At 40.6% G+C, this 288,358-nt stretch overlaps 5 protein-coding genes, 1 non-coding gene and 2 pseudogenes across 13 annotated transcripts; 3 read left to right on the top strand and 5 right to left on the bottom strand.

Annotated features, from left to right (window-relative positions):
* Positions 1-29,644: 29,644 nt before the first annotated feature.
* Positions 29,645-31,356, bottom strand: LOC139186971 (heterogeneous nuclear ribonucleoprotein A1-like). The gene has a single exon (XM_070802912.1). The coding sequence runs from the start codon at positions 31,338-31,340 to the stop codon at positions 30,441-30,443; it is 900 nt and encodes a 299-aa protein (XP_070659013.1). The 5' UTR covers positions 31,341-31,356; the 3' UTR covers positions 29,645-30,440.
* A 62,640-nt stretch (positions 31,357-93,996) lies between these two features.
* On the bottom strand, positions 93,997-167,753 carry LOC139186970 (bcl-2-like protein 1; annotated as a pseudogene).
* On the top strand, positions 133,677-159,517 carry CIBAR1 (CBY1 interacting BAR domain containing 1). The gene is made up of 9 exons (XM_019973784.2): positions 133,677-133,853; positions 134,381-134,615; positions 137,161-137,229; positions 140,374-140,475; positions 142,583-142,588; positions 144,453-144,557; positions 153,434-153,547; positions 157,216-157,335; positions 159,004-159,517. The coding sequence occupies exons 1-9, from the start codon at positions 133,828-133,830 to the stop codon at positions 159,091-159,093; spliced, it is 867 nt and encodes a 288-aa protein (XP_019829343.1). The 5' UTR covers positions 133,677-133,827; the 3' UTR covers positions 159,094-159,517.
* RBM12B (RNA binding motif protein 12B) lies at positions 157,913-171,087 on the bottom strand. 2 transcript variants are annotated; one of them, XM_019973781.2, is made up of 3 exons: positions 170,949-171,087; positions 167,707-167,751; positions 157,913-167,136 (listed from the first exon to the last, which is right to left on the bottom strand). In XM_019973781.2, exon 3 carries the CDS (start codon positions 167,106-167,108, stop codon positions 164,154-164,156), a length of 2,955 nt encoding a protein of 984 aa, XP_019829340.2. In that variant the 5' UTR covers positions 167,109-167,136; positions 167,707-167,751; positions 170,949-171,087; the 3' UTR covers positions 157,913-164,153. The 2 variants fall into 2 exon arrangements, with proteins under 2 accessions (XP_019829340.2, XP_019829342.2); XM_019973783.2 differs by having other exon boundaries at positions 157,913-167,751.
* LOC139186829 (uncharacterized) lies at positions 167,111-208,604 on the bottom strand. Its single transcript, XM_070802174.1, has 3 exons — positions 208,485-208,604; positions 171,196-171,661; positions 167,111-171,018 (listed from the first exon to the last, which is right to left on the bottom strand). Exons 1-3 carry the CDS (start codon positions 208,602-208,604, stop codon positions 170,978-170,980), a joined length of 627 nt encoding a protein of 208 aa, XP_070658275.1. The 3' UTR covers positions 167,111-170,977.
* TMEM67 (transmembrane protein 67) lies at positions 208,557-254,622 on the top strand. Of its 7 annotated transcripts, none has more exons than XM_070802906.1 (28): positions 208,558-208,828; positions 210,453-210,541; positions 212,710-212,803; positions 213,513-213,612; positions 214,550-214,619; positions 214,715-214,789; positions 219,314-219,376; positions 220,903-221,057; positions 221,172-221,280; positions 222,402-222,488; positions 223,235-223,300; positions 225,110-225,266; positions 226,219-226,342; positions 228,061-228,166; positions 230,884-230,940; positions 232,499-232,597; positions 234,504-234,602; positions 234,835-234,921; positions 236,133-236,232; positions 236,326-236,465; positions 238,038-238,178; positions 243,346-243,426; positions 243,914-244,030; positions 248,433-248,549; positions 248,655-248,759; positions 249,340-249,442; positions 252,363-252,505; positions 253,443-254,622. In XM_070802906.1, exons 1-28 carry the CDS (start codon positions 208,603-208,605, stop codon positions 253,521-253,523), a joined length of 2,991 nt encoding a protein of 996 aa, XP_070659007.1. In that variant the 5' UTR covers positions 208,558-208,602; the 3' UTR covers positions 253,524-254,622. The 7 variants fall into 7 exon arrangements, with proteins under 7 accessions (XP_070659008.1, XP_070659009.1, XP_070659010.1 ...); XM_070802905.1 differs by having other exon boundaries at positions 222,399-222,488; XM_070802907.1 differs by lacking the exon at positions 234,835-234,921 and having other exon boundaries at positions 208,557-208,828; positions 222,399-222,488.
* LOC139186969 (signal peptidase complex subunit 1-like) lies at positions 241,473-242,032 on the bottom strand (annotated as a pseudogene).
* A 25,159-nt stretch (positions 254,623-279,781) lies between the features above and the next one.
* On the top strand, positions 279,782-279,853 carry TRNAY-GUA (transfer RNA tyrosine (anticodon GUA)). Its single transcript has one exon. It is a non-coding gene; the product is annotated as a tRNA-Tyr (tRNA).
* Positions 279,854-288,358: the final 8,505 nt, after the last annotated feature.

Below are 288,358 nucleotides of genomic sequence, written 5' to 3'. Positions count from 1 at the left end.
GCTGCAAGCCCTGCCCACTTCCCCCCTCGTGAGAAAACCAAAGACCAAAGACCCTTTGGCAAAAACCTGTAAAAGCGAGGCTTTGGTTAGTCGTTTCTCGTGCCAAAAAGCAAATAAGTGTCCCCTCCCACCTCTTTGCCTCCTCCTGTTCTGGCTTCTCTCCCCTGGCAATCACCCAGGATTCACACTTGGGCACCAACAGGGTGGCGAGAGGAGGGTTTTGCGGTGCGGAGGGAAGAGAGGAAGAAGGCTGCCTGGCCGGGGTCAGAACCGGAACATCCATAAAGGTGAGCATCCTCTGCCAGCTCAAGCGCGACTGCTCGGCAACGGCTCCCAAGAACAGAGCAGAAAGAGGAAGGACAAAGCAGCAGAGAGACGCAACGGCTCCCAAGAACAGAGCAGAAAGAGGAAGGACAAAGCAGCAGAGAGACGGGCACCTCCAACATCAAGGTGAGATCAGTCACTCGGATATTCCTTAAAGAAAGCTAACGGGGGCGGGCATGCAGCTCTCAAGGTAAGAAATAGTCCTGGATTGTTGTTATTTATCTGGGACCCCAGGTGTACACTGTAACAGGTAGCGTGTGCCAAAGCAGAGAGCAGAGCCCTTGCCCCCAAGAGTTTGCCATCTAAAGGCACACTTGGGCCCAGTTATTCTCCAAGAATCAGCAAAGTGAAAAATAAACACAGCACACAGAGACACCAAGGAACAGATCTTTGCTGAATGTGTCAAAGCTTTTAAAAACAGGAGGGATTTTCAGAGAGTTGTGGCTTTTGTTTCACGTTGCACTGGATTGGAAAAGAGAGAAAAGAGAAGAATCTGCTATTATCAGAAGGATTTAAAGCGGTCTGGACAGGCTACAGCCATGGGCTAACTACAAAGAGACGGCTTTGAATAAGATCTGCAAGATAATGATCTCATTTGGGTTCAAAATAAAAGGAAGTTTAGGAGCTGATTACACGTTAACACCATCAACGCAGCCTTGAGGTTGAACTCCCCAAACAGAAGCCGATCTAGAGGAAGCAGTAAAGGACCGTCTAGGATGAGCAAAGTGATGATTTGACCTCTGAGCAGGGCTGACCCTGACATGACGCCCAGATGAGGTCACTGGGACGTCATGTGGCACAGTGGTCAAGATATCAGGCTCTGGACAAAAAGCAGCAGATCATAGGTCAGTTCTCTGCCCGCCACTGGCTTGAGATGTTAGTTTATTTCTCTGCTACAGTTCCCTCATTTGTCAAAAAAAAAAAAAAAAAAAGAAGGGAGAGAGGGAGAGAGGAAAGGAAGGTGGAAGGGAGGGAAGAAAGAAAAAGAACAGGAAAGAAGCTGCTAATAACACCTACGTTTACGGGAAACTGTAGACTTAGCACAACCATAGAGTGATCTGTTATTACAAGGGAACCTCAACACCCTCCCAGCCTCTCCGTCCCCCATCATTGGAAGTCTGCTTCTGTACCTGGGTCTCCCCCAGCCCTGCTCCGGAGGCCCGGGTCTGGGAGCCTGCCTCGGTGGTCTTCAGAGTGGGAAGCAAGCCTGATTAGCAGAGCCGTGCACTCCATGAAAGAACCCTCACCGAATCTGCTTTGGTCTTCATTTTCCTGTTAGTGGAAACGCTCCCATATTTACATTTCTGCAGGAAAAAAACAGGACCAGGATTCACAGTTCCCAATTTGCGATACTGATTCCGTGTGCTAGGATGGTTCATGATTAGCTTCCAACAGTTTTAAAAAGGCTTCCTTCTCTATGACTTTGAGACAGTGGGAGTGGGCACACAGCCATGTGGTGGGAACATTCTCACGTGGGAAGCCTTGAATCCACCCCCTTGACCCTTCCTCCAAGGGTATCCTGCCTGGTCCTGGCCATTCTACCCTCCAAGGCCTGAGCCTTGGCCCTCTGTTGGCAGGACCCCCAGGATTCGGCCCAGCCCCGGGCCTCATACACCTGTCCGGACACTCTGCATTTCTTGGGATCCCATTTGAGGGGCACCTGCAATCTCTGCTGTCCCTTAGGCAGGGGCCTTCTCTGTGAGCTGAGCCTGCAGGGGGACCCGGTCTGCCAGGATTTCATGCCAACCCAGACCTGCTACTGGTCACCTGCTCCACCAGTCCCCCAGGCACCCGTCCTCAGCTCATCCACGCCCCACCGCCCCTGCCTGCCTCAGCAGACACATGTCTGATTGAAGCAGGGAACATGCCCCAGCAAGACATCTTATTTACCAAACCCTGGATCACATATTACCTCCCATTTCCTTCTCCTGACGACTCACTACCACAAGAGGAATGCTGTATCAACAGAAGATGAGCTCCAGCTCTGTTTTCTCAGGTAACACCACCCATGGCTCCAGTGTTATTAAAGTCACTGGTGTTGACTGGGGAGCCCTGCGATGGTAGTCTCTGATGCTGCTTGCTATTTCTCCCCATGATTGCGCCCTTCCAGCCCGCCTAGAGTCCCAGAAACACACCCTCCTCATTCATGCTACATGCTGTCTTCTTCCTTCCTTATTATTGGATGACTTTTCATTTGGCCTTTTCTGCAGATCAGCCCCTCAGAATGCCATCTGGAAGAATGGAGAGTGGAAACACACTGCTTTAAATTAAAAAGCAAAAAAAGAAAAAAAATGTAAAGAGAGAGAAAGAGATTTTTCATCACCCTGAATTAGACCCAATTTCCCATTCTGTCACCACTCTCCCAGGGGCTGGCACCTTCTTGAGAAGCTGTCCCTATTTCTTCTGACTGTGACAGAGGGGGGCAGGGAGAGAGAGAGGGGGGAAGTCATCCAATGCCTTGGATAGATTTGGCTGGATTGATGTCATTGCTCATTAAGGAAACAGGCAATCTGCTTCTCATTCTCATTGGAGAAAATAAATCTGCACAGAACCCAGCCAAATAATGTGTAGCAAATGATCAATGTTATCTGAGGGAGAAGATGATTGATCCTTTATTTCTTACACCGTCTCATGCATAATGCATCAGCTCCACGATGTCCTCAGCTTGCCTCAGGACCTAGTTGTGATGTACCGTATTACCATGCACGACACTTACTCTGAATTTCTACTGACAATCTCCATATCCCTGAGCTAGTGGCAGCCAGGAAGGCTTCAGAATTCAAGAGTCCCTGATAGTGGCATGTTGGATTTTTTCACATCCCTTCCAGGCCTTTTTACAAACACATGCATGACTCATGGAAAGTCACGGGGACTTCATGTCTCCACAGCCTCTAATACAAAACAGAATTGGAAACGTTAGCTTCTTTCAGAATATCAGATAAAAGATGAGAAAAGTACGAATCTTTTGAGGAGTCAAAAATGAAAGAGATGGCTAACAAGCAAACTGAATCATGTTTACTTTGCACAGTGATGATTACGTTTCAGAGGATCAAGGTATTTGTGATTTTGGTGAAAGTTGGTGCCTTACATGTTGCGTTTTAGGTTGATATTGTTTTGCAACCATTGCTCCTCACTCATTAAAATAATGATAGTGACAATGATGATAACAATGGGACTAGTATGTAGACATGTATTTGACAGGCTTCGAGTCCAGCACTAAACACGTGTTATCTCATGTAATGAAAATTGAGGCTCAGAGAATGTAATTAACATGCCCACAGTTCACAGCTAAAAACCAAGAGATTGCAGAGGCAACACTACTAATCTGTACATGTGAATGCTACCAGAGTGGGACTGGGGCCAAAATGGAAAAATCAAAATGGATTATCCAAGTGTAATTGTCATCTTCAATAACTAAGCTGGCAGAAGGCTTGGTGTATCTAGCAAAATGCAGAGAGCTGCTGAGCTCTTACTATGAGCCAGTCATCATACTAGATTCTTTACATAAATTTCAATAGTAATAATAATGTTAAAATAAATAAGCAGTCAGTGGAGTATAATGTCATCCTTCTACTGGTTATTAAGTAATTGCTTCTCAGTTTCAAATCACCCATCTCTGTTCCACTCTCCATGCTGGGGCTGAGACTCATTTCCGCGGACCTCTTTTCTGCTTTGCCAGCTGCTGCCTGTTAGGCTCTGCCCATATAGGGCACCAGAGAGCGACTTGCAAGGCTGCAGGAGGAAGGGGAGATGTGAAGCTTCTGTTTTCTTTCCTGTGCTTGTCAGCATCAGTTCAGCAACACTTCCTAGCGCTGGTGGCGGCAGCTCATTCCAGCTTGCGGTGGAAGTCTCCATCCCAGTAGCAACAGTGAGTCAACCACGTAGTTTTTCTAACACCTACAGAACCAGACGCATGATGCTGCCCTCCTTCAGCGACCCCCCCCAGCCACCGGGCACAGCCTCCCGGGAGGCCCACACCCAAGCTCCGCAGGGCCCCTCCTCCAGTCTTCTGAGTTTTAAGAAGTCCAGCTTGTTCCTTTGGTTTCCCCAGCCCAGGAGTGGTAGCTGCTTCCTGCATCATCACCTCCGTGATTTCTAGATATTCATTTTTAACTTGGTCATTTGTCCAGTACCAGATTACCAACTCTTATATTAAACTCTTTCTGTTTATACAACTGATACAGCTGCCACCTCCTGACTGGAACCCGAGTGGTACAACTCTCAGTTCAGAGAAGAAAGTAAGTTGCTCACATTCAGTGCTGAGTTGATTTAGAGGAGTTGAGGTGAAATCAAACTCTTGGGCTGTCTGGTTCTCCAATTCCCCAAAATGCTTCCCCAAACAAGGCAATGGTATTTATTTTTAGCCTAATAAACATCTGGAATCTGTGTAAAATGATGGCGTTGCATGCATTTCAGTTTCTTATCAATATTGTATTGATAAAAATAATGACTATCGTGTCTATAAAGTGGATTCCACCACACTGAAATGCCTTGTGCAGTGAGTTAGTCTGCTTCTGTGTTTAATACAACTCCCTCTCAAGGTCAAGAAAATGCCGTGCAACCCTCTATCTCTGTGCCCAGTGATCACAACACCTGCACAGTTCTAGCTCTGAAATGAAAATTTGGGCAGAGAACAAGAAATGAGCTGTAACCCAAGCCATCTTAAATCTCAAAGTAAAAAAGACATCCAAAAGCTCAAAAAGATCTTGGTAGATTTGTCACTTCTATCTAGCAGGACTCCATGATGTAATGTCAGATACCCCAGAGACCAAGACAGTGTAGGGTTCAAGGGCCTACCACATGCACTGAAATGGAAAGTGACCTCAGAACCACCAGGGCAGCAGGGTGACTGTTACAGCTACATCTGCTCTCTGAGACCTACTATGGTTGACGGATGCAAAGCCTAAGAATATTGGGAGTTCAAAATCTACACGATCAGAAGCCAAGGATCAGAAATGGTTCCCAGAAGAGAGCACTCAGGCCTCTCCAGGACATGATATGTACTAAGGTGAGCTCTGTTTATTTAGGCAAATAGGCCTAGAAATATTTACAAGTCTCATGTTAACCCAGGTCCACAGCATGCATATTAAAATGAAAGCAGAAGTTTTTATGCCACTTGAGATTGAGATCTACACTCACAGACATACACACACACACACAATTTCTCCTCAGAAAATTTTGCTGTTTTCCAAGTCAGGTGCATAATATTAGTTGTTTTTTTTTGTTTGTTTGTTTTGTTTTTTTTGCTTACTGTGTGTTAAAGTGTAAATATAATGGGAAAGACTATCTTTTCTCTATATATTTACAAATTCACCCAAAGGTCATATTGCAGTGAGCCCATTTGAAATATATGACCAACACATTTCTAGGAAATCCTGACAGAGCCCATGGGATATAATGAGTAATTTGACCAACCTGGTGGCCTAAACCACAGTGAAAGGTAGAGTGGTGGCCTATAGAGAAAAATTGTCACCCTCCTCCGATGTAATGCTTCATTGTAAATAAGTGCCCTTGGCAGCAACTACCACAGCATCACACATCCAGCGGATACCTAATAAATACTGGTTGCCTCTGATAACGCTGACAGACCACAAAGGCATTATAATGAATAGTGGGTGGTAAAAATATATATAGGTAATGGTTTCGTAGTGGTTGTCTCTTTCAACAGCAGTTTAGAACAATCCCGCTATTATGGTATAGAGAGATAACACGAGGCGTGAAAACTGAAACTCCCTCATCTTGTGTCACCTAAGGAAAAAAGAACAAAGATGAGGCCACAAGTTTCCATTTAGTAACGTCAAAGAAACGTCAAAGAATTCACTGCTCATCTGGAGGCTGTTCTCAAGAATCTACACCCTTTAAATTCAGAGGCAATTGGGAAATAACCACCCATTGTAACCGAGAATGGTAAAAGTCAATATATAAGAAATACTTAATGGTCAACATAATTAGTGGTCCTAAGAGTCCATGTTGTAAATGTGCTGCTGCATGGACTTGGGAATTCACCAAGCCCAACAGCTAAGGGATAGAACGTAGGGAACTGAAGTCAGAATGTAAACCAACCTTATTTATCTCATCTGTAAAGAAGAGGAGCATCAACAGAAGATGATGTGTAGTCAAGGAAAAGGAAGGCCAGAAATAAACATGATTTGGAAAGATATATGCACCCCAATGCATATTTCAGCAGTATTTATTTATAACAGCAGGACATGGAAGCCACCTAAATGTCCATCAGTGGAGGAGTGGATAAAGAAGATGTGGTACAGATATACAACAGAATATTACTCAGCCACAAAAAAGAATGAAATAATGCCATTTGCAGTGACATGGACGGACCTAGGGATTGTCATACTGAGGGAAGTAAGTTGAACAGAGAAAGGAAAATATCATGCAATATAGCTTAAGTGTAGAATCTAAAAAATATAGTGCAAATGAACTTATTTACAAAACAGAAATACAGTCACAGAAAGCAAACTTACAGTTATTATGGGGATAAGTAGGGAGGAGGGATAAATTGGGAGACTGGGATTGATATATATACACTATTATACATAAAATAGATAACTATTAGATAACTAATAAGAAGCTACCACATAGCACAAGGCACTCTACTCAATACTCTGTGATGACCTATATGAAAAGAACCTAAAAAGAGTGGAGATATAGATGTATATAGGCTTCCCAGCTGGCACTAGGGGTGAAGAACCTGCCTGCCAGTGCAGGCGATGTAAGAGATGCCAGTTCAATCCCTGGATCAGGAAGATCCCCTAAAGGAGGAAACAGCAACCCACTCCAGTATTCCTTCCTAGAGAGTCCCGTGGACAGAGGAGCCTGGTGGACTGCGGTCCATAGATCGCAAAGAGTCGGACATGACTGAAGCGACTTAGCATGAACACACACACATATGTATATACCTGATTTAGTTTGCTGTACAGAAGAAACTAACACAACATTGTAAATCAGCTATATTCCAATAAAATTAACTTTAAAAAAGGAAAAGGAAAGCCAAAGAATATGAATTCATAGTGTTTATCCAATAGTGAAGTGAAGTGAAGTGAAGTGGCTCAGTTGTGTCCGACTCTTTGCGACCCCATGGACTGTAGCCTACCAGTCTCCTCAGTCCATGGAATTTTCCAGGCAAGAGTACTGGAGTGGGTTGCCATTTCCGTCTCCAGGGGATTTTCCCAACCCAGGAATCGAACCCGGGTCTCCCGCATTGCAGGCAGACGCTTTACCATCTGAGCTACCAGGGAAGACCTCTTTAGTGCCAGCTGGGAAGCCTATATACATCTTTATCTCCACTCTTTTTAGGTTCTTTTCATATAGGTCATTACAGAGTATTGAGTAGAGTGCCCAGTGCTATATTAGTTATCTAAGAATTATCTATTTATGTATAGTAGTATATATATATCAATCCCAATCTCCCAATTTATCCAATAGTGAACAAGAGATAAACATTGTATTCAGTTCAGTTCAGTCGCTCAGTCGTGTCCGACTTGTTGCGACCCCATGAATCGCAACACGCCAGGCCTCCCTGTCCATCACCAACTCCCGGATAGTATATCATATTATAGTTTCAAAATTGCTCTGATATTCTATGCTGCATTTGATCTTAACAGTGCCATGTTTAAGCTGATAGAACTGACATCTGTAGATGAAGTATTAAGAGATTTGGAGAGTTCAATGACTTCCAAAGAGATAGAGATAACTGAAAAAAGCCTATCTCCAAATTAAGGACTGTCCCTCTGTCCCTGAGCCCAGAAGGCCTTGTTTAATGCTTGCATAATACTTTTCTCATGATAATTTTAATAGTCTTACATGCAGTGACATTTTCAGAGTAGCTATTCTCAGAACAACTTTCTTTCATATGTGCATGGACTTATGTGTTTCTCACACACCAGGGTGATTGCACTAATATTAACGTACCTTTACAGCCTGGGCTTTGAACTGTTTATTTAATTTAGTTACAATTTTTTGGTATTGACCATCTGGTGACGTCCACGTGTAGTCTTCTCTTGTGTTGTTGGAAGAGGGAGTTTGCTATGACCAGTGCGTTCTCTTGACAAAACTGTGTTAGCCTTTGCCCTGCATTGTTTTGTACTCCAAGGCCAAATTTGCCTGTTACTCCAGATATCGCTTGATTTCCTACTTTTGCATTCCAGTCCCCTATAATGAAAAGGACATCTTTTTGGGGTATTAGTTCTAGAAGGTCTTGTAGGTCTTCATAGAACCATTCAACTTCAGTTTCTTCAGCATTACTGATTGGGGCATAGACCTGGATTATTGTGATATTGAATGGTTTGCCTTGGAAATGAACAGAGATCATTCTGTCATTTTTGAGATTGCATTCAAGTACTGCATTTCGGTCTCTTTTGCTAACTATGAGGGCTATGCCATTTCTTTTAAGCAATTCTTGCCCACAGTAGTAGATACAATGATCATCTGAGTTAAATTCACCCATTCCAGTCCATTTTAGTTCGCTGATTCCTAAAATGTCGACGTTCACTCTTGCCATCTCCTGTTTGACCACTTCCAATTTGCCTTGATTCATGGACCTAACATTCCAGGTTCCTATGCAATATTGCTCTTTACAGCATCGGACTTTACTTCCATCACCAGTCATAGACACAACTGGATGTTGTTTTTTGTGTTGGCTCCATCTCTTCATTCTTTCTGGAGTTATTTCTCCACTGATCTCCAGTAGCATATTAGGCACCTACCGACCTGGGGAGTTCCTCTTTCAGTATCCTATCTTTTTGCCTTTTCATACTGTTCATGCGGTTCTCAAGGCAAGAATACTGAGGTGATTTTCCATTCCCTTTGCCAGTGGACCACATTTGGTCAGAATACCAGACACCTGACCTGCCTCCTGAGAAATCTGTATACAGATCAAGAAGCAAAAGTTAGAACTGAACATGAAACAACAGACTGGTTCCAAATAGGGAAAGGAGTACGTCAAGGCTGTATATTGTCACCCTGTTTATTTAACTTGTATGCAGAGTACATCATGAGAAATGCTGGGCTGGATGAAGCACAAGCTGGAATCAAGATTGAAGAGAGAAACATCAATAACGTCAGATACACAGATGACACCACCCTTATGGCAGAAAGCGAAGAACTAAAGAGCCTCTTGATGAAAGTGAAAGAGGTGAGAGAAAACGTTGGCTTAAAGCTCAACATTCAGGTAACTAAGATCATGGCATTCAGTCTCATCATTTCATGGCAAATAGATGAGGAAACAATGGAAGCAGCGACAGACTTTATTTTCTTGTGCTCCAAAATCACTGCAAATGGTGATGGCAGCCATGAAATTAAAAGATGCTTACTCCCTTGAAGAAAAGCTATGACAAACCTAGACAGCATATTAAAAAACAGAAGCATTACTTCGCCAACAAAAGTCCATCTAGTCAAAACTATGATTTTTCCAGTAGCCATGTATGGATTTGAGAGTTGGACTATAAAGAAAGCTGAGCTCTGAAGAACTGATGCTTTTGAACTGTGGTGTTGGAGAAGATTCTTGAGAGTCCCTTGGACTGCAAGGAGATCCAACCAGTCCATCCTAAAGAAAATCAGTCCTGAATATTCATTGGAAGGACTGATGCTGAAGCTGAAACTCCAATATTTTGGCCACCTGATGCAAAGAACTGACTCATTGGAGAAGACCCTGATGCTGGGAAAGATTGAAGGCGAGAGGAGAAGGGGACGACAGAGGATGAGATGGTTAGATGGCAACACCAACTCGATGGACATGAGTTTGAGCAAGCTCTGGGAGTTGGTGATGGACAGGGAAGCCTGGCGTGCTGCAGTCCATGGGGTCACAAAGAGTTGGACATGACTGAGAGACTGAACTGAATTGAACTGGTCATTTCTGACTGCCTGTTGTGTGTACCAGAAGTGGACTAGATGCTGCATATAAAAGAGGTGAATAAGCTGTGTGCTTTGATTTTAAAAAATGACATTTCTTGTATTTTTCCTACTTTTAAAAGCAACTTAGGTGTTTTTTATAATTTTTGAAACACATAAAATATATGAAGAAGGAAAAGATTGCCTATAAACAACCGCCAAATGTTAACTATTAATACCATTAACATTTTGGAGTATTTCCTTCTCAGTTCAGTTGAGTTCAATTCAGTCGCTCAGTCATCTCTGACTCTTTCTGACCCCATGAATCGCAGCACGCCAGGCCTCCCTGTCCATCATCAACTCCTGGAATTCACACAAACTCACGTCCATCGAGTCGATGACGCCATCCAGCCATCTCATCCTCCGTCATTCCCTTCTCCTCCTGCCCCCAATCCCTCCCAGCATCAGAGCCTTTTCCAATGAGTCAACTCTTGGCATGAGGTGGCCAGAGTATTGGAGTTTCAGCTTTAGCATCAGTCCTTCCAATGAACACCCAGGACTGATCTCCTTTGGAATGGACTGGTTGGATCTCCTTGCAGTCCAAGGGACTCTCAAGAGTCTTCTCCAACATCACAGCTCAAAAGCATCAATTCTTCGGTGCTCAGCTTTCTTCACAGTCCAACTCTCACATCCATACATGACCACTGGAAAAACCATAGCCTTGACTAGACGGGCCTTTGTTGGCAAAGTAATGTCTCTGCTTTTCAATATGCTGTCTAGGTTGGTCATAACCCTCCTTCCAAGGAGTAAGTGTCTTTTAATTTCATGGCTGCAATCACCATCTGCAGGGATTTTGGAGCCCGCCAAAAAAATTAAGTCTGACACTGTTTCCACTGTTTCCCCATCTATTTCCTATGCAGTGATGGGACCAGATGCCATGATCTTCATTTTCTGAATGTTGAGCTTTAAGCCAACTTTTTCACTCTCCTCTTTCACTTTCATCAAGAGGCTTTTTAGTTCCTCTTCACTTTCTGTCATAAGGGTGGTGTCATCTGCATATCTGAGGTTATTGATATTTCTCCCAGCAATCTTGATTCCAGCTTGTGTTTCTTCCAGCCCAGCATTTCTCATGATGTACTTTGCATATAAGTTAAATAAGCAGGGTGACAGTATACAGCATCTTCCTATTTGGAACCAGTCTGTTGTTCCATGTCCAGTTCTAACTGGTGCTTCCTGACCTGCATACCGATTTCTCAAGAGGCAGGTCAGGTGGTCTGGTATTCCCATCTCTTGAAGAATTTTCCACAGTTTATTGTGATCCACACAGTCAAAGGCTTTGGCATCGTCAATAAAGCAGAAATAGATGTTTTCCTGGAACTCTCTTCCTTCTTCCATCATCCAGCAGATGTTGGCAATTTGATCTCTGGTTCCTCTGCCTTTTCTAAAACCAGCTTGAACATCAGGAAGTTCATGGTTCACATATTGCTGAAGCCTGGCTTGGAGAATTTTGAGCATTACTTTAGTAGCATGTGAGATGAGTGCAATTGTGCGGTAGTTTGAGCATTCTTTGGCATTGCCTTTCTTTGGGATTGGAATGAAACTGACCTTTTCCAGTCCTGTGGCCACTGCTGAGTTTTCCAAATTTGCTGGCATATTGAGTGCAGCACTTTCACAGCATCATCTTTCAGGATTTGAAGTAACTCAACTGGCAATGGCACCCCACTCCAGTACTCTTGCCTGGAAAATCCCATGGATGGAGGAGCCTGGTAGGCTCCAGTCCATGGGGCCACTAAGAGTCGGGCACGACTGAGTGACTTCACTTTCACTTTTCACTTTCATGCATTGGAGAAGGAAATGGCAACCCACTCCAGTGTTCTTGCCTGGAGAATCCCAGGGGCGGGGGAGCCTGGTGGGTTGCCATCTATAGGGTCGCACAGCGTCGGACACGACTGAGGAGACTTAGCAGCAGCAGCAGCAGCAACTGGAATTCCATCACCTCCACTAGCTTTGTTCATAGTGATGCTTTCTAAGGCCCACTTGACTTCACATTCCAGGATGTCTGGCTCCATGTGAGTGATCACACCATTGTGATTATCTTGGTCGTGAAGATCTTTTTGTACAGTTCTTCTGTGTATTCTTGCCATCTCTTCTTAATATCTTCTTCTTCTGATACCATTTCTGTCCTTTATGGAGCCCATCTTTGCATGAAATGTTACCTTGGTATCTCTAATTTTCTTGAAGAGATCTCTAGTCTTTCCCATTCTGTTGTTTTCCTCTATTTCCTTCTAGTGTTTCATGAATAAGTGTATCTGCCTATCTATCTAAATGTGTATGTTCTTCTCTATAATATTTTAATGCAAGAAAGGAAATTTTTTTTCTTTCCTTTCTTTAACGTGAATTTTAATTCACATTAAAATTTGTTTCTTCCACATTCCATTAAATATGACTTAGCCCTTAACCTACCTGAATTGGGGGCTGGCCAATGACTCCTTTGCGACTATTGAAGACCTCAAAGGCTTTTGCAACCTAGGAAGGCTGGGAAAGCTTCTGACCTGAAGCTGTGGTCCCAGCCCTCACAGATCATTCAGTGGTGGAGCTCCCTGGGGTCAGGACACACAGGGGCCTAATGTTCAGGCTTAGATCTTCAAGGTCCCTGCACACCTGTGGGGCTCTTAGAACAGAACCTGGGAACAGAAACCCATCACTTGATTCTTCCATCTCTTAGTCTTAAGAAATCCAACTCTCTCCCTGGGTCTCTGTCACCCTTGAATCCTCTCTTCACTCCAATCAAGCAAAAGGCTCAGTTTGCTCACTCTTGCTATGACTGAAATACCAAAGACATCAATCCATTTTGGAACAGGGGTCTCCAATCTCACAAGCCTGGCTGTTCAGCAGTGAGAGGGTAGGGGAAAATTACATTTCCATCCCCTTGGTAATGATTATTCAGTAGGAAAAAGACAAGGTGCTATTTAACTTATTAATTACATATGCTATCAATATTGCTCTCTACCTGTATTTAAATTTAAACGATACATAAGCACACAGTTTTGTTTCTTGCTTTTTAACTTGATGCCATATCATGAACATAAAACCCACACTTTAAAATACTTTAAAAGAATCAGAGTTTTCCTACTTTTTGATGTTACAAAGTGTTCTGAAATCAACATTTTTGAGCATAAATCTGTTCAAATCTATGATCAATTTTTAGAATAAATGATGGGTTTCTGCACTCAAGGAGTTCACTCTGGCGTGGTAGGACAGGAAGACAATGAGAAAGAGTTTGCATGTGGGTGGTGGATTGGACAATGGAAACAGAATACGGGGCATGAGGTGACAAAAATGAGAAAGGCATTGGCAGTGGTGATGGGTTTGACAGGTTGTGTTTAGACCTTCTTCCTTAAGTCCTCTGACAGTCAGTGTGAACCTGAATGAGTGGTATGGTCTAAGCCCTTACTCCCTAAGAGTGGCGTTAGACCAGCAGCATCAGCTACCTGGGAACAGCTGTAAATGCAGAATCTCAGACCCCACTCTAGACCCTGATAAACTGTTGATGGCATCATTGTTATCCTAGGTCTTTGTGTTCTAGCCAGCTGATAAGCCTGCATACTTTTCTTACAGCCCAATTTCCTTTTCCAACAAACAAGAGCCTGGGTTTGAAAATGCATGAGCAGTCATTGCTATGATGATGATGACTGTTATTACTATTACCTTGATTTTATAGTGTGTATTTTCTTTTAAGAGCTGAAAAGGCTTAAGAAATATTATATCACTAATCCTTACAGTATCATTGTGAAATAGGTAGGTGGTAAATATAAACAAGTGTCAATATTACGCTAAATCATACTTAAGTATATGGTGTGAAATCCTAAGTGATCCAATGAAAGGGAATATCCTTTTGCTGCAGCTGAAGTATTTTATGTTTATATCTCTTATGTTAAATCTCCAAGTGATTGAGCTTGGTGACCCATTCTGTTTTTTCGCCACCTCTCCTTAAATAACATTCCTTTTGCATTTATGTGAAAAGAAATGAGATATTTTGAAAAAATTCTAGGTCTTAAGGAAATTTTACAAACATGACTTTAGCAATGCCCATATGTAAGGGAAACAGAGACACTTAGAATTACAAATACAACTGAAATCAAAGGCTGTAATTTAATCCAGCCAGCTTCTATATTGACGCGTTACTGAACTGAGTCTGACCCTTCTTATCTTCTTGTCAATCACTATGCCAGATTAATTCCAAACTTTGGTCATTTTTTTCCCATCACATTCATTAATTTATTATTTATCTTTAAAAATAATTAATTAAAAACCCTAAATACATTTTCTTTAAAAATAAATGTTATCTTAGTACCACAAATAGAAGACCAATAAGTTCTACTTGGTATAAGATAAAGTATTACAAAAAATGAACACCATAAAACCAAACTAACTTATTAAATTCTAGTCTTTATCCTTGGAGCCTGAGGCTTGCTCTCTCTTTGTTAAAAAGAGAGATTTAGCAAGTACTGGAGTGGTGTGAAAGATAGATTGGCACCAAACCGAGACTCTTTTCCTGAGGTAGTTAGGAGAATTAACAGAGTTACTAAGGGATTATTTTTCTGACTTTGTAATTTAATGTTATTTAATGCCTAGACATGTACTACTTTAAATAATTTCCCTAAACGCCCCTAATTTTGAACATTAACTCTCAGAAGTAATGAGAGTGCCCTACCCACAATTTCCCCCATTACTTGTAAATCCTCCAGCTAAATACTTCCTGCTCTGAGACAGGGTAAAGCTTCTTTCATCTGATATGACTTCTCTGACCATCTGAATCTTTTCAGCCTTTAAGACTGACTCTAAATACCTCTGGGTGAGGCTCCTTGATTTGCTAGGTTTATGGAAACCTCAGCCTCTTTTAAGTTCCTTTTACAGCATTCACTTCGTATGTATCATACACCAACTTAATGGGTGATTGAGGATCTTCTTGTAGGGGAATGTGTTTTCATTACCAGCAGGTGGGTAAGCTTTCTGAGGGCAGCAGAATACCAGAAGCTCCCTCTTGGTTTGGTGCCCTTGCAAGGAACAGGTGTTCAGTCAGTAACTGTTGCTTTGAGATGAAATTTCTCTGACTCTGCTCTATTTGTGGTTTGAAAATTCATGTGCTAACAGCGACTGTATCTACAGGAGATTGATAGCTCCCAGGGTTCCTGATTTACTTTGCCACTGTCTTCAGGGCCGTTGCAGCAGAAGTAGAAAGTTTCAGCAGCCTAATTTGTGCTTTGACCTGAAAGTCATAGTTTGTGCTATTTGTGACATTCTTAGGGACCTTAGAGAAGCCGTTAACTCAGATAAGGTAAACTCAACCAGATGGAAACCTTGGATTTGGATTCAACCTACTAGCCCAGCCATTAGAATTCATAGAAAGCATCCCTTAAGAAGAGGCAAAGGAAGCATCTTAGACCACCTGACACGGTTTTCGTTATTCAGATCATCACATTATAACTTCTTCCTTCAGTGCGCAATACTTTTCATATCCTCCCTACCATGATATGATTTTCAGTTTCATCCTTCCTTTTGGGTTCTATTTACCTGGTTGATTAACTGTATATGTCTCATATCCTTAAAGGCAATTGTTTCTAACATGTGGATGCAATATTCCCTGTAACATCCCCAAATTTACAAACACACTGAAATCTTGATATTTCACTTGGGTAAAACTGAAAGTATGGAGATCATTATCTAAATATCGATAACTTTCCCTGTTTGAAATCTTTCCATTGTGTAAGGTTATACTTAATACAACTTTTAAGATATTTGATGGCTGTAAGGACTTTCTTTGGGAATATACACTTATTCTGGAGGCCTTATTTCTGACTAGAAGCTTTTCAAAATTTTTTTTCAGAAACAGCTACAGTACATTTTAAACAACACAGAAAATTACTATAAAATACTGGAACACACATAGGAACAGAGATGTCAGATTCAACCGAGCAAATCCATCGTTCCTTCTTATTTTTGGTTAGAGGTGTTGAAATTGCATAAAATTGCCTTGATTTGTAGGAATATTAAAGGGTTAATCTGTTTCGTTTACTTAAATATTCCAAACCACGATGAAAACATTTTTGCACCTAAGAGGAAAGATTGTGGGTGAAAAACTGAAGATACATGATTTATCACTCCCCTCACAAATAAAATTTATTCATTGCATCCACCAGCCATCACACAGATGGTCAGAAAATTGGCTTTGTGTAGGGATGTGGATTCAGGCATGAATATTAATATGAGACAGATGTAAACGCATATTAATATGCATTTGCTTTGCATGGACTGACATTACAATATTTTCATTAAAGAAACTGCATTTGAAAAGAAAGTATAGGTCACCTTTTACAAAGCATAAAATTGTATGGTAGAATATATTTGTGGGCTCTGAAAAACTACTGTTGATAAGAAAGGAAGAATGAATACTGAATCTGTAGTTGGATGTTTACAACATAGCCACAGAGGCATCAGAAAGATTTTGCTCCTCTTATTACAATTAAACTGTATTTTCGAACTTCAGCCATATAAGGTGCAAGCTGCCACTTGAGCAATCTAGGGAAGCAAAGCCCTGTTTGGATATGATACAGGGACTAGTATAAATTATGAGGAGTCTGAGATAAGCTAAACTATCTAGAAAGATCCATTCACATCCTAAGACACAAATTTTCAGTGTGTGGTTGCCGTAATGGCAGTGATTCATAAAAATATAAGATTTATGCAGGCATGGTACTTTGGGAATGTTTTTTCGGTGCAGGACAGCATTTATGCTCACATCAGCGCCAGCATCTGTGCTGTTAGTATCTGCTTATGGTAGCATTGTGCTTCCTTTCCAAGTGGAAGGAGAGAACGTGACATTGTAAAAAGCTATTCACAGGCTTGCTGCTTTGTACTCACAAACCATTCACAGGGTGGTTTGCCACTAAAATATTGCTTACTGGAGAGAACAGCAGCTTTCTTCTGTTTGCGAATCCCTTTAAACTGCTGTGTTGGCTCTTCAGACAAACATGATTACATCCCAGCACATGAATGTGCAAGTTAATAATTATAAATGATCTGTTATTGATTATTCACTTCAGTGACTTCACTAATCCTTCCAAAACCTCCATGAAGCTTCTGAATTCCATTCTCCAGCTCTGATTTCCTCCTGACTTTGTCATGCCTTTCTAACTGCCCATTCAAAAAATTCATCTGGAGGTCCAGCCATATGTCCACAAATGGAGCTGACATCTTCCCCTACAATACACGGAGTAGTGGAGGGAGCATAGAGCCTTACCTAGGGTCAAGAAGCTTTGGGTTCAAATCCTGATTCTGCCTCTCACTGGCCACGTGACCCAGACAAATAATGGAACTTCTCTGAACCTCAGTTTCTCACGCGTAAATTAGGGGATAGTTTTGCCAATTTCTGCAGCTATTTTCATATAATTGCTTGGTTTGTTACATGTGAGAATTTGTGGGAAATTGCACTGCATGCCTGCTGCTGCTGCTCTGTGCGACCCAATGGACGGCAGCCCACCAGGCTCCCCCGTCCCTGGGATTCTCCAGGCAAGAACACTGGAGTGGGTTGCCATTTCCTTCTCCAATGCATGAAAGTGAAAAGTGAAAGTGAAGTCGCTCAGTCGCGTCCGACCCTCCGTGACCCCATGGACTGCAGCCTTCCAGGTTCCTCCGTCCACAGGATTCTCCAGGCCAGAGGACTGGAGTGGGTGCCATCGCACATAGTAATTTCTCAGGTCTATTTTTACGGTTCTCTGTTTCTTTTCCTGGCCCAGGTATTTTCTCAATCTCTCTGTCTTTTTACTCATTTATTGTTCATTCTGTCCCTTATTTGTCTTCACTGTCATCTTTTTGCTTTGGCCTCGATTACACTTCTCCTGGTGTATAACCACTTATTATACAATGATTTCCTAACTGGATTCCTTCTCTCCTCATCCGAACCATGGGACAAGTTGATTTTCCTAAAGCACAGCACCGGCCAGATTTATCCTTTGTTCAAGGTCCTTAAAGGGCTAGCATTACATATCAAGTAAAACCCAAGACATTTGTTGGCAAGCAGGCCCTTTTTTTTTCTTTTTTTGCTGAACCTTTAATCAGCCATCCAGGCCAGTCTCTGTCTTTTGGTGGCCCATCTCCAGGACTGCTTTTCCCCAAAACTTGCTCTCCCTGCCCTGCCTTGGCTTGGCCTGGATTCCTACGGGAAGTGGGCCTCCCCACATTATCTCCTGGTGGATTCCTACCCATCAGATAAGTCCTTGCACAGGAATCTTTTCCTCTGATCAGCCATAGCAGTTGGTTCCATGTTGCTGAAAAGTTTATTTGACTAACACATTTATGGAGCTCTTATTTATTTAACCTTCCTTATGGCTTGTAGCAGGTGTCCATCCTTAAGATGAAGAAACTGAGGTGTGGAGAGTTAGGTAATTCCCTTGATCACAGAGCTGTTAAGTAGAAGATTTGGGAATGCAATTCAGGTGGTCTGGCAGGATGTGTGTTGTTGACCACATGTGTTCTATGCCATGCTGCTTTTCAATTTCAAAATTTTAAATATGTCATGAGTTTTTTTTAACAGTCTTATTCCTATTAATGTACTATTGTAGTTCTCTACCAAGTCTTCCATCAAAAAAATCAGAGACCATTTTTCTGGATTATTGAATCTTTTAACCTTTACTTCCAAGTTTGAAATCTTTCAAATATTGAAACCAGTGGTTGTCTGACAAGATTCTAGATGAGGTTAGCTATGTGATAGTGGATACGCTCTCTCTGTCTTTGTATGTACATATTAGATATTCATCACATATTTACCCATTTCATTTAGGGACTGATATAAAGTATTTCACCCTGCTCTAAGTTGAGTTCAGTCGCTCAGTCATGTCCAACTCTTTGCGACCCCATGGACTGCAGCAACACAGGCCTCCCTGTCCATCATCAACTCCCAGAGTTTACTCAAACTCATGTCCATTGAGTCAGTGACATCATCCAACCATCTCATCCTCTGTCGCCCCCTTCTCCTCCTGCCTTTAATCTTTCCCCAGCATCAGGGTCTTTTCAAATGAGTCAGTTCTTCATATCAGGTGGCCAAAGTATTGGAATTTCAGCTTCAGCATCAGTCCTTCCAATGAAAATTCAGGACTGTTTTCCTTTAGGATGGACTGGTTGGATCTCCTTGAAGTCCAGGAACTCTCAACAGTCTTCTCCAACACCATAGTTCAAAAGCATTAATACTTCAGCGCTCAGCATTCTTTATAGTCCAACTCTCACATCCATGCACGACTACTGGAAAAACCATAGCTTTGACTAGATAGACCTTTGCTGGCGAAGTAATGTCTCTGCTTTTTAATATGCTATCTAGGTTGGTCATAACTTTTCTTCCAAGGAGCAAGCATCTTTTAATTTCATGGCTGCAGTCACCATCTGCAGTGATTTTGGAGCCCCAAAAAATAAAGTCTCTCACTGTTTCCATTGTTTCCCCATCTATTTGCCATGAAGTGATGGGACTGGATGCCTTGATCCTAGTTTTCTGAATGTTGAGCTTTAAGCCAACTTTTTCACTCTCCTCTTTCACTTGCATCAAAAGGCTCTTTAGTTCTTCACTTTCTGCCATAAGTTCTTCTTCACTTTCTGCTAGGTGTCATCTGCATATCTGAGGTTATTGATATTTCTCCCAGCAATCTTGATTCCAGCTTGTGCTTCATCCAGCCCAGCATTTCTCATGATGTACTCTGCATATAAGTTAAACAAGCAGGGTGACAATATACAGCCTTGATGTACTCTTTTCCCTATTTGGAGCCAAGCTGCTGTTCCATGTCCATTTCTAACTGTTGCTTCCTGACCTGCATAGATTTCTCAGGAGGCAGGTCAGGTGGTCAGGTATTCCCATCTCTTTCAGAATTTTCCACAGTTTATTGTGACCCACACAGTCAAAGGCTTTGTCATAGTCATTAAAACAGAAATAGATATTTTTCTGGAACTATTTTGCTTTTTCGATGATCCAACAAATGTTGGCAATTTGTTCTCTGGTTCCTCTGCCTTTTCTAAATCCAGTTGAACATCTGGAAATTCACAGTTCACATACTGTTGAAGCCTGGTTTGGAGAATTTTGAGCATTACTTTACTAGCGTGTGAGATGAGGGCAATTGTGCAATAGTTTGAGCATTCTTTGGCATTGCCTTTCTTTGGGATTGGAATGAAAGCTGACCCTTTCCATTACTCTGGCCACTGCTGAGTTTTCCAAATTTGCTGGCATATTGAGTGCAGCACTTTCACAGCATCATCTTTTAAGATTTGAAATAGCTCAACTGGAATTCCATCCCCTCCACTAGCTTTGTTCGTAGTGATGCTTCCTAAGGCCAACTTGACTTCACATTCCAGGAGGTCACCCTGCTCTGTCTTCCTTTATATCATTTATACATGTTCATATACTGAAGATTCTCAACAAGATGGAATGTCTTGCACTAAGCAGACCAAGAACAGTCCTCTGCCTCTATGCATTCAGTAGTCTGTAGGTGGAACACAAGCCTGTTTTACTCCCTGCTTTATTTCCAGTGCCTAGCATATCATCTGGAATATGGCTAGGAAACAAATGCTCAAAGAACCATTCTGTTTTCTCATGTCAGTTTAAGTACTCTTAGTAATAAGTTATTTATATGTTAATTTATTCCTTCACATTTGTTATGATCACCCTGGCTGTGGTTTTTAAAGTCGTGATTCAGAGTTTCACATCTAGTCACTTTCAAAGAAAAAAAAATTAATCTTTATGTCCTACTTGAGGGTGGTTGGGTGTCATAGCAGACAGAACCCAGGGTGACTACAGAATGCCTTTAATACTTCCTCTGACCCTACTTCTTTACATTCATTCAGGCCTTCATTTTTCGAAGCAGGGGTACCTAGTCCAGGGGATATATCTTTCTTTAGGAAATCCACAGATAGATTTTGGGGTCCCCATGAGATTGCTAAAATTGCATACATAATTGCATAAATTGTTTCAGGCAGACGATCTATAGATTCTTTAAAAATAGTTTACCTTATTATATTATTCTTATTTGCCTTTTAAATGATAAGAGTAATATGTTTACCCTGTAAAACATTCAAACAGTACAGAGGAATATCAAGTAAAGAAGTCAACCAGCACAGAAGCATATCAGGTAAAAAGTTAGAATTCATTTTTCTCCACTTTTCACTCTTTACACTCTCAGTCTCATAAGTGGATCATATCATCATTCTATTTGATACCTGACTTTAATAACATAAAGTCATATTACCTTATCAGTATATAAAGACCTACCTTTCAAGAATATTTATTTTGAAATAATTATAGATTCATAGCAAGTTAAAAAATATATTAGAATAGTCCTGTGTTTAAGGACCAGTGGCATCATATTTCATAATTGCAGTCAAGCCTCTTGATGAAGGTGAAAGAAGAGAGTGAAAAAGTTGGCTCAAAACTCAACATTTGAAAAACAAAGATCTTGGCATCCGGTCCCGTCATTTCATGGCAAATAGGTGGGGAAAAAATGGAAACAGTGGCAGATTTTATTTTATTGGGCTTGAAAATCACTGCAGACGGTGACTGCAGCCATGAAATTAAAAGACACTTGCTCCTTGGAAGAAAAGTTATGACAAACGTAGAAAGCGTATTAAAAAGCAGAGACAGCACTTTGCTGACAAAGGTCTGCATAGTCAAAGCTATGGTTTTTCCAGTGGTCATGTATGGATGTGAGAGTTGGACCATAAAAGGAGGCTGAGTGCTGAAGAATTGATGCTCTTGAGCTGTGCTGTTGGAGAAGACTCCTGAGAGTCCCTTGGACAACAAGGGGATCCAACCAGTCCATCCTAAAGGAAATCAGTCCTGAATATTCTTTGGAAGGACTGATGCTGAAGCTTCAATATTTTAGCCACTTGATGCAAAGGGCCACCTCATTGGAAAAGACCTTGATGCTGGGAGAGATTGAGGGCAAGAGGAGAAGGGGGCAACAGAGGGTGAGGTAGCTGGACGGCATTACCTACTCAATGGACATGAGTTTATGCAAACTCCAGGAGATCGTGAAGGACAGGGAAGCCTGGTGCTGCAGTCCATGGGGCTGCAAAGAGTCAGAGATGACAATATCACACCCAGCAAGCTGGTGCTGATAACTGACCGGAGAGCTTAGTGCCATCTCATGAGTTTTACATGTACCTGTGTGTTGTGTGTGTGGTGTGTGTGTATAGTTCTGTGCAGTTGTAACATGCGCAGGTTCACCTGACTACTACCACAATCAAAGTGCAGAACTGTCCTTAATCACAAGGACCCCTCCTCTCACCCTTTTGAAGCCGCGTCCACCTCTCTCCCTATTATTTCCAGTCCCTGGCCACCACTACCCTGTTTTTCAGCTTTGTAATGTTGTCATTTCAAGAATGGTGTACAAATGGAATTAGACTACCTGTGGTCTTTGGGGGTTCTCTCTTTTTTCCCCCCACTCAGCATAAAACCCTGGAGATCCATCCATGATTTTGAATGTATCAATAGTTCACTCCTTTTTATTGCTAAGCAGTATGTGGAAATGTATCACAATTTTTTTAAGCCATTTGCCTATTGAAAAACATCTAAAATGTTTTCATTTTTTGGCTATTATGGATACAGCTGCTATGAACACTGCTATACAGATTTTAGCATGGGCAAAGGTTTTCATTTCTTTGGGATAAGTGTCCATCAGTACAATTGTTGGCTCATGTGTCAAGTGTATGTAGTTTTATAAGACACTGGGAAACTCTTTTGAGGTCCACAGCTTTCCTACAGAGTATCAAAGAGAGCTATGACTCTAAGAAGATTGAACCAAATTGACATGACCCAGGTTTGGCCTGTGACCCAGTTACAAATTGCTCCAAATTGTCAAGTAGGGAAACTTCTCTTTTCTCATTCTTTCTTCTACTACTAATGGGCATTTCACACTAAAACTTCAGTAATGGTTCTTTGATGACATTTCCTCATCATTCACAGTCCTGATCCTAGGACTCGCCTAACTCCTATTCATCTACAGTCTTTCAAACATTTGTAAGAGAAATCAGCAATAACTCTTGCTCTCAAGGATTTTGCGTTCCTCACACCATCCTTATTTATTTACATTGTTGACTTTCCATCTACTGATTGCTAGTGTCTGCTCTGTTAATCCTATGCTTTATACAAAGTTAAGGTCTTCCTACTTGCTCTTGCTCTATAGTCCCCATGTTTTCAAAGGATAGCTAGCCATCATCCTTTTTGCTCCAGGGAAAACTTGAAAGAAAACAGTTCTGCTTAGGCTGGTGATGAGAGATGAATTTTCTGGGACAGAGAGGATGATGACACATCCACACAGAGCTAGTTTGATGCAGGTTTATAATTTCTTTTAAGCTAAATCTTCACTGGCACTTCCTTTACAGGCACTTGGCTTGAAGTAAGAAATAAGCACACTAAACAGTCATTTATAAACAAAAAAATTCCAGAGATAATGAAGCAGATACTTTGGGTCTAAGAGGGCAGCCGATATTTAATGTTCCCAGTTACTTTCTTTTTTCCTGATTATTAGCCTCTTCGATCCAACATTTTCTGAGCTTCTATGTCTATACTGTTTCATCTGACTCCAGGATCCAAGGATTCAATGATAACTTGTCATCAGAGCCAGAAAACTTGCATTCTAGAAAGTACTTTCAGTTTGGTGCATCTGATTATTACCAGATCCTTTAAGATCTGATGACATGACATCAGATTCTCAATATTTAGGCTCTCTTTGCTGGCTTTTGGTTGAAACTCGACTACATTCCAGTGGTTGTGAACAAACAGTAGAAAGGGTTTTGCTAATTTTAACAATTCTCTCTCTGTCTTTTGGAGCTAAGGGCTAATTAAGTGCCAAGCATTGTGCTAAGTGCTTTGCATGCATTGCCTCATTTAATATTTACAGTAACCTTGGGCACTTAGCCCATGATTATTGTATCTGAAATTTGCCTTCCTTCTAACTCATGTTGAACGGTTTTATAGCACTTGGAGTGCTCAAGGCCACTGCATTATTCTCTGGAGGGCTGAGTCCTTCAGCTGCCCTCAGTGAAGGGGTGGGCTCCAGTGGGTAGGTTGAATTTGTTCTCAGACCTGTTTTTCCGGTGTTTGTCTTATTGGAGTTATAATCATTGGTTAAATATTATATAAAATGATATATAGACGGGAAAGACTTTTTAAAATGAAGATGAAGTTGAATGTGTACAAAGTCTTAATAAGTCACTATGAAATCGCTGTTGATGAGATGAGTTGATGCTGATGGGATGGTTGGATGGCATCACTGACTCAATGGACATGAGTTTGAGCAAACTCTGGGAGATGGTGATGGACAGAGAAGCCTGGCATGCTACAGTCCATGGGTTTTAAAGAGTCAAACACGATTTAGTGACTAAATAAGTCGCTGTTAAATTCAATGTGAGGAGAAAATCTAGAAGGGTTTTGCATTTAGATTGTTTTACAAATATCTGTTTTGTTTCTCTATAAAGAAAGTAAAACTGGAAATTATGGAAACATTGTCTGTATGATTTACACAAGGAGGAAAATAAAGGCCTTGGCACTATTTCGTAAGTTTGGTGAATGTTTCTTTGTGTGTTTTAAGTTACTGTAAAATAATTAAGGTTTATTTGTATCATTGTAGCACTCCCCTTTTAACTGACATTTTGCTTGTGTAACTAATTCCAGGCATAAATGATGCAGAATAAGGAGCCCGCAACAATTGTGGCATTTTATGGGTGTGGAAACTGAAGCTTAGATAAGTTATTTAACTTGTCTTCTTTTCCCAGACAATTCATGATATCCCATCAGTTCAGTCTCTCAGTCGTGTCCGACTCTTTGTGATCCCATGGACTGCAGCACGCCAGGCTTCCCTGTCCATCACCAACTCCCAGAGCCTACTCAAACTCATGTCCATTGAGTCGGTGATGCCATCAACCATCTCATCCTCTTTTGTCCCCTTCTCCTCCTGCCTTCGATCTTTCCCAGCAACAAGGTCTTTTCCAATGAGACAGTTCTTTGCATCAGGTGGCCAAAGTATTGGAGTTTCAGCTTCAGTATCAGTCCTTCCAATGAATATTCCGGACTGATATCCCATGGGATAGTGCAAAACTAGGGTATACATGTGTTATATGTCAGGGAACTGCTTGATCCTGTGTCGAGATTGTTTTAAACTTTATATTGGTGCCAAAAATCATTTTCAAATTTTATTTTATTTTTGGAATTGAATTGTTTGGGTATATTCCCATTGAATTTTTATTTTATTTATTTATTTTGGGCTGTGCCACATGGCATGCAAGATCTTAGTTCCCCAACCAAGGATCAAACGTGTGCCAAAAACCATTTTTGATGGTGACTGTAACTAAATCTAAAACACTGTAACATTATAATTAAAATGCTCAAGGATGTTCAGTGAAAAAAAGCAGGTTATAAATGCTTCATGTAATAAAAATGCAATTCGAGAGAGAATTATATATGTATATGGGTGTATATATATGTGTGTGTATATATACATACATATATATATATATATATATGGAGAAGGGATATATATATATATCTGGAGAAGGGAATGGCAACCCACTCCAGGATTCTTGCCTTTAGAATTCCAAGGACAGACCATGGGATTGCAAAGTGTCAGACACAACTGAGTGACTAACACACACACACACACACACACACACACACACAGTTTGTATGTTTTAGATGATCATCACTATCAAATACATATATCTCCACATAAAACAGACCAAAATAATTTATACCAAGTGTTAGTGATTGCTTTTATTTCTGTGCGGTAAGAGGAGAGATCTTCATTTTGCTTTTCTATATTTTTCAAAATTGACCCTACACACATATAAAATTTTTGTAGTCATTTAAAATGTTCTAAAAAAAATAAAAGTAAAAATAAAATGTTCTGAAAAACCAATCATGGGCTTGATTTTTTCCTTTCCCTTCTACCCTAAAAATATACTATTTGGCCCATATTTCAGTCATCTTAGTAATGGAGGCATGGAATCATGAATCTCCTACAGTATTTTCCCTTTGTCTGGCCTTCTGGACAATTGCTTTAAAGGACAGGCTTCCGTTCTGACCTGCTTTTCTCTGATACCTGACAATTCGTCTCAGACGTGTCTCTCCTGGGTCTGCCGATGCCTTCTCGGTGCGGCATTCTGAAGAACCGAATGCAGCACGGGTGGATTTAACAGGGCTTCTGTCATCCTGGATCTCTATTATGCGAAAGATGATAAGAAGTCTCCTGTCTGCTGACCTGGAATGGCCCAGCTAGAATGAATAATTCACCATAGCGTCTTCTCCACTCAGCGATTTATGCTTTACCTTTTTTTTTTAATGAAAGTTTTCTAACAGGAAAAAAATGGGTAAACAAGTTTTTATACTTTGTGTCTTATCCCCCTTTAGTAGATTCTTGAGCTATAGAAATGTGCAAATGAAAGCAGTCTCTTCGTACCCACGAGGCTTTCTCTGTGCGGTTCATTTAGTTATGTCTCTGTCTTTCTGTTTGATGCAACAGTAGCTGATAGGAGGGTGAAATGTAACGTTCCTTGTCTGGAATCTGAGTGAAGTAATGCCTGAAGAATGTAGTGATCAGGGTGAGGGGACGTTTTTATATGAAAAACGTGTTCTTTTTTAAAATCGGTATTGATAGAAAAATTGTCAACTAGTACACAGAGCTTGTAGTAAAAAAAAAAACACCAGAAAAGTCTGAAGTTATTGTGTTCCACAGGAACACAGTAATACTTCATTAAACTCTAACAATTTAATCCAGGGGTCAGTGATGGTGGGGGGCCTCAGTGTGAAGCATAGAAAAAAATCTCTCTGAGGTTTGGTGCAATTTTCTTCTTTTTCATCCAGCACTCAGGGTGTTTCCAATCATCCGGGTTTCACAGTCGGTAGTTTTTCCTCAGTGTTCTCAGAGATTGTAGAAGGAAGGATGAAACAGCTGTTGTCAGGCTGCGTGAGGATATACATGGGGTATCCTCGAAGATACACAACAGGAGAGTGAGGAAAACTTAAGGGACAAGGTCAGCCTGTCCAGGCTAGATTTACCCAAGGCTGGAGTTGCTTAAACACACGTGTTGTTCCCAGAGATGATTTGCTCTGACTTCTTTGGCTTTTTCTGCCTGAGCCTTTCAAAAAGTGGATGTAATGATGTTTGTGGGTATTGCTGATGGGTGTGTGGGGAAACGTAATGATGTTCGTGGATATATACTGATGGGTGTATGGATAACAGGGATGGCGGCAGGTGGCAGATTTGAGAGTCACAAAATGTTTCATGAACGTTTCCTTTGTTTTCTAAATGTGAGACACTTATGGAATAAGAATAACCCTGAGAGTTCTGTCTTTTACTCTTCTTGAACAATTCAAAGCTCATTGCTAATCCACCCACCAGTTAACAACTTGGGGGCAAACAGAAAATACATGAGGATGAAGCAAATGCCTTATTCCTTACGGAGCTTTCGTGAGCAAAGGACCAGGGAGGGTTCACTCAAATGACCTATCAGCATAGTGTCCAAAACTGCTGCTAACAATGAATGCACCCTCAGGAGCCTGCTCCCACTTTTGGTTCCTGGACACGAAAGTGCCAGGCTTGATCCTTTCCAGTGACAGGCACGCACTTGTTCACTTTGGTAAGCAAGCAAATCACAAACGAGTGTCATAAAAGCTCTCAAGGAGAAAAATCTCAGAAAATGACAAAGCTTCACTTTTGTAAAGTACCATCACTTTTGTCTTTTAATTGCAAAAGTAAAATACGCTCATTAAAAAAAGAAAAAGTTGAAAAAATATACGAGAAATGAAGTATCTTTGAATTATAATATCATCATCCAGGGGTAATTATCGTCAGCATTTTGATGTGCATTTTTCATACTGTTTCTTATGCATGTATAGCCCCATCACACTTACAGTTGAGCTTTTTACATAATAGTGGGACCATCACACACATCATTTCATAATCTACTACTTTCACTTGATACTACCATGGTCATTATTTTGTGTCTATACAATAAGCCTATGTCACAATTTTAAATAACCACATTGTAATCAATTGTATGGGTTTATCATTAGTATTAAGCTGATTCCTTACAGATAGACATTTAGCTTGTTTCCTCTATTCTGCTACACACTCTATGCTGAATATCCTTGCAATCCTTTTTTCCCCCACATTTGACAAATTACATTAGGAAATAGAATTTCTGGGAAAAGATGCTGATAGCTATAGGGCTCCCCAAGCAGTGCTAGTGGTAAAGAATCCACTTACCAATGCAGGATACATAAGAGACCCAGGTTTGATACTTGGGTGGGGAATATCCCCTGGAGGAGGAAATGGCAACCCACTTCAGTATTCTTGCCTGGAGAGTTCCAAGAGAGGAGCCTGGTGGGTTACAGTCCATGGAGTAACAAAGAGCTGGACATGACTGAGCATCTGAGCACACAGCCAAATTGTCACCTAAGGATGTTAAATCAACTTATGTTCCTGCTAATAGTGTATGATAATGCCTATGTTCTCTCAAACTCTTGCCAACATTACATTTTGTATTTTTAAAAATATATATGTCATTCTGTTAAATTAAATATATTATCAGTTCATTGTCCTGCTTTACATTTATTTTATTACTAATAAGATAGTTATGTTTTATGCACATGAATGTCATTTGTATTCCTTTTTTATAATCTTCCTCTTCATAAATTTTGCTCATTTTTTCCTATTGAGTTGTTTATATTTTCCTTATTGATTTTTAAAATCCCTTATAAGCATATTAATTATTTCATCATAAATTTCTCCCCTAACCTTGAATTTGTCAACTGAATTTTTAAGAACTTTGTTTGTTATGGTTCTTTGTGTCAAACGTAAACTTACAAAATGATTATTATCAAATCTATCCGTTCCTTTCCTTCATGATTTCTATCTTTGGTGTAATTACTAGCCCAAGAATTTATTAATCTCATTTATGTTTTTTTCTAGTGCTTGTACTGGACTTCCCTGGTGGCTCAGTTGGTAAAGAATCTGCCTGTAATGCAGGAGACCTGGGTTTGATCCCTGGATCAGGAAGATTCCCTGGAGAAGGAAATGGCAACCCAGTCCAGTATTCTTGCCTGGAGAATCTTATGTACAGAGGAGACTGATGGGCCACAGCCATGGAGTTGCAAAGAGCTGGACATGACTTAGTGACTAAACCGCGGTCACTGCTTTTATTACTTAACTGTTCCTATTTTAATCTTTAATAAAACTGGAATGTTTTTATACATTCCAGTATACAGTATGGGTTAGACACTTAACTTTTTTCCCTAAATGGTTAGCCAGAGTCTCCATCATTACTAAATATTCTGTTATTTATTATTGTTTTGAGGTGCTTTATCAGATTATAAATTCTGATACATGCTGGGTCTATTTCTGAATTTACTCGTCTGTTAATCCATCTATTCTTTTTTTTTTTTCCATTCAAGAGGGTATTAAATCTTTTATTGATTACACATGATAATGGATGATACACAAGCTTCATTCCCATCTATAACTTTATCTGGTACCATAATTCAATTTAGATATATTGCATAGGATGTGCCAACAATCATTAATAACCAAAAAAAATAAAAAAAACTCCATGACTTTGCATGGGTGACCCTTTTAATGGTGAACTCCAGGTCACAACACAGTAACTGTCAGTTCAACTACACCAAGGTTCTGAAGACAACAGCTTCTCCACCAAGCAGGTTGTAAATAAATTTCAAATGGAACCTGGCATCACCCTGAAGGAATTCTAACTTCACACTGTTGGGGTAGTTTACCAAAATGGCTTCAGAGTAGACTAACTTTACACAGCACATTAAAAAAAAAAAAAAAAAAGACATTTATTCAGCATCATGATCAGACTATTACATTTAGCAATCAACAGCATGGGGGCAAAAAAAAAATCTACATTAAAACCCTTTGTTGGAATGCTTTACACTTTCCACAGAACAGAAACTAAAATAACCTGTTATACAATTAGTCACAAGTACAGTCCTCGAGTTTTTTGCCCATACACATAAGTATTGTCTAAAACATGTCTTCTTTGTAGCAGCTAGGCCCTGCCACCACTGCGCTTGGCTGAGTTCACAAATCGGTGGTAACCTGTAGCTTCCCTGTCACTTCTCTGGCTCTCCTCTCCTGCTAAGCTTCATTTCCTGGCAGTAATTAAAACCTTCTGCCACTGCCATAGCTACTGCTGCTGCTGGAGCCACCATAGCCTCCTTGGTTTCATGGTTTGGCAAAGTATTGGCCTCCACCACCACAGGGGCCAGAACTTCTGCCTCCAAAGTTTCCTCCTTTCATGGGTCCAAAATTTGAAGATTGATTGTTGTAATTGCCAAAATCATTGTAGCTTCCGCCACCTCCAAAATTGCTTCCGTCATTACCAAATCCGTTATATCCATCCCCTCTGCCACCATATTCGCCACCACCACGGCTGCCACCAAAGCCACCTCGACCACTGAAGTTTCCTCCACGACCAAAGTCGTCATTCCCACCAAAACCACCTCCACGACCGCCACCAAAGTTTCCAGAACCACTTCGACCTCTCTGGCTGGATGAAGCACTAGCCATCTCTTGCTTAGACAGGGCTTTTCTCACTTCACAGTTGTGGCCATTCACAGTGTGGTATTTCTGAATGACAATCTTGTCTACGGAGTCATGGTCATCAAAGGTTACAAAAGCAAAGCCTCTCTTTTTGCCACTGCCTCGGTCAGTCATGATTTCAATTACTTCAATTTTCCCGTACTGTTCAAAATAATCTCTCAGGTGATGTTCTTCAGTGTCTTCTTTAATGCCACCAACAAAAATCTTTTTCACAGTTAAGTGGGCACCAGGTCTTTGAGAATCGTCTCTTGAGACGGCCCTCTTTGGTTCCACAACTCTTCCGTCCACCTTGTGTGGCCTTGCATTCATGGCCGCATCCACCTCCTCCACCGTGGCGTATGTGACAAACCCGAAGCCTCTGGAGCACTTGGTGTTTGGATCCCTCATTACCACACAGTCTGTGAGCGTTCCCCATTGCTCAAAATGGCTCCTCAGACTCTCATCGGTTGTTTCAAAGCTCAATCCTCCGATGAAGAGCTTCCGCAGCTGTTCGGGCTCTTTGGGAGATTCTGATTTAGACATGATGGCAGTGGAGGCGGGGAAGACTTCAGCGATGCTTTCTCGGCGGCGTCCACGGGCCAATCCATCCATTCTTATAGCTGCATTCAGTTCAGTTCAGTTGCTCAGTTGTGTCCGACTCTTTGAGACTCCCATGGACTGCAGCATTCCAGGCTTCCCTGTCCATCACCAACTCCCAGAGCTTACTCAAACTCATGTCCATGGAGTTGGTGATGCCATCCAATTATCTCATCCTCTGTTCCCCGCTTCTGCTCCTGCCTTCAATCATTTCCAGCATCAGGGTCTTTTCAAATGAGTCAGTTCTTCACATCAGGTGGCCAAAGTATTGGAGTTTCAGCTTCACCATCAGCCCTTCCAATGAATATTCAGGACTGATCTCCTTTAGGATGGACTCCGCAGTCCAAGGGACTCTCAAGAGTCTTCTCCAACACCACAGTTCAAAAGCATCAATTCTTCGGCGCTCAGCTTTCTTCACAGTCCAACTCTCACATCCATACATGACCACTGGAAAAACCATAGCCTTGACTAGACAGACCTTTGTTGGCAAAGTAATGTCTCTGCTTTTGAATACCGCTGTTTAGGTTGTTTATAGCTTTTCTTCCAAGCAGCAAGAGTCTTTTAATCTCATGGCTACAGTCACAATCTGCAGTGATTTTGGAGCCCCCAAAAATAAAGCCTCTCACTGTTTCCACTGTTTCCCCACCTATTTGCCATGAAGTGATGGGACCAGATACCATGATCTTAGTTTTCTGAATGTGGAGTTTTAAGCCCACTTTTAAACTCTCCTCTTTCACTTTCAATAAGAGGCTCTTTAGTTCTTCTTCACTTTCTGCCATAAGGGTGATGTCATCTGCCCAGGTTTCCCAAATCAGATGGGCGGTGTGCACTGCAAGTACCCAGATGCCCTCTCCTTCATGGAGTCTGAGTCCCCTAAATTGTTTATGAATACAGATTTCCTGACTGTGAGGCTTGTCTTTAATACCTTATGCTGTGTGCTTAGTCATTGTGCATGCATGCCAAGTCGCTTTAGTCATGTCTGACTCTTTGAGACTCCATTGACCCATGAGGTTCCTCTGTCCATGGAATTGTCTAGGCAAGAATACAGGAGTGGGTTGCCACGCCCTTCTCTAAGGGATCTTTCTGACCCAGGGATTAACCCATGTCTCTTGTAGCTCCTGCATTGCAGGAGGATTCTTTACTGCTGAGCCACCAGAGGAAGTCCTGTGCTCACTCAATCTTGTCTGACTCTTTGCTCTCCTATGGGCTGTAACCCATGGGATTTTTCAGGCAAGAATACTGGAGTGGATTGCCATTTTCTCCTCCAGGGGATCTTCCCCACCCCCCAAGGGACTGAACCTGTGTCTCCTGCATAGGCAGACAGATTCTTTACCACTGAGTCGCCTGAAAAGCCTTATGTGACAATAAAACAACTTGATGTGACTTATGTTAATTTCTCAGACTCCTTTTCTATCCCTTAACCACCTATTTCCTACACCAGCCTCTTATAACTAGACTAATTAATCTGCACCCTAAAACAGAGCTCTTTCAGTAAGAATAGGTTTTCTTAATATGATAATAATAATAATATGTTAATATTAGTGCAATCACCCTGGTGTGTGAGAAACACATAAGTCCATGCACATATGAAAGAAAGTTGTTCTGAGAATAGCTACTCTGAAAATATCACTGCATATAAGACTATTAAAATTATCATGAGAAAAGTATTATGCAAGCATTAAACAAGGCCTTCTGGGCTCAGGGACAGAGGGACAGTCCTTAATTTGGAGATAGGCTTTTTTCAGTTATCACTATCTCTTTGGAAGTCATTGAACTCTCCAAATCTCTTAAGATCTCATCTACAGATGTCAGTTCTATCAGCTTAAACATGGCACTGTTAAGATCAAATGGAGCATAGAATATCAAAGCAATTTTGAAACTATAAAATGATATACTATACCAGACTATTTTGATTATTAGAGCATGTATTTGGTAGAATGCAAAAGAAAGTCTAGGAACAGTCATTTATAAATGACTCATCAAGTGAAAAAAAGTCAAACTAGACAGACATATCATGCCCCTGCCTCTTTGTCCAGTCAGTGATCTTATAAGCCAAACTTTATCATAATGACAAAGTAATGTGATAAGAAATAAAGTTAGAAGAAATGGAGGCAGGTTAGTGACTTCCTGTCCTTTGCCATGTGGTTCGGTGACATCTTCATTCATTCAACAATACTGATTTTGTTAGCCACTCTTCCAGAGGCTGGAGATTCAGCAGTGGGCCAGATAAGTGTCTCTGCTCTAGCATAGATTTCATTTTAGTGGGAAAGAGACCAACTATCAACAAGTAAACAAATAAGAGAATCTAAGATTGAAATAAATGCTATGAAGAAAATAAGCAAGACTGTGGTCACTGCCTCCAAAATGGTCCACAGTGGCCCCTCCTCCTGATATTCACACCGTTGTGTAGTTCCCTTTCCCTTGTATAAAGCTAGTCCGACTGACCGGTACAATGTGGAAGAAGTGATGGTTTGTCACTTGCAAGTTTAAATGAGAGGAGACACTATAGCTTCTGTTCTGGTCAGCCTCTCATGCTCTGGCTCACTCTGGGAGAGAAGCCAATGGCCATGTACCAAAGACACTAGACAACCTATGGGGAGCCCCACGTGACAACTGACTGTCCTCAATAGCACACTGAGACCCATTGGCAAGGGGTGAACAGTCTTAGAAGCAGATCCTCCAGCCCTTCAGGGAACTGTACCTAACTGACAGCTTGACTGCAACCTCAAGAGTGCCCCTGAGCCAGACCACTAGCTCCCAGATTCCTGACACACAGAAAATATGAGATGGACACGAAGTCTTGGTTTAAGCTGCTGATTTGGGGGCAGTTTGTTAGATTACAGGGATGATGAACTCAACCGGGTCATGGCTTTAGAAGAACTACTTGAGGAGATCATGTTTGCTCCAAGACCTGAAGAACAAGAATGACTATGCAAAGGAAAATTAGGTTAAGGGGACCACTGGAAGAAGTGGGAAGTACTTGGAATGTTTGAGAAGCAATCTCATCTCGCCAGTCTGAGCCCACGCACTGACTGGACCAATCTCCATCCCACTCCTCCCAGGACTGCTGGCAATCCCCCTTCCCACGCCTCGTCTCCCACAGTTCTTCTCTTCCCTTCAGCATTTCTCAAGAGAGAAACTGTGCTCTGTGTGCTGTGTTGAGTTGCTCAGTCATGTCTGACTCTTCGCAACACCATGGACTTCAGCCCACCAGGCTCCTCTGTCCGTGGAATTCTCCAGGCAAGAATACTGGAGTGGGTTGCCGTGCCATCTTCCAGGGGGAATCTTCCCAATCCAGAGATCGAACTCAGGCCTCCTGCACTGCAGGAGGATTTCTTACCATCTGAGCTACCAGGGAAGCCTGGTAAAGAGAGGAACTAATGGGTTTTAAACCCCACAGTCTGGCCTAATGAGATCCTAAAGTAGTGTGGCCAAAAACAGTAGCACCAGAGAGCCTCAGATGCAAAACCCAGCTCCACCAACTGACCAGAAAATGGGCTTCATCTCTCTGAACCTCACTTTTCTCGCTTACTTCCAAAGATTAAATGAAATAACATATGCAAAATAGCTCAGGCCTGGCATATGGGAAATATGCAAAATAGCTCAGGCCCGGCATATGGGAAATACATAGAGATGGGAGCTATCATTCAATTCTTTTCTTCCTTGTCTAGCCAAATCCCTCTCATTCTTCATAATCAAACCAAAGACAGAGCTCACCAAGAAGTTTCTGCCACTCTGCTTACCTGCTTTTTTGAACTTATAATGCATGCCTTGCCAGGTGGCACCTTCTCTGGGGGTCGATAGCACATGAGGACTATTGCTGTCTTTGGAAACTACAAGGGTATCCAGGATAATACCCAAGTTTCCAACTATTGTCTCTGGGCCTACCTTCTTCCAATGTGTGATCAACATTTCCAAGCTCCTCCACAAATGGAGGGTTCCCCATCCAGGAGTTCCCAAGTTCTCACCCACCCTGATTAACTTCCACATCTTAGCCTGTCTTTTCCTGCTCAATTAGAATCCTTCGGGGCACATGCCTACAGTCTTTACTTTTGTGACCCTGTGCCCCCATTACCCACTCCAAGTCTTAGAAGGCCTTAGTGTCCTTATTGATTGATTGATTCTCAAACCCACACTCACTGATCAATCAGTTTTTGTTTTCTTTATAACTGACCTCATCCACATTTACCCATGGCAAAGGCACCATATGTCAGTTCTTATGTTGGACTAAATAAAGAGAAGAAATTTAGAAAGAGCTTCGCACATCATCTGGGTAATTATCTCGTATTTATAATGGAGCAGATTAATGTCCCTGCATTAATAAATGACTCCAAATGCTGCTGCAAGGGCTGAGCATGATTGTCTGAGTTTATTACTTAACCCACTCAGTTAAAAAAAGTCTGCGATCTGATGTGGCATAACAGAACCAAAATGTTCTTTAACTTCAGCAAGGAACAAAGCTATTCTCTGATAACGGGAGTGGGGTGGTCAGCTGGTTGATTCCAGACTTGACAGCACAGCCACCACAAGAGCCCAAAGAGAGGGTGATTTTGTGGTCTGCTCGGCTCCTTGCCTGGCTTCCTTCCTAACATTCAAATCTAAACCCACTTAAGCCTTTACTTTAATATCTGGCCCTGCTCCACACTAGGGCAATAAGCTTGCCCACTTGCCCTAAGCTAACAAAGTACGTGGAGCCTTAAGCCGATAGCCTAGATGGTTGGTAGGACTTCCTTCTGATCTGGGCTCATTTTGGCACCGGCACCCTAGCTCCCAGATAGTTTTCTGTTTTGTAACCAAGTGGCAGTATCTTGCCCTACAGATAAGCCCCAGAACCCAATCCCATGTGACTGACTCCCAACCCCATGGTAAAAACATTGCCATCCTGGAATCCTGGGATTCACCTATCCTGTTCTTGCTTGGGTTTAACAAATCTTGAGTTCCTTTTAAATAATGATCCTTTACCCCATCTCTTCCGACCTCCACTGACAATCCTCCCCATTGTGGATCAAAAGTGTTCAGTCCTTAAATCAGTGTTTCCCAAATTTTATATGTCATGGAACACATAGAAAACAAGATTCATTCTTTTTTGAAATATAATTGATATTGCTGTTGTTCAATTGCAAAGTCATGTCCAACTCTTTATTACCTCATGAACCTCAGCACACCAAGCCTCCCCTGTCCTTCACTACTTTCCAGAGTTTGCCCAAACTCATGTCCATTGAGTCAGTGATGCTATCCAACCATCTCATCCTCTGTTGTCCTTGTCTCCTCCTGCCTTCAATCTTTCCCAGCATCAGGGTCTTTTCCAATGAGTCAGTTCTTCACATCAGGTGGCCAAAGTATTGGAGCTTCAGCTTTAGCATCAGTCCTTCCAAGGAATAGTGAGGACTGATTTCCTTTAGGATGGACTGGTTGGATCTCCTTGCTGCTCAGTGGACTCTCAAAGAATCTTCTCCAGCACAATTTGAAGGCATCAATTCTTCAGCACTCGGCCCCATTTATTGTCCAACTCTCACATCCATACATGACTACTGGAAAAACCATAGCTTTGACTATACAGATCTTTGTTGGCAAAGTGATGTCTCTGCTTTTTAATATGCTGTCTAGGTTTGCCATAGCTTTTCCTCCAAGGAGCAAGTACCTTTTGGTTTCATGGCTGCAGTCACTGTCGACAGTGACTTTGGAGCCCAGGAAGACAAAACTTGCCACTGCTTCCACTTTTCCCCATCTATTAGCCATGAAGTGATGGGACCAGATGCCATGATCTTAGTTTACTGAATGCTGAGTTTTAAGCCAGCTCTTTCACTTTCCTCTTTCATCCTTATCAAGAGGCTCTTTAGTTCCTCTTCACTTTCTGCCATTAGAGTGGTATCATCTGAATATCTGAGGTTATTGATATTTCTCCAGCAGTCTTGAACCCAGCTTGTGATTCATCCAGCCTGGCATTTTACATAATGTAGTCTGCATATAAGTTAAGTAAGCAAAGTGACAATATACAGCCTTGATGTAATCCTTTCCCAATTTTGAACCAGTCCATTTCTCCACACTCAGTTCTAACTGTTCCTTCTTAACCTGCATATAGATTTCTCAGGAAGCAGGTAAGGTGGTCTGGTATTCCCATATCTTTAAGAGTTTTCCACAATTTGTTGTGATCCACACAGTCAAAGGCTTTGCATAGTCAGTGAAGCAAAAGTAGATGTTTTTCTGGAATTCTTTTGCTTTTTCTATCATCCAGTTGATGCTGGCAATTTGATCTCTGGTTCCTCTATCTGTTCTAAATCCAGCTTGTACATCTGAAGTCCTCAGTTCACATACTGTTGAAGCCTAGCTTAAAGGATTTTGAGCATAACCTTGCTGGCATGTGAGAGGAGTGCCATTATACAGTAGTTTGAACATTCTTTGGCATTGCCTTTCTTTAGGGTTTGAATGAAAACTGACCTTTTCCAGTCCTGTTGCCACGGCTGAGTTTTCCAAATTTGCTGGCATATTGACTGTAGCATTTTAACAGCATTATCTTTTAGGATTTGAAATAGATCAGCTGGAATTCCATAACCTCCCCTAGCTTTGTTTACAGTGGTGCTTCCTAAGGCCCACTTGACTTCACACCATCATGATTATCCGGGTCATTAAAGACCCTTTTTGTACAGTTCTTCTTCTGTGTATGCTTGCCACCTCTTCTTAATCTCTTCTGTTTCTGTTAGGTCTCTACCATTTCTGTCCTTTATTGAGCACATCTTTGTAAGAAATGTTCTCTCGGTATCTCCAATTTTCTTTGAGAGATCTCTAGTCTTTCCCATTCTATTGTTTTCCTCTATTTCTTTGCATTGTTCACTTAAGAAGGCTTTCTTATCCCTCCTTTCTGTTTTTTGGAACTCTGCATTGAGATGGGTATATCTTTCCCTTTCTCCTTTGCCTTTCACTTCTCTTCTTCTCTCAGTTATTTGTAAGGCCTTGTCAGACAACCATTTTGCCTTCTTGCCTTTCTTTTTCTTTGCTATGTTTTTGTGGGTTTTTTTTTTTTTTTGTAAATAGAAATTTAATCAGAGAGAGGTTATTTACCTACAGTAAAGCAATAACAGGTAATATTGGTCACATATTCAAAGTTTTTCACCCAAAATTGCGGAGGAGAGAAGAAATGTTTATTATTTCACTATAATTCAATATTATATTTGGCATCCTGGCCACACAGTAAAGTGAAAAATAAAAATAATAGATTGAACATAGAAAAAAGGACAGGGGAGGGCAGAAAGTTGGGACTTGGACCTGAAGATTTCAAAGCAAGCCACACAACAGTTTAGAAATTTCTATTTGCACAACAGAAGGTGGAACCTGAAACTAAATCTAGAAAAAAAATCAGTGATTTATAAAAGAAACTGACAAACTACAAAGATGGTTTCTATCTTACTAGACTGTAAGTATCTTATTTGGCTATTAATTCAAAACACTTAATAAAGTGACCACATCCCAGGTAATTTTAATGTTTAAATAATTTACATTTTAAATATTGATTTCTCTATAAAAGACATCCAGAACCCCAGTCCTGGTTGGTGGCTTGTTACATACAGGACTACAAAGTGGAGAGGTGGGTTTTGATCACCGCCTCCTGTACAATGTTACAAACCTCTGCCCATAGTTCTTCAGGTGTTCTGTCTACATATCCAATCCCTTGAATCTATTCATCACCTCCACTTTTTAATCATAAGGGATTTGATTTATCTTATACCTGAATGGCCTAGTGGTTTTCCCTAATGTCTTCAATTTAAGCCTGAATTTTGCAATAAGGAGCTCATGATCTGAGCCACAGTCAGTTCCAGGTCTTATTTTTGCTGACTATATAGAGCTTCTCCATCTTTGGCTGCAAAGAATATAATCAATCTGATTTTGGTATTGATCATCTTTGATTCTACACATGGTGAATAGATTCTACATCTATGGTGATGTCCACGTGTAGAATTATCTTTTGTGTTGTTGAAGAAAAGGGTGTTTGCTATGACCAGTGTGTTCTCTTGGCAAAACTCTATTAGCCTTTGCCCTGCCTCATTTTGTACTCAAAGGCCATGCTTGCTTCTTATTCCAAGTATCTTTTGACTTCCCACTTTTGTGTTCCAATCCCCTATGAAGAAAAGGACTTTTTGGGGGGTTAGTTCTAGAAGGTCTTGTAGGTCTTCATAGAACTGGTCAACTTCACCTTCTTCAGCATCAGTGTTTGGGGCATACACTTGGATAACTGTGAGGTTACACAGTTTACCTTGGAAATGACCAAGATCATTCTGTGTTTTTGAGATTGCGCCCAAGTACTGCATTTTGGACATTTTTGTTGACTGTGAGGGCTACTTCTTTTCTTCTAAGGGATTCTTGTCCACAGTAGTAGATATAATGGTCATCTGAATTAAGTTCACCTATTCCTGTCCTTTTTAGTTCACTGATTCCTAAAATGTCAGTGCTCACTCTTGCCATCTCCTGCTTGACCACTTCCAATTTACCTTGACTCATGGACCTAACATTCCAGGTTCCTATGCAATATTGTTCTTCACAGCATAAGAATTTACTTTCACCACCAGACACATCCACAACTGAGCATCATTTCTGCTTTGGACCAGCCTTGTCATCCTTTCTGGAGCTATTTCTCTGCTCTTCCCTAGTAACATACTGAACACCTACTGACCTGGGGGGCTCATCTTCCAGTGTCACATCCTTTAGCCCTTTCATACTGTTCATGGAGTTCTCAAGGCAGGAATGCTGAAGGGGTTTGCCATTCCCTTCTCCAGTGGGCCACGTTTTGGCAGAACTCTCCACTGTGACCTGTCTTGGGTGGCCCTGCATGGGAAGGGTCATAACTTCATTGAGTTACAAAAGGCTGTGATTCATGTGGTCATTTTTGTTACCTTTCTGTGATCGTGGTTTTCATTCTGGAGGATGTGGGATTGTGGTCCTTGCTTCTTCTGTCTGTCCTGGAGGCTCTATGGTAGGGCTAGTTGAAATATTACATTATATTAGTTTCAGATGGTCAACATAATGAGTCAATATTATATATATTTTGACTTGATCCTCCTAGTGAGTTTAGCTAACATCTATCACCTCAAAGAGTTACAACAATTTCTTTTGTGTGATGAAGCTTATAAAATCTCTTCCTCAGTGGCTTTCAAAAATGCAATATGGTATTATTAACTATAGTCACCAAGCTTATTCTCAGTCAGAGGTGACTGGTCCAGGAACCAACCTCTAGTCGCCCCAGATGCTTCCCCAGCCACACTCTTGCTTAGGGAACCACTATTTGGGTGCACTGGTAATGCCTTCAGGATTTGCATCCATGCCTGTTCTTTGGACAGCCTGTCCATAAGGGGCTAGCTGGCTTCTGGGTCCATCAGTCTAATGGCTGGTGTTTGGGCTGACTTAGAGTCAGACATGACTGAGTGACTTCACTTTCACTTTTCACTTTCATGCATTGGAGAAGGAAATGGCAACCCACTCCAGTGTTCTTGCCTGGAGAATCCCAGGGACAGCGGAGCCTGGTGGGCTGCCGTTCATGGGGTCGCACAGAGTTGGACACCACTGAAGCAACTTAGCAGCAGTAGCAGCAGACTTCCAGGCCTTCCTATTCTTTAGCCCTGGTTTTCTCTGTAAAGTAGTAATGCTTCTATATTGTACATCAACTCAAAGAAAGATGTAAGGGATGTAGGTAAAATGTGGAAAAGTTGAATTTTCTTAAAATCTAAGTTGTCCGTTCAAAAAGCCTTCCAATTCAAAAGAATGAGAACCTCAGAGATAAGGTAGAAGACTTGAAAAACAAGGCTTCTCTCTTCCTACCTTCCATTATTTGTTTCCCACATATATTTATTGTTATTAAATTGTGTAACTTTAAATAATATTTGTTGTTGTTGTTCAGTTGCTCAGTCATGTCTGACTCTTTGCAACTCCATGGACTGCAGCACACAGGCTTCCCTGTCCTTCACCATCTCTCAAAGCTTGCTCAAACTCATGTCCACTGAGTTGGTGATGCCATCCAACCATCTCATCCTCTGTCGTCCCCTTCTCCTCCTGCCTTCAATCTTTCCCAACATCAGGGTCTTTTCAAATGAGACAGTTCTTCGCATCAAGTGACCAAAGTATTGGAACTTCAGCTTCAGCATCAGTCCTTCCAATGAATATTCAGGATTGATTTCCTTTAGGATGGACTGGTTGGATCTCCTTGCAGTCCAAGGGACTCTCAAGAGCCTTCTCCAACACCACAGTTCAAAAGCATCAATGCTTCAGCGTTCAACCTTTTTTATGGTCCAACTCTCACATCCATAAATGACTACTGGAAAAACCTTAACTTTGACTATACGGATCTGCTCATTAGCTCCCAAACTTTTGGTGCCTACCCTCTGCCACAGAATAGGCTAAACTCTTCCCAGGCATCATCCTGTTATTTCCTCACATCTCTGAGGCAGAAATCATCCCCATTTCACAGGTGAGCAAACTGAGGCTGAGGGTTAAACAATTTTCTCAGGAAGTGATTAACAGAATTTGAATTCAGATCCATCTGATTCCAAAATCCTTGCTCTTCCATGAGATCAATCACATAAAGCATTAGCATTGTGCCTGGCATATTGTGTTTAGCATATTAGACATAATACTTATTGCAAAGACTCTTTTTAAGCAGTGTCATATTTCTTTCTTCACCTCAACGAGTTGCAGATTCAACCAAAGACAGGACGAGAAGTCCCCTTCTGGGCCAAGTTTCCTCAGAGGTAAGTGAACCCAATTAAGTGGCCACCTTCTCTCTAGTGCAGGAAAGGCACAACGCAGCTCGTGTCTCAGTGAAGGATTCTGCCATAACGGTCACCATGTAGGGCGGTTCATTGCGATTCTGTTTACTTTTTCTACCAGTGACTTCTCTTTACCCTCCCCCTTTTTTTGTATCTTTGGCTTTAATTGTACATAGGAATGCTTCGTTTGTTCTCTCCCTCAGTTACATCAAGCCAATGGGAAGGAAACAATCTGAGCTTTCTTTCTTGGAGTCCATCAAATTAAGAACATTATCTGAAGTACCACCACAAAAAAATAAAACAAAATAATGATGATGATGACGACAGTTAACACTGTCTTTGTAACCTACATATATTTCTTCTTCTTGCTTGGACAGCCTCAACAAAGAAGTCTGGAGAAATGAGCCAACAGAAAGTGAAATTAAGTCTGCTTTAAAAGGATTCTTGTCAATCTTCAGGTTTTGCCTTATTTGCAACCAATTAAGCCAATGTTGATATCCTTTCACCACTGAATTTACTGAAATATTTACAGCAGTTAACATAAGTGCACTGGCAAGATTTCCTACAAGTACCAACTCTTCTATTTGCCCAATTTTAAATAAATCTTCAATTCTCTTATTCCCTGAGCAGCCCTGGATATGTGTTAGCAGTTGGTTTTAATGACACAGTTTCCATCTACCTCTCTTGCAAGGCATGGACAGTGCATACACCCTTGGGGTTACAAGCTTGTCTAGTTATGAAGAAATGTGGCCCTAGTTATATTTTCAGAGATCCCACATAAATAACTTTTGGCTGCAAAAGAAGCAATTGAGTCATCTCTCTCAAGCTTTATCTCCGTTGGAATTTGGGGGATTGCAAACTCCTTCTTGCATGAGGACAGCATCATCTTCACACTGGATTACCTAAGCCTAGAACAGTTCTTTGCCTGTAAAAAGTATTCAATAAATATTTGTTGATTAAATGAATGGCCACGTGGATAAAGGAATAGACTTTAAGCGCTAAATACTTTGGGTTGCCCTGGTGGCTCAGACAGTAAAGAATTTGCCTGCAATGCAGAAGATCCAGGTTCAATCCCTGGGTTGAGAAGATCCCCAGGAGAAGGAAATTGGCTACCCACTCCAGTATTCTTGCCTGGAAAATTCCATGGACAGAGAAGCCTGGCAGGCCATACAGTCCATGGGTTCGCAAAGAGTCAAACATGACTGAGTGACTAATAGTTTCACTTAAGAGCTAAAGGACTAAAATACCATTGGATGCAGATCCAAAAGTGAAAATACTGCTGTGTGGGGTTTTTATGGAACCCACCCATAAATAAATTGTTCCCTGCATGTTTGGTATTTCAAGAGGGTCCTCTCCTTATCAACAAGAAGTTAATCACCACCTGAACCCTGTAAATATCAGGGTGCTTTCCTTCCAGTTTGTGTTAGTGTTACCATGCACTATTCCTCAATAGAGCACCAAACTGTTGGTTGGGGATGGTTCTCAGCCCTGTGGGACACATAAAATTCCTGTCCCCACTCAATGCAAAGGTACCGTCCAGCGCGACCTCCCAAGACATCCTCACTTATTACTCCCCGTCAGAACTGATTCTAAATTCTTACCAAGTCAGTATCTAGGACTCCCACATTTCAGTTCAAACCTAATCAAATCCGATCAAGTCCTTCATGACTTACCTTGTAGCCTTTGGCAGTTTTATTTACTGCTGAATGCTCAAACTACTGCACAATTGCACTCATCTCACACGCTAGTAAAGTAATGCTCAAAATTCTCCAAGCCAGGCTTCAGCAATATGTGAACCGTGAACTTCCTGATGTGCAAGCTGGTTTTAGAAAAGGCAGAGGAACCAGAGATCAAATTGCCAACATCTGCTGGATCTTTGAAAAAGCAAGAGAGTTCCAGAAAACATCTATTTCTGCTTTATTGACTATGCCAAAGCCTTTGACTGTGTGGATCACAGTAAACTGTGGAAAATTCTGAAAGATATGGGAATACCAGACCACCTGACATGCCTCTTGAGAAACCGGTATGCAGGTCAGGAAGCAACAGTTAGAACTGGACATGGAACAACAGACTGGTTCCAAATAGGAAAAGGAGTACCTCAAGGCTGTATATTGTCACCCTGTTTATTTAACTTATATGCAGAGTACATCATGAGAAACGCTGGACTGGAAGAAACACAAGCTGGAATCAAGAATCGCGGGAGAAATATCAATAACCTCAGATATGCAGATGACACCACCCTTATGGCAGAAAGTGAAGAGGAACTCAAAAGCCTCTTGATGAAAGTGAAAGTGGAGAGTGAAAAAGTTGGCTTAAAGCTCAACATTCAGAAAACAAAGATCATGGCATCTGGTCCCATCACTCCATGGGAAATAGATGGGGAAACAGTGGAAACAGTGTCAGACTTTATTTTTCTGGGCTCCAAAATCACTGCAGATGGTGATTGCAGCCATGAAATTAGAAGACGCTTACTCCTTGGAAGGAAAGTTATGACCAACCTAGATAGCATATTCAAAAGCAGAGACATTACTTTGCCCACAAAGTTTCGTCTAGTCAAAGCTATGGTTTTTCCTGTGGTCATGTATGGATGTGAGAGTTGGACTGTGAAGAAGGCTGAGCGCTGAAGAATTGATGCTTTTGAACTGTGGTGTTGGAGAAGACTCTTGAGAGTCCCTTGGACTGCAAGGAGATCCAACCAGTCCATGCTGAAGGAGATCAGCCCTGGGATTTCTTTGGAAGGTATGATGCAAAAGCTGAAACTCCAGTACTTTGGCCACCTCATTCGAAGAGTTGACTCATTGGAAAAGACTCTGATGCTGGGAGGGACTGGGGGCAAGAGGAGAAGGGGATGACAGAGGATGAGATGGCTGGATGGCATCACCGACTCAATGGACATGAGTCTCAGTGAACTCCGGGAGTTGGTGATGGACAAGGAGGCCTGGCGTGCTGTGATTCATGGGGTAGCAAAGAGTCGGACACAACTGAGCGACTGATCTGATCTGTGGCCCCACATACCTTTGTCTCCAGCATCGCCAAGCTCCTTGTCATCGTTACAAAGATGCCTTATTCTTCCCTGTCCCTAGACCTTCACTCATAACTGCTCCCTCTGCCTAGATGTCCTTCCAGTCCCTGCATCCCACATCTACCCAACTAACTGGGACCCACCCTGCAAGGACAGCTCAAGGATCTCCTTGTTCTGGCTGCATGTCCTGACAGTGTGTCCAGCTCAGCCGCCACTCAGAGACTTTACTCCTGTGTGTTTCATGATCAGTCTCCCCCCACTCTCCATTAACCACTGGGATCTCTGGAAATAGTTTGGCTTCCCTGTTTCTGATTTCTCAGTACTTAACACTGTGCACTGGAGCATACAACATACTCCACTAGGGCGTCCCATGCATAAAGGATGTCAAGAGCAATGCCCAGGGATCCTGCCACGTGCTAGGCTCTGGGAAGAAGACCCACATGGGCCCTTCCCTTGTGTCCAGAGGGAAAAACAGACATTTAACCAGTCCTTTCTACTGTGGTGTGAATAACAGGAGGTGCAGAGGGAGGGCTCTGGACAAGTAGAGCTCGGGGCTCTGTCACAGCTGGGCCCATAAGGGCAGGATGAGCAGGGTCAGCTGGGCAAGGAAGGCAAGAAGGGTGCCCCAAGCAGAGGCAGGGTGTGGAGGCTCAAGAGTGACCTACTCTGTCCACTCTCTTTTACAGCTTTATTAAGGCAGTCAGAGGCAGGCTCTCACGTCCAGTTACCTAGTTACGCAGTTACGCAGGCTTAGACACCATGCCTGCTCCGTGCAACCCTGGGCAAGTCACAAATCAGCCGAGGTTCTCACTTCCATCAAGTGGGCATCATGATCCTACTCTGTGACAGACTTCCTACTGACAGGAGCATTTGTTTAAACTGCCCAGCACAATCTGGGCTTCCCTGGTGGCTCAGACGGTAAAGAATCCCCCACAGTGCAGAAGACCTTCCATCCCTGAGTTTGGGAGATCCCCTGGAGGAGGGCATGGCAACCCACTCTAGTGTTCTTGCCTGGAGAGTCCCAGTGAACAGAGGAGCCTGGCGGGCTACAGCAATGGGGTCGCAAAGAGTTGGACACAACTGGGCGACTAAGCGCAGGCAGCACATAGTCTGGCACGTGGTAAGAACCCTGTAAAGATTACTTCTTATCATTTATCATTTTATTATTATTCAGCAAACATGCATGGGCTTGCCCACCCTGCACTAGGTACATACTAAACACAGGATTTAAAAAAAAGAAAAAGAGGAGTAGTATGTAATGCCGACATGGGAAAGGCAGGAGACAGATGTGAGTGAAGGCAGGCAATGCACACAAAGGAGACAATAAATGATGGTTTGGGTGATTGCTGCTGTTGTTAGAAATAATAATGGCAATAAGTACAGTGGAGTGCCCATGGGGCGACCATGGAATCTGGGAGCTCGTTCACGTCCCGCCTTCCGGCCTGCTTCCGTACCCTGCCTGTGATACGCATATCTCCCCCAAGCCGGCCCCAGCACTGTCAGCATTAAAGGCCTAATACTGGTCGTACCTCCTCTGTAAAACTCCTTCCCATCCAAACCTCATCCGGCCCCTCACTGCTCCAGTTTAGTGCTGAATGAAAGAAAGCATCTTGTCTTGTTCGCTGCTTTTTCACAAGTGGGCTTTGAACAACAGATCGGCCTGTAAGCGGTGTGTTCTACAACCTTAAAACAAGGAAGAGAATGGACCCAGGAGCTATTCCAAGTAAACAAAGGAATACATTTGTTATGGAAATGTCATGTGTCAAAAGTGGCCAACAAATTATGCGGCATCTTGGAGTCACTTTATTACAGATAACTTTCCTCATTGTCTGTTAAAAAATAGTTTCTCCATCCCTGGTCAGACCTAGTAAGTCAGAATACCCATGGGTGAAATGTGGGACTCTTGTTTTTGACATACTGCCCAAGTGATAATTATCCAAAAAAACAAACTTGGGAAATATTAGTTTGTTCCAGTTACTGCTGCTGAGAACCAAATACCCAAGACTAAGGGGTATAAAGTAACAACTTTATTATCCTCACAGATTCTGGGAACCAGAAATTTCGAGAAGGGGAAGGAGCACGCCTTGCCTCTGCTCCCCAGGGCCTGCAGAGCCGGGAGGTGCCGCCAGCAGAAATTCCTTCACAAAGTGGCCGGTTTCTCCCTGAGCGAGCATCTGAAAAGAACCAGGTGACTCTCTATAGGCCCCTCTGATTGAGCCTCGGAATTGCATGGCATCACTTCCACCACATCCTGTGCGTTGAAGCAGCCACAGATCCACCTGGATTCAAAGGGAAGGGACATGGCCCCACCTCTCAACAGGAAGAATATGAAAGAATTAGGGGCTGTGTTTCTAAACCACCGTGTCTTGTTTTAGTCCTTAATGTACACCGCAAAAAACTGTCCTTTTCTTTAGACGTTCTTCACACGTGTAACATTTTAACAAATACCAGAGCAAGGCTAGGCCTTACTGGCTCCTTGGAACCCAGCAGTAGTCCCAGATGATGCCTGAATCTGATTATGAGAATATTCTGCTTTGCAAACTTGCTTCCTAATGCCTTCAATTCAGAAGCAGCTCCTGTTAAACCTGTCTTTTAAGCTAGTGCCATTAATCCATCTTCTCTTTGGGCCTCTTCAGAGAAGTTCTGAAACACTAACAATGCTTTACTCACCTTTTTGGTTCACATAAAACTAAAAATTAAAATCCTTGTAGTACACAGGTTATAAATGATGACTTTTTTCCCAGATGTTTCCTATAAAGTACTCAGTCTTGTATAAAATATTGTGATCCAAAGTCTAGAAGAGATTAAAGGGTGAATTTTCATCCTAATTAATCATGCATGTATACAGTTCTTTTCGCTAGTGACTGCCTTGTTCATGCACTTGAAAATGTTTCATTCATGTTCCTGTATAAAATTGTCCACGCGTATGTCACACAACCATTCAAATGCCTAAATATTATAAATAAATATATAATTTTATACTACTTGGGATTACATAGAAATTAGATGTGTCAAGTTTTTGTATGTTTTGATAATATGACACTAAAATAGTTGAGTCCATAAGTTCAAATTCCGAAGCATATTAATCACTTTGTTACAGTAAAATGCACAGATGCGATAGAATAATAGCAGTCTGTGTAATTGCTCTAGCAAGTTTTATTAGAAATGTGTATGTTTTTCCCCCAAAGCCATCTTCATTTTTTTCCTTCCATGTAAAATTGGTTCTGGAAAAGGAAAAAAGATTCAAAGCCACATTGTCATTTTCAGGGAATCACACTACCTAATGTGAGATATTTTCATCACATTGGTAATCATATTCAGACAAAGTTTTTGAGACATGTGAAATTTTCAATTCAGCTCAGTGGCTGCAGAAGTAAATCAGTGCTCTGTCACAAATGTAACCACACAGGACTGATCACACAATTACAACCCTTCCATACAGCTCCTCTAATTTGATATTGCTGCCTGTTCTAAAGACCATGGAGTTTTAAAGAATACAGTGCATTTGTTTTTGAATACACAGTGTATTTTCTTCTAATTACATTCCGATCACATTTCACAGAGGAAAATACATCTGGCCTATCAATGGCATAAAATGGGTATTTCCTCAGGGGTGTGTAAAGGGTATATAAATCTCAGCTCCTGCCTGAGATTTGCAGAGATGCTAATACACAGGTCACTTGCATGCTGATTTTTCTTTGTGATTGGGAGCAATGCTTGTAAGCTTTCTGCAGTGTAATGAGATGGTGGGCAGTCTGGCTTACATGGATAAAAATTTAGCTCTTTTGCAAGCAGTCCCTCTGCCCCTGTACATTAGGTTCCTTTATCACCTTAACGTACCAGCCTCCCATTTCCATTTATTTGGGAAAAAAATAAAAACAGTATTTCCTTTAATTTACTCAGACTCCTATGTATGCATACAGTTGTGAGCTACATAGATGATATTAAATAAATACATTAGAGTGGCTTTCATTTTTAATGGCTTGATTTTTTTTCCTTGGATTGCTTTCACCAATAAAAGGGTAGTCTGTAGAAAAGCACCCTTCCGGATAATCCATTGTCTCATTTTAACTCATTTTTATCAAGAAATTCCCCCTGCAGCAATCACCACTGCCAGCCATTAGCCGTGCACATCTGCCCGCAGTAATGACCACTCCTGTGTACATACCTGCCTGCCATCTAATTTAGACCTCACCCACAGGACGCACATGCCACGCCTCCAGGGCCAGCTAAATTCCAGACTGGTGGCGCCTCACGGTTATCACTTCATCTGGTCCTTGGAAGTGAATTAAGAGCCCCTGAGGTTGAAACTAGGTCAAATGCTTATGTGGGGGCCCCTCATCTTACCCACGTGCAGGCTCAGGCATGTTCTGACAGAGTCTGCATCAACATCACAGCCCTCAGAGCTGCAGTTGGGGTCAAAATAGGAGATCTTTCAACCCAGTCCCTTCCTCTGTACAAGTGTGGGTATGGCAGTGTGATCACAAAGAAACATATTTTGCATCAATAATAGGCCATTTATTAAAATTTGTGCTCTCTGACTTTTATTTCTCTTTGATCTGTTTCGATCTGTTTTCTTACTTCTATGAACATGTCCCAATTTAAAGGAATTATTTAACTAAAGCAACAGAAATTAAAGGAATAATTTCAAAATTCTCATAAAATGTATCCATATCCCTGGGTTCAGACTCTGAACCTTTCATCTTTTCTAACTAAACTGTAAAGGACCAGAAGGCAGGGGCCCTAGAGGGACACTGTGTTCTCTACTAAGGTGGGTGGACTGTCAGAAGATGTGAGCAAGGACAGTCCTACAATGCCTCTTGAAGGAGTCGCTGAACAAGGGCATTACTGGAGATGAGAATGGTCAAGAGACGGCCACAGGGATCCGGACAAGAAAGTATGATGCTTTGACTAATGCTGGGGATGTTTCAAGAGATATTTTGGAAAAAGAAGTAATAGGACTTCGATATGGACACTAAGGTTCTGGGAACGAGGCAGACTTCAACCTTCGCCCTGACGTATAAAAATCTCGGAAGTCATCACTCTCATCCTGAACAAACTGACAGTCCATTTTCTTGGATTTTTCATAGAAGAGAGGTAATGCGTGTGTGCTAAGTCACTTCAGTCGTGTCTGACTCTTTGTGATCCTATGGACTGTAGCCCCGCCAGGCTCCTCTGTCCATGGGATTCTCCAAGCAAGAATACAGGAGTGGTTTGCCAAGGGATCTTCCGGGGGTCAAACCCACGTCTCCTGCCTCTCCCGCATTGGCAGGTGGTTCTTTACCACTAGCACCTCCTGGGAAGCCATAGAACTGAGGTAGTAGGGTAAACCAATTCCCTTCCATCTAGAGAGATAGGCACATCCCGGGGAAGTAAAATGATCAAAATCAGTTTCCCTGGAGCAGAAGCCACAGGAACCATGAACTTGTGCAACACTTCACAGGTAATGTTGACAAATTGCTGGAGGCTCAGTGCAGACGAGTGTGAGAGTGAGAGCCTCCTGGGGGAGAGAACTTTCCTGAGCTTCCCCTCCAGGAACCCCACCAGGTTCTCACACTGAGGATCTGAGAAAGACCTCTTCCCTCTCTGAGCCCTGGCACGGTCAGGGAAAGAGTAACTGCTGTGCAACCTACCCGGAGCCATCTCCACAACAAAATCCACATCTCCAGAGGAAAGGGCTTCATCTGAAAACAATTTTGAAACCTTACCTCACCTGGGGAAAGGAATTCCTTCCCATCCAGACTCCTCAAGTCTTCCTGTCACACTTAAGGTTAAGGCGGACCAGGGCAGAAATCCCATATTCACAAAGAATCAAGTTTCAAGAAAATAGATTGGAAAAGCCGCAGCCCAGGAATGGAGTAGGGGGCAAGGAGGGAAAATACCTACCACTGGGGAAAGGACAGGAACCTTTGTGAAGGCCACGACCTCGAGACATAGGTTCCCTATGAGCCTCTGACTGAGACTTGAACTGAATACCACAGAGCACCTCCCTCCCTCCCCCTCCCCCTACCACTGCACCAGTAGGATCCAGTATAATACTAGTGGATTACAGCTAAAGAGCCAGAGATCAAATTGCCAGCATCCGTTGGATCATCAAAAAAGCAAGAGAGCTCCAGAAAAACATCTGCTTCTGCTTTATTGACTATGCCAAAGCCTTTGTGTGGATCACAATAAACTGTGGAAAATTCTTAAAAAAGACATGGGAATACCAGACCATCTGACCTGCCTCCTGGGAAATTTGTATACAGGTCAGGAAGCAACAGTTAGAACTGGACACGGAACAACACACTGGTTCCAAATCGGGAAAGGAGTACCTTAAGGCTGTATATTGTCACCCTGCTTATTTAACTTATATGCAGAGTACATCATGAGAAACGCTGGGCTGGAAGAAGCATAAGCTGGAATCAAGATTGGCGGGAGAAATATCAATAACCTCAGATATGCAGATGACACCACCCTGATAGCAGAAAGCGAAGAAGAACTAAAGAGCCTCTTGATGAAAGTGAAAGAGGTGAGTGAAAATGTTGGCTAAAACTCAACATTCAGAAAACTAAGATCATGGCATCTGGTCCCATTACTTCATGGCAAATAGATACGAAAACAATGGAAACAGTGACAGACTTTATTTTGGGGGGCTCCAAAATCACTATAGATGGTGACTGCAGCCATGAAATTAAAAGATGCTTGCTCCTTGGAAGAAAAGCTATGACCAACCTAGACAGCATATTAAAAAACAGAGACATTACTTTGCCAACAAACATCCGTCTAGTCAAGGCTATGGTTTTTCCAGTGGTCATGTATGGATGTGAGCGTTGGACTATAAAGAAAGCTGAGTGCTGAAGAATTGATGCTTTTGAACTGCGGTGTTGGAGAAGGCTCTTGAGAGTCCGTTGGACTGCAAGGAGATCCAACCAGTCCATTCTAAAGGAAATCAGTCTTGAATATTCATTGGAAGAACTGATGTTGAACCTGAAACTCCAATACTTTGGCCACCTATGGCGAAGAGCTGACTCATCTGAAAAGACCCTGTTCCTGGGAAAGATTGAAGGCAGGAGGAGAAGGGGACGACAGAGGATGAGATGGTTGGATGGCATCACCGACTCAATGGACATGAGTTTGAGTAAACTCCGGGGGTTGGTAATAGACAGGGAAGCCTGGTGTGCTGCAGTCCATGGGGTCACAAAGAGTCAGACACGACTGAGCAACTGAACTGAACTGATACCTAAAGAGGTGAGAGATGAAAACTCCCTCCAAGGAGCAGAACATAGGGAAGCCTCAAAGCCAAAGGAGAACAAAAATAAGAACTAAGGAAACTGAAGCCTCTGGCACATATAGCTGAAATAAAGGTTAAACACAGCCCAACTCCTACCCAGATTAACATAAATCCTCCCCCTAAAAACCTATTTCTCTCAATTCATAGTTCCCAAAACAACATGCCTGTCTTTCAACAAAATTGCTAGGTGTGACAAAAGACCAGAAAAAAACAGTCTGTACAGGAAAAAAAATCATCAGAACCATACTCAAATTCCAACTCATATTTGAGTTGGAAGGCTACCCACACAGTATTCTTGAGCTTCCCTAGAGGCTCAGACGATAAAGAATCTGCGTGCAAAGCAGGAGACCTGGATTCAATCCCTGGGTTGGGAAGATCCCCTGGAGGAGGGCATGGCAACCCACTCCAGTATTCCTGCCTGGAGAGTCCCATGGACAGAGGAGCCTGGCGGGCTGCAGTCCATGGGGTCGCAAAGAGTCGGACACGACTGAACAACTGAGTACATAACATGTAAAGGGCACTAACGAAAAAAGTTGGTGAGCTGCCCTGGTGGCTCAGCTGGTAAAGCATCCGCCTGCAATGTGGGAGACCTGGGTTCAATCCCTGAGTTGGGAAGATCCCCTGGAGAAAGGAAAGGCAACCCACTCCAGTATTCTGGCCTGGAGAATTCCATGGACTGTATAGTCTGTGGGGTTGCAAAGAGTCAGACACGACTGAACAACTTTCACTTCACTTCACATCATACAAGAAAAGATGGGAAATGTAAGCAAGGAGATGGAAATTCAAAGAAAAAGAAACAGAAAGAAATGATAGAAATCATAATACAAGAATAGAAATAAAGAATGTCTTTTCATCAGTAGAGAGAGTGGAAGCTCAGCCTCAGGTGACAGAGCAGATGGTGTTGGCATTCAGGAAGAAAGGGAGATACAGACAGAGGAACCAGGTTAGGCCAAAGATGATGTTTCTCATTTTTGACCTGAAAGAGATGGTTTCCCAGGTAGCTGGTCATGAGGGTTAACAAGTAGAGATAAACTGAAAGAAAACATTCAAAAAGAAGGAATGGTTAAGATGTCAAAAGAAAAGTGGTTTAAAAAAACTGTAAAAGTGCACGCTGGGTTTGGCATTAGGTGGTTAGAGTCAGAGCATAAAAGCCAAGGCATCTTCCCTGGGATGCTGGGGCAGGATCCAGATTTCAGGAGTGGTAGGCTGCAGTCCATGGGGTCGCTAAGAGTCAGACATGACTGAGCGACTTTACTTTCACTTTTCACTTTCATGCATTGGAGAAGGAAATGGCAACCCACTCCAGTGTTCTTGCCTGGAGAATCCCAGGGATGGGGTAGCCTGGTGGGCTGCCGTCTATGGGGTCACACAGAGTCGGACACGACTGAAGTGACTTAGCAGCAGCAGCAGCAGCAGCAGGGGGAAGTCAAGGAAGAGCGAGAGTGCATGCAGGGAGCCTGGGCTCCTCTTGAAAACTCCTGACAGGAATAGGGTGTGGCAGGGCAGAAGGACAGTAGATTCAGGATGAAGACCTGGAGAAGGTTTCTAAAAATGCAAGAGTTGTGGGACTATTCATAAGTTTAGCACAAAAGATTAAATGTGTCAGTACAAAGAGAATAGATTTATGGAGGAAGTATTCAATATTGACTGGTAGGACTGGGAACCTAAATGCAGGAGAAAGAATCACCTTCAGAAAGAAGGCCATCCCTTCCACTGAAAGATCTCTCAATAGCAGGAGTGAAGGTGGAAATGAGGCTGTGGATACAGATAAGTGTGCAGAGGCAAGAAACCGGAAGAATCCATGCTGACTGCTTGAGAGAGCCAGATTATTCTGTAGACTGGTCATTTTCAAACACTTTTCATTTTGTACTTGATTTGAGCACCCCATCAAAATACATATATCTATTTATATGTCACACTAATGCCTCTGTCAATATTTATTTAACTAAAGCTTAATTTCTTTCTGGATCTAGATTAAAAGGCATTGTATACTGCATACACTACATGCCCTAGGGTCACTGTGCTCCCTCCCTAGAGCAAGCATGTGGAAGGTACCAGTCTGTAGCAGTTAATTTTTGTTAATATAAATTGATTTATTTTGCTATTGCTAAGTCAATTCAGTCGTGTCTGACTCTGTGCGACCCCATAGACGGCAGCCCACCAGGCTTCCTCGTCCCTGGGATTCTCCAGGCAAGAACACTGGAGTGGGTTGCCATTTCCTTCTCCTATGCATGAAAGTGAAAAGTGATAGTGAAGTCTCTCAGTCGTGTCCGACCCTCAGCGACGCCATGGACTGCAGCCTTCCAGGCTCCTCCATCCGTGGGATTTTCCAGGCAAGATTTATTTTAATTGGAGGCTAATTACTTTATGTGAGAGGAACTCAGCCACCACAAGCCTAACTCTTCAACTTAGCTTCTGAATCAGCCTGACCACCCACATGGACCTCAATGCACCTCTCCTCAACACTCATGCCCACATACCTTGGAGACCAACCCTTGGTCCTCCAGCATCTATCTTGAGCCAAGCAACATTTGCCCAGTTTCCTATCCCAGCTTCCTTCCCAGGTAGAGCTCTCTGACTTGGCAAATTGATGAACATTTAGAGATTCACGTCCTCCTGGAGTTATTCCCTCCGATGTCCCCTTCCTGCATGTGGTGCCTAAAGGCAATCCCCACACAGTCTTTCCTGGACTTGCAGACACAAGTCAACAGTTCTGAACTAGTCCGCAGCAGTCCTGCACTGCTAGCTGAGTTTTGCTGTCCCCTCCCTTGCTGTCAGCTGTCATCTCCCTCTTCCATGAGTATGATTGTGACTTGTAACTTCCCTGCCCTCTCCCAATCTGCTCTTAGCTGCTCTGGGCTGGGGACAAAAGACACCTGCAAATGTTGAGGCTAGAATACTAAGTGGGAACTGAGAATAAGGAATGAAGGGCCCCTGATTTCATGCACAAACATGACTCTCCTGACTCATATCTTTAAGGCCTTTTCCACTTACCTTTTTAGACCAAAGCTGCGTTCCACACTGGCCTCTACATAAATGACATATCACCATATGTATCTTGAGTTTTCTTACAGCAAAATAAATACCAACCTTCTTTATGATGCCAGCATCATGATCAAGCTGCAACAAAATAAACAATTTATTGCCTCCTAAGAACTCGATAGAGGGAAGTTTTTCCATCGTAATGTATTCTTCACCAGTTTTAGCAAAGTACATTCATAAAATTAGTACAAATGGTCACCACTCATATACTTATGTTCTCCTTTCAGCTTTTATGTTAGGAGCAGCCCTAACTCTTTCATCATATTTCTCTCTGTACAATATGAACCAGTCGACAAAATTGAGAACCATCTTCCGGGCGACCTTGACTTGGAGAAACCCAGAGAAGAGTTAAGGAAGCAAACACCCATGCAGCTGATTCCCCAGGAGTGCCCCAGCTACAGAAAAGAGATGCGTCTAGTAACTGCTCCATCTGTACCCACTCGCCTCATTTTTATTATAAGCTGCAAATGGCAAAATCAATGGGGAGAGATGAAACTGGAATATAAAGAGGCCTGAAATGGCTGCAAATCACTGTTCTTCCCTGGGAGGCCTGAGCAGAAACTCCTTGGAGGGTTTTGCTGAGAGGCTCTGCTATTCAGCCAAACTACTGTGTTTATCTCTCCCAGGACCTTACTCCCAAGTGGACAAACAGGCTCTGCACTGCTCCCTGACCATCCGGGGGGACAAACGTCCCAGGCCCCGAGCTTCTGTAAGCCCGTGCCCGGCGGCGAGACCCACACACCAAGGAAGGGAGAAAAGCACAGCTGCTCTGCTTGGTGACGGCAAAGCAGCAGTCGTCCCTGAGCCTCTAGCCAGCAGGATGGGGGACCCAGTGGGCCAGCAACGGGGGTATAAAACAGAGATCGGTGGGGAGGGCTCACCCAACCAGGCTGTGTTCCTTGAAGGTTGCATTCCCTCTTGCTACGAAGGGAAGGGAATTACCGCATGGCGGAATGCGTTCTCGCTCCCTGCTGCTCTTGGCAGAAATCTTCCTGGAAATATCCAACTCCCTCTTCCCCCATATTCATTTTTAATTCTACAGTAATTCATTCACCCACTGTTCCAAATATTTAGCAAACGTTTACTATGTATCAGGTATTTTTCCAGGTGCTGAATCCCTGTACATCCTAGATAGAGAACAAAAAGGCAAATAAATACATAGTTTAAAAAAAAGGGAAATAAGTCAGATGCCATGAAGGAAAATCAACAGGGTTATGAAAGAGAGAGCATTGGGGACAGAAAGGCCTCTCTAAGGAGATAAAGTCTGAGCAGGACCATGAAGAGTAAGAAGGAGCAGCCACAGCAGATCTGGGAAGAACGCTTCAGAGGGATTAGCAAGTGAACACAAAGCGTCCAAGCGGAAGCCCACAAGAGGTGCTAATGGCTGGGATTAACCTGGCAGTGGTTAGGATAAGAGACATGGTTAGATTCAGGACAGGTTATGAAGCTGGAACAGACAGGATGGGATGTGGAGTAAAGGAGAAAGAGAAGAGTCAAGGAAAGCTCCAAAGGACTAAGCCTCAACATATGATATATGGTGGTCCTCCCAGCAGTGATGGGAAGAGAAAACAAGGATGAGCAGTGGTCCTCCATACCCGGATGGGGAGCCGGAACACAGGGTGAGCAGTGGTCCTAGAGACAGTGAAAAGAGACCGGACAGGTGAACAGCAATCCTCCCAACACAAAGCAGGAAAAAGAACATAAGGGAGAATGGGGGTCTGCCAACAGAGACAGGGAAGACTGAAGGAAGCACAGATGTGACGGAGTAAGCGAAAACCACATTAGACCCTTTGATTAAGATTTATTATTCTGCCTGTCCAGGGAATTGCAGCTGTTAGAATTCTGCCCTTTCCAAGTATGTTCATAATATAATATTTCCACTTCTGGGAACTAACTAATGGAAAGTGGGAAAGAATATATTCCAGGCCCATCATTTGTTGTTCAGTCACTCACTAGTGTCTGACTCTTCGTGACCCCATGGACTGCAGAAGGCTGGTCTTCCCTGTCCTTCACAATCTCCTGGAGTTTGCTCAAACTCATGTCCATTGAATCAGTGATGCCATCCAACCATCTCATCCTCTGTCATCCCCTTCTCCTCCTGCCTTCAATCTTTCCCAGCATCTGGGTCTTTTCAAATGAATCGGCTCTTCACATCAGATGGCCAAAGTATTGGAGCTTCAGCTTCAGCATCAGTCCTTCCAATGAACATTCAGGGTTGATTTCCTTTAGGATGGACTGGTTGCATCTCCTTGCAGTCCAAGGGACTCTCAAGAGCCTTCTCCAACACCACAGTTCAAAAGCATCAATTCTTCAGTGATCAGCCTTCTTTATGGTCCAACTCTCACATCCATACATGAACTGGAAAAACCATAGCTTTGACTATATGGACCTTTGTCAGCAAAGTGATGTCTCTGCTTTCTAATATGCTGTCTAGGTTTGTCACAGCTTTTAATTTCATCTTTTAATTTCATGGTTGCAGTCACCATCTGCAGTAATTTTAGAGCCCAAGAAAATAAAATCTGTCACTGCTTCCATTTTTTTCCCCATCTATTTGCCATGAAGTGAGGGGATCAGATTCCATGATCTTAGTTTTTTGAATGTTGAATTTTAAACCAGTTTTTTTCACTCTCCTCTTTCACCTTCATCAAGAAGCTCTTAGCTCCTTTTCGTTTTCTGCCTTTAGGGTAGTATCATTTGCATATCTGAGGTGTTATTGATATTTCTCCCAGCAATCTTGATTCCAGCTTGTGATTCATCCAGGCTGGCATTTTGCATGATGTACTCTGCATACAAGTTAAATAAGCAGGATGACAATATACAGCCTTGATGTAATCCTTTCCCAATTTGGAACCAATCTGTTGGTCCATGTCTGCTTCTAACTGTTGCTTCTTGACCTGCATACAGGTTTATCAGGAGGCAGGTAAGGTGGACTGGTATTCCCATCTCTTTAAGAATTTCCCACAGTTTGTTTTGATCCCACAGTCAAAGACTTTATAGCATAGTCAATGAAGCAGAAGTAGAGGTTTTTCTGAAATTCCCTTACTTTTTCCAATGGATGTTGGCAATTTAATCTCTGGTTCCTCTGCCTTTTCTAAATCTACCTGTACATCAGGAAGTTCTTAGTTCACATACTGTTGAAGCCTAGTTTGAAGGATTTTGAGCGTTACCTTGCCAGCATGTGAAATGAGTGCAATTGTGTGGTAGTTTGAACATTCTTTGGCATTGCCCTTCTTTGGGATTGGAATGAAAACACATTTTCCAGTCCTGTGGCCACTGCTGAGTTTTCCAAGTTTGCTGGCATATTGAGTGCAGGACTTTAACAGCATCATCTTTTAGGATTATGTGTGCACAAAATATATAGATGACCAGAAAGAAAGAGTGGGAGGGAGCAATGAGATGGGGTCTGTGGGCCAGGCAGGAGCCAAATCATGAAGTCTTACCAGTTGTGTTACAGCTGATGGCGACTTACCCCTCCTGGGCTTTAGTTTCTGCATCTGCAAAATCAGGATGATGATAACAGTACATATCTGGGACTATTCATGAACTATGATTTGTAAAGTTCTTAGAATAATGACTAACATGCAGTTAGTATTATAGAAAAGATTTTAATTTAACAAATAAGTAAACTTTTGATCTCTTGCTAAGCGACAGGAAGAAATTAGCAGGGAATGATATGATTAGATTCTACTAATAAAAAGAAAATGAACATTTAAATGTATTTTTTAGTTGTAAACAAAGTCATGATGAAGATTATGGTATCTATATTTGAGAAGTCACCAAGATATTTACTAATACATTCCTTTTAAATACATTAAATTATAGCCTAGTGACCAAAAGGATCTCAGGCCTACAAACTGTGTATGGAGAAGCAAAGCTTATATAGTGAGTATTTCTCAGATTCTGAACATGGAGACTGTCTTCAGAGCCCTTTCCAGGGTTCAGCAAATTCTCAAAAGCTTGTTTTTGTTCTTCTTATGTACACTTTGGTGGGAGAGTTGGTGACGACAAAGTGTTTAAAAGGTGGAAAGTCAAAAGGAAGGAGAAATCTATGGCCCTGGTGAAGATTGCCGCTAGTCACCTTCTATGTTTGACCACTTATTCTAAGCAACCCACGTTGGCAGCCCCCTTACCCAGTTGCTGAAGCACCCTATCCAGCGGCCACATCACACTCATTTATCTGGAGATAATAAGGCACTTTTGCCAAGCGCACATCTTGTTCCTGGACAGGATGTGACCATGAAAGGCTCCAGATTACATACAGCCTCACTGAGAGCAGTACAAAGAGAAAATGAGGTTTTCAAGGGGAAGCAACATGTTGGCTTGTGTTTTGGACAGATAACCAGCAGGAATACAGAGGACGTGGAGTTGGGGAGACAGGTTAAGAGACTGTGCCTGTAATCTAAGCCTAGTGATGAGACCCTGAGCTAAATCTTTGCTGCTGCTGCTGCTAAATCACTTCAGTCGTGTCCAACTCTGTACAACCCCATAGACGGCAGCCCACAAGGCTCCTCTGCCCCTGGGACTCTCCAGGCAAGAATACTGGACTGGGTTGCCATTTCCCTCTCCAATGCATGCATGCATGCTAAGTCACTTCAGTTGTGTCCGACTCTGTGCGACCCCATGGACAGAAGCCCACCAGGCTCCTCTGTCCATGGGACTTTCCAGGCAAGAATACTGGAGTGGGTTGCCATTTCCTTCTCCATAGCTAAATCTTTAACCATGAAGAAGCAAAGAGGAAGCTGAGTCCTGCTGACTGTAAAGAGGCAGACTGGAAACATCTCAGCAGTTCTTTGGAGGCAGGTGAGGTTTCCAGCCTAGGACACTGGGGGATTGTGAAATCCTGGAAAGAGGTCAGAACACAGGAAGACAGAAGGTCAGGAGGGAGGAAGCTCATGGGAGAGGCTTCGGCCATGGTACACTCAAGCTCCGTGTAGCCGAAGTTGCCCCACGGTCAGTAGGACGTACCCTCTTTCCTGTATATTAACACCTTTTGGGCTCAAGAGCCATTCAGACAGGGGTGCAGTATAGTTCAACAGTCTCATTAAGCACCTGCTGTGTTCCATGCCTGAAGCAATGCTAAACATTCATTATTTCACTTCATCCTCTACAGCCTCATCCTGTAGGCTTGTCAGCTCCATGTCGACATATGAGGAAACTGTGGCTTAGAAAGCTTAACTAATTTTCCCAAGGCCAGAGAGTTCTTTGTGCCATGCCCTCCTCACTACTTATCTCTATAGCAACCCTAGACACCCCACTCTGGGTTCTCCCACTGTAGTCTCATGCTCTGAGCCCTTGGGGAAGAAAGGTCCTCAATTTTTCCTGATTAGAAGTTTAAGAAATACTTGTGCTCACAGAACTCAGGAGAAGAGTCCTCCTGAGCCTACCTCATAACCTCCTGCCATGGAGAAGCAACAGCACATAGTGGTGATGGGCACAGACCCTGAAGTCAGCCTCCCGCATTTCCATCCCTGCCCTCCCAACTAGTTGTGTGACCTGTGGTAGGTTCTTTAACCTCTCTGTCCTTTGCTTTACCCCCTTGTAATAAAGGAGTAATAGTGCACTAAAGCAATATTGTTATCGTGAACACTGAGTTAATATAGAAAAAGAAAGTACTTGGAGTAACATCTGGCACATGATATATACTATATACATGGAGCCATATTATGAAACTGACAGTCCTGTTAGAATATGCCTAGAGAGATCAATTTTACTGCCAATCTCCTTGAGATTCTGGGGTCTAACGGAAGCCAGCAGGCCATCATTATTACTGGGCCCTGGTAATAAGTAAAGATACATCACTAAAATTACATTATCAATGCTTCTTGTTAAATTTTTTTTCTACCTAATTAAGTCCATCCATTGATTCTGCAAAATCTTATTAATCTGGTGTTAAGTATCAGATTAGAAGTCGGTAAACGTAGGAAGTGAATCAGAAAAATACTACCAGAAGTAGCTTACTGTATTAAGTAAACTCAGTCAAACACAGTGATCAGTTTGTTCGAACAATCAGCCAACTCAGTAAAACCTGTTTTTTGGTCTGTGTTTCTTTTTTCCTCAATCAGAACAAATACATGTTTTGAGAATTGTAGTTACTAATTTGGACATCAACATGGCATCACTATACTCTCAAGGAAGTTCAAGAAATCTCCCTCAGGTTCCATGGGGAAGTGTGAGCCACAGATGTGAAGTGGCTGAGCCAAAGCCACCAGGCTGATCCCATCATAGGTGGAAAAGAAATCCATCTCTCTAACTCCAAACACAGGGAGCTTTCCACTAAAACATTCTGACTTGACATTCCACTTGCTTCTCTCCCAGGTCACCGTTCAACATCCTTCTTTGATCATGTTACCCTATCAATAAAAAACAATTGAGCAGACAACACATATATGCATTATAAATATTCTACTACACCAATACATTAATTACACTATAAAAATGACACAAAACTATAAATGTAAGAGTTGAGCTTTCTTTGTGACCCAAGTGGATTATCTTGAGCACACCCAGGGCAGATAATATTCTCACTTTCAGAGACCACAGTGCTGTGTGCTCTCCAGGAAGCCCATGGAAGCAATAAGTTCAGTTCAGTTCAGTTCAGTCACTCAGTTGTGTCTGACTCTTTGCGACCCCATGAACTGCAGCATGCCAGGCTTCCCTGTCCAGCACCAACTCCCAGAGTTTACTCAAACTCATGTCCATTGAGTCAGTGATGCCATCCAACCATCTCATCCTCTGTCGTCCCCTTCTCCTCTTACCTTCAATCTTTCCCAGGATCAGGGTCTTTTCCAGTGAGTCCATTCTTCTTATCAGGTGGCCAAAGCACTGGAGTTTCAGTTTCAGCATCAGTCCTTCCAATGAACATTCAGGACTGATTTCCTTTAGGAAGGACTGGTTGGATCTCCTTGCAGTCCAAGGGACTCTCAAGAGTCTTCTCCAACGCCACAGTTCAAAAGGATCAATTCTTCGGTGCTCAGCTTTCTTTATAGTCCAACTCTCACATCCATACATGACCATGGGAAAAACCATAGCCTTGACTAGATGGACCTTTGTTGGCAAACAATATGGGACTGTATTTGTATTCTATCATCATTATAACTGATCATCACAAATTTAGCAGCTTAAAACTGCATATTTATTTTCCAATGAGCTCCATGAGTCAGGAGTCCAGACACAGCAAAGCTCAGTTGGTTCTCTCTAGGTGTCTCACAAGGCTGAGCTCAATGTACTGCTTTTCTCTCTGGAAGAGCTAGGGGTGAAGTCAGGTCCCTGAGGTTGTGGGACTAAGATCCCCATTTCCTTGCCAACTCTTTACCAGGGATTGATCTCAGCTTCTAGAGGCTGCTCATCTTCCCAGGCTTGGGGCCATTCACCTTCAAAGCCAGAGATGGTAGGCTGAATCTTTCCCAGACTTCAAATCTCTCTGATTTCCCTTCTGCCTCATCCCTCTGACAAGTCATCTCTCTGACAAGTCAGATCAGTCACTGAGACTCAATTTTTTCAACAGAAAAATAAGGAAAATAGCATCTACCTCAGATGACTGATTTGAGGATTAAATGCAATAATAGATATTAAATTATTTTGAATACTGTGAAGCAATAGATGTGAGGAGAGGTGGGACTTGGGGAGAATTAAAAGGAAAAAGAAGGACAAGGAAGCTTTTCTCTGCACTTAAGATGATCAGTATGACTCTGATTATAGAAGAGTAAGTGTCCAAAGAACACTAAAAGTAAGGGAGATATTATGTTTAAAATATTTTGTAAGTGCTATAGTGATACATAAAAGTTGGAAGTTTTTATAAAATATCATATGCCAAATTAAACACAAATTAACTTTTTACACAAAGTAAACTTTAGGGTTTACTAAGATTTACTCTGTATCCCCAAAGGATCAGAATTTAAAATATAAATGAGGGAAAACCTGAATATGAGCCTGCATGAGACCAGAGAGCCTGTAGATATGCAAATACCATTTGGTGAGAACAAGTGTGTCTTGGGCTCCACAGATAGTGTCACAGGGTCTTAACTTCATGCTTCAAATGTAAAATGGGAATAATAATAATACTAATAGCACCTATCTTAGGGTTGTGAGAATTAAACACACATGTAGGACACTCAGCATGGTACCAGTCAATAAATATTATCTGTTATTTTATCATTGGACTCGAAAGAATGAGACTACGATCAGTGAGTCATAAAGCCCAAAGTATGGCAACCAATAATCTATTGCTGCCTCACAGCCCTTTTAAGGCAATAAAAAGACTCACACATCCTTCAAAAAATAAAAATATGCAATAAGAATAAAATTCTTTGAAGTTACTGCAGATAATGGGTGTTTTACCCACTGTGTACTCTACCCTGCTGCTGCTGCTGCTAAGTCACTTCAGTCGTGTCCGACTCTGTGCGACCCCATAGACGGCAGCCCACCAGGCTCCCCCGTCCCTGGGATTCTCCAGGCAAGAACACTGGAGTGGGTTGCCATGTCCTTCTCCGTACTCTACCCTGATGCTGTCTTTTTGTAGTTTGCAGGATTTGGAGCAATAATTCAGCTAAAAGCAAAGGGTTGTTTGAATTTGCAGTTCTGGAAGATGCTTCCAGCAGGTGCATCTTCATCCTGAGAAGATTTAGTCAGGGCTCGGTTGCCTAGATGGTTAACACCTGGTGGTTTTTATAGCACGTGCTCAACTAAGAGTAATGGCAAAGGAGAGGGCCGGGTGCAGACAGATGTATTACACTCTGGGCGTGAGTAAGCGCTGCGTTTTCCAGCTGCACTTCACACATGCATGGATTACACACACTGCAGCAACCGTGCCCCAGTCCTGGCAGAATTTCAAGACGCTCTGAGCTTGAATGCCCCCCGAGAGACCTGTTGAGGAACCAAAAGAAAGTAAAAAGAGAGATTTAAAATATCAAATGCCTTACTGCCTGATGTGTTACTGTTTAACGGATGTAATTTAAAATGAAAATCAAAGGACTTTTCCTTTCAATGTGACAGGCCCAGGGGAAACTCTTAAAGTGGAAAATATGAAGCAAATCCAAGTAAAGATTCCATGAGAAATGAAAGAAAGACAACACTGAAGGGAAAGTCAGTGAAAAAACTATAAAAGGATAACTTATAAAGGAGACTTTAGAATGGCCAGATATTTGGAGACTATCTGAAAAAATTTACTTCTTCATTGTTGTTGTTAGGTCGCTAAGTCGTGTCTGACTCTGCGACCCCATGGACTGCAGCATGCCAGGCTTCCCTGTCCTTCCCTATCTCCCGGCATTTGCCCAAACTCATATCCACACAACAGGCATTAACTAGCCACCTACAGTGTATCAAGCACTATGGTAGGAGCCTCAGAGAGCTAACCTACACGGGCAGTCCTTAAACAGAGATGGACACTTCGTGGCTGCTGCTGCTGCTAAGTCGCTTCAGTCGTGTCCGACTCTGTGCGACCCCATAGATGGCAGCCTACCAGGCTTCCTCGTCCCTGGGATTCTCCAGGCAAGAACACTGGAGTGGGTTGCCATTTCCTTCTCCAATGCGTGAAAGTGAAGTCACTCAGTCGTGTCCAACCCTCAGCGACCCCATGGACTGCAGCCTTCCAGGCTTCCCAGTCCATGGGATTTTCCAGGCAAGAGTACTGGAGTGGGGTGCCATTGCTTTTGTGGCAGAAGGAAGTAAAAACAGAATGACCGTGAAAGGACAGAGAAGGGGCACCTAGCTCTGCAGCATCAGGGAAGCAGGAAGAAGACAAGCACACGGAGGCGATGGGGAACAGAAGAGGGAGGTAGAGTTGCCCCGACCAGAGGGACGACTCTCTGGACCTCAGTTGTCCCAGGCTTCAGAGAAGTGTCTTGGGTTGTGTAATTAGCTCAGGAATCCTGGGAATCCTGTAAGCAGAGGGGCGTCTTTAACTCCTCTCATTCTTCACACTCCACCTTCAAAATGCTGGAATGCCTATCATTCAAAATAGACATCCAGACTCTGACCTCCTCTCGCTCTCCCCACCCACAGCTATCCCTGGGGCTGAGCCAACGTCCCCTCTTGTCTGCCTTGATGCTACAGCCTCCTCACCAGGCTGCTTCTTACACTGCAGCCTCAAGAGAAACAGGAGTGAGTCCATGATCCGGGAGCATGGCCGTCCTCTGTCCAGAATGCTGTGGTGCCTCCCCACTGCCCTCGGGCTCACAGACGCCACACGGCCTCTGCCCCACGTCGCCTCCACTACCCTTATGCCTCCTCACATGCTCCTCTCCAGCACTTCTGGCCTATCTGCCATTCTTCCAACTCTCTTGCCTGGATACCCTCTCTCTTCTCCAGCAGTTCCCTCTGCCAGAAAGGCCCTTGCCCTGGTTTCATTCTGGTGATATTCTTGACTCCCTCAAGGTTTTTCTCAAATTTTGTCACTGAGCAGGAACTTACAGGGCCTTCCTGGGACAGACCCCTCCTCCATATCCTCTGCTTTAGCTCCTCTCTGAAGGACCTAGACAATAGCATCTGATGCATGTTTTCTGAGTTGATTCAAAAACTTTCACCAAATGGAAAATGTTAACCACTTGATGACCATGAGCACATAGCCCCCAGGCTTTGTGGAGCCTCAGTTCAGTTCAGTTGAGTTGCTCAGTGGTGTCCAACTCTTTGGGACCCCATGAACTGCAGTACACCAGGCCTCCCTGCCCATCACCAACTTCCAGAGTTTGCTCAAACTCAGGTCCATTGAGTAGGTGGTGCCATCCAACCATCTCATCCTCTGTCATCCCCTTCTCCTCCGGCCTTCAGTCTTTCCCAGCATCAGGGTGTTTTCAAATGAGTCAGCTCTTCGCAGCAGGTGGCCATACTATTGGAGTTTCAGCTTCAACATCAGTCCCTCCAGTGAATATTCAGGACTTATTTCTTTTAGGATGGACTGGTTGGACCTCCTTGCTGGAAATCCTGGAGCCTGAGGACTGATAATGTCACTTCCGTTGTTACTTCACCTTCAACCAACTGGAGAACCGTGCATGAGCTGGTTGGGATGCCCCTCCCCATCCTGCCTTTAAAAATTCACTACTGAAACCCAGCAAGGAGTTTAGGTGTTTGGGGCACCAGCTGCCTGGGCTCCTTGCAGGTCCTTGCCTTGGACCTGCAATAAACGCTGCAGTTTCCTCCACCACAATGTAGTGTCCGTAAATTGGCTTTACTGTGTGCAGGGGAGAAGATCCAAGTTTGATTTGGTAAGAATTTCACCTTCTCTGTAAGGTCTACTCTAACCAACCAGGAAGCCCTACAGTCTACCCCTACATTCCCGATCCTCATCACCTAATTACTTATCTGTGGTGTGTATTGTTTACTGTCTCCCTAGAATGGAAGCTCTAAGAGGGCAGGGATCTTTTTTTTTTTTTCAATTTGAGGAAAACTGCTTTACAATGCTGTGTTAGTTTCTGCCATACAACTGCATGAATCAGCCATCCAACATACATTCCCTCCCTCATGAGCCTCCCTCCCAAACCCCCATCCTTCCCCTCTAGATCATTGCAGAACACCAAGCTAAGCTCCCTGTGTTATACAGCAGCTTTGCTCTAGGGATCAATTTCACACATGGTTTGTGGTGGTTTAGTTGTTAAGTCGTGTCTGACTCTTGCGACCCCATGGACAGTAGCCTACCAGGCTCCTCTGTCCGTGGGATTCTCCAGGCAAGAATACTGGACTGGGTTGCCATTTCCTTCTCCAATTTTACACACGGTAGTGTTTATATATCAATGCCACTCTCTCAGTTCAACCCACCTTCCCCTTCCCTCGCTGTGTCCACAAGTCTGCTCTCTATGTCTGTGTCTCTATTTGAGGGCAGGGATCTTTGCCTGCTTTGCTAACTACTTATCTAGGACAGAATAAACACTTGATAAATTATTTGTTGAGTGAGCGAATACACCAATCTGAAAACAGATACAAAAGCTAGTAAATCATAGGATCTGCTGGTAAGGCTCCTGGTTATCTTCTTCATCCAGCTCTCTGTGCTTAATAGAAGATAGGAGGGAAGAAGACAGGGCCCTTACAGAGCCAGTGCACCAGAGAGCATGGCAGAGTGGAAGAGTACAGCTTTGCTTCATTCAGTCGCTCAGTTGCCTCCAACTCTGCGACCCTATGGACTGCAGCATGCCAGGCCTCCCTGTCCATCACCAACTCCTGGAGCTTACTCAAACTCACATTCATTTAGTTGGTGATGCCACCCAACCATCTCATCCTCTATCATCCCCTTCTCCTCCCATCTTCAATCTTTCCCAGCATCAGGGTCTTTTCCAATGAGTCAGTTCTTCGCATCAGGTGGCCAAAGTATTGGAGTTTCAGCTTCAGCATCAGTCCTTCCAATGAACATTCAGGACTGATTTCCTTTAGGATGGACTGGTTGGATCTCCTTGCAGTCCAAGGGACTCTCGAGAGTCTTCTCCAACACCACAGTTCAAAAGGATCAATTCTTTGGTGCTCAGCTTTCTTTATAGTCCAACTCTCACATCCATACATGACTACTGGAAAAACCATAGCCTTGACTAGATGGACCTTTGTTGGCAAAGTAATGTCTCAGCTTTGTTGGCAAAGTAATGTCTCAGAGTACAGTTTAGGTTGTCTGAAACAGGATTCTAGTTTTGATTTGGCCACTTCTGTGTGACCTGGGCTTCGATTTTCTTGTTTATAAAAGGAGAGGTTAGATTAGACCAGGAAGAGGCAAATCTCTGCCCTGAGGCCAGATCCAGCCCACTTCCTGTTCTTAGCGTATTGTCTAGGGCTGCTTAGTGTTGCAACTGCAGAGCTGAGCCGTAATGGAGACAGTACAGTCTTCAGAGCCTAAAACGTTTACATTCCCAACCCTTTTCAGAAAAAATCTGCCAACCCCTGGGCTAGATCACCTGAGTATAAGAGCCAGTAAAGCAGACTTTGCTTAGTTCACCACTCTCCCTCCAGTACTTAGACCTGGCCACAAGGCAGGTGTCCAATTTGAAGAACTCAAAGTTTTCAGGCTGTTTCACCAAGGCTTGAGCAGTTTACATAACAATAACAGTAGCTGATAGTATTAATACCACTTGTAAGACATGGCCTGGGGTCTTCTCTCATAGCTCAGTTGGTAAAGAATCCGCCTGCAATGCTGGAGATCCCAGTTCGATTCTTGGGTGGGGAAGATCCACTGGAGAAAAGATAGGCTACCCACTCCAGTATTCTTGGGTTTCCCTGGTGGCTCAGCTGGTAAAGAATCTGCCTGCAATGAGGAAGACCTGGGTTCAATCCCTGAGTTGGAAAGATCCCTTGGAAAAGGCTACCCACTCCAGTATTCTGGCCTGGAGAATTCCATGGACTGTATAGTCCATGGGGTCGCAAAGAGTCAGACACGACTGAGTGACTTTCATTTTCAAGGCATGGCCTAAAAATGTAACTTATATCAACAATCCCATAAGAGAAGTTTTATTCTTATCTTCCCCATTTTATAGATGGAGAAATTGAGACACAAGAAGATTAAATAACTTGTCCTTCTAAGTAAGTATGACGAGCCAGGACCTGAACTCAAGTCGTCCAATGCCACAGTTCATACTTGAACCGCTGTACACACTGCCTGTCACCTGGCCAAAGGGACAAAGGCAGTTGCTCATTTATCTGTTTTATCTTTTCGTATCTACACCTGCTTTTCTTTAAAGAGGGGGTCTCTAAGTTTTTTAAAGTTTGAAAATCATGGAACTAGATCTAATTAAGTCACTTCAACAGTCTAAAATATAGCTTTAGCAGAGCTACTCTAAAGGAGAAAGTAAAATTGCATCCCTCATCTTCCCTCTTCTCTTTACACATGGAGCCCTAAAGACATCTCTGCAAATTCCACAGCAGGACACCATCCGTCCAACTGCAGAGAATGAAGAAGACTCTCTGCTTCTCAAAGAAAGAATAACTAAGAAAGCAATGGCAACTTTTATGCCCATTGCACTCTCCAAAATATATAGGAAAGAACAGACTCAAAGGGACTTAGAACCTAATTCAAATTTCAATTGATTCACTTGTTGTAGAAGCTTAGAGGATGAGCTTGAAAGGTGCACAACCTATGAAGAATTCCAAATACTGAATCTGCAGCTGGGATAAGCATAGAGTGGCGTGAAATTTCACTCCAAATGTCAAGGCTACTGCTCGTGGCCCTGAGCTGCTCTTATTTTTCAGCATGTGAGCACATGTTTTCCAACACAGAGACATCAATAAGTCAAGCCAAGGATAATCTCTAGGTCATTAATTAAAGCCTGTGTACAGGCATGCACACGATATCATCATACATAGCATACGGAGCCATAAACACTACATGGAACCAGCAGCTATAAATTATGAGCATATAATTCCCTTGAGCTTCATAAACCATAAAAATGAAGCTCAAGTGGTTTGTGTAGTCATTTGAATCCCAGAAGGAAATACAGCACCGTGATTCAAAAGTTGCTTATTGTTTATTTTTATATAATGGATGGATCCTACTTGTCAATTCACGCGTGCCCTCCTCCCACTGGGGCCGTCCATCCTCACACTGACTCTCTGTCAGCCATCCCCTCCCAGCCTGGCTTCCCCCAAGGTCTCCCCTCTTCATAGAAAAGGCCCCCCTCCATGGCAGAAGCAGAAGCAGCAGCCTGGTGGGAGTTTGGGGCTTCTCATCCCACTAGCAGACATTAATAATTCACGAGAGCAGTGTAACTCTGTGAATCATCAATGACTTTTTTTCATGGGATGCAGCATTTGAAACACTGCATTCCATGTATTATGACTTACTTTCAGATTTGGAAAAACAACAGCTATTGAGCACTAACGTCTTCATGAAAGTATTGTTTTAAATGATGTCTTCCCAATCCCCTGTCCTCAAATGCCTCGTCTCCATTCAAAAATGTGATGTCTGTGGGAGAGGGAGAGGGTGGGGAGATTTGGGAGAATGGCATTGAGACATGTGTAGTATCGTGTGTGGGGCGAGTCGCTGGTCCAGGTTCGATGGATGCTTGGGGCTGGTGCACTGGGACGACCCAGAGGGAGGGTGGGGGCGGGGGCGGGGAGGGAGGAAGGTTCAGGATGGGGAACTCGAGTGTACCTGTGGCGGATTCGTTTCGATGTTTGGCGAGACTGATGCAATGTTGTGGAGTTTAAAAATAAAATAAAATTAAAAAAAGAAAAGAAAAAAAAATTAAATTAAAAAAAAAAAAATGTGATGTCCTTTCCTTAAATCCCGTGCATTCATCCACTCATTAACCTAACAATGAGAAATCAAATATTTAGTGATCACTGATTATATACTTGGAAATGTGTCATACTTAGGATGTTTTCCTCTCTCGAGAATGTGCAATCTGGTTTTAAAGTAAAATAAAAATACACTGCAGAGCATGAGAATTGGAGTCAGGTAAAAGAAAGTGAAAGTGAAAGTCGCTCAGTCGTGTCCGACTCTTTGCAACCCCATGGACCATACAGTCCCTGGAATTCTCTAGGCCAAAATACTGGAATGGGTAGCCTTTCCCTTCTTCAGGAGATCTTCCCAACCCAGGGAACCCAGGAGTCAAGTAAACCAGGGTTATGTTTGAACTCTGCTGCTTCTTAACTGTGTGGTATTAGGTATGACACTTAATTTCTCAGAACAATCATCTTCTCATCTGAATAAGTGAAGATGATAATATGTGCCTTTCTGAGTAGCTGAGAGTTAGTAACATATACCTCTTACTTGCTATATGCCCTTGGGTAAATTACGTAACCACTCAGTGTCTCCATTTCCTCAGTCTGCAAAATGGGGATTGTAAGTGTTCTTCTCATGTTATTCTGAAGATTAAATGTGTTATTAGGTGTAAAACATACAGAAGAGTGCTTGATACACCATAAGAGCTCAACTGATGTTAGTGGCTCAGGTTGTTTCTCTACATAAAGTGCCTATATCATACCATTTAGTAGATATTCAAAGTAGTATAAAATAATATCAGTAATAAATAAGAAACTATTTCATATCAAATTATGTTACATAGTCTAAAATAATTTTTTTAAAGAAACACTCCCAAAGGACGGAACACAGGGACTCAAAGCTGTACATCTATGTTAATAGCAGCATTATTCACAATAGTCAAAAGATAGAAGGAACCCAGGTGTCCATCTACAGGTGCATAGATAAACAAAGGTGGTACATACATATAATGGAGTATTACTCAGCCTGAAAAAGAAAGGAAATTCTGACACATGGCACAACATGGATGAAAGCTGAAGACTTTATGCTATGTGAAAGAAGCCATTTACAGAGGGGCAAAATATTGTATATACCTCACTTACATGAGGTATCGAGAGAAGTAATATTTACAGAAACAGAAAGTAATTAAGTGGCTTCCAGAAGCTGAAGGGATGCGGTATAGAGTCTCTGGGGAAGGTGAAAAAGTTCTGGAGATGGATGGTGGTGATAGACACAACGCAAATGTACTTAATGTCACACTGTACATTGAAAAGTAGTTAAAATGGTAAATTTCATAGCCTGTAATTTTACCACACAAAAAAGTTTAGAAACAGACGGCATGTAAAGAGGGTTAAAGAAGTCTATGATGTCTCCTTAGAACAGGTGGCACAATAATTGCATCTTAGAAGACAGGAAGATCTGGGGAAATGGCATGTTCCGAGTGAGGGGAGCACCCGAGTGAGGGCCTGGGTGGGGGGCCTGGGTGGGGAAAGGACCAAAGGGCATGAGACGGCCCATTCAGAGTCCAGGCTGTCTGCTGGGGAGAGCAGGACCACCGCGATGAGGCCTGGCTGCAGCCCCTGTCTCCGCCCTACCCCTCCAGGCTCACCACCCTCAGGCCGTCCAGAGCTAACTTCAGAATTCATGCCACCTCGCAAATTGGTGCCCTTTCATCTCTCTTCGCAGTTCCTCTTCCTTGGAAATCCCTTTTGTGTGATGAATTCCATTCCCTCAAGACCAGGTTCCAAGATCACCTCCTTGGCAAAGCCTTCCCTGACTCCGGAACTTCCCCCACACTTTCTCTCCTTGACGAGAACCACTGTTCCTCAACAGTAAGGCTTTTATCTTTTCCTTATGCCCAGGTCCTAGCACTTGCCTAGTGCATTGTTGGTGTTCAATAAATGCATGTGGAGCAGGTGAATCCTGGAGAAATTCAGGCAGTAGAGCTGAGACTGGATGCACTGAGTGGAGGTGATGGTCTGAGTGGGGGTAAAGGAAAGATAAGTCCTCAAACAGGCACAGAGAACAGACTGGAAGGGCTAAGAGACAGAGTCCAAGGAAGCAGAGAGGAGGACCATGTCAAAGTCCAGGCGGGAACGTGGGAGCCCTGGATTAAGTAATTACGATGAGGAGGGAGAGAACTATTTAGGGAAAAAATTACCCTCCCCCTAGCAACTGATTGAATATGAAAAGTCAAGAGCATTGATAAAGTTTTTTAATGGGCTAAAATTTTTACTGCGGATGGCTGCAGTTAAATGGTTTCATTGATTGAGACCTAGAGAATGGCGGAATGAAGACTCTTCATGGGCAGAGTTCGGTTTCCACAAGACGTCCCGCCAAGATGAGAGTCATTCACACATGACTATCCAGGCCACCACCTCTTCACCCTATCCCAGGCCCCTTTCTTTGCTATACCATCTAGAGGGCTGTGTCTTCACAAAACAGAAAGGCTCATCTTCAAAGCTACTTCATTACCAGAACTTAAAAAATAAAAAAGCTGTTACATACAACATTCAGTAGGGGACGAGTAGACCAGGTTCCTCTTTTCCGAACCTGTTCTAAACACCAGAGGAATTTCTTTGAAGGCCCCTGAGTGACTCTAAACAAGGGAGACACATCCTCTACTTACTCTTTCCGACTTTAGTGGCTTCTGGGCCAATGCTGCTTTGGTCTCCTGCCTGACAAGAGGACCGATCAGAAAGCTGCCAAAGCTTAGAGGTCTTACATGCTCTAATAGAAATACTCCAAAGTGCTTTCCATTAACAGTGTCTTCTTAAGGGACACTGATTATTTGCCAGTATATATACTGCAGCTTCACATCGAGGAATTTGGGCTATAGGTAGTGGGAAGCTCCTAGTCTAAAGACACATGGATGTCGAGGGCAGTTACATCAGGAAATCACGACAGGTCGATGGATGGATGCTGTTATCTCTGCCTCCAGGAGATGACAGTCTCACTATTACCATCCCCCAACACAGAGGGGGAAACCGGCTCCTCTGAAAACAGGTTTTCCTATCAAGTGTAGACTGATGGATGCAGACAGCACCATTGCAGTGCTAGGAGCACCCTCAGAACACCAAAAAGCTACACATGACCAAAAGGCTATGGAAAGATAAGCAGAATTGTGTAATAATTATGACTGTTTGCCGGTGCTGGACTTTCTTGGGGGAAAATTATTTCTCAGACAATCAACAAATAATTTTAGATGGGTGGACTACCCGCTGACTGATAATGGAGATTTTCACAAAACTCAAGTCATAAAACTCCAGGAAATGAAATAAAAAAGCAAGGTAAATCACCATCAGTTTATTTATGTTATTCGTACCATGCTAATTGTAAAACTCGATCTTAAAGATGATCATCCCAGCAGGGTTTCCAAGGTTCCGTCTCAGTGCTCCCCACTGTTTCCAAATGCACGCACACTCCTACAAGCCCTCCCCACACACACAGCAGCTCACTAGTCCCCTAAGAAGATGACAAAGAGTTGGTCTTCCCTCCAAGCCCTGCATCACGAGCACCACTAAACAGAGGCTCTGGGGACTCTCTAGGAGAGCACTCATTTATTAGCTCTCTTCCAGAAAAAAGAAAAAAAAAAGAATCATAGAATGAATTCTGGAAAGACTGATTTCTAAATGCCATTCCTAGGACCTGTGACCCTTTCTTACCAGTCCAATGAAAAATGAGGAAAATAGGGCCCATAGGATAAGTTTTCCAAAAGACAAATTTGTTAAAGAAAAGGGTTTTTTCTCATATGCTTCCTGTATTTTACAGATATGAACGTCATTTTATTTATAAAATGAAGGTAACACATCATATTAGATTTTTTAACATCCTTACAAAATATAATGGTCAATCTCCAAACATTTTCTTTGAAATATTCCTGGCTGATGAGATTAAATAGATTGGGAACTGCCCTCTGATCCAGCTTCCTTTCTTTGCTTTAATCTTTCGGGCCATGGGTGACCCCTCAGCCCATGGAGTACTGGCATCATCAATCCACACGAGGAGCCTCTCCTCATCCCTGTTTATATTCCTCCTCCACTCCTCCAGCTAAGCCCACTTCATAATAGTTAGCAAAAAAGATAAGCAACAGTCAATGTGCATTAAGAGTATTTACACGCAAGCATTATCATGTATTTTATACGTATCTATACACTTCCAAGAACCTACAGCAGTTCTCTCATCTTATGAATGAAGTCATTGAGGACCAAAAAAGCATAGTTACTTCCCCACGGTCACAAGAATGTATAAACCATCTTGTACTCTCTATTTTTCAATAAGGTTTTTGGCCATTTCCCTAATATAAAATACTCATGTGCACACTTTTAAAACCTGGCTCATTAAATATCAAAATCAAAATCAAAATCAAAACTCCCCATGAATCTAGCTATTTCTCTAAGGTTATGTTGATCACTTGAAAGATCATGTGGACTTGATTCACCTAGGATATCACAAATTGAAGAACAACTTAATAGGCAAATTTTTAATGTGATGTACATTACATTTAGGGATCCCCTTAGGGGTCCTCAGAGGAGTTTTTGTTAAAAATAATAATAATCCACAGAACATTTTAAGCAAACAATGTTGAAAATTATCCAGGATGCCTCTTAGCTCACACCATTTTTCCAAGGCTTGGTTTCTATCTTCTCTGGCATTTCCTTCCCAGATCCCAAGAGAAAGTATTTTTCTCAAGTCCCACCACCACTTGCATTTTGCTTTCTGTTCTCAAGGTTGGCTTTAGAAAATGTCTCCTTTAGATACCTCAGTGACACTGACGGTGTCTGTCAGTTTCCCCCATTGGATTTGTCCACAGCTGAAGCCACAGGTTAGAGCACAACTCTTTGTTCACACTCTGATTCGTGAAGTAACCAATTCCAGTATATGCACCCAAAATATTTATAATTTGTTACTTCCAAATACAAGTCATAGGATAATTTCACCTGTTTAAAAATATTGTAGAGTAGTGTCCTAGAGTTACCTGTCCTTAATCCACAAGAAACAAAGCCTTCACTGACTTCACCCTGTCCCATATGTCCTGTGACATGGCTTAATTGAAGACTTATTTTATAATGACTAGCAGGAAAAGCATCCCACTCTTGACTTGGAGATTTCAAACTTAAACTGAAATCCCTCTGAAAGCCGGTAACCAATTCTATGACCTAACAGAGCTCAGCTATATATCACTGCGAGTCTGTAAAGCCAAGGGCAACCTTGAACATCTGCACTATCTCAAAAGCTTTAGTACTCCTTGGTTGAGAAGTGTCACAAGAATTAGGTTCTCCAATCACCAGCCTGAGACTGACACTGTGCAGTTTATTTCAGCAGAAGGGAAGCTATTTCACAGCAAGAATGGCTTTCACTGCTGTATGAAGGCAGACTTCCTTGTTTAACCATTTGCATCCAGCACTAATTATAGTCATCTGATTTCTTTCTACAAACCACTCTCTGTTCCCAGCAGGACTATCCATCTATTAAAATGCTTGTTGGTTAGATTCCTTCTTCTTTGACTTTTCTTAGACCTCACTCTGAAGGAGGGAGGCTTGAATTTCTTACACATATTGCTTCCACTGTGTTTGTACACAATAAATGTTCAGATGCAGTACTTGATGTTTTAAAAGACAAAACAGTGTCAAAATGAACAGATTTCTCATGGAATTTGATCCATTGACAATAGCCACATAATCACTAATCTGATCTTTACACCAATTATAAAAGAATGTCTTTGTTTGTGTCCATCTGCTTTGATTATTTGTTCTATTTGAAAGGAAGGAAGGCCTGGTGCTCACCTGGCCTTGATGGCAGGATGTGTATCCCCTACCTGTGTACCTTGGCTTACATCCCCTCTGGGTAGGAGTCCCAAGTCATGCACACACATGGATCATCTTTTTTCCAGTCCAATTTCCCACCATTCTGAACAACCTTAAACTAGGGTACTCACTGGACAACAAACAGGGGTACCTGGCAATCCAGCGTTATGGCTCCTGACCTGACCTCTGCGTCCACAGCTTTTCTCACATTTACTGACCACATGCGTCAAAACCTACCTTACCAACCACAGACAAAGCTGCAGCGTGAGCAGGAGCTGCCTCTGTCTTCCAGGCTGCTGCCAGGTTCAAGAAGGTGTGAGTAGAAGGATGGAACGGAATCGAATCAAATCGAATCGCTCTTCATCCTTCCAGGGGATATAAGCCTCTTTGATTAAGTAGAAACAAAATGTATGAAAACAGGACCTCACATAATCTTATCTCATTGTTGTTGTTGTTTTTTTTTTTCCCCTTGTCATTCATGTCATAAGCAGCATGGCTACCTAAAATGACATGTGACTTGAGAGTAGGTAAAATGGCACACAATTCTCCCCAAGAAAAGATAAACGATGGTGAAAAAAGACAGGCGTGGATACAGAGGAACGTAATTTTCATCCTTTAAAAAGAAAGAAGGAGAGCGAGTGAGAAACAAAGAAACGTTGCCAGCGTCCTCGGTGACCCGCACAGATCAAATTATACAGGATGGGGTAATATGATTGCCCGTTCTCAAATCAGCCCGCAGATGCGCCGCTGCTACTGCGTGAGCTGCGAGTGACGGCACAGCCCTGCTGGAAGTCCTACTAAAAGGGAATTACAATAATCAAGCCAGAGCTCCGTCAGGGCGTGTGTTACTGCAGCAAAATTAAGTACAGAAGCACAACCTGCCTGAGGCCTCAAAATCACAAAACCATTGTCTTAACCTTCCAAACACTGTTCATTGAAAGAAGGGGTATCATTAAAAAAAAAAAATTAAGATTGAGCACAGCAGTCTTAGGTTGATTTTTTTTTTTTTTTGTATGCATTTAAATCATTGAGTCCATTCATCTTTGCTGTTTCTTCCTCCTGATGGCCTCATCCCTTGTTTATGCTACCCACTCAATCTTGACTTTCAATCATGAGATTCCAATCATAAGATTGAAAGTCAAGGGTTTAGAAATTATTTCCTCCACAGAACATTTTAAATAAAACATGTGTGGTAAACAGTTTTTATACACCTCAATAAATACACTTCCATCATCAAAAGCCATCTTGGAGCTTTTGAATAAAATGAACTAGAATCTTAGCTTTAGAAGAACTAAAGCTTCAACCACTAGGGAATCTGGTCAGTTCAGTCAAATCATTTTTATGTTCATGAAAACGTCAGTCAAATTCATCTTCACACTGTACGGATTAGTGATTTTCAAGCTGTGTTCTCAGAGCCGCAGAACTCCAGAGGACAAGCAGAGATCTCTCACCCTCAGCCCGGTCCACTCTACCTACCCATCTTCCCCATCCCATCCATCACCTCTGTAACCACGGGTACAGCACTGTCCTTTCACCCAGACCAGTGCACAAGCCCCTTACAGATGCCCTTGCTTCTTCCCCTGCCCACTTCCATCTGTTTTTCACATGGAAGCCCCAGAATTCCTTTTAAAACATAGACTAGCTCATATTTCTTCCCTGTCTAAGCCCTTTCAAGGACTTCACATTTTATTTCAAAGAAAAATGAAGCTCCTTGCCTTCAAAAACTCTGCCAAACCCATTCTCCTGTTTGTGCCCCTCTCTCTGACTCACAAAAGCTGCAGCTGAGAAAGAAAATACCTGCCCTTCTGTGCCTTGAAAACACCAGCTCCTTCTTACCACAAGGAGTGCAAACCTCAGGGCCTTTGCACATGCAACTCACTGACTTTGCAGAGCTGGCCCTTCATCATATTAAATTTGAGCCTCCATGCCCTCTCCTCAAAAACCTGTCCCTGACCACCCTACCAAGTAGTTTTTCCCCCCAGCATTGTTCGCTGTCACTGTATCCTGTTCATCTCTTTCACAGCAGCCATCACAAAGTGGTTTATTCCACTTACTGATTTTACTGACTGTACCCCAACTAGACTGAGCTCCATGAGCAGTGATGCTAATGCCTGTTCACAGGTTCCTTGTGGACCATGAACCTGCCTTATTTCACCATTAGGTTTTGGCAAAATGATAACACAATTAATGGTTGTAGCTAAATGATGGAAGGAAGAACTCTATGGCTGATTCATACTGATATTTGGTAGAAACAAACACAATACTATAAGGCAATTACCCCTCAATTTAAAAAAAGATAAGCAAATGAAGAAAGGAAGAAATGAGAGATTAAATAAGTTCATCAGTCCATTTGTAACAAGGCATAAAAGGAGAACATGTACAATAGGTAGGCTTCACCACTGCACTCAGGACATTACAGCCTGAAATTTAAATTGAAGGGAATTCTGCATAATCTGAAGTTTCTTTACATGCCCTTTCCTCCTACATTTTAGGGGAAGAGGACAATGAAAGGGATTAGAACCAAGTCTTGGATCTGGTTCTCCCCACCCCAGCCAGCCTTGCTTCCTGTTTGATGGGGACAAAACAAGGCAAGCACCTGATTAAGCCCTTCCCCCACCAGCTTTTGGGGTCCTGGTTTGGGCAGCAGCCTTTCCTTACTGGCCCATGGTCCTCCTTGCATGTCGCTCAGGCAGCAAGGTCCATGCTTCCTAGCCAATTCTGTGAGGTCTCTTGGCGCACATACAACATCTGGCAGAACCCTGAAATCACAGGTCTGGATACTGCAAAGTTATCTCCATATATTACCCTCCCACTCTGCAGGGAAAAAAGTTATTTTTGATTGAAATCACTTTTTCAGTTATGCCAGGTCAGAGGAAGTTCATCATCCCTGTTGTTCAATTTTCCTCTGAGTCAATTTTTTTTTTATTTTGTCTCATTGTAAAATTAAATATTTTTAAATGTACTATTTTACATAGATATATAGCTAAAAACAAAGCCATGTGATTGAGTCTAATTTACAAGAATGACTATGTATACATGCATATATATATATATGAATAAATTAAGTCATTTTAAATTCTGATCCACCATACAATGTCAGTGGTTTCTACACAACCATTTATCACACAGTTTATCAATACAGCTTACCATTTTTTTCCATTTCAAAGGGACTGTTAATTCAAATCTGTCTTCATACTGGGAAGAAGATCAGCTACTAGAAAGTTTTAACTCAATACCACAAAGAGAGAAGAAACCGATTTATTGTCATAATTTTAAAAGAAAGTGACATAATAACATTCACAAATGACATTCGTTTTATTTTGATGTTCATTTTAAAATGGAATGTCCACACTCAGATTTTGCAGACAAAATTGCTGAGCATTCTGTCACCTCTACATGCTAACAAAGTTATAAAGCAATGTTCACACTATTTGGAAGAAATCCATGTTTTTCCATTTCTGTTTCAATAATTTGGTCAAATGTTGAGAAAATGGGACCTCAAAAGAATCATAAACTGTGAAAAAAGAATGATGATTGCAGGTCTTTTAAATACTGAAGTTAAAAATCAAGCCAAATGGATTTTCTTGAAAAATAATTTGTGGCAGATATAATTTAAGTTCCCAAAAGAAAGAAATAATTTATCTGAGGATAATGATGTTTACATAGAAAACTATCTGATGACCAACCCCAGTGCTGACATATTTTATTTCTTAACCCTTTCTCTTTATTTCTTTACCACTTAATAAATAGTTTTCTCTTTTTCCTTTAATTTCTTTCTCCCCTTTTCATTGTTTTGTGAAAAATAAGGAGGAAGAAGGGAACAAGAAGAAAAGGAAAGAAAGACTTAGGAGTGAGGGAAGGATTCCTCCATCCATAGCTTTTCCTGGGTCATGTGATGAGGCGTAAGCACCAAAACATTTCCTGTCGAGAACAGTCACTTGAAAAATGGGGACCTGGGCACACTGTGTCTTTGGCAGACCTCCCCACCTTTCCACATCCTCCTTCCGGATGTCAGAGGCTTGCCTTCTCCCCGTAGAGACACCCACTCTCCCATTCTAACTTTGCTTTGACTATTATTACAGTGCTTACCCTCTCAAAGCAGTGTCTGACGGTTGCCTCCTCGCTACCGCCTTGTTTTCATAATTTACTGACCTTGTGTCTCATTCTTCCAGAAATTGCCTTTCCGGAAGGCACTGCAACTCAGTAGAAAAGTAGACTCTGGAGTTAATACCTCTGTGTTTGAATCCTAGCTGTGCAACTTATAGCTGTGTGACTTTGGGCAACTTACTTACCCTCTTTGAGACCCAGTTTCCCTGGATGTAAAAGTGGGGATAATAATTTCTTATGCATCTGTTGTTAGGATGCTTTAGTATAATAAACTTACTGTGAAGGGATATTTTATAGAGGCTGGCATTCAGTAAGTGAGTGAATTGAAGTCGCTCAGTTGTGTCTGACTCTTTGTGACCCCATGGACTGTAGCCTACCAGGCTCCTCCATCCATGGGATGTTTCAGGCAAGAATACTGGAGTGGGTTGCCATTTCCTTCTCCAGGAGATCTTCCCAACCCACGGATTGAGCCCAGGTCTCCCACACTGTAGGCAGACACTTTACCATCTGAGCCACCAGAGAAGTCCCCTGCATACAGTAAGCACTTGATAAATAAAGGTGGTAGCTATAATAATACTTAGCATTTTTAATCTAACTTCCACTTTAGAAAATTATCAACAAATAAATGTAAACATATGAAGAGTTAATACAGAATAATGTTTTAGAACCTTTACTTTGCATTTTTCATCCTAAGGTCAGACTTGAGTCATTCACAAAAACACTATGGAAAAAAAATGTTTATACTCATAAAGTTCTAGAAAAACTTGGTTGTAAATCAGAGCAACAATATTGAGATGAACAAGTGTCTAGAAAAAGGCACAAAAAAAGAGCAGAAGTGTTCCAATATCCAAGAAATGTAGCCATGTATTCAGCAAAATTCACTTCAGGTCAGCCAACTTTCATAAAGAATCTGCCAAACACCGGGAATAGAGAGAGAATTAAAACACACTCTCTGCCCTCGAGGAATCTGCACACCAGTGAGGGACACATACCTAACTGCTTCAGAAAATGACAGAATGAGCGACATGCTTCAGGGAGCAAAGGGGAGGGACCCTTCCCCTAATCTGTGGTCAAGGAAAGGCTTTCCAGAAAAGTCGACACCTGAACTGTCTTTAAAAATGAATCGAAGTGACTTGTGTGAAAAAGGATAGAAGGGCAACCACTGCAGGCAGAGCAAACTGCTGAAGGGAGGCAGGAAGCGTTAGAGCACGTGTGGAGAAGCATCCAGCAAGATGTGGGAACATCCGAGGGGTGGGAGACAGTGAGGAAGCAGGGCCTGCGGAGCAGTCCGCCCTTGGCCCTCCCTGGGACAGAGGCACGTCGCAGGGGCCCGCCCGACTGGGTTTGGTCTTGAGGGATCATGCTGGCTTCGGGGTGAAGACACAGGCTTGAGGATGGGGTGACAGGGGAAAGAGCCCGCAAGGGGAGCAGAAATACAAGCCGGGTATGGACAGCGAAATTCCAAGACTGAGTCCCAGTTCTTCACCTGAGAGATGTTACAAGTGGGTTCCCGGAATATTTAGAAAGCAAAACCGACAAGGTACACGTAAAACCTTGAAGAAATAATAAAGGTAAAAGCAAATATCAAAATGTCAGACTGTGTGTGTGTGTGTGGGTGCATGCTGAGTCGCTTCTGTCGTGTCTGACTCTTTGTGACCCTATGCACTATAGACAGCGAGGCTCCTCTGTCCATGGTGATTCTCCAGGCAAGAGTACTGCAGTGGGTTGCCATGCCCTCCTCCAGGGGATCTTTCCGACCCAGGGATTGGACCCATGCCTCTTGTGTCTCCTGTACTGGCGAGTGGGTTCTTTACCACTAGCACCACCTGGGAACACTCAGACTTTGACTACCGTTTTCTAAATACTGGAAATGGCCACAAGGACACAAGGTACCCATAGTAACTGTAGCTCCTGATATGTGATCTACAAATCAATGCAGTTATTACTCTCTACACCAGGAACATCTGTTTAATAAAATATTTTAAATTCCTATTGTCAAGTTTTAACAAGCACATGGGGCTTTGGAACTAGACACATAGCTAGATTCCAAAGTGGTGCTCCATTGAGATTCTTTTTGCATTAGGTCTTATTCCTTTCCCACCCATTTTTAGATTAATTAATGTAAATATAAGACTATCCACACACTCAAATTATTTGACAAACTTGAATAAAATAACAAATGTTCTTGATCAAATAATCGCTTTCAACAGTGTTGGAAAAACTAAATTGACTCATCAATTCAATCAAGATGAATGAATTAGTTGTTCCGTTGACACAGTTTCTTTCAAAATAAAAAATGATCTGCCATTGCACAAAAGCCAAATGTTCTTTTGCATTGGAGTTCGATGCACCAAAAAACAAACAAAAATTTCAAATGAGTGCCTAATCAAGGATCTTTAATCATAAGTGAGTGCCAGGAAAATGTATTTTTTTAATCCATTAAAAATCAGTTGATAACTTTTCCTCAATAATAACCACACTGTTGAATAGAGATGTCCTAATGCATTCAGTATTTTAAAACACTGGTGGGTTAAATGCCAAGCAATAGTGGAGTGGCTGAAAATGGTACAGCGTTTCTTTTGGAGGTGATGAAAATATTCTAAAGTTAGATGGTGGTGGAAGTTACATAACTCTGTAGGTATACTAAAATTTATGGATTTGTACCGAAGAATTGATGCTTTTGAACTGTGGTGTTGGAGAAGACTCTTGAGAGTCCCTTGGACTGCAAGGAGATCCAACCAGTCCATTCTGAAGGAGATCAGCCCTGGGATTTCTTTGGAAGGAATGATGCTAAAGCTGAAACTCCAGTACTTTGGCCACCTCATGCGAAGAGTTGACTCATTGGAAAAGACTCTGATGCTGGGAGGGATTGGGGGCAGGAGGAGAAGGGGACGACAGAGGATGAGATGGCTGGATGGCACCACTGACTCGATGGACGTGAGTCTGAGTGAACTCCGGGAGTTGGTGATGGACAGGGAGGCCTGGCGTGCTGCGATTCATGGGGTCGAAAAGAGTCAGACACGACTGAGTGACTGATCTGATCTGATCTGATCTGATACTTAAAACAGGTGCACTTTATAGTATGCAAATTATATATAAATAAAACTGTTTTATTTTAAAGCCAAAAGAGGAAGCAGCATTTGAAATTACACACCAGTCCTCTCTGAAGAAATGAGAGATTGCCAAATGAATAACAACCGTAGTTTCAGGGGCAAAGATCACTTGGAGGAGCAGTCATCAGAATCCTGAGGGAGAGAACAAATGCAATTGTCAACAACAACAACAAAGAACATATGGTGGATAATTTGACAAAAATTATAATATTCTCAGCCTCAGGAATCTGAAATATTCTTGGGACATTGCAGTGGTCACATGAGGCCGTAGTAAGAACACAAGGAAAGTCATGGGCTATCCATTAGAAATGCCAGCAAAAAAAACTTGCAGGAGGGAGGGGGCCACAGGGGTGCTCTTTGGGGTAGCAGTGCAGCTTTCCTAGGATTTGTTCCACACTTTGAATGAATAATATGCTGAATTTGAGTAGCAAAACAAAGCTGGATCAAAGAAGGCACGAAGAAGAGCAAGAGGCGAAATGATGAAGGAAAGGATTGCAGAGGCAGCAACAAGTGCTGCCATTGTGGGGCTGGTAACAAGGATCACGCCAGTAAGGCGGCATCTGTTATAATCTACCAGCAAAGCCTGTCTTTGCTCTCACCAGCATGCGTGTGCATGCTATGTTGCTTCAGTCGTGTCTGACTCTTTGTGAACCTATGGACTGTAACCCGCCAGGCTCCTCTGTCCATGGGATTCTCCAGGCAAGAATACTGGAGTGGGTTGCCATGCCCTCCTCCAGGGGATCTTCCAGTCCCAAGGATCAAACCCACATCCCACATGGCTCCTGCATTGGCAGGTGGGTTCCTTACCACTAGCACCCCCTGGGAAGCAGAGTCTAAACTCTTAAGTTCTGGAGAAGATGAGAGAGAAATGTAAAAATCAATGTTGCAAATAGGCTAATTTGAATTTTGACCCATCAAATCCAGATGTGATGAGGAGAGAATGAAAATATTTCAATAATTGAGAAGAGGAAATGTTTCAGAGAAAGAACCCAGCGACCACAAGAATTTAGAAGAGAAACAAGAAAGAGGGAGAAGATTTCAATGGCCCGTGGTTTCTGACCCTGAAGAAAGAGACAAAAACAAGGGGGTTAAAAATACTACCGTTTGGAAGAGAGAAAGGTTGGTTGGAATATTGAACTTGAGCACAGACCACATGAGTGAAGTTATTTTATCAAATCAGGACAGGTTAGGAGACATGAGGAGAGGAAGGAGCAAGAAGCAGTGGGCCCTGCCTTTACCGTTCATTTTTTCATTCGTACCTTTAAAAAGACTAGGATTGGGTCCCAGAAAACTGTCTGAGTCCTCAAAACTTCAGCTTTTAAAGATATCCGGCTTTCTCAAGTATGTGTAGTTATGAAACAAAGTATGAATTAACAAGAATTCCAATGTCTTGAACATATAATTCAACAGCAATATATTATTGCTAGTTAAAGCAGTTTTCAAGGCATGAACCATATTAGTTCTACAAGAACATTTGCTTCGTGTGTTTTTCTTCTAGAAAATTAATAATTTTGGCAACGTGTTTTGTGATGTCCTTTCTAACATGTGTTGTAGAAGGATATTGTTGCAACTGCTGCTTCGTGTATTCTGGCTCGCAAAGATGATTTCACACTTACTAAGTTTGAAATTTAAATTGTGGGTTTGGCCGTGGCTATTGCCAGACAGCAGTATCACAGAGTTACAATAAAGTTAAGAAATTTTTGTTGTCATTTTAGATTTTTAACTTTATTCGGAAAAAAAAATAAACTACATAATTTCAGAATTACAGACGTGAGGTATCGACTAATATTTTGCTTTAGGCAAACTGTTTTTGCTGGTTCAGAGAGATCTACAGGGCATGTGCTGTTGAAACAGCTTTCCCAAACTAAGCAATAAATCTAGAATTGACAGCTACACAAAGCCACCATCAAGTCGGGAAGGACTGCGTCCACAGTGTAGGCATTCAGGTAATGGGATAGTTAAGAGGGGAACTGTGAAATGACAGAACTCCACTGTTGCAAAAGATATCAGAGATCATTTTTAAATTATAATCTGCTAAAAAATCCTATTTGAGAATACATAAAAGATCTTTAATTATTTTTAATGCTAATCGGGGGGCTCATCAAAAATGTAATTCAACTCCTAAAATATTTAGGTTGTGTGTGCATGTATGCTCAGCTATGTTCAATTCATTGCAACTCCATAGACTGTAGCTCACCAGGCTCCTCTGTCCATGGAATTTTCTAGGCAAGAATACTGCAGAGGGTTGCCATTTCCTACTCCAGGGGATCTTCCCACCCCAGGGATTGAACCCAAGTCTCTTGTGTCTCCTGCATTGGCAGGTGGATTCTTTAACACTGGCACCACTTGGAAGCCCTAAAAATATTTAGGTTACCTTCTTAAACAACAGCACCAAGAACTGATTAATTTTTTAATTAAAAAGACATTTTGAAAAAAATCTATATGAATCAAGATTTTGCAGAAAAACTGAGTTTTAGAGACCTTTTCGTTGGAAATTAAAATTATTTTATTTTATACATTTACAGTTTTGGTCTTATGTGGCATCTGGTCAAATACCAAGAAGAAAAGAAAGAAAGAATTTAAATTTTTAAATATCCATTCAATGAAATAAATAGAATTGTATGCTGGTAACATTAATCACCAGAGTTACAAAAATTATAAAGTTATTAATTAATAGATAAATTTTATTCAGATTCTCCATAACTTTGTTTTCCATGGAAATTCTTAAGACATCTCTCATGAAGTCATTTTTGCAATTTTTCCAAATGATAGGCATATCCTCCTGAAGACCGTAAGTATATTTTAGATGTCTGTCATGATGATGTGTGTATCCGCTCTATACTGTTCCCTTTAGCTTATTGGCACAGCATTGAGAGAAAAATGACAATCTGTCTCCAGAAAACTGATTCTGAACTGCATCTTTTAAGACTAAATGTCTTTGGCTTAAAGAAAAAGAAATATACAAAAGGCATAAAAATCAAATGGGTGATACAATTTGAAAAGTTTTTTGTTTTTTTTTTTTTCATTAGAAATAGAACTTCAAACATTTAGCTGGAAGATATTGTCAACTACACAAGACTTTTTTTTATGTTTTTTCCAAAAGGCAACATCTCAACACCTCATGGAAGATGGCATGCTTTCATGAGATCTCTAAGATACGAAGCTGGTTTTCCCCATCCTCCAGCATCACAATGAGAAAATAACTCTTCTATAGAAATATCCAAAATGAGGAAGCACTGTTTGCGAATTTTACATAAATGTATAAAATTACTGCCTAGAAGATATGATTACAAACAAGTGAAAATAAAATATTTCTTACTCTAAGGTAGTTAAACACATAACTTGATATAGAAGACCTGGGAACACCGATGACAAGGGGCTGAGACCTCCACAGTGGTAAACCAGTGCCATCTAGTGCCTGAAAATGGAAATAGCAACAGAAGCTATTTTATACGCGATTTGCAGAAGGCTGCGGGAAAAAGTGATGAGGCTGTCACAGGTGCAGCTGATTCTGGAAACCAGGATGTGAGGGTGAGTATTCTGCAGAGACTGAGGAGGGAGAAGAAAAACAAAGAGGGGGGTTGTTTTGGCATAGGTGGTGACCCTGTAAAAATTCATGGCCAGGATGAGGTGAGGAAAAATGCAAGATCCTGGGTGTTACCAGCAAACAGAACTTTTACCCTGAGCACTCAGCCCTTTTCAGGGAAGCTCTCTCTCCTGTGCCTTTTACTGTATATATCTTCCTTTCTTCTTTCTTACCCTTTTCCCTAATCGCACCTTCTACAAATCTTTTCAGTCAGTTCAGTTGAGTCGCTCAGTCGTGTCCGACTCTTTGCGATCCCATGGACAAATCTTTTAGGACTGGAAATCTGTTGATGATACAAGATTTTTTAAATTGCCTCATAAATTAAGGAATTTCTGGCTTTAAGACAATACAACAAACTTTTAAAACTACGCTTATCCTTTATGGACCATCTAGTCTGTATTTAAGGAATGCAAGAAATTGAGGCTAGGAAAATTTAGGTGTCCTTGGAGTCACCCAGGTGGTGAGTGACAGAACTCAGACTGAATACAAGCTTTCCTCATAGACCGGGCCCAATGGGAAGGAATTTTCCTGCCAGGTGGGCACACCTACAAAATGTTCCTCAAAAGTTTTCCCACTTCTAGCCTATTTTTATTTGTTTTGCATATGTTTGGAATTTCAGAGGCTTAATAAAATTATATATTTTCCGCATTTTCTTTGAGATACCTTGAAGAAAATCAGAATTTAATATAAATGCATAGCTACAAGAAAAAATAAAATGGGCAGTTATCTCTAAGTTCATGTATCCAATCTGTTTCAGTAAAGAATGAACTGATTTAAATATAAATTCTGTGTTTCTATGGTCTTTTTTAACATGGTACAACAAATGAAACACAACTTTTTTTTATCTTTAATTCCTTCTATTTGTATGCAACTTTTTGCCATAATGTCATCCACTGTAGAATGAAACTTCCTAGAGGGTCAGGAAGTAGTCTTTAAATTTTTGTAAAGGAAATAGCTTAGGGTGACCTAGATGTTTACCTTTATGGTAAAGGTTTTAAATATTAAGTTTGATTAATCAATATTTTAAAGATTTATATCTCCTACAATTCTCATTTTCAACAGTTAAATATGCAATGCCTCTGTAAGTCAGCTGTCATATAAACCAGGAAATCACATCCTTTAATACATATTACTATATCTGCAAGTAAAAAGCTTCAAAAGTAAAAAGCTTTTTCTTTTTTAACAAGATATTTTACGTATTCACATCCCACCCCCAAGAACATCTTGGGGAGGGACTCTCAAATGTTAAAATTAGTAACCATCAGTTACTTCTCACCAACGAAAAATTCATTGTAATCTTTTTATAAAGAAAATAAAGCCATAATATTGTCCAAAATCATTGAAGGAAAGAAGCCGATGATGTTGAATTTGAACTGAGCCCTGTGCTCCTGGCAAACAGAGAAGGTTACAGGAGTTCTCCCATTCTTTGTGTTCTGGAAAACAGCTTCCTGTGAAGAACCAGCCTTCCCAAATGACTCAACATAGATGAGACTCGTAGATGCTCTTGTGTTTACCTATGGCAAGGTCAGCCTTGGCTTCATAAATGATCAGCCCAATCCCCTGTCCCCACTGACCAAGCAGAACAAAATGTCTGGTAACTGAACATTAGTTAAACCCCTCTCCTTTTCTCAGGTCCCTGGCCTTGTGCCTTCTCTCAGCCTGAGACAGCGTACAGCCTCTATTTGTGGGTCCTTCCTGGATGGTGTCAAGACAAACCATTCTCTCATCTGCTGTCCTATATGCCATCCTTTCAATCCACTTCCCCCCAGCAGGCTCTTTCTAGCTTTGACTACATCTCTCATAAAAGCCCTTTTGCCTAATTCTTAAGACACTGCAGATGGTTGGACGGCATCGCTGGCTCAATGGATATGCATTTGAACAAGCTCAGGGAGACAGGGAAGGACAGGGAAGCCTGGTGTGCTGCAGTTCATGCGGTCACCAAGAGTCGTACACAACTTAGCGACTGAACAATGACTCCTCTTATAAGAGCCCTTTTGCCTAACTCAAAGACACTTCAAGTCCCATGGTCACTATTCTCTCTACAGCAATAGCCCCCTTACAACACTGTAACAGCCCCTTCCCCCTTTTGCAATTAAAGTCTCTCCTTATTAAGTCCATTTTTTGTTTGATAAAATCAAGAATTCTAATTAAAGCTGAGGGACATTGACTACTAAATAAAGCAAACCAGGATGATAAAGTCTTCCGGCTCTAGAAGCAAAATCATACAATGTTCATGAGGGTAAACATATTTCTCATATTTTTTTCTTTGCTCAGATAAAGTTTCACAACTTTTCAAGGGCAGTGCTTTCTGGAAAATATCTGCATTCACAAGAATAGTGAAATCTTTTCACAAATTATACTAAAAGTCCCAATATTTTCCAAGTTCATTCTGGAATATCAAGGTGTCCCAATTTGCCCAGATCCAAGCTTACATTTAATAAGTGAAAAAAAAATTACTTATTCAGTATTAGCTCACTAAATCTTGCAATTCAGTATTGTACAGTGGGATGAAAAATCTAAATAGCTTTATTCAAAATTCCTGTCAAATTGCTCAGTACTCATTTTGTTTACCAGAGTAAAAATCTAATTTTTCAATGACAAAACCATACACTGTGAGGCCCAGTGCCACCGCAAATCTTCAGGACATTTCTATGGTCAGAACTGACCAATACCATATGCCATATTATGTAAACAAACATGTACCCATAGGCTCAATTGTACAAACCACAGGAGGAAACAAAAATGATGAGGTGAACAGATGTCTTAGAAGCATAATGACGTCTCTGACAATCCAGAGACAAAGATCTATGTTTCCCTTTGGTCTGTAAAAATCAGTTGGAAATCTTTATAGATTCCCACTCTTTATTTTTTAATTTCATGTATATACACACACATATATGAAACAGTGAAATGACTAGTTGGCATTTCACAAACTTAGCAGATCCAGGTAACTGAATTAATTTAGCTAGTGCCCTTCTACACATGTTGGGGGAAAAAATCATTCATTTCCCTTGACATCAGTTCTAGGCTCAGATCCAACGCCTGAGTACTCTGATTCATTTCTACTGCATTTATTTAATGCTGCTATTTATTCATTCCTTTATGAGTTACTACTAATTAAACACCTACTGTGTGCTAGCACTGAGGATACAATTCTGAACAAAATAGACCAAAGTCTCTGTCCTCCTGGAACATGTAATTTAGACAGAAAACAAACCACATTAATGAGTAAAATATAATCTCTAGAAGACTAGGTGTATTTTGTACTCAGTAGAAAAACAAAGCAGGAAAGGGAGCTACAAAATGCCATGGGGCAGGGAGGAGGATTTCAGGCACTGACCGGTATATTTAAGTTGAGTCTCAAGGAAGTGAAAGTGAAAGTGAAGTCGCTAAGTCATGTCCGACTCTTTGTGACCCCATGGACTGTAGCCTACCAGACTCCTCTGTCCATGGGATTTTCCAGGCAATAGTACTGGAGTGGATTGCCATTTCCTTCTCCAGGGGATCTCCCCAACCCAGGGATCGAACCTGGGTCTCCCACATTGTAGAGTCAAGTGACTATCTGGGGACGAATGCTCCTTGCAAAGGGGTGGCAAGTGCAAAGGCCTGAAAGCAGGAACACTGACACATGTACTGCAGTGCTGAGCACTACAGACCTTGTGAAGATGCGGAAATCATGTAAGGAAGCAGGTGATACAGATGTACTAAAGCTAATAGCAAATCAACTGTTTAAAAACTGGAAAGTGAAAAGTGAAAGTGAAAGGTGCTCAGTCGTGTCCGGCTCTTTGCAACCCCATGGTCTATACAGTCCACGGAATTCTCCAGGCCAGAATACCAGACTGGGCAGCCATTCCATTCTCCAGGGCATCTTCCCAACCCAGGAATCAAACCCAGGTCTCCCACTTTGCAGGCGGATTCTTTACCAGCTGAGCCACCAGAGAAGAGCTGGAAGAGAGATGCAAACATGATCCACAGCAGTTTAGATTCCATAAAAACAATATAGTCGGGAAGAAAGCTCAGCAGGCAGGGGGAGGAGGGGCTGGAGTTGGTGGACAAGGTGTCCCTAAATGAGCTCAAATCTGAGAGGAGTTCTGTTCAAAAAATGTGGGCCAGTGACGCAGCATGCATGGTGCCAACTAGAGTTAGGACCATAGCAAGGGGAAATATTATGTAGATATGTAAGTATATGAATATGATATAAATTTATAAAAGTTACACAATGTTTATATTATATGCAAACTACGTTTGGACACAACACTAAAAACATAATGTTTCCCTGTGCATAGAACTTCCCGCGATTCCTCAGATGTATATATCAAAAGGGCCTCTTCTTATGTTTGTTGTTTGAGACAAAGAAGTAGAAAATTCTTTGTCAAATGCAAAGCCTTATTAATGGAGGTGGGATACAGCATTAATTTAGAACCCAGAGGAGTTCAGATGATTATTTTCTCTCACCTCTGCAAAGGACAACCATTCAGCAGTGCTATCATGAAATGTACACATTTCCTCGCCCTGCCTCCAGCTGCAGGCCTCAGCCACGCCCTCCTCCTTCCGGGGGTCTAAGCCCTGCCTGCTGGCCACAGGCCCTCTCTGGGAACATCTTCCTCCGGACATGCCCACGCCCATTCCCCTCTCTTCTAGGCTCAGTCTATGCCAGGGTCAGAAGGAGTCAAGCAAGAGCAAGACGTGTCCCTGTACACACTGCTGCATTTAAAATGGATAAGCCACAAGGTCCTACCAAGGAGCACAGGGAACTCTGCTCGATGCTACGTGGTAGCCTGACTGGGAGGGGAGTTTAGGGAACATGTACATGGATACATGTATATGTATAGGATACATGTACATGTGTGGCTGAGTTGCTCTGCTGTGAAATCATCACAACGTTGTCAATCAGTTATACGCCAGTGTACAATACAAAGTTTAAAAAAAATCTTTAAAAAGGCAAGTCGCTGGCTTCCATGTGGGGAGATTAGAGCAGGCACCAGGAGGAAGGGTTTACAAAACAAGACCAGGAGGCTGAGCCCTGGGGGAAAGGCTGAATCCTGCTCCCTATCCTAAAGGAAACTAGCCAAGGAAATCAGTCATCCAAAAGCACTAGTAATGTCTGGTAGTATAATGTGTTTTCCCTCAAGCACACCTACTATTTTTAAGAGGCTGCTTTGAATAAAAGGAACGGACCTCGAGTGATGGCTTGCTGAGCAGAGGCTCTTGGAGAGAGGTCTTTGGAGCCCTTCCCAGCAGTAAGCCTGGGGGGTTAGGCCTCAGGCAGGCAAGCCAGTCCAAGGAGGAGCTGAAGCAAGACCCAGCAGTCTAGGGAGCAAAATTCACCTGAGTCCTGCCCCGACCCCTGCTGGGCACGGGCCACCTGCCTCTGCCGTCTCTTCTCACCCCACAGTCATTCCAAAGGGAACACTTGCATTCCTCATTTTGGATTGGTATCTGCCTGATGGTAAATAAATTAAATATGAATTCCCCTCAGTTTTAGAACTCATGTCCATCAGAATGTTAAGAATCCTGCGTCCCAATTCCAGTTCCTTCTATGGATTTGGAGAAACAACATTTAAGTATCAGTTTTCCCATTAGATTATCAAAGATTATTGAGTTGTTATTTATTAGTAAATGTCCCATTCTGCTATTCTCTGTATTATCCCTTTAAAAAGATCTAAAAGCACCCTCAAATCTTCATTTACAGCATCTAACAATTGTACCTTTTTACAACACGGAAAACCTAAGTTAATATTTCAGTTGATGCTCATGTTTCCCTATCACTTTCCTCCTTCTTGAATCTTTAAAAAATATCTTGTATACATAAATTGAAATTCCATTTCTAATTTTATTTCACTCTCTTATGAAAATAGCAATTACAATATTTGTAATGAATAGACATATTCTGGCATTTAAAATATAAAATCAAAGTGGAAAAATATTAGAGATACTGATATTTAGATCAAGATTCAGATCAAGATGATGATAGTCTTTGTATAAATTTATGACCTCAAAGTAATATTTTTAAATATTCCTTTAACATGAAAGTAACTTTTTCTAAAAGCATAAAGAAAAGCCCAGGCAAGACTTTCATTTTCTTATTTTGGGGCTTATTAACTACAGTTAAGCAGTTTAAAAATCTATCTGCATTTTTTCACTTGCCCTACACATGGTTCAAAAGCAATCATTTGCTGCCCCCTGGCTGTAAAGAGATTCCTTATCTTTGAATAAAATTATTTTCTTTAAAAGAAAAAATTATTGTATGTTGAAAAGGAGAGGATATATAAAATCTGGAATGTCTCTGGAAGTCCAGGAGTTAAGACCCCACTCTTCCAATGCACAGGGTGTGGGTTCAATCTCTGGTTGGAGAAATAAGATCCCATACATGACTGAAGTGACTTAGCAGCAGCAGCAGCATACTGCACAGCACAGCCAAAAGATTTAAAAAAGAAATAAAATTTATGACCTCCCAAATATATCAAGGTACTAATTAATACTGATAAAGAACCTACATTTTTAGATCAGACTGCCTACCATGTACTAGCTGTGTGATCTTAGTCAAACCTCTCTCTGAACTGTCCTAATCCATGTTAAAGAAGCTAATGAGAATAACAATGCCTACCTCATACGACTGCTAACTGCAATTAGAGATATCCTGGCATGCACACAACGAAGACCCAGAGCAGCCAAAAATAAAAGCAAATAATTTATTTAAAAACAATAAATAAATAAATTGACATTGCCAAATTGCCCTCCAATCTTGCACTCCACCAACAGCATCAGCCAAAACATCTGACTGACATAGAGGCAAAGTTGGGACCCGGCTTTGTTATTTTACAGTTCTACAGATGTGTGCTCAGTTATCTCAAGATCGTGTATGAAGTCCATTTAGCTTTACCCACTAATTTGAAATATTATCTTCTACAAAGGTTTCTGTCTCTAATAATAGCAAAGAAAAATGTTCACTATCAACATATAAAATAAAGAATTTAAAATCTGAGTGTCAAATTTTCATCAAAGCTACCTTGTTTTCCTCCCCTCACATCTAGGAGTAAGCAGTTTTATCTTGATGCTGTGATGTATCAATCTATAAAAGGAACATGGAGAACAATTTAGATAAACACATTATCCGTGGTCTAATTCTGAGAGCATCACAACTAGCTCCTGCTCCCATAAGCACGAGAAACAAACGGTCCTGTGAGTATTTTTATCCAAGTCCTGCCATACTGCGTTGTCCCTTCCTAAAATTCTGCAGTTCTGTGAAAGAACTATATAAAGATCTGTACTCACAATCCTGAGAGTATGTCACAGTCAGGTCTAGTGGGAGAAGAAACCCTTAACTGGGACATTTGTCCTTTGGCATCTGTCATTAAGCAATGCGAAGCACAAAGTGGATTACCAAAGGTCATGTTCTAGATCTGCATTGTCCAACACGCACTCCATACCGTTGGTATTGGACTGTACAGAAATCACTAGCCACACGTGGCTCTCAGGCACCTGAAATGTAGACAGTCCAAAACAAGATTGGGGTGGAAAATATACACTGCTTTTCTAAGAAACTATAAAGAAAGAATGTAAGATATCTCAGTAATTTTTATATTATTTACACATCAAAATGTTAAACTTTGTGTATATTCATTAAATAAAATATATTGTGAAAATTTACTTTATTCTCTCTTTTACTTCTTTAATGTGGCTACTGCAAGACTCATAATTACAAACATGTCTCATTTGGTATTGCTATTAGACCATCGTATCAGTTCACAGCAATAGAACTTGTAACTTTAGGACATGACCTGAAGGATTAGCTGTGACTCTTGGAGACCACACATAAAAGCTGCAATCATAGGGATTCATAAAAGTTCAGTATGAACAGTAGATTACGCAATACACTGGGAAGAAAGAATTATTCATTCTGCAAATATGGATTAAGCACCAATTATTGCCAGGAACATGCCTGGCATTAGATCTGGACTATACAGAGCCTTGATAACTGTACAACTTTAACCTTGTCAAAGCATTAAATTTCTCTGAGCACCATGGCTTCATGTGTATAATTGACCTTGCCTCAAGAGAAGAGATCGGAATGAATGCACTCTTGAAATTCTTTTCTGCATCAAGATCTGTGATTCTGTACATATTTCAAGTTTGTAATCAAAGTCTCTAACTGGCTATAAAACTATATTAGAAAAACTTATATCGTAAATTTATAAACCACATTTTTTACACATTATTCACTATGAACATTTTCTCTCAGCATGTAAATAAATTTATTCAGTGTGTAAAACATTCAATTCTATAATGGATAGTGAACTACAAAGAGAAATAAAATCATATTTTGCACCATATTCTGACAGTTTTATTTTGAGGTACATAGATTTTTTCCATTAACTTATTCAACATTTATATAATGAGTTTAAGGAAAGGTGCTATCGAGGAAACAAACATTCATTGGGATAGTTCCTGTTCTTAAGTAACTCATCTCTGTGAAGCTTCCCTGGCCAGAGTTATTCCTAAAGGTAGATTTAATTACTCCATTGTTCATGTCTCTATTACATTCAACACATTTTTTCTGTTTATATTTCTGCTTCCTGCCTAGACTGTAATCTCCTTGGCAAAGGGATTATCTTATTCATCTTTGAATCCAGTACTTAACAAACAAGGGATGCATGTTGAACACTTGACATGTGGCTATTATCATAACCAATAAGGAAGAGATGGACAAGCCATGCCCTAGACGTGATACCCTGAGAAGAGCACAGCATCAGCTATGCAGTATTTTTGCCAAGAATGCATAACCTCAGTCTGTTATTAGGAAACATCTGACAAGCACAAAGTGGTGAACATTCTACTAAGAAAGTGGGGCACAGGGGCTTACATTGTTACAAAATATTAATGTCATGAAAGACAAAGAAAGGTTGTGGAAATGTTCTATATCAAAGAAAGCTAAAGAAACATGACAATTAAATGCCATACCTTATCCTGGACTGGATCTTTTACTGAAGTGGAAAGACTCCTATCAGGGATATTAATAGGTCAATGGACAAAACTGGAATATGAATGATAGATTAAGGTATTGTATTAATGCTAATTTATGAATTTGATAACTTCATTATAGTTATGTAAAAAAGTATTCCTATTTTTAGGATATACATGGAGATACCTTAAAGTATTATAATATATGTAACATTCAAATAGGTCGGCAAAAAAATTATGTCCACACACATACATGAACATACATGCACCACACATGTAAATACCCATGTAAACATACATGGAGAGAGCAAATAATAAAGCAAAATGAACCTGGTAAAGAGTGTGTGCATACATTCCTTGTACTGTTTTTGTGTTTGCAGTTTTGAAATTACTTCCAAATGAAATGTTTTTAAAAGTACAAATGTATATATATATGATGCTCAGCTTCACTGCTGTTCACAGAAATGCAAATTAAACCAATGAGAAAACACTATTCACTATTAGCAAAAATTTAAAGGATGGATAGTATTCAGTAAAGGCAAAGGTGTAGAGAAAGTAATATTGTTTTCACATAATGTTCAAAGGAACAAAAATTGACAAATCCTTTTAGAGGATAATTTAGCACTTTAATCTATTAACCCTTTAACCTTTTAAACCCAGAAGTTCACTTCTAGGAATTTTCCTTTAAAATTACATACAGTATGCATATTGACAAGGAAATATAAGGTGGTCACTTCAGTATTGTTTGTGATAGCAAAAAATGGTAGATAACCTAAATAAGAAGAAGTGGCAAGAATACACAGATAGTGAAAGTGAAAGTGAAGTCAGTCAGTCGTGTCAGACTCTTTGTGACCCCGTGGCCTGTAGCCTACCAGGCTCCTCTGTCCATGGGATTTACCAGGCAATAGTACTGGGATGGATTGCCATTTCCTTTTCCAGGGAAGAATACACAGAAGAACTGTACAAAAAAGATCTTCATGACCCAGATAATCACAATGGTGTGATCACTCACCTAGAGCCAGAAATCCTGGAATGTGAAGTCAAGTGAGCCTTAGGAAGCATCATTACAAACAAAGCTAGTGGAGGTGATGGAATTCCAGTTGAGCTATTTCAAATCCTAAAAGATGATGCTGTGAAAACGTTGCACTCAATATGCCAGTAAATGTGGAAAACTCAGCAGTGGCCACAGGACTGGAAAAGGTCAGTGTTCATTCCAGTCCCAAAGAAATGCCCAAAGCAATGCCAAAGAATGCTCAAACTACCACACAATTGCACTCATATCACAGGCTAGTAAAGTAATGCTCAAAATTCTCCAAGCCAGGCTTTAATAATACATGAACCTTGAACTATCAGATATTCAAGCTGGTTTTAGAAAAGGCAGAGGAACCAGAGATCAAATTGCCAACACCCGCTGGACCATCAAAAAAGCAAGAGAGTTCCAGAAAAACATCTACTTCTGCTTTATTGACTATGCCAAAGCCTTTGACTGTGTGGATCACAATAAACTGTGGAAAATGCTGAAAGAGATGAGAATACCAGACCATCTGACCTGCCTCTTGAGAAATCCGTATGCAGGTCAAGAAGTAACAGTTAGAACCGGACATGGAACAACAGACTGGTTCCATATAGGGAAAGGAGTATGTCAAGGCTGTATATTGTCACCCTGCCTATTTAACTGATATGCAGAATACATCATGAGAAATGCTGGGCTGGATAAGCACAAGCTGGAATCAAGATTGCCAGAAGTATCAATAACCTCAGATATGCAGATGACACCACCCTTATGGCAGAAAGTGAAGAACTAAAGAGCCTCTTGATGTAAGTGAAAGAGGAGACTGAAAAAGTTGGCTTAAAGCTCAACATTCAGAAAACTAAGATCAAGGCCTCTGGTCCCATCACTTTATGGAAAACAGATGGGGAAACAGTGGAAACAGTGGCAGACTTTATTTTTGGGGGCTCCAAAATCACTGCAGATGGTGACTGCAGCCATGAAATTAAAAGACCCTTACTCCTTGGAAGAAAAGTTATGACCAACCTCGACAGCATATTAAAAAGCAGAAGCATTACTTTGCCAACAAAAGTCTGTCTAGTCAAGGCTATGGTTTTTCCAGTGGTCATTTTCCAGGCAAGAGTACTGGAGTGGGGTGCCATCGCCTTCTCCAATGGATGTGACAGTTGAACTACAAAAAAGCTGAGCACCGAAGAATTGATGCTTTTGAACTATGGTGTTAGAGAAGATTCTTGAGAGTCCCTTGGACTGCAAGGAGATCCTACCAGTCCATCCTAAAGGAAATAAGTCCTGAATATTCACTGGAAGGACTGATGTTGAAGCTGGAACTCCAATACTTTGGCCACTGTTATGGTATTCTTGACAGACCGGGACCTGGGGACAGGAGTCAATGAAAAGAAAGCAAAGAAAAGAAGTATGCGGGGGACCCAAGTCTCTAGTGGAACAAGGGTACTTTATTCATGGCAGTGTGTGCTTATATATTGTTATACAAGGAAGCTTTAGGCAGAAAAATCAAGTTGAGTAAAAAACACTGAAACCAGATGCATAACAACAGTAACTAGGGGAATAACAATAGTCACAGGGACAGAAGACAATCCATGTAGTGCGAATAGGAACAGGACTAAGTAGTTTTATAGAAAAGTAAAATGTTACTAAAAGGAATCTATGTATGCATTCTGCCTCATGACCTCAGTCCTGAGAACTGCGGGCAGCTCTGCTTGTTCCAGTTTTCCAGGAACTGATAAGGAACAGAGGGCCCTTAAGAAACAGAAAACAACATATAGGATTCCTTAAAATTAAACGTTCCCTGAAAATCCCCCGTTTTTTATTATTTTTGTCAAAAAGGCCCTGACCAATTGAGTTTGTTTAGTTTGAACAATTTTTGTTGAAAGGCATCGGTATACAACAAATATAATTACCAGGACAATTACCAATGTTACAGCACCAGACCCAATACTATGAGTAATACTTTGGAACCATCCTCGAGGGTCTAGCCCAGATAATTAATTGATCAGCTAGCTGTTCAGCTAAAGTTTCCAAATTATTCGAAGAGGGCAGACTTTTAGAGAAGGTTTCAAAGATTTCTATCGTGTGTGTCTTGCAAATGAAATTTGATTTGTTCCCAGTTGTAGGCACTATAGTTGAATTGAACAGGGGTAATACAAAATTGAGCAGAATTCCAATCACATTTTAGTATTATTTGCTTCTGGAAATCTATTAATCGATCTCCGACCCCTTTGATGGCTGTTTTTAGTTTCTATATTTCATCTTCAACTTCCTCATCTAGCTGAGCCTGAGTGGCCCACATAGTATGAGCATCTTTGGTCTAATTTTGAATAAAATTATGTGTTTGAACTGAGGTTTGTAAAGCAATGTCTGCGATAGCAGCAGTGGTGCAAATGGCTATTAATCCCAAAATGCCAAGAATTAACCATCCAATGAATCGTTTAGATCGCTGGAGTCATTTAGTGAGTAGCCAGGAGGCAAGTCCTGCCATGGGACCCTCTTTCCAGGGATTCATTTTTTAAAGAAACAGAGGAATTAAGACAAGTATATAATTTGTAATCTATACAAGTCACAAAACGTAGAGTCTTATTAAATTGTAAGTTCTCTATAGCTATAACAAAAGGAAGAGGAACGTAAGCTTGTATAAACTATGAATGACTAATGAAAGGAATAGTTACTATGAGTTGAAGATCAAGCCCAGCAGAACCATACCAGCCACAGTCATCCCCGTCAGGGACCAGCGGTTGAAGCACTCTTGGCCCTTGCGGCTCTGGGTTGCTGTATTGTTTCCATAGAGTTCCACAAAAGTGTCCCAGCTGCCGTTATCCTGGATCCAAGGCTCTAGGTGGTCATTAGGTAAGTGGCCATCCAAGTTGTGATCTGACTCACCAATACCTGCATCTCCTTGTCTATGCTTTCCATGCATAGTGTCGCACCGAAGGGAAAAAAAGGCCACAATGCCACCCCAGTTCACCCCATCCCAGAAGAGCTCATACACTACCTGTTCAAAGCTCTGATATGCTGTCCCTGGGGTGATATGGAGCTAGGACATCAGGTCGCTGAATGTCTGGTGGTACCTCAGTTCAAACTCATTGCCTGCCTCCCTCAGGGCTTGCTTTACTGTTGCCATGGGGATCACTTCCCAGCGTCCAAGCTTCTGCTGTGGCCAGGAGCTCCATTCACCGCAGGGCTATCCTCCAGGTGCCAGGATGGGTTGCCATTGATGGCATTGCTGTATCCTTTCTGGAAAAGCTTGTAAGAGAGAAAGTCAACCACTAGTTCGCAGTTGCTCTGAGACATTTTTATAATAAGGATGGGTTCCACCAGTCTGTTGTCTAAAATACCTGTAGTGAAAAAGGGGGTTAGGTATATAGGTCCAATAAGTATGATTAATTAATTCAGCTTGAGTGGGGAAAGCAGAAGCAAGCAAAGCAAGCATAGCAACAAAAATATTTTCCAGATTCAGAGGCATTCTCTGTTGAGAAACCAGATTTTTAGCTTGATTAGTAAGGGTTTTTGTTTGTCCCTAGGTAGGAGAAGGCAATGGCAACCCACTCCAGTACTCTTGCCTGGAAAATCCCATGGGCAGAAGAGCCTGGTAGGCTGCAGTCCATGGGGTCACTAAGAGTCGAACACGACTGAGAGACTTCACTTTCACTTTTCACTTTCATGCATTGGAGAAGGAAATGGCAACCCACTCCAGTGTCCTTGCCTGGAGAATCCCAGGGACGGGGGAGCCTGGTGGGCTTCGGGCTATGGGGTCGCACAGAGTCGGACACGACTGAAGCAACTTAGCAGCAGCAGCAGCAGCAGCAGCAAGGAGATCATAAGGTCGATGACATTAAGGGCGTTGTTTCTTGGAGATTTTTAGAGTCACCATGGCTTGTGTTGGAATTTTTTCTTCCCAGGAATTTTGTCATTTCTTTTTTATTTTGAATGCCGGAGGATCTTCTGAGGCGGATCTTCCAGAGAGGGAGCCAACTGATTTTCATTGGATCTATCTGGATAAATATAAGCATATCCTTTTCCCTGTAAGATTAATTTCCCAGATTTCCATTGTTTAGTTAGCCCATCTTGATATCAAATGAGCAGAGGAAGAGAAGTATCTTTCAATTCCTAGAAATGTTTCTGTGCTTATGTCAAGATAACTCCTTGTGGTAAGTTTAAAAATTTTAAAACAAATAAAGCTGTATTAACAATAGTTACAGGATTAAAGAATATCTTACGCTGGAATCTAGTAAAGTCTGCTCTGGATAGGGAAGATAGAATTGTTCTTGTGTATTCCTCCTTTTTTAATTTTTTTATTTGTAGTTTCAGTGTGTGAAATGGGGGAAGTGTGGTCCCTAATAATATACTGTAATTCAAGAAAAAGTTGTTGAATAATAGACTGATAAGACTTTATGGTAGAAGTTTCTATATTTTTTAGTACAAAAACTGAATATGAGTAGTCAGAAATTATATTAATAGGGTAAGGATGTAGGTGAATAACCTGAATAAGAGCATATAATTCATTTTGTTGAGCAGAATGAAATTTAGTATAAAAGACTTTATATTCTTTGAGAGACCAAAATGAGGCTTTAGCATTTTTATCCCATCTATATAGAAAACATCAGCTTGAGGTATAGGTTGTGATATAACAATGCAAGAGATAATAAATTTAGTATTTTTGAAGAAATTTCAAAGTTTATTAGAAGGATAATGAAATGAAATCTCTCCAAAATAGTCTAAGAAGGCTTTTTGAAAATCGGTAGAAGTTTCTAATGCATTTTCAAATTGAGCTTTATTAATAGGTAATATAATTTCATGAGGATCAGAGCCAATTAATGTCTTAGTTCTATTTCTGATAAGAGAGCTGTGATACATATACACAATGGAGTATTACTCAGCCATTAAAAAGAATACATTTGAATCAGTTCTAATGAGGTGGATGAAACTGGATTATAGAGAGTGAAGTAAGCCAGAAAGAAAAACACCAATACAGTATACTGACACATATATATGGAATTTAGAAAGATGGTAACAATAACCCTGTATGCAAGACAGCAAAAGAGACACAGATGTATAAAACAGTCTTTTGGACTCTGTGGAAGAGGGAGAAGGTGGGATGATTTGGGAGAATGGCACTGAACATGTATAATATCATATATGAAATGAATCACCAGTCCAGGTTCGATGCAGGATACAGGATGCTTGGGGCTGGTGCACTGGGATGACCCAGAGGGATAGTATGTGGAGGGAGGTAGGAGCAGGATTCAGGATGGGGAATACGTGTACACCCATGGTGGATTCATGTTGATGTATGGCAAAACCAACACAATATTCTAAAGTAATTAGTCTCCAATTAAAATAAATAAATTTATATTTTAAAAAAATAAAGTCTTAGTTCTATTTCTCCCATTGATAGTTATTAGAGCAATCAAATCAAGATGGGGTATAAGTGACTTTGTCTCTCTAAAATGGGTATAGATCCATTCTATTGGGTGTTCTTGTTGGGCAAGAAGTCCTGTGGGGGAATGGAGACAAGGAAGTACAAACAACTCTAGAGGTAATTCAAGTCTAATACAAGTAAAAACTGTTTTTGTAGTTTATTTTGTACTAAACAGAGTTCCTCCTGTGCCTATTGTGAAAGTGAACAAGGGCTATTTAAATCAGGATCTCCTTTCAAAGTATTAGTCAGTTGATAATTTGTAATGCCTAAAGAGGGTCTAATCCAGTTTACAACACCTAAAAGTTTTTGAAAATCATTCAAGGTTGATAATTTATCAACACGAATTTGTGTGTGTTAGGGAGTAATATGCTGTCTATTAACAATAGATCCTAAGTAATGGTAAGGTAATGGCACCCCACTCCAGTACTCTTGCCTGGAAAGTCCATGGACAAAGGAGCCTGGTGGGCTGCAGTCCATGGGGTCGCTAAGAGTTGAACACGACTGAGCGACTTCACTTTCACTTTTCTCTTTCATGCATTGGAGAAGGAAATGGCAGCCCACTCCAGTATTCTTGCCTGGAGAATCCCAGGGACAGCGGAGCCTGGTGGGCTGTCGTCTATGGGGTCGCACAGAGTCGGACACAACTGAAGCAACTTAGCATTAGCATTAGCATTAGCAATGGTAAGGTGTAGAGGTTTGAATTTTTTCAGGGGCAATAATTAATCCAGAGTCTTTTAAACATCGTTGAGCTATGTCAAACATATGTTGAGTTTCTAAAACAGATGGAGCTGAAAACAATATATCATCCATATAATGAATAACAAGAAAGTCAGGAAATTGTTTTCTCACAGGTTCAAGGGCTTTGGCTACATAATATTGACACATGGTGGGAGAATTCATCATTCCTTGAGGTAATACAGTCCATTGATATCGTTTATCAGGCCCAATATGATTAGGAAAAGGAAAAGAAAAGGAAAATCTTTTTCAGTCTAGAGGGTGTAAAGGTATAGTAAAAAAGCAATCCTGTAAATCTATAATAATATGCCAGTTTTGAGGGATAGTGGTAGGAACTGGAATTCCTGGTTACAATGTACACATAGGTTTCATAGATGCATTAACTTTTTGAAGGTCTGTTCAGTTCACTGCAGTTCAGTTCAGTTGCTCAGTCGTGTCCGACTCTTTTCGACCCCATGAATCGCAGCATGCCAGGCCTCCCTGTCCATCACCATCTCCCAGAGTTCACTCAAACTCATGTCCATCGAGTCGGTGATGCCATCCAGCCATCTCATCCTCTGTCATCCCCTTTTCCTCCTGTCCCCAATCCCTCCCAGCATGAGAGTCTTTTCCAATGAGTCAACTCTTCGAATGAGGTGGCCAAAGTACTGGAGTTTCAGCTTTAGCATCATTCCTTCCAAAGAACACCCAGGGCTGATCTCCTTTAGAATGGACTGGTTCGATCTCCTTGCAGTCCAAGGGACTCTCAAGAGTCTTCTCCAACACCACAGTTCAAAAGCATCAATTCTTCGGAGGTCTATTAAGAGATACCATTTGTCAGATTTTTTTTATTACAAAAATGGGAGAATTCCAAGGGGAATAAGATTCCTCAATATGTTTTCATTTCAATTGTGTATCGACAAGTTCCTTAGTAGCCTCTAGTTTGTCTTTTGTAAGGGGCCATTTCTCTGTCCAAATAGGCTCGTCACTTTTCCAAATTATTTTAATAATTGCACCATTTGTTAAGTGAGCAGTGGCCCCTAGGAAAAATGTGGAATACATATTTGGGCTTGCCATTGCATAAGTAAATCTCTTCCTATTAAACTAAGGGGTGCATCTGTCACATAAGATCATAATGTTGCACGCTGGCCTTCTGGTCCCTCACATGGATATATTTGGACACTTTGATAAACCTCTTGTACTTTGGTTTGAGAAACTCCTGCAATTTGGCAAGAAATTCTCTGTATAGGCCAAGATTCGGGCCATAAATGTTTGTGGATAATAGTAATGTCGGATCCAGTATAAAGAAGACCAGAAAATTTTTTACCATTGGTTTTGACATTTCTATTTGGTCGTGCATATTCAGATACTATTGATGTCCATAAGGATTGTTTTTTATCTGTATTGTCAAATCCACCTGTCTGTATGTTATCAGAGGAGTTAATAGAAATGTAAGGTAAAAGAAGTAATTGAGCAATTTTGTTCCCCTTTTTGAATTGCCATAGTATCTGAGATGACATCATAATTTAAATGTTTTCCCTTATAATCTGAATCAATTACTCCAGGGTGAACAGTAATTCCTTTAGAAGTCAAACTAGATCAGTAAAAGTAAAAGACTGAAGGTTTGTGGAGGTCGAGGTCCAAAAAGTCCAGTAGGTATTCTAGAAGGGACTACTTGAGGAAAAAGGAGAAAATCATTTAAGGCTGGTATATCGACGGCAGCACTGCCAGATGTTGAGGGTTTGAGGGAAAAGATGGAGTTTGCCCCTGGTTTTTGTTGATGGGGACCTGGGGAGTCCTCAGCTTGGAGTTTCCCAAAATAGGCTTCCCTTCAATATCATATTTAGATTGATATTCTCTGGCCCTTATGGCAACGAGGGCAAATTCCTGGAGGTTTTTTAATAGTTTTAATTTTTTCTGTGTGTGTTTTTAGGACAATCTCTTTTTCAAATGGGTCTTATCCCCACATGCAAAACACCCTTCATTTCCTTTTTTAAAGGCAGCAACCATTGTTTCAGCTAACATTTGCATTTTTTGAAGCTCTGATCCTAAATTGCTACAAACCTTCAAATAATCAATAATAGTCTCAGTCTCATGAATTGGAGTGACAGCTATTTATCATTTTTGGTTTTCATTTTTATAAGCAAGCAGTTTTTCTAGCTGCATTTTGGCCTCTTCTCCTATAACATTACAGGAAATAGCAACTTCCAATCTAGCTAAAAGATCAGCATAGGCTTCATTAGGTCCTTGAAATATTTTTGTGTACTTGTCTTCAGGTTTTATTGACTTCCTACTTTCCAGGGGGAAATACGATGTTGGGGTTTATCCACATCCATAGATTGGGCTCAAAATATGGACCATCTTTGTCAGAGTTGGGTGGCTCAATTATTAGGAGTTTATATTTGGCAAGGTTTTATTCAGCTAAGGATAGGTGTGACGTGGTGAAGGCTAGAAAGAGCTCGTTTTCCATGTCCCAGTCTAGTAACCCATAAAGCTTTTGTTGTAAAGGAGAATGAGTAGAAAGTTTTTTCTTACAAATGTGTGTGTTAAAGGCTTATCATTGTCATTTTAAAAAGTATTGTCAGCTTTAGTGTCAAAAAAGACCTCAGAAAAGTCATTGTCAGAGTCATTTTGTCCTGAGTTAAGAGGACTTTCAGCTTGGCATCCATTGCAAGAGGAGGAGGAGCACTTGGAGCAGCTGGAGCAGAGCTGGTGGGATAATTTTGAAATATTTTATGTTGTTTTAATTGGGCCTTTTGTAAAGTTTTATCATCTAATTCATATTCATGTAACAAGTGTTCTGCCTGTTGTCGAATATTGGGGGGCCAGAATTTTCTAAAAGGCAAAATCACGGCTTTCATGAGTGCCCATAAGGGCCAGAAATCTATTGGAATACTTTTTCCCCTTCTTGTGGCTCATTTAACATTCTCTCTAACTTGGTTCCAAATCTTTAAATCAAAATTGCTTTCATCAGGGAACCAGGGATTATGTTCAACTACCGTTTGGAGACAAGCCTCTATTTGCTGACGCAAAACCAAAAGTCCTTGAACTTTAAATAAATATGGAAGCAAAGCAGAAAAGTGGTGGGGCTTTCCAGCTGTTTGTCCCATAACCCTGCATTTACCAACCTCAGTAGGTCCACAGTCACTCCGTCCACTTGCCAAGGGCGTACTCCAGGTCCCTGTTCGGGTGCCACTTATGATGGTCTTCTTGATAGACCAGGACCTGGGGACAGGAGTCGATGAAAAGAAGGCAAAGAAAAGAAGGATGCGGGGGACCCAAGTCTCTAGTGGAACAAGGGTACTTTATTCATGGCAGTGTGTGCTTATATATTGTTATACAAGGAAGCTTTAGGCAGAAAAATCAAGTTGAGTAAAAAACACCGAAACCAGATACATTACAACAGTAACTAGGGGAATAACAATCATCACAGGGCCAGAAGACAATCTATGTATTGCAAACAGGAACATGAATAAGTAGTTTTACAGGAAAGTAAAAGGTTACTGAAAGGAATCCATGTATGCATTCTGCCTCATGACCTCAGTCCTGAGAATTGCAGGCACCTCTGCTGGTTCCTGTTTTCCAGGAACTGATAAGGTACAGAGGGCCCTTAAGAAACAGAAAACAACATATAGGATTCCTTAAAATTAAACATTCCCTGACAGGCCACCTGATGCAAAGAGCTGACTCATTTGAAAAGACCCTGATGCTGGGAAAGGTTTAAGGTGGGAGGAGAAGAGGATGACAGAGGATGAGATGGTTGGATTGCATCACCGACTCAATGGACATGAGTTTGAGTAAACTCTGGGAGTTGGTGATGAACAGGGAGGCCTAGCATGCTGCAATTCATGGGGTCACAAAGAGTTGGACACAACTGAGCAACTGAACTGAACTGAACTGAACCTAAATATCCAACAATAGGTTAATAGTTGATGCATAATGAAATATTCATACCATGGAGTACTATAAAACCACTAGATAGGATGAGCTACATGTATATTCTGTTATAAAAAAAATTTTCAAGTACATTGTCAATATTTTTTAAATAATTTACAAAATAACCTATATAGTACAATCCCATTAAAAATGGACTTATTGTATTTTTATAGTAATAGAAATAAATATATATTTCTTATTGGCTGGAGTTTTATATAAAATAATTACCATAAACACACACATTCACACACACATACATATATATATATATATACACCATCTAACACTCTATGGCACCCCACTCTAGTACTTTTGCCTGGAAAATCCCATGGATGGAGGAGCCTGGTAGGCTGCAGTCCATGGGGTTGCTAAGAGTCGGACGTGACTGAGCGACTTCGCTTTCACTTTTCACTTTCATGCGTTGGAGAAGGAAATGGCAACCCACTCCAGTGTTCTTGCCTGGAGAATCCCAGGGACGGGGGAGCCTGGTGGCTGCCATCTATGGGGTCACACAGAGTCGGACATGACTGAAGCTACTTAGCATAGCATAGCATAGCATTTTCCAAAAGAGAGAGATCAAGCTAGCAGGTCAGGATAATGCTGGACTCACCTTCCCTCATGAACACATCAAAACCACTACTATATATAGAATTACTCTTGCTGAAATTGACCTGAAAACTAGTAGAACAACTCTTCTACAACCAAGGTTATAAAGAAAGACCCACATGTAGTCTGGTAGGAAGGGAGGAGAAGCAATCTGGTCAGAACCTGCACCCCTAGCAGGGGACAGAGAGGAGAGGATATTCCAGACTCAGGGATCCTCCCTGGGGGAATAAGGGGTTTGAGCTACATGTTAGCAGAGAAGGCAATGGCACCCCACTCCAGTACTCTTGCCTGGAAAATCCCAAGGATGGAGGAGCCTGGTAGGCTGCAGACCATGGGGTCGCTAAGAGTTGGACATGACTGAGCGACTTCACTTTGACTTTTCACTTTCGTGCATTGGTGAAGGAAATGGCAACCCACTCCAGTATTCTTGTCTGGAGAATCCCAGGGATGGGGGAGCCTGGTGGGCTGCCGTCTATGGAGTCGCACAGAGTCAGACACGACTGAAGCGACTTAGCAGCAGCAGCAGTTGACATGTTAGACATGCCAACCCTGGGGTCTGACCCCATGAAGGTGAAGCCCCTTAGCTGGTCTAAAAACCACTGGAGCTTATCAGAGGGCTGTAAGAAACTGAGACTCCATTCTTAAAGAGCATGCCTACAGACTTGCTTACTCGCAATCACAGTGCTGAGGCAGCAGATTGAAAATTGCCTGGGGCTCTCCCCATGCCAAGGCCACCCCAGAGCACTCCCCCTACCCGCACTGGGCTCCTGCTGCAGCGCCTCTTGTCCAACACTGCTCCCTACTAAGAGGGAGACGGCCATAGCCAACAAAAGTGCGCAAACTTGGAGGAAATGGAGCCAACTTGCACACTGGCCCTGCCTCTAATCAGCGTGGAGACAGCCATTGCAGCACGTACCTTCTGATCACATGCTACTGAAAGGGAATGAGGCTAACTCCAGAGCAGAGACCACCATCACCATAGCACACATCCCTGTGTACACTTGGGGTAGGATAAGTCTAGCTCAGTGTTGACACCAACCCCTCCAGCTCACACAGAGAAACTAACCAGGGCTCTCACACCAAAAAGAAAAGTGAAATCAACACAGAAGTGCACCCCAAGTTCTCAGGCTCAGACCATATCCCAAACCAAAGACTACTATCACATCTGAGAGAAATCCAGCTCCTCCAAAACTCCTACTGCAGCCCTGTGGGCCCTGTCCCAAGCCCTGATATGGCAGTGACAGCCATATCAGGTTGAAGCGCCTGCACCTGGCTCTAACCACTCCATCTCCAGTCCTACGTCCCACTAGAGTGGTGGCTGCCAGCACATCCTGGGGAAGACATGACTCCTGCTTACTCCAGTTCCAGTTCTCTGACCAAAGCTACTGGACACAGATGGACTGCATAGGCATGTTCCCATACAAGGACATGCCTTCAAGATTAAGGAAGGTAACTAAGTCACCTAATTTCATAGAGATAAAGTTAACAAAATAAGAAGACAGAGGAATGCATTTAAAATGAAAGAAAATGAAAAAAAAAAAAAACCTGAAAAAAATCCTGATGAAACAGAAATAATTTACTACAACAACAACAAAAAAAGAGCTCAAAGTAATAATAAGCTGAAATGGAGAAAATAACAGATGAACACAGAGAGAATTTGAACAAAGAACTAGATGAAAAACATTTTTTAAGAACCAGTCAGAACTAAAGAATGCAATAACTGAAATGAAAAATACAACGAAAGGGAATTAACAGCAGATTAGGTGATAGAGAAGAACACATAAACAATCTGAAAGACAAAATAAAGAAATCACCCAATCAGAGCACAAGAAGAAAAACACATTTTCAAAAATGAAGATAGTTTAAGGGACCTCTGAGAAAATATCAAGCATACTAATAGTCACACCATAGGAACCCCAGAAAAAGAGAAGAGAGAGAGAAATGGTTTAAAAAGGTATTGGATGAAATTATGGCTTAAAACTTCCTGAACCTGAAGAAGGAAACAGATATCCAGGTCCAGTAAGCACAGAGTCCCAAACAAGATGAACAAAAAGAGAATCATACCAAGACATATCATAATTGAAACGGCAAAACTAAAAATTAAAAAAAGAAGTACAAAGGCAGCAAAAGGAAAAAGAAAAGAGTTATATACAAGGGAACCCCAAAGGCTATCAGCTAACTTTTTCAGGAGAATCTTTGCAGGACAGAAGGGGGTGACATTATATAAGTGCTTAAAAGCAGAAGTAAACCTGAAACCTAGGATACTCTATCCAGCAAGGTCATCATTCAGAATTAAAGAGGAGATAAAGAACTTCTCAAAGAAGCAAAAACTAAGAAAGCCCATCAATAGTACACAAGTCTTAAAAGAAGTGTTAAGGGTTGTTCTTTTAAGAGGAAAGAAAAGGCTACAACAAGGTATAAGAAATTATAGAAAAGGGAAAATCCTGCTGATAAAGACTGTGGATCAACCATTTAAATTAGCTAGTACAAAGGTTCAAAGACAAAAGCCGTCAAATCAACTATAACAGCAATAAACAGTTAAGGGATAGACATGAAGATGTAAAATATGACATCAAAAACATAAAACATTGTGTGGGAACTGAAATGTAGAGCTTTTAGAATGTGTTTGAACTTAAATGACCACCAGTATTAAATAGAAATAGTTACAGATCAACATGTAAACACAAGTCATAAAACCTACAATAGATATACAAAACTAGAAAGAAAGGAATACAAATGTAACATAAAGAAAAGCACTAAATCACAACACAAGGGACTAAAAGAAGAAAAAAGAAAGGAGAAAAACTATTAACAATCAGAACACACATAGCAAAATGGCAATAAGTGCATCAGATCAGATCAGATCAGTCGCTCAGTCATGTCCGACTCTTTGTGACCCCATGAATCACAGCACGCCAGGCCTCCCTGTCCATCACCAACTCCCGGAGTTCACTCAGACTCACGTCCATTGAGTCAGTGATGCCATCCAGGCATCTCATCCTCTGTCGTCCCCTTCTCCTCTTGCCCCCAATCCCTCCCAGCATCAGAGTCTTTTCCAATGAGTCAACTCTTCGAATGAGGTGGCCAAAGTACTGGAGTTTCAGCTTTAGCATCATTCCTTCCAAAGAAATCCCAGGGCTGATCTCCTTCAGAATGGACTGGTTGGATCTCCTTGCAGTCCAAGGGACTCTCAAGAGTCTTCTCCAACACCACAGTTCAAAAGCATCAATTCTTCGGCACTCAGCCTTCTTCACAGTCCAACTCTCACATCCATACATGACCACTGGAAAAACCATAGCCTTCACTAGACGAACCAACAAATTGGCAAAGTAATGTCTCTGCTTTTCGATATGCTATCTAGGTTGGTCATAACTTTCCTTCCAAGGAGTAAGCGTCTTTTAATTTCATGGCTGCAGTCACCATCTGTAGTAATTTTGGAGCCCAAAAAAATAAAGTCTGACACTGTTTCCACTGTTTCCCCATCTATTTTCCATGAAGTGATGGGACCAGATGCCATGATCTTCATTTTCTCAATGTTGAGCTTTAAGCCAACTTTTTCACTCTCCTCTTTCACTTACATCAAGAGGCTTTTGAGTTCCTCTTCACTTTCTGCCATAAGAGTTGTGTCATCTGCATATCTGAGGTTATTGATATTTCTCCTGGCAATCTTGACTCCAGCTTGTGCTTCCTCCAGTTCAGTGTTTCTCATGATGTACTCTGCATATAAGTTAAATAAGCAGGGTGACAATATACAGCCTTGACGTACTCCTTTTCCTATTTGGAACCAGTCTGTGCATACCTATCAATAATCACTTTAAGTGTCAGTGGACTAAATGCCTAATGAAAGGAAATGGGGTGGCTGACTGGATGAAAATCTAGGATTCATCTATACATCACATACAAGATACACACAGATCAAAAGTGAGGGAATGGAAAAAAATATTCCACCCAAATGGAAACAAAGAGAAAGCTGAATGGCAATACTCATATCAAACAAAACAGATTTTAAAACAAAGTCTATAATAAAAGACAAAGGGCATTATATAATGATAAATAGAACAATACAAGAAGAGGACATAATGTTTATAAACATATGCACAAATATTAATAGACATGAAGGGAGAAATTAACAATAACACAATAATAATAGGGGACTTTAACACCTTACTTATATCAATGGACACATTATCTGAAAGAAAATCAATTAAAAAAAAAAAAAAACCACTGCCCTTAAAAGACATATTATACCAGTTAGACTTAGTAGATATCTACAGGACTGCTAGGGTCCTTTAATGGACCAGAACCTGGTCTTCCAGAGTCAACAATAAGAAAGTGAGAGAGAGAAAGAGGCTGATATTCCCTGGTTTACGCAGAGAACCAATAAAGCCCTTGACATAGGGCTTGCATTGTTCATGAAGGCACAGGGCACCTTCTTGAGGGGGTCTTAGAAGCCTGGGCAGGAGAGTGAGCAGAACGGGTTTCTAAGCTCCAGAGAATTAGCCGGAGGGGGCGGGGGAGAGAGAGAAACAAAAAAGACACAGGGACCTAAGCTCTGATGGAGCAAAGGTATTTTATTAGCAGAAATGCAGGCTTATATATCTTTAGTAAGATGATTACTCAGCTATTACACAGGATGAAATTTTATCAATAGTCACAATATGGAAAGTCTAATACATACAAGGTCGCTGACACTGAAAAGAGTCACTGAAGGGAGTTACTGAAAGGAATCCAAGCAGATACCGTTTCTCATGATCTCAGTCCTAAGAGCTGCATGCAGCACTACTCATTCTAAGAACTGATAAGGAACAGAGAATTTATGAGAAACAGCACATAGGAATCCTCCTGTTAAACATTCCCTAACACAGGACATTCCATCTAATATGAGCAGAATACATATTTTTTTCAAATGCACATGGAATGTTTCAAAACAAGTCTCAACAAATTTAAGAGGGAAATTATTTAAGGCATCTTTTTGACCACAATGGTGTGAAGTTAGAAATAAATTACAGGAAGAAAAATGGGAATAAATAACATACTAACAAAAAACTGATGAAGTCAATAAAAGTCAATAAAAAACCAATAGGTCAATGATGAAATCAAAAAGAAATCAATAAATACCTTGAGACCAATTAGAATAAAGCCATAACCTTCAAAAAAATCTATGGGAGCCAGCAAAATGAATTCTAAGAGAGTTTATACCAATACAGGCTATCTCATGAAACAAGAAATATTTCAAATAAACCATTTAACCTATCACTTAAAGGAATTAGAAAAAGAAGAACAAGAAAATACCAAAGTCAGCAGAAGGAAGGAAATAATAAAGATCAAAGAGAAAATAAAATAGAGACAAGAAAATGATACAGAACAGATCAATGAAACCAAGAACTGGTTTTTTGAAAAGATAAAAAAAATTGATAAGCCATTACCCAAACTCATTTAAAAAGGAGGGAAGAGAAGGAACAAAATGAACAAAATAAGAAATGAAAAAGGAGGGGTTACAAATGTATCAAGGAAACACAAATAATCATAAGAGAACTGTAAACAAACTGGACAAAATATGTCAACAAACTGGACAATCTAGAAGAAATGGATAAATTCCTAGAAACATGCAATCTTCTGAGACTGAATCAGGAAGAAATAGCTAATCTGAAAAGATCAATTACTAGTATTGGAATTGAGTCAGTGATCAAAAACTCCCAACAATTAAAAGTCCAAGACCATTCAGGGGAATTCTACCAAACATAAAAGGAATAGTTATTATATACATCTCTCAAACTATTCCAGAAAAATGAATAGGCGAGAAAATTCCTAAATTTCTTCTGATACTAAAATCAGATACTATAAAAAAAGAAAGAAAATTACAGGCCAATATCCCTGATGAATGCAAATATAAAAACTCTCAACAAAATAAAAGCAAATCAAAATCAACAACATATAAATAGGTCCATACACCATGATCAAGTTTGATTTCTTCCACGGATATAAGAATGATTCAATATCTGCAAATAAATTGCTGTGATACTTCACATTAACAAAAGGAGGGATAAGAAAATGCATGATCATCTCAATAGATACAGAAAAGGCATTTGACAAAACTCAACACCCATTCATGATAAAAATGCTCAAGAAAATAAGGTGTAAAGGGAACATACCTCAACACAATAAAGGCTATATATGACTAGACCACAGCTAACACCATATTCAAGGGAGAAAAGCAGAAAGAATTTCCTTGAAGTTCAGGAAATAAGACAAGGATGGCCACTCTCACCACTTTTACTCAACATAGTACTGAAACTCCTAGTCACGGTAATAATCAAGAAAAATAAACAAAATGCATCCGAACTGGAAGGGAAGAAGCAAAACTGTCACTATTTGCAAATGACATGATATTGCATATAGGAAACTCTAAAGTATCTACCAAGAAACTATTAGAACCAATAAACAAATTCAATGAAGGTGCAGAATACAAGGTTAATGTACAGAAATCTGTTGCTTAAAAAAAAAAAAAAAATCTGGCTGTGCCACATACCTTGCAGGATCTTAGATCCCTGACCAGGAATCAAGCCCAGGCACAAACAGTGAAAGTGCTGAAAGCAAGGATTTCATTCAGATTTGATGGAGAAATCAGAAGCTTTATAGACAAGCAAAAGCTAAGAGAATTCAACATCTCCAAACCAGCATTATAACAAATGCTAAAAGAACTGCTCTAGACAGGAAACACTGGAGAAGGCAATGGCAAGCCACTCCAGTACTCTTGCCTAGAAAATCCCATGGACGGAGGAGCCTGGTGGGCTACAGTCCATGGGGTCCCCACGAGTCAGTCGCAACTGAGCGACTTCACTTTCACTTTTCACTTTCACGCATTGGAGAAGGAAATGGCAGCCCACTCCAGTGTTCTTGCCTGGAGAATCCCAGGGATGGCAGAGCCTGGTGGGCTGCTGTCTATGGGGTCGCACAGAGTCGGACATGACTGAAGTGACTTAGCAGCAGTAGCAGTAGCAGACAGGAAACACAAAGAGAAAAACCAACAAAAACAAACTCAAAACAATTAAGAAAACTACCAGTTAAGAAAATGGTAATAGAAATATATGTTAAGTCACTTCTGTTGTGTCCAACTTTTTTGTGACCCCTGAGATTGTAGCCCACCATGCTCCTCTCTCCATGGGATTCTCCAGGCAAGAATACTGGAGTGGGTTGCCCTGCCCTCCTCCAGGCGATTGTCCCGAACTAGGGAAGGAACCTGCATCATTTATGTCTCCTGCATTGGCAGGCAGGATCTTCAGCACTAGCCCCACCTGGGAAGCCCCTCATAGGAACATACATATCAACAATTATCTTAAATGTAAATGGATTAAATGCCCCAACCAAGACACAGACTGACTGAATGGATACAAAAATAAGATCCATGTATATGCTCCCTACAAGAAATGTACTTCAACCCTAGAGACATATACAGACTGAAAGTGAGGGAATGGAAAAAGTTATACCATGAAAACGGAAATTAAAAAAAAAAAAAGCTGGAGTAGGAGTACTCATATCAGACAAATAGACCTTAAAATAAAAACTGTCACAAGAGATAAGAAAGGATATTACATAATAATAAAGGTATTAATCCAAGAAGAAGATATAACAATTATAAATATTTATGCACTCAACATAGGAGCACCTCAATACATAAGACAAATGCTAATGACCAAGGAGAAATTGACAGTAACATAATAACAGCAAGGGACTTTAACACCTCACTTACACCAATGGACAGATCATCTGAAAGAAAATCAATATGGAAACACAAGCTTTAGATGACACAATAGACCAGATAGATTTAATTGATATTCTTAGGACAATGGCACCCCACTCCAGTACTCTGGCCTGGAAAACCCCATGGACAGAGGAGCCTGGTGGGCTGCAGTCTATGGGGTTGCTAAGAGTCGGACACGACTGAGCGACTTCACTTTCACTTTTCACTTTCATGCACTGGAGAAGGAAATGGCAACCCACTCCATTGTTCTTGCCTGGAGAATCCCAGGGATGGGGGAAGCTGGTGGGCTGCCATCTATGGGGTCGCACAGAGTCAGACACGACTGAAGTGATTTAGCAGCAGCAGGACATTCCACCCAAAAGCAGCAGAATACATTCTTCTCAAGTGCACAAAGAACATTCTCCAGGACAGAAGACATCTTGGGACACAAATCAAGCCTTGAAAATTTTAAGAAAATGAAATTGTATTGAGTATCTTTTCCAACCACAATGCTATGATATTAGAAATAAATTACAGGATTAAAAACAGTAAAAACCACAAATACATGGAGGCTAAATAGTGCACTGCTAAATAACCAAGAGATCACTGCATAAATTGAGGAAGAAATTTAAAAATACATAGAAACAAATGACAATGAATAATTGATAACCAAAACCTATGGAATGCAGAAAAAGTAGTTCAAAGAGGGAAGTTTATAGCAATTCAGTCTCATCTTAAGAAACAAGAAAAATCTCACATAAACAATCTAACCGTACACCTAAAGCAACCAGAGAAAGAAGAACAAACAAAACCCAAAGTCAGTAGAAGGAAAGAAATCACTAAGATCAGAGAAGAAATAAGTGAAATAGAAATGAAGAAAACAATAGCAAAGATCAATAAAATAAAAGTTGGTTCTTTGAGAAGATAAAGAAAATTCATAAACTTTTAGCCAGACTTCTCAAGAAAAAACAGGGAGAGGACTCAAATTAATAAAACTAGAAATAAAAAAGGAGACATCACACCTGACACCATAGACATATTAAGGATCGTGAGAGACTACCACAGCAACTATATGCCAATAAAACCGGCAACCTGGAAGAAATGAACACATTCTCAGAAATGAACAAATTCTTCCAAGACCAAACCAGGAAGAATTAGAAAATATAAACATACCAATCAGAGGTAAAGAAATTGAAACTGTGAATAAAAATCTTCCAACAAACAAAAGTCCAGGATCATATACCTCACATACTATTCTATCAAACATTTAGGGAGAACTAACACCTATCCTTCTCAAACACTTTCAAAAAATTGCAGAGGGTGGAACACTCTCAAATTCTTTCTATAAGGTCACCATCACCCTGATACCAAAACCAAAGCCATCATAAAAAAGAAAATCACAGACCAATATCATTGATGAATATAGATGTAAAAATCCTCAACAAAAAACTAGCATTCAGACTAACAACACATTAGAAGGATCATACACCATGATCAAGTCATGTTTATCTCAGGAACGCAAAGATTCTTCAACACATGCAAATCAATCAATGTGATACACCATATTAACAAATTAAAGAATAAAAACCATATGATCCTCTCAACAGATGCAGAAAAATCTTTTTGACAAAATTCAATATCCATTTATGACAAAGACTCTCCAGAAAATGGGCATAAAGGGAACCTACTTCAACATAATAAATATCATATATGACAAACCTACATCAAACATCATACTCAATGATGAAAAACTGAAATCATTTCCCCTGAGAACAGGAACAAGACAAGGATGTTCACTCTCACCATTCTTACTCAACATAGTTTTGAAAGTTCTCACTACAGCAATCAGACAAGAAAAAAAGTAAAAGAAATACAAGTTGGAAAAGAAGTCAAATTGTCACTGTTTACAGATGACATGTTGCTACGCATAGAAAATCCTAAAGAGGACACCAGAAAATTACTACACCTAATCAATGAATTTGGCAAAGTTGTCAGATACAAAATTAATGACAGAAATGTCTTGCATTCCTATACACTAATAATGAAAAAAAGCAGAAAGAGAAATTAAGAAAATAATTCCATGTACAACTGCAACAAAAAGAATAAAATACCCAGGAATAAACCTACCTAAGGAAGTAAAGGACCTGTACTCAGAAAACTATAAAACGCTGATGAAATAAATCAAAAAGGATATAGGCAAATGGAGAAATATACCATGTTCTTGGATTAGAAAAATATACTACCCAATGCAATCTTCTGCAATTTCTATCAAATTACAATGATATTCTTCACAGAAGCAGAACTAAAAATTTTACAATTTGTATGGAAACACAAAAGACTCCAAATAGTCAAAGTAATCTTGAGAAAGGAAAACAGACCTGGAGGAGCACACCCTCAACTTCAAACTATACTACAAAGCTACAGTAAACAAGACAGCATGGTTCTCACACAAAAGCAGAAATATGGACCAATGGTACAAGACAGCAAGCCCAGAGATGAGTCCACGCACCTGTGGTCACCTAATCTATGACAAAGGATCAAGAATATACAGTGTAAAAAAGACAATCTCTTCAATAAAAGGTGCTAGGAAAACCGGACAGTACATGTAACAGAAGGAAATTAGAACAATACCTAACATCACACACAAAAATAAATTCAAAATGGATTAAAGACCTAAATGTAAGATCAGACACTACAAAACTCTTGGAGTAAAACATAGGAAAAACATTGAAATAAACCACAGCAAGATCTTTTTGGATCTTGCTAGAGTAATGAAAATTAAAACAAAACTAAACAAATGGGATGTCATTAAACTTAAAAGCCCCTGCATAACAAAGGAAACTGTAAACAAGAGGAGAAGATAACCCTCAAAATGAGAGAAAATATCTGCAAACAAAGCAACAAAGGATTAATCTCCAAAATATACAAACAGCTCATGCAACTCAATATCAAAAAAACAAACAATCCAATCAAAAACTGGGCAGAAGTCTTAAATAAATATGGCCAAGAGGCACATGAAAATATCCTCAACTTCACTATTAGAGAAATGCAAATAAAAATTACAATGAAGTATCACCTCACACCAGTCAGAATGACCATCATAAAAAAATGTGCAAACAGTAAATGCTGGAGAGGGTGTGAAGAAAAGGGTACCCTCTTACACTGTTGGTGGGACTGTAAATTGGTTTAGCCACTGTGGAGAACAATATGGAGGTTCCTCAAAAAACTAAAGGTAGAACTACCAAACAACCCAGAAATCCCACTACTGGGCATATACCCTGAGAAAACCATAACTCAAAAGACACATGCACCCCAGTGTTCATTGCAGCACTATTTACAATAGCCAGGACATGTAAATAACTTAGATGTCTACCAACAGATGAATAGATAAAGAAGATGTGGTATATATATACAATGGAATATTATTACTCAGCCATAAAAAAAGGAATGAAATTGAATCAGTGTAGCAATGTGGATAAACCTAGAGCCTGTCATACAGAGTGGAGTAAGTCAGAAAGAGAAAAACAAATATCATATATTAAAGCACATATATGGAATCTAGAAAAATGGTACTAATGAGCCTATTTGTAGGGCAAGAACAGAGGTACAGATGTAGAGAATGGACTTGTAGAAGAGAGAGGGAAGAAGAGGGTGGGACAAATCGAGAGCATTAACATATAAACACTACCACGTGTAAAGTAGATAGCTAGCAGGAAGCTGCTATATAGCACAGGCAGCTCAGCTTGCTGCTTTCTAGAGGGGTGGAATAAGGGGGTGGGAGGGAAGCTCAAAAAGGAGAGGATATATGTATACCTATGGCTGATTTGTGTTGTTGTACAGCAGAAACTAACAAAATATTGTAAAGCAATTCCAATTTTTTTAAATGAGAATACCTGAGTACACTTTTTCAAAAGAAGACATATAGATACGCATATATATGACCATATCAACAGATGCAGAAAGGGCTTTTGGTAAAGTTCAACTCCATCATTTATTATTTTTAAAAAATCTCCAGAGAGTGAGCATAGAGAGAATGTTGTTGTTGATGATGTTGTTATTATTGTTTAGTTGCTAAGTAACATCTGATTCTTTGTGACCCCATGACAGGTAGCCCACCAGGTTCCTTTGTCCATGGGATTTCCCAGCAAGAATAATGAAATGGGTTGTCATTTCCTTCTCCAGGGGATCTTCCCAACCCAAAAATCAAACCCATGTCTCCTGCATTGGCAGGCAGAATCTTTGCTGCTGAGCCACCAGAGAGCCCACAGGGAACATACCTCAAATAAAGACCATATATGACAAACCCATATCTCAGTGGTGAAAAGCTGAAAATATCTCTTCTAAGATCAGGAGCAAGACAAGAAGGCCAATTCTCACCACTTCTCTTCAACATAGTTTTGGAAGTTCTAGCTACAGAAAACAGAAAAGAAAAATACAAGGAGCTCAAATTGGAAAGGAAGATGTAAAAACTGTACCTGTTGGCAGATGACATGACACTGCTGCTGCTAAGTCACTTCAGTCGTGTCCAACTCTGTGCGACCCCATAGACGGCAGCCCACCAGGCTCCCCCATCCCTGGGATTCTCCAGGCAAGAACACTGGAGTGGGTTGCCATTTCCTTCTCCAATGCATGAAAGTGAAAAGTGAAAGTGAAGTCACTCAGGCATGTCTGACTCTTAGCGACCCCATGGACCGCAGCCCACCAGGCTCCTCCGTCCATGGGATTTTCCAGGCAAGAGTACTGGAGTGGGGTGCCATTGCCTTCTCCGACATGACACTACACATAGAAAATTCTAAAGACACCACCAGAAAACTACTAGAGCTCATCAATGAACTCATTAAAGCATCAAGATACAAAATTAATATATAGAAATATGTTGCACTTCTATGAACCAACAACAAATTATCAGAAAGAGAAATTAAGGAACAATCCTATTAAGGAACCATCACATCATAAAGAATAAAATACCTATGAACAAACCTACTTATGGAGGTAAAAGACCTGTACTTTGAAAACTATAAGACATTGATCGTGAATTCCCTGGTGGTCCAGTGGTTAAGATTTCACACTTCCCAGGCAGGGGGCACAGGTTTGATTCCTGGTCAGAGAACTGACATCCTGCATGCCATGGAGCACAGCCAAAAAACAGACATCAATGAAAGAAATTGAAGATGACACAGAAAGATGGAAAGATATATCATAATCATGGATTGGAAGAATTAATATGGCTAAAATGAGCATAATACCCAAGGCAATCAACAAATTCAATGCCATCCCTATCAAAATACCAATGGCATTTTTCACAGAAATAGAACAAATAATTTTAAAATTTGTATGGAAAAACAAGACTCCTGGTAGTCAAAACAAGACTCCTGGTAGCCAAAACAATTTGAAGAAAGAAGAACGGGGCTGGAGAAATTATGCTCCCTGACTTCAAGCTATTCTACAAAGCTACAGTAATCAAAACAGTACAGTACTGGCACAAAAACAGACACAAAGATCAATAGAACATAATAGAGTCCAGAGATAAAGAATCTACCTGCTGGCGCAGGGGACACAGTCTTGATCCCTGATCTGGGAAGATCCCACATGCCATGGAGCAATTAAGCCTGCGTGCCGCAAATACCGAGCCTGTGCTCTAGAGCCCAGAAGCTGCGACTGTTAAGCCCACGTGCTGCAACTACTGTAGCCTGTGCCCCCTAGAGCCCATGCTCAACAAGAGAAGCCACCACAACGAGAAGCCTGCACATTACAGGAGCCTCCACTCATTGCAGAAGGCCCGCACAGCAACAAAACCCAGCACAGCCAAAATTAAAATAAATAAATAAGATTAATTATAAAAACAGAATAGAGAGCCCAGACAAAATCCAACACTCTCATGGTCAATTAATCTATGACAAAGGAGGCAAGAATATACAAAGGAGAAAAGACAGTCTCTTCAATAAGTGGTGCTGGGGAAACTGGACAACTACATGTAAAAGAATGAAATCAGAACATTCTCTAATGCCATAAACAAAAATAAACTAAAATTAATTAAAGATCTAAATGTAAGATCAGATACTATAAAACTCCTAGAGGGAAAAAACATAAGCAGAACACTTTGGCATAACTTCAGCATAGTAGTTTTTCTTTTTCTTTTGTTTTATTTTTTGGATTTGTCTCCTAAAGCAAAGGAAACAAGAGCAAAAATAAACAAACGAGACCTAATTGAACTTAAAAGTTTTACACAGCAAAGAAAACCACTGACAAAACAAAAAGAAAATCTACTCAATGAGAGAAGATATTTGCAAGTGATATGACCAATAGGAATTAATACCCAGCGTATATAAACAGTTCATACAACTTAACATCAAAAAATACAACAACCAATTTTAAAAATGGGCAGAATTGAATAGACATTTTTCCAGAAAGAAAATACAGATAGCCAACAGGCACTGTGCTGAAAAGATGCTCAACATTGCTATCATCAGGGAAATGCAAATCAAAACCACAAAAAGATTTCACTCCATACTTGTCAGAATGGCCTATAATCGAAAAGAACACAAATGACAAACATTGGTGAGAATGTGGAGAAAAGGGAAGCCTTGTTCACTGTTGGTGAGAATATAAATTAGTGCAGTCACATTGGAAAACAGTATGGAGAGTTCTCAAAACACTAAAAATAGAGCGGCCATATGACCCGGCAATTCCACTGTTGGGCATACATACATAACAAAAACACTAAATCAAAAGGCACACTTACTCCAGTGTGCATTGCTTTTGTTGTTGTTGTTCAGTCGCTAAGTTGTGTCTGACTCTTCGTGACCCCGTGGACTGCAGCATGCCAGGCTTCCCTGTCCTTCACTATCTCTCACAGTTTGCTCAAATAAATGTATATTGAGTCAGAGATGGCATCCAACCATCTCATCCTCTGTCACCCCTTCTCCCACTGCCGTCAATCTTTCCCAGCATCAGGGTCTTTTCCAATGAGTCGGCTCTTCACACCAGGTAGCCAAAGTATTGGAGCTTCAGCTTTAGCATCAGATCTTCCAATGAATACTCAGGGCTGATTTTCTTTAGTATTGATTGGTTAGATCTCCTTGCAGTCCAAGGGACTCTCAAGAGTCTTCTCCAGCACCACCGTTCAAAAGCATCAATTCTGCAGCCCTCAGCCTTCATTATAGTTCAACTCTCACATCCATACATGACTACTGGAAAAACTATAGCTTTTGACTAGACAGACCTTTGTCAGCAAAGTCATATCTCTGTTTTTTAATGTTCATAGCAGTATTATTTACTTATTTACAACTGTCAATGTATGAAAGCAACCTAAGTGTCCATCAACAGATGAATGAAGATGTGAGGTATATATATATACACACATATACACACACACACAATAGAATACCATGCAGCCATTAAAAATGAAAATATTGCCATTTGTAACAACATGGATGAACTTGGAAGTTATTATGCTAAATGAAATAAATCAGACAGAGACAGACAAATACTGTTTGATATCACTTATGTGTGGAACACAAAAAATATAACAAACTAGTGATTATAACAAAAAGGAGCAAACACAGATATAGAGAACAAGCTTTTCAATAGCATTGGGGAGAGGGGAAATACAATTTGGTGATTAAGAAATAGAGTATTATACATAAGCTACAAGGATAGATTGTACAACACAAGGAATGTAGCCAATATTTTATAATAACTATAAATGGAGTATAACCTTTACAAGTTGTAAACCACTGCATGATACACCTACAACTTATACAATAGAATACATCAACCATAACTCAATAAAGAAAGAAAATATTACACCCAACTTTGAACCTATAGTCAACAATCTAGATAACATGGACTGGTAGGGAGTACTGAGTTGATGTAAATGTATAACCAAGACCACACCACTGTATGGGTTATAGTTTTAAATATATTGCTTGTAACATTGATAACATGATATAAAAATATTATTAGTAAAAATAAAATGTGAGAAAAGGGAAGTGATAGGAATTATGAAGATGCTAATTTGCTTATTTTTTAAAGCAGAGTTAGTCATAGAATCTGAAATATAACTACATGTTTTCAAAATATCAAAATTCCCATTCTTGATGACTTTTAAGTCTTAGCTATTTTAGGAATTGACAACTTATGCAACAAGAATATTTTCTAAATTTCAAGAATCCTTATATTGTATTTTATTTCTTTTTCTGTTATTAAATTTAATAAAGTTAATAGTTTAAAACAATGACTTTTAAAATATCTTCTCTTTCCCCCAATTTCAAAAGTACAAGACGGTATAGTGCTGACTTCCCAGGCGGCACTAGTGGGAAAGAACCCACCTGCCAATGCAGGAGACACAAGAGACATGGTTTTCGTCTCTAGGTCGGGAAGATCCCCTGGAGGAGGGCATGGCAACCCACTCCAGTATTCTCGCCTAGAGAATCCCATGGACACAGGAGTCTGGCAGGCTACAGTCCATAGGGTTGCAAAGATCGGACAAGGCTGAAGCAACTTAGCACACATAGTCCTGGCATAAGGATCAACATATAAGGCAATGGCAGGAAGTTAAGATCCAGAAATTAACCCTTACATTAACAATCAATTATTTTCAACAAGGATCACAAGACAATTCAGGGAGGGAAAACATAGTCTCTTCTATGAATGCTCTGGAACAACTGAATAGTCACATGCAAAAGAATGAAATTTAACGATTCCTCACGCCGTACACAAAATTTAGCTCAAATTAGACCATCAATAAATGTAAGTGCCCAAACTTTAAAACTCTTAGAAGAAAATATGGGAGTGATTCTTCATGACCTTAGAAAGCTTTGACTAACTTAAGCACCAAAAGCACTAGAAACAAAAGAAAAATTAGACAAACTGAACTTCATCAAAATTAAAATCTTTTGTGCTTCAAAAAATACTATCAAATGAAAAAGACAATCCATATACTAGGAGAAAATATTTGCAAATCCATATGTCTGATAAGAGACTTACAATTAGAATCCATAAAGAACATACAATTTAGTAATAAAAGGGACAAATAACCCATTTTAAAAATAGACAAAAGAGCTAAATAGTTACTTCTCCACATAAGATATACAAATGACCGATAAGAACATGAAAAGATATTCAACATTACTAGCCATTAGGAATATGAAAATCAAAACCATCATGAAATATCACTTCATACTCACTTCTGCTGCTGCTGCTAAGTCACTTCAGTCGTGTCTGACTTTGTGCGGCCCCATAGACAGAAGCCCATCAGGCTCTTCCGTCCCTGGGATTCTCCAGGCAAGAACACTGGAGTGGGCTGCCATTTCCTTCTCCAATGCATGAAAGTGAAAAGTAAAAGCACTAGAACAGGCTAAAATCAATAAAGTCAGATAATAACAAATGTTGGTGAGGATGTGGAGAAACTGGAACTCTCACACACTGCTAGTGAGAATGTATTAATAAAATGGTGCAGCCATTTTTCAAAACTGCCTGGAAATTCCCTAAAATGTTAAACACAGTATTATCAAATGATCCAATAATTCCACTCCTAGGTATATACCCAACAGAAATGGAAACGTGAGCCCACACAAAAACTTGTATACAAGCATTCATAGCAGCATTATTTGTAATAGCCAAAAAGTGAAAATAACCCAAATGTCTATAACAGATGAATGGATAATTCAAGTTGGTATATCCATAGGATGGAATATTAATCAGCAGTAAAAAAAAAAAAAAAAACAAAGTTCTAATACATATCTTAAGATGAAGGACCCTTGAAAACAGTATCCTAAGTGAAAAAGGTCAGTCACAAGACAACATACTGTATGATTTCATTTATGTGACATGTTCCAAAGAAGTAAGTCTATAGAGGCTGGAAGTAGATTGCTGATTGCCTGGGACTGAGAGGATTGAGGAGAAATAGAGAGTGAACGCTAATGTGTGTGTAATTTCTTTGGGGGGATGATAAAAATGTTCTAAAATTGACTGTGGTAATAATGTACAAATCCGCATGCTAAGTTGCTTCAGTCGTGTCCAGCTCTTTATGACCCCATAGCCAGACAGGCTCCTCTGTCCATGGGATTTTCCAGGCAAGAATACTGAAATGGGTTGCCATGCCCTCCTCCAGGGATTGAACCCAAGACTCCCACATTGCAGGTGGATTCTTTACCATCTGAGTCACCAGGGAAACCCAAGAACACTAGAGTGGGCAGCCTTTCCCTTCTTTAGGGGATCTTCCTGACCCTGGAATCAAACCAGGGTCTCCTGCATTACAGGCAGATTCTTTACCAACTGAGCTACCAGGGAAGCCCTAAATATGCGGTAGGGGTCAGTTAGTTATTTTATGTATGTTTGATATACTTCATAATGTAAAAGAATCAAATTGTGCCTAAAATAAAATTTTAAAACACATACAAAGATCCTGCTTTTATAAGATTGCTTGTCTGCATGCCTACTATATATGTGTGTATGTATGTATGTGTGTGTGTCTGAGTGTACATATGTGTGCGTGTTATGTGTGTGTGTATATGTAAACATATATATGCTCTACCTCTGTAGATATATCAACCTAGAAAAATGTTCACCTAAAATTAACATAACATTTTATCATACAGTATTGGCATTTATTTTCTTTACTATGCTTCTAAAGTTTGGATGGCACTTCTAATAACAAATACATACCTTTTTTTCCCCCCTAAAAGTCAGAGTTTTGCCTTACTCTTTTCCATGCCTTATTCATATTTCCTTGGTTTTTACCTAACTCCATTCCCTGTTCTAGGACCCACCCTATGCACTAGACCACATTACATTTAGTTGTCGTGTCTCCTTAAGGTCCTCTGGGCTGCGCCAGTTTCTCAGACTTTCCTTATTTTGTGTGACCTTGACAAATTTTAGGAACAATGATCACATATATTGCAAAGTGTCCCTGAACTGGGATTTATCCGATGGGTTTCTCATGATTACACTGGGGTTACAGGTTTTGAGGAGGAAGCCCACAAGGGTAAGGTACACCACGTAAAGAGCACGTACTAATCACGTGACTTACCACTGTTGATTTCGACCTTAATCACCGGGCTGAGGTGGTGTTTGTCCTGTCTCTCCTCTGAAAAGTTACCCTTTTTTCCCTCTTTGGAAGAAAGTCACCATGTGCTCCTTACACTTAAGACGTAGGTAGCTATCCTCCACATCTTTGAGGGCAGAATATCTGCAAAAAAATATTTGGAATCCTCAGCATGGGAGATTTGTCTCTTCTCCATTTATTTATTCCTTCCTTCCTCCAAGCATTTATTTATCTCAGCATGAACTCGGGGATATTTACTTTTTAACATGAATTATAATCACTTTATTGCTCAAATTATCCCAACTTTGGCCATTGGAATCTCTTTCGGTTGGCCCCTGTGTCCCTTTGACATAGCCCCTTCACCATGTGGTTTTTGCTTTGTACCAATTTTTTCAGAGCAATATGCATAAATATTAGTGTACATTAATGGTGCTATAGATATATTAATAATGCATAGTACACTGTCAAGCACACGTAAGTAAAATTACTGATATAACTTAGCTTCCCTGATAGCTCAGTTGGTAAAGAATCTGCCTGCAATGCAGGAGACCCTGGTTTGGCCACCTGATATGAAGAACTGACTCACTGGAAAAGACCCTGATGCTGGAAACGATTGAAGGCAGAAAGAGAAGTGGACGACAGAGGATGAGATGGTTGGATGGCATCGCCGACTTGATGGACATGAGTTTCAACAATCTCTGGGGGCTGGTGATGGACAGGGAGGCCTGGCATGCTGCAGTCCGTGGAGCTGCAAAGGGTCGGACAGGACTGAGAGACTGAACTGAACTTAGCTAACAATAATAGCTCAACAACAACAATATTCTTTTTTAAAATTCCAGCTTATTTTTTTAATTTTTCACGTTGGAAAACACTGACAGATTACTAAGAGCTAACCTCTGTGGAGTACTTACTATGTCAGCACTTCATCTACTGTTCCATTTAATCCTCACAATAACTCTATGGCTAAACCTTGAGGAATATTTAATATAAGATTAGTATTAACCTTATTTAATACAAGGCTTAGATTGACACTCTAGGAGTCAAGCACAGCACTTCTCAAAGTGGGGTTCCTGTACCAGCAGCATCAGTAACACCTGAGAATTTGTTATGAATGCATATTCTTGGCTGTCATTCCAGACCTCCTGAATCAGAAACTCTGGGGTAGGGTTTAGAAGGTTGTGTTTTAACATACCCTCTGGACAGACGATCCTCGTGGGCTACAGTCCATAGGTCGAAAAGAGTCGAACTAGATTGAAGCAACTTGGCACATCCTACACGCTAAGTGATTGTGAGTCAATTCTTGAGGAAATGATGGAGTCAGAATTTAATTCCAGGTGTTAGATTCCATTAAAGTCTGTGTGCTTTATCACTTAATAATATTTCCCCCTTAATTGCTAAGAAGAAAATCAGTTATAGTGATTTCTATTTAAAAACTGGTGTTAAATGAGGTAGGATTCTGGGGTAGTTTCATTCTGTACTCTGGGCTTCTACTGCATGACCAAATAATTTTAAGTACTCAGTTCACCACTAGAGAGAGCCCCTATACCCCTCAAGTGTGAGCGTGTCTAGTCCTTCAGTTGTGTCCAACTCTGTGACACCACAGATTGTATCCTTCCAAGCTCCTCTGTCCATGGGATTCTCCAGGCAAGAATGCTGGAGTGGGCTGCCATCTTTACCTCCAGGGCATCTTCCCCACCCACGGATTGAACTCACATCTCCTATGTCTCCTTGCACGGGCAGACAGGTTCTTTACCACTGAACCGCCTGGGAGGCATAAGTACTGAATCTTTAAAACAAAAAAATCACACACAAAAAAAAAACAAAATTTTACTAGAGAGAGATTTTATCTCTCTGCATCATCATTAAAACAATTTGCTTAAGCTTCTTAACATGGGACAGCTGCATTTTAAGTTATATTGCTTAGTCACTCAGTTGTGTCTGACTTTTTGCAACCCCACAGACTGGTTCCTCTGTCCACCAAGTTCCTCTGTCCATGGGATTCTCCAGACAAGAATACTGGAGTGGGTTGCCATTTCCTTCTCCAGAGGATCTTCCTGATCCAGGGATTGAACCCAGGTCTCCCGCATTGTAGGCAGATTCTTTACTGTCTGAGCTACAGGGAAGCCCATTTATTTAGGCATAAATACTAGCAAATAAATATATCATGGTTGGTCACTTAACATCTTTCTTCATTTCTAAAATGGGGCAAAAGCTTAGTGCAAGAGAATAACAAAATAATAACATAATTTAAATAAAATGGTCTAATTCAAGCATCATCACCTCTAAAGTTCCATAGAAATGAGAATAGAAAAAAAATTGAATGATTCAGTTATGTGCATAGCTTTCCCTTTCCACATTATGCAGAGAACTTAGGTTAAAGATTGGTAAATATAGCATCTGGTACATGGTGAGTTCTCAGTACGTAGGTCTGAATAAATGAGTAAATGGAGTTAATGTAACTCGTTGCCTTCACTGGACCTTTCTTAAGCCATCCCACGTTGGAATTCATTCAACTTTACACAAAAAAAGATTGTGCTATTTTCACAATAAATATACAAATATCACATAGTAGTTTATGAGAAGTCAGGTTATACTGCTTGTAACCTGGAACAGTAATACTGAGAGATTTTGGAATGCTATACCCAATGATGGATCCACACTCTGCTTATTCCAAACAAGAAAAGACATTCATTGACTATTTAGTAATTTATGTTTGTTTGTTTAGCAACTTTGCAAAAAAAAAAAAAAAGCATAATGAGAGGAGTGGGTCCTGGTACAGTGGAAAGAGAGGGAAGACAAAGGATTTAATTCCAACTTTCCTACTATCTTATCATGTGACTTTGGCTATGGCACTTGGCCTCCCCAGGTCCCCAGCTCCTCTTCTATGAAATGTGTCCTGGGATAAAATATAGCCTATAAGAAAAAAAGTGCCTCCAAACAGTGAAAGAGACTTGAGAACAATTGTGCTGATGCATGTTTCGAAATGTCTGTTGACAGAAGAGTAAGATCAAAGAGTCCAGATCTCAGGGGAAGAGTTCCTAGAACACATATGTTGGGTAGAGACTGAGAAAGTGCAGTTCAGTATATATTTGTTCAACAATTACTATACTATGTATGTGGCATCTACCAAAAGATTTGAGTTACATGATGAATAAGATAGTCCCTGCTGCCATCAATATCTTCACACAGATACCAAGATAAGGACTATGATGATCAATCTGTGTCACTATGACTAAATTACAGGATGCCCACACATTTGGCCAAACATTATGCTGGGTGAGTTTGTAGGGGTGTTCCTGGACGGGCTTAACATTTGAATTGGTAGACTGAGTAAAATGAATTGTCTTCCTTAACATGAGTGGGTCTCATCCAACCACTTAAAGGCCTGACTAGAACAAAAAGGCTGAAGAAGAGGGAATTCCTCCTGCCTGACTGTATGGACTGAGATTTGGGGTTTTTTTCCCCAGTCTTCAGACCCAGCCAGAAAATTGGCTCTTCTTGGGTCTTGAGCCTGACAGCATTCATACTGGAATTCATGCCATCAGCTCTCCTGGGTCTCCAGCTTATTGACTATGTATCCTGGGACATGGTCTCCATAAATATATGACCCAATTCTTTATAATAGAGCCATATATATGGCTTTCTCTGGAGAAGCCTAATACAAGGACCAACCTCCTTAGCATGGCCAAATGCCCTACAAGACCTGGTCATACCTAGTCTCCCACCATTAGGCACATCACCCACTTCCTCCGCTCTAGCCTCACTAGTTTTCTCCCACATCCTCACATGCATCATGCTTCCTCTGTCATGGGGTTTTCAATCACCCCTTTATTCATTAACAAGCTCAACTAATTATTGAGTTCCTACTATGAGCCAAAGGCTGTGGTGGCATAGGGAACATAATATAAACATGATAGCAAAGTGCTTGGTTTCATGGAGAATATATTCTAGTCATGGCAAATAACATACAAATAGGTTAACTTCAGAGAGTAGCACACACCTCAAAGGAAACAAACAAAAAAGGAGGATATGGAAATAAGTAGGTGACCAGAGAGTCTCACTCTGTAGGTGCCTTTTAAATAGAATTTTATATGATGAAAAGGGCTAGTCATATGGAGATGTAAGAAAGGAGTGTTCTAGGCAAAGAAAACAAAAACAACACTGACTCTGAAATGAGTTTGATATATGCTAGGGATAGCACAGTGGGGTGGTGAGAGGAGGGAGATGGGTAAGAGCAAGATACAGCCTTCATAGCCACAGTAAGAATTCAAAATTTTATTTTAAGCATACTGGGAGTGAGTCTTAGTCCACTGAGCTGCTATAGCAAAAATGCCACAAACTGGGTAGGATATAAAAAAACATAAATTTAAGTTCTAGAGGCTATGAAATACAAGCACTGGCCTAGTCGGTGCCTGCTAAGAGCCTCTCCCTCATGGATGCTGTCTTCTCAGTGCACAGAAGGAGACAAGGAAGCTCTCCAGAGTCTCTTTTATCAGAGCACTAACCCCATTCATAAGGCCTCTGCCCTCATGACCTAAGCACCTTCCAAAGACCCTACATCCTTACATCATTACCTTAGAGGGTAGGATTTCAACAAATGAATTTTGAGGAGACACAAACACTCGGACCCATCCAGTATAGGCTTTGAAAGCTTGGCACAATCCGACCCACACTTTTTATTTTGCATTGCCGTGTGTGACTGTAGACACAGAGAGATCAGTGGGGATGGTTTGCAATAAAGGTGGATGATGACAGGAACTTGGATAATGGTGATGTAGAAATGAAGAAGGAGTGGTTCAGGATACGCTTTGGAGGTAGAACAGATGAGAACTGCCAGTGGGGAAAAGAAAGGATGACTGCTGGGTTTTTGACTTGAACAGTCAACTGGAGGGTGGTACCATTTTCTGAAACATGGAAGTTGAGGTCGAAATGGGAAGTGGGAAAGGGGGTGGAGGTGGGTATTTGCCTATATCCTCTCTCTGGACTGTCTTTCTCTCTTTCTTCAACTAGTTACCCCCTTTCCAATCTTTGGATCTCAGCTTGTCATTTTAGCAATGTAGTCCTTTTCCCCAATAGTTCAAAACAAACTTCTATATTCAGTATATGCTTGCTTGGTATCCTGTACTTTTTCTTAGTTCTTGTGTCACATTGCAAAAGTGGCCCCTAACACATTGTCTCTACTGCCCCTACTAACAGCCTTCCCATCAGAACACTTGGGCATGAGACCATCCTAGATCATCCAACCACGAGCAGACCCACCAGCTGACCAGAAAGGTATGAAAGAGCCCAGCTGAGCAGACTCAAAAGTAGAACCACCCAACCTACTCACAGTATTCTGAGTTAGCCAAAGGACTGCTGTAAGCCGCTAGGTTTTGCAGTGAGTTGCTATGTACAAAAACTGCATACAACAGTTGCAGTCTTACATGTTGCAATGTTATGGTGCAATCTTAGTTGCAATCTCACATACATGCATCTGTTTGTTTGATTAGTCTGTCCCTTGGAGGAGACTGTGGGCTCTGTTATTCCGGTTTTCAGTTACCACGCCATACTCAGAGCCAGCATAATATCTGAAACACATCAGGTATTCAATGGACAACTTGCTGAATGAATGCAGGGGGAGAAGAGGCATACTTCCTAACAGGAGAGAAGAAAAGTTCTGTAAGAAAGGTAACAAAAGACTGGGGACATCCCTCTGCCCAAAACAAACTTTTATCAGCACATATTGCTGAGGATTACAAGACCAAGATTACCTTTCCTCTGCGTCCAAGAGCTCAAAGTCTAAACTGGGAGACAGTACAAAATCAATGGAATATACCGCCCTGGAAGGGGCTCTAACGCTGCCTGCAAGACGGACGTGTCCAAGTTGTCACAGGAGGGTTCTTGAAAGACAGAAAGCCGAGATTTAGTCTCCTAGTGTTTATTTGGAAGAGGAGCACAAGCGAAGGCCAAGGTCATGGGGTTTTGTTTGTTCAGTTCAGTTCCATCACTCAGTTGTGTCCGACTCTGTGTGACCCCATGGACTGCAGCACGCCAGGCTTCCCTGTCCATCACCAAGTTTCGGAGCTTGCCCAAACTCATGTCCATCTGCCCGGTGATGCCATCCAACCATCTCACCCTCTGTCCTCCCCTTCTCCTCCCGCCTTCAATCTTTCCCAGCATCAAGGGTCTTTCCTAATGAGTCAGTTCTTCGCATCAGGTGGCCAGAGTACTGGAGTTTCAGCATCAGCTGCAGCTTCAGCATCAGTCCTTCCAATGAATATTGAGGACGGATTTCCTTTAGGATGGACCAATTGGTTCTCCTTGCTGTCCAAGTAACTCTCAAAGAGTCTTCTCCAACACCACAGTTTGTTGTCTCGGGGTATATAGCTAAGGTCTATCTGTCTCTTCATTAAACTCTAAGGCCCTTTAGGGCAGGTGGGGTGTGCGGGGCGGATCTTTGTATTGATTATTATTCCCAGGGTGGAACATTCTCTTTTCCACAAAAGCAGCTCAGTAAACATTTGCTGAAGAAATGAACAGGGCGGAAAGCGCTGCTCCTTGCAAGAGCCTACACTTTCGGACTTTCGGCCTCCACACGGAGACGTGGACAAGCGGAGCGCAGGTTCTACGACTCAGCCGAAACCCGCCCCACCGGCGTTCGGTTCATCTCCCTCCTCGTTACCGGGTTGTGCTCCCGGCCCAGAGTGCGGGGACAGAGGCGGAAGTTTGGTGGCGGGGCGCCTCAGGAGGGACAGAGGCCCGGCGCCACAAACCGTTCGCCAATGTTCCAGAGGCTCTCGCCCGCGGGGGACTCCCGGGCGGACGCGGGAGGGCGCGCCCCGCGCGTGCTCGCATCCGGGCCCTTCCCGCGCTTCCGGGCGCGAGTCGCGGGGGACGCCGGGGGTCAGTGGACGCGCGTGGGCGCGCCCGCGCGTGCCCGCATCCGGGCCCTTCCCGCGCTTCCGGACGCCGGCCGCGGGGGCGCGCGCCGCGTTGCCGTGGAAACTCCGAGGCCCTAGCGGCGGCGGCGGAGGCGGCGGTGGCGCACGGGGCGGGCTCTCGGGCCCCGGCGCACGTCCGGGCGCCGAGACCCTGTCGTTGGGTCTCAGCCCGGGGTCTCCGGCCGTGAGCGAGGCAGCATGTTGAGGCGCAGCTTGGAAAACCGGTAACCGCCGCCGGGGCCCGCAGCGGCCCGGGGTCCCCCCACCACACACACACACACACACACACACACACACACACACACAAGGGGGACCCCCACCACACACACACACACACACAACACACACACACACGCGAGGGCTCGGGTCGGGGCGCGGAGCCTTCCTCCTTGAGCCACCGGACCGAGTTCGGGCCCTCACATCGGGCTCCAAGCAGCGCCCGCCACGCTCTGGGCCGACCACACTGGGCCGCGGCGGGCCCTGGCGGCGCCTCCCCAACACGGTCCCCGGGCGCCGGCCCAACTCTGCCGCTGATCCAGCGGGGCCGCTCGGGGCGCCTGCAGTGCGGGATGTGCAGGCCAGGCCCGGGATGGGGGCCCGGAGGAGACGCAGGGGTTGCTTCAAGGTTTGCGCCCGCGAAGCTGCAAACTGCGCCCCCCGGGAATGTTGGCGTCATCACGTGTAACACGAAGATGAAGTCATCTCATCAGATGAGAATGATTTGCCTTTTTTGTGTCTCCTTTCTCTCTAGGGACGCTCAGACCAGACAACTGCAAGATGCTGTCACCAATGTGGAGAAACATTTCGGAGAGCTGTGCCAGATTTTTGCTGCTTACGTGCGGAAAACCGCCCGACTGCGAGACAAAGCGGACCTCCTGGTGAACGAAATCAACGTATATGCCTCTACCGAGACCCCGCACTTAAAGCAGGGCCTGAAAAACTTTGCTGACGAGTTTGCCAAACTTCAAGATTATCGACAAGCCGAGGTATGGAATGAGGTCACAACGTCCTGTTAATGAGTGAGCCCTGAAGTGGTGGACGGAGCCGTGAAGACGTGTAATCTACCTAACTGCAGTGGCGATCACACATTTGATGATAAACGTGCATTGTCATGTCGGTAGCGTTGTGTGAGTCTTAAGGGAAGCTTCCTGTAATTTTTACCGTTTTCAGACTAACCTCTAGGGTGTCTTGAAGTCCTGAATTTCCCCACCTCATTTGCCAGCTTTTAGCCAAAGGGGTGGCTGTTTACAGGGGATAGTAAACATAGTACCCGAGGCAATAAAAGGAGCATGGCTTGTGTCTTGTATGCAGGTAGGTGTATTTTAAAGTAGTATATCTGGAGATGGAAGATATTGGGAGTGGTACTGTGTATAGATAAGTAGTAACTGGACAAGAGATCTTTGTTGCTGCTTCCGTGCACTGGAAAGTTGAGCTGTTTCATTGAGAGGAGGGGGAAAAAAAAGTGCACTGATTTCTTCTACAATCAACAGTGAACTTTTGTGAAGTTCCCCACTCCACCCAGAAAGGACGGGGGGAAAGATGGCGTTGTAATTGTTTAAACTGTTAAATCCCATTCACTTTTTAAAAATTTATTTATTTATTTTTGCCTGTGCTGGGTCTTCATTGCTCCCTGGGTTTTCTCTAGTTGGGGCCAGGAGGGCTACTCTTCCTTGGAGCCGGCAGGCTTATCACACGCAGTAGCTTCTCTTGTCGTGGAGATGGGGCTCTAGGCCCAACAGCTTCAGTAGTTGTAGCAGGCGGCCTCAGAAGTTGGTGGCATGTGGGCTTAGTGGTTCCTCTGTGTGTGGGATCTTCCCACTCCAGGGATGGAACCCGTGTCCCCTGCATTGGCGCCTGGACCCCTATCTATCCCCTGTGCCACCAGGAAAGCCCAGCCCATGACTTTAACACCTCCTTAGCACTTTCACCTGTATTTATGTTAAGGTTCAAGACTCAGGTCAGAAGTTTTCACTTTAACTTTTAACTTGTCAGAAGTTGCCCGGCTTTTGAGCTGTATTCCTTCTTTTGTGCGTTTGGTCCTTTTTAAAAGCCTAAAACAAATTTCAGTTATCAAAAAAAAAACCTTGAAATCAAAAAGAAGATAATGAAGCTATAACTTGAAGCTATAACTGCCAATGATACAGAAATTTGAGTATTAATTACTTTGGGGAAACTTGTGGGTTCTTCTCATATGATGTTTTGTGTGTAATAAACTTTCAGCTACGTGTAACTGGGAACTTGACTGTTTCCTAGGTAGTTTATGCTCACAGATAATCCTAAAATCCTACTTTAGCCAGTAATTTCAGTGCCCCTTGCTAGAAAATCTTTATGCTATTTATCGAATAGCAAAGTGAATTGATTTACATGTGTTCTCCTTTTTATTTCCCTTGCTTACCAAATGGTGGAGGTGCTAAAGAACAATGAACAAAAAAGGTAGGCTACAAAAAGGAGAACAGAAAAAGATTTAGCTAATCTTTACACTGAATAACCAGTGTATGGATTATTTGAAATGGAATAAATAATCCTGAATATTCATGGATTTGTTTTTAGGATTCCTAATATTTAAATGCTTGGTGAGAACTTGATCTCTATTTTCCTAAAATCTTTTAAAATGAAGTATTCATATACATTCTGTTTATAGAAACTAAACAAAAGTCATTTTAAAGTGATATATATACTCACTGATTATAAAAACATGTATCAGCAAAATAAAGCTTTTTTTCTGCTAGAAAAGTAATACATGTTCATTTTAAACAATTAAATATATGTCATCTTGTATTACCTATCCTGAAAAAGAAAATTTTAATGTCCAGGACTTGTTTTTCTTATATTTATACAAATAGCTATATACTTCCCTTTTTAAAAAAAATCCATTTCTTTAGTGCCTTCCACTAGTGCTATTAGTAAAAGGAGAAATTACTCAAAATCATAAATATTGCAATGTTTAAGAAAACTGTTTAGTTCTACGTAAAAGAGAGATTGACCACATAGTTTGACAGCTCAGTAACACTGAGACCATTTATCTTGTTCTTTAAGCTTTGATAATTTACAAATGTCTTCCCAGAAAAAAAAAAAATTACAGTTAATACAGTGGTCTCTAGGCTTTTTTTCTTTTCAGGATTCAGTTGTTTTAAATGTTTCCGGTATGCCATATTTTTCAGCTTCGATTTCCTTATCTGGAAGGTTGGGCTGTTACGTTTCAGATATAATGTATGTAAAGTATCCATTCAAGTGGTAAACACACTGAACGTATAGCTGCAATAAAATCTGAGACACCTTAAAACTTAACAAAGCTCTGATTGCTGCTGCACACCTTCACAGTTTTTAATGTATTTGAGTTTAGATTATGAGGATTACCAATTTCCAGAAATTATTTTTTTACTTATAAATGTTACTGAAATTTTAAAGATTTCAAATATTAATCAATATAGTGATTATGGTCCAGTTAGACAGCATAGGTTTTATTTCACAATTTAAATTTTGATATGTCTATGTTTCTTTCCAGTTATATTTTATAATAATTCTCAATAGGTTGAAAGACTTGAAGCCAAAGTAGTTGAACCTTTGAAAGCTTATGGAACCATTGTAAAAATGAAGCGAGTAAGTAAATTCATTTTTTTCAATTATTATTAGGTATTCTGGCAAAACATACAAGGTTTCCAATAACTGTCCTTTTAGCGGGGGCTTCCCTTGTAGCTCAGTTGGTAAAGAATCTGCCTGCAGTGCAGGAGAACCGGGTTCGATCCCTCGGTTGGGAAGATGCCCTGGAGAAGGAAATGGCAACCCACTCCAGAATCCTTGCCTGGAAAATCTCATGGACAGAGGAGCCTGGAGGGCTGCCGTCCATGGGGTCACAAAGACTCAGGCACAACTGAGCAACCAACACTTACTTCAGTTCAGTTCAGTCATTCAGTCGTGTCCAACTCTTTGCGACCCCATGAATTGCAGCACGCCAGGCCTCCTTGTCCATCACCAACTCCCAGAGTTCACTCAGACTCGCGTCCATTGAGTCAGTGATGCCATCCAGGCATCTCATCCTCTGTCGTCCCCTTCTCCTCCTGCCCCCAATCCCTCCTAGCATCAGGGTCTTTTCCAATGAATCAACTCTTCACATGAGGTGGCCAAAGTACTGGAGTTTCAGCTTTAGCATCATTCCTTTCAAAGAACACCCAGGATTGATCTCCTTTAGAATGGACTGGTTGGATCTCCTTGCAGTCCAAGGGACTCTCAAGAGTCTTCTCCAACACCACAGTTCAAAAGCATCAATTCTTCGGCACTCAGCTTTCTTCACAGTCCAACTCTCACATCCATACATGACCACAGGAAAAACCATAGCCTTGACTAGACGGACCTTTGTTCGCAAAGTCATGTCTCTGCTTTTGAATATGCTATCTAGGTTGGTCATAACTTTCCTTCCAAGGAGTAAGCGTCTTTTAATTTCATGGCTGCAGTCACCATCTGCAGTGATTTTGGAGCCCAGAAAAAGAAAGTCTGACACTGTTTCCACTGTTTCCCCATCTATTTCCTATGAAGTGATGGGACCAGATGCCATGATCTTTGTTTTCTGAATGTTGAGCTTTAAGCCAACTTTTTCACTCTTCTCTTTCACTTACATCAAGAGGCTTTTGAGTTCCTCTTCACTTTCTGCCATAAGGGTGGTGTCATCTGCATATCTGCGGTTATTGATATTTCTCCCAGCAATCTTGATTCCAGCTTGTGCTTCTTCCAGCCCAGCATTTCTCAGTGATGTACTCTGCATAGAAGTTAAAGAAGCAGGGTGACAATATACAGCCTTGACGTACTTCTTTTTCTATTTGGAACCAGTCTGTTGTTCCATGTGCAGTTCTAACTATTGCTTCCTGACCTGCATATAGGTTTCTCAAGAGGCAGGTCAGGTGGTCTGGTATTCCCATCTCTTGAAGAATTTTCCAGTTTATTGTGATCCACACAGTCAAAGGCTTTGACATAGTCAATAAAGCAGAAATAGATGTTTTTCTGGAACTCTCTTGCTTTTTCAATGATCCAGTGGATTTTGGCAATTTGATCTCTGGTTCCTCTGCCTTTTCTAAAACCAGCTTGAACATCAGGAAGTTCACGATTCATGTATTGCTGAAGCCTAGCTTGGAGAATTTTGAGCATTACTTTACTAGCGTGTGAGATGAGTGCAATTGTGTGGTAGTTTGAGCATTCTTTGGCATTGCCTTCCTTTGGGATTAGAATGAAAACAGACCTTTTCCAGTCCTGTGGCCGCTGCTGAGTTTTCCAAATTTGCTGGCATATTGAATGCAGCACTTCCACAGCATCATCTTTCAGGATTTGAAATAGCTCAACTGGAATTCCATCACTTCCGCTAGCTTTGCTCATAGTGATGCTTTCTAAGGCCCGCTTGACTTCACATTCCAGGATGTCTGGCTCTAGTTGAGTGATCACACCATCGTGATTATCTGGGTTGTGAAGATCTTTTTTGTACAGTTCTTCTGTGTATTCTTGCCACCTCTTCTTAATATCTTCTGCTTTCTGTTAGGTCCATACCATTTCTGTCCTTTATCGAGCCTATCTTTGCATGAAATGTTCCCTTGGTATCTCTGATTTTCTTGAAGAGATAGATCTCTAGTCTTTCCCATTCTGTTGTTTTACTCTATTTCTTTGCATTGATCGCTGAGGAAGGCTTTCTTATCTCTTCTTGCTATTCTTTGGAACTCTGCATTCAGATGCTTATATCTTTCCTTTTCTCCTTTGCTTTTCACTTCTCTTCTTTTCACAGCTATTTGTAAGGCCTCCCCAGACAGCCATTTTGCTTTTTTGCATTTCTTTTCCATGGGGATGGTCTTGATTCCTGTCTCCTGTACAATGTCATGATCACAAACCTCAGTCCATAGTCTACTTACTTAGTAAAAGGTACAGAGTAGTGTTCAGTGATTCTTATTACACTGAAGCATTATTTCTTAGAACTTTGAGAAAAATGAAGTATTTTTATATACTACTATAGCATCATAGCATTATTTTGTTTATTGTGGAAACTTTAAAGTATTTAATATTTATAGTCATGAAGAATATATGGACAGAAATTGTTTTACTAAATATTCTTATATTTTTGTTTTAAAGCAAGCAGTAACATGCAAACTAAAAGTCAATGTGACAAAGCTTTTTTTAAAAATTTTTTCTTGAAGTACAACGATTTGATGTTTGTATATATTGTGAAATGATTAAATAAGTCTAGTTCACATCTGTCACAATACATAGTTAAAAAATTTTTTTCCTTGTGATGAGAACTTTTAAGACCTAGTTTCCTAACAACTTTCAGAATGCAGTACAGTACTATTAATTCTGGTTCCCATGGTAGATATTACATTCCAAAAGTTCTGTATTTAAAATCAATTTTATTGAGGTATAATTTACATGCAGTAAAATTCTCCTGTTTTAAATGTTTTAATAAATGTATATATACATGTAACTACCACCACAATCAAAAATTTTTATGTGTGTATATACATATATATGTATGTGTGTGTGTGTGTGTATATATATATAATTTTGCACTGCAATTATGTCACTATTTAATAGGATATTAAATACATACATGCAGATAGTCTTACATACAAAGACACACACTGGTAATGTAGTAATAATTCCAGTGGTAATGATGCCTGGATCAAATAGGGAATGTTTTTGCATTCTTAAAGAAGTGTGTATTTTATTCTTAAGTCAGAGATATTTATTAACAAAAAAAATGTCTTTTTGCAGGATGATCTCAAAGCAACATTAACAGCAAGGAATCGAGAAGCTAAACAGTTAACTCAGTTAGAAAGAACACGTCAGAGAAACCCATCTGATCGACATGTTATTGTATCCTTTGAATTTTGGTCGTTAAAAAAATATTTTGTAAGGTATGCTGTACAAAAGTAAATATATATGAAAATTATGCATTTATACTTTAAATGTGCAAAGAATATGAATATAAAGTTTGAAAAGAAACACAGACATTTAAAATGCTTACTATGGAAGTTACTTAAAGAGAATATACAACCTAAATCAGTCCTCTTGTGTTGTTTTCCACAATAGATATTCAAAATTTAAAACACTCATACGTATAGATGTTTTATAAAGAGTACATACAAAATTCTAAGATCTTTTACATTAAAAATGCTTGATGACTAAATATTAATTATAAAAGTAACTTAAAGATCTGTTATTAATCCTAATATATCAATGCCTTCTCAGCCCTGCATTTGAGAAAAGGAACAAACTATTTTTTTCCCAGTAAAATTCTCTTCGTCTTAAAAAAACAACTACTATGTGAAACTGCAGTTATAACTTCCAGCCAAAGACCCTTAGGATATTCCAAGGTATTGAGATTCACAGCTTGACACAAGTCTTAATAGGCTTGTCTACTGTTACAGGGCTCTTCTGTTAAGAATGATTATTTCTGAAACTTAGAATGAGCCTATTCAAAACTAAACAAAAAAAGAAAAATAGCACCTGATTAATTATAAGCAACTGCGATAGGTACAACTGTATAGAAAGTACTTACTGTGGGGCTTCCCTGGTGGCTCAGCTGGTAAAGAATCCGCCTGCAATGTGGGAGACCTGGGTTTGATCCAGGGAACCTGGATTTGACCCCTGGGTGGGGAAGATCCCCTGGAGAAGGAAAGGCTACCCACTCCAGTATTCTGACCTGGAGAATTCCATGGACTGTATAGACCGTGGGGTCGAAAAGAGTCAGACACGACTGAGCGACTTTCATTTCACTTTCAGCTTACCCTGCTGCCTCCTTTCCCCATGCTTTCTTATGTCTCATGATTTTGACAACCTGATACTAGAAAATAAAGGACAGTCTACATATAAATGCATCCACTATAAATATAAAAATAGTCATAGCATCAGAGAATATTTACCAGGATGACCCTTAAAATTACTCTGACTATTGAAACACATTAAAGTTCAGTATGTAAAATAAAGAGGTATAAGAGGCTGGGGTGAAGAAGAATCCTAGTGCACTACCTGGACCCCTCCCAAGGCCCCTGGCAGCTTCTGAAAAGTTTCCTGCAGCACAGTTTGAAAAACACCAATCTGGCTCACTCTTTTATAGGCCATTTTGCACTCAGACCAATTTCATTAAATACACTGATACCTTTATTCATAAAGCATTATAATATTTTAATCAAAACTATCTCCTACCCAAATTAGTACATTATATGATTTTGAAGAATTTTCAACAAAAGGAAGGAATACAGATCTGTGTCCACTTTCCTAAAAATAGGTGTGTAACTTTGGGCAAGTAGTTATGTGGAGTGAAAGGATTTGAGACTTCAAGGAATGAAAAACCGTTGTGGAGGGTGGTAGGAGATTAAGATACAGATGTCGCCACTGTGGCTTCTGCTTCCTACTCTTCCCTAGTTTAACCAGCTCAACCTATCCTTCCAAATTTTAAAATGAAACTGTCAAAAAACGGGGAAGGAAAACACATGTCAAAATTAAGTAGTCATGGTAAAGAATTTCATGAGTCACATGTATTGAACTGTATTAGAAAAATACTCTGCTTGAATATTTTCATTAGTAAAAGGTTAATACACATCATAACATCTAGAAAGTTTTTCATAATAATAAATCCTATGATAGTTATATTTTTAAAAATCCGAAGCCCAGTAATAAAGTGAACTGTTTTTGATTACTGGTTATGATTAAAAGTTTGCATGTAAAATTATGCAGGAAAACTTTACACCCTCTATAGCAAATGTACACACACAGATATATATGAATATGTTTTAAAGCTTAGTTTCTTGAAATTGTATATCTGAATTAACCTAGTTTTAAGAGTATATAATCAATATAAGTTACGGTTAATGTATAGTCTGATTGCAAGAGGATATAATTCTGTCAGAGCATATGATTTTAATTTATTGGAATAAATTGTTCTACTTGAAATGTGTTTTTCCTTTATGAAAAATTTCAGTCACAGGTGGGTAATAAAGTGATGTGTCAAGAGATGGATCCCCATAGTAAACCCTTTTACTTTATTTCCATTTATACATTTTCTTAAAAAAGAAAGCAAGAGTGTAAATGTTATAATATTATGTATCACAAAACTTTACTTACAACTGCAGATTTTTTCTATGCAATAATTATTAAAATGATGATATGTGATACTTTTAAGTGAACATAATACTAACATAGGAAACAAAACATTCTTAGAACTTAATCAGAAAATTGGGCCATGTTTTTAAAACATGTTTTATTCAACAAAAAATTTTCAATATTTCTGGACAACTGTTGTCATTAAGGAAGAGATATTTTAAAGAGAAATACATGCCACTAGCTATATATATTGGAGAAGGAAATGGCAACCCACTCCAGTGTTCTTGCCTGGAGAATCCCAGGGACGGAGGAGCCTGGTGGGCTGCCGTCTGTGGGGTCACACAGAGTCGGACACGACTGAAGTGACTTAGCAGCTATATATATGGCTGTTGAGCTCATGAAATGGCAACTAGAATAACCAGCTTTTTAATTTTAATTAATTTAAACGTAAATAGCTACATGTTGCTAGTGGCTACCATACTGATTGTACAGTGTGAATCTAACCAGTATGAGTACTTTGGAGCAAAGCATTAGACTTTCCATCTAATTTATTAGTTACTGGTGTGTATGTATGTCTACATTTTGTAATTAGACTTTCCATCTAATTTATTAGTTATTGGTGTGTATGTATGTCTATATTTTGTAATAAGCATTAACTAAGTAGTAATAGTGCAATGTTACTAGCTTATAAGAATATTCATACTGAAATAAGCATTTGTAGTGTATGTTCTTTGCTGCTGTTGTTCAGTCACTCGATCATGTCCAACTCTTTGTGACCCCATGGACTGCAGCACACCAGGCTTCCCTGTCCTTCACTGTCTGCTGAAGTCTGCTTAGACTCATGTCCATTGGGTCAATGATGCTATCCAACCATCTCATCCTCTGTCACCCCCTCTTCTCTTGCCCTTAATCTTTGCCAGCATTAGGGTCTTTTCCAATCAGGCTGTTCATATCAGGTAGCGAAAGGATTGGAGCTTCAGCATTAGTCCTTCCAAGAATATTCAGGTTGATTTCCTTTAGGATTGACTGGTTTGATCTCCTTGCAGTCCAAGGGACTCTCAAGGGTCTTCTCTAGCACCACAGTTCGAAAGCATCAATTCTTTGGTGCTCAACCTTCTTTACATGTATATTCTACTCTACCTGATTAGGGTATTATAGCAGTAAAAACATTTCATGCATTTGGGGAACTAGTATTAGTATTTGAATTAGAATTTGAAAATAGTATTTGAAAATTAGTATTTGAAATTAGAATTTGAACTAGAATTAGTATTTGAAAATACTAAAGTCACAGGTCTTTTGGCAGGACAAAGGGTTAAAGGGGAGAGAGATAGTGAGAGGAAAACAAGAGGATAGTAAATGGCAGAGACTGGAAATATGGGAAAGCAGTAGAAAATATAGAAAATAGTTTTACAGTAAATCAAACAAGGGAGATAGCGGGGAAAAAAATGGTTTGTATAAAGAAAGGGAAGAAATTTTGAGATCATGAATCATATAATCTGATAAATTTAAAGTTTTTTATTCTGTTTTTATCATATAGATCGCTTTATTTTATGTAGTAATATGTATTTTTGAGTGATTTACACTGTTATGGCAAAAAGCCAGTCTTGCATTTACAAATGCATTTACAGTACTGCATTTACAAAAAGCCAACACTGTATTTACAAAGGTAGTATTTACAGAAAGACTCAATCAAAAGGATTCTGACGATTTTTGTTTTTTGTATCTTTGGTTGGGGAATACTTCTGTAGGCAGAAACTGAATTACAAAGAGCTACAATGGATGCTACCCGAACAACTCGTCATCTGGAGGAAACTATTGACAATTTTGAAAAGCAGAAAATAAAGGATATAAAGGTAACAAAATAACTATTAAGGTCCAAAATATGTATTCTAAATTAATTTCTTATTTAAATTTATGAAAAATTTAAATTACTGATTTTCTTTAGCACATAAGTCTGTGTGAGAAAGATATAAACAAAATATATCAAATGTTATTTTCTTATGGAAACAACCATATATAAAGGAACTACATTCCCAACCAGAGGCCAGATATTCAGATGTTATCAAAAATACTATTAACCACAGAAAAATAAAGTCTATTATGTTTTTATGTATCAGGTACTAGTCCAGGCACTTTACATAAATTACCTTTTAATCTTTATAGCAACCCCATAGTGTAGCATCTACATATACTACGTACCAGTATCTATCTCATTCCTTTTAATGGTAGAATAATATTCCATTGTGTGGATATTACCATGAAAGTGAGGTGATTAAGCAAAGATATAAGGCAGTATCACAGCCCACAGTTCAAAGTCTGAACTATAAGCCAATTACATATTTTAAAAACCTGTGCTTTCCATGACTATACAGTATTGTTGCAGGAAGAGGGACCCCTTCCAGGGCCTGAAACTGGGCTCTTGTCTAACTCTCGGAAAAGAACTGAGGAGACACATGTGCTGGGAAAGCAAGAAGTTTTATTGGAAGGGGCGCGCGGGTGGAGAGCAGCAGGGTAAGGGAACCCAGGAGAACAGCTCTGTGACATGGCTTGCAGTCTCACGTTTTATGGTGATAGGATTAGTGTCCAGGTCGTCTTTTTTATTCGGACTCAGAGTACTCCCTGGTGGTGCGTGCCTTGTTCAGCCAAGATGGGTGCTAGAGAGAAGGATTCTGGGAGGTGGTCAGACATGTGGTATCTCCTTTTGTCTTTTCCTGAACTCTTCCTATTGTGGTGGCTTATTATTATTATTCCTTACCAGGACCTCCTGTCGTAAAACAACTCATGCAAATAGTTACTATGGTGCCTGGCCAGAGTGGGCAGTTTCAGTCAGTGTGCTTCCCCTAACACTATTACTAATTTTTTTTGGCTTGTAGCTTTCTAATTCCTACATTATCGAATAAATAAGAGTAGCTAACCACATAAACTTGCATCCACCATAGTTGAGTGTCACAGGAAGAATAGCCTTATTTTATTGTAACACATCAGTAGACATTCAGGTTCCTGGACTGGAGATGGTATTTTTTTAATTGGAGGATAATTGCTTTACAATGTTGTATTGGTTTCTACCATACAACAATGCAAGTCAGTCATAATTATATATATATGCCCTTCCTCCAGAGCCTCCCTCCTAAATCCCCAAACCTAAAGATGGTCTTCAGTGACTTTTTCATCAATATTTTGGAAGGATTTGGAGGATTACTTAAGACCATGTTGTGTCCTTTAAAAAAGTCATCTAAGGATCCCTTTTCACTCACTGCAAGTTCTTCTGGAACAGCTTTTAAAGAGAAGTATTTTTTGTTATTTTTATAACTTACTAACAAGTTATCCTTTCAAAAGTTATGCCCTTATCAATAAAATCCCCTTATCAATAAAATCAGCATTATCTGCCACTTAATTGCACCATTCCTCTCTGCAATCAATGAAATATTTATTTGTCCCTTTATATTTTTTAATTTCCTATCATAGTTTCATAGGATTCCAGAACTTTGATTTTTTCTGATAGCCAGTCTCAAAGATCTCTACTTTGGTCCTGAAGATCAAAGAAAAAAAAAGTAAGCCTGTCAATTCAGCACTCAGAGTGTAATGTAGATTGCTACTGAGGAAGAGCTCTGTAGGAGGCTGTCCTGAGACAGCCCTTTTGCTGACATTGGGGAGCACTGGCAGGGCATAACGTAACTGCCGGCATCCTCTCTTAAATTGAGGGAGAAGGGAAGGAAGGTTGAAATAATTAGCTTTAATCTGAAAAAGGAGATTGGAGACTTGTGAGATATGCCTGATTCATTGCCACCTAACGGCTTCTTTAGCGACCTGGGAGCCCGATTCCTCCCCCTACCGCTGTTCTCCATGCCTGCACACTTCTCTTTCACATATGGCAATCTTTGATCTTTGGGCTCACTTCCATGTTCTGCTTGCATGCTGGCCAACTCTACAGGGGGTTTATAATCCCATGAGCACCACTAGTTACAAAACTGGAGCAGAGACAGTGAGTGTAGAATTCCCGACTGCAACCTGGGATTTCCTGACACAGCAGGACAGGAAGTAAGGCACTGCACGGTGGAGGGTGCACGGAGGAAAAACGTGCTTCCACGCTCTGCCTGCAGTCTCATGCTCCTAGAAGAGGGAGGTCTTGTGGCAGTCACAAAAAAAAAGAGAAAAAATAGGAGAAAACCAAAAAAAAAGGAGAGATAATTCATATACCATACAATTCACCATACAGCTCAACAGTTTCTAATATGTTCAGATACCTACAACCATCACCACTCAGTTTTGGAACATTCTTATCATCTCAGGGTGAGGCATAGGACACTTTAGCTTTTACCTCCCTGCTCCCACAGCCCCGCGGCCTAAGCAACTATCACTAATCTCATGTCTCTTTGGACTTGGCTGTTCTGAATGTACAATTCATATGAATGGAATCATAAGGTACATGGTTTTCATAACTGGTTCCTTTTACTTAGCGTGCTTTCAAGGTTTATCTATGGTATAACATGTATCAGTATCTATCTCATTCCTTTGTATGGTGGAATAATATTCCATTGTATGGATATTACCATATTCTACCTTTTCACTATCATTATTAATGATATAAACATTCATGTACAAGTTTTTGTTGAGACATATTTTCATTTCTCTTAGACATTTTTCACTTTAGTTCAACCATATACCCTGTTGAATTGCTGGCTCATAAGGTGACTCTGTCTTTAATTGTGTGAGAAACTGCCAGACTGTTTGCCAAAATGGCTATGCCACTGTATTTTCCCACCACTATTATATGAGGCTTCCGATTTCTCTGCATGCTCCCCAATACTTGTTGCTCACCAAGCTTTTTCCTTATAGCCATACTAATGAGTGTAGAGTGGTATCTTATTGTGGTTTTGATTTGTATTTTCCTGCTGATGTTTATGGCCATTTGTATATCTTCCTTGAGAAAAAAATGTCTATTCAGATTATTTTAATTGGATTTCTTTTTTATTTCATTTTTAAGAGTTCTTTTTATATTGTGTGCAAATCTTTTATCGAATGTTTTGCAGTTATTTCCTTCCATTCTGTGAGTTCTTTTCACTATCTTGATGGTATCCCTTGAAGCACAAAGCTTTTTAATTTTGGTGAAGTCCGGTTTATCTTTGGGCTGCCCTGATAGCTCAGCTCGGAGAAGGCAATGGCACCCCACTCCAGTACTCTTCCCTGGAAAACCCCATGGATGGAGGAGCCTGGTAGGCTGCAGTCCATGGGGTCGCTAGGAGTCAGACACGACTGAGCGACTTCACTTTCACTTTTCACTCATGCATTGGAGAAGGAAATGGCAACCCACTCCAGTGTTCTTGCGTGGAGAATCCCAGGGACGGGGGAGCCTGGTGGGCTGCCGTCTATGGGGTTGCACAGAGTCCGACACGACTGAAGCGACTTAGCAGTAGCAGTAGCAAATAGCTCAGCTGGCAAAGAATCTGCCTGTAATGTAGGAGACCGTGGTTTGATTCCTGGGTCTGGAAGTTCCCCTGGAGAAGGGAAAGGCTACCCATTCCAGTATTCTTGGGCTTCCTTGATGGCTCAGCTGGTAAAGAATCCACCTGCAATGTGGGAGACCTGTGTTCAAACAATCCCTGGGTTGGGAAGATCCCCTGGAGAAGGGAAAGGCTACCCACTCCAGTATTCTGGCCTGGAGAATTCTGTGGACTGTGTCATTATCTAAGAATCCATTGCCAAAACTGAGATTATAAAGATTTATCCTGGTTTTCTTCTAACACTGTCATAGTTTTCACTATTAAGTCTTTGATCCGTTAATTTTTATGTTATCACAGTGAACTGAAAGTTAAACCCCATTCTTTTCCATCTGTCAGCACAGTTGTTCCAGCATGATTTATTGAAGAGACTGTTTTTTAAGTCCTGGGACTCTTGTTGAAAGTTAGTTGATGTGTTTTGTTTCTGAACTTCCATTTTCTTTTATTTATGTATGGTGGTGGTTTAGTCACTAACATATCTGACTCTTGGAGCCCATGGCCTGTAGCCTGCCAAGCTCCTCTGTCCATGAGATTTCCCAGACAAGAATACTGGAGTAGTTTGCCATTTCCTTCTTCTTATTCCAGTACAATACTGTTTTAACAGTGCTTTGTAGTAAGTTTTAAATTCAGGATGTATAAATTCTCTATTTTGTTCCTTTTTAAGATTCTTTCGATTATTCTGAATCTGTTGTAGTTTGGTATGAATTTGGGAATCAACTTAGCAGTTTCTACAAGTCAGCTGGGATTCTGACAGCGTGCGCATGTGCATGCGTGGTCACTCAGCCATGTCCTGCTCTTTGTGACCCCATGGACTGTTGCCTGACAGACTCCCCTGTCCCTGGGATTCTCTAGGCAGGAATACTGGAGTACATAGCCACTCCCTTCTCCAGAGGATTGAACCCAGATCTCCTCCATTGCAAGTAGATACCGTCTGAGCCACCAAATTCTGATAGGGATTGCGTCAACTCTGTGGATCAGTTCAGGGAGTACTGCCTTCTTAAGATGAACTCTTCTAATCCATGAACATGGGCTGTTTTTCCGTTTAGTTAAAGACTTTATTTTAATAATGAATGTTTTGTGCTTTTTAAGCTTTTTCCTCAGTATTTCATAATTATTGATGCTACTATAAATGGAATTGTTTACTTAATTTCATTTCAGTTGTTCATTGCAAATACACAGAATTTTAATTGATTTTTGTTTACTAACCTTATATGTTACAACCCTGTAGAAGTCTTCTATTAACTCTGATAGTTTTTTGCATATTCCTTTGGATTTTCTATATATAAGATCATGTCATCTGTGAAAATGTACACTTTTAATACAAACTCTATCAAAATCCCAGAATTACGAGTTCCAGAAATCCAGTCCAGTCTGTTAGGATTATGAATCTCCGTTCTTTGTATCTTTCCTCCTTATCTGTCAAATTGTTCCTTTTCAAAGTTAAGCCTCATTTGAGATGTTTTATGATAAGGATGCACAAATCCTACACCCAAAAGCCTTAAAAATCAGATAAAAAGGGCTACTTTACCACACTCTTAGTTCTGATAAAAACAGTATTCAGGTACTGCTATGTTGATGTTAGCATCTCTGACAAACACTTCTATTTATGAGACAAATTCTTGGAAAAAATCATTGGTGCCACTCATATTTTGGGAGAAACAGACACAGAACATTCTTTTTTTTAAAGAATGTTCTTATTGTTACCTGTTTTCAGGCAACTGTTTCAGATGGAAGCAGAACTTGTGGGTGCTTAAATCTCTCTGAGGGTAGAAATGATTGACAGTAATGAACACTGCTCATAATGTATTAATTATGAGGTGGGGTTTATCAACAAGTCCATCTGAATTTTAGTAGCAGCGTTAATTAGTAAGGTAGCACAATTCTTAGTAAAAGACTTCATACAAACCTTGCAAAGTGTTTGTCTTTCTGAGAGAAGTTGCTATGAACTTAGTTGTATAGAATGTGGAAGAAAACTCAGAGTTCTATTTGTTTCCCATGTAATAGGAAAAGTCATGAGTTATATATGTTGTCAAGGGAATTTTCTGACCTATGAAAAGGATCTTGATCAGGAGTCATTCCAGGGACAGATAGGGATAGCAGTTCAGTATTGGTAAAGTAGCTGATGTGAACAAGAAACATCTTTAAGATTTAGTTTTTATCAGCTTTATTTTTCTTATAAAATTACCATAAATTTTCATAAAATTGTGGAAGAAAACATAATTCCCTACTGAGAAATAATCAGCATTTTGGTTTATATCCTTCCAGACCTTTTTTCTATGAAACATACACAAGAAATACACTAAGGAGAATGACAACAACAGATATTTCTTAAGACATTAACTATGCCACACATTCTAAGCATTTTATGTGGATAAACTCATTTCTTCCTCACAGTGTCTTATGAAAAAGGCAATATTGTTACCCCTATACAGTTATATTTAAGTGGGACCACACTATATGTAGCATCTCTTTTTAAAATTTAATATATCGTGGATATGTTTGTGCTAAGAAAGATCCATATTGTCCTTTTTTGATATTCCCATATAGTATTTTGCTATACTATATGGAGAATAGTATAGCTATATGGATATATTCATATGTTTAACCATCACCTGTTGATGGACATCTAAGATTATTTTTGCTATTATAGATCTCATTGCATCATTAAACATCGGCCTTTTTGCTGGTTCAATTGTTTTGGGGTGGGGGGGATAAATTACCGGAAGTAGCATTCTGTTCAAAGAGCATACACACTTTCAATTTGGATAGCTATTTATAACTTCTGTCCACAAATCTTTTGACTAATTTACAATTCTGCAGAACATTACACGAGCACCCAGTGTAACAATGTTGAGTAATAGTATTTTTAATAGTACCTAATCTGATAGTGAAAAATCAGTATCATCTTAATCTGCAGTTAGTACTGTTGAGGAAGAGTGTTTTTTCATATATTTAATGACACTAAATTACTCTCACTTGACCTTAGCTTATATTTTTAGTGTGTTGGCATTTTTGGTTAATTTTTAAAAACTCTTCAGACTGAGAAAATTAACCCATTATACTCAAGAGAAGATATGTTGAAATATATTTTCCCATTTTGTTGTTTATGGTATGTTTTTGCCACCTTATGGTCTTATTTTTGCTGCCAGATCTATTAGTCTTCTCTTTCTGCCTTGGTGTCATGTTTAGAAAGAAGTATTCATCCCCAAGTTTATATAACTATTTGCTGTAATTTCTTCTAGTCTTTGTATGATTTTTTAGTATTTTAAATATTTAAATAGCTTATGCAGTTGTATTTTACATATGGTCTGAAGCAGCTATGTCTAAATTTATTATTTTCAAATGAACAGAAAGTTCTCCTGAAATCATTCAATGAATAGCCTTTACTCTGGAGAGCTGTCATTGTACCTTTATTTGCAAAAATTGTTAACAAGACCTTTAATGACTTTTTTGTTAAATATTTTGCTTTCCAGTTAAACCAGGATGGAGGTTTTAATGTTACATAAGGAACAGTTTCTCATTTATCTGGCTTACTTGTTTAGCAATAAAATTAGCTAACTTGTGCTGAGCACTTACTCTAAGCCAGTAACCATACTATACTTTTACTTGGATTACATTTAATCCTTACGGCAAAACCTATGATTTTGAAATTAAGGAAGAAGAACAGATAAAGTGCTTAATATTACACAGCTGATTTGTTTCAGTCTTGATTTGAAGTCGTGGTAAGTCACTTCAGTCGTGTTCGACTCTGCTTCCCCGTGGACCTAGCTCGCCAGGTTCCTGTCAGTGGGATTCTTCGGGCAAGAATACTGGACTGGATTGTCATGACCTCCTCTATGGGATCTTCCCTACCCAGGAATTGAACCTGCATCTCTTATGTCTCCTGCATTGGCAGGCGAGTTCTTTACCACTAACGCCATCTGGGAACCCCTGATTTGAAATCAGGTTTATCTTAATCCAGAGCCCCTATTTTTAACTATTGTACTACCTGCTTTACAGAATACTTGCCAACGAGTAGAGAATTCCATTAACTTCCCCACCCCCCACCAATAAAATTGAAGTACCCACCCAAATGGCCTTCTTGTCAAACAAAATAAAATTGAAAAGCGGAGAAACGAAACTCCTTGAATGCCCGTCTCTTACCATACTGACCCATTGCTGATTAGCAGATTACATGTGATCACTGAAAGGTGTATTTATTTGCGGAAAATTATTTCTAAATATGATACTACAAGATAGCTGTATGGCTATCTTCCAAGGTGCAGGACCACTCCTATCTGGGTGGTTAAGACAGGAGAGCAGAAATGAAGGAAATGAGTATTTGACTATTGCTTTTGAGCCTAACCCATTTCATCTGTACTGCCCCTTTAAGGACAATGCTTGCGTATTTTCTATCCTATTCTTATTCTGTCCACTTCTCCACGTTAATGCTCCAATTTTTTTATTTTGATAAGAGACAAGATGATAGAAGGATGAGATCCTATTTTATTGAAAACGTATCTGGCTTACATACTTTCCCTGCCTACCAGTTCTCTCACCCCTGCTTAGATCAGTGTGCACATCCTTATTCATTCTCTTTTCTCATAGCCTTCCCAACCAAAAGTTGTCAACATCTTGCTGATAAGAGTTTACCTGCAGTGTATTTGCCAAGGAAATAATTGAGTCCAGGGAAAACAGCACAGTACAATGAGCAGGAGCTATGGCCTTGAAGAATCAGACCCAAGTCTTAACATTGTAGCTATGAGCAATACTGAGCATGTCATATATTTGTAAACTGGAAAGCTCTATGCAAATGTATCGTGCTGTTTTCGGGAGTAGGAATTGTGGCTGGAGAATACAAGCAACATATAAATATGTTAGGATGGAATTCTTGCCTAAAAACATTCTTTTAAACACCAGTTGGAGTTGCTAAAAAAACAGGTTCAGAACTGAACTTCTTTAGCTAATAGTGACATTTAGTGATGTAGTGACAAACATCTTTTTTAAACGTAAGTATCTAATAGAAGAACATACTTAAAAATGGAAGTAAATAATAAGATATTAAATATTTTGTGTAATTTTAAAGTTTTGCTGCAAAAGATATTTGCAACTATTTTTATTCCAATTATCGTTTGTACTTCATTTTCCCTGTTGAAAAACCCCTATTTAATAAAATGTCAAGACTATAGTAGAGAATAACTCTACTAAATTCACGAAGCAATTTGTTTACATTCAAACCCTTGTTTTTTCAGACTATATTTTCAGAATTCATCACTATTGAAATGTTATTTCACGGCAAAGCTTTAGAGGTCTACACTGCTGCCTACCAAAATATACAAAAGATTGATGAAGAAGAAGATTTAGAGGTAGGACTATGTCTATCTAAGCTCAGTTCTTCTATTGATATGGAAATATTTAAAAGAAACCATTTTAGTGTGAGTAAAAATGTCTTAAATTACACTTTGTGGTTTAGATGTCACTGTATGCAGTTCCAAATAGCTGAACCTTTATGACTTTCTAGTTAACTTTTCTAATTAACCATAGTTAAGTTCGAAGAATTAATATCTAGTAAAACATAGAAACAAAGCCATAATGTGAAATAAGGTATCGTTTTGACTAATGGTGTAAGTCACTTATGTGTGTTAAAAACACTCTTTATTGATTTAAGCCAAAATCTGAGTGTTTATGCCACGCACAACACCGAAAGCTTTGCATGGATTTTCTCACTCACTCCTGTAACTCAAGTGCTGTGAGCATTCATTCATTTACAACTAAAGAAGCAGGTGTAGAGGCCTTAACAACTTGCCCTTGACCACTTCGCTAGTCAGAGAGCAGAATCTGGCTTCTAACTAGTTTTGTGAGACTTAATCTGTAACCTATGAAATGTGTAGATCTGTATATAGGTGGGGGGAGGTGGTGTCTGTGTGTGGCTGTGTGTGTGTAGGCAGGGGGTGGGTGTGTTTCACTCAGCCGTGTCCAACTCTTTGTGACCCCATGGACTGTAGCCTGCCAGGCTTCAATATTTGGGATTCTCCAGGCAATACTGGTTCTCCAGGCTTCCTTTGTATTGATAGTTAAATGCAAATATTAACTCTTATTAAATATTCAAGATGTACTTTGTCCATATATCTCTACAGTAGAAGTGAGAACAGCCATGTATTCTCAAGATACAGCCAAAATTTTTTAATTATATAAGTTAACTCCATAATTTGCAAGGATCTATTTATTTTTTAAGTAATTCTATCTATCGAGATCCCCCAAGGCTTCACTTCCCACTACTCCACTGGTTTCAAGAAACGTGAATTCAGTAAAACCAGACTATACAGCTTGGCCAAAATGAAGTACATGTTTTAGTATATGTTTTCCAATGCCAAATCTGATCTCACTTTTACCTCAGTAAAGCATACACAATCATATTTCTATTTGTTAATAGAATGGTTTCTATTCCCTACTAAAGCTTTAATTTTCACTCCTTTTTACATCCTATTTTTTAAAAAAATTATCATCAAGCTTTTAACTGTAATTTATAAAATAGCAAATGTTTATACAGTGATTCCTTTAACCAGCTACTGACCTGTGTATTTTCACTGTATTATTTTAATCCTACCATGAATTTTAATAAAAGTACTTATGTCGTCGTTTCTACGGATGAAAAAACTGAGGCTAAGGAACTTTCCAGAGGATCCCATAGCTAGTAAAATAGCTGGAAGCCAAATAGTAGTCTGACTACAGACACTGTTTTTATCCTATCTATGCTGCCAGAAGCATGGTTCTTGTTGAGTGAGATGAACTATTTCCTGTAAGAAACACTGCATTGAGTGGCAGGTTTAAAATTGATCCCCCACTTTCCCTATAAGGTTAAAGTTCCCATTACAAGTATTTTCATTCTCCACTTTGTAACACCCTTGACTTAATGCACTTTCAAGTTCCTCAAGCCCTCTGGACCCAAAGATTTTCTTTCTCGTTCCATAGGTCCTAGGTATCTTTTTTTGTCACAGCATTTCCTTTACCACTTCTCTTAACACTATTCTTCATCAGCTAGCTAGGTAGCTTGTAGGAGAGATCCATAAACACTCAAAATCTCATTGTTGTCTAGATGTGTTTTTGAGTATCAACTTCCCCACTTTTTCCAATGGGGCACTACTGAGCAAGTTAATTTCTTCACACTTCATTGCTTATCTCTAAAATGGAGACACTTATGTACATTCGTCAACTGTTTACTGAGCATCTGTTATATGCCAGACAGTTCTGAGTGCTGAGGCTTCAGCACTATAGAGTTGGTCCAAGTTGTCAAAAAGTAGAAACTTAAAAAAGGAGTTCAGGCATTAAAAAAAGATGTTTCATAATATGAAGGAAAAAATAAGAGAGATAACATACTGTTGTGCAAATGAGTGTATGTGATGGGAGGATCCTATCTGGAGAATCAAAGAATGATCTCTTAATCAGAAGTTTGAGGGATAGTTTGAGGGATATGTCGAATCCCTGTCTACAGTTTCAGGCAGAGTACAGATAGTTATACAAAGGTCCTGAGGTATAATGCATTATGATACCGTAACTTGTGGAAAGGAGAGGAAAGCAGTCTGGGGAAGAGTTGTGTGGGATAAGCCAAAGTAAAATTACATCAGCTACTAAGGAGAGGAAGGACCCTTTAAATACAAAGTCTCTTGGAAACAAGTAGAGAAAAGATGCAGAGAGGGACAGAGAAATAATTTCCTATTCTTAGGTAGTAGTCCTTACTACATGAGAATTGCTGATTTATTCAGATAGCAGCTAGTATTTTACATCCAGTTATATCAGAAACCATCTTAACTGATTTGTTCTTCACATTAAAAGTACTATCATATTCCCCTTCAAAAGATCACCTCTGTACATTCAGTTCAGAGCATATTCAGATCTTAAGACTCACTCCTAGAAAAGATCTTGGACCACATATTGGAAAATGCAGTATTGCCAATAAATACTCCTGTAAATACGTTCTTTTGCAATAGATTAATATTTAACTGGTTTAGACTTTTATCCCAAGGGTGGTATATTATCTTCCATTTCCCACTTTTATCTTTGTTAGAAAATCCAAAGAACGTTGTTTTAACAAAAATGTATTTCTTCCAAATACCAGTGACTTCAGTCATCCACTTTTGATATCATACCAGGATGGCAGGGTCCACGTCTAGCACCAAAATATAATTGGGTCTTCAGTAAAACTGTTAAATAACCTAATTATCAATATGCCTGAATTGCCCTAAAACACAAGTCTTAACCTCTTTTGTTAAGTTTCATCCCTTGATTGCTTTTATATGCTGTACTTCTTTAATGTTTAAAAAAAAGCAGAAAAAAGAGCAAGCTTTTGTTTGTTGGTTTGAAGTTTTAGCTAAGGGGAAAATGCACTGTTGGAGAGTCATAATCACACTTGCTTTTAAAAAGCAAAATGATAGCATAAAGAGTTGAGGGGAAAATGAGGGAATATGAAGAAATTCACATTTGATAGACTTGCCTGTTTTACGTTACAAAGTGGTATAAAAGATAAGGAAGCTTAAGAGTGCAGTAATAGTTGGACCTACTACTTTCAGGAAAAAGAACTGACAAGCAATGGCATTCCAGATGCTACTGAGATTGGAATTTCATAGAATGGCTCCATTGACTCTTCTGTGATATACTGGGACAGCACTGTAGTGAATTTAAACTGTTGAGTTGAGGATAGGCAGAACAGAAAGAATCAAAGGTGTGACTTACTGTCTCACTGGCTTGCATGCTCTTTGAAGGCAGGAACTTTTCACGTTTCACAAGTAAGAGCTCTTAAGTGACTGTTTCAGGACCCATCATTTTACGTGGTTCAGTAGAATTTTCTAGCTTACATCTTTTCAATGTAAAATATTTTTTTAATATTTGTTTTAAATTTACAATAAATTAAATAATGTCTCCAGGGCAGGATTGGGGAGGGGAGTTGCTTAAACAAATTCTGAACTAAAGGGAATGTGACTTTCTAGATTTCCAGTTTAGTTATCTAATGTATAACATTGTTTTATCATTGCAACAGGTTTTCCGACATTCTCTGTATCCGCAAGATTATTCATCCCGTTTAGATATTGTAAGAGCAAATTCGAAGTCACCTCTTCAAAGATCATTGTCTGCTAAGTGTGTATCTGGAACAGGACAGGTGAGCTAGAAACCGTAATTTTAAGGAATGTAAGCTACTGCCTTTTGAATTGTTCAGTATTAAAAATGTTTCCCTTAAATCATAGGATCTTGAATAACCTGCTCTTCCCCTCTTCTATATAAAATGATGTAAAATTGCATTAGGTTCTGCTCTATTATTGATATTTCTTTTATTATCTGAAAGATATGACTCTCTGAAGCAGAACATTTGGGAGCAGAGGTAGAAGGGACAGGAGAATGCTAATTTACATTTGTTCTGTGCTATAATGTGAAGATCACAGATTGTGAAATCAAGCTGCCTAGGATTTGAATCCCACTAGCATGGCTTACTGGAAATTATACCTAAAAAGGACCTTTCCTGAATGTTATCATAGATCCAGAAGCATGTATCCTTAGGTAAAGCATCAATTTTCTCTTTTCTTCTATATCCAGAAAACCTGAGGTACCTGATATCTAGAGTAGGATAGATAGTAGGCCCTTTTTTCTCAGGGGCTACAGAGAAAATACCAGGTTATGTGGACCACATAGTCTCTGCCCCAACCAAGAGCAGCCACAAATAATACATTAACAAATCAACATGTTGTAATAAAACTTTATTTATAGCAACAAGACAAACTGGGCTTTAGCTTGCCAACTTCTGATTTAGAAAGCTATGATCTTTTGCATATCTAGTCTTCAGAATTTAAAATTGAGCATTCAGTTGTAATGTGACCCAGCACGTTGTTTTCATTTATCTTCTAAGCACTTATTTACTGCTTTTAACTTACACTTCTCTCCCCCTAACCAAATTATACTTTTATTATTCCAGTACTAAGTGCCTTGCACATAAATTCCATAAATCTATAGTATATAGTACATAGAGAATTTTGACTATTTAGAGCTAACAGTATCACCTAGGTTAGCCAATATCTGTGTAACACTTTAGACTACATAATGCCAAGGTTTCTCAACCTCAGCACTGTTAACTTTGAGCCAGATGATTTGGGGCTGAGGGGACCGGGGCGCGGTGAGGGATCTTGTCCTGTGCATTGTACAGATGCTGAGCAGCATTCCCAGCCTCTACCCACAGTTCAGTAATGCCCTTACCCTCCCCCAGTCGTGACAATCAGGTGTCTCCAGACACTGCAGATGTCCCCTGGGAGGCATAGTCACCCTCTGAAAAGTGCGAAGCAGGATGACCCAAGTGGCAACAATCAGAAATGAAAGCCATGTCATGAATTCAGATTCTCATCTCATTAATTTTAAATCACACTAGGTTCAAAGTTTAATATTTTTGCCTAGTTGAAATATCCTTGTGTTCTGCCATCCCTTTGAGGACTCTCATGTTTTTGTGACCTAAGAATTATTTAACTTAAAATGTTTTTAATATTTATAATGTACTTTTCTCTGGAAGTATGTTATCAAAGTACTGATATCCAACTGGAGTTCAAATAGCTAATTTCACACTTTTCTTCAAAAAAATAACATGAATGAAAAAATTTTGTGATTGTTTTTAAACCTTTAAGGACAATTCATAATTTAGAATTTTCATTACTAAAGATTATTATTTATGGACATTTTTCTGATATTTGTTCTATGTACTCTTATCTATCAGGGCATTAAAAAAGATACCAGGCATGTAAAAATATTTTTAAGTCAGTGATTTTTAAAACATGTTAACTTTTAACAGGTATTGACCTGTCGACTAAGAAAGGATCACCAAACAGAAGATGATGATGAAGAGGATGAAGACTTAGATGTTACAGAAGAAGAAAATTAAATTACTTAAGTAAATTTTGCATTTCCATTTTCATCTTAAATGACCTGGAATCCAGAATTACTAAAATTGCAAAACATAATACTGGCTTGATACGTTAAACCTCAAAATTAAATCCTATTGGAAATGTAGAAATTATTAAAGGAAATTTATGCCAACCAAAAATGGAAGTTTTAAAAAACATCAGTCATTTCAACATTTCTATCTAGCATCATACTATCTTTTTTATAGGTTCCATTGTTTTTAAAAAACAATGTATTTTGGAAGTATTTCACATACACTAACCTAGTTAAATCACAAAAAGAGATTTAACGATTCCACTTCCTTTAGATTAAGACGCCATGCTTTCAACATCAGAAAAGGGTCCTAGGTAGTCATTCTGATTAAATACAAATTTTATTCCATAAAGCTTTCATCAAAAAGACAAGTGTTCTTTTTCCTTTCTTTTTCACTTTTACTATAACCTAAAGTTTCATTATTCAGTATATAAATTTACTCTTCAACAAGAGTATTACAGTCACTCTCAAATAATAGGGCACTATCAGTGTTTTACAACTATACATAAGCATAAATTTTAGCTTTAAAAAGCTACATTCAGCTTAATTCTGGTTTTAAAACAAAACCACTGTCAAAGTAAACCACTATATATGGCACCACAACCTTTGGAAAGCTAGAATTTGGTGGAATGTTTCCCTTAAAGAATATAGCTAATCATAAATCGGTAAAAAATTATATATTTTATCAGCCTACCATATAATCAGTAAGAGTACACAGTCACTCTCTTTCCTGAAAATAGAAAACAATTTAATCAGAGCCTTTCAGTATATCTGATGCTTTTATTTCTTTGGATGGAGAATTGTACTTCTCATTATTTCATAGATCCAAGTCTGGCATATAAAAATCAGGAAATTGATATTATCTGGGATTACCACAAAAAGCAGTTGTTCATAACAGAAAATACTTTTCTAGAATGCTTTTCTGACTTTTGTTATTCATGGTCTGTTCTTAACAAAGCATTGCTTCCTGAAAATAGCCCTAAGTGATATAGTTACTTAATAAAATACTCAAAACATTTTAAAACTGTAAATAAATATCCCAGGTGGTACTAGTGGTAAAGAACCCACCTGCCAATGCAGGAGATCTAAGAGAGGTTGGTTTGATCCCTGAGTTGGGAAGATGTCCTGGAGAAGGGAATGGCAACCCACTCCAGTATTCCTGCCTGGAGAACCCCATGGACAGAGAAGCCTGAAGGGCTACAGTCCACAGCATCACAGAGTCGGACACAACTAAAGTGACTTAGCACACAGCATGCACAAATAATTTACATTCATAAAAAACTGAGGATGTCATTGCATTTTCTGTATTTAATCTTGGTATTGTAACTAGGCAAAAAAACAAGGTTGTAGTATTTCTCTTGCAGATTATGATCGCAACTCACTTGAGCATCAGTTGCCCTATTTGTAAAATTAAAAGTGTCTGATATTTAAAGCAATCAAATTATGATATAAAATGTATGCTCTATTAAAAAAATATTCTAAGAACAAAAGGACTATTACATGTAATACTTTAACTGTATAATTAATTTTTAGGCCAGCAATAGGTTGGCCAACCTGAAAGCGTTGCTGTTTAGTCGCTATGTTGTGTCCAGTGTTTGTGACTCATGGACTGTAGCCCACCAGGACTCTCTGTCCATGGGATTTCCCAGGCAAGAATACTGGAACGGATTGCCATTTCCTTCTCCAAGGAATCTGCGTGGCCCAGGGATCAAACCCATATCTCCTCCATTCACAGGTTCATTCACAGGGGGGTTCTTTACCACTAAAGCCACAAGGGAAAGTCTTAAAAGGGTTATAAAGTAACTATTTCTACAATTTGTGAGCTGGGACAGAATCAAGGCTATTACATAGATACTTAGGTAACCATATTTTAAAATATAAAAACCTCTTTTTAGCTTCTTTATAAAAAGACAGGCAACCAGTCTGACTAGTTAGTTGGTTATAGGCTTCCATTTGTCTCCAAAATAGATATATTAGGGTTACTGGAACTATATAGTTAATTCATATATAAAGATCATGTAGTACCTATTACAGTTCACTAAATATTAGCTAACATTTATGCAGAGATGGAGGTGATAGGGTCACTGCTTAATAGGTGATATATGGACCAAGAGCCAATGCTCATGACAGTATTGTCAGTAAGTGTGTAAGTGTGCACTCCTAAGGAGTCTTACTATCTCTTGGTTACGAGATTAAGCTTACTTTCTAGGCATGATCTATATTTTTCAGATGCCTCAAATCAAAAATGTTTGGCTTTAAGATAATTAAAATGCCACTGGGTATTAAACTTGATAACCAATATGCCACTATAATACCTAATAAATCTAGGAGAGGAAACACAACTGGCTATGAGATAATTATTGAAGCTGGGCAATGGGTTTATGAGGATGTAGTGCACTGTTCTCTTTTATGTGTTTGAAATTGGTGGTGTGTTGGTAAACTGGCTCACTGCGGTGGAAAACACCCTAATATTCTGCACTTACCAGTTTCCATGGTGTAAATACTCCTACCATGGCCCATTTAAGTTACCAACATGTTGCTGAAGGCAAAGTTGTGAACAGATGTGGAGAAATGGCTCCCAAGCAGTAGAAGCCAGTTTTGTGTGGCAAACTTAAAGTTAAAAAATATACTAAACTGAAGATCATGGAGTAGAATTCTTATCAATCCAGTAATTTTACAATCAAAATACAAAGCCTGTGCTTATTATTATTGTTAGCCTTTTAATTATCACCACCATTCCACCCTAGCCTAGACTGAGAAGCAGTTCCATATTAAGTTATACTTCACCTTAAGTTTCATCACAGCTTTCATTTATTTATATGTATTTGAGAAGCATTTTTAGGTCTTGCAATACACTTCAGTAAGATTGATCAAATCAACCATACAATCTGAGCACTTAAAAAATCTTTTCTTCCTATTGTCATTTTCCTAGCTTGTGAGCTTACTAGTTTCAAGTGCCATAGTGATGTGCTTTTTTGAACCAAATTTACCACTTAATTCATTTTACTGCCAAGTAGGATGTTCAACATAATTAAAAACACAGAAACTTCAGTTGGTTTTTCTTAGACTTCTTTAAATCACTAAAGATGAGTATTGCGGTACTAAATGGCTAAATACTAAAAAGTATTCTACAATACCCTCCAAAGTACTGTATATAAATTCAGATTTTATTATTTGCTCAGTGTGGGGAAGTATCTATCACAAAATTGAGGGAAATCAACTGTTTTATGTAAATTATAAAAGACCAATCAAAATCAAATCATGTTTGATAAAATGAACAATTTTAAATTAGAAGCCAATATATATTGTCTGTCTCATAAAGAATCCCTGGATATATAGTAACTTCTAGTTACTTTGTCTTTTATTCACAATGTTTGGGCATATTAATTTTATCTTTTTTTTAATGCTATTTTTAAAGCAACAATGGAGGTAAAAAAATATCCTTTACTCTTGAATTATATTTTTAGCATGGTCTTCTTTAGTCGCCAAGTCGTGTCAGACTCTTTTGTGACCCCATGGACATAGCCTGCCAGGTTCCTCTGTCTGTGGCATTTCCCAGGCAAGAATCCTGGAGTAGGTTGCCATTTCCTTCTGGACCCATGGATTGAACCCATGTCTCCTGCACTGGCAGGCGGGTTCTTTACCACTGAGCCACCAAGAAAGCCCAGCATGGTCTTACTAAAATTAAAAACTACCATTTAACAAAGTTGGTAGGCCAAAGTATTAAGAGCATGAACTGGAGTGAGTAAGTCTGTCAGGGTTGAAATTGGCTTCATGATTTTTAACTATGACTTTAGGCAAGTTACTTAAACTCCGAATTTATCTCATTTGTGAAATAAATACTTGTAAGCCTCTTAAGGCATATTAAGATGACACTATGCATGTAAAGCACTTAAACTGCCTAGCGTATAGAAAGTACCCAATGTTAGCATTATTATTATGGTATGAAAAATCAAATCCAGTATTTGCAAAATCTCTACAGTGTCAAATATCAAAGAAGTAAAAATTTAATCTCACAGAATTCTTGTTATAGTCATTGAATCTCCAGATAAAAAAGTTTTGAAATTATGAATAAACAACCACAAGTTATATAAATAAGTAAATTCTTCCTATAAACACAAACTATGTCCATTTATCAGATTCTTCCCAACAAGAACCTGAAGGTCCCCTTGTACCTATAATTACTTTTTTGTCTTTTAAGTATTGAGTAAATCTTATCAGTTTGGTTGATGAGATGTTGGAATAAACCACAGAACTACACAAAGAACTCATATACTATTATAGAATGTCTGGTCCCTCCTGTCATATTATTTAATATAGCTGTTGAAAACCTTCACAAAAGAAGCTATAATTGTTTTTTCTATATATACAAATACAAGTTAATTAGTTCATCTATTCAGTTGCAATTTTTTTATTTTTATAAAAACTTTGAAAGTTAATTTCCTAAGCCTTTTACATAAGTAAACTTCAAGTTCACAGTCTGTCAATTTTGAGCTACTTATGATTAAGGGGAGGCTTAACACAGTAATATCTCAGACAAAGAAGAGGGCATTAATTCTGCAGGCAGTTAGCAATAAAAATGCTAACCCTGAACAATCAGTCACTGACCATTTCCTTATACAATTGGAGTAGAAATGTAGACTACAGAATGGAAACAAAAGTAAACATAAAACTTATCTTCCCCAAACACAGTTTTCTATTTTATACAAGTCTTGACATTTACCCATGACATCAACAAAAATTACTGCACTCAGGGAATTAGTTCTCCCCCCAACCCACCCCACCCCACCCCCATCAAAAAAAAAAAGCATATATATTTTTAAGTTAGAAAAAGTGAATGGCAATTTGCAAGCAAAAGAAAACCAGATTCACATTCTACTATTTACATTTCTTCTGTTCACAGATCAAAATTAAAATGTTTCATTAGATAATTAAAAATAAACACTTAAAAATGCATTTTACTGCATCAATACTGTGGGGAGATAATTATCAATTTAGAAATGCTCTCTAGAGCAAAATTAACTTAACCTTGCGGGGGCCAACTGGTCTATCATTCAGGTCTTTAATAGCAGCCATAGCTTCATTGTAGTTTATCATGGCAACAATGGCTTCCCCTGTGGGTAATCCTTGCTCATTATACTGTATTGAAACTGAATCAGGTATGATTCTATAACCATGGAAGAAATCTAAAATCTCATTAACATTAGCTTTAAATGGAAGATTCATTATCTTAATAGGTGTTACTCTACCTGAATTACAATTTAATTTCGGATCAGGCATAAATCTCCCCTCAGGAAAACTTCCCATATTACGCTTTCCAAAATCAAATTTGCCACCTTCTGGGCGACCAAAATTCACAAAAGGACGATGACTTCTAAAACCAGGGGGGCTCCTAAACTCCTCACCAGGAAGTCTAAATCTGTCAGGAACTCTGGAGTCCTCCTCTGGAGCTTCCCTGAGGTCTTCCTCCGGGAGCCGCCTGAAGTCCTCATCAGAAGGGCTTCTAAAATCTTCCTCCTGAGAACTCCTGAAGTCTTCTTCAGAAGGGTGCCTAAAGTCTTCATCCGGAGGGCCCCTGAAATCTTCATCCTGTGGGTGCCTAAAATCTTCCTCTCGGGGGCGCCTGAAATGTTCCTGAGGTGGCCGCCTGAAAAGTTCCTGAGGCGGTCGTCTAAAATGCTCCTGGGATGGCCGCCTGAAGTGCTCCTGCGGTGGCCGCCGGAAATGCTCCTGAGGTGGTCGCCGGAAGTGCTCCGGGGGCAGCCGACGGAAGTGATCTGGGGGCGGCCGTCGGAAGTGCTCTGGGGGCGGCCGCCGGAAGTGTTCCGGGGGTGGCCGTCTGAAGTCCTCGGGAGAACCTCGGAAATCCTCCTCAGGAGACCGCCTGAAGTCCTCCTGGTGGGGTCGCCAGAAGTCCTCCTCAGGAGGGCGCCTGAAATCCTCCTCCGGGGGCCGCCTAAAGTCTTCCTCAGGTTGTCGCCTCCATTCCCCTGGGGGAAGCCGCCTGAAGTCTTCCTCAGGAGGCCGCCTCCAATCCTCCTCAGGTGGCCTCCTTAAGTCTCCCTCTGGGGGGTGCCTCCAGTCCTCCTCCTGGGGTCTCCTGAAGTCTTCCTTGGGAGGTCGCCTGAAATCCTCCTCAGGTGGCCGCCTCCAGTCCTCCTCCCTTGGGTACCGGAAATCCTCCTCCCGAGAGCGCCTGAAGTCCTCCTCAGGAGGCCGCCTGAAGTGTTCCTCCTCAAGGCGCCTGAAGTTTTCCGGGGACCGCCTGAAATCCTCTGGGGAATGCCTAAAGTCTTCTGGAGGGCGTCTTTCAGGTGGTCGGAAATCCCCCTGAGGATGCTTGAAATTGTCCAGTTGCCTCAAGTCCTCTTGCTGATGCCTAAAGTTTTCCGAAGGGCCACCTGAGTATACTGGTGGATCATTTGAGTCAAACGAATGGGAATGATCATCTCTATCACAAGACTGTGAATGGTCATGCATTCTTTCACTAGACATTGAAGAAAAATTTACACCAAACTCCTGCATTTGTGCCTCAGATATGAGCCTTAGCAACACCTCTGTCCCCAAGAATCTCCGTCGGTTTAAACGTTCAGCTTTCACGGCCTGTTCTTCTGATTTGAATTTCACCAACGCTTCTCCTAGACCAACTCCTTTGTCATCATAAAGCAAGCAAATGTCATCCTCAGCAAGAGAAAAGTCAGCAAAGAACTTCTGCACTTCAACTTTTGTAACATCAAATGGGAAATTTCTTATATATATGCACAATTTCTGGCCAGAGTAGCCTTCTTGAGAGTGTTTTTGTGAGACCTGTCCAAGTCTCTCTTTCTCTGTTGATGCTGGTCTTTTCTTTTCATAACATTCAATAAACTTCAGCATCTGTTCCCTAGAAACTGGATCAATATAAACTGGACGATATTGTAAAACAGTCTTATGTAAACCCAGAGCAGTGTTATAGTCTTTCAGAGTCTTGAACATCACAAAGGCATATCTTGTTCTTCTTTCATCTTTATATAAAAACCTAATCTGTTCATTTGTCAGATCAGTATCTCTAAAAAAATTTCTTAAATCTCTTTTGTTAATACTTACAGACAGATTTTTTAAGTGAACATAAAATCCCAGAGGAGAACGGGAACATGTTCTTCTGGGAGATTTTGAATGAGATCGTTTCCGAAAATGTCTATCATTAATTCCTCTTGGTGGTGTATGTTCTTCAGTCCTCATAGAAATGTCACCTTCCTTAATTAAATTACCTCCAAAATCAATCCACTGTTTTTCTGAGCCTTGCATTACTTCAATAAATCTTGAACCCATAAAACTTCTATGACATTTAAGACCTCCTGAAGCATCAATACATGAGGCAAATTTTACTATGGCATCACCATTATTTCGGCCATCATGATGCTTTAAAAAAATTACTCCATCCACACATAAACCAGAGAAAAAGACACGTACATCATCTTCATTTACTAAGTACGGCAAGCCTCGTAGAAACAAGTAAGGATTCTCAGCTGTCAATGGCCGTGTCTTTCTTGGCCTTAAATCACCATGTCCTGTACCGTTAGTATGAAACCCAGCATCTTGATTAATCGGAGAACCATATCCAGAATTACTTCCTTCTTCTTTAATAGCCTCAACAAAATTAGATAAGCTGCCAACCCCTGATGCCCCAGATCCTGGTCTCTCTCTTCCCATGCGGTCAGTTCTTTTCATTTCTATAGTCTTCTGCATTTCTGCTTTACTACTAAGAAAGAGCTCTACAGATGAATCCTTGATAAACCCTCCTGAACGACTTACGGCACGTCTTGCATCTTCATCTGTTGCAAAAATAATAAAAGCCTCCCCAATTTCCCCTCCAATTATATGCACTCCTCCATCAGGAATAGTCAATCCCGTGAAGAAGTGACGGATATCCACAGGCCCCGCAATAAAAGGAAGCCCCAGTAAACGGATGACTACAGCCATGCTGAGCGCAAACCACAGCAATAATGACCTGCAGACAGAAAGGTACACATAATAGCAAGTCTTATTTTTGAAGTACCTAATCCAAAACTAAACTTAATAATTACTGGTCCCTACCTTCTTCAGCATTTATAAATGAAAACAAGATATGCGTTCACAACGATATTGACTGTATCTAATTCTTTAAACAAATGGAATAAATTTTCTCCCAACTAAACATACAAATAAACCAGCTACTTTGAAGAAACATTTCCTATCACCTATCCTATACAGTGTTGAGTAGAAAAAAAGGTCACATCTCTGTACATCTGCCAAGTGCTACTTCACAACAAGACCAAACTATTTTCAGACATATCTGCTAGTGAAACATGAGAGAGAGCTTTGTAGATTAAAGAATTTTACCAACCACAACAAATTTTACATACTTATAAAAGCCATCTATGGACAGTATATAATTTCTGCTCATGATAATAAACTGCCTACCACTAGTGCATTACTGGCCAGACATAAAGTACAGAAGCCATGCATACCCAGGTGTACTATTCTACTTTTTTTTTTTTGTCAAGCCTCTGTGAAAAGCCTTAAGCTCTGGATATCTTACCTTTTTATTTCTTGCAGACCTGTTAATTCTGTAAAAGCAACTTAACTGTGGAAAGAAAATGAAATATAATTAATCCTTGGACCCTGTAATTGACCTTAAACAACGCCAGATTAGGATATTCACTTCACAATTACCTATTAAAAGTGAAGCAATATAAAAAGGCATAGCTAAGAGTATTACAAAATGGTTGTCTTTGTTCCAAGGGGAAAATAATCATCTTTTAGCAAAAAGGTAGAAATTCCAAGGAGACCTCTGCAAATTATTTAGAAACAAAAAACCTGAAAACTTAACAACTGGTCCTTAATTGAAAGTGGCCCCAGAAAAAGGTGACAGAAATGTTATATATTCTGATTGGACTATTGGTTACCTGGGAGTATAAATTTATCAAGGCTAAATGAACCTATCCTTAAGTAAGGTCTGTGCATTTGACTGTATGTGAATTTTACAACCAATTTTTAAAAATCTTTTCTACAAGTAAAAATGACAATTTAACACCAAAAATTCCCAAAACCCTATCTTCCACTTGAAAAAACCAATATCTAATTCATCATTTCCAACTCTCCTGTAAATCTTTCAAATCATAAGAGCAAATCAAATTAATAAATGATACAATAAATGAAGAAAACCATTTTTAAAGCAATAAATCCAAACCAATGGCTACCATCTGGACACAATTTTAAGTTCTACATAAACACCTCACACTTCCAAACATGGAACCCAATTTCCTGACTCCACTAAGACAAATAGTAAAATATCCCTAAAATCTAAAATCTCAATTACTTATACTCAACTATTGCTACTCTGTATCTTAAACTCAAATTTTATTACGCTAATAAGTTTACCCCATTTTGAATAACTGTCCTGCCTTCTGGGGAAACCCAAATGACTATACAGAAAGGTAGAAACATAGTAATACATTAATTTGGAATATTTGGGGATATCAGTATTAACTATTGAAAAATCTCAAGATTCCTTACATCAAATACTTTCAGAGATACCCAAACTAAGTATTCTTACCAAATATGTTTTTTAAGACCTGTTAATGATTATAAATTATGTCTTTAATGAACAAATGTTTTAATTCAGTACTTTCACTTAAATAACACTCATCCACAAAGTGCTGTCTGAAAACATGGTCTTTGAGGTCTGCAAGGTCTATTTTCCTTTGAAAAAGGTCCACTGACTACTTTTCAAACTACAAGGATGATATCAAGAAACTAACTGGCATTTTTTACGCATTTGAATTATCAATGCCAAATTGATATTAAAAGTATTAGTGAGGTTTGTTGCTAAGTCGATTCAGTCGTGTCCAACTCTGTGTGACCCCATAAACACCAGCCCAGCAGGCTCCCCGTCCCTGTGATTCTCAGGCAAGAACACTGGAGTGGTTTGCCATTTCCTTCTCCAATGCATGAAAGTGAAAAGTGAAAGTGAAGTCGCTCAGTCCTGTCTGACTCCTAGCGACCCCATGGACTGCAGCCTACCAGGCTCCTCTGTCCATGGGATGTTCCAGGCAAGAGTACTGGAGTGGGGTGCCATCACCTTCTCCAATTAGTGAGGTTTACTATATAATATTAATGCATGAAAATGGTGGGGCGGACATAGGACATATAAAAAAAATCTTTGTACTTTCCACTCAATATTACTGTGAACATAAAAAATAGTTCTAAAACTTAGTCTATTAGACAGTATCTGCCTGGTACCCCCCAACCACCCCAAAAATGAGTATAAGCTTAACTTCTTCAACAAACCCACACCAACATTTTAATAAAAACTACAAATGGCTTCTGGATGTTCACATTAATATTCCAAGACTCTTTCCTATGCAAAATGACTTAGCTCCTGTTACTTTTAGAAAGTAGTGTAAAACATTTTATCCCTGCTAAACTTTTAAAAATGTGAAACATATCTACAAAAATAGTCGAGAACATTTCACAAAATAATTACCATCAAATTTTAAGAAGTCTTATAATTTATCCTAATTTGAAAACAATATTTTAACTAAGTAGTTTCATGAGTACAAATTCATGAATTCCAATTCAAGAATATAAAAAAAATTTTCTTCTAATTTGCCACAGAGAAACATAACTATTGCTTAAACTTTTTTGCCCTTGGAATAGAAGGGTAATGTACTATTTATCCCTCTACAGAAATACACTTAGGAGATCACCTGTAAGAAACCAGATATCAAAATGAGCAACTTTCCTGTGGTTTCCACGTGATTTGCCTAAGCAAATACCCCAGAAATTCTAAGAACGCTACACAAAAAGCAAAAAACCCTACTCTACACTTAAAATATTTCTTACGAATGCAATAAAACCATCTTTATAGCTGTGTTGATTTAAAGACTGAGCTATTAGAACTTCTAACTTATTAAAAAAAAAAAAAAAGGAACTGAATCCTTAAAAGCTCATTTACGGGTAAGTGGCTGAAATTTACAAGCTCATTTTAAATAACTTAGCTGATTTTATCCAAGGACTCATCCCACTTAATCATTATCACAAAAACCCCATGAAATGCTTATTTTCTAATCAAGCCTTAGAGGGAAAAGGGAGGAAAGCTAACTTGAAATGGTATTATCTCCGATCCATTTATCTTAACTAGAGAATAGCAAGTCATTTGCCAGACATAGTGAGAGAGAGATAACTGCTACTTCTTAAAACCTAAAGTTATGATGAAGTGCATTTAAAATGCAAGAGTGAACCCTGCAGAAAATAATCTACCCCACTCCGTAAGGATTCTTTATGACGATTTGCCTCTTTATCCTTTTATAACGTAGATGATTAAAATCAAAAGCCAAAGGCATGACGACACAGAGCCAAGTCCCCAGTAGAAACTGGAAATGAAGGCGAATCCACACGGCACAGGAATTCCCATTAACATCCATCCTCCTCAAATGGGGATCATCCGAAGGCATTGCTTCTATAGCTCAAAAAGCCTTTGTCCAGACTCCCAGGGGTCAGAGCTTCCTTCTTTTGCTCCAGGCCAAAGTTCCTACGTGGGATCCGATGCTCTTGCCAGACCTTCAGCCAAATCAGCCTTCAAATCAACCTGGACCACCCAACCTCCGTGCCTTTCCGTTACATCGGCTCAAGGACAAACATTCCACCCCGACTCGCCCAAGGGTGAGCTGTCCCTACATCTAAACGCTTGGGCTCCCCTCAAGCCTAAAACTAGCAAGGCCTCCAAGCGCTTTTCCTGCCACCACTGACTACGATGACATAGCAAAGAAAAACAAGTACCTATGGAATCCTTCCAGATCTCCACTCTCTCAAGCCGACTGACAAGGGCACGCACAACACCACATGGAGGCTGCCGGGGAAGTTGGGTGCGTTTAGCAGGGGAAAAGAGGGTGCCCTGACGGCAGAAGCTAAGCTCGCTGCTGGCGCGGCCCCGCCTTTCCCTGTGCTTCGGTCCCGGCCGCCAAGCCCTCCCCACGCCCGACGCCCCTGCGGTAACTGCTTCGCACTAGGGCGATCAAACACACACCGCTGCCGCCGAGTCGGAACCCCAAGGCTGGGGGCGGGGAGCACTCCTCGTCCGCAGCAGCCTCCCCAGAGCCGGGAGAGCCCTCAGCGAACCCAGAAGAAGATGGCGCCCACTCTCTCCCCTCCGATCCAGACAAACGGACGTACGGTGGCTCTGCCCATGCGCTCTGCAGGCGTCCCCCCCCACCCCCACCCCCTCTCCCGCCGCCCCGGCCCCGTCTGCGCACGCGCCCTAACGTTCGCAGACTTCCCGTTGTCAAGCGGGAGGGAGGAGGCGCCAGGGCGCGCGCTTGCCCGGGGCCAACGGGATCGAGCTCTTGCGCATGGTCAAAGCCCGCGCTGCGTGGGACTCCACAGTGCCGGCGGAGAGCTTCCGTTAACAGGAGTTTGCGGTCAGCACACGGCTGTGATGGGAAACGTGTGTAACAGCCGAAGTACACTGGACGAACGTTCGTGATTCCCAAGGGCTACGAAAAGAGTCGCAAAAGCAGAGGAAACACTTTTGGATGCTGACCAGCGCCCCATGGGACTTCTGGGCGCGGAGGCCTTTTTTGTCCCCTTTTTATTTGGCTTCCCTGGTGGCTCAGACGGTAAAGCGTCTGCCCGCAATGTGGAAGACTCGGGTTCGATCCCTGGGTCGGGAAGATCCCCTGGGGAAAGAAATGCCAACCCACCCCAGTGCTCTTGCCTGGAGAATCCCATGGACAGAGGAGCCTGGCAGGCTACATACGGTCCGTGGGGTCGCAAAGGGTCAGACATGACTGAGCGACTTCCCTTTGTTTCTTATAGGCAAGACTCCAGCCTGCATGATCTCTCACTTCCAAAAGGAAGCCGTCAACATCAACAATTAAGAGTCCTGTCTGACTCTGCAACCCAATGGACTGCAGCCTACCAAGCTCCTCTGTCCATGGGATTCTCCAGGCAAGAGTACTGGAGTGAGTTGCCATTTCCTTCTCCAGAGGATCTTCCCAAGCCAGTGATGGAACCCAGGTCTCCTGCATTGCAGGCAGATTGCTTTCTCCTGCACTGTGTAAGGCAGGAACAGTTCCTAATCAAAGGAGGAACAGCAACGAAATCACCACAGGCAGGATTTAAGGACCAGAGAAGCTCACCAAGATTAGGAGACTGGAATATTTTGGCTCGGACCTGTGCCTCCTGCGTCCTTCATTGGCAGGCAGATTCTTTGCCGCTGACCACCAGGGAAGCCCCGCGTCACTCCTGATCATGCACAAAGCTGTTTTCTTGGGGTCTGCTTTCCTCAAAACGGTTCACCACTTTCTGTACAACAACTTTATTTTTTCCAATCAGTCAGCTACTGTAAGTCAGACCGATTTCCTTTTCCCTCGATAAAATTCAACTCCATTCCACATGCCATCTTTACTGATAACTTACACCCTGCTTTCCTATTGTTTGCTGAAAATTTTTTATTTCTGTTAGCTTTAATCACATACTTAAATTAGAATCCTCATCTCTTAAAACCTTCATTTCCTGTGGAAACTAAGAAGTAAGCAATTAATGTCCTCTGCATTAGTATTTTGGAGACTAGTAACAAATACCGTGATAATTTCTAAAAAAAACCAAAATACTTTCAGATTGAGAACATCGCAGGGCAGCACCAAACACATTCATTAATAGTTTTAAATATCTTTAGTTTCTCTGTAAAAGTAAGTCAATGTTCAGTAATTAATGTTTCAGTATCTTATTTGAGAATGACCCAGCTATTCAATAAACTTTCCTCACTTAATTTAATGCAATTCCAGAATTTTAAGTTAGCAAAATTGCAAAGACTATTTTAGAGACTTCTGAAGCATATTCATTCTTAACAGTTTATCTAAACGTTCTAATCTCATTTACATTTTCTATCCCTAAAAGTTTCTTTATATTGAATAAGGTGATGGCACCCCACTCCAGTACTCTTGCCTAGAAAATCCCGTGGACAGAGGAGCCTGGTAGGCTGAAGTCCACGGGGTCGTTAAGAGTCTGACACGACTGAGCAACTTCACCTTCACTTTTCACTTTCATGCATTGGAGAAGGAAATGGCAACCCACTCCAGTGTTCTTGCCTGGAGAATCCCAGGAACGAGGGAGCCTGGTGGGCTGCCATCTATGGGGTCACACAGAGTCGGACACGACTGAAGCGACTTAGCAGCAGCAGCAGAGCCACCACCAGCTGATGGGTATCTAACCTAGATAGCATATTCAAAAGCAGAGACATTACTTTGCCAACTAAGGTCCGTCTAGTCAAGGCTATGGTTTTTCCTGTGGTCATGTATGGATGTGAGAGTCAGACTGTGAAGAAGGCTGAGCGCCAAAGAATTGATGCTTTTGAACTGTGGTGTTGGAGAAGACTCTTGAGAGTCCCTTGGACTGCAAGGAGATCCAACCAGTCCATTCTGAAGGAGATCAGCCGTGGGATTTCTTTGGAAGGAATGATGCTAAAGCTGAAACTCCAGTACTTTGGCCACCTGATGCGAAGAGTTGACTCATTGGAAAAGACTCTGATGCTGGGAGGGATTGGGGTCAGGAGAAGAAGGGGACGACAGAGGATGAGATGGCTGGATGGCATCACTGACTCGATGGATGTGAGTCTGAGTGAACTCCTGGAGTTGGTGATGGACAGGGAGGCCTGGCGTGCTGCGATGGGGTCACAAAGAGTCGGACACGACTAAGCAGCTGAACTGAACTGAGCTGATGGGTGTGTCGCTTATTTTGCTGATCTGTTACAAAGAGCATACACTGAGGCTCTAGAACTACTCAACCATCTTGGATCTATTTGCTTCTTGGTCCTTGGGTGATGTCTTTCTTTCAAAAATTGTGCCCTGCCCCCTCCCCTCCTGTTTTATTTCCCACTCTCAGATATTTTACTCCCACATTCTTATGGGAAGCAGAGGGGTGATGGAAACCTCTCCTAGCCATCATTGTGATGTGGAAATGTTGTGACTGCTTCCTTAGCCCTCTTTTGAATCTCCTTAGTAATGAATCCCTTTTTGTAACAGCATCAGAGTACAAAAGTGTATGTAAATAACAAAAGATATGGTAAACATCTGATAGATAAAGAAACTTGGTTACAGTAACCAGAATTATGAATCATTACATTTAACCTACAAAATAATTCTAGTTAAATATTTCTCTGTAAGAGACCTTTGGGGCACTCGAAAGTATCCCAAAGTTAGCTGGAACTCAAAAGAAATTTAATTACAATTTGATATTTGGGAAGCTTGTCAATAAGTTTTAAAACACTTGGTCAAGCTAAATCATTTTAAGACAATACTCATTGCTTAGCCAAAGTAACCAGAGATCTCAAAAGCAAATATTAATACAAATACCATAAAGGCAAAGATATTTACATAGTCTGTAGTAAAAAGCAGTGTTTCAACAATACTGGAGGAAAAAACCAAAACTGTTTTACAGAAGAAGCCAATTCTGACTCTGTTTCTTTGACTTGCTTTTCCTTGCTTTTGTTATTATGATCATACCTAAGGGCCTGCTTCAGAGGACTCTGTCTCTCGCCTGAGGGTAAACTGAAGTGCCTTTGTTCAGTTCTCAGATGATCTGACCCTGCCCACCCGTGAATGAAAAGAGATTAACACTTCCGAAGGCTGGTCATTCCCTAGGAGATGTTTTGCTAGACTGAAGACCCTTTCACTTTACTTCCCCACTGCCTCTCCCTCTCTATTCTGTCTTTTGACTTTAGTTCCTCCTGGCTTCTTTCTCTTTCACTCTATGAAAAGAACTTCTCATCCAGACCCCAATAAGATGGTTATTTTGAGGCAATAACCTGCCATCTTCTTGGTCAGCTGGCTCCTTTGTCTTAACCCCTCATCTCTCAAACTTACTGGCCTATCATGCGGCAAGCAGAGCAAGCTTGAACTCAGTAACAGAATGACAGAACCAGGGATTCAGGGTTGATGGCGTTCTCAAAGGAGAAAAGTTAGAAAAGTAGGCAGCTTCATCATGAGTAGAGGGACCATGGTATCTCACACTTTATCTTTTCCCAGGTGGAAGTGGGGCCAGGCAGGGATAGTGAGATGTCCCATACATCAGGTGACTTGAGAGGGAAATTGGGGAGCATCCTTGTTAGCAGGAAAGATCACTGAAGCCAAGACTGAATGAATGACATGGTGGCTTCAAACCCAGCTGGGATCCTGGCCTTACTGGAAGGAAATGCTGCAAGGGCTTATGAGCAGATAAAGAAGACCAGAAAGAGGAAACAGCATTATATTTGGAGTCTCACCCAGTGGAGAGGACATTTTTTAATACTGAGGGCCAATAACCAGAGAAAAATAATCAATTGATATAAGTTATATAAGAAAAATTTCCTCATAATTTGGCAAGTTTTAAGATAATTATATAATCAGATCAGATCAGTCGCTCAGTCGTGTCCGACTCTTTGCGACCCCATGAATCGAAGCACGCCAGGCCTCCCTGTCCATCAACTCCCGGAGTTCACTGAGACTCACGTCCATCAGGTCAGTGATGCCATCCAGCCATCTCATCCTCTGTCGTCCCCTTCTCCTCCTGCCCCCAATCCCTCCCAGCATCAGTCTTTTCCAATGAGTCAACTCTTCGCATCAGGTGGCCAAAGTACTGGAGTTTCAGCTTTAGCATCATTCCTTCTGTCACAGTAGTGTATGTTCCTCGGTTCTTTGTCTCGTCACAACAAAGATTTGGAGCGACGGACATTAAAGCCCTCGGCGCATCACAGCTCTTGGGTCTTGGACAAACAGTGCTACAGCTCTTAGGCAAATCAGTGTTACAGCTCTATTTTATTTAGAAGATAGCAGGAGAATCCAAGACTTGAAGAGAAGAGAGTGGAGCAGTGCGTGGGAAGGTGGGGAGAGAGAGTGAGGGGGGGGAAGAGAGAGAGAGAGAGAGAGAGAGAGAGAGAGAGAGAGAGAGAGAGAGAGAGAGAGAGAGAGCGCGCGCGCGCATGCACGTGGGAGAGAGAGTCTGAGAGAAAGCGCTTTGGCTCCTCCTTTTATATGTTATTTTCCTCCACCTGGGCCTGCCCTATGCAAATTGGGCTTAGCCAGGAGTGCTGTTTGTTCTGTTTGTTCTGCCTGAAGTCTTCACTCTGGTCCTCGGACCTTCCTTGTCTTTTAGCCACCGCCATTTTGGACTCCTTTTCCCTCTTCTACCTACCTAATACTTGCAAAGAAATCCCAGGGCTGATCTCCTTCAGAATGGACTGGTTGGATCTCCTACCAGTGGTTTGTAATATTAGTAAAATATGTACTGCAGTTTGATTCTAATGCTAAAAAAGATACAGAGACAGAGCAAATGTATAGAAAGACAGAAAATCAAAAGACAGAGATAAAAACAGGGACTAGGAGAAAGAGAGAAACAAGCTTGAACTTGGTAACAAAACCAGTCTTGTTCCAGCCCATTTTTAACAAAATCCACTTAACCAACTAAACTCAAGCCAGTCTTAGAGAATCCTGATCATGCATAATTCGGTATCTTTTATTCCTTATACCTTCCACTGAAAATGTTAAGGAATCCAAGCTTGATCTGCTCACCACACAACAGGCCAATGAATCCAAAAGACAAGGTGTTGAGGCAAGGAAGACACTTTAATTGAGAGTCAGCAGACCGAGAATGATGGCCAGCCAGCACCTCAAAATAACTATTTTATCGGGGTGTGGATGCCAAGTTCTTTTATCAATCAGAGAGAAAGAAGCAATGAGGAAATAAAGACAAAAGGCAGAACAGAGAGGGAGATGCAGTGGGCAACTAAAGTGAAAGGGTCTTTGTTCTACAAAACAACTCCAAGGGAATGGCAAGCCTTCAGAAGGGGTGTGTTAATTTCTTCTATTCACACATGGGCAGGGACAGACTATCTATCCATCAGCTGGACAAAGGCACTTTAGCTTACAGTCAACCAGAGGGTTAGCATCTTCCAGGCAAGTCACTAAGTATCATTATAATAATAAAAGCAAGTCAAAGGAACAGTTTCCAACATGGAGTCAGAACTGGCTTCCTCCCTACAACAAAAACTCACCTAGAGCCAGACATTCTGGAATATGAAGTCAAGTGGGCCTTAGGAAGCATCACTATGAACAAAGCTAGTGGAGGTGATGGAATTCCAGTTGAACTATTTCAAATCCTAAAAGATGATGCTGTGGAAGTGCTGCACTCAATATGCCAGCAAATTTGGAAAACTGAGCAGTGGCCACAGGACTGGAAAAGGTCCATTTTCATTCCAAACACAAAGGCAATGTCAAAGAATGTTCAAACTACCGCACAATTGTACTCATCTCACATGCTAGCAAAATAATGCTCAAAATTCCCCAAGCCAGGCTTCAGCAATACATGAACCATGAAATTCCAGATGTTCAAGCTGAATTTAGAAAAGGCAGAGGAACCAGAGATCAAATTGCCAACGTCCACTGGATCATCGAAAAAGCAAGAGAGTTCCAGACAAACATCTACTTCTGTTTTATTGACTATGTCAAAGCCTTTGACTATGTGGATCACAACAAACTGTGGAAAATTCTGCAAGAGATGGAACTACCAGACCACCTGACCTGCCTCTTGAGAAACCTGTATGCAGGTCAGGAAGCACCAGTTAGAACTGGACATGGAACAACAGACTGGTTCCAAATAGGAAAAGGAATACATCAAGGCTGTATATTGTCACTGCTTATTTAACTTGTATGCAGAGTACATCATGAGAAACGCTGGGCTGGAAGAAGCACCAGCTGGAATCAAGATTGCCGGGAGAACTATCAATAACCTCAGATAAGACACCACACTTATGGCAGAAAGTGAAGAACTAAAGAACCTCTTGATGAAAGAGGAGAGAGAAAAAGCTGACTTAAAACTCAACATTCAGAAAACTAAAATCATGGCATCTGGTCCGATCACTTCATGGCAAATAGATGGGCAAACAATGGAAACAGTGACAGACTTTATTTTGGGGGGCTTCAAAATCACTGCAGATGGTAACTGCAGCAATGAAATTAAAAGACGCTTGCTCCTTAGAAGAAAACCTATTACAAACCTAGACAGCATATTAAAAAGCAGAGACATTACTTTGCCAACAAAGGTCCATCTAGTTAAAGCTATGATCTTTCCAGTAGTCATGTGTGGATGTGAGAGTTGGTCTATAAAGAAAGCTGAGTGCCAAAGAATTGATGCTTTTGAACTGTGGTGTTGGAGAAGACTCTTGAGAGTCCCTTAGACTGTCAGGAGATCCAATCAGTCCATTCTAAAGGAAATCAGTCCAGAAAAGTCATTGGAAGGACTGATGCTGAAGCTGAAACTCCAGTACCTTGGCCACCTGATGTGAAGAGCTGACTCGTTGGAAAAGACCCTGATGCTGGGAAAGATTGAGGGCAGGATGAGAGGGGGATGACAGAGGATGAGATGGTTGGATGGCATCACCGACTCAAGGGACGTGAGTTTGGGTGAACTCCAGGAGTTGGTGATGGACAGGGAGGCCTGGAGTGCTGCGGTCACAAAGAGTCAGACAAGACTGAGCAACTGAACTGACTGCAACAAAAACACATATCTTGCTTTCCTTAAGTTTTGTGGATTTTTTTATGTTGAGATACTTTTCTTGTTGACAAATCTGTAACAGATGGAATAAGGTCTTATTTGACATCTAGAAATCAGATTTATTATATTCTTTGCAGCCAAAGATGGAGAAGCTCTATACAGTCAGCAAAAACAAGACTAGGAGCTGACTATGGCTCAGACCATGAACTCCTTATTGCCAAATTCAGACTGAAATTGAAGAAAGTAGGGAAAACCACTAGATCATTCAGGTATGACCTAAATCAAATCCCTTATGATTATACAGTGGAAGTGAGAAATAGATATAAGGGCCTAGATCTGTTAGATAGAGTGCCTGATGAGCTATGGAATGAGGTTCATGACATTGTACAAGAGACAGGGATCAAGACCATCCCCATGGAAAAGAAATGCAAAAAAGCAAAATGGCTGTCTGGGGAGGCCTTACAAATAGCTGTGAAAAGAAGAGAAGCAAAAAGCAAAGGAGAAAAGGAAAGATATAAACATTCCAAAGAATAGCAAGAAGAGATAAGAAAGCCTTCTTCAGCGATCAATGCAAAGAAATAGAGGAAAACAACAGAATGGGAAATACTAGAGATCTCTTCAAGAAGATCAGATATACCAAAGGAACATTTCGTGCAAAGATGGGCTTGATAAAGGACAGAAATGGTATAGACCTAACAGAAGCAGAAGATATTGAGAAGAGATGGCAAGAATACACAGAAGAACTGTACAAAAAAGATCTTCATGACCCAGATAATCAGGATGGTGTGATCACTCAACTAGAGCCAAACATCCTGGAATGTGAAGTCAAGTGGGCCTTAGAAAGCATCACTATGAACAAAGCTAGTGGAGGTGATAGAATTCTAATTGAGCTATTCCAAATCCTGAAAGATGATGTTGTGAAAGTGCTACACTCAATATGTCAGCAAATTTGGAAAACTCAGCAGTGGACACAGGACTGGAAAAGGTCACTTTTCATTCCAATCCCAAAGAAAGGCAATGCCAAAGAATGCTCAAACTACCACACAATTGCACTCATCTCACACGCTAGTAAAGTAATGCTCAAAATTCTCCAAGCCAGGTTTCAGCAATATGTGAACCGTGAACTTCCTGATGTTCAAGCTGGTTTTAAAAAAGGCAGAGGAACCAGAGATCAAATTGCCAACATCCACTGGATCATCGAAAAAGCAAGAGAGTTCCAGAAAAACATCTATTTCTGCTTTATAGACTATGCCAAAGCCTTTGACTGTGTGGATCACAATAAACTGTGGAAAATTCTCTTTGATTTCTTTCACCAGTGTTTTATAGTTTTCTATATATAGGTCTTTAGTTTCTTTAGGTAGATATATTCCTAGGTATTTTATTCTTTCCGTTGCAATGGTGAATGGAATTGTTTCCTTAATTTCTCTTTCTGTTTTCTCATTATTAGTGTATAGGAATGCAAGGGATTTCTGTGTGTTGATTTTGTATCCTGCAACTTTACTATAATCGTTGATTAGTTCTAGTAATTTTTTGGTGGAGTCTTTAGGGTTTTCTATGTAGAGGATCATGTCATCTGCAAATAGTGAGAGTTTTACTTCTTCTTTTCCCATTTGGATTCCTTTTATTTCTTTTTCTGCTCTGATTGCTGTGCTCCACTAATAGATGGAGAAATATACCATGTTCGTGGATTGGAAGAATCAATATAGTGAAAATGAATATACTACCCAAAGCAATTTATAGATTCAATGCAATCCCTATCAAGCTACCAACAGTATTCTTCACAGAGCTAGAACAAATAATTTCACAATTTGTATGGAAATACAAAAAACCTCGAATAGCCAAAGCTATCTTGAGAAAGAAGAATGGAACTGGAGGAATCAACCTACCTAACTTCAGGCTCTATTACAAAGCCACAGTTATCAAGACAGTATGGTACTGGCACAAAGACAGAAATATTGATCAATGGAACAAAATAGAAAGCCCAGAGATAAATCCACGCACATATGGACACCTTATCTTTGACAAAGTAGGCAAGAATATACAATAGATTAAAGACAATCTCTTTAACAAATGGTGCTGGGAAAACTGGTCAACCACTTGTAAAAGAATGAAACTAGAACACTTTCTAACACCATACACAAAAATAAACTCAAAATGGATTAAAGATCTCAACGTAAGACCAGAAACTATAAAACTCCTAGAGGAGAACATAGGCAAAACACTCTCCGACATACATCACAGCAGGATTCTCCATGACCCACCTCCCAGAATATTGGAAATAAAAGCAAAAATAAGCAAATGGGACCTAATTAAACTTAAAAGCTTCTGCACCACAAAGGAAACTATTAGCAAGGTGAAAAGGCAGCCTTCAGAATGGGAGAAAATAATAGCAAATGAAGCAACTGACAAACAACTAATCTCAAAAATATACAAGCAACTCCTACAGCTCAACTCCAGAAAAATAAATGACCCAATCGAAAAATGGGCCAAAGAACTAAATAGACATTTCTCCAAAGAAGACATACAGATGTGCCGGGGACCAGCCCCGGCTGATCCAGGGTATTCGAAGCGGGGACGGCGTCGGCGAGGATCAGGAAACAACTGCTTAATTAAACGTTAATTAAGGATATAAAGAGTAATAGAATGAGGATAGCTCAGTGAGGAAATTCAGTGGAGAAAAGAGGCTGAATAATTCAGCCAGAAGGTAAGAGAAAGAACGACATGGTGAGACCAAGTTTCGGTGAACAAGGCCCGCACTTTATTTTTCAAAGTAGTTTTTATACCTTAAGTTATGCATAGAGGATAATGGGGGAAGGGGTAGAGTCTTGCAGCAAACCAGGCTTTCTTCCTGCAAACTTATCATATGCAAAAGCTTAGGTGATTTGCATCATCTTCTGGCCCGGAGGCCTGTTAACATTTTAAGACCTTTTCTTCAGAAAACTTATTTTTCTCTTAAGGTGATTGGTCAGGAGCCACCCTCCAAAAGCATTAGATAAAGTTGCATTCCTACAGCGCAAAGGTGTGGTGGGCTATAACAAGAAAAAGAATTAACTCAAGGGTCCCAGGTTACAAACATTAAAGCTACTACTTACACCAATTATATTAATCAATACACTGCCAGGGACACAGCAGGTAAGGGATATGGAGACTTAGCAGCAAACATTGGCCCAACAAGTGAAAATCCCTTCACCAATACAATTTCTAATCAATCTTTTAACTACTCAAAAGAATCTGTGTTTAGACAGTTTAGAACATCTCCTGCCTCTCACAGTTGGGAGGCTCTGAACAATCACATGTGGCCGGAAAAACCTATTCAGGCAGGCTAGAGGACTTCCAAGGGAGTTTGTAGGTTGAAACACTGTCACACCCAGGAATTATTAACTGGAGCTGTAAGCTAACTCTTTTTTCAGAGAGGTAGTGGGGGACAGCCCCCCGTAAAGTCAGAGGTGTAGGTGAAAGCACAAAGCAGAAAGTAGGCAGACTCTGGTTTTGGGGGTAGATTGCTCGAGAATTTCCAGGGAGACTCCTGAGGCTTGATCCCGCCTTTGCGTATGCCAAGCCTCCTTCCTCATGACCTTTGCCAGGGGCGGAGCTCGCTCCCCGCACAGATGGCTAACAAACACATGGAAAGATGCTCAACATCACTCATTATCAGAGAAATGCAAATCAAAACCACTATGAGGTACCATTTCACACCAGTCAGAATGGCTGCGATCCAAAAGTCTACAAGCAATAAATGCTGGAGAGGGTGTGGAGAAAAGGGAACCCTCTTACACTGTTGGTGGGAATGCAAACTAGTACAGCCACTATGGAGAACAGTGTGGAGATTCCTTAAAAAACTGGAAATAGAACTGCCTTATGATCCAGCAATCCCACTGCTGGGCATACACACCGAGGAAACCAGAAGGGAAAGAGACATGTGTACCCCAATGTTCATCACAGCACTGTTTACAATACCCAGGACATGGAAGCAACCTAGATGCCCATCAGCAGATGAATGGATAAGAAAGCTGTGGTACATACACACAATGGAGTATTACTCAGCCATTAAAAAGAATACATTTGAATCAGTTCTAATGAGGTGGATGAAACTGGAGCCTATTATACAGAGTGAAGTAAGCCAGAAAGAACAACACCAATACAGTATACTAAAGCATATATATGGAATTTAGAAAGATGGTAACAATAACCCGGTGTATGAGACAGCAAAAGAGACACTGATGTATAGATCAGTCTTATGGACTCTGTGGGAGAGGGAGAGGGTGGGGAGATTTGGGAGAATGGCATTGAAACATGTGTAATATCATGTATGAAACGAGTCACCAGTCCAGGTTCGATGCACGATGCTGGATGCTTGGGGCTGGTGCACTGGGACGGCCCAGAGGGAGGGTATGGGGAGGGAGGAGGGAGGAGAGTTCAGGGTGGGGAGCACAGGTATACCTGTGGCGGATTCATTTCGATGTTGGGCAAAACTAATACAATATTGTAAAGTTTAAAAATAAAATAAAATTTAAAAACTAAATAAATTAATTAAAAAAAAAAACTGTGGAAAATTCTGAAAGAGATGGGAATACCAGACCAACTGATCTGCCTCTTGAGAAACCTGTATGCAGGTCAGGAAGCAACAGTTAGAACTGGACATGGAACAACAGACTGGTTCCAAATAGGAAAAGGAGTACGTCAAGGCTGTATATTGTCACCCTGCTTATTTAACTTGTATGCAGAGTACATCATGAGAAACGCTGGACTGGAAGAAACACAAGCTGGAATCAAGATTGCTGGGAGAAACATCAGTAACCTCAGATATGCAGACGACACCACCCTTATGGCAGAAAGTGAAGAGGAACTAAAAAGCCTCTTGATGAAGGTGAAAGAGGAGAGTGAACAAGTTGGCTTAAAGCTCAACATTCAGAAAATGAAGATCATGGCATCTGGTCCCATCACTTCATGGGAAATAGATGGAGAAACAGTGGAAACAGTGTCAGACTTAATTTTTCTGGCCTCCAAAATCACTACAGATGGTGACTGCAGCCATGAAATCAAAAGACGCTTACTCCTTGGAAGGAAAGTTATGACCAACCTAGATAGCATATTCAAAAGCAGAGACATTACTTTGCCAACAAAGGTTTGTCTAGTCAAGGCTATGGTTTTTCCTGTGGTCATGTATGGATGTGAGAGTCAGACTGTGAAGAAGGCTGAGCGCCAAAGAATTGATGCTTTTGAACTGTGGTGTTGGAGAAGACTCTTGAGAGTCCCTTGGACTGCAAGGAGATCCAACCAGTCCATTCTGAAGGAGATCAGCCCTGGGATTTCTTTGGATGGAATGATGCTAAAGCTGAAACTCCAGTACTTTGGCCACCTCATGCGAAGAGTTGACTCATTGGAAAAGACTCTGATGCTGGGAGGGATTGGGGGCAGGAGGAGAAGGGGACGACAGAGGATGAGATGGCTGGATGGCATCACTGACTCGATGGACATGAGTCTGAGTGAACTCTGGGAGTTGGTGATGGACAGGGAGGCCTGGCCTGCGGGGGTTCATGGGGTCACAAAGAGTTGGACACGACTGAGCGACTGATCTGATCTGATCTGAAACTTAGGTACAACAGAATTAAACTTAACATAGATAACTCTAAGGACATGTCTATGTTAATCATACCAACAAGCTTCAGCCACCTTCAATAGCAGATATCAATTTAGTACTGAATATTTCCCAGAATATAGGTCCTAATATTTATCTTGGCCAATTTTCTATATATTTAGATTTAATTTCTCAGTGCTTGCTTTCAAGTATCAAAATTCAGAACTTAGAGATACCAAGGAAATATTTAATGAAAACATGAGCAAAATAAAGACAGAAATGGAAAAGACCTAACAGACTCAGTAGAGATTAAGAATGGTAAGAATACACAGAAGAGCAGTACAAAAAATGTCTTTATGACCTGGATAGCCAGGATGGTGTAGTCACTCACCTGGAGCCAGACATCTTACGGTGTGAAGTTAAGTGGGCAAAAAAGTTAACAAAGTTAGTGGAGGTGATGAAATTCCAGCTGAACTATTTAAAAAGCTAAAAGATGATGCTGTTAAAGTGCTGCACTCAATATGCCAGCAAATTGGAAAACTTAGCAGTGGCAACGGGACTGGAAAAAGTCATTTTTTATTCCAATCTCAAAGAAGGCAATGCCAAAGAATATTCCAACTACCGCACAATTGCACTTATTTCACATGGTAGCAAGGTCATGCTCAAAATCCTCCAAGCTAGGCTTCAACAGTATGTAAACTAACAACTTCCAGATGTACAAGCTAGATTTAGAAAAGTCAGAGGAGCCAGAAGAACCAATCCAATTACCAACATCCATTGGATCATAGAAAAAGCTAGAGAATTTCAGAAAAACCTGCTTCATTGACTACGCTAAAGCCTTTGACTCTGTGGATCAAAACAAACCGGAAAATGTTTAAGGAGATGGGTGACCACCTTATCTGCCTCCTGAGAAATCTGTATGAGGGTTAAGAAGCACCAGTTAGAAACACACATGGAACAACTGACTGGTTCAAAACTGGAAAAGGAGTATGACAAGGCTGTATATCGTCACCTTGCTTATTTAACTTTGATGCAGAGTGCATTGTGCACAATGCCAGGCTGGATGAAGCACAAGCTGGAATCAAGATTGCTGGGAGAAATATTGACAACCTCAGATATGGAGATGATACCACTGTCAACTAAAAATATATATAACTTGAGATTTGTGAGTTAAGTTTTATTTGGGGTGAAATGAGGATCGCAGCCCAGGAGGCAACACCTCAGATAGCTCTGAGAGATTACTCCAAAGATGGAGTCAGGGAAGGTCAATATATAAGATTTCAGTGAAGGGGAGCTGAGTGCAATCAAGGGCTTAGTTTACAAAAGTTTTGTCACAAGGAGCTGATCTGGAAGGGATTAAGTGATTTTCTAGATTTGAAGAGGTGCAAACATTGGGATCATGAAATCAGTTCCTAAAAATATCTAAAGACCTGTTCCACCAGATTCCCTGGAGCACAGAGGGCCTCACTCCACCCTGAACTCCTTCAGAGGGTGTTGAAGGTCAACAGCTGCCGCAACACAGGGTTCAGTCTCCACAGAGGCAGATGGCAAATGCCCTTGTTGTTGTCAGTCTTAAAGGAAATCAGCCCTGAATATTCGTTGGAAGGACTGATGCTGAAGTTCCAATACTTTGGCTACCTGAAGCAAAGAGCCAGCTCATTGGAAAAGAACCTGATGCTGGGAAAGATTGAAAGCAGGAGAAGTGGGCAACAGACGATGAGATGGTTGGATGGCATCCCCCAATCAATGGACATGAGTTTGAGCAAACTTCAGGAGATAGTGAAGGACAGGGAAGCCTGGCATGCTGCAGTCCATGCGGTCGCAAAGAGTTGGACGTGACTGAGCAACTGAACAACTTTCCAAGTCAATTAGAATAGTTCATTTACAAAGTAAATTTTACATAAAGGCCAAACCAGAAATCTCAGTTTTTTATGCTTGAGTTCTAAACGCTTTTTCCTGCTTCCCACTTTTTCCCCAAAGGGCCTGGGCACAAGGGGAGAGAAACTTCAGTCCAATTTCACATCCTGTGCCAGTAAAGGTCTAACTGTTAGTTTTAGACCAATTTTTTGGCTTTGAGTGAGTAAAAGTCGCTCAATCGTGTCTGACTCTTTGCGACCTCATGAATTCTAGCCTGCCAGGCTCCTCTGTCCATGGAATTCTCTAGGCCAGAATATTGGAATGGGTAGCCATTCCATTCTCCAGGGGATCTTCCCAACCCAGAGACCTCACTTCTTCAAGGAATCTTCCCAACCCAGGGATCGGACCCAGGTCTCCCACATTGCTGACAGATTTCTCTACTGTCTGAGCCACCAGGGAAGCCTATAGGTTGACCAGTCATTTAAAACTTTTCCAAAAGGGTTCCCAGGTAAGGGGGTGGGTAGAATCTTAGAGGAAGCGCTTCCTATTTTAGCTCAAGCAGTTTGTACCAGATGCCTGCACACTCAAACCAATTGGCAGGCTCAAACCAAAGCAACCAAACAAAAGTGAAACCTCACCAGCTGGAAGTCATACTCAAAATAAATGGCAAAGAGATACCCAGAAATCAAAAAGCCAAATGGTAAAAATGCCCCAAGAGGACAGCAAAGAGATGCTCAGAAGTCAAAGCCAAATGGCGTGAATGCCCCAAACATGATTTACCATTCCCTCTAGACCTGTGACCTTGTCCAAGGTGTGCCTTACAAAAGGAGTTCCCCTTCACAGGAAGAACTCCCCCAGTTGAAATCAAAGTTCTCCAGATTGCCACCAAAATTCCCCAGAAGAGGCAAGGTCAAAGAGGTCCTGGTGTACACTCCATGAGACTTACCAAATTGCTGGCAGGTGTGTTGCAATGTACCAAAGGCATGCTTTCTAATCCTCCAAAAGTTAATGTCTTCTCAGAGTAGAAGTCTTCAAAGAAAGGCAAAGAAAGCCTGGGCAGCTGCTAGGGCGACCTCTGCCCTGTTCTCTGCAGCAAACTTGGAGTTCTGTAGCCCAAAAGGAAGAGGGGATGTGATCCCAGCACAGCCCTACAGCAGGGGAACCCTGAGGGCCTAACCTCAGAGAAATCTTCCAACTCTCCTAGAGGAGAGAGGCTGGGGTGGGGAGAGATCCAAAAGTGTCCAATCAAGCTGAGTGGCCCTGCGGGGCCACCTGCCCATGATCAGATCCCGGACGAGTCCACAAATTTGTAGTCAGAATCTTAGCTCTCTGTGCACCAATGCCAAGCAGAAATACAGAGATAGAATTATGGAGGAGATAGAGTGGCTTTGTTACTTTGCCAGGCAAAGGAGGAACACAGTAGGTTAGCTAGTGCCTGGAGTCAGGAACTTCTCCATGGTGAGTAAGAAAAGTTTATATACTCAGACAGGAGTATGGGATAAGGATCAAGGCAGTAACACTCTTATATTCTTTCCAGTTTCAAAAGGGTGGGGCTGTTGACAAGATTAGGGTATGTGCAAGTTCCTAGGGGACCTTTCCTCTGTTCTCTGCAGCAAACTTGGAGTTCTATAGCCCAGACAGGGTGTGACCCTGGCACAGCCCTACAGCAGGGGAACCCTGAGGGCCTGACCTCACAGAAATCTTCCAACCTTCCAATTCATGTGTTTGAGTAAGCTCCAGGAGTTGGTGATGGACAGGGAGGCCTGGTGTGCTGCAGTCCATGGGGTCGCAAAGAGTCAGACATGACTGAGCGACTGAACTTAAGTGAACTGAGGGTCCTAGGGGGTCCATCTCCTAATCTTTTTGTTTTAGTTTATGTATTTGGCTATGTCAGGTCTTGTAGCATGTGGGATCTTCATTGCTTCATGTGGGATCTTTCATTGTTTGAACTCAAGTGGAAAAAAACTGAGATTTCTGGATTGGTCTTTATGTAAAAGTTAACTTGTAAATGAACTATTTTAACTGACTTGAAAATAAGTGCTTATAAATTAAATCTATAGAGAACTGGCCAAGATAAGTTTTAGAACCCATGATCTGGGAAATATTCTGTACTGAACTGATATCTGCTATTGAAAGTGGCTTAGGCTTGTTGGTTTGATTAATATAGACATGTCATTAGAGTATTGAGTGTTAAGTATAGTGTTTCTGTTGAATTTAGATTTGCTAGAGGTTAAATAAGACCTTACTCCATCTGTTACATATTTGTTAACAATAAGGGCAACTCAATGTAAGAAACCAAATTTTTAGGAAAATAATATATGTGTTTTCAGTAGAAAATGCAAGGAATAAAAGATTGAATTATGCTTTATCAGAATTTGTAAGATTGGACTGTTTAGTTAGGTAAATGGATTTTACTAGAAATGGGCAAGAACAAGACTGGTTTTGGTTTCTTCCTCTAGTATTCTTGAGATGTTAACTACGTCTGTATGAGATGAGTTTCTTTGCCTTTAAGGAATTTGTATTAATATTTGCTTTTGAGATCCCTGGTTACTTTGGTTAAGGAATGGGTATTGTTACACAATGAATGATCTTGATCAAGTGTTTTAAAACTTTTTGACAAACTTCCCAAATATCAAATTTTAATTAAAGTTCTTTTGAGTTCCCTCTATCTTATGGATACTTTAGAGGGCCCCCTAGAATTATTACAGAGCTAGCTCTTTGCATCAGATGGCCAAAGTATTGGAGTTTCAGCTTCAGCATCAGTCCTTCCAATAAATATTCAAGACTGATTTCTTTTAGGATTGACTGGTTCGATTTCCTTGCAGTCCAGGCGACTCTCAAGAGCCTTCTCCAACACCACAGTTTGAAAGCGTCTGTTCTTCAGTGCTCAGCCTTCTTTATGGTCCAACTCTCACATCCATACTTGACTATTGGAAAAAACCATAGCTTGGATATTTGTCAGCAAAGTGATGTACTTTTTAATATGCTGGCAAGGTTCATCATAGCTTTCCTTCCAAGGAGCAATCATCTTTTAATTTCATGACTATAGTTACCATTCTTAGTGATTTGGGAGCCCCAAAAAATAAAATCTGTCACTACTTCTTCTTTTTTCAGTTCAGTAGCTCCATCATGTCCAGCTCTTTGCGACCCCATGGACTGAAGCACACCAGGCTTCCCTGTCCATCACCAACTCCCAGAGCTTGCTCAAACTCATGTCCATCGAGTCGGTGTTGCCATCCAACCATCTCATCCTCTGTCGTCCCCTTCTCCTCTCGCCTTCAATCTTTCCCAGCATCAGGGTCTTCTCCAGGAGTCAGTTCTTTGCATCAGCTTTCTTTATGGTCCAACTCTCACATTCGTACATGACTATTGGAAAAATCATAGCTTTGACTAGACAGACCTTTGTCAGCAAAGTATTGTCTCTGCTTTTTAATATGCTGTCTAGGTTTGTCATTGCTTTTCTTCCAAGGAGCAAGAGTCTTTTAATTCCATGGCTGCAGTCACCATCTGCAGTGATTTTGGAGCCCAAGAATATAAAGTCTCTGTTCCCAGTGCTTCCTCATCTATTTGCTGGGAAGTGATGGGACCGGATGTCATGATCTTCAAGAGCTGTCTTGTGCCTCAGGCTCCTAAATCAGGTATCCAGAGATTTTTATTCCCTGACAGGCAGCATCGATGCCTCTATTCAGCCTTGCAACAGTTACAGAAGGTGGATATCACCCCTCTGCTTCCCATAGGAATATGGGGGTCAAATATCTTCAGAGGGAAATGAAGCAAGAGAGAGGGGGAGGGCACAAACTTTGAAGAAATGACATAGCCTAAGGACATGACATAGACTGATTAGAAGCAAGTAGGTCCAAAATAGTTTACTAGTCCTTGCTCTTTGTAACAGATCAGCAGATCAGCAAGCTAAGTAACCTGCTGCCAGTGAGTGGTGATGTAAAGAAACTTTTAAGGATAAAGTGAGTAATGTGAAGTCACCCAGTTGTGTCCAACTCTTTGTGACCCCATGGACGGTAGCCCACCAGGCTCCTCCGTCCATAGAATTTTCCAGGCAAGAGTACTGGAGTGAGTTGCCATTTCCTTCTCCGAGGGATCTTCCCGACCCAGGGATCGAACCTGGGTCTTCTGTGTTGCAGGCAGACACTTTACCATCTGAGCTACCAGGGAATCCCTAAATGCGATAAGAGCTTATAGATAAACTGTTAAGAATACTTATGTTTTGGAAATGTCTGTCTCTCCAGATATTAGTAACTTGAAATTTTAGAGCTGCAAATCAAGTGAAGGAAATTTATTGAAAAGCCAGGTCATTCTCAAAGAAAATAAGATACTGAAACATAAATGACTGTACATTGGCTTCCTCTTACAGAGAAACTATAGATTATTATTAAATAGAATTATTAATGTTTGGTGCCATTCTGAGATGTTCTCAGTCAGAAAGCAAGTTGTTGTGTTTTTGTTGTTGTTGTTGTTGTTGTTGTTGTTTAGAAATAATCACTGGTGTTTGCCTACCAATCTACAACATACTAATATAGACGATAGTTCATAATTGCTTACTTCTTAGTTTTCACAAGAATTTAAGGCTTTAAGAGATAAAGATTCTAATTTAAGCATATGATTAAAGCTAACAGAAATAGTAAAAAACATTCAGGATAAAGAAGAGAAACCTTTCTAACATGGGAGGTACAATTAAGCAGCGTATTCCAACAAATTGGACAATTGTTAACCACTATGCATGAGTTTGTGTTCCATGGGTCTCTCCCTTTCCTGGATGCTCCCTAACATCCCTTCAAAGCAGGAGACTGGGAACTGCAGAAATTATGGAAAAGAACAATGTGTAAGCAGCAACTTGAAGAAAAAGGGAAAAGATTCTATGCTCCTCAAGACTGAGGAGTATCAAACAGGTAGGTAGAATAGGGAAAAGGAGTCCAAAATGGCGGTGGCTAACTTTATTTTTCTGGGCTCCAAAATCACTACAGATGGTGACTGCAGCCATGAAATTAAAAGACGCTTACTCCTTGGAAGGAAAGTTATGACCAACCTAGATAGCATATTCAAAAGCAGAGACATTACTTTGCCAACAAAGGTTCGTCTAGTCAAGGCTATGGTTTTTCCTGTGGTCGTGTATGGATGTGAGAGTCAGACTGTGAAGAAGGCTGAGGGTCGAAGAATTGATGCCTTTGAACTGTGGTGTTGGAGAAGACTCTTGAGAGTCCCTTGGATTGCAAGGAGATCCAACCAGTCCATTCTGAAGGAGATCAGCCCTGGGATTTCTTTGGAAGGAATGATACTAAAGCTGAAACTCCAGTACTTTGGCCACCTCATGTGAAGAGTTGACTCATTGGAAAAGACTCTGATGCTGGGAGGGATTGGGGGCAGGAGGAGAAGGGGACGACAGAGGATGAGATGGCTGGATGGCTTCACTGACTCGATGGACGTGAGTCTCAGTGAACTCTGGGAGTTGGTGATGAACAGGGAGGCCTGGCGTGCTGCGATTCATGGGGTCGCAAAGAGTCGGATACAACTGAGCGACTGATGTGATCTGATCTGAAAAGACAAGGAAGGTGAAAGGAAGGTCGGAGGACCAGAGTGAAGACTTCAGGCAGAACAAACAGCACTCCTTGCTAAGCCCAATTTGCATAGGGCAGGCCCAGGTGGAGGAAAAAACATATAAAAGGAGGAGCCAAAGCGGGCTCTCTCCCTCTCTCCCTCTCTCCCTCTCTCCCTCTCTCCCTCTCTCCCTCTCTCCCTCTCTCCCTCTCTCCCTCTCTCCCTCTCTCCCTCTCCCTCCCCCGCGTGCTCCTCCACTCTCTTCTCTTCCAGTGGTGCACCCTTTCTCTCTCTCTCTCTCTCTCCCTCCCCTGCGCGCTCCTCCACTCTCTTCTCTTCGAGTCTTGGATTCTCCTGCTATCTTCTAAATAAAATAGAGCTGTAACATTGATTTGCTAAGAGCTATAACACGCTTTGTCCAAGACTCGAGAGCTGCAACACGCCAAGGGCTTTAATGTCCGTCGCTCCAAATCTTTGTTGTGACAAGACAAAGAACTGAGGAACATACACTTGCGTGACAAAACAAAAGGTGGGGTTGACGCTGAGCAGGGCCCTGTGGAACTCCTGGACATGGAAGCCTTTTTGTCCTTCATTTCTTATAGGCAGGGGCTTCCCTGGTGTCTCAGCTGGTAAGAATCTGCCTGCAGTTCGGGAGACCTGGGTTCAGTCCCTGGGTTGGGAAGATCCCCTGGAGGAGGTAAAGGCTACCCACTCCAGTACCTGGCCTAGAGAATTCCAAGGACTGTATAGTCCATAGGGGTCGTAGTCATAGTTGCTACTGAGCAACTGAACTGACTGACTGATATGGGACTCTGGTTATTGAACAGTTCCATGAGCCTTTAGTGTATCAACATGAAAACGTAATCATTTTTGAGAACAGAGAGGACAGTTCTGGAACAACAAAATGAAAGTAATTATCCCCTGAAACATAGGAAGCACACAGAGGCATGGCCATTCTGGGGCTCTGCCTGGCCAACTAGTCAGCTTTGCTAAGCATGTTGCCACCATGATAGCTCTCCCTACCGTCCTGCATGGTTTTTTTTTTTTTTTTTTTTAGGCAAATCAGTGTTACAGCTCTATTTTATTTATAAGATAGGAGGAGAATCCAAGACTTGAAGAGAAGAGAGTGGAGAAGTGCGTGGGGAGGGAGAAAGAGAGAGAGAGAAAGACAGAGAGAGAGCGCGATGCACGCGGGAGAGAGAGTCCTCCTGCATGGTTTTAGTATCATACAGTTTTCAGTTGTCCCTCCTAGCTCTCAACATCCACAAGAACAGCCTTGCATCACTTGGTCTCCAGAGTTCCTCCATCTTCTACACTCCACGGACCCTCTTGCAAATCCTGACTTCCATGTAATTCAACCGACATTTATTGAGCATGGACTGTGTGTCAAGAATCCTGCCACAGTTCCTGAAAGACAAAGCTGAATAAATCATAGTCCTCTTTTCTCAAGAAGCTCTTACTGTAGCAGGAGAGGGAAGCCCACCTGGGCAGCCTGTCATCAGGAGGACGTGGAGAGCATAAGACTATCAAGGCCATGGCTCTTGGGTGATGCAGATCCAAGTCAAAATCTCAGTTCTGCTGCTTCAAGACTGTGGACAAATTCCTTATTCTTCAGCTTCTCCATTTGTAGAGGAAGCTAATAGTACTGACCATGCAAGGCCATTATGAAATAATGAATGAAATAATCCCTGTACAGCACTTAGAACAGTCCTGCTGCTGCTGCTGCTAAGTTGCATAAGTCATGTCCGACTCTGTGTGACTCCATAGACAGTGGCCCACCAGGCTCCCCCATCCCTGGGATTCTCCAGGCAAGAACACTGGAGTGGGTTGCCATTTCCTTCTCCAATGCATGAAAGTGAAAAGTGAAAGTGAAGTCGCTCAGTCATGTCCAACTCTCAGCGACCCCATGGACCGCAGCCTACCAGGCTCCTCCATCCATGGGATTTTCCAGGCAAGAGTACTGGAGTGGGGTGCCATGGAGTGGGGTACCATTGCCTTCTCCGAGAACAGTCCCTAACACACAGTAAACTCTAGTACAGTTGTCCCTCAGTATCCTCAGGGGATTAGTTCCAGGCCCTAATACAGTGATATTAAGTCAAGTCCCTTATATGAAATGGCATAGTATTTGTGTATAACTTATGCACATCCTTCTGTATACTTTAAATCATCTGTTCAGTTCAGTCTCTCAGTTGTGTCTAACTCTTTGCAACCCCATGAACTGCAGCATGCCAAGCCTCCCTGTCCATCACCAACTTCCGGAGTTTACTCAAACTCATGTCCATTGAGTTGATGATTCCATCCAACCATCTCATCCTCCGTCTTCCCCTTCTCCTCCTGTCCCCAATCCCTCCCAGCATCAGAGTCTTTTCCAATGAGTCAACTCTTCACATGAGGTGGCCAAAGTACTGGAGTTTCAGCTTTAGCATCAGTCCTTCCAAAGAAATCCCAGGGCTGATCTCCTTCAGAATGGACTGGTTGGATCTCCTTGCAGTCCAAAGGACTCTCAAGAGTCTTCTCCAACACCACAGTTCAAAAGCATCAATTCTTCAGCGCTCAGCCTTCTTCACAGTCCAACTCTCACATCCATACCTGACCACTGGAAAAACTGTAGCCTTGACTAGATGGACCTTTGTTGGCAAAGTAATGTTTCTGCTTTTTAATATGCTGTCTAGGTTTGTAATAGGTTTTCTTCCAAGGAGCAAGTGTCTTTTATTTTCATGGCTGCAGTCACCATCTGCAGTGATTTTGGAGCCCCCAAAAATAAAGTTTCTCACTGTTTCCATTATTTGCCCATCTATTTGCCATGAAGTGGTGGGACCAAATGCCATGACCTTAGTTTTCTGAATATTGAGTTTTAAGCCAACTTTTTCACTCTCCTCTTTCACTTTCATCAAGAGGCTCTTTAGTTCTTCTTCACTTTCTGCCATAAGGGTGGTATCATCTGCATATCTGAGATTATTGATATTTCTTCCAAATACTTAGTATAGTATGAGTGCTATGCAAATAGTTGCCGTGCATGTGTATCAGTAGCTCAGTCATGTCCCACTCTTTGCGGCCCCATGTCACTGTAGCCCACTAGGCTCCTCTGTCCCTGGGATTCTCCAGGCAAGAATATTGGAGTTGCCATTTCCTCCTCCAGGGGATCTTCCCAACCCAGGCATCAAGTCCGAGTCTCCTGCATCTCCTGCCTTGCTGACAGATTCTTTACCGCTGAACCACCAGGGAAGCTGAATAGCTGCCAATATGTGGCAAATTAAAGTTTTGCTTTTGGGAACTTTCTGGAATTTCCCCCCAATTAATTCAGTCTGCAGTTGGTTGAATCAATGGATGTGAAACCCATGGATACAAAGGGCCAACTCTATAACTTACATATCAAGAAGGTAGGCTCAGAAATCAGAATACCACAGTTCAAAGCCTAAATCCAACACTTGCTAACTGTATCATTTAAGTTGCTAAACCTCTCTAGTTTCTTCACCCATCAAATGAAGACGGCAATAAAAATGGGTAGAGTAGCTGTCTAAATAAAAGCACCAAGAAAAGCATATAACATGAAATCTTACATGTCGCTTTGGTGGCCTGCATGTTCCTTTCCAGTTTGTCCCCTGCTGTAGTTCTCAGAAGCACAACTACACAACCTCTAGGGATCACTGGAGCACTGTTTAGACACTACTGATTCAATGAAGGAAGTGGCTCAGTTGTGTGTGACCGAAGTCAGATCCGAAAGACTTAACAGAATCAATGGATGACATGTGGTCAATCAGAATTGAGGAGAACCCCTGCATTCTAACTTGGATAAGCTCTTGCCTGATGTAAGTGAGAGTCTTGTCTCCACTGTAGAAATATGGAGGTGACTGAGTTCTAAATAGTCCGTAGATGCTATAGCTTAACTCTGCAAGGAGTCATGCAGAAAGGGTGCTGGATAAAATCTCTGGGTTTTACTGATGAAGCTTCAACCCTGAATCTCACTGTAGAACCTATTTCTAGTAAATAGGCAAAACCATGTGTGAAACAAGATGTCTCCTTCTCCTTAGGCTTCCTTCCCCTGGATTCCATCCAGACCTAAGAATGCGAAACAAAAGGAAGAAACAAGAGGAAGATCTAAGAGTCTATATTGAAATTCCAAAGGGAGGACATAAGGAGAAAACCAAAAAATAAAAGAGAGAGAGAGAATCCAGAAGAACTTTAAATGGAAAAGGCAGTCTCATGGAGCCCCCACTCAGCTGCATAAAATGAATCTTGGGTCTGGAACACTTCCTTATCAACTGCTAAAGAGCTCATACAGACTATGTCTGGTTTATTACCTGTGTGGGAAAATCTTTCTTTGTTTTAATCTCAATGAGTACTCTCATCTCTGCTTAAAACACATGTGTCGCATGATACCTGGCCAATCCTAACTGTTATGACGTCCTCTGAGGTGAGGGAACAGGGTTCCTTTCACTGGAGCATGAATGGGTGCAGTGCCTGGCTAATTGCCCTGTGTTGGCAGCTGGGAGAGACCCGCTAGCTGTGGGGTACAGATGCCCACTATTAAAGCTGATCTCATTCTGCCTCTTCTCTGTGTAACTAAAATGCTGTCCCATCTAGGGCTTGACTGCATTGTATCTTTTTTTGGAAAGTCCAGTCAATACCGAGATGCAAGGGGCTGAAGTGTTTGGAGATTTCCCCTAGGATTCATCACCAGGGCACCATGCTCTGCTTAACACCATGCCGTGTGGACACCAAAAATTCTATCCCTAAGGACTGTGACCAGAGGCTTGGTGGTCTAGGTCTAACCCACGTCCGTCCTCTGGCCCCTTCCCAGGGATGAAAGGAGAGGAGAGAGCACCGAGCTCCCCTTAGAGTTTGGAAGGTGACAATAAACCAGAGACTGAGGAAAAGAAGCGAGTTTTGATCTATTCTTTTTCAGTTCAACAAACGTGCTTTAAATGCTTATAATGTATGACACTCAATTCCACGAGACATGCATGCATGCATGGTAAGTGCTTCAGTCGTGTCCGACTCTGTGCGACCCTATGGACAGCAGCCCACCAGACTTCTCTGTCCACAGGATTCTCTAGGCAAGAATACTGGAGTGGGTTGCCATTTCCTTCTCCAATTTCATAAGACAATGGTGAACAAAAATGGACATGGTCATTGCTCTTGTGAAGTCTGTAAGTCCAGGAGAAGAGAGACAAACTAATGAAAGAATTACTCAGCTAAATGTAAATTTACAACAGGGATAAGAGTTACGAAAGGGAACTACATGTTCTTCTAAGAGCATTTCATAAGAAGGCCTGGCCTGGTGGTGGAAGGCAGGAAGAGAGGCAGTAGATGAGCTGGAAGAAAAGGATGAGTTAATACGGTAAAGGGAACTCGCTGGGAAGGGGAGAGGAGGAGGGGTGATGCAGGCAGAGAAGTGCACAGGCTCAGTGGCTGCAGAGAACTGAGAGACCAGTGTGCGCAGTGTCCAGGACAATGAGAGGCTGCAGGAAGAAGTCAGGCCCTGCTAGGGGTTGTGGTTCATGGTAAAGACTTTGAGCTTCCCACTGGAAAACCAGTGAACTATTTTCAGTAGAGAGGTGACACCGTTAGAGTTGCATTTCAAAAGATGACTCCCGCTGAGTTCCGGAGAATGGTTTAGACGGTGGCAAGAGTACGTACCTGTAAAGAGAGGTTAACAGGTTATTTTGACTTCCAGTTTAAGGTGACAGTTTGAACTGTATTTACTTTCACTCCTTTCAGAAGTCCTAATAAAACATCAGGAAAGGAAGTTTTACAGGATTTCTGACAAGAATGAAGAAGATAGGGTAGGAGACAGCAGCAATAAAACTTTGCAAGCTGGAAGCAGATGGATAGATTATCATTTCTTTTGTGAATCCAAGAGGAATCTGAATTGACAGTGGAGAAAGCTCAGATATGACCTGATATTCAGCAAATAAGTTCTCAGAGGCTTAAGAGGCTTCAATATCTTCCACTGGGAAAGGAGGTGAAGACAGCTGGTTGAACATAATTTATAAAGCACTGAAGACACACTCTCAAGGCTCTTTGCTACAAGAAACCTGTCTCTCTCTCCAGACTATAGCAGAAGATCGAAGGTTTATTCTCTGGAGAGAGTACGACTAGGGGACAATGAGTATAGATGAGATCAGGGGCTCGATATAGAAAAGAGGATATCGTGTCAATGATGAAATTGAATGATGAAACACTCTATTTCCCCACTAAACCTGGCAGCCAGACATAAATCCTTCAGGGAGGAGATTATTTCTGGAGAATTCGATCAGCACACAGCGGGGAAATTACCAAGTGTGGGGGAAGAGTAAAGATGTTTTCACACATGCAAGTTCTCTAAAATTTACATGCTATGTACCCTCTCAGGAAGCTGCTGAAGTATGTACTTTGCCCAAACAAGGAAGTGGACCAAAAAAGAGAGGATATATATAATCCACTAAATTTGAGATCTCTCTTTTCCTCTTCCAGCCTAATAGATTGTGTATTCTTTTTAGTCTTGGTTTATTCCCTTGAGGAGGAATCACATAACACAGTGGTTAAGAACATGGGATGCCTGAGACACTGAAAGCAAAATAAACTCGTGAGACTAGATAAAACTAAAAAGTCTTCTGCACAACAAAGGGAACCATCAACAAAATAAAATGAAAAGGCAACCTACCAAATGGGAGAAAATATTTGCAAATCATATATCTAATAAGCTTGCTCCTTGAAAGAAAAGCTATGACAAACCTAGGCAGCATATTAAAAAGCAGAGACATTACTTTGCCAACAAAGGTCTGTCTAGTCAAAGCTATGGTTTTTCCAGTAGTCATGTATGGATGTGAGAGTTGGACTATAAAGTAGGCTGAGTGCTGAAGAACTGATGTTTTTGAGCTGTGGTGTTGACTCTTGGGAGTCTTGAGTCTTGAGTCCCTTGGACAGCAAGGAGATCAAACCAGTCAATCCTAAAAGAAATCAGACCTGAATATTCATTGGAAGGACTGATGCTGAAGTAGAAGCTCCAATACTTTGGCCATCTGAAGCAAAGAACTGACTCATTAGAAAAGACCTTGATGCTGGGAAAGACTGAAGGCAGGAGGAGAAGGGGATGACAGAGGATGAGATGGTTGGATAGCATCACCGACTAAATGGGCATGAGTTTGAGCAAGCTCCAGGAGACGGTGAAGGACAGGGAAGCCTGGCATGCTGCAGTCCGTGGGGTCTCAGGGTCAGACACGACTGAGCAACTGAACAACAAATATCTAATAAGAGTATCTAAAATATATAAACTACTCATACGATTCAATAGCAAAACCCCCCAAATAATCTGATTTAAAAATGGGTATAAGATCTGAATAGACATTTTCCCAAAGAAGACATACAGGTGGCCAACAGGCACATGAAATGGAGCTCAGCATCACTAATTATTCAGGAAATCCAAGTCAAAATCACAATGGGATAACATCTAATATCTGTGAGAATGGTTATTATCAAAAAGACAAGAAGGAAGCATTAGCCAGCATATAGAGAAAAGAGAACCCTTGTGCACTGTTGGTGGAAATGTAAATTGGTGAGCCGTTATGGCAAGTGGCATGGAGGTTTCTAAAAAATTAAAAATAGAACTGTCATATGATCCAGCAATTCTACTTCTGGGTATTTACCTGAAGAAAATGAAAATACTAGTTCAAAAAGATGTATGCACCTCTATGTTCATTGTAGAATTTACAATAGCTAAGATATAAAAAATGACCTAAGCATTCATCAAGAGATGAATGGATAAAGAAATTGGGAGATAGATATATATTTATTTATTCATAATGGAATATCACTCAGCCATCAAAAAGACTGAAATGTTGCCATCTGCAATAACATGAATGGATCTTGAAGGCATTATACTAAATGATAAGTCTGACAGAGAATACCATATAATCATATGATTTCACTTATATGTGGAATCTTAAGAAAAAACAGGGATCATAGATACAAAGAACAAATAGGTGGTTGCCAGAGGCAGGAGGTGAGAAAACTGGGTGAAAGGCTTCAAAAGGTACAAACTTTCAGTTGTAAAATAAGTCATGTGGATATAATATATAGCACTGTGTGTGTGTGTGTGAGTCACTCAGTTGTGTCCAACTCTTTGTGACCCCATGGACTGTAGCCCACCAAGCTCCTCTGTCCATGGGATTCTCCAGGTAAGAACACTGGAGTGCACTGCCATTCTCTTCTCCAATAGCATTGTGAACAGAATTAATAATACTGTATTGTACATTCGAAAGTTGCTAAAAGAGTAGATCTTAAAAGTTCTCATCACAAGAGAAAAATTGTACCTTTGTGTGGTGACAGATGTTAACCAAACTTATTATGGTGATCATTTTGTAATATACATAAATATTGAATCCTTATGTGGTACACCTGAAACTAATCTAAGCTATGTGTCAGTTATACCTCAATAAAAATAAATAAATAAAATAAATTTATTTTCCTAAAAAGAGAAAAAGAATATAGATGCCCGGATATTGCCTTGCTCTGTTCCTAAATTTCCTCATTTGTAAATTGGGGATAACAAGACCTGCTTCAAAGGGCTACTAATAAAGATCAAAACCACTGGAGGAGAATGTGGCTCAGAGTAACGGTACTGAATATACTTAAAGGAGAATCATAGTCCTGAGGAAGAATTGAGGACTTTTTAATGAAGCAAAAGATCATTAAAGAAGCAAAGAAGACACTTATTCAAATAAGAGAACGATAAACATCATGGTATGGTGGGTGAGATAAAGTCGCTCAGTCGTATCCGACTCTTTGCGACCCCGTGGACTATAGCCCGCTAGGCTCCTCTGTCCATGGGATTCTCCAGGCAAGAATACTGGAGTGGGTTGCCATTTCCTTCTCCAAAAGAAGCAAAGAAGACACTAATTCAAATAAGAGGACGATAAACATCACGGTATGGTGGGTGAGGTGAAGTCGCTCAGTCGTGTCCGACTCTTTGTGACCCTGTGGACTGTAGCCCACCAAGCTCCTCCGTCATGGGATTTTCCAGGCAAGAGTACTGGAGTGAGTTGCCATTTCCTTCTCCAGGGGATCTTCCTGACCCAGGGATCGAACCTGGGTCTCTTGCATTGCAGACAGAGGCTTTCCTGTCTGAGCCACCAGGGAAGCCCTGGTATGGTACATGACTCAAATGTGAATAGCATTTAAGTAGTAACAGTAGTGTAAAAAGTGATTACTACTCCAACTGAAAATGTAAAATAAATAATATATATATTAGAAAGATGGAGAGGTTCAGAAAACGTGATAAAAAGCAAATCTTCATCTTTCATAGCAGGCAGACAATGGAGAATGCCTACAGCTGAAAAATTAAGTTTAAAATAGGCTGCTGCAGTAATTTAGAGGAGGGGAAGGTTGCACTTAGGGTGGCAGTGATGATAGAGATTAAGAAAAGTAAGATTCCAAAGGATATTTGAACAATAAATTCAAGAGATATTTAGAAGATAAAAACCAAGAAGTCTTGCCAGTGTGCCGATATGGTAAGTTGAAGAAAAGAAAAGCATCAAAAGCTACCCCTAGATTTGTGGCCTTTTTTATAGTTTGATGATTGCCATCAACTGAGATGGAGTACACTTAGAAGAGGGAAAGTTTGGGGGCTGGGGAACGGGGTGGAGATCACGAGCTGCTTTTGGACATCTGGGTTTAAAAATGCTTCATTCCAGCCAAATGGAGTTTTTCAAGAAAACAGTGGAAATACTGAATCAGAGCTCAGAAAAGTTATTTGTCCTGAATTTACATACATATGTGAGTCATCTGCAAAAAGTAGTCATTTAAATCTTGGACATAACTTTCCCCAGGAGGGGAAAATCAAAGAATGAGAGGAGTCAAAAGTCTATGGCTGCGATCCCAGGGATTCCATATCTAATGGCTAGGTAACGGAGTCAGAGAGCAGGAATAACCAGAAAGTTTGTTCTAGGAATAACCTGGAGGAAAACCAGAAGAGTGTTCTATCATGGAAGTCAAGTTCCATTTAGAACATACTGAATGCAAAGCAGCAGTTGTTTATATCTATTTGTTTATAAGTAAGAGTCTGGAGATTGGGAAAGAGTGCAATACTCACCACACAAGATGCCCCAGCTGAAGGATCTTGACCTAATTCCTCTTTGGACCACAACCTCCACTTTTGCACTTTGAATTTGGTCTTCACATTCTTTGCAATATTTTAATTCATTAATCCTCTCATGGGCTCACTTGCTTTTTCCTTTTGTTTATTAATGCCCAGGAAAGCACAGCCAGGGATTCAGAAGCATGAGTAAAGAGTCAGAGTTAAAAGCATGGGCTCTGGTGTCAATTGCCAGGGTTAGAATCATGATGTGAGTGTGACCCTAGAAAATCACAGATCTTTCTATGCCTTGGTTTTCTCACTGTAAAGTAAAGGTGATGATAATGGTTCCAATTTAGTGTTAAATGAGATATTGCAGTGCCTGGCACATTGAAAGCAAGCGATTAATATCAATTATTTCGATTATTATCCATGGTCCTAACTCCCACCAACATACTAGAAAATTCCTGTAAATGGAATTTCTACTGTAATTTTTTTTTCATTTGGTGAAAAGCCTTTATCTGCCCCAAGTATTTTCGATGTTCCTTTAATGTCACCATCCACCCAGCCACCTAAATCAGGAAACCTGGAAATGATCCTTGTTCCTGTTTCTTTACTTCCTCCATCCAAGCCTAAAATTCTCACAATAATTCCTCCTAAAACAGCTCTTTCATTTATCTTCTCCTGCTTCTTCCTTCTTCCCCTGGCCTTAGACCCTAGATTTCTGCTTTAACCTTCCAAGGCCTCTCTACCTCTAGAGGTTTCCATATGCTTTTTCTCTAGGATATTTTCTAAAATGCAAAGCTGATCAACAGTAGAAGACAAATAACAAGCCTTTAAGAACCTTCATTTTTATTTCTTCTTACCTTTCTAGCTTCATCTCCTGCCATTGACCACACACTCCCCACACCTCAGGCAGGCTGACATAATTGTCATCTGCCGGTGTGCCTGCTCACTGGTGCCTCTGGTTCTGCTCTGGTGGAGCCACGACCTGTCCTGTCCTTTGTATCTTCACTGATCTCCCTCCTGCCCAGTAAGGCAGGGGTAATAACATCTGCCAGTTGCACAGTCTCAAAGACAGCATTTGTTTGAAAGTAATTGTTTCTGTGTCTGCTTCTCTACAAGATTATGAAGCCGCTGAGCGAAAGCACCAGGGATAGCTCTTGTCCCCAACAAGTATCTACTCATGTATGTGTACACTCAGTCACTTGGTTGTGTCCAGACTCTATGTGACCCTGTGGACTGTAGCCCACCAGGCTCCTCTGTCCATAGAATTTTTCTAGGCAAATATACTGGAGTTAGTAGCTATTTCCTCCTCCAGGAGATCTTCCTGACTCAGGGATCCGAGAAGTGCTCAACATATGTTTGGAAAATTCTCCACCAAAGAAGAGCTGCCTTCTGACTTCTCACCTCAGGCTCTCTTCCCTCGCGATTCTGCCTCTCTTAACTCTGTTTAAGGATTCAAATACACAATAGTCTTTGGGATACTCAAAATGATTTTCATTTCTGGTTCCAAACTCTTCATCAAGCCCGAGACCATCACACGCATTTTTGTTATACCTCTGTACCCGAGTAGGCAACTTGCTCAACATAATCAAACTACACTCATCTTCTCCGTAAACTATTCATTTTGACCCTAGAACCTTCCTAACCTACCCTCTATCTGCTCCCACTCCTACATGATTCAGCTTTGTAGGTAAGATCTAGAGTTGCTGCCAACTTTCAACTCTAGATGATTTCCCTTCCAATTGTCTACTCTATCTTTTCAAAGAATTTCTTACTTTTACCTATGTTCTTTACTTAGAAAACTGATCTTACTCAACTTCTCTAATCCTTAGTCCCAGATTTCTGGATGGCTTCACTCACCTTTCTCTTTTCTTCTAGTCTGAGAAAGAATGACTCTCTTCCGATTACGTGATCCTTCTCCCAGTCTTACATCTAAGTCTTTGACCACTTCCCAGAAGCTCAAGAGAGTCAATTATTCCTTCTTTATTTTGAATCTCTCTTCTACTACTCCTTTACTTTCCTCTCCACTTATAGACATATTCTTATCCTAAGAAAAAATTTAAATTGTTTTAGCTCAGTCCCTTCTTTTGCTTTCCTTTCATTGTCAAAATAATCTACATCTGTTGGTTACTCTTAATACTGCTCTGTGACTTACTTCTACCCTTATCACTGTAATAAAGCTGTGCTGTAAAGGATAACTAATGATCCCCTAATTGCCAAATCCAAAGACTTTTTCTCCATCCTCAGCCCCTTGCCTTTCTGTAGCATTTATATTGTTAGGACACACAGCATTGTGATTAAGGAGCCCTGAGAGTTAAACCGCCATAATTTAAAGTTACCTCTGTAGATTGAAATCTTTGTATTTTGGTAAGTTTGAAAAATCTCCTTGTTGCTCCATTAATCTTCTATAAGAAGAGATGAGAATAACGGTATAGGTTTCATAAGGTTGTTGAGTGGATGATAATCTTGGTAAGGCATGTTGCAGTGCCTATCTCATTATAGATGTTCAGTGAGCAATTGCAAGTGTGTTTGAATTCACCCTTTCACTTTAGGGGGGTAAAGTTCTTCCTAAGCTTATTTAAACCATGTTCTTCTTCTCATCCACTTCTATCTATAACTCTTTAACTTCTTAGCTGGGTGATATTGGGCATGTCTTAAGCCTGATAAATGGAGATTATTACTTATTCATAAAAGATTGAAATGATGCATGTAAGAAGTGTAACTTTAGCATAACATCTGGCATTCAGAAAACACTGGCTTTCCTGACTAAAGAGACAGAGAAAACATCTCTGATTCAGTAACTTTCCTTCTTCTTGTCTTAAATCTGAATGTTGATTTCTGGCATAAGGCAATCACATGGCAACTAGGAGAGAAAAACCAAGAGAACTGCAGAGATGACCATCTGATATCGTTGAATAAACACCAGCAGCCTCTATGTCAGAATTTTCATGTTTGCTTTTGTTAAGCCATTGTGAACTGGCTTAAACTATGTGATTTGCTATTACTTGCAGTGAAAATATTCCTAATGATACAGTCCCAATTTATGCTTCATGGTTTTAGCTAACAGTCTTTCTGTTATCCTTTTAGGCAGTTCATAAAGATGAACCCAGAGTATCCACAGTTATTTCAAATTTAACTACATCTATTTTGAATACTTCTGCTACAAATAAACTCTCTATTTAGCTCTTTGGGAAAGATGTTTTTTAGGTGAAATGCCCAAAGGTCTTAGACAACCATATTTCCCCTGCCTGTGGTGTAAAATGGCGGTATCATCTTGTTAACTAAAGACAACAGGTTTGTCCTACATATACAATATGCCAGATTTTTTTCTCTAACTATTCCACAAAGAAGCCACTTAGTAGATTGAAAAGATAACAGGTTTTGGAGTTGGACAGATGGAGATAAAGTTTGGTTTCACCACTTCCTAAAATGTAACTTTTTCAATCTTCAGTTTCTTTGATTATAAGGTATCCAAAAAAGGGGGGATAATATTCCTGCAAAAGGTTATTATGAAGAGTTAATGTTAATGCTGCCAAGTGCCTAGCATAGTGCACAGTGTGGAACACAAATAACCTGCTCTTTTATTGCTTCAATTATATAGTAGACAGTGAGTAAATATCACCACCCTGAAGCCTCTCACAGAGCATTAAAAAAGACGAGTTAAAATTCACCCATAAGAAGCTTTTGTAGATTAATCTCAACTATTCTAACCATACCCTTTCTGAGCTCCTTTTAACATTTGTACAGTCATATGTTTTTCAAAAATTATTTCAGATAAGTAACTTCTACTTCAAATTATAGACTCTAACAACATGTTAATTACTCAAAAACATTTTTTATAATGCCTATTTAAGGAAGAGTTTTCAGAACATACACCTCTTTCTGTCGTAAATATTAGTGACAGAATGAATGTTGGTCTTTTGCAGATGGTAACATGACAAATACTAAGCCTAAATATGGTTAATAAATTTATCTAAATTTCTTAGACATATTTTCCCACAGGTACTGAGAATATTATGTGTGTGTGTGTGTATTCTCCTTAATAGTAATAAGTCATCATTTTCATTACAAAGTTTGTGGTTTTTTGGAAAATCTGAAAGTCATTTCAAGGTATACTGATGAATAAGGTGGTTTCAAAATATGTCAGTTTTATTGGGGAGGAAGGACAAAATAAAACAAACAGAATACAACAAAAGCAGAAATGAAATTTAAATATTGAGAAACAGCTTTTTCTTTTTATGACCCAGAAACTGGCTTTGAAGTTAATTCTAAAATTTTGGGGCCCAACAGCCTCTAAGAGTGCCCATTTTGAAAGACATCAATCATGTATGTGCATATTTGACTTAAAAAATAGATTCCTTCTTTATTTACAACTGGACTAAAGATCTCATTTTATAAACATGATTTCTATGCTCAAAACAAAGAACATAGAAACACAAAAAAAAGGTCTGTCAGGAAAGATCTTTTTTCAGTGAAGTGAAAGTCACTCAGTTGTGTCCCACTCTGCGATCCCATGGAGTGTAGCCCACCAGACTCCTCTGTTCATGGGATTTTCCTGGCAAGAGTACTGGAGTGGGTTTCATTTCCTTCTATAGGGGATCTTCCTGATCCAGGGATTGAACCCCGGTCTCCTACATTGCACGCAGATTCTTTACCATCTAAGCCACCAGGGAAGCCCTCTTTTTCAGTGCTTGAGCCAATTGTCCAACATTCAGTTCAGTTCAGTTCAGTTCAGTCGCTCAGTCGTGTCCGACTCTTTGCGACCCCATGAATCACAGCACGCCAGGCCTCCCTGTCCATCACCAGCTCCCAGAGTTCACCCAGACCCACGTCCATCGAGTCAGTGATGCCATCCAGCCATCTCATCCTCTGTCATCCCCTTCTCCTCCTGCCCCCAATCCCTCCCAGCATCAGAGTCTTTTCCAATGAGTCAACTCTTCACATGAGGTGGCCAAAGTACTGGAGTTTCAGCTTTAGCATCATTCCTTCCAAAGAAATCCCAGGGCTGATCTCCTTCAGAATGGACTGGTTGGATCTCCTTGCAGTCCAAGGGACTCTCAAGAGTCTTCTCCAACACCACAGTTCAAAAGCATCAATTCTTCGGCCCTCAGCCTTCTTCACAGTCCAACTCTCACATCCATACATGACCACAGGAAAAACCATAGCCTTGACTAGACAGACCTTTGTTGGCAAAGTAATGTCTCTGCTTTTGAATATGCTATCTAGGTTGGTCATAACTTTCCTTCCAAGGAGTAAGCATCTTCTAATTTCATGGCTGCAGTCACTATCTGCAGTGATTTTGGAGCCCAGAAAAATAAAGTCTGACACTGTTTCCACTGTTTCCCCATCTATTTCCCATGAAGTGATGGGACTGGATGCCATGATCTTCATTTTCTGAATGTTGAGCTTTAAGCGCTTCAACTTTTTCAGTTTCCTCTTTCACTTTCATCAAGAGGCTTTTTAGTTCCTCTTCACTTTCTGCCATAAGGGTGGTGTCATCTGCATATCTGAGATGATTGATATTTCTCCCAGCAATCTTGATTCCAGCTTGTGTTTCTTCCAGTCCAGCGTTTCTCATGATGTACTCTGCATATAAGTTAAATAAACAGGGTGACAATATATAGCCTTGAGGTACTCCTTTTCCTATTTGGAACCAGTCTGTTGTTCCATGTCCAGTTCTAACTGTTGCTTCCTGACATGCATACAAATTTCTCAAGAGGCAGATCAGGTGGTCTGGTATTCCCATCTCTTTCAGAATTTTCCACAATTTATTGTGATCCACACAGTCAAAGGCTTTGGCATAGTCAATAAAGCAGAAATAGATGTTTTTCTGGAACTCTCTTGCTTTTTCCATGATCCAGTGGATGTTGGCAATTTGATCTCTGGTTCCTCTGCCTTTTCTAAAACCAGCTTGAACATCAGGAAGTTCACGGTTCACATATTGCTGAAGCCTGGCTTGGAGAATTTTGAGCATTACTTTACTAGCGTGTGAGATGAGTGCAATTGTGCGGTAGTTTGAGCATTCTTTGGCATTGCCTTTACATATTTCAAATCTGTGGTTTTTTCCCCTACTTTTTGGACAAGTTTATCTTGACAAATACATTATTGGGCTGTGTCCTTTAACATGAAAATGACCATAAGTTTTGTTGTAAATATCATTTAACGACTTAATGAAAAAAACTTTTAATTTGTGTGATAAAATCAGATATTTTCTTGGCTGCGGTTACCGATTTCGCGACTTCTGAAATTGATTTCACATCCCGCAAACGGGTCAATTCATAGTCTGAAGTCTGGTCGTGGCTGCCAGGCTACAGGGTTAGCTTGCCTCTAATTGATGCTTTTGAATTTGGGTGTTGGAGAAGACTCTTGCGAGTCCCTTGGACTGCAAGGAGATCCAACCAGTCCATCCTAAAGGAAATCAGTCCTGAATATTCAATGGAAGGGCTGGTGCTGAAGCAGCCACCTGATGTGAAGAACTGACTCATTGGAAAAGACCCTGATGCTGGGAATGATTGAAGGCGGGAGAAGGGGACGACAAAGGATGAGATTGGTTGGATGGCATCACCGACTCAATTGACATGAGTTTGGGTAAACTCCGGGAGTTGGTGATGGACAGGGAGGCCTGGTGTGATGCAGTCCATGGGATGGCAAAGAGTCGGACACGACCGAGCGACAGAACTGAAGTGAACCGATCCCATCCTTTCCCAGATCGCCAGATTCCCGCGGCTTTTCGTAACCTAGCAACCAGGCGAAGCAGGCCGACATTTCCGGAACACCGGGGCGCCGCGATCCAATCAGCTCTGCAGAGTCGCCGCTGAGGCTGACGGGCCGCGGGAGACGGCCTGGCCGCTGGCGTCTGCACCATGGCGACGGGAGGCCGCGGGGCTGTGGTTGCGATGGCCGCTGGGTCCACCCTGTCGTCTGCGAGTGTGACTCTGTTCCTCTTGCTGGTCCTCCCTCGCGTCTCACAAGCTCAGACCTTCTTTTTCTCTTTCCGGCAGCCGGAGACGTGCGGCCACAACCAGTACTTCGATATCTCGGCGCTCTCCTGTGTGGCGTGTGGCTCCAATCAGAGGCAGGATGCCCGAGGTGAGACGTCTCGGGACGGGCCCTGGCCAAAGGAGCAGTCCCGCCTTGATCCCGGCGTCGCTGAAACATCCCCCGCCCCTGCGGAAAGAATGTTTCAGAAAGGTTAACTGCCAACGCCTGAGAGGAGGGTCTCCTTGGAGGATTGAGGCTTAAACACACAACGAAGGAGGTTGGGGAAACCTTGAGTCAGCCACCCGCGAGGCCTCGTAATGAATTTCTTGGCTCCAGTCCCCTCCTCCTCATCAGGAGGGCTTTAGGGAGGCCCGTGGAAAGCTGACTAAGAAAGCGAAAAGAAGTAATCTTTGGGGTCGCAGAGAGTCGGACACGACTGAGCGACTGAACAACCACCACGACGGTCTGAGGTGCTAAGAGCAGGTGACAGGACCTGTTTGGGAAGGAATGCAAATTAGCGCTTGTAAACTTCGGTAGTTTTTTTAAAAAATCTTCTCAAATCTAGAAATATAGAGCTGGAAGGGACCTTAACCATTTATGGTCCAGCCTTCTCAATTTATGGATTAAAAAATGAAAGTCCAGATGAGGTCAAGTCTTCTTTGTCCTGTAAATTGGAGACAGGAAGAACTCCTATATCTCTTTGCCCTCTTTCTCGATCTCTGTATTTCCACTATACAAAATGTCCATAATAGTATAGATTTCCTTAGGACTTAGCCCTTTCATTGCTGAATATTACTAATTCCCTCCAAAGTCTCTTTATATTAAACTTTTTTTTTTCTTGAGATGTTCATCATTGGTCCTAGTTGTCCTTTGAAACTGCTCAGGATAAGACTTTGCCCATATTCTAAAGTCTAGGATGTTTTTAATCTCAATTTGGTCACCCATGGTATTAACTTTCTTCCATCTTGAAATTTGATTTGTCTTTAAGTCATTGTGTAGGACAAGTCAGGCTTCTCAGGTGAGGAAGTAAGAAGAAAGCATTTCCCAGACTCATTCTATAAAATGTAAGGTTCATAGTCATGCACCCTGTTATCATAAGCATTCTACTACATGGATTCCTATTAAGTATCCACTTAATGCCTTCTTAGAGAATGCTGTCCTTACCTAGCCAGCAAGTTGAATATTCACTATCTTATACAGTTTGTTTTAATCTTTCCAGAGGAAAACAGTGATTTATTTGAATCAAGATAACTTTCCTAATAAGATTTTGTGTTGACAGAATTTGAATTCAGTAAGTATATGTGTATGGTTGGGTGAAATAGACATGTAAAATCTCCCATAGCGGTTAGTCAGTAGTTTGGTTATTAGTTTAATATTTATAATTTAATAATTTATTTATGCTTGCACTTAAAATTACAGCAAACACAATACCTACTGTATGCCAGACACATTGTAAGATGTAAATATAACACTTTTTATACGCTAATAATGACTAATTTAGTACTCATATTAACCCCACAAGGTACGTACTGTTCCTAATTGGAAGCCAAGGCAAAGAACAGTTCCTTGTTCAGGGTCACAAAACTAAGCAGCAGAATCAAGATTAGAACCCAGGCAGTACTGACTCCACTGTCTTGCTCTTAGCTGCTGCTTCTCAAGATCTTAAGAGTTATTAAAATTTTCCTATCTTGGAATTTCATTTATCAAGGTAAAAATTGGCTCTTCTTTTTAGGAACTTCATGTGTGTGTCTACCAGGATTTCAGATGATTTCTAATAATGGAGGACCCGATATTACTTGTAAAAAGTGCCCAGAACACATGGTATGGAGTATTTATTTTTTTAGAAAATCTTACTGTAAAAAATAGCAAATATCATTATTTTTTAAACTGTAATTTAATGCTGTACTCATATATTTTCCCACAGATGTTAAAATTACTAAGCCAGCTTTGTTTTTACTAGAGTAAATCTTGGGAAATCAGTGAAATTTTCTATACTTGGAGAAAATAGAAAGGTATTTTTAAAATCTGAAATTAAAAAAAAAGCCATGATAATTTGTTTATTTCTATTTCATAGAGAAACTACTTTATAAAGGGAAATAGATGAATGAATGATATATAGAGTAAGTTCAGTGTCTTAGACTTACTATGTCAACAGTTTTACGTAATGATTCATGTTCATAATGATAGCTGAGTGATAAGTTCATCAAATGCCAATTTCATCACTAAATTAAATATCTGATGCTGTTTTATTAATCATTTCATTATATCATAATTTTTGGAAAATTAATGTATCAATAGTTACTATATATGATTCTTGATTAACAGAAATGTATCTTCCAATCATTTTGAATAATTAAGAGTCTTAGTGTGGCAGTTCTAACTTTCATAGTAATATTTCTTCTCTTTTTTTCAAAATGCAGTATTACCTCTTCTCTTTATTGTATTTAAAAAAATTTAATTTGGGAATTTAGTATTTACCCATTTGTCCTGGTTTATGACTAGTACTTATAGGTTTGATGATCATTTTCATACTTGATGTTTTTAGAAATATTAACCCTAGCTGAATTATGATGAGCAAAACTACTAATATGAAATGGTGCCAAAGCAGACTAATTTTTCAGTGATGTCACTAAGCTTGTGGGGCTTCCCTGATGGCTCAAGTGGTAAAGAATCCACCTACAATACAGGAGACACAGGAGATGCAGTTTCTGTCCCTGGGTTGGGAGGATCCCCTGGAGTAAGAAATGGAAACCCTCTCCAGTATTGTTGCCTGGAAAATCCCATGGATGGAGGAGCCTGGCGGACTACAGTCCATTGAATCATAAAGAATCAGATATGACGAAGCACGCACACACACGCAACTGCTGCTGCTGCTGCTAAGTCACTTCAGTCGTGTCCGACTCTGTTCGACCCCATAGACGGCAGCCCACCAGGCTCCCCTGTCCCTGGGATTCTCCAGGCAATACTGGAGTGGGTTGCCATTTCCTTCTCCAATGCATGAAAGTGAAAAAGTGAAAGTGAAGTTGCTCAGTTGTGTCCGACTCTTCACGACCCCATGGACTGCAGCCCACCAGGCTCCTCCATCCATGGGCTTTTCCAGGCAACAGTACTGGAGTGGGGTGCCATTGCCTTCTCCGACACACACAGCTAAGCTATCATAATTTTTAAATAGTCCTATATGTATAAATGTATTAACAAATACAGGGGCATTTCTTGATATATCCATTCTTTTCAACCAAAACTTAGCATAATTTGTGTCATTGTTTTGTTATTACCATTGTTTTCTATTTATTTTGTTTATATCCATGTTTGTAATAAAATTACTATATTTTTACCCCAGGTTTTTTTCTAAATCATGTAAGTCCAGTTTTGGATGATGTCATATTTTATCAAATCTTTACTAGTACAAATTATTAGTGGATTAAAAAAGATCTCAATTTAAACAACTTTAAGTATGTTTATCTACCATAAGATTCATCTATTTTGGGTCATAACTTAATTGCTAAAAGCTAATTATTTGAATTTTTAAAAATTAGAATAATTATTTTAGAACAGGTAAGGCTAAACTATTAATTACCTATTTGTTGATTCAATACTGTTGAATTTTGTTGCATTTTATCTTGGTAAATTGAAAATAATTTATTAATTATTAAATAAAATAATAAATTAATAAAATAATTAATAAAATAATTTATTACCATTAATCATGGTAATAAAAGCTCATTTGAATTGAAAATCACAAAGAACTATTGCCTTTAGTTCTTAGTAGTTAATAGTAGTCTGTACATAGTTATAATATATAGCTTAATGTTTGAATATAAGCACAAATTGTCTTTCCAGGAAATTTTTATGTAGCTCATATGTATATAATTTATTTACATATTGCCTACAAATTTTACCCTATTATGACTTTTTAAACCCACGTGATCAATTAAGGAGAACGTTAATTAAGAAAAGGGAAATAATTTTTTTTTTTTTTTTTAATTTAGAAAGGTGTTACTGAAGATGGCTGGAACTGTATTTCTTGCCCTGGTGGTTTAACTGCAGAAGGAAAATGCCACTGTCCCACTGGCCATATTTTAGGTGAGAAGTAGATTCTAGAATGTGTCCTTCTAGACTCTTTTTTTTTTTTCTGTTTTTAATGTATACATTGTAACCACAGGAAATATAACTGGTATTTTTTATGTAGCTATTTCATAGGCAAAGACTGTTCTCTAGCATACTCTTTTCAGTTAATGGTATGATTAAGATCATACCATTTAGATCTACCTCATTCTTTTTAATCCACTCTGTGGTATTTTATAACTTTTTGCTATTTTAAATATTTAGATTGTTTTCTAATTAGTAATGTTTTGATGAATATTCTTATGTACATAGTCAAGTGTCTCTGTAGGTTAGGTATCTAAAAATGAAGTTATAGTATTATAGAGTGTGTGAATTTATAATACATACCACCAAAAGTCCTCTTAAGTTGAGAAACTTACCAGAAGTCTGTGAAAATACTTGTTTCCCCAAAGCCAGTGTGACAGGAGTATGCAGGTAAGAGGAAAGAAATTTTTTAAGGAAACTATATTAATTTATTATGATGATTTAGAAATTTCTGTATTATTATTTTTTTTAATGTGGGAATGGGGAAGCCTTCACTTTTCAATACTTTATGTAAGGAGTTGACATACGTTTTGTTCTAACAAGGTGTTTTGAGAATTGGAATAATTACAAGTGGGTTTTACTAAGTGTATAGAAGCTTATATATTGATTATGAATTACATCTTATTGTTTCTAAATTGTTTAGTGGAAAGAAATGTTAATGGAACATTGTTGTCTCAAGCAACTTGTGAGCTCTGTGATGAAAGTGAAAACTCTTTTACAGTAGCAAATGCTTTAGGAAACAGGTAAGCAGTATGCTGGGTGCTGTCTTCATTAATATTTATGTAGAATTTGTGTCTTTTGTATCATATTCCTTAGGCTAGAAGTAGGCATTAACAGGTAAAGAAGCTGAGGTCCAAGAATGAGACAGAACAGGATTTAAATGGGCTTCCTTGGTGGCTTAGCTGGTTGAGAATCTGCCTGCATTGTGGGGACCTGGGTTCAATCCCTGGGTTGGAATGATCCCCTGGTGAAGGGAAAGGCCACCCACTCCAGTATTCTGGTCTGGAGAATTCCATGGATTATACAGTCCGTGGGGTCGCAAAGAAGATTTAAATCTTGTTTCTGTCTCTTGCTGGTTGTTTGACCTTTGTTTGTTAAGCCAGTGTTCTTATCTTCAGAAACAGGACATACCATCCACTTCATAGGCTGTTACCACAGCTCAGAAACATACTTTACATACCTAAAGTTTTTAGCTAAGTAGTATAGAGTAAGTGCTCAGTAAAAGGTAGCTATTTTTAGCTATTTTTGTTTATTATTGATGTTATATAATTTGTACATAATCTATAATATATTGTGAAGTGAAGTCGCTCAGTCGTGTCCGACTGTTTGTGACCCCATGAACTGTAGCCTACCAGGCTCCTCAGTTCATGGTATTTTCCAGGCAAGAGTACTGGAGTGGGTTGCCATTTCCTTCTCCAATAATATATAGTATATAATAATAAATTTTATTTGCAATCTACTTAGTATTTTCTAGGTACTATATTTATATATATTATTGATTTTATTTATACCTTGCCTTATAATACAGAGTAGTGTATACTTTTGATAAGTTTACTTTATTGCAAGTAATTGCTTAGTTGAATGAATCTATTCTAATCTATTAAGTTAGAAAGACAAGCTCTCAATTAAATTAGAGCTAATTCATTAACATTTTAAAAATAATTTTTGTTGTATTGACAGGTGTGTCCGATGTGAACCAGCGTTCATTAATACCAGCAAGTCCTGTGCATGTTCAGAACCTAACATTTTAGTAAGGCTAATTACATTGATAATGTATATATTTTAAAATTGAATTGCTGATATTCTTACATAAACCTTTTTTTTTTTTCTTATTTATTTATGAAGACAGGGGGATTGTGTTTGAGCAGCACAGGGAATTTTCCTCTACGTATGATTTCAACTGCACGTTATGGAGAGCTTGTGAGTATGCTTCAGTTTTTTTGTTCTACTAGTTAAGGATATTTCTGCTTTTCTTCCTTTGGTAATTCATTTGGGACTAAAGTGAGCTTCAGTTCATTGTTTCCCCAATTGTCATAGGTTTGGCCATTAGAAGCCCTTCGAATTTGTTCCTATGTCTTTTGGACATAACTGTATCTTTATTGGAGCATTTCCTGTCTGGCACCACAAGATTTCCAGGCTCATCTTATACTTTTCCTGCTTCGGTCCTGGAAACAGCTATTTCTCTAAAAAGCTCTTAAGGATAATATTTAGAAACAAAGATTACCATGCTTAGTATGCCCTAATTAGCAGACGTAGCTAGAAGATATCTACACACATTATGTATAAACGTGTGTATGAGTGTGTGCTCAGTTGCTCAGTCGTGTCTGATTCTTTGAGACCCCATGGGCTTAAGCCCACCAGGTTCCTCTGTTCGTGGAATTTTCCAAGCAAGAATACTGGATTGGGTTGCCATTTCTTACTCCAGGGGATCTTCCTGACCCAGGAATTGAACCCACTGCTCTTGTGTCTGCCACATTGGCAGGCGGATTCTTTACCACTGTACCACCTGGGAAGGGCATGCGTATACATACTCAGATCTATAACTATTTCTTTGTTTATCTTATTGTTTTATGTAATTTCTAAGAGAAATAGCCAATCCTCTATAGTAATATATCAGACAGTCAATAAAGAATTTCCAAATATTTGAGTCAGTGTCTTCACATTCCCTTTCCCCAAAGACAATGAGCTTACATCTTGGTTTGCCTTCCCAGCTTTAATGTTGAAAAATTTTTATTGTAGAAAAGTTAAAAAAAAAAACAATGACTGTGCATGTATCTTTTACTAGTTTAACCAATTATTAATGTTTTGCCAAATTTGCTTTCTCTCTGTGTATGTAAACATGCATACAAACACATACATTCATATTTTTTTGTGAACCACTTGAAAATAAGTTGTAGCTGTGTAACATTTTACTCCTAAATATTTTGTAGCTCCTAAGGAAAATGGCATTTTTCTGGTATCACACCTAAAAAGATTAATAGAATTATTTGATATACTGTTCATATCCAAATATGCCTACTTGTTTCAATCAAGTCTTTTATCCCTGCCCACTTTTTTTTGGCAAAGGGACCCAGGATCAGCAAAAGATCCCACATTGAAATTAAATCTCTTTGGTCTCCTTTAATTTAGAACAGAGATCTTTATCCTCTTTTGCTTTTTGGATTCTTTTTTTTTTTCTTTTTTTCTTCTTTTACGGTCATTGACTCTTGCAGAGTCAAGGCCAGCTTTCTTGTAGAGCATCCCAGAGTCTGCATTTTTCTCATTTTTTTCTTATGATTAGACTCTGTGAAACATCTTTTTGGGAAAATCTGACATCGGTGCTGTGTATAGCCCATTGTATCATAACATGGAGCACATAATGTCAGGATATCCAGTTATTGGTGATGCTAAATTTGACTGGCTGGGCATGGTGCTGTCTGCCATTCCTCCCCCTTGTAAAGGTGCTGTGACTAATAAGTTAGTCTGAGATTTTACTGTGAGACTATATACATATCCTTTTTAGCAGTCATTGATGAACCTTATCTGAATCAGTTATTAAATTGGTTATATCAAGATGGTTTCACAATTTTATTGTTCCTTTTTATATTTTTAAGTTAGCAATCCTCTATAGAGTGCTTTCTTTTCTCTCTGTGCTTTTTTCTCTCTTTAGCTTTACTGCAAACCCCTGGTATCATGAGTATGTTATGAACTGTCACTTATTCTTCTTTTTAAAGCTCAGTTCGGTTCAGTTCAGTTGCTCAGTCGTGGCCGACTCTTTGCGACCCCATGGACTGCAGCACACCAGGCTTCCCTGTCCATCACCAACTCCCAGAGCTTGTTCAAATTCATGTCCATTGAGTCGGTGATGCCATCCAACCATCTCATCCTCTGTTGTCCCCTTCTCCTGCCTTCAGTCTTTCTCAGCATCAGGGTCTTTTCCAATGAGTCAGTTCTTTGCATCAGGTGGCCAAAGTATTGGAGCTTGCACTTCAGCATCAGCCCTTCCAATGAATATTTGGGACTGATTTCCTTTAGGATTGATTGGTTTGATGTCCTTGCGGTCCAAGGGACTATCAAGAGTCTTCTCCAACACCACAGCTCAAAAGCATCAATTCTTCGGCACTCAGCTTTCCTTATAGTCCAACTCTCACATTCATACATGACTACTGGAAAAACCATAGCTTTGAGTAGATGTCCTTTGTCGGCAAAGTAATGTGCTGTCTAGGTTGGTCATAGCATTTCTTCCAAGGAGCAAGTGTCTTAATTTCATGGCTGTAGTCATCATCCACAGTGATTTTGGAGCCCACAAATTAAAGTCTGTCACTTCATTTTTATTTCCTTTTATTTCCAACAATTCCATTGTTTCCCCATCTATTTGCCATGAAGAGATAGGACCGGATACCATGATCTTCGTTTTCTGAATGTTGAATTTTAAGCCAACTTCTTCACTGTCTTTGACTTTCATCAAGAGGCTCTTTAGTTCTTTGCTTTATTACATAAGGGTGGTGTCATCTGCATATTTGAGGTTATTAATATTTCTCCTGGCAATATTGATTCCAGCTTGTGCTTCCTCCAGCCCAGCGTTTCTCATGATGTACTCCACATAGAAGTTAAATAAGCAGGGTGACAATATACAGCCTTGACGTACTCCTTTTCCTATTTGGAACCAGTCTGTTGTTCCATGTCTGGTTCTAACTGTTGCTTCTTGACCTGCATACCGATTTCTCAGGAGGCAGGTCAGGTGGTCTGGTAGTCCCATCTCTTCAAAAATTTTTCACAGTTTGTTGTGATCTACACAGTCAAAGGCTTTGGCATAGTCAATAAAGCAGAAATAGATGTTTGTCTGGAACTTTCTTGCTTTTTCAGTGATCCAGTGGATATTGGCAATTTGATCTCTAGTTCGTCTGCCTTTTCTAAATCCAGCGTGAACATCTGGAAGTTCATGGCTCATGTACTGTTGAACCCTGGCTTGGAGAATTTTTGAGTATTACTTTGCTAGCCTGTGAGATGAGTGCATTTGTGTGGTAGTTTGAGCATTCTTTGGCATTGCCTTTCCTTGGGATTGGAATGAAAACTGACCTTTTCCAGTCCTGTGGCCACTGCTGAGCTTTCCAGATTTGCTCAGCAGTGGCCAAATTTTCAAAGCTCAAATTGTCCCAAATTTGGACTTCCCTTTGGTATAGCTTCTGTGTTATTTTAACATGTCTCCTTCAATCTTCAGGCACTACCTTGGTTTCTCTATACCATGTTCCAGGCCCAACCAATAATTATAATTTTAAATTGTCACATAATACTCTAGTTTATGCATTGAAATTCATGTAATTGTATGTCTATTGAATATTTAGGTTTTTTGTTAATAATATTGCTGTCAACCATTTTATGCACATAGATGTGTTTTTCCTTTTGGAGAGATTATTGACTTAAGGCACATGTCCTAAGTGTTTTTAAATTCCTGGGTTAAAGTATGTGGATATTGTTTCATAAAGAATCACGCAGCTTTGTCCCTGGCATTTGTCTGTGGCTTCATTTTGCATTGGCCAGTACTGTTGTCGATACTTTCCATTTTTACTAGGTTTCTTGTGTGTGTTAGCCAACGTTCTACACATATGTTTTTTTCTTACAAAATGAGAATTTTTGCTTATTGAAGAGATGAAAATAGTGACTCATAATAATTTTATTTTAGATTTCTTGGACAGTTATGGTGCCATATTTCATATAATTTGGTTTTATCACCTTTGTCCATGTTCAGAGAATTTACTACGGATGGTGTTTCTCTGTGTCTCGTTTTTTAGCAGGATATGCAGATGAGCTTTACAGCAGTGGTTCTTAACTAGAGGGAGACCTGTATCTGCAGTTTTCAGAGGACATGCGTGCCTTGGTCTCATTCTAGAGATTCTGATTCATTTGGTTTAGAATGAAGCCAGGCATTTTCTGTTTTCAGGAAATTACACAGTTGATTCTGATATTCATCATTGTTTGAGAATCACCACTGTGGAGATTTTAAATGTTAATTTCTCTGTGTATCCCCAATCTCCTGTTGCTTAGAAATCATTCACAAATATTTCTATTACTTGCAATTTAATACAGTGTAATATAATCCTAAATCACCAAATATTAACCAAATCTAAGTCAAGATCTAATTTTTCTTTTATTCTTTTGTACTTTGATTTTCATTTTAGTGAAATGGGCATAATAGTTGTTATTATTATTATTATAAACATACTTTATTTCCTTGTATCTTTTGTCTGAGCGATGTGATTTTGTAATTCAGTCCTACTTGTAATTACTGATATTGGTTGGAATTAATTCTTTTATTCTTATTAGAGTCTATTTTTCTGATAATGCTGGGAAAGTAATATTAGTTACTTCCCACTCAGCAGTGTGCACAGTAATGTCTTCCTAAGTGTGTAGGGTTAAGGAATTTCTATTTAAACGTAAAACTAAAATTCATCTTTTTGTTTATAGGGCATATCTTTCACTTCAGAATGGTTTGCAAAGTATTTGCAGTCAGCAGCAGCTGCTTGTTGGGTATGTTTGAATTTCTAGAAAGTAGTTTTTATTTCATTTCAAAGAAACTGTGGTACCATTTTTTTTTTCCCCAGTTAATAAAACTTTTCTAAGTAGATATATCTCCTTGGTCATATTCTATTAAAACCCTTTCTAAGTGGACTGAAAGAGACTAATAAAGAATATGTTATTCATTTCACACTTATTACTCATAAATTAAATATGTCCAAACTTACTAAGCTGAAATTGAATGTTAGGGGAAACTGATTCGTACTATCATTTAGTAAATGTTTGTTGATGACTTACTGTATGCCATGCCCTGTTCTGAAACCTTTTAAGTTATCTATTTTAGGAAAAGACAGAGAAAAATCCTGTGTGGAATTGTAAGTAATTGTCAGGTGATGCCAAGTGCTATAAAGACAAACAAATCGGGATAAAGAACATAGAGAGTAGAAGGTGGTCCTAACTTATGGAGGGTGGTCAGGACAGGCATCTCTGAGAGTATGATATTTGAGCAAAGACTTGGAAGTGGAAGTGAGCCATGAAAATACCTAGGGGAAGAGAATTCTAAGCAGAGACCACAGCAAGTGCAGAGGTCCCAAAGCAGGGGTTCTCTGGCATGTTCATGCTAAAGAAACAGGAGGGAGACCTAAGTGGCCAGAGCAGTGAGCAGGGACGGTGGAGAAATGAGTTGAAGGATGAAGGGAGTGACTATGAGACCTAGAGTTTCCTGGAAGGGATGTAGAGGATTTTGTGCAAAGGTAGACAGTGGTTGGCCTCAGGTTTTGAAAAAGATCATTCTAACATGGAAAGTAGGCTTTGTTAGGGCAAAGACAAGCAGGGGCACCAATTAGGAGGTCATTAGAGTAATCCAAGTGAGAGAAAATGGACCTTTGGACAAGGGTGGTTCCATGGAAATGAAAGAAGTGTTAAGCTTCTGGATATATACGTTTAAAATTGAGCCAACAAGATTTAGTCATGAGTTGAATATGAGAAGGGAGAGAAAGATTACTGTGATGATGTTTTATTTGAATAACTGTAAAAATGAAGTGGTCTTTTCCTTAAAGAGAAAATTGAGAAAGAAGTTTGAGGGTCAAACTCAACAGATTTTGTTGTTCATAAAACAAATTACTTAAAATAGATTAGATTTATATGCAATAGATATAAAATAGATAAAATAAAAATAGCTTAGATTTCTGTTCTAATATTAGGATCCGATTATTCTTTCAAATATAATTATTTCATGTATTAGTTTTTTTAAATGTCACGCTGTAAGTTTTTAGTTGGTTCTTCTTCGTTCAGTTGCTTGTCTTTATATTTTCACCTAAAATTTCAGGTAAAACTTATAAATTATTAACCTGCCATATGGAAAGTTCTTTTCTACTTTAATTAAAGGAGAAGTATTAAAAGCAAAAGAATATCCAAAAAAAGAATTTGCAGAATTCAAATTCTAAGCATAATTAAATTAAAACTAAGCATAATTTTTGTATCAACTTTTGTTTAGGATATTAAAGCCCATATATTTCTTTGTCATTGTTTTCCTGTAGGTGTATGGCAATCTAACATCTTGCCAAGCTCTTGGAAATATGTGTGTAATGAACATGAACTATTATGACTCCTCTACTTTTGATGCATGTGGATTGTTTCAGTTTATCTTTGAAAATACTGCTGCACTGGGCACTGTTCATTCTGTCTCCTTTTGGTAAGGTTATTCTAACTGATGAACTGTCACTGTGACCGAATTCAGTGCAGTTACTTTCACAAATATGTACTAAGACCGTTCCCCCATTATTAAAACAATTGTGATTGTTTATAGGAGACAGAATCTTCCATGGCTGTTCTATGGAGACCAGCTAGGATTAGCACCTCAAATACTTAGTACTACACCTCTTCCTACAAATTTCAGTTTTAAAGGGGAAAACCAGGTACAAATCTCTATATTATTGAAGGTTAACTACATTTTGATTTATAATTTTGAAAGATAACAAGAATATTACTAGACATAATTCTTGATAGATTTAAAAAATTTTAGTGACTAAATCTAACAATATAGAGTTTAGTTTTCTTACTTGAGTTGTGTGGATACCTCTGGATTTTGTGTTACGGCAGCAAGAAGTACTTGTGGGTTGGGAAGGGTTTCATCACCAAACACAAAGCCTCCTCTGTCCTATATCTCCACATTTTTCATAACGGCTGCCAAAGATTGAGTGGGATTCTATGTGTTTCCTCAGCATGTCACAGGTCCAAATTCTTACCTTCATTTTTTTGACCTTCTAGAATGAAAGAATGGGAGAAGGCAATGGCACCCCACTCCAGTACTGTTGCCCAGAAAATCCCATGGATGGAGAAGCCTGGTAGGCTGCAGTCCATGGGGTCGCTAAGAGTCAGGCACGACTGAGCGACTTCACTTTCACTTTCCACTTTCATGCTTTGGAGAAGGAAATGGCGGCCCACTCCAGTGTTCTTGCCTGGAGAATCCCATGGACGGAGAAGCCTGGTAGGCTGCAGTCCATGGGATCGCACAGAGTCGGACACGACTGAAGTGACTTAGCTGGAGCAGAATGAAAGAATAGATTATTTCCTCTTCTATTCATCCTCCATTCACACACACACACACTCATTTAACAGGTTTGAAAAGAAGTTATCTGTCACTGCCTCTCAATTCTGAAGTAATAGTTTTTGTGCAAAAACCCAGTCCATTTATATTAAGTGTGTTTAATCAGAGAGATACACTGATTAATTTTTCCTCAAAGTAATGATTGATGAATTCAATATTTGGTCTCTAGAAAAAGAAAAGATCATTTGGCAATGAAAAAATTTGTATAGACTATTTTTTTTTTTTATCTGTACCAGCAGAGCTTTTATTTTATTTTATTTTTTTATTCTTTTTTTTCTTTTAATTTTTATTTTTAAACTTTACATAATTGTATAGACTATTATATATACTCTGAAAGTCTGAACTCTCTAAGTTTTTATAGACCATTATATATATTCATAGACTTTCAGAGTATGTGACATTATTTTATTCTTGTTTTTCTTTAAGCAGAGTACAAAACTGAAGTTTATTGCTGCTTCCTATGATGTGAGAGGAAATTTTCTCAAGTGGCAAACTTTAGAAGGAGGGATTTTACAGGTGAGTATGATTCTAGAGAGAATTTACTATACTCTAGAATACTATGCTATGCTAAGTCACTTCAGTCGTGTCCGATTCTGTGTGACACCATAGACGGCAGCCCACCAGGCTCCCCCGTCCCTGGGATTCTCCAGGCAAGAACACTGGAGTGGGTTGCCATTTCTTTCTCTAATGCATGAAAGTGAAAAGTGAAAGTGAAGTCGCTCAGTCGTGTCCGACTCTTAGTGACCTCATGGACTGTAGCCTACCAGGCTCCTCCGTCCATGGGATTTTCCAGGCAAGAGTACTGGAGTGGGTGCCATTGCCTTCTCCATATATAGTATATAGTATACAATATATATACTATATATAATATATACACAATATATATACAATGTATTTACTATATACAATATATATACTATAGAGTATATAGTAGACAATACTCTAGAGAGTATGAATCTAGAGAGAATCCCTAACATGTCTTATTTTTGACTGAGGCAAAGATGAGGAAAAAACTAGATTATTGCTTGAATAGAGCATCAGTTTGCTTGCTAGAGTTGATTTTTCTTGTTTTGTTTTAAATTGGAATTTCTTAAAAGTACTTTAAGTTATAACAGAGATGCTCTCTTAACTTTTCACTCCCTTGATAACATTAAATAAGTATTATATAAAGTATATATCCATGTTAAGTCTTGAGAACCCTTGACTATAAGCAAAGAAAAGATTCGTGAGAGCTATTTATCAGTTGTGTTCTTTTGCTGTAGCTTTGTCCAGACACAGAGACGAGACTAAATGCTGCTTATTCCTTTGGAACAACTTATCAACAAAGTGTAAGTTGGAACTATTTTAGGCAGTCTACATTTTGGCTTCATTTTTCACATCAGCAATAATTGAAATAATTATTAAATTTTTGAAATTAGTAATTTTTTGCAAAAAGAAAGCGAAAGTGAAGTCGATCAGTCATTTCTGACTCTTTGCAACCCCATGGACTGTAGCCCACCAGGCTCCTCCATGCATGGAATTTTCTAGGCAAGAGTACTAGAGTGGGTTGCCATTTCCTTCTCCAGGGGATCTTCCTGACCCAAGGATCGAACCTGGGACTCCTGCATTGTGGGCTAATGAATAATTTATGAATGATTTTTATTAATAAAATCAGCATGAAAACAGTACCTTGTCGTCCATAGAGTCTTAAACATCATAATTGTGTATTTGCTTCTGGCATATAGGTCTTAAAAATAATCTCTACTTTTGAGCATTTTAGAATGAAGTAGAAGTACTTCATTTTTAATAAACAATAAAGTGTTATCACTGCCTCCTCCCTCCTCCCTCCAGTAGCAAAATGCTTCCTTTTCTCTCCATGCTTGTCTCCCTCCCTCCCTGACCTTCCTTCCTTTGGTAATGCATTTTAAAACTACAGTATGGGACAAAGCAATATTATGAGCTGTTAAACATTTGAAAGACCTTCAATAGTCTACAAAAATACTTCTTGATAAAATGCATGTACACACACCACAGAACAAAACTGTGATTCCAGCTTTGTTAAAACAACAAAAAGCACCATTGGGGAAAACAGATGAGAAAAAGAAACATTTTTAACAGTGGTTATCTCTGGATGGTGGGATTACAGATTATTTTCTTTCTTTTCTACATTTTCCAGATTTTCTATCATGAACTTAAATTTGCTTTTATTATCAGAAATGACTTGTGTTACTTTAAAAAACTGTTGTGTATCTACTTTGGGCCAGATAAATCCCACTGCTCTGTCCTCAGCATTTTATCATTTTTATCTCATCTGATCCATGAAATAGCTTTGTAAAATACACACTCGTGTTTTGTGGATGAGGAAATGTTGCTCAGTAATATTAGGTAATTTGTTCAAATTCTTTCATCAAGTAAATGTTCTGTTAGGCTTGAAAACCGTGGTTTTTCCATCGAACCCAGTTGCCTCTCAGGGAGTTCACAGCCTAGTAGAGAAAACAGCTATATAGACAAAGAATTGAAAAGAATGTGATGTGTTGGTCTAAAGATATGAACAAGGAACCGTGTTGGTTCAAAGAAGGGTCCTTAACAGTTCCTAGGGAAGTTCAGAAAGGCTTTACACGGTGCGTGACACTTGAGCCTGCAGAATGAATATGAGTTTACAGGGAGCACAGGGGGGAAGGGAATACCAGGCAGGAACACCATTTGCAGTGTCAGATGTAGAATAGCATAGCATATTTAGAGACTATAAGTAGCTTAGTGTGACTGAACCAGAGACAAAGAGGAAGCAGTGGGAGATAAACCTGGCACTATTAAGGGGAGTCAAATCATAAACAGTGTTTACCAGGAGCAAGAGTTGGGACCTCACCCCACAGGATAGGAGTTTTTAAACCTTTTTATTGCTGTACAGTTACAGTTGAGAATGAATGTATAGCCTCTCCAGCTGGGTTGTTGGACAAGATTCAGGTGGTTCTTTACTGTTATTTTGGCCCTTATAAAAGAATCATACATAGTATTCATGTTTTAAAAGACGTATGAAAATATGTATAAACACCATAACTGGAAGATACTTTGTTTTACAATTACAAATCTTTTAAAGATAATAAATATGCTTTCTAACTTTCAATTTGGGTACTTTTATTTTTAATTTTATTTTTCAGTGTGAGATTCCTGTCCCTAAGATCTTAACTGACTTTCCCACTCCTACGTTTTATGATGTGTACCTTGAATATACTGATGAGAATCAGCACCAATATATTTGGGCTGTGCCTGTGTTAAACTTAAATCTTCAGCACAAGAAAATGTTTGTGAACAAAGGTAAGGCATCCATACACACCACTCTTTCTCTGAGCTGAAATCAATAAATAAGTCAACCAACATAGCTTAATAAGCCACAGATTATAAGAAAAGTCATGGATTCACTATGATGGTAAGCTTGTTTGTTTTTTAAAATATTTCTCTATTTAGCTGCGCCAGGCCTTAGTTGCAGCATGTGGGGTCTAAGTTCCGTGACCTCGGATCGAACCTGGGCCCCCTGTCTTGCCGTAGCCACTGGACCACCAGGGAAGTCCCTGACTGTAAGGTTTTATGTAGCACGCCCCACGGTAAGCTGCAAGGGTGTTGGTGTATTTACTCAGTGTGCTTAGTCACTCAGTCGTATCCAACTGTTGGCGATGCCACGGACTGTAGCCCGCCAGGCTCCTCTCACCATGGGATTCTCCAAGCAAGAATACTGGAGTGGGTTGCCCTTCCCTTCTGCAGGGGATCTTCCTGATCCAGGGATCAAATCTGTGTCTCCTGCATTGCAGGCAGAGTCTTTACTGTCTAAACCACCAAGGAAGCCTTATTTACTAAACATATCAGGCTTTTTATTAAGAAATTTTATCATTCCTGAAAGTTTATCCTAGAAAAACAGTAGAACTATAAAATAAGGGCTTCTTCAAACCATCCTTGAGCTGCTCTTTGGACAAATTAGTTTCTTTTGTTGTTTCTCATTTTATGAAATCCTGTTTATTCAGGTAATTTGCAGGGAAAATCCTTCCAAACTGATGAAAAGTCCAGACAATCAGAAAACATCAAGTGCAGCTGGGGAAGGCTATTACTAGGAATTTCTCACAGCAGGAGTTGTTTTTGCAACCATCTTATTAAAACAAAGTGTACTAATTTTATGTTTTAAATTTGTCCAGTAATCTTCACTTTGAGTGCCATCTTGAACAAATGAAAGTATTTTTTAAACTCATCTTTTTTTTTTTTTTTTTATTGATAAAAGACAGTAGTTCTGGCAAGTGGCTTCTGACTCGGCGCATTTTCTTAGTGGATACACTAAGTGGACGGGAAAATGACTTAGGAAGCCAGCCAAGATTAATTAGAGTCGCCACCCAAATATCACTGAGGTAAACAAATGTCTAATTTACTGAATGAGGCTTGGAGTATATGGAAAAATGTCATAGTGAAAGTGTTGACCTGTAATTGTCAGATGAAAACAGTAAGAACACCTGAACTGGAATGATACATAATGTATTCTTAGATGTCTGTGTAGATTGGGATAGACCAGCCCTGGGATTTCTTTGGAAGGAATGATGCTAAAGCTGAAACTCCAGTACTTTGGCCACCTCATGTGAAGAGTTGACTCATTGGAAAAGACTGATGCTGGGAGGGATTGGGGGCGGGAGGAGAAGGGGACGACAGAGGATGAGATGGCTGGATGGCATCACTGACTCGATGGGACGTGAGTCTGAGTGAACTCCAGGAGTTGGTGATGGACAGGGAGGCCTGGCGTGCTGCGATTCATGGGGTCGCAAAGAGTCAGACACGACTGAGCGACTGATCTGATCTGATCTGAATAGAGGAGATAATTACTTCAGAAGGGCTTCAAGAGTTTGCCAAAATCCATATCCTAAGCCCCACTCTAGACTTGCCAAGTTAGAATGAGTTGAGAGGTGGGGAGCAGTGAAGATCCACGGGCCGACGCGGGTGTGTTAGAGTGCGTCAGATCTTTGCAGCAGGTGGGCCTCCTATGGCTCCATCTCCTTTAGCACCCACTGCTCTAGGTTGGCCCTCGTTAGTTATCAACACCTCGCTCTTCCTCGGATACTTGGATGATGGCCCTGCCTTAGGGTAGTGCCATGCAGCCCTTCTCCGCTGTGAGGTTCCTATCTCTAACCTTATGTGGCTTTTCCACTTCAGTGTCTTATGATGTGCCCCTTGAATACACTGATGAAACCCACACCATCATCTTTATGGTGTTTCAACATACATTACTTTTTCATTGTTTTTTCATTTTGATTTTCACAACAATCTTTCACGAAGTAGGCAGTACAGAAGCTTTGTCCTATCTATACCCTTCTGAAATCTACCTGTGCTGTTTTTAGCATTTCCTCAATCTTCCAGTGTAGATTCCTCAGTGAAAATGAAGTTGAAACTAGTCAGGTCTGACTTCATACTGATGAAACCATGTTGGCCGCTGGTACTGGCATTTTCATTTCCGAGTTTACAGACGGTATGTTACTAATGCATTGAATTCAGCAAGATGTACCCTATTATGTGCCATAAATAGTACCAGATATGACGTGTTATCTTTAAGAATTCATCTTTTTTTAATATTTATTTTTATTTTATTTGTTTATTTGGCTGTGCCGGATCTTAGTTGTGGCACGTGGAATCATTAGTTGCGGCATGTGGGATCTAGTTCCGTGATGGGATTGAACCTGGCCCCTGCGTCGGGTGTGTGGAATCTTAGCCACTGGACCACCAGGGAAGTCACCAAGAATTCATCTTTTTTTCAAAATCAGGATATTATCTGCCTTTCTCTAGGCAGTACTTTAAGTCCTCAAAAGTGGTACACAGTACTTCATTGATTTTATTTGTAAGCTTTGTAGGACCTAGATTAAGAAGCGTTTTTTGAGGGTGTATTTTAATATAAAGTTTTGACCACTTCAGATATCCTGTGTTAGTACCATTAGTTTATGTTTAACCTTCTCTAGTTTTTAATAACTGCTGGTTCTGAGATCATCAAGACTATTCACATCACATTCAGAAGAAACAGTAAGTTAAATATATGTTTAAGGGCCTCAGTGTATTTTTAACTAAAAATGAATTTTCTTTTAAACAGCATCCACCTTGTACCCAACACAAAAAATGGAAACATTTACCCTCCCTTAATTACCATTGCCTACCATGACATTGATATCAAAGATCCCAGCAGCCAGTCTGTGAAGGTGAGTTCCTTCTTGGTCATTGCCTGTCTATGTGTTAGTGCAAAACTGAGAGAGTTTGCATTATGATCAAAAGACTATTAGTCCTTTTCAGAGTTTTAAATAAACATAGCACTTTATATAGTCAAGACAGTTATTTTTTACTAATGCTGGTAAGAGGTGAGTTCTTATGGATTCTGCATATAAAAAGGCAAGAATTAAGTTTGTCAGCAGATAGTGTCACCAGCCGCTGGGCCTCCCTGTTCTGGATGCCAGGACATGCTGAGCCATATGGCATCTCCTCTCATTCTCTTTGGCCACCTTGCTTCTGTTAAGACTTTGTCTCCTTGCCTAACTAAACCAGGAACTCAAACCTTAAGAGGGCATGTGTGTTTCTCTTCTCACCAGTCTTGCCCACTTGATAGAGACATACTTAAACAGGCAGAAAGAGAATCTAATTTTTAGCTCTGTAACTAGTAGCACTAAAGTGAAATAGAGAATGCAGTTCGGACCTGCAACCAGTCTTCTGACTGTTTCCCAACTCAGTTAAACTTAACCCCAGAACCCGAGTCCTCCCCTGCCTGGAAGGGCCTGTGTGTGGAAGTGAGACCATGTACACACTGAAAGCAGGCTGTACCAAAGAAGGAGCCTGGCAAAGGCCATGCTCTGCCTCGCCAGGCGATTGAAGCGCCCCTGCCTGAGGAGGGGTAGAGAAGAGAGGATGGAGGTCGGGACCAGAGCTAACCGTTCTAGACTTCTTCCTCATCCCCTGTCTCCCCAGAAGCATGACAGTTGGAAGGTGAACACTCCTTACCTCCAAGACTCACTAAAGCTTTTAATTTCTACTGTTTTACTTTTCTGAATTTTAATATTCTAGTTCTTCAGCCAGTGTTTTTGGCCTCTCTGTTGAGCTTGTACTTCTACTCTGCTACTGTTGGATTCAGGCTTTCATAAAGCGAAAAGTAGGCACATGGTATGACTTTTCTCTGAAAGGTTTCCCATCCTCAGTTTTATTACCTGATTTGATATTGAAATTCGTTTCTATTGCCTGAATTTATATACAGTGTAATGAGAAGAGAAAATCCAGGAGCATGCTTAGTAACAACAAAAGACTGCCTTGTTTAAATTTTCCTGGAATGTCATTTTTGGGTAGTTAAGAGTGTATTTATCTTAATATAAAACACTTCTGGGTGTTTTCTTTAAATATTTTTCTTGTCAAAAATATATCTAAACTGTTTTGACAAATTGGAAAATAAGCAATAGGAAAAAAGTTGAGAGAATCATAACTCTCTTGTTATGAGGAAGCCCACCTCAATTGTTCTAATTATAGAATGCAGTTTTCATCATTTCTTAATTTCTCATGACAGCTATTGTAAAAGTTCTACATTCATTTTGAGCATCCAGCTGTATCTCTGCTCTCTTACCATCTCTGCAAATAACCTGTCTTCCTGTTTTTCTGAGCAGATCAAAACCATCCAATATGAATTGCCTCAGACTTCCTCTTTAATACTTCAGTATCTCTGTTTCATTATCTTTCTTGACTCCGGTTCCTATTTCTAAGAATGAAGAACCCTTCCCACTTTCTTAAGCAAATTTTCAACCCTTACTTGTTTAGGATATTTTCTTCTATTTAATTTTATATATTTTATTATAATATATTAATGTGTATTTTCTCCTGTTTCACCCCCAGCCTTTTATTCAGCCAGCTTCTCTGCTGGTTCCTTTCCCTTGCCTTTCAGATTGCCCTGTCTTAAAAACAAAGTAGCACAACCAAACCATAAAATCTTCTGTCAACTCTGCCAACAATTCAGCTTGCTCTCATGTGTCTTTCCTTGATTTCCCAACCATTTATTCTTTCATCATTTGCAGTTTGGGTCCTGCCATTTTGCTTCTTTGAAAACCTCTTTCATGAAGTCAGCAAGGTATTCCACATACACTGGCTTTATTTCTTTAACTTTACACTTATACAGTTGACCCTTGAACAACACAGATTTGAACTGCATGGTTCTGCTTATATGTGGACTTTTTTTTTTTTTTTAATAACTAAATATGTACTGCAGCACTCCGCAAAGTTGGTCCAATTCATGGATGTGGAGGACCAACTCTAAAGTTCTATCTGAATTTTTGACTGCATCGTAATTGATGCTCCTAACCCCTATATTGTTCAAGGGTCAGTTGTACAACAGTTGACTCTACTCGTGACCTCCTCCTCCTTGCCCCTGTTCTGTGACCCTGGTAAGACTTAGGTGTCTTCCCTCTCCTATTCCTCATGCTACTGTTTCTCTTAATCCTTTATGATTCTTCTCTCTCCTGTCTCTGTATAATTGTGTCCCTAAGATTCTTGTTTACACCTTTGATTAATCTGCCTTCTTCCTATGTGATTGTTTAACCAGTTGCTGAACTCTTGATACACAAGATAGGTCACATGCCTCAGTTACAGAAACCTATCAGAAAATGAAATATGATTAATTTGACTTGAGTGCTATTAATGAACCTAATCTACCTTCTAATGAAACCCTCTTTCTTTAATGTATGTTCTAAATGGATATTTAAAGTAGTGTGGTGGGTAATTCCCCAAAGTGTATTTATTTATGTATAAGTAAAGGTCAACTCTAGTAATACTGATAGTTTAAAAGTATGATATTTTTAGTAAAATGCAGCTGTGAATGTATTTTTATAGTAAAAATAGGTTTGTATCATATAACTTCAGTATGGCTAATTTGCTTTCTTTTAAACATCAGGTTTCTTTCTCAGTCACATACGAAATGGATCAAGGAGAAGCACATGTCCAGACAGATGTGAGTTTCTTTTAACCTGTCAAAATACTTACATTATATTTTTTAATTAAAACAAATTTTTTTTACATGTTCAGGAAAGTTGTTAAAATAAAGAGATTTGGCATATATCCCTCACCAAGTCTCCCTTACCATTAACATCTTACATAACTGTAGTTGTTGTTCCGTCAGTAGTCGTATCTCTTTGTGACCCCGTGGACGGCAGCACGCCAGGCTGCATACTGTAGTACAGTGGTCATAATCAGGAAATTAATGTTGATGTAGTCCTGTTAACTAATCTAGGCTTTCCTGGCGGCTCAGTGGTAAAGAACCCACCTGCCAATGCAGGTTCGATTCCTGGGTTGGGAAGATCCTTTGGAAAAGGTAATGACAACCCACTCTAGTATTCTTACCTGGGAAATCCCACGGACAGAGGAGCCTGGCGGGCTTCAGTCCATGGGGTCGCGAAGAGTTGGACGCTATTTAGTGACTAAACAATAGCAAATTAACTAATGTAAATGCTGTTTGGATTTTACAGATTTTTTTCACTATCCTTTTCTGTTTCAGAACCCAACCATCGTGTGTCTCCTTAGTCTCCTTAGGTCTGTGACAGGTCGTCAGTCATTCTTTGTCTCATGACTGACCCTAACACTGGTATTTTGTCCTTCAGTTGGTTTTATCTGGTATTTTCCCATGATTAAATGTAGTTTTAGCATACATACCGTGAAAGTGATGTTATACCCTTCTCAGTGAGTCATATCAGAAGATACTTGGTGTCAGTATATCTTATTAACGGACTTTCCAGGTGGCGCTAGTGGTAAAGACCCTCCTGCCAATGCAGGAGAGATAAGAGACCTGGGTTTGATCCCTGGGTCAGGAAGATCCCCTGGAAGAGGACAGGGCAACTCACTCCAGTATTCTTGCCTAGAGAATCCCATGGACAGAGAAGTCTGGTATGTTACGGTCCATAGGATTGCCAAGAGTCAGACACGACCGAAGCTACTTAGCACACACGTATCTTATTAACATTGATGTCAACTTTGATCGTTTGGCTAAGATGGTATCTGCAGAGTTCTCCATTGTATTTTTCCACTTATAATTCATAAGTATCTTGTGGGGAGATACTTGAGATTATGCAAATCTCTTGCTCCTTATTATTCCTTTGCCCTCTAATTTTAGCATCCATTGATAATTCTTGGCCAATAAACAATATTACTGTGATATCTGGTGGTGGTTGTGTTTTTCCATCATTTCTTCTATATTTATTAGAATTCTGTAAAAAGGAATTCTCCCTTTGTCCATGTGGATTTATTTATTCATTTATGATTAAATCAGTATGGGCTCATGAATATTTATTTATTCTAGTAATTTTAATTCATTACCTTCTATTTTCTTGCTCAAATTGTCCCAGATTTGTCCATTGGGAGTTTCTTCAGTTTGGCGCCCATGTCCTTTTAGTGTACCTTCTAATTTTTGAGCCTGTTTTTGAGTACTTTGTTACTTTTTATTTACAGTATCTTTGAACACTGATGAAATTGCATTATGAAATTACATAAATCCCCCTTTTTTTTTTTTACTTTAGATTGCTTTAGGTGTATTGGGTGGACTAGCTGTTTTATCATCTCTTTTGAAGACAGCAGGTTGGAAGAGACGTATTGGGAGTCCCATGATTGATTTACAGGTATAATCACAGGGCTTTTTAAAGTCTATTTTTCTCTTTTGACTATTTTATATCCTTCTAATAAGACACAGCTAGCGGATGAGTAAAAAGTTGCCTGAGCTGCTCTGGGTATATGACCAGGAGATACACATGAGTGGGAAATGTGCCCTTGTTTTCCCTCCAGTGCGCACCACGGCTGGGGCCAGTCTGCACCCTCCAGCAGTGGTCTTGTTTCCTCACATCCTCACCAGCACTTGCTGTTTTCCCACCCTTTCCCATTTTTTGCCAATCTGGTGGGATATGTCATTCTTGATTTAATTTCCATTTCTTTGATTACTCTTCATATACTTTATTAATCATTTGGGCTTCCCCTTCTGCGAACTTCTTATTTATACCACTTGCTCATTTTTCTACTGTTTCCAATTTTTCTTGTTTATTTAAACAAGTTTTTTATATTTTATTTTATTTTATTTTTTTTTTGTATTTTCTAAATGTAAATCTTCTTTTGGTTTTTGACATTGAAGTTTCTTCTCCAAGGGTAAATCCATCTGTTATTTTATCTATATGTTACTTTGTTTAGTAGAAACTCTTGATTTTAATACTGTCAAATCTGAATAGGTTTTCATATTATGGTGTGTGCTTTTAGGATCTTGTTTAAGATATCCTCCCCTATGTCAAGATCAAAAAGATATTCTCCCATATTTTATTCTATTAACTTTATGGTTTCACTTCTCATTTAATTGTTTTTACATTTGTTCTTGTTTTTATTTTCATCTGTCTTTTATTGAGTGTTACTATAAGCCAGATACTTTTTTAACCTTGACACGTGTAATTCATTTAGTCCTCACAATAGCTCTATGAAGTTAGGTATCATGATCATTCCCATTTTATACTTGCTGAAATTGTAGAGATTAAATACATTTCCTATTCATTTAATTTTTACCATATCAAAGTAATAGGTGGTATTTCCATTTAGCTGATTAAGAACACGAGAAAGGCAACACAGTAAACTGGTTTGTCTCCAGAGCTAGTGTGCCTGGAAATCAGAGGAGGGGGCTTGATTTCCTGTTCGGGGAGTCAAGAAAGGCATCCAAAAGAAGTGAAGTTAATCTGGGTTATCTGTGCTGTATCTGAGTCTGAACAAACTCTTGGAGATAGTGAAGGACAGGGAAGCCTGGCATGCTGCAGTTCACGGGGTTGCAAAAAGTCAGACACAACGTAGCAGCTGAACAGCAGCAGCAGTCTTTGCATTCCACAAATAGTCACTGATGGCCTGCTGTCTGAGTGCCAGAGGCTCTATGAGGCGCTGGGGGATGTGATACTGGGCAAAGGGAGACATGGTCTCTGCCCTCAGAGCTCCAGAGAGTTTGCCAGAGAGAAGAAGAGAAGAATATCTGTTGAAATAATACTCATTTCATTCCCAAAACATTTGGGATTAATGTATGGAGTGGTTAATTATTGAACAAGTTGTTGGAACTGACAGATGAGGCTAAAATTTAATTTTGGCCTAGGTTGTAAAGGACCTTGTGGATCAGAAATTTACATTTTAATGAGGCATCACTGTACATTTTTAAGAAAGAGAGTGACACGGTCCAATTTACATTTTAGAAAGCCAATTCTGATGGTAGTATGGAGGGTACGTTGGGGAGAAGGACTCCAAACTTGAAGAAAATTAGAAAGCGGTTCTAAAGTTCTTAGTTGGTGAAAGATGAGAAGGGTTGAATAAGATAGAAGTTATTGGAAATGGATCAAAAGGTATCTAGGAAGTGGCTGCAGTCAGTCCTTCTGACTGATCCATGGATACATGAAATAAGACTTCAAGCTTGAGAAACCGGGTTGATAATAATGTTATTAATAATAATATGTTATTAAAGTAGTATAAATGGATTGAGTCTATAACAGCTCTGATTCTCTTTTTAAATTGCAGACAGTTGCGAAATTCTTGGTTTACTATGCTGGTGATCTGGCCAATGTTTTCTTTATCATCACTGTAGGAACAGGTCTTTACTGGCTTATTTTCTTTAAAGTAAGTGATTTTCTGCATTTTACCTTAGTGCCACAACCTGAATAACTTGTAAGCTCTCTTTATGAAGCAACTGTTTTTACTTGAGGGGGTTTCTAATCAAGAGTATTTGGGCAAGTGCTAAACTCCCCATTCCCTGAGCGTGTGGTGTTTATTCTATGCTTTCTTTGGGTTATAACTTGGGCCTCGTAAAAACTGTGTGCTGTCACACTCAGCAGTGTCATTTTCATCCCAGGCACAGAAGTCTGTCTCTGTTTTGCTGCCAGTGCCAGCTCAAGAAAAACGTTTTGTTACTTATGTGGGATGTGGTTTTGCTCTGAAGGTAAGTTTCAGAGCACAGGTTACTGAATTTTAAATGTCTGCTTAAAAAAAAAAAAGTCTGCTAATAAGCATGTAAGTCTTCAGAGTTAAAATGCTTTCAAAATCTTTGGTGTAAAATTTAGTTTAATTTTAGAAGAAAGTATGAATTGTTCTATTTTACTAGGAAGTCTGCATTTATTTATAATAGGTATCTCATTCTGAAGATCTGCCTTAAGTAATTGTTTATTATTTAATGTAGACTGTTAATCAAGAGTGAATGGTACCACGCTGGCTAAGCGCTGAACTCTTAGCATTGGTTCTCTGCCTCCACGTTCCTTTCCTCCTCTTCCCATGGGAGCCCCCCTCCCTGCTTCACTGTTCTTTCAGGGGATGTGATGTTCTTCACGTGCCTCTGCCGTACATCTCATCCAGTTGTGTTGTGATTATTAAGTGACTATTTTCCCACTGACCTGTGAGCCTCAGGAAGAGAGGAATCATCCCATACTTAGATTTTTAACTTTGTTTGATCGATAATGCACCTTCTCGGAAGAAGCCTCAGTTTAAACATACTCTGTAAATGAAAAGGATATTTTTTTCATCAGAAATCTTAGTAGAAATAGAGAAAAAGGCAGTAAGAGCATCCTAAAACTTTCATTAGGACAAACAAATTACAGTTGGAGATACCTTTCCTTATAAAGAAGTTAAAGGCTTTTGGAAACCTTGGGAAAGAGAGTCATTTATGCAAGATCCCTGCATGAGGAGGGAGGTAGTATGTCTACTTTCATATTCCTATTTCTAAGAAAGACAGAAGAAGGAAAGGTGAAATTAATATGTCTGTAAAAAGTCTGTGAATTTGGTGACTGTTATGTGATGAGTTTCTGGTGAGCCCCTGATGGTATGACGACTTTGTCACTTGTGAAACTTAGAGTGAAAATGTTAGTCGCTCTGACTCTTTGTGACCCCATGAACCGTAGCCCGCCAGGCTCCTCTGTCCATGGGATTCTCTGCAGGAATACTGGAGTGGGTTGCCATTCCCTTCTCCAGGGGATCTTCCTGACCCAGGGGTTGACCCTGAGTCTCCCCCATTGCAGGCAGATTGTTTACCATTTGAGCCATCAGGGAAGCCCCATATATCTTCTTGTGATTGCAGATGTTTGGTTCTTAAAGAATCAGTGTTGGTTTCATGAGCAGACTTCATGCCAGTACTTTAAGGTGTTTTTTTGTCATTCTCAGGCTCTACAATTTTTGCATAAGCTCATCTCCCAGATTACCATAGACATATTCTTTATCGATTGGGAGCGGCCTAAAGGAAAGGTTCTTAAAGCTGTTGAAGGTAATGAAAGTAACCATTTGTACCAAGTTTCTTTTGCCACCATTGTAAAGCAGAGAAGGTGAAACGTTTTACTCGTTTTATCTTCCCAACCAGGTGAGGGTGGTGTTCGGAGTGCTACTGTTCCTGTAAGCATATGGAGAACTTATTTTGTGGCAAATGAATGGAACGAAATTCAGACTGTGAGAAAAATTAACCCACTCTTTCAAGTACTTACTGTCCTCTTCCTTTTGGAGGTATAAACTATTTGATATAATTATATGCAACTTATGGGTACCTCATAAATGTTAATTTAATGTAATTCCAGCTAAGTTTTCCTATCAGTGAGTTTTCTAAAGTTTAAAATATTATTATCGAGCCTTTAAAACATACACATAACATGAAATTTATCATTTTAAGTATACAGTTCAGTACTGTTAAGTACACTCGTATTGTCGTACAGTCCATCTCTAGAACTCTTCATCTTGCAAAACTAAAACTCTGTACTTGTCTTTTCCCCTCTCCCCAGACCTGGAACCACCATTCTTTCTGTCCTTGAACACCTACTAAGGACCATGTCCTGTGTTAGGATTTGGGGCTACAGCCTAACAACACACACTGAATGGGTACATGCTTATGATCCCTTTACAGTTACTTGATGGACCTGGGTAGAATTATCAAAGGAAGTATTCAGAACTGAATATGAGACTGAAATATGGAAACTGTATAAGTAACAGGTTTTCTCTAGAACTAACTGCTTAAGTAAGGTTTGATATAAATTTTGTTGGACTTTTTTGTTTGTCTGCCTTCCTTTTTCCTTCTTTCTTGCTTTTCTCCTTCCTTCCATTTTCTGAACCTAGAAGAACGTGTGTGTCTCTGGGACATAAGAACACTATCTCAAAAACTTACTTATAGTCCAGTTTCTTAAAGCTTAAAAGGGATTGTGTGAGAAAGTCATTTTATAATCAACTAAGTTTGGAAAATACTGGATTCCATAAAATCATGTAACTTCCTTTACCATAAAACTTTCCAGAGCCTTTAATCTATGAGAGTAGAAGGCATAGAGGTGAGTATAACATGATATCTTCCTCAAAAGGCATTTTGGAAATAGTGTTTTAAAGTATAAAAAGTATTTTGCGTAGTGCCTGGCATGGATTGCTGGTTGTTCATTGGTAGTTTACTGAAAGTGAAAGTTGCTCAGTTGTGTGCGACTCTTTGCTACCCTATGGACTATAGTCTATGAAATTTTCTAGGCCAGAATACTGGAGTGGGTAGCCCTTCCCTTCTCTAGGGGATCTTCCCAACCCTGGGATCGAACCCAAGTCTGCCACACTGCAGGCAGATTCTTAACCAGCTGAGCCACAGCTTTATTTTTTTGACAGAAATTTTTAAGCTTTGTCAGTGTATATGATAATAAAGTTATATTTGGCCTTGAGTCGGAGGGGATGACAGAGGATGAGATGGTTGGATGGCACCACCAACTCGATGGACATGAGTTTGAGCAAGCTCCAGGAGTTGGTGATGAACAGGGAGGCCTGGTGTGCTGCAGTCCTTGGGGTCTCAAAGAGTCGGACATGACTGAGCAACTGAACTGAACTGGCCTTGAGTAATATTGAAGAGACTACCTAATGGACTAACTAAAATTTTGTATTAAATACTTTATAATTAAAATACTGGATAATTATTTTTATCTAGATTTTCTACTGTTTGTACAAACTTGAATACTTTAGTTTTTCAAGGGAAGGAGTAGAGAGAAGTGTCTCATTTTCAGACTACAGGGGTTTTCTTTATCCATATCTTTTAAAATTATTTTGTTCTTTTTATTTAAGGTTGTGGGATTTAAGAACTTAGCATTAATGGACTCATCCTCTAGTCTTTCCAGAAGCCCACCTAGCTACATAGCTCCTTACAGCCGCATTTTGAGATACGCGGTATCTTCTGCTCTTTGGCTGGTCATTGGACTTATACAGGTAACAGGAGATTATACTTTTAAGTAACATTACCTGTCTATATTTTTAACTCTGTTTACATACTGATCGTCAGCTCTTGACCACAACAGGATTTCTGTAGTATAAAGAAGGTGACAGGAACAATAATAAAGATTCCCTGGTGGCTCAGACGGCAAAGAGTCTGCCTGCAATGCAGGAGACCCAGGTTCAATCCCTGGATTGGGAAGATGCCCTGGAGAAGGAAATGGCAACCCACTCCAGTATTCTTGCCTGGGAAATCCCATGGACGGAGGAACCTGGCAGGCTACAGTCCATTGGGTCAGTGTATTAATAATAAAGATAGCAAATAGCTAATTTCTTACATAGTATGCTAACCTAGCACTGTGTTAATTGCATTACACAGATGAACTTACTTAGTAGCCCTCAGAGATAGATTCTTTTAAATATCCTCATTTTATAGATGAGGATGTGGTGGCACAGAAAGGTTAAATATTTGCCCAAATATTATATTAGAAATCAATTAGAAATGAGCAGAACTGGAATTTGAACCCAGAACAATTAGAAATCAGCAAAACAAAAAAAGAAAAAGAAACCAGCAGAACAGAAATTTGAACTCAGACAATCTGATTTCAGATTTCATTTCTTATCAGTAGTGGGGCTCTGAAGGGTCCTTCAGAGTCTGCAGGATTTAGTTTATATATAATGATAGGAAATTCTAAGGTACCCTCAATCTTTGCTTTTGAAACTAACATTTTGTTTACATCCATTTATATATCATTAAATCTCACTCAAATTACCAGTACCCCTGCTGAAATTTTCTTTGAAATATTAATTGAAATAGCTGAAACTAAAAATAAATCTGAGGACCCACGGCTCTAGCAGAGGATCTTTGCTATGCTTATTTCCTTTATCTTCTTATAGCTAAAAAAAAAATGAAAAGAATGAAAGGAAAAAGAGAGAAGCAGGAGCTACAGCACTTAACTAACTCTAGTCTCTGCATTTCTTTCTCTTGCTTACAGACTCTCCAATGAGTGGGAAAAGCCTTTCAGTTTGATTAAGATTTCTTTAACTTCTTTATAAGCAAAGGAAGGTGGGACTTCCTATAAACTGGAGAGCTTATATTTGCCTTAAAAACTGAATTTTAAAAGATTTTGGAATTGAAGTCCCCAAATTCCTACAGAATTGGATCTAGGTGTCATTGTTAAGAGTTGTTCAAACTTAAAGTTGCAGAATAGAGCTAGTGAGGGATAGTTTGACAGTCACAGAAGAAAGACAAACAGAAATTAGGATTTGAAATAAAATTAGATTAAAATAATATGGGGTTTGATTTTTTTTTTCCCCTTTCAGTTTTATTGAGATATAACTTACGTGAAAGTTGCTCAGTAATGTCTGACTTTTTGTGACTTCATGGACTGTACAGTCCATGAAATTCTCTAGGCCAGAACACTGGAGTGGGTAGCTATTCCCCTCCAGGGGATCTTCCCAACCCAGGGATCGAACCCAGGGCTCCCACACTACAGGCAGATTCTTTACCAGCTGAGCCACCAGGGAATCCCTGGTGACATACAGCAGAGACAGTGACTGTTGTTTGTCACTGTATGTCACTAATACAGTTTTTGTGAACAGATCAGATTTATCTGGATGTGGAGAAGGCAATGGCACCCCACTCCAATACTCTTGCCTGGAAAATCCCATGGACGGAGGAGCCTGGTGGGCTGAAGTCCATGGGGTCTCTAAGAGTCGGACACGACTGAGTGACTTCACTCTCACTCTTCACTTTCATGCATTGGAGAAGGAAATGGCAGCCCACTCCAGTGTTCTTGCCTGGAGAATCCCAGGGACTGGGGAACCTGGGGGGCTGCCGTCTATGGGATCACACAGAGTCAGACGCGACTGAAGTGACTTAGCAGCAGCAAGCAGCAGAAAATTTAAAGGAATACCATCTGAAGCTTTTCATATTGGTTGAGTACAACAACTAAAAAAAAAAATCCAGACTGACAGGGCCTGTAATGAAAATAGCTTTTCTCTGTCTCATGAGAAAGAAGAGTAGGGGTCAGCAGTGCAGGCCCAGCAGGGTGGCTGCTGTCAGACCTGGAGGCCTGTTGTTCTGCTTTGCCTTCAGGACTTTACCTCTAAGGTCACCTCATGGTCCATAATGTCTGATGAGGTTGCAGGTGTGAACCAGGGGAGAAGACCTCACCCTTTGCTCTTTTTTTTTTTTTCCACTATGAATTTTAATTGAAAACATTACAACAGCTTAACTACCCATAATGAATTATGAATCTTTAGTAGTTAAATGATTATCATTTATGAGGCATTTATTCTTCCTTATTTTATAGACCTGCAGAAACTTTGCATACTTGTGTTTTCTCCATTTCAGAGGAAGATTGTGAAAACAAAGTCTTATCGTGCCCCATTACAACTTCATGGCTCAGTAAATATATAATTTTTTAATAAATGTACATCTTTCAACATTTGTAACGTTGTGGCAAAAGTTACAGATCTGTTAATACACTTGATGTGTATGGATTATTTATGTTATCAAAATAAATGACTTAAATGGTCTTTTAGCACCTCAAGTTCCAGCTGAAATAATTTTAGCATTACCTTTTTCTTCCCAACGCAGTGTCTCATTTCTTGGCTGTGCAGCAGGTGATGCCATGACATATCTAATAACCAGAAAAATCACTGCTGAACTCTGATTCATGTTTAGCTTCCAAATATTTTTCTAATGTTTTGCTTTTTAAATGGTATCACGGTTAAATGCCACTTCTGTTTTGAGATTATGGCCCCTTATTATTGGCTGCTGGACCCTGGTATATCTATGTTCTTTCTTAAGTACCGAAAAGGGAAGAATGAGGTGGGGTGGGTAGAAAAAAAAGAAGGAAACTTTTCTAAGTGTGTGGCTTAAATTATGTGTATTATTTTAAAAGAAAAGGGAACATGACCCAGGAGTCTAAATTAATCTAATATTGTTAATACTGAACATGCAGGTGCAGGTTGGTATACATTCCACCCTCCAGAAATATTTTCCTACAGTAGATAAGCTGCTCACATTTTGCTCACGTTTTTTGTTTTGAACGAGCATCTCCTAAGGAAATGTAGCATGACATTGGTACTAACTGCATGTGTAAATACATCATATCGGCAAACTATAAAATATAAATTATGTATCATCATTCATGTAGTATCTACAAATTTGTAACAGTGGAAAAAAGATGGTATTTAATAATACAATAAAAATATTCTTATCAAAAAAAAAAGAAAGTCTAAAAGTTTTATAAATCAAAACCTAATTGAGAAGTAAAACACAAGGAGAACAGAATCTGTATATAGCTGAGCGTAGGTGGTTTTTAGCTCGTATTTTAGGTAAGAAAACTGTTTAGCTCATTCACATGAAACAAGCAGGTGAAGTAGTAAAGCTGAACCGTGAAAACCCCTATCAATTATTTTTAGCATGCCTCTTAATTTTCTTTTTCCCCTGGTTTCTTGTCTTGTGTGCCGGAGTCTTGAACAGGTAACCCCTTGACGGGGTGTCGGCGATAAATGGGCCGTGAAGGAAACATCAGCAAATGCAATAAGGCAAATCCTGCCATAATTATGTAGCCCACCCAGACTGTTGAGCCACATACCCGTAGATAAATCCAAGTGCCGTAGAAAAGAGTCAGATCCTGAAACGTGTGTTCAGTTAGTGTCTGGCCCTTGTAGTCCTTGAGTGTGAGCAGTGAGTCCAGATGTTCTGGCATGATGGGGTGAGCGGGCAGGAATGGGGCAAGGGCCCCAGCTTGGGGGCTGTGCGGGGCGGGGGCTGGTCCTCCTTGCAGACTGGAGGGCAGCTGAGCCGGGGAGTGTGATGACCGCTCACCCCCTCCTCCTTGAGAGCCTTTTCAGAAGTGTCTTCAACCTCTCCTTGGCCAGAACTTGGTCACGTGGCCAGTACTCCCCCCACTGTCCGCTGGGCAGCAGCTCGCCCACACAAGGGGGCTGTCCCAGGGAGAGAGGGGAAAGGCTCATTGGAGCAGCAGCTAGCCGTCCTGGGCACTGCTGTCTAACCTCATTTTTTGTTTTCCACTCTGCTGTCATTTGATAGAGACATATGTCTCTCCATGGTCACATCCTCAGATTATCAGTGTTTATGCATCCTTAAGAGTTCCTTTAACCATAAAGGTTAAAGGAGTTAACTTTTAGCAGTTCCATAAATTTGTCTGTACAAACACTTCTTGATTCTCATAAGGTTAGGTTTTATTATTCACTCTGCAGCCCAGCTTCTTCAATTTTTAAGTGGTATCTCTTAGTTTTTAAACTGTGTTACTGTTTTTCATGTCATTTAAAGGAGCTTTAAAATATGTGCGTAGTGTATTTAGGAAAGGGTTTTCAGTATTCAGCTGCTGTACATTCATTTATGTATTAATTCCCATATCTGAGTATATTTTATGTGGGAGGCACTGGCGAGCCAAAAGATACGCTATAACAGGAACAAGTTACAAGTTGTGACAAGTGCTGTGAAGAGCGTCAGCAGGCAGATGAGATAGCAAGTAGAGGGAGGTAAGGGGGAGGAAAGTTAGGAGTGGGGACAGCTTTGAATAGGGTGGTTAGGAAGTGCTGTCTTTCTCTGAAGGATATCTAAGCTCTACAGTGTAAACTCTTCTCTTTTGATTTATATAACTTCCCTTTGCAGTATTATTAAATCTAAGAAAACACCTGAAACCATTCCATCTGAATGTTTAACACACTATCTGTAGTTGAAACACAATACTTGACATATGCTTTCTATATGCTGCTCTATCAGAGATTAATTTGAAAAGCAAAAGCAATTTCTCTAGTAGACTTTGGAATTTAGGAGATGAGCAGAATTGCAGAACTAGACCTAAACTGGCCATAATGCATTGGTTTATCCTAAGGTTTTCAAAGCTCCTTACTTCCTCTCCCTGTGTTTGTCCTATCTTATTTAATGACACAGAAAAGTTTTTAAATTCAAAATAAGCCCCCTCAGTGAATCTTAACAGAATTCCAAAACACTCTTCCTTTGACAGAAGAATAGGAAATGCTAAGTAGGATTTTATCCCACAGGAATCATTATTGGCCCCTATGTTCTTGTTTGGAATTTAGTTATTCTTACTATACTGTGGCTATAAAAGAAAATTAAATCCTAAAATCTAATAAGCATGAACTTGGCTTAATGTTTCAGATTGTGTTCTTTGCCGTCTTCTATGAGAGATTTATAGAAGATAAAATTCGACAGTTTGTTGATTTGTGCTGTATGAGTAATGTAAGTACTTTCTGACTTTATCTTGCAACTGTTATTTCTCTCTTTTTAAAGGTCATGAGTACATTAAAAGAGGCTTTAAAAGTGATTTGGTATGATTGGATTTTTAGTCTGATTTCCACTGGTGGTTAATTCCAGAGATGGTTATAATGAGCTACAAGTTTAATATTTGCTGTCTTAAAATTTCCTTCTCTATTTGCAAGTTCTTAATTATAAATCCCTTATGCTACCAAATTGTTGACTTAGCCTGAAATCCCTGAAAGATTTTCATGTATCAATCCTGTTTCTTCTTTTCTTGGAAGTGTCTTCAGTCTCTTTTCCATCTACTTTTTAAAATAACCTCATTATCCTTTATTACCTTATTATTCCCTTTTTATGTTGTCTAAGAATTCAACTCTCATTATTTTGAGAGAAAGGAAGCAATTTCAAGAAGAACTTAATTTTTATTGTTTTGCAGATGAATTGCTAACTGGTCCTTCTCTTTTTATAGATATCAGTGTTTCTGTTATCCCACAGATGTTTTGGCTACTACATCCATGGTAGATCAGTACATGGGCATGCTGATACTAATATGGAAGAAATGAATATGAATCTTAAAAGAGAAGCGGTATATTTTACATCATTTTGTTTTTTTAAGCTGAGAGGTTTTCATAATCTGGGATTTGTAGTAGTATTTTTAAAAAATCCTCATTGATTACTTTTAAAAGTTGCTAGAATATCGACTCATTACCCTGAACATTAAAAGAGAACAAATCACATATCATCCTGCAGTTCCTTTATGGAGTGTATTTCAAGGTAAACTGAATAGTTCACGAGGGAAAGATCTTCCTGATGGAAGCAAGTAAAAGAATTCTAAGTTAGAAAATTACCATTTTGTATTGACTAATGAATTAATGTATATAGGCTACAATCATCAATGGATGCTAAAACAATTGAATGAAGGATAACAGGGAACTTTATAGTCAGGTTGACATTTTCTGAACACACTGGCTCAATCTTACAACATGAAAAAATTAGGAAGACTGACATGATGTACTTCCTGTTATGATGCAGTGAGGAAATACCTAATATCACCCATGAAATACTCTTGCCTAAGAAAATTGAGCCTGAATGTAATCAAGACTCTAGCTCTAACAGGAAATCAAGTCCCTAGTTTACAGTAAATAGAGGGGATAGAGAGACAAAATAAGTAATACCACAGAAGTGTTTAGCCAGATGCAGAATGTTAGGATGTCTCATAAGACAAATGACCCAGTGTCCCCAACAAATTAGAGGCATGAAAAGAAAAGGAGTGATGGTGGTGGTAGAAGAAAGTTGTTAGATGTTAATTTTAAGGGGAAAAAAAAAAATAAAATACAACGTGTAGACTTTGGATCCTGATTCAAAGAGCCAACTATCAAATTAAAAAAAAAAAAACCTTTGGAAAAAATCTTGGCGATTTAATGGGCTAAATATTAAATTATATTAAGGAAAGATCAATTTTATTAGGTGTGAAAATGGCATATTTTTCAAGGTCTTAATGGTTAGAGATACTAATTTGCAAATGAAATGACATGGTATCTGGAGTCTGCTTTAAAAGAAAAGTTAGGAAGATAGATGAAACAAAATTGGTAAAACTGTAATTGTTGAAGTTGAGTGATGGATGGTTCACTGTTCTCTCTACTATATATTTTAGAAAACTTCCATAAGAAAATTTCAAAAAGAAAAATATGTACCTAAGAGGAAAAACCAAGAGGATTTATTGATTAACAGACTATGCCTGTGACTTGCAAGAATTTAAAACATGGTCATAACATCTCAGTTCAGTTCACTCGCTCAGTCATGTCCGACTCTATGCGATCCCATGAACCGCAGCACGCCAGGCTTCCTTGTCCATAAACAACTGCCAGAGTCTACCCAAACCCACGTCCATTGCAACAGGGATGCCATCCAACCATCTCATCCTCTGTCGTCCCCTTCTCCTCCTGCCCTCAATCTTCCTCAGCATCAGGGTCTTTTCAAATGAGTCAGTTCTTCACATCAGGTGGCCAAAGTATTGGAGTTTCAGCTTCAACATCAGTCCTTCCAATGAACACCCAGGACTGGTTTCCTTTCAGATGGACTGGTTGGATCTCCTTGCAGTCCAAGGGACTCTTAAGAGTCTTCTCCAACACCACAGTTCAAAAGCATCAATTCTTCGGTGCTCAGCTTTCTGTATAGTCCAACTCTCATATCCATACATGACCACTGGAAAAACCATAGCCTTGACTAGACAGACCTTTGTTGGCAAAGTAATGTCTCTGCTTTTGAATATGCTATCTAGGTTGGTCATAACTTTCCTTCCAAGGAGTAAGCGTCTTTTAGAGAAACAATTTATTTAATACATTGAACTGAATCAGTTGGTTAACTGTGAGAAATTATACCTGGATTGAAGAGTTAAATTTTAAAAATGAAACTATGAAAACCTAGAAAAGAATATTTCAGTTTGGGAGATGACAAAGTGTAAAATAGAGAAAGTATCAAAGTATTATTTATTGTATAGAATATTTATTATTTATTAATATTTATTAATGTATAGAACACTTATATAGCCACAATTATATAGATAAAAGACATAGGGTAAAATTTCCATAGTAAATATGATAAAGATATTGATCACAATACTGAAAATCATATAAATCAATAAGCAAACTAAGTTAAAAGCTTAATAGAGGGAATTCCCTGGCAATCCAGTGGTTAAGACTCCATGCTTCCTTTGTAGGGGGACTGGTTTGATCCTGGTTGGGAAACTAAGATTCTGCCTATCACATGAGCACAGCCAAGAAAAAGAAAAAACAAGCAAGCAAAAAAAAAAAAAAAAAAAAGAAACTCTTCAATGACAAAAAGATTTTTTAAAATAAGTAAATAACAGAATAGACTAAAAACCTCTAAAAATATTAAACTCACAAATCATGGAGGAAATGAATGTGAAAAGAACATTTATTTTCTTCAAATTACCAAATTTATTTTAAAAAGCTAATACTTAGTAGCATCAAGGACAGGGTGTAATGGGCACTGATCTTAGGATACATTTTCATACACCTGCTGGAAAGCATTTGACAGTATATACCAAGAGCTTTCTGAGAGTTCATTATCTTCAACTTACTGATTCTATGAATCTAACTAAAGGAAATAATTAACAATGTGAATAAGTGATTACGTTCAGGATCTTTATCATGGGTTATTTATAAGGACAAAGAATACATAAAAATGAAAGAATATTAAGTAAATTGGCTTATCTATACAGTGAAACCTTCAGTTCAGTTCAGTTCAGTCGCTCAGTCATGTCTGACTCTTTGCGACCCCATGAATTGCAGAACGCCAGGCCTCCCTGTCCATCACCAACTCCCGGAGTTCACTCAGACTCATGTCCATTGAGTCAGTGCTGCCATCCAGCCATCTCATCCTCTGTCTTCCCCTTCTCCTCCTGCCCCCAGTCCCTCCCAGCATCAGAGTCTTTTCCAATGAGTCAACTCTTCGCATGTGGTGGCCAAAGTACTGGAGTTTCAGCTTCAGCATCATTCCTTCCAAAGAAATCCCAGGGCTGATCTCCTTCAGAATGGACTGGTTGGATCTCCTTGCAGTCCAAGGGACTCTCAAGAGTCTTCTCCAGCACCACAGTTCAAAAGCATCAATTCTTTAGTGCTCAGCCTTCTTCACAGTCCAACTCTCACATCCATACATGACCACTGGAAAAACCATAGCCTTGACTAGACGAACCTTTGTTGGCAAAGTAATGTCTCTGCTTTTGAATATGCTATCTAGGTTGGTCATAACTTTTCCTTCCAAGGAGTAAGCGTCTTTAATTTCATGGCTGCAGTCACCATCTGCGGTGATTTTGGAGCCCAAAAAAATTAAGTCTGACACTGTTTCCACTGTTTTCCCATGTATTTCCCATGAAGTGATGGGGACCAGATGCCATGATCTTCGTTTTCTGAATGTTGAGCTTTAAGCCAACTTCACTTTTCACTCTCCACTTTCACTTTCATCAAGAGGCTTTTTAGTTCCTCTTCACTTTCTGCCATAAGAGTGAAACCTTAGGTAAACATTAAAACTCATGTTTTATAGAACATTTAATGATCCCAAGAGTTGCTCAGAATATAATGTTACATGAAAAAGAAATCAGTATGATCCAGATTTTATACCATCTCTATGCATATGCCTAGACAACAACTAATGAAATACCTTAAAATACTGGTATCTCTTGGTGTTGCAATTATAGACGAATTTTTTTCTTTTTGTATTTCTCTGTGTTTTATAAATTCTCTATAATCAGGATTTTTTTTAATAAAGAAATTCACTACGCATAGACTGCCTTTAAGTCAGTAGAAAACCAAGTGTCATGTTTGCAGCTTAGGTTTAGACAAAGGAGGAGAATGTTAAGCTCCAGAGTAGCCAAATAAAGTTAAGAATGGAGGCAAGAATACTTAAACTGAACCATGAAGCATCTATGAGAATTGGCTAGGTCAGGGGTAGGATAAAATGTTACAGACTTATGGTTCTCGGGAATCAAATTGTGTCAAAGAGACTTGCAGTAGATATCTGATCTGTAACATTAACCATTGGGTCATGTATCACTACCTTTTTAGTGAAATTAATTGAGGAAGTGTATTCATTGTTTAGAGAACAAAAAAGACCATTTATAAAAGTTGCTAATTCTAAGACTAGACTTTTTATCATTTATTAAAGAGCAATAAATTGATTATAAAGAAAGCTAAGACTATCAATATATGGTGAACTTAGTAGGATTTTTTTTTTTTTAAGTAGGGAGGAGTAAAGCCACCTGCACAGGGGTATAATGAAGTAGAAATGAGTAAGACCTGGAGCGTAGTGAACCTTGGGTGCTGTTACAATTGCTTTGTCTCAAATAGAGTTTCCGTACAACTTCAGTTGGCTTCCAAGTCTTATAATATTAAATATTGCATCTTCTTTTTTAGATAGGCAGAATTTTTATTATCTTGATCTTAACATAAATTTTTTTAACTTTTCAGGAAAATTTATGTAGCCAAAGAGGTTTGGTACCTAATACAGATGGTCAGACTTTTCAGATTGCAATTTCTAGCCAGATGAGGCAACACTATGACAGAATTCATGAGACACTAACAAGGGTTTGTATAACTATAATTCAGATATATTTTCTCAATATTTCGTATTATTTAGATACTGAGAACGTAAGGCATGTTTCATTTACCCTTGTCTCTTTTTCACATTAGAAAAATGGCCCTGCTAGACTATTGAGTTCCTCAGGAAGTACTTTCGAGCAGAGTGTAAAAGCATATCATACTATGAATAAATTTCTTGGCTCTTTCATCGATCATGTATGTATCGTCATTTATTTTTAAGCTAGAGTCAAAATGCAGTATTTAAAAAGGGTAACCAGGAATGTCAGTTATTTCTTCTGTCAACCAAGTCAGTGAACTTAGAACCCTTGTGGGGTTGGTTGGTTGGTTGTTTTGCTGTAAAAACTAATACTGTTTTGGCTGAAAAAATTAATACTTTGTGGATGGAGTTAGGTTATGTAAAAGTAAAACGAGATTTTTACATGTCTGTTAGCATGATGATTACCTTAAAATATGTCTATACTGGAATTTTGTTAGTTACCAAATATTATCAATTATTTATTGTAGAAATATGTTATGGTGTATTCATGAAAAGTTCATTATAAACTGATTTTCAGTACATCTAGCCCTAAGTACTACTATCAGCATTTAAAATTTAAAACATTCTTAAAGAGAATTTTGTTATAAAGTCCAGTGTAATAAATTGTCTTGGAAGAACCAAACCCAAAGATTTTCTTTGGGTACTTTCATTTTTATTTTTCTTTCCTTCTGATTTTGTAAAAATTGGGAAGCATTTATTTCACTGCTATTTTCAAATGATTCTTATTTTTTCTATTAGGTTCATAAGGAAATGGACTACTTTATAAAAGATAAATTGCTTCTTGAAAGAATTCTTGGCATGGAATTCATGGAACCAATGGAAAAAAGCATCTTTTACAATGGTATCCTTCAAATGCCTTTGCTGAACTTTATTTTTATTTCCCAAGCTTGAAAGAACATAATTGTAGTTATTTTCTTTTGATTTTATACCTTTATCTAGGAAACTTAGTAAACTTTAAGGAATTATAGGAGTTTTCTATGTCCCATTTTATTATAGGTCATGTAGGAAGAAATATATATATACAAGATAATTATTCTACAAAAAAGTAAAAAATGAAGCTGAATTTTAAAATCAGTTGTACACATGGAAGAGATAGTAAAACAAATACATAGAAGTTTATGTATTGAAATATTCATTCAGTGGCACACTTATGAAACATTTAAAGAAGAAGAATGTTTATGATTTATCTTAAGTTTTCATTTTATCCAGCTTCTTAAGAATGGCACATATGTATGACAGGAGTAGTGACTAAAATGGTTATTTTATCATTAAAAAGAAAGTATATATGTCACTTTTAATATATATGTTAATAACCGCTTGTGTGGCTTGGAAGAATGGAAATGGTATGCTATACCCAGTGTCCTGGCCTGGATATCACTCACCCTGGTGTTATTGAGAAGTACATGTTGTGCCAGTCCTGGGATACACAGACCAATGGTCCCTCCCTTGGGCATCTTGATAGCAGATTGTGGAAGGCAGGCATGTGATGGATGAGTGGAGTGATGCTGGGATAGAAGTGTGTGCAGACACGAGTTATACTGGGTGTGGAAAGGAAACTTAGCTAGACGCAGAGTGAAGCCAGATGACAACATGGTGAAGTTTGAACTGGGTCTTAAAAATAAGTTAGTTGTCAAACAGGAGGGTCCAGGGAAGAGAGGTGAAGATATTTGTGCAGAAGGGGGAAAGGGCATTATGTACTTAATGAACTTTATGATTGAAGCCTGGAATGGAGTGAGAGAGTTGCATGAATGATAAAGAAGGCAGAGACTGAATCCCAAAGGCCTTGTCTCACACCTTAAGGAGTTTTGCTTTATTTTATCTGTAGAGCACTTGTTTTCAAAAACATTTTTAAAAAATGTTTTGTCCTACAGGACATGCACTGGTTGCTCCATGAAGGTATGAGAAGAAAATATTAAAATGTCTATTTGTATATTTGCAATTCCATCATTCTTAATTTATATATTTTTAAAATTATATGCAGTAGTAATTCATAAACTATGCCTATTCTGAGATGCATGCTCAACATCTTATTCTGATAGGGATACATGATCAAAATAATTTGGAAACCACTTCTAATGAACATGGATGTCATCAGAAAGCCTTCATATCTGATTGATAAATTGGAAGAATTATTTTGACGGGAGTTAAACAGATGCAAGACTATAATAATATAACTTAGTCATTAAGAATATAGCTTTCAGAGTCTTCTGGTCTTGGGTTTGAAATCTGCTCCTAGTTTTGTGAACTTGAGAAAGTTGTTTTCCTTTCTGAACTTTAATTATTAAACTTCGGTAAAGTATAACCTTCTAAAGGTTGTTGTGTTTACATATGTGTAATCATTGGGTACAGAACCTGGTGTGGGTGGGCACTCAGTAAAGTGATGTTGTTAGCATTTCTAATAATAATAATAATACAGTCATCATCACCATCTTCATCTCTTTTGGGAAATGAGAATACGAGCAAAGGCAGTAGCGATGGGGATAAAGAGGAAGAGATGGCCAGAAATGTTAAGGGAAAGAAGGGGTAGGAGAGAAAGAGCAGTCAAAAATGATGAGGAGTTCTAGCTTGATGAGGTGGCTGGCGGTGGTGCCACCCTTCACCGAGACACAGAGTGCAGGTGGAGGATCAGGTTGTGAGGGGAAGAGGATGAGTTCGGTTTTGAGTATGTGGTGTCTATGGTACCTTTGGGACATCTCGGAAGAGATGTCCAGTCAGCCATTAAATGTAAGGGACTGGGGGACTGGATCTGAGGGGAAAGTGAAAGTGCACAGTAAGTTGGGAAATCTCATCAGAGGAGGTCATTGCTGGAGCAACAGCAGTGAAAGATTGCTCAGGAAGAGTCTACAGAGCTGGCTTGTTTGTTAGAATATGTATACAAGTATATGTACAGAAGTGCACGTCTTGTAAGGATATAGCTTAATGCTCAGTGAATTTTCACAAACTGAATATATTCCTGTAACTAGCATCCTGATCAAAAAAGAGTGTTATAAACAAGCCAGATGCCCTCTTGTATAAAAACAAGGGTCCTAACTGAGTGTTCGTGGGCTGCTGCATCGCTGAAGAGGCTCTGGCCCTCCCTGAAATTGTGTGCGAGAATCATATGTGTGTGCTTTCCCCACTGCCTCTTGTGAAAGGGCCTGTACCTTTCATTAGAATCTTAAAAGGGTGTTCACATCCCCAAAAGGATGAAGCCACCCCAGCTTGGAGAATGAAAAGAGGTCTCAGAGCAGAACCTAAATTGTAACACTCTTCTAGTCCTTGCTGGTTTTGTTTTGCCTTAAAAAAAAATTGAAATATAGTTGATTTACAATGCTGTGTTTTTATTTACAATGCTGTGCTATACAAGAGAGTGTGTTTTGCTTTTTAAATTTCATCTATCTTCAAGAATTTTTCTAAGATTCTTTAACCTTTAGTTATATAAACAAATAGAGAAAGGACCATTACCTGGTCATTGAAAATATAGACTGTATACTTAAATTAGTAACAGTTACCAAGCTTTTGCTGCAAATGTTAAAACTACTTTCCTTGGTTAACCTTTTATATTAGCAAATTTAATACCCCTTGTTTATTTTTTATAAGTCATGAAGTATTTTTTCTTTTTTTTTAATTCAAGTATAATTGACATATAATACCATGGAGTATTATAGTAACTAGTTGTTTTTAAATATCCAAGTTTTATCACCAGAAATTTACCACATGTTTATTATTCTATTTTTAAATTTCTAATTTACATCTTCTAAATTGCCTTTTTTTTTTAATAGATGAAGGATATTCTTTCAGCAGTGTTCTGTATTATGGAAATGAAGCTACTCTTCTTATTTATGATCTGATGTTCTTCTGTGTTGTGGATTTGGCTTGCCAAAATTTTATTTTAGCAGCCTTCCTTACATACCTACAACAAGAGGTAAATTTAAGAATTTTTTGTGGATTTCTTTGAAGAGAAATATGTGAGAAGTAGATATTTATTTTTATTGCAGAGAGTAACAATGTCTACTTTCACTCAGAATTTATAAAGATTTAGAATTTGATTAGCCCTGCCAAAGAAAGGAAAAACATTTCAACCAAGTTCATTCTACACTCTCCTTCAGAGTCAGTGAAATACCAAGGACTCGTGGAGGGCATAAGTTGCTTGAGCAAATGTGAAAGAAATCCAGTAGGAAGACATTTAAGTTACCTTTCTCTCTTAGATGCCAGCATTGAGCAGAATTAGAATTGCGTTTACCATCTGCACCAGATGTTACCATTACAGAAAGGCAAACTCTGAGATCTAGCTCAGGGCTCAGCCAGTGTAACTTTCAATTCACACATCACCTGCCTGCTTGGATGAAAAAACAGCTGTGTGGATCAGTGTGGAACCTGAAACGGAGACTTCAAGAAAAGCCAAGTTTGTTCTAGAAATGTTAGCATTCGTTATCACCCACATGTTCCCCACTTAGGTCAAAGTAGTGTATGAGTTAGTGGTGTGATGGGTTAGTTCTTGATAGAGACCTAGAATTATGAACAAATTTTGTTCATAACAGTTCTTTTGGTATTTCCATAGATTTTAGAGCTAGGGGAAACTTGTCTTGCCAAATATTTAAAAGTATATTCTTATGAACATAAGGGAATTTGTATTAATTTATTAAAACATATTCTGAATAGGGACATATGCTGCTTCAGTATTATGAAAGATGATAGTCTTGAAATAGTTTTGTGTATCACCATAGAATTCAGGTGTCTGATACATGAAAATAAATAGTTGCAAGAATTGGCTAGTTTAATTTAGATATTTTAACTGACATACACATTTAATTTCCTTTATATATATTTTCCCTCTGAATTGTTTTTACTTTTTTTTTCAGATTTTTAGATTTATTCGTAATGCAGTAGGACAGAAGAATTTGGCATCCAAAACACTGGTGGATCAAAGATTCCTGATTTAATTTACTGAATAGATAAAGGCAATTATGATCATGGCAAAAAAAGCTCATGATTATCAAGTTAGTTTGCCATATTTTTTAAAACTTGTAGTACAAATTATTCTATTTTTATTTGTTTTCTAATCTACAGGAAGATTTATTTTTATAACTCATAGAAACATAAACTTGCTTTGTGAATATGTAATACGATACAATGAAAAATACTGTTTTCCTGTTATGCATGGTATTTAATTTACCAGCTCGTAAACTAGATAGCTCTGACAATGGGACCAAAAAAAAAAGTCTAAATTGCTTTCAGCATAACATTTTTAAAATGATAATCAAAACAGTCCCTATCATTTGTGTCTGTAAGATTATTTTATAACTAGATTTGTGTATATTTTCTCACATTGAAAAAAAAAATTGATTCCAGTTCAAGCCTAGTTTTCAGTGCATTTTGTTTTACATATTTTATGGTTAAATAAATGTTGAAAGTATTTTCACGTTTGCTTAGATATTTGAAATTGTATGTGGGCTGACTCAGTTGCTCACCCTGGCAGCGAACTGATTCACTGTTGGATTAATAGGCAGTTTGTGAAATGGTACATTCTCATTCCTTTGTTTCTCTGCATTATTAGGTCAATATGCTGTTTCCATGAAGTATATTTATATCTATAATATATAAATATCATTTATATTATTGAGCTGTAATATGTGACATTTCCCCCAAGATAGTTTTTTATATATTTTAATTACTCAACATTCTAAAAGCACTTCCAAACTTTTGCTCTTTAATTGTGTTTAAAGATTATAAGTAACAGGTGAACTGTAAGTTATCATGTTATGTGAAAGTGGTTTATTGAAAGCAAACTTAGGCCTGAGCCATGTAGCCAATAATTCTCTGATATCATTTTTTTTCAAAATACTCTTTAATAATCCTTTTCATTGGATACTATGAACTTAAAAGTCACCTTATTCAAGTATAATGGTCATTAATGCCCAAAGCAACATTTCTTTCTGCCTTCTGGTTAATGCTGTGTAAATACCTAAATGTATTGCTATGTAAATATTGTTTATATTACTAAATTGAAAATATAGAATAAAGCATTTAGTGTTTCTCTTTCCTGTTTGATTTAGTATATATTTTGTGAAATAGCATTTAGGAATACACTGCTGGATCTGGTGTCCCCAGCCACTGCTGAAGTTGAATCCTTTAAAAGCGTTACTGGAACTTTGAGGATGACTGAGGAGAAAGAGGGGAGGCTAATAAGTTGAGGATCTGAAACTCCGCTTTCTTAAGGGTCAGCGTACAGAGATGCCTTTCTAAAAGGCTCAGAGATAAATAAACATAACAGCCTGGATTTGTAAAGCCACCTACTCAGAAGCTTATGAAAAAAATGACAACTCTCATTCCACATATGAGAAGTTAATATTCATGTGAATGTTTGTAAGTGGAAATTTCAAAAAACAGGTCAGTTGGCTCATCTGCTGATAAATTAAGGCAGAGAAAAGACATTTGAAGTAGTTTTGTACAGTATTATTTTTACTTTGGTTAGGTACATAAGAGTGCGTTCGGGTTTTCCTGTATTGTTGACTACTGTGTTCATATTGCATGATTTAAACTTTGGGATCACGTGCTTAATTCTCTGCTAGACCTGTAGTCTTTTGTCCATTTCTGTAACACCAACCCACTGTGCGTGTGTGCTCAGTCACTCAGTTGTGTCCAACTCTTTTGTGACCCCATGGACTGTACCCTGCCAGGCTCATCTGTCCACGGGATTATCCAGGCAAGAATACTGGAGTGGGTTGAAATTACCTCCTCAAGGGAATCTTCTCGACCCAGGGATCGAGCCTGCGTCTCATGTGTCTCTTGCGTTAGCAGGCAGATTCTTGGGAAGCTCCCCACCCACTGTACTTTGTATCTTATATCCCTAATTTTTCTGATTACATGGAAACATTTGGTAAATCTCTTGGTCATTTCATCATGAAGCAACCCTAGGTTCACCTAGAGGTCCTTTACAAGCTCCTGTGTGCTTCGTACCCTCCTTAGAAATGCACAGGCCCTGAAAAGAAGTCTGCACACAGTCTCTAGTATGTAATGTTTACGTTTGCTTCCTTCTTGGACTGCTTCCCTACCAAACTGCCTTTTGAGAAGGTCTGCTGTTTACCTAGATTGAGCAGCATTCAAAGTGCCCATTAATTCAGTGCTTGCAGGCATGAAACAGGTAAACGGATACTTTTTTGTTGTCTGTAAACATTGACAAAAAAAGCTGAGAGGAAATAAATATAAATGGAAGAGCAGTGTGGCTTAATGGAAAATGCTTCAGATTTAATAGCAGATGCTACATATTTGAATTAAAATTTTGCCCTTTGTCACTCACTAGCTTTGTGACTTTACACCAAGTCATTTGGCATCTTTGAGCTTCATTCCACATCTTTACAGTGGACATGATATCTTTTGCTTACCACTTGTGTCGATTAATTCATTAGGATAGACTTATAATAACCATAAACACTGGGATTTTTATGTACTTTAGTTTGAAATTTGTGCCTTCTTGCTAATAAATTCTTTGATACTAAAACTGTGGTTACTGATTTCAGTAAGTAACCAATGAAGATGCTGGGCCTTCTGCTTCAGTCACCCCAGCCTCAGTGAGGAAGAGGCCTCGGTTGATGTCACAGCCTTTAATGAAAGGAGGCAAGAAGGAGCTTTTACACCATGTTGTGAGTGTGCTTTGTGGTACACATTAGAAAAAAGGAGTAGAGAGTGGAATATCGTCTCTGGAAAGGAGGGTTTCTCTCTTAACATGTTCATTCAAGCGACACTGCTTCCCATTCCCACTCCGGAGGTGCTCAGAAGGGTAAGACAATTAGTAGAGGAAACAGGCGTGTTAACCAATTATTACAGCAATCTGAAAAGTGCTACAGCCACCAGAATGTGATGTGGGGAAAGCTCTTAGGTCTATCTGGTCATCAGGGCTTTGACCTGACAAAGTATTTGATCTAAGTTTAGACGAGTGCAGTCAAAGGAAAGTATAAGCTCTGAGATGAAGCACATGGCCATTGAGTACTATAGGTAGTTTGAATAGGTATATTTATGCTTTTTACAAATACTCTGTATATTACATTTTAACATCTTAATTTTTTTTTTTCCTGGCTAGGGAGAGACTGCCCTATTGGGACTAGCCAATTCTTAGAGGTAGCAAAAGGCTCAGCCAGAAGCGGGCCTCTGATAGCAAAACTCACCAATCCAGAGCCATACCTGCACCATCTGGCCCTAATCCCCCAGAAAGCAGCATCCCTCTGCCTTCATAATCCAGGCAACCAGGGAACTCCTTTAGCCTAGGGCCTGCTGGAGTGATTCGAGCTAGCCAGTCCCAAGTCATTACCCTGCCCTGCCTTGCCTTTCCTGCAGAATGCAGAACCTGATAAAGGCCAGGACCCAGGCTCACCCCTCGCTCCTCCCGTCGGTCTCTGTCTCCCGACCGACGCTGGTGCTTTCCCACATGGCTCTGCATGGCGTGGGTCCTGTTCCTAGGACCTGCGAGTACAATAAACTCTGTTTTCCTGAGCCTCTCCTGTTCTTCTTGGTGCTGAACCTGACTGATTCCCATAAAAGAACCCAGGACAGTGCATTTGGGGATTTTGGAGGGAGACGGTAGGAAAGGAAAACAGGAGCCGTGTCTCTAAAAGTCTTTATATCAAGCCCTGGTGTGTGGAGAGTTAGCCAAGCTAAGTTTCCACGTCTGCCTTCAAATGAATACTCAGCACCCCAGCGAATGATTGAATGGACGGGGCAAGAGACGGCCTTCCACAGTCAGATTGCTCTGGTATTATTGATGCTCTGGGGCTGGGACATTGGTGCTCCTGCCCCTCTGTTGCCTGGCTGCATGTTAACAAGAAAATATATTGCCTAAGAGAGGTGGTAAGGCATAAAGGGTAGTTGCTGCTGCTAAGTTGCTGCTAAGTCACTTCAGTCATGTCTGACTCTGTGTGACCCCATAGACAGCAGCCCACCAGGCTCCCCCGTCCCTGGGATTCTCTAGGCAAGAACACTGGAGTGGGTTGCCATTTCCTTCTCCAATGCATGAAAGTGAAAAGTGAAAGGGAAGTCGCTCAGTCATGTCCGACTCTTCGTGACCCCATGGACTGCAGCCCACCAGGCTCCTCCATCCATGGGATTTTCCAGGCAAGAGTACTGGAGTGCGTAACCTAACTAAAGGTAGTTAGTGGTTGAGAATACAGACTCTGGGGCCTACTGCCTGTGTTCAAGTCCTGGCTCCACCACTTACTAGTTGGCTAATTTGGGATGGCTTCCTCAGCTGTTGTTCAGTCGCTTAGTCGTGTCTGACTCTTTGTGACTCTATGAACTGCAGCATGCCAGGCCTCCTTGTCCTTCACTTATCTCCCAGAGTCTGCTCAAACTCATGTCCATCGAGTCCATGATGCCATCCAACCATCTCATCCTCATCTATACCTATTTCATAGAGCTATGGGGAAGATTAAATGAGTTTAATGTGTGTACAGTGCTTAGAAGAGTACCTGGCACATAGTAAATACTATGTAGTCGTAGTCAGTCAGTTCAGTCACTCAGTCGAATCCAACTCTTTGTGACCCCATGGACTACAGCACACCAGGCCTCCCTGTTCATCACCAACTCCCGGAGTTTGCTCAAACTCATGTCCATCGAGTCAGTGATGCCATCCAACCATCTCTTCCTCTGTCGTCCCCTTCTCCTGCTTTCAATCTATCCCAGAATCAAGGTCTTTTCAAATGAGCCTGCTTTCAATCTATCCCAGCATCAGGGTCTCTTCAAATGAGTCCGTTCTTTGCATCAGGTGGCCAAAGTATTGGAGTTTCAGCTTCAGTATCAGTCCTTCCAGTGAATATTCAGGACTTTTTTCCTTTATGATTGACTGGTTTGATCTCCTTGCAGTCCAAGGGACTCAAGAGTCTTCTCCAACACTACAATTCAAAAGCATCAGTTATTCAGCACTCAGCCTTCTTTACGGTCCAACTCTCACATCCATATGTGGCTATTGGAAAACCCATAGCTTTAACTATGAGGACCTTTGTTAGCAAAGTGATGTCTCTACTTTTTAATACATTGCCCAGGTTTGTCATAGCTTTTCTTCCAAGGAGCAAGTGTCTTAATTTCATGGCTGCAGTCACCATCAGCAGTGACTTTGGAGCCCCCCAAAATAAAATCTCTCACTGTTTCCATTGCTTCCCCATCTATTTGCCATGAAGTGATGGGACTGGATGCCATGATCTTAGTTTTCTGAATGTTGAGTTTTAAGCCAACCTTTTCACTCTCCTCTTCCACTTTCATCAAGAGGCTCTTTAGCACTTTAGTAGTAGTAAATCCCATTAATATTTAATTCTGAAAGAAAGACCTAGATTAGTTCCTCAGGAATCTCCATTAAGACACTGTCACATTGCTGGGAATGCTAGAAGTAACAGCAGACAAACTATGGATCTTAAAAAATAACTTTGCTTCTATTATAGTTACATTACAAAAGAAATACATGTCTGTGGCCCGAGGATAAACAAACGACAGTGAGGCAGAGACTAGAAACAGAGCCACAGGCACACGTACAGTCACTTGATTCATGACACGGGCAGCACCGTGAGGAAAGCGTGGTTCCTCAGTGCTCGACTGAATAGTGCAGCAGAAAAAATCGAATCTTTACCCCAGCGTCACACTCACACGAAAATCAGTTCCAGGTAGATGGCAGATCTAAATGTGAAAGGTTAAATGATAAGGCTTCTAGAAAATAGCATTGGACAATACGTTCATAACATTTGTGTAGGCCAAGATTTCTTAAACAAGACCCAGAAAAGACTGACCGTGAAGGCAGACACTGTTAGGTTGGACTTCACAATTTACAGTAAGTTTACAACTGTGCCTATTTGCAATAAATGTAAAATTTCCATTTACATTGAAATGAGGAACTCTGTTCATCAAAAGATACTGTTATAAGAATGAAAAGAGAAACTTCAAGTATGAGGAAAAAAAAATTTTTAACTTGTATCTAACAAAGTGCTCCCACTCAGAATTAAAGAACTCAAACCAGTAAGGAAAAGACAGACAACCCAATGGAAAAATGGGTAAAAAAACTGAAGTATGCATCTCCCAAAAGAGGGATTTCAGTGAACAACGGGCACACGTGAACAGGGCTCAACTGTAGTCATCATGAGAAGGCAAAATAAAATCAAGGAGGTACCACCAGCTACCAAGCCACCAAAATGGTTAAGCCTTAAAATAGCAAGCACGGTAAGGAAGTGGAGCGAATGACCGTTGACACTATATTTATTATATAAAGTGAGAGGACTTGTTTTACTGGGTTGTTTTCCAAGTCTCTCAAGGATGTGGAGACTCGACGTCTCTGCCGGTGGACTGAGCCCCGCCGCCCGCAGGGGGCGGCAGAGAGCACGCTGGGCCCGCCGGCCGCCCTCCGGGCGCGCGTCCGCACTGCGGGGCTGCGGGCTGCGCGGCCTCGACGTGGTGACCGCTCCTCACTCCTACTGTCCCTCCTGAATAGGTAATGCTGAGGTTTTTCCCAACCCAGGTTTAGGAACCGGATGCTAAAAATAGAAACAGAAGGGAGAGACTCACAAAACAGCTTATGTTCCAGGGTAGAAAAAAGAGCTCATTAAAAATCTAATGATTATAGAATCCCCCTCCCATCATTTTTAATAAGCTACACCTTCACATTAAAATCTTAAAATCAAACCATTTTCCAGAGTATGTAAGGTCTCTTTTATACATACAGTCTCATCAAATGGGACTCTATATGGTATTTTCCTTGTATGCTATATGATATATCACAAGGTAAAATATGACATATGTAAATAATATATGTTATATACTTTAATTGTGGCAACGTCAAACCTTCAGCAAAAGGCAATATAGTTTCCAAAATTGTGCAGCCCACTGTTTTTACGTGAGGCCCCTATATTAAGCAAGATAACAAGCTGCTGCTGCTGCTGCTGCTAAGTCGCTTCAGTTGTGTCCAACTCTGTGCGACCTCAGACGGCAGCCCACCAGGCTCCCCTGTCCCTGGGATTCTCCAGGCAAGAACACTAGAGTGGGTTGCCATTTCCTTCTCCAATGTATGCATGTATGATAAGTCGCTTCAGTCATGTCCGACTCTGTGCGACCCTATGGACAGCAGCCCACCAGGTTCCTCTGTCCACAGGATTCTCCAGGCAAGAATACTGGAGTGGGTTGCCATTTCCTCCTCCAAGAGAGGTTTTTCAGCAAGTATGCAGCATGTTGACATGTGTATGCTTCCCCCCTACTTTTTGCTTATGCAATATTTGTACTTTCTAATACTATTATCCCATCACTTCATGGGAAATAGATGGGGAAACAGTGGAAACAGTGTCAGACTTTATTTTGGGGGGCTCCAAAATCACTACAGATGGTGACTGCAGCCATGAATTAAAAGACGCTTACTCCTTGGAAGGAAAGTTATGACCAACCTAGACAGCATATTCAAAAGCAGAGACATTACTTTGCCAACAAAGGTCTATCTAGTCAAGGCTATGGTTTTTCCAGTGGTCATGTATGGATGTGAGAGTTGGACTGTGAAGAGAGCTGAGCGCCGAAGAATTGATGCTTTTGAACTGTGGTGTTGGAGAAGACTCTTGAGAGTCCCTTGGACTGCAAGGAGATCCAACCAGTCCATCCTAAAGGAGATCAGTCCTGGGTGTTCATTGGAAGGACTGATGCTAAAGCTGAAACTCCAATACTTTGGCTACCTCATGAGGAGTTGACTCATTGGAAAAGACCCTAATGCTGGGAGGGATTGGGGGCAGGAGGAGAAGGGGATGACGGAAGATGAGATGGCTGGATGGCATCACTGACTCGATGGACGTGAGTCTGAGTGAACTCCGGGAGTTGGTGATGGACAGGGAGGCCTGGTGTGCTGTGATTCATGGGGTCGTAAAGAGTCGGACACGACTATGACTGAGCAACTGAACTGAACTGAATACTATTATACTGTTACTTTTCTACTTTATATCTAATATTCTTTTACCTGATGGAATCAGAAAAAAATAATCACACAAAATCTTGACCTGACTGAGAGAGACATGGTCAGTGCTGTCACTGGGCCTGATCTCTACCAATTTGATCATCTTTAACTTGTACCTGTTTCTTTTCCATGGGGAGAGAATAATGGAGTTTACATCAATATATAATTGATATAATTTTACTGCATTCACTAAAACTATATCCTGTAACTCTTCAGTTCAGTCACTCAATCATGTCCAACTCTTTGCGACCCCATGAATCACAGCACGCCAGGCCTCCCTGTCCATCACCAACTCCCGGAGTTCACTGAGACTCGCGTCCATCGAGTCAGTGATGCCATCCAGCCATCTCATCCTCTGTCATCCCCTTCTCCTCCTGCCCCCAATCCCTCCCAGCATCAGAGTCTTTTCCAATGAGTCAACTCTTCACATGAGGTGGCCAAAGTACTGGAGTTTCAGCTTTAGCATCATTCCTTCCAAAGAAATCCCAGGGCTGATCTCCTTCAGAATGGACTAGTTGGATCTCCTTGCAGTCCAAGGGACTCTCAAGAGTCTTCTCCAACACCACAGTTCAAAAGCATCAATTCTTCAGCCTATAACTGTATGAACTTACAAACAACTTTCTTATGTACATCTTCCAATTACAAATCCATGTTTAAATGACATAGCAAATATAAACAAGCTTTTTCACCAAAGATCTGGACTACCTCCCCGCCAACAATCAGTTATTTTGGCTACTTGGGCACAACCGTGAGACATAAAAGAAAGCTCTTGGGTAGCAAGAAGCACCACTTAAATTCATCTTAAGCGAAAGATCAGGTCTGTTTTGATTACTTTCTTATCCTAATTGTCTGACATTGCACCTCGAAAATAATAGCAAATGTGTGAAGGGATGAAAATGGATGGATGAATGAATGAATGGGCATTCTGGTCAGGGTTATTGTCTATTGTCACAAAGACCGGGGAAGATCTCATGATGCCATTACTGCTTGCCCCTGTGGAGCAAAATCAATTTTCAAGTATTTATCCAGTGCTTATATATGTCAGATACTGGGCTCTACTTTTATAGAACTTAAAGGTGAACAAAAAAGGCAGAATAACAAAAAAAACACAACTGTAATAAGTATTCTATTAGTCTCCTATAGCAGCTGTAACAAATTACCACAATTTAGTGGCTTAAAACAACATAAACTTAAGATGTCACAGTTCTAGACAGCAGAAGTCTGAAATGGGTCTCACCAGGCTAAAACAAAGTTGTCAGCAGGGCTGTGTTCCTTGTGGAGATGCAAACGCACACTCTGCTTCCTTGCCTTTTCCAGTTTCTGGAATGCCACCCGTATCCTTTGCCTCTTGGCTCCTTCCTCTTTCTTCAAGGTCACAAGCATAGCATCTTCAAATCCCTCTAGGACTCTGAATCTCCTGCCTCCTTCTTTCACTTATAAGGACTCCTGTGATTATTGGGCCCACCAGATAATTCCCACCTTAAGGTCCTTAACCTAATCATATCTTCAGAGTCCCTTTTACCATGTAAGGTCATGTATTCAGAGATTCTAGGGATTAGAATGTGACTATCTTTGGGGGCAGGGGGCATTATTCTGCCTATCACAAACAATTAAATCTATAGGGAACAAGAACATAGAACTTAAAATACCTAAAATTGTTTTGTAGCCTAGTAAGGCCTTGTGTAGGAGGAATATTTTAACTTGGACATAAACAATGAGCAGGAATCAGCCAGGATGATGGCGTAGGGATGAGGGTGAAGATTTGCAGAGAGAAGGAACGTGAGCAAAGGACCTGTTGTTCGTCAGTAGCTCAGTTGAGTCTGACTCATTGTAACCCCATGGGCTGCAGCACGCTAGGCTTCCCTGTCCTTCACTATCTCCCACAGTTTGCTCAAACTCATGTCCCTTGAGTTGGTGATGCCATCCAGCCATCTCAACCTCTGTGACTCTCTTCTCCTCCTGCCCTCAATCTTTCCCAATATCAGAGTCTTTTCCAATGAGTCCGTTCTTCACATCAGGTGGCCAAAAGTATTGAAATGTCAGCATCAGTCCTTCCAGTGAATATTCAGGACTGATTTCCTTTAGGACTGACTGGTTAGATCTCCTTGCTGTCCAAGGGACTCTCAAGACTCTTCTCCAACACCACAGATCAAAAGCATTAATTCTTTGACACTCAGCCTCCTTTATGGTCCAACTCTCACATGCATACATGACTATTGGAAAAACCATAGCTTTGACCATGTGGACCTTTGTCAGCAAAGTGATGTCTCTACTTTTAAATACACTGTCTAGTTTTGTCATAGCTTTTCTTCCAAGGAGGAAGTGTCTTTTAATCTCATAGCTTCAATCACTGTCCACATTGATTTTAGAGCCCAAGAAAATAAAGTCTGTCATTGTTTCCATTTTTTCCCCCATCTATTTGCCATGAAGTGGCGGAACCAGATGCCATGATCTTAGTTTTCTGAACGTTGAGTTTTAAGACAGCTTTTTCACTCTCATCACTTTCACCCTCATCAAGAGGCTCTTTTAGTTCCTCTTCACTTTCTGCCATTAGGGTGTTATCATCTGCATATCTGAGATTGTTTGATATTTCTCCCAGCAATCTTGATTCCAACTTGTGATTCCTCCAGTGTGGCATTTCACATGATGTACTCTGCATAGAAGTTAAATAAGCAGGGTGAAAATATACAGCCTTGATGTATTCCTTTCCCAATTTTGAGACAGTCTGTTGTTTGATGTCCGGTTCTAACTGTTGCTTCTTGTACTGTATACAAGTTTCTCAGCAGGTAAGGTGGTCAGGCATTCCCATCTCTTAAGAATTTTCCACAGTTTGTTGTTATCCACACAGTCAAAGGCTCTAACATAGTCAATGAAGCAGAAGTAGATGTTTTTCTGGAATTCTCTTGCTTTTTCTATGATCTAGTGGATGTTGGCAATTTGATCTCTGATTCCTCTGCCTTTTCTAAACCCAACTTGAACATCTGAAAGTTCTCGTTTCACAACCTGTTGAAGCCTAGTTTGAAGGATCTGAGCATTACCTTGCTAGCATGTGAAATAAGTGCAATTGCATGGCAGTTTGAACATTCTTTGGCATTGCCCTTCTTTGGGATTGGAATAAAAACTGACCTTTTCCATTCCTGTGGCCACTGCTGAGTTTTCCAAGTTTACTGGCATATTGAGTGCAGCACTTTAACAGCATCATCTTTTTGGATTTGAAATAGCTCAGTTGGAATCACATCACCTCCACTAGCTCTGTTCCTAGTAATGATTCCTAAGGCCCACTTGACCTCACACTCCAGGATTCTGACTCTTGGTGGGTGACCACACCATCCTGGTTATGCAGGTTACCGAGAACTTTTCTGTACAGCTCTTTTGTGTATTCTTGACACCTCTTCTCAACCTCTTCTGCTTTGTTAGGTCCTTACCTTTTCTGTTCTTTATTGTACCCAACTTTACATGAAATGTTCCCTTGGTATCTCCAATTTTCTTGAAGACATCTCTAGTCTTTCACATTCTATTGTTTTCCTCTGTTTCTTTGCATTGCTCACTTAAGAAGGCTTTCATATCTCTCCTTGCCATTCTCAGAAACTGCATTTAGATGGGTGCATCTTTCCTTTTCTCCTTTGCCTTCTGCTTCTCTTCTTTTCTCAGCTATTTGTAGGGCCTCCTCAGACAGCCATTTTGCTTTGTTGCATTTTTTTTTTTCTTGGAGATGGCTTTCATTGCCACCTCCTGTACAATGCTACAAACCTCTGTCCATAGTTCTTCAGGCACTCTGTCTATCAGATCAAATCCCTTGAATCTATTTGTCACTTCTACTGTATAATCATAAGGGATTTGATTTAGGTCATACCTGAATGACCTAGTGGTTTTCCTTACTTTCTTCAATTTAAGTCTGAATTTTGCAATAAAAAGTTCATGATCTGAGCCACAGTCAGCTCCCAGTCTTGCTTTTGCTGACTGTTAGAGTGTCAGCAAAGGCCCTGAGGTAGGAGTAACTGTTTACAGAAGCTCAGGGTTGGCCATTTGACAGAACTGACCAGCGGTAGAGAGAGGATTTGCTTAGAGTCCAAGAAGAAAAACCTAAGTTCTAGATTCCATCTACATTCCCATTGCGGAAACCAGCACAAGATTTCAGGGTTTTTGTTTTAGCTAGAATCCCATGGACAGAGGAGCCTGGCAGGCTGCAGTCCATGGGGTCGCTAAGAGTCAGACACGACTGAGTGACTTCACTTTCACTTTTCACTTTCATGCATTGGAGAAGGAAATGGCAACCCACTCCAGTGTTCTTGCCTGGAGAATCTCAGGGACAGAGGAGCCTGTCGGGTGGCCGTCTATGGGGTTGCACAGAGTCGGACACGACTGCCGCGACTTAGCAGCAGCAGCAGCTTCATTCTAACTTCATTCTAGCTACTTCTAGCTTCGTCTACTTCTGCTTCATTGACTATGTTAGAGCCTTTGACTGTGTGGATCACAACAAACTGTGGAAAATTCTTAAGAGATGGGAATACCTGACCACCTTGCCTGTTTTTGTCCCATGATTCCATCCACGGAACAGTTCTTGTTTTCTGGAGCCTTTCTTGAAGCCATCATTACAGAGTTTCAAAGTTTATTGTCACTTAGAAGTGAGAGAGACCAAGGTCACAAAGTCAAAGCCAAGACCCCACTACTACTTGGGGATGGTCTGCTCCTCGCTGGGGCTCTATTATTCTGATCATGTTTTCGTGTTGGCCTTTTTCTTTTTGCAGCCATTCTCTGTCTCTGAAGGACAGAACTGACACAGCAGGAAAAAACAGCTATTAGTAGACTGGGGCATTTAAAAAATAGCTTTAAAATAAATCATAGAGCTTTTCCCCCTTACATCACTATTGAACTTTTCTCAAGCCAGCTGTCATTGGGAATAATTATAACCAGTGTTTGCATGACATTTTGATTCCCAATATTTTAATTAATATTTGGGTGTCATTCCATGTATCCTTTTTAGCTGCCTTGTATCATAAGAGAACAGCACTGCCAGCTTCCCAGGAAACTCATTAAATTGACATTTTCAAAACTTCTGTAACTTACTAGACCACTGGAGCTCTAACCCCTAGCGTGTAGAGAATTAGGAGATATTACGACCAGAGTATATATCCTGGATACTAACAAAACCAGACTTCAAACCTATTTCTCTTATCATGTTCTCTCCCTTTGGTTCTCATAAAGTGATAGAAAGAGCCCTCATTTAATGCTTTTTCTTTTTAGTTTTTTTGTGTGCTTAGCATAAAGAGGCAGAATAGAATTGTAGCAAAGAGCAAAAGCTTTGAATTCTGCGTGATCTGAATCTGAACTCCCCGCTCCTCCGTCTCCTTTGTGTGGGATCACAGGTAGACCCTTTGGGTCTGTTCTGCATCTGTCAGACTCGATGATCACTGTCTCAAGAGGGTCATTGTGACGATCAAAGGAGGTAACAGATGTCAAGTTGTTAGCACAGAGCCTGGAACAGGTAAGTGCACAGTGAGTGTACATCACTCTGACTTTATTATTGTCCTGACAACCTCAAGACAAATTGATGTGACATGTTCACGTCTCTGAATGCTTCTGTGTATATCTAAGGTGAGTGTAGAGACGACAATCCAGAGGGCAAGACCTGGCCACACAGTGGTACTCCAGAAAAAGAGAAAGAGCTCAGATGGACCAGTAAGCTCCAGAGGCAGCAACACCGGGAGGAGGTGGTTAGTGCAGGTTCTGGCCGCTTCAGTTGAGCGTCCAAAAGGAAGGAGGAAATGGCCCTACTATGTGCCACTCATCTTCTCCATGGCATCTAGTTCTAAATGTACCCGGTTCTTAGGGACCCTGACAAACTGGATCTTATTTGGAGGCTGGTGATTAGGATGATGAAGGATCTAGAAATGCCCCAGGAAGAATCACAGAAGGGACTGAAAAAGATTAACCAGGACCCCGGCGAGATACTTCTTCAAATATTCGTCCCCTGGAAGATGGAGTTAACCTCCACTGAGCTCCCAGCCACTGACTTGAAATCAGTGAATGGAAGCTATGAAACAGTGGGTTTCAGCTCAAGTGAGGGAAGAACTTTCAGATAATTTAGAGCTGCCTGAATAACAGTGGCTTCTCATCATTCAGGTCTTCCTGCAGGTGCCTATGGCAACAGTCTGGGATGCAGGGAGAGGTTACCTTCCTTGGGAAAAGTATGGACCATGTGGATTCCATGGTCCTTTCCCAGTCTGCCACTTCTGTGTGTGCACACAAAACCTATATAACTGTGTGTATATATATATATAGTAACAATATATATATTACTGTACTATGTAGCAGAAACTAATCAGATCAGATCAGATCAGTCGCTCAGTCGTGTCTGACTCTTTGCGACCCCATGAACCGCAGCACGCCAGGCCTCCCTGTCCAACACCAACTCCCGGAGTTCACTCAGACTCACGTCCATCGAGTCAGTGATGCCATCCAGCCATCTCATCCTCTGTCTTCCCCTTCTCCTCCTGCCCACAATCCCCCCCAGCATCAGAGTCTTTTCCAATGAGTCAACTCTTCACATGAGGTGGCCAAAGTACTGGAGTTTCAGCTTTAGCATCATTCCTTCCAAAGAAATCCCAGGGCTGATCTCCTTCAGAATGGACTGGTTGGATCTCCTTGCAGTCCAAGGGACTCTCAAGAGTCTTCTCCAACACCACAGTTCAAAAGCATCAATTCTTCAGCGCTCAGCATTCTTCATAGTCCAACTCTCACATCCATACATGACCACAGGAAAAACCATAGCCTTGACTAGACGAACCTTTGTTGGCAAAGTAATGTCTCTGCTTTTGAATATGCTATCTAGGTTGGTCATAACTTTCCTTCCAAGGAGTAAGCGTCTTTTAATTCATGGCTGCAGTCACCATCTGCAGTGATTTTGGAGCCCAGAAAAATAAAGTCTGACACTGTTTCCACTGTTTCCCCATCTATTTCCCATGAAGTGATGGGACCAGATGCAGAAACTAATACAACATTGTAAATCAACTGTACTCCAATAAAAATTAATTAAAAAAAAAAGGCCTTCCCAGACAAAATCATCATATCAAAGGAGGGTGTCTCTTTGGCTTGTTGGGTAGTGACCTTGAGAACTAAAATACTAAAGAACAGTTATTCTTGTACATAGCATAAATTCAAAGGTAAGAGACTAACTGGATTATTTTTATGGTCCTACTGTTTTGGGAAGTAGAATTTATCCCATGATGTATGTGTCTAAGTCCGTAAAGTAACAAGCCTTGTTCTTAGGGTTGTCTTGGGGAGGTCTCTATAAATAAGAATTGGTTTAGGAGGGTCTGAAATGGATGAAGATCAAGTTAAAGGTCTGAAACTCACTTCTTCTTCCTCACAAAAGAAAGAAACTTGAAGGTTAGATGAATATTTTTCAGGCAGATCTTGGAAAATATGAGAGACTGAGGTCAAAAGGTTTGGGTTTGGACTTCCCTGGTGGTCCAGTGGTTAAGCGTCCATTTGGCAATGCAGGAAACACGAGTTTGATTCCTGGTCTGGGAAGATCCTACATGCCACGGGACAACGAAGCCCATGCACCACAACTCCTGAGCTGGTGGGCATCTAGAGCCTGTGCCCCACAACAGGAGAAGCCACCACAATGAGAAGCCCATTGCCAGGAGGGGTGGGCGTGAGGCACTCCGCCCGTGGGAAAGGTCATGAGGAAGGAGGCTCGACATACGCAAAGGCGGGATCGAGCCTCAGGAGTCCCCCTGGAAATTCTCGAGCATCTACCCCCCAAACCAGAGCCTGCCTACTTTACTAGCTTGTGCTCTCACCTACACCTCTGACTAAAGTGGGGGGCTGTCCCCCACCACCTCTTTTGGAGAAGGAGTTAACTTAGAGCTCCAGTTAATAATAATTCCTGGGCGTGATAGGAGTGTTTCAACCTACAAACTCCTCTGAGGGTTCTCTAGCCTGCCTGACAGGCTTGTCCGGCCACATGTGATTGTTCACAGCCTCCCAACCATGAGAGGCACGAGATGCTTTAAACCTTCTAAAAACAGGTTCTTTAGAGAAGTTAGAAAACTATTAGTATAGTATAGTGGGCTGATTAGAAATTGTATTGGTGAAGGGTTTTTCATTTGTTGAGCCAATGTTTGCTGCTAAGTCTCCACATCCCCTGCCCTTATACACATTAATGAATATATAGAAGAAATAAGTATTAACCTTTGATATTAATCACGTTAGACCTTAGGCTAAGCAAATTCTTTCCTTAATTAAAACCCACTACACCCTCACCCTATAGAAATGTAACTTTATCTGGTACCTTCAGAAGGTGGTGTCTGTTTTAAGAATAATCACCCCTGGGGAAATAAGTGTTCTGGTTGACTGACCACTGTCACAAAGAGAGGGTCATAAATTGTCAGCAGGCCCCCTGGCCAGAAGATGATGTAACACCCCTAAGACCTCTGTATACATTTGTATGAAGCACCTGACTTTAATAAAAGTCAGGACTGCTGACCCCGTGTGACTTTTGTATAACATCTCAGTGTATAAAAACAGACCCTGGAAAAATAAAAAATGGGATCAGTTCTTCGAAAGACTGGTCTCCCCATGTCGTTCTTTCTCTCAACCTCTGGCTGAATCCCCATCTGGAACGTGGAGGCTCGTCAAGCCTACTAATTATGCCTGGGCTTCTAAGATCTGACCAGGGAGGCCTTAGTGTCTCCTCTCCTTCCGGAGAATGGGAGGATGCCTGCGGCCTATGTAGGTAACATAAATTCCTTATTTTGGAATTGTATTAGCTTTCCACTTAAACCAAGTTATTCAGCCTCTTTTCTCCACTGAATTTTTTCACTGAGCTATCCTTATTCTATTACTGTTTATATCTCTAGCTAATATTTAATTAAAGCCAGTGTATTCGCCGAAGCAGTCTCTCCTTCGAATTTCCCTGGATCCATCGGGGCTGGACCCCGGCAGCCCATCCTCTGCAACTGATGCGTAGACCCTGCTCTCTGCAACTAGACGAAGTGTGTGTGCAGCAACAGAGACCCAGTGCAGCCAAAAATAAATAGAAAAAAAAATTTTTTTTAAGGTTTGGGTTTAGTTCTCTCTTTGTTGGTAACTGGTCCTTGGCTAAACCAGTTATGCCCTCTGGGCTTCTGTTCCCTTATCTGTCGTCCTAGTAATCTCCAGGGCCCCTTCTATCTCTAAGTACAAGATCCACAATTGATAACTTTCTCCATGTAAAATGCTGGATAAAGATATTGTTCACATTGAGCCCGCTTGTCCTTGGGTGAGCCATTTAGCCTAAAATTAATTATATGTATATATTAAATGGTAGATGATAATCTTAACAATCTGTGTATGGTGACTGCAGCCATGAAAATAAAAGACGCTTGCTCCTTGGAAGAAAAGCTATGACAAACCTAAACAGCATATTAAAAACCAGAGGCCTCACTTTATCAACAAAAGTCCATCTAGTCAGAGCTATGGTTTTTCCAGTAGTCATGTATGGATGTGAGAGTTGGATCATAAAGAAGGCTGAGCACTGAAGAACAGATGCTTTCAAACTGTGGTGCTGGAGAAGGCTCTTGAGAGACCCCTGGACTGCAAGGAGATCCAACCAGTCCATCCTAAAGGAAATCAGTCCTGAATATTCATTGGAAGGACTGATGCTGAAGCTGAAGCTCCAATACTTTGGCCACTTGATGAGAAGAGCTGACTCACTGGAAAAGACCCTGATGCTGGGAAAGATTGAGGGCAGGAGGGGAAGGGGATGACAGAGGATGAGATGGTTGAATGGCATCACTGACTCAATGGACGTGAGTTTGAGCAATCTCTTAGAGATAATGAAGGACAGGGAAGCCTGGCATGCTGCAGTCCATGAGGTCACAAAGCATTGGACATGACTTAGAGACTGAACAACAACCATCTTGAGGTGGCAGGTGGGCAGGTTTATAAGAAGCACATTGGTTTGAATTCTCACAATATGTGTGAAAGATGTTAATGGCCTTGACATTTGAACACAACCTATAATGTGAAATATGCCATCAAAAATTTCTAAATTCCTACCCCAAATAAATCAACTTTTTGAAGAACTTGCTGGCTGTCTATGGAATATCCATTCTCCCTTCCTTCCTTCCTGTAGAACACTGGTTTCATACGGGAGGGAATACTTTCAACTTCCATGGTGCATGTAGCCCTGTTTCATGGTGGCCTGAGAGACTAGTCCATTAAGTAGTGCTTCTGAGAAGCCATTGACTTTCTCATCAAAAGGGATAAACTGAACTAGCACACTTTTTGCCCTTTGCCTCTTCCTGCCTGGAGTGTGGTCATGATGCCTGGAGATGTTGAAAACATCCTGGGTTCAAGCATGGGGTTGCAGAGCAGAGGAGTACAGAGGACTGGGGTCCTTGATGATTATCTCAAGCAGTTAGGTCAGCCCAGGCCTGCTGCTACTGCTTGTTACTGGGAACTACAAACCCCGATTTGTAGATAAGTATCCATTACATGCGGGCTTCCCTTGTAGCTCAGTCGGTAAAGAATCTGCCTACAATGCAGGAGACCAGGGTTTGATCCCTGGGTTGGGAAGATGCCCTGGAGAAGGAAATGGCCACCCACTCCAGTATCCTTGCCTGGAAAATCTCATGGACAGAGGAGCCTGGTGGGCTGCAGTCCATGGGGTCACAAAGAGTCAGGCATGACTGAGCCTAAACCACACTAAACCATAGGAGGAATTTCACTTGATACCCTCCATAATCTCTACCTCCTAAAAGTATCTATAACCACCTGCAGCCCAGTCAACTCAGTGACACAATGGAGAATCGTCCTCTTACACCTTCTTTCTTCTAAACATTCTGTTCAGTGTTTTTTTGACAAGAGACTGTCATCAGCATAACCCTCACGGAAAAGAATAGCAAACAAGCATGTGTGGTCAGCCGTGTCCGACTCTTTGCGTCACTATGGGCTGTAGCCCACCAGGCTCCTCTGTCCTTGTAATTGTCCAGGCAAGAAGGCTGGAGTGGGTTGCCATTTCTCCTCCAGGGGATCTTCCTGACCCAGGGATCAAACCTGCGTCTCTTGCATCTTCTGCATTGGCAGGTGGATTCTTTACCACTGTGTCCCCTGGGAAGCCCCTCAGTAAATAAGTGGTTAGTATCAACACTGTTCCTTAAGCAACTTTTGATTGACTGACTGACTGCCAGCAGCATGGCTTAATTCAGTGATATTTAACAGAGAAAACAAGGCACTAGCTCAAACTTTCTTGAATAACCCTTTTAAGGCTTACAATTTTCCATAAAACTACTTTTCAGTGCTAAGAAGGCAAAGACAGTAGTATTAATTGCTTAATTTTTATCATAACCGACGTGGGCGTGCATGCTAAGTTGCTTCAGTCGTGTCCTCTGCGCAACCCCATGGACTGTAGCCCACCAGGCTCCTCTGTTCATGGGATTCTCCAGGCAAGAATACTGGAGTGGGTTGCCACGCTCTCCTGTATAACCAGTACATGTTATGTTAAATTGGTTACACTAGTTGTTTTTACAGCTATTCATTTGTCAGCTTATTGGAGTCTTTTCTAAAATTCTGTGTATCTTACATTTATGTCTGTTTTAATGAACTCAAGAATAACATTGCAGTTTTTAAAGCTCAAGTAAATGTATGTGTATCTGTTCGTGATATGTGTTGGTTGTATGGTTTATATAATGCTGAGTTCTCAGTGAGAATGCTCCTCTATTATAATAATTTTCCCTAGGGGGAAAACAGATTCTATTTCGTAGTATTCCACTTTATGCCAGTTTCCAGGAATGCCTGCATTCCACTTAAGAGCAGACAGTAGGCACATTCTTCTTCTTCCTCTAAGGACTGGGCTCCTCCGTTCCTGCTGGACAGGATGAGCTCTTCCACTCACGCCTTCCTTCTCTCAGAATTGTGGCATTTCCTTCTTCTGTTCTGCGTGTCTTTTCACCAACCATCTCAGCTTGTGCCCTGAGAATGCACGCCCACCGCGGACCTCCCCTTCTGTTCTCCAAGCTCCTCCTCCGTCTCCCCCACCCCTCGCAGGCCGACCCTGTCTGTCACCTGCTCAGCGGCTCTGATGGTGACTGCCTGGGCGCCAGCTGGTTGGCGTCTCAGTCCCGAGAGTTTCGACGAAAAATGCAACCACACCAAGCCTTCTGTGTGTGGGTTTCTTTCAGCTTTCTGAGGACTCAGGAGGTCCTAATCGTGGTGCAGCACCCAGCAACTCCTCCTTCACTTTGTCTCTGTGCTTCTCCCTTTCTCTCCCCACACCCCTCCCAAGGAGCTTCTTGCAGAAAAGCAAGACAAATCCCCACCACCCTAGACTCAGCTTTTACTTCAAGCAAGAATGGCATTTTCTTAAAGGAAAAAGCAAGCTCTCCCTGGGAGGGGGACTTGCATCAGTGGCTAATAGAATTTTCCTCCCCTATTGTGACACTTATAATCCTCACCCGAAGGGCATTTGCTCACATATGTTCATGGATAACCAAAGAATGTTCTGGTTCACAGAACGGCTTCATGGTCTTGTCCTTTAAACTTGGTTTTTACAAGGACGGTAAGAGTACAGACAGAGGGTTTGGATCTTTCTCTAGCTTGCGGTTGTCATGGAAGCTAACAGATGTGGAGATGGAATGTCCCCTGCCATTCCAAAGAAATAACACATGTTGCCCGCCAGCAAGTCATCAGCCACAGCAGCTGCCCTCTGATGGTGTGCCCTGAGGGGAACTCAGGAAGGAGAAAGCCAGGAAACATTCTGGGCTCTGGACACTGGCCCTAAATCATTAAGATGCCTCGCTAAGAAATCATTTAATGAGCCCAGACTCTCCATCTTCCCATGCATAGAGAAGCCCTGAAATTATTAACTTGAGATGTCTGGTTTTTTGTGATTAGCAGTAATCTTTTGATGTTTAACTACATTTTTTTTCCCAGTAAAAACTCCTATGTATACTGGCTCCTCCCTTATCTCTTCAGAACAGTTCCTCAGAGCCGTCTGAGAGCCTGTCTCCCAGACTATAGTCATCAGTAAAGGCCCCAGATAAAATTTAACTCATAACTTTCAGGTTGTTCATTTTTATTCAGCTGACTCAGAGCAATCAGATAAAAAGGCCCTCGAGACCCAAGTCACCTCTCCTACATTTACTTCTGTTAGAGTCACATGTTAAGTGTTCCTGGTTTAACACATGCTGAATGGGGAGTATACACCACTGCTGTTGCTGCTGCTAAGTCACTTCAGTCGTGTCTGACTCTGTGCGACCCCATGGACTGCAGCCTTCCAGGATCCTCCGTCCATGGGATTTTCCAGGCAAGAGTACTGGAGTGGGGTGCCATTGCCTTCTCTGAGTATACACCACATCCGATCCTAAAACTCAGTCATTTAAATGAAGACACAGCAATAATGATGAAGGGGGACGGCCTGTGGGGGTGGACCAGGCGGTCCTTCTGTGTCCTTGTGAGTGCGCACTGGTGAGGGGCTGGAGTGTGTGACGAGGGTCAGAGCCGCGGGGCCACAAGAGTGGGAGCCCCCCAGCTTCTGCTCTTCAGTCGTCTCCCTCCGAGTGGCTCTGCTGAAGTCCTGCTCTTCTTCTCACCTCCCCCAGCTTCAGGTCTCGCTCCCATCACTTCTCCCTTCTGGGGACCCCACCCCTCTTCCAAACTTTTCCCAAGTACTATTAACACTGCTGCTGCGTCGCTTCAGTCGTGTCCGACTCTGTGCGACCCCATAGACGTCTGGCAGCCCACCAGGCTCCCCCGTCCCTGGGATTCTCCAGGCAAGAATACTGGAGTGGGTTGCCATTTCCTTCTCCAATGCACGAAAGTGAAAAGTGAAAGTGAAGTCACTCAGTCGTGTCCGACTCTCAGCGACCCCATGGACTGCAGCCCACCAGGCTCCTCTGTCCAGGCAAGAGTACTGGAGTGCAGTGCCATCGCCTTCTCCGACTATTAACACTAGACATTTGTATTTTATTTATTTCCAAATGTTTTATTTGCCAGCCTTTTTATTAAGTCAACTAGTTCACATAAGACCCTGATGCTGGAAGAGATTGAAGGCAGGAGGAGAAGGGGACGACGGAGGATGAGATGGTTGGATGGCATCACCGATTCGATGGACATGAGTTTGAGTAAACTCTGGGAGATGATAAAGGACAGGGAGGCCCAGCGCTCTGCAGTCCATGGGGTCGTAGAGTCAGACACGACTGAGCGACTGAACAACAACAATGAAGTTCACATAGCAACTAAATTTACTCACGAGTTCCTTTTTCGCCCTTTGACATATTCTATAAACACAAAATACACTGAAACTGTGGTTTTTGAAAATATGTTAAAAATAAATTTACTCATAAATTTCCTTAGCTGTTTATTTCATTCCAGCAACCCAAACTGCTGACAAATTTGGGCTAACAACTATACTACAGGTAGATTTATATTACTTATATAAAATATCTAAAAGAATTCATCAGGGTAGAAAAATTGTTTTAATTTCTCTATTTCAAATTTCAAAGACTACTATAGTTTATTACCCTATATATCTAATTGTTGAATGTGTGATAGTCAGTTTGGGGGGGGGGGTCTCATCTACATGTCTGGGTTTCTCAGATCAGTCAATCTATCTACCTATCGAGTATGAGACTATTTCTATTTGTTTTTTAATATTTATTTTTTCTGTGCTGGGTCTTCGTTGCTGAGCGGGGCTTTCTCTAGCTGTGTGCAGGCTTCTCATTGCAGTGGCTCTTCTTGTTGTCAAAGATGAACTCTAGGGCACACGGGCTTCAGTAGTTACTACACGTGGGCCCAGCAGCTGTGGCTCGCCGACTCCAGAATACAGGCTCAGTAGCTGTGGCGCCTGGGCTTAGTTGGCCCCTGGCGTGTGGGATCTTCCTGGGCCAGGAGTCAGGCCTGTGTCCCTTGCACTGCATGGCAGATTCTTAACCACTGCACCACCAGGAAAGCCCCCAAGACTATTTCTACATCCAGAAAGAACATAATTTACACTAATAAAAAATTGCAAGGCATACATTTTCAGAAATTTTATGTGTAATACTGTAGGTGTTCTGTAACTATTCTTGTCTTAGCAGATCCAAAGAGAATTTTACCCTTTCACGAGTGGTGTTGACATCGCTGTCTTTCATCAGATATATTTTTTTTAAGCCCTAATAATATCATCAGAATAAATGACTAGAAGTGAATTATTGGAATAGAGGATATAAATATTCAGATCTATTTTTAAAATTATTATGTAGAACAATTTTACTAATTTAAGCTCAGAATCCCAGGGACGGGGGAGCCTGGTGGGCTGCTATCTATGGGGTCGCACAGAGTCGGACACGACTGAAGCGACTTAGCAGCAGCAGCAGCAGCAAAGACATATGAAACTTCCCATGATTCTGCAGTATTTCTAATACTCAAAATCTAACTCTTGATGTCTACATGCTATATGTCTCTCAGCTGAATTAATCCCATTAGCAAATTGTACTTTCCAGAAAAGTCTCATGGATGATCCATTGCTTGATAGCTTCCATATTTTATAATATTTGTTCTGTTTAGACTCAAGAAAAGTCTGACTACATACAAAACTACTGAATTATATTTAGTTTTGTTCAGGACCAAGAGACATTATTGTTTGTAATTGAACTTTAATCCTTTTTTATCATATTTTCACCATTTGCATTATCTTGGCTGAATTTCATTATTGAATAATTTTTAGTTTTTTTTTGTTTTTTCAAGTAGGATTGTGAATGTCATATACACTGAGTTCCTTCATGTCTGGAGATGTTTGTCTCAGACTTTGAATTCAAGACAGGTTACTTCGGTCTAACACCCTTGAGTCAAATTTTATTTCCAAATTTTGGAGACTCTTCCATTGTGTCTGGACAGTTAATAATCCTATAGAGAAATCTGAGGGCAGTTTAACTTCCTTCTTTTGTAGGTCATTTTTTTTCTGCCTGGATGCTTAAAGAATTTTATCTTTAAAGTTCGTTCACTTATCCTAGAGTTAAACATACTGATATTAACTTTCTTTAAGCAGAATGTGTATTTTAGAAGATTCAGTCTTTGATTTGAGGATTTTTGTTCTTTGATTATATCTGTTAATACCTTTCTGCATCCATTCGATCCCTGCCAGACAACTGTATGTTTTAACACTTTGCCGAAGGTCTGGAACAGCAGGGGCGGGGCTACAGCATAGCATGGTTCAGAAAACAACTTCAAGTTGAATGTCAGGCCTAGCGGTTCTCAGAGTCCTTCAGCCAGCTCCCCACTAGGGGGATTTACATTGTTGTCCTAACTTCAGGCCCTGGCCTGCTGTGTTCTGCTGGGACCTACCTCCCTCTTCACCTGACTTTTCTCCTGTTTATCTTCTTCTTGGAGTCCCCAGGGTTCCTAAATCTTTTCCTTTGGCTGGTGGTGACTCTCAGACTATATGGAAGAAGAGGTTAGGGAGAAAAATTGGATCGGAGGTGAGCGCTAAAGGCTCTCCGCCCAAGTGTCCTTTGTTATATGTTACTTGGAGTAGACTGGAGGGTCTACCCTCGTGTCTCAGCTGGTAAAGAATCCGCCTGCAATGCAGGAGACCTGGGTTCGATCCCTGGGTTGGGAAGATCCCTTGGAGAAGGGAAAGGCTACCCACTCCAGTATTCTGGCCTGGAGAATTCTGGGGACTGTATATTCCATGGGGTCGCAAAGATTCGGACACGACTGAGCGAACTTTACTTTCACTGGAGGTTATAGGATGACAACTGAAGCCACTTCTGTTGATAGTCACACTCATTTTACACTGCAAATCCACAATCTCTCTACTTTAGATTCTCTGTCAAAATACCTCTTTCCAGAATATGCCTTTCAGAGCCCACCTTTTATAACCCAAAAGTCCCCTCCAAGTATTCCTCAAACAAACAAAAATCAGCCTTGTCTCTTCCACCTATGAGAAAACAGCTTCAAACATTTCTTTTTTTAAATAAGCAACTATTTCTTTTCTGTAAAACGTCTAGAATAAAGATTATTAGTATCCAAAGAGTATTCAGTTGTAGAATGTTTTTAGGATGTCAGGTTTTACCATGGGGATAAAGAAGTTCCCAAATCATAGCCTTTGGAGGACCTTAGCCATGGTAACTCACTTCCTTCATCTGTGGATCAGAAAACTGAAGCCTAAGGAGTTCTGTGGTAGACCCAAGGTCACTGGCAAGCCCCTCAATGGAGAGCTGAGATTAAAGCCTCCCTAGGACTTCCCAAGTGTTGCTAGTGGTAAAGAACCTATCTGTCAATGCAGAAGACATAAGAGCTAGGGGTTCAATCCCTGGGTCAGGAAGATCCTTTGGAAGAGGGCACAGCAACCCACTCCAGTATTCTCGCCTGGAGAATCCCATGGATGGGGGAGCCTGGCAGGCTACAGTCCATAGAGTTGAAAAGAGTCAGACACGACTGAAGTGACCTAGCACGGCATGCATGCATAACATCCACTGTTGGTCTGATAATAGTTTAGATGGAGAAAGAATATGATTTAAGTTGTTTCCCTTGCTTGTTGAGTACAACCACTAAGGCTCAAATTCTTACAAGCAGGACTTACGGTTTTAAACTTCATGCAAATGACATTATTAGACATGCAAAAAATATGCACACATACATTGTTGTACAGGTGAAGTTTATCTGCCAATAGGGAATTTTCTGTTATATTGCCAAAAGATAAACAGCTTCCTTTAGAGCTGCTCAGATTACAATTCAAATTGTTATCCAAAAAATGAGAGTAAAATCTCATGGCTCCTCAGTGGTAAGCCTGAGTTTTTCCCACTGCCTGTATCTCTTTCACATCATTAGGATGCTTGGAGATTTCTGACCCTTAGGACACTGCTCTCTAATTCCAAATCATACTTCTAATGTATTTAAATTTTTTTTTCTGATCATAAAAATGATACATGTTCCTTGTAGAAACTTTAGGCAATAGAGAAAAGCATAGAGATAGGAAAACAAAAACTACCTGAAATTCTATCACTAGAGATAAGCACAGATTACAATTTAACCATAGCATATTTCCCTAGGGGCTCAGATGGTAAAGAATCTGCCTGCAATTCAAGAGACCTGGGCTCGATTCCTGGGTTGGGAAGATCCCCTGGAGGAGGGCACAGCAACCCGCTCCAGTATTCTTGCCTGGAGAATCCCCAGGGACAGAGGAGCCTGATGGACTGCAGTTCCAGGGATCGAGAAGAGTCGGACAAGACTGAGTGACTAAGCACACACACATATTTCCCTAGAAGGGCTTCCCTGGTGGCTCAGATGGTAGAGAATCTGCCTGTAATGCAGGAGACCCAGGTTCGATCCCTGGGTTGGGAAGATCCCCTGGAGAAAGAAAGGGCAACTCAGGCCAGTATTCTTGCCTGGAGAGGCAAGAGGAATTCCAGGACAGAGGAGCCTAGCAGGTTACAGTCCATGGGTCGCAAAGAGCTGGACACAACTAACATTTTCAGTTTTATTTCCCTAGATGTTTTTCTTTGTATTTTAAATAAAAGATACCATATTTATACCTTTTTCTGTAATGAGATTATATGCTACATATTGCTTTGTAGTCTACTTTTTAAAAGACTACATTGAATAAATGTGATTAAATATTCTTCAGAAATTGATTTCAACAACATCATTATTTAAAATGATGTTTTCCTACTAAAGAGAAACATGCTAGGGCTAACCTCATTTACTGATCCCTTGAATTACCGATGATGGTCTTTGAGAGGAAATGCAAGGTCCAGCCCTAACACCTCTTAACAGGGTTTCTCTGCCTTCCCTTATTTGCCTCTCCGTTTTCTTCTCTTCTCATTGCTCTGTCCAAGCTCAAGCTCTCAGCACCAGACGCTCCGGATTTGGTTCTCAGAACGCCTCAGTCCGTCATCCAGCCCGTCTGTCTCTCTGTTCTCCCACCTCCCCTGTGTCCTTGGGGCCCTCCAACCTGCAATGGCGTCTTTCTGGAAAACTCCTCCATATTTCAACTAAATCCTACCTTGTCTTTCAGCTGTCAGCTTGGACGTCCCTCCTCAGGAAGCTTCCCCTGACCCCCACAACCAGGTCAGGCATCACTTCCCCTCACCCCCACAGCATCCTCACTTCCCCTTCCATAGACCGCGGCGTGGACCCAACCTGTCTTTGGGTCTGCCTCCTCGAAAGGACTGAGACTTCTGTCAGGAGGGACCACATCTACCCATTTGTACACAAAATTGCACACCCAACACTGACAACAGTTTGTAGCACATTTTTTTTTAATTTATTTCTTAAGTATAAGCTTATTTTTAGGTTATACATTTCTTCACAAGAATGAATGCCCATCAGTAGGAGCCTTGTCTGACCTATTTGCTTCAGTATCTAACCCCAGTGCCTAGAACTCTGTTAACACCTGAAAAGGTACCATTGCATATTTCTTTTCCATGTTTGTGACTGCCTGTTTACAATATATGACATGTATGTTGTTGTTTTTATAGCAGTGAAATGACACATGCAAACATGCACACATTTTTGGTAATCTGCTTTTTTTCACTCAGCTACATATTGTGAATGTCATTCCATGCTAATAAATAGTGAAGGGCAGAACATGCCACCCCCACAATATGCCACTTTGAATGTTGATTATTTTCAGCTGCAAAGACTGGAAAAGCAACAAATGCAAGAAGACACTTTCTCTGAACTCCCTTTATCTGCCTAAAGACAGAGCCTCCAAAAGGAACTCAGCTGTGAGAAGTCCCCACCCCAGGAGTTTCATCAACCAAAGACGATTGACTTTTACACAGGAGGGAAGACCAGACAAGCTTTGTCACAAACCATCTTACTAGGCTCTTCTAATTGCCTAGTCACCGCTCCTAAAAATCATTCACTCGTTGCTAAGAGGGCTACATTCCCTTCCCCTTTCTCTATTCAAATGGCATTTAAGTCTGAATTCCAAGAGCCACCTCAAGGAGTCACTTATTTTTCCCTGGACACCTACCATGCACACATAACATATGTTGTTTTTCAGTCGCTCAGTCGCGTCGGACTCTTTTGTGACCCCATGGACTGTAGCCCTCCAGGCTCCTCTGTCCTTGGGATTTCCCAGGCAAGAATATTAGTGGTGGGTTGCCATTTCCTTCTTCAGGGAATCTTCCCCATGCAGGGATCAAACCCCAGCCTCCTGCACTGGCAGGCGGATTCCTTACTGCTAAGCCACCAGGGAAGCCCCACACATGACATATAATGCATGTTATATATTATAATATATATTATATGTGTAAAACAAATATTTTATAATACACATTAATAAAATATTTATTTTTCTCTTGTTCATGTCTTTTTTACAGGGATCTCAGCTAAGAACTTACAAGAGTAAAAGGAAAATTACTTTCTTTCATCTGCAACAGTCTTCTAGACAAAAATCTCAGTCTCTTCCGCTGTTGAACCTCTTGGTTATTTTCTATAATAATTTCTTCGCTAGGTCTTCTAACCGTTTAGAAGAGCAAGTGGAGTCTAAGAGCAGAAAATGGTATGGTGCACACACACGCGGTGACCAGAAGGTGGCGCCGGAGGGCGCTTCTGTTTCATCCCGGGCCTCGGGCCTTCTAAGAGCTCGCCTCTCGGAAGCGGCGGGGCGCCTGTGCGCGGGCCTCCTCTGTGCCCGCTTCTGGCTCTTCACCCGTCTGCCTCTTTTCGGCTCCCTTACCTCGTCCTCAAACCTTCACTATAGCTTTTGAGATGCGTAACTCCTTCTTACGCTTCTGAGACGCATAACTCCCTTTTTTGGGGGGCTCCAAAATCACTGCCGATGGTGATTGCAGCCATGAAATTAAAAGACGCTTGCTCCTTGGAAGAAAAGTTATGACCAACCTAGACAGCATATTAAAAGCAGAGACATTACTTTGCCAACAAAGGTCTGTCTAGTCAGTTCAGTTCAGTTCAGTCGCTCAGTCGTGTCCGACTCTTTGCGACCCCATGGACTGCTGCACGCCAGGCCTCCCTGTCCATCACCAACTCCCGGAGTTTGCCGAAACTCCTGTCCATTGAGTCAGTGATGCCATCCAATCATCTCATCCTCTGTCGTCCCCTTTTCCTCCTGCCCTCAATCCCCAGCATCAGGGTCTTTTCCAATGAGTTAGTTCTTCACATCAGGTGGCCAAAGTATTGGAGTTTCAGCTTCAGCATCAGTCCTTCCAATGAACACACAGGACTGATCTCCTTTAGGATGGACTGGTTGGATCTCCTTGCAGTCTAAGGGACTCTCAAGAGTCTTATACAACACCACAGTTCAAATGCATCGATTCTTTAGCACTCAGCTTTGTTTATAGTCCAACTCTCACATCCATAAATGACTACTGGGAAAACCATAGCCTTGACTAGATGGACCTTTGCTGGCAAAGTAATGTCTCTGCTTTTTAATATGCTGTCTATGTTGGTCAACTTTCCTTCCAAGGGGTAAAGATCTTTTATTTCATGGCTGCAGTCACCATCTGTGGTGATTTTGGATCCCCCCCAAAATAAAGTCAGTCACTGTTTCCACTGTTTCCCCATCTATTTCCCATGAAGTGATGGGATTGGATGCCATGATCTTAGTTTTCTGAATGTTGAGCTTTAAGCCAACCTTTTCACTCTCCTCTTTCACTTTCATCAAGAGACTCTTTAGTTCCTCTTCACTTTCTGCCATCAGGGTGGTGTCATCTGCATATCTGAGGTTATTGATATTTCTCCCGGCAATCTTGTTCCATGTCCAGTTCTAACTGTTGCTTCCTGACCTGCATACAAATTTCTCAAGAGGCAGGTCAGGTGGTCTGGTATGCCCATCTCTTTCAGAATTTTCCACAGTTTATTGTGATCCACACAGTCAAAGGCTTTGGCATAGTCAATAAAGCAGAAATAGATGTTTTTCTGGAACTCTCCTGCTTTTTCAATGATCCAGCAGATGTTGGCAATTTGATCTCTGGTTCCTCTGCCTTTTCTAAAACCAACTTGAATAACAAGGCTAAGCTGCCTCAAATACAAACGCAGCTTCTCTCTTCATTATTGGAAATACAATGTAGGTTTTTTTATGTTGGTTTATTTACTTATTCTTGGCTTCATTCAGTCTTCCTTGTTGCACACGGGCTTTACTCTAGTTGTGATTGCAAGGGGCGTCTCTCGAGTTGTGGTGCGTGCGATTGTCTTGCTCTTGCGGTGGCTTCTCCTGTTGCCGAACACAGGCTCTAGGCACATGTGGGCTCAGGAGTTGTGGTGCACGGGCTTAGTTGTCCCGAAGCATCTGAGATCTTCGTGGACCAGAGATTGAACCTGGAGCCCCTGCATTGGCAGGTGGGCTCTTAACCACTGGACTACCAGGCAAGTCTGGCATCGTTTTAAAAGCAACGTTGGGAAGAATTGAGCCTTACCTATTAAAGTGATCAACATTTTCTCAGGGCTTTTGAAAACGTGGTAATTCACTCCAGGAATGAACTGACATTTATGCAAGAGTTGAGGTTATTCCATATTCCCCTGTCTCTGTCCTTTGGATTCAGACTTCCACAGAAGATGATGAATCAGGCCGAAATGTCCTACAGGGAAAGGATTCATTTCTCCTGCTTTTCACAAAACCAGAGCATCCACCCTTTCTCTCATCCGCAGCAGAGCCTGGCCAGCGGCTTTCTCTACCCACCTCCCCCTCTGAACACACAGCTAGAAGGCATTCCAACCCCTTGGGCAGGTTAGCGCGGCCTGTGACCAGCTCTGGCCAGTGGCACATGGACAGAAGTGGTGCGCTTTTCTGGCTTGGCCCATAGAAACTCGCTGTGATCACCAGACGGCCAAGGATCCAGGCGAGGATGCTGAGGCCAAGTCACAAGCTGAATGGACTCATGCCAACTGCCAAGATGCACAGCGCTGAGCTCAGAGTCAGAAGGAAGCCCTCGTTGCATTGGATCACCAAGAGCTCAGAGTTTTCATTGTTTTTCACAGTAAAACCACACATCACTCACTGTCTTCTCGTCTCCTCTTGCTCCCCTCTTTCCCTGGCTTCTGCTGTCTCTCTTTATCATGTGATGAGGACTTTCTGATGTAATAATGAAACCAAACTGGTTTTATTGGATTTGAGATTAAAGCTGAAAGGATAAGCAGGTTCAATTAACTTAATTAGGAGAAAAAGTTCAATCCACTCAACTCTTCAAAAAGCTTATAAATTAATATTTAGGATAATTTTTATTAAACAACTGGGTAAATGGTGAACATTTATCCAATTTTGAAATTATGTGAGCACCTCAGGGTGCGTGATCTCAGTGCTGCCAGCAGATATGTACACGACAACCATCTTCCGATGAGGAAAACTGCCTTGGAAATGGATATAACCCACACTCTCAGCTGACTCTCTATTTGAATGGCACTGGGATTTCCAGTGGGCATGCGTGGGCACTGCCACAGCGTCAGGCAAGCCAGAAAAAGTATCAGTCCTGCAGTGAGAGCTTTCAAAAGAAGCAAAGTTTCAAAGTGACCTTTAAAAAATTCAAAATGAAAATTCCGATCTGACCTTGTGCGACTGCTTTCTTTCAAATGCAATATGGCAATTAACCACCCCCCACCCACCTCCTTCTCTTCTTGCTCCACGTTGGTGACTCTCAAACTGGGCTCAGGGAAGCCCTTTCAGAGGTTGTTTCAAGAAGTGGGCTCTGGGCAACTCACTCCAGATTGTGACCAGAAAAGCATTATTCTGATCTGTTTTGCAAACTGGGTTTCTGCATAAGCATTTATTTTTGTGTGTGAGTGGGGAAGATTCCTTCGCTTTAAAGAGTTACAGAAAACATTGGGTTATACGTTCCACCTGGGTATGACACCTACTCTCAGAGTTTTAGTCACACAAATGCCCAAAGATGTCCAAATCTGAAGCTCCAGCACGTCTCTTTTCTGAACCCCCCACTCACAGTCCCACTTGTATTTCGCCACCTCCACTTGCTGGGTGCCTCAGCCACCTCTTCACAACGCTCCTGAAATAGAATGTGCTATCCTGCCTACCCTCCTCCTGCATGAATGACATCACCTCCACCTGATTACTCAAAAGAAAACTCTGAATCATCCCCGGTTACTTCCCCCACTCCCCCGGATCCAATCATTTAGTCCAGTTTGTAACCCATCCTAACTATCCCATAACTATAATGTCTTTCCTCTCCATCCTCGTCACCCCTGCCTTGGTGTAGGGCCTCATCATTCTCCTTCTTCTGGACCATCACAGTAGTCCCCAGTGGCTCTCATAGTACTCTGCCCCTGACTGCACTGATTTTTCTGAAATACGGTAGAAATCATCATAGCTAATCATTGTTTTTAGCTTGGCAGTTAATAAAATGCTTTCATGTACATTGTCATATTTAAGTAGCACCACCACATTGCAGCAAGAAGACGTTGTTTTTCTTTGTTTAGAACAGGAATTTGAAGCCTCAGAAAATTATCTTGATCAGGTATCCACAGAAAGTCAAAAGAGCTAGTTTTGAACCCAAGGACTCCGAAGTTCATGCAGATGACGGGAACCACACCACCAAACGCACATCCGTCCGTGGCTTTGACACGTTCAGTCCCTCACCATTGCAGACAAAAGCAAGCACAGACCTTTGAGCATTTCAAACACAGCTCACTCTTAACAGGGCCCCGGGAGTCTTCAGTTGTTAATGGTAACAGCTAATAGTTAACATTCTAGCTCTGGAGTTAGAACACTCACTCTAACGTAAAACCTTGGATAAGTTATGCAACTTTTCTAAATCTCAGTTCCTGAAGGTGCCAAGTTGGGCTCGTCATAGAGTTCATCCCACGAGGCTGTTGTGAGGCTTAAATAAGATTGTGCATGTGAAGTGCTTTACACCCTGCCTGTACTGTAGAAAGTGCTGAGTGAAAGTTGGCTGTGGGCAGCTAGCGACCATTCCTCATCCTAAGGAAATGCATAGAAAGGATTTCCTTTCTATCCTCCACCCTTCAAGCCGCCCGCGTTCCCTGTGATGTCTTCCATGAAACCTTGAAAATCCCGGGTGGTAAGCCCCCCACCACTTTGTACCCATCTCTACAGTTAGATACTTGATTGGTGATACTATCTGTAGGGTAAGGGAGTTAGAGAAGGCGAGGTTCAGAAAAAGAACGAGGCCCATTTTACAGGAACAGATCACATTTAATGAGGCGAGAAGGGGCAGCAGTCAGATTAGTGAGCTGCCGCACTACGCAAGAAAAAAGTAAGTATATATAGGCATATATGTGGAAATCTGCTGTCTTAAGGGGGCCTGTTGTTCAGAGTAATTATCTCTTAAACGGCTGGGGCAAGGAATTCTGGATTGGCCAGACGTTGGACCGGCTGGGAGCTGGGCATAATCAACCTTAATATCCATTTTTTTTTTTCCCTTTGGTGAGAGAGTTCTTTGTTTTGCATAGAATGGTGGGGAGGACCCAGAGGGCAGTTTTAACTCCAGGCTATTTTGAGCCCTGTAACTTTCCTTCAGTATCCTTAAGACAAGCGGTGGACCATTCCCCGAGGGTGGTCACTAGGTCCAGGAGAAAGTCCCCACGATGGAAAGCTGTTCCCACAAGCTCTCCCAGGTGTCTAGCTTTAGGTTTCTTCTTTCTGTCTCTCTGCACCGCTTTCACTTCTGACATCAGAGATGTTCCCCAGGCTTGCCCGTGCCCCCACGTGCCAGTCCTGGCGTCCGACTCCAGCAGTTTGACGGCTATCTGACCTCAGCCCCGTGTCAGCACTGTGTTCCTCTTGGGTGCAAAGCTTTGGCATCTGGTCCGGGTTCTTCCTGGCATTTTACTTCAGTGTGTCTCCAGTTTCTATCTCTTCTGAAACTGACAATGCCAGGGTCTGATCAAGAAGGGTTCAAATGAAGGGGACGATTGTAAACCTTATCACGCTGATTTGTGTTCTTTGTCTTCCAGGGTAGAGGGATCTTACCTTCCATCTTGATAGCTCTTCCACAGTACCTGATTTGGGATGAACCCTTAACCAGTGCTTGTGGACTGAATATGAAACAGGCTGGGACCTGGGACCTTGGGCCCTCTGCCGCAGCGCTTGCACCTGGAGCAACAAAATACAAAGAATATAAGGAACTAAAAACAGCTTTGTGCATGTGCAGCTGGGGCAGATTATGGACAACAAGATACATAAAGCCTTCTAAACAGCCAGGAACAAAAGCAGGGTGTTGGGAGCAAAAGCAGAATACTTATGTCCCTACACAGGGCACCACCAAAGGGGTGGGCAGGCCACCTCAGCCACCCCCTGGCCCAGCTGGCCCTATCCCCGGACACATCTATGCTCACCCCACATAAAGGAACCAGCCTGTCCCCCACCCTTGGGGAGGGAGTAAGCAAGGGAACCTGTTTGTTCTTGCTCACCCTCCACTGTAGTCAGGGCCTCAGTAAAGCCTTGCCTGGATTTCTTGTCTGGCCTCTTGCCAATTTCTCTTCATTAAGGAGGCCAAGAACCCTGGCCCATAACAAGACCCTCTCCCAAACAAGCCACTGGGAGTCCTGGGAATTCCTGATGCATAAATTCTTAAGGGGACCTAGAGGCAAGAGATGGGAATACCAGACCACCTGACCTGCCTCTTGAGAAACCTATATGCAGGTCAGGAAGCAACACTTAGAACTGGACATGGAACAATAGACTGGTTCCAAATAGGAAAAGGAGTCCGTCAAGGCTGTATATTGTCACCCTGCTTATTTAACTTCTATGCAGAGTACATCATGAGAAATGCTGGGCTGGAAGAAGCACAAGCTGGAATCAAGATTGCTGGGAGAAATATCAATAACTTCAGATATGCAGATGACACCACCCTTATGGCAGAAAGTGAAGAAGAACTAAAGAGCCTCTTGATGAAAGTGAAAGAGGAGAGT

Source organism: Bos indicus, chromosome 14 (genome assembly GCF_029378745.1).
Source record: "Bos indicus isolate NIAB-ARS_2022 breed Sahiwal x Tharparkar chromosome 14, NIAB-ARS_B.indTharparkar_mat_pri_1.0, whole genome shotgun sequence".
Taxonomy (NCBI): Eukaryota; Metazoa; Chordata; class Mammalia; order Artiodactyla; family Bovidae; genus Bos; species Bos indicus.
Note: the sequence above shows the minus strand (reverse complement) of the source record. Positions and strands in the feature narration are given on the sequence as shown.

Bases quoted from the DNA above. Each gene is read 5' to 3' on its own strand.
- LOC139186971 (XM_070802912.1), bottom strand. From the start codon at position 31,340: ATGTCTAAATCAGAATCTCCCAAAGAGCCCGAACAGCTGCGGAAGCTC.
- LOC139186829 (XM_070802174.1), bottom strand. From the start codon at position 208,604: ATGGTGCAGACGCCAGCGGCCAGGCCGTCTCCCGCGGCCCGTCAGCCT. The intron at 171,662-208,484 runs GTTGCTAGGTTA...CTCTTTTCGTAG, and splicing joins ATGTCGGCCTGCTTCGCCTG to CCCTTGGGAATCACGAACGT. The intron at 171,019-171,195 runs GTGTGTGTTTGA...CTTCCCCGGCAG, and splicing joins GTTCCGACTCGGCGGCAGCG to CCTCCATGTGGTGTTGTGCG.
- TMEM67 (XM_070802905.1), top strand. From the start codon at position 208,603: ATGGCGACGGGAGGCCGCGGGGCTGTGGTTGCGATGGCCGCTGGGTCC. The intron at 210,542-212,709 runs GTATGGAGTATT...TTTTTAATTTAG, and splicing joins AAAAGTGCCCAGAACACATG to AAAGGTGTTACTGAAGATGG. The intron at 221,281-222,398 runs GTACAAATCTCT...TTTTTCTTTAAG, and splicing joins GTTTTAAAGGGGAAAACCAG to CAGAGTACAAAACTGAAGTT.
- RBM12B (XM_019973783.2), bottom strand. From the start codon at position 167,108: ATGGCTGTAGTCATCCGTTTACTGGGGCTTCCTTTTATTGCGGGGCCT.
- CIBAR1 (XM_019973784.2), top strand. From the start codon at position 133,828: ATGTTGAGGCGCAGCTTGGAAAACCG. The intron at 134,616-137,160 runs GTATGGAATGAG...AATTCTCAATAG, and splicing joins AAGATTATCGACAAGCCGAG to GTTGAAAGACTTGAAGCCAA. The intron at 153,548-157,215 runs GTAGGACTATGT...TCATTGCAACAG, and splicing joins ATGAAGAAGAAGATTTAGAG to GTTTTCCGACATTCTCTGTA.